Source organism: Corvus moneduloides, chromosome Z (assembly GCF_009650955.1).
Source record: "Corvus moneduloides isolate bCorMon1 chromosome Z, bCorMon1.pri, whole genome shotgun sequence".
In the NCBI taxonomy this organism is placed as follows: domain Eukaryota; kingdom Metazoa; phylum Chordata; class Aves; order Passeriformes; family Corvidae; genus Corvus; species Corvus moneduloides.
In genome coordinates, this window is record NC_045511.1 from 51,370,746 (window position 1) to 51,659,103 (window position 288,358).

Here is a 288,358-nt window from a genome sequence, read left to right on the forward strand (position 1 = left end):
TGCACAAGTCCAGGTAGAGGAGGCCAGTCACTCCTCCCTCATTCACTACCTCTGTAATCCTGAGATAGAAGGCCACAAAATTTGTCAGGCATGGTTTGCCTTTAGTGAAGTTTGTCACCAATCACCTCTGTATTTTCCATGCACCTTAGTTAGTTTCCAGAAGGTTTGGCTCCATGGTTTTGCCAGGTACTGAGGTGACTGACCATCCAGTAGTTCCCTGGATCTTCCTTCCTTTTAAAAAATATGGATTATGTTTCCCCTTTTTCACTGGACTGCCATGATTTCTCAAGTATGATGGGTAGTGACTTAGCTACTTCCTTCACCAGTTCACTCAGGACCCACACAAGCATCTTGCTGGGTCCTTCAGGTTTCTTAGATATTTTTGAACTTGACCTACAGTGGGTGGTTCAGGGTCTCTCAACCCCTGCCTTCACCTTCTGCAACTGGGGTGGTGTGACTGGAGAACTTACTGGTGAAGAAAGAGGCAAAAAAGTCATTGAGTACCTCAGCCTTTTCCATACCCTGAGTAACCAAGTCTCCTATATCCACCACATTTTTCCTAGTCTTCCTTTATCACCGGTGTACCTATAGAAGCTTTTCTTATTGCCCTTGATGTCCCCAGTCAGATTTAATTCTCTCTATTAGCTTTTCCAACCTAATCCTGGGTATTCAGACAATCTCTCTATATTCCTCCCAGGCTGCTTGTTCTTGCTCCAAGTCTCTGTAGGCTTCCTTTAAGTGTTTGAATCTGTCCAGCATCTCCATGTTCACCCGTGCACGCCTCCTAACGTTTTCACCTGGCTTCCTCTTCATTGGGATGCTCCTGAGCCTGAAAGAGGTGATCCTTGGACATTAACCAGCTTTCCTGGGGTCTTCTTCCCTCCAGGGCTTTATCCCATGGCAGTCTACCAAGCAGATCCCTCTAAGCCAAGACAGCTCCCCCAAAGTCCAGGGCTTGCTTTGCCCCCTCCTCTCTGCCCTAAGGATCTCAACACCACCATTTCATGGTCACTGCAGCCCAGGCTGTCCTTGAGCTTCACATCCTGCACCAGCCCCACCTTCTCGGTGAGAACAAGGTCCAGCACAGCACCTCTCCTTGCTGGCCTCTCTATCACTTGGAGAAGGAAGTTACCATCGAGGCATTCCAGGAAACTCCTGGGTTGCTTAATACCCTGCTGTGTTGTCCGTCCAACAGATGATAGGGTGGCTGAAGTCCCCCATGAGGACCAGGGCTGTGAACATGAGGTAATTCCTATGTGCCTATAGATGACTCACATCCCCTGTCCCTGCCATTTAATCCTGGCCCATCATCCATGCCCAGGCAGAAGTCCATGCACTCCGAGCTTGTCATTGACATAGAAGGCAACACGTCCTGCTCATTTCCCCTGCCTGTCCCTTTTTAAAGAGGAATATATAAAATATAGACAATTATTATTGGTTTTGGTCTTTTAAAATGTGTCCACTATTATAAAGCCACAATATTGCTTCAAATACTTTCAAACAGTTTCTGTAGGGAGAACGATGTATTTTATTAGACCCATTACACATAGTTGTAAAGATAGTAAGTTATTAAGTATTATCATGGTTTAATCCCAGCTGGCAGCTCAGCCCCACACAGCTGCTCACCCATTTGCCCCTAGTGGGATAAGGGACAGAATCAGAAGGGTAAAAGTGAGAAAACTCATGGCTTGAGATAAAGACAGTTTAATAGGCAAAGCAAAAGCCACACATGCACACAAAGTGAAACAAAGAAATAATTTACTCCTTCCCATGGACAGGCAGGTGTTCAGCCATCTCCAGGAAAGCCAGGCTTCATCATGCATACGAGTGACCTAAGAATACAAATGCCATCTCTATGAACCTCCCTCTTTTCCTTCTTCTTCATCTTCCCTCAACTTTATATGCTGAGCATGATGTCATAAGGTATAGAATATCCCTTTGGTCAGCTGGGGTCAGCTGTCCCAGCTGCATCCCCTTCTTAGCTCCTTGTGCATCCCAGCCCACTTGCTGCTGGGGTGGGGTGAGAAGCAGAAAAGGCCTTGGCTCTGCATAGACACTGCTCAGCAAGAAAAACACCCTGAGTTATCAACACAGTTTTCAGGACAAGTCCAAAACCCAGCACCATACTAGCTACTGTGAAGAAAATTAACTCCATCCCAGATGTTTTATAACATGTTATAAGTACCCTAAATCTGAGGGAATAAAAGTGCACATATGAAAACACAAGTCTTTCTTTCATTAGGTAAAGTGTAAGAGGATTATCAAAATTCAGCCATGACTGGGAGAAAAAAACTAAACAGAAGGTGAGCCACTGGGAGGAGTGCTTTGGAATCTTAAAATGCTTCATTTAAAATCTGGTCAGGGCATCCTTTGGGCTTCCTATCTAATTCAGCCAGCCTTTCATTGTCTCTTAGGGTTTTTCAGCCTTTCCCCAGATCCCTCCCCTTCACACCATCCACTGAATTCCAGGTTTGGACTAACAGGAATTGATCTTTCATACACCCTGAGCACTCCAAGTCCTAATGAAACTAAAATAATTGGGGATGGTCCTACTGTCGCCCCCCAGCACTATATGCTGTGCAACAGGGCTGGAGAAGGCACCTGTCTCTGGAGAGGACTGGGAACTGTTAATGTCAGCCAGAGATTGCTGAGAGCAGGTCACATCTGCCACAGATGCCAGAACAGAGAAATGTCAGACATTTCCCACGGGGTAACATTTCTTCATTTCCCATGAAGCAGCTTTTGCAGCTCCCTCCCTGCTCAGAAGATGGGTGCTTGTAAGCCTCACTGCTGGAGATCTCTGTAGGTTATACGCACGGAGTCCTGGTACCTAAAGCAATGTGCGGCTTTCACTGCTGCACTGTGAGACCAAGGTGTAAGCCTTCAGTGTTATGTTCTGTTGAGCCATGCCTACTTTATGTATGGCCAAGATTGCCACTATTTTACTTTAATTTTTTAAAAATTTTGATATCCATTTATCACTGAATTAAAAAGAAAAGGAAAAGAGTTAATTTGAAAGGATGAAAACCTTACGTACAGAAAATACTTTGAACAAAAACTGAGAAGAGGGAACTAGAGGAGTAGTGATTTTAAACCAAAAGAGGGTAGGTTTAGACTGTATTTAAGAAAGAAGAATTTTACAATGAGGGTGGTCAAACACTGGCACAGCTTGTCCAGCAAAGCGTGAAGTGCCCCACCCCTGGAAAGACTCAAGGTCAGGCCGGATGGGGCTCTGAGCAACTGATTTAATTGAGGATGTGCCTGGTCATTGCAGGGGCATGGACTAGATGACCTTCAAACGTGCTTTTCAACCCAAACCATTCCATGATTCTATGGCTCTATGAAGGTTGTGGTGACCAAGAGCTCCCTCTTGTGTGTTACAGAATGAGCAGCAGTCCGAGTATCTGCAGGTCTCGCCTCGGGCCGGTAAGTAAAAACTTTTTACAACATTTGCAATTATGTTGAGTCCCCTACCTTGTCTGAAAAGAAAGAAAGCAAGAAACAAACAAACAAACAAAAACCCACCATGGAACGGACATTTTGAAACAAATTCTAATCCATTCGACCTTCTTACGTACAAATATATCTTTGAAAATCCAAGGACTGTGTTTATACGAATACGGGTTCACAAGCTGTTCTTGTTAGTAAGACTCAGGACTCTGCAAGAGTGCATGTGGGGTACTTCAGATGGTAACAGGGGTCACAACTTTCCCAACAATCTCCCTTCTTCCAACTCCTTGCACTGAGCAGCCTGTTCGTCTGAGAAGCTATACCTGTGGAAATACAGTAAATGCTTAAGTTTGGGTGCACCTAAATTTGGTTTTCATCTAAAACATTTACTTGAATGTGTTATTTTCTTGGTCTATTATTTTGAAGGTGTTTGGGTTTTTGTGTAATCAACTAACATGAGTGTAGACAGTAGCGCACTGACTTTTTAGACTCAAACAAGCTCGTTTCATGTTCACTGCAGTTTTGAAAACATGACAACAGAGGTTAGAAAATGCACTGAACCTTGAAAAAAAGGATAAATTCAAGCAGCTTTAAGGTCTGGTGATTTTTTCCTCCACAGCATGACTCTGCACAAATCACACTGAAACGGTGTGAAGAAAATGTGTTAGTATACTTGACTGTCCTTCAAGTGTTTTTTGCAGGTGCCAGCATTATTCAAGGCTGCTTTTTAAAGTACGAAGGACAGTGAAAAGAAAGATTAATTTGTATTTTAGCCTGTCTGGTTTATTTCAGTAATTTTAGCCTATCCAAAATTAAGCACTATATTGGGAAGAGGAATTAATATCTTGATATCAAGGTCTATTCTTTATATAAAATCTGCCAAAGCAAGACCACAGCAAAGGCTTTTAAAGCTGAGGTACTTAAAATGGGGAAACTTTACCATTTTATGTAGTCTGAGTAGCAACATAAAGCATACTGTGGAATGTGCTTTAAATGAGAACAAAATTAAAATTATAAAGTGGATTTTTTTAACTGTAACACACAATCAGATTTCTGGAAAGATATTAAAGGACTGTAAAGGTGAAGAACAGGGGTTTTTATGTTTTACTATTTAAAACCAGGAAATATTATTTCAGTCATAAGACCTTATTTTATAAGTCTGCAATTGCATCCATATCTACAACCTCTAACACAGGTAAAAGGTCTGTAACTACCTCAGGAGAAAAGATTAGAAACTTGTTTCAGCTACAAAGCAGAGAAGAAACACAAACACCTGAATATCCTGTATTTTGCAGATTTCTTTGGTTTTTCTGCAGTAGCTTCCACGTGTTTTTGAAGGAACGAGAACTGCTTGTACAACTACGGTTCACTAGCAGTCTTCAGAAGAGCATGTTTTAACTGTCTGCACAAGACACACATGCCTTGGACAATTTTAATTTTCCACAGACAGAAAGTGGTAACATACATTTACAAGTCAAACCAATGTAAAAATAAAATGAATCCTTGCTTTTTTTCTAGTCTTTGACTTTGCACATAAGGTAAAAAGGATCATTAATAAAGTCAATTGTCTATGTATACATGTATGGGGGAAGTTGTAATACTGACTTCTGCTTGCAAATATTCTGTCATAATAGAGAAAAAAAATCATAAAGATTTTTCTCAGGCAAGAACTATGCTGAGAGCACCTCAAACCAAGTCTCCTTGGTTTGAGGTGCTTAAACAGATTGTCTAGTAGGAAAAGAAAACTCTTCCTATGACTCCCTCTAAAATAGATTTCTTGAACTTATTATATTTATTTAACTTCTTTCAGTTTCAAGCTGCAAAAGAATTACTGAAATTCATAAGCAGTTCATATTGCTAGTAGCTAGTTCTCAGTTACTATCATGATTGCTACATATATAAAACAATTAATCCTTATCAAATCCACACCAGATGAGCTACAAGCACACAATACAATGGAGTTGATGCTATGCAGTTAGTGCTGACATCTCTGCTTGTTGGTGGTCCTTAGTCACTAAAGAGGACCAGGCTTGAGAGCTTCCTGCAAGCAGTTTGCCTTCTTCACTTAGTTGATGCATTATACTCTCTGACCCCCCTCCAAAAAGAAAAGGATGTCATTTCATCTGTTCTTGCTGATTTATTTTGGGGATTGGGATATCTTCTGGGTTTTTGCTTATTCTGCAGGTGTCACCAGACTTCTTTCTTGCCTGCTCTGTATTTTTAGCCTTCTGTTTTCTTGTCTGATTATTTGGTGATAGGTTTCCAATTGTCATTTCTTAGGTAAGCTTCATTTTGCCCATTTAGGGAAACTTTAAGAAAACAGCTGGAAAGAATGAACTAGGAAACTGTAAGTTGTACATGATCACTACAGTTCCTGTGAAAAATCACAGATTAAGTCCTCCTGAAATGTATTTCTTGCCACATGAAGGAGAAGATGATTAGGTGATAAAGTTCTTACAAGCCTGTAGTCACTGGTTTCAGTAAAATGGCTGGAGCTGCATCTTTATGGCCCAGATATATAATCTGCTTTTGAGCTGTCTCAGCTATCAGCCAACACTTAAATGCCATCTAACATAAAACAGTGTGTTTAAATGAAAACAGCAAGTGTCTGATTAATTGTATGGATGAGGATTAATTGTAGATGGATAATGTCTGCCTCAGCTGCTGGGGGGGGAGGTGTGTTACTTGGTAAAGCATCTGCCATCTCACTTTAATCCACACCTGCAAATCTACCAGAGCCTCCAACATACGAATTTTGGGTACCTCGGTCCTGTGAAACCCACAGTCCTCAAACTGATGCCCAGGTTTCTTACACAGTGCTGAGGACGAAAATCACACGTTTCACAAGCTAGTGCATGACTTGTCTCTTCAAGGCTAGAGGATTATGCAGCAGCACCCCAGTGTGGTGCCTCTTTTGGCAGGAGGTACTTCATGCAGGTTCAGCCCTCCTTCCGGAGGAGCAAAATGGGTGACCAGACCCACTGCATTACAAGCTCGTGCTCCTGCCTGGGAGGTTTGAGCTGAGTTTTCCTTTTCCTACTTTGCCTGATTTGCCACAGAACTTAACATAATAAGAATGGAGGACATCTTTGATTTCTTTTTTTGAGTTTGTAAAAATAAGTGAGAAAGGCTGAGAGAGTTGGGGCTCTTCAGCCTGGAGAAGGGGAGGTTGCATGGAGACCTCATGGCAACCTTGCAGTATCTGCAGGGGCCTGCAGGGAACCTGGAGAGGGACTCTTGATCAGGAACTGTAGTGACAGGACAAAGAGTAATGGGTACAAACTGAAAGAGGGGAAACCTAGGTTAGACATGAGGAAAAAATTCTTTACTGTGAGGGTGGTGAGACACTGGAACAGGTTGTCCAGTGAGGTTGGGGATACCCCAAACCTGGCAGTGTTCAAGGCCAGGTTAGATGGGGGCCCTGAGCAACCTGGTCTAGTGGGAAGTGTCCCTGCCCACGGCAGGTGGGCTGGGACTCGCTGATCCTTAAGGTCCCTTCCAACCCTTAACCCTGTATGACTCCCATGACTGCATTTACTGGGATAGATCTTGAAGGCCGACACTCCTGCAGTCAGAGTGAGCATTTTGATCGATGTTTTATATATCTGTTTATTCATTCATCTTATTCAATCTCTGCAATGAACATTTAAGGACCTGCGAAGCCGAACTCTCCAGATTCCTCCCTGTGTGTCCTGCTTCTCGGAGGTCGCTTCTCGCGTGCTCTCGGCCACAGCAGCCCGCCATTTCCAGCTTTAGGGCCTAGCGCTCAGACGGACCCTCCCAACACTGAACCGCGGGCAGTGGCGCTGAGCGAACACCCAACCTCCCGTCGGCGACAGGACAGGGGGAAAGCCGAGACCGTGCCCGCCGGAGCCCGCCCCCTCACCGCCCCCTTCCCCGCCGGTCACACGTCCCGGAAGCGCTCCGGGAAGGCGCTGCCGCCGCGCGGGCGCTTCCGGCTGCTGCTGCCCGTCCCCTCGGCCACGCCGCGTCCCGCCCGCAGCGCCCTCAGCCCCGCAGCCCCCGCCGCCCCGAGCCGCTCCGCGCCCTCCTCGCCTCTCCCCGCGCCGGGTGATGCCGCCGCGGACATCCCGGGGGCCGCTGCCGCCCTTGCTGCTGGTGTGGGCGCTGGCGGCCTGCGCGGCGCGGGCCTCCGAGATCACGTTCGAGCTGCCCGACAACGCCAAGCAGTGCTTCTACGAGGAGATCGCCCAGGGCACCAAGTGCACCCTCGAGTTCCAGGTACCCGGGCGGGGGGAGCCGCCCCGGGCGTGGCCTCGCGCTGGCCGGGCTGGGCCGCGGCCCCGAGCCCAGGCCGCTGCCGGGGAGCTCTCCCTCACCTCCCTTTCTTTAGGGAGTATTTGGGAGCAGCGCCTGGCACCGGAGCAGCGGCTGGATCCAATGAGGGGTTTCCAGCTGGACTAAGGAAAACTGCGGGAGCGGCTGGGAGGCTTCCGTGTAGTGCAGGGCTGAGTGGGGCACTGCAAACTGGCAGTGTCTGTGCCCTGGTCGCTGCCATGTAGTGCCCCACCTGAACAGCGCAGAGAATACCTAAAGCACACCTGACCAACAAGGTGCCGGAGACGTAGTTTCCTTGTGGTTTGTGAAGCATCGCCAGGATGAGCATAGTATATCTTAAGAGCTAATGTTTAGTATTCCAGAGTACAATTCAGATTTGGGTTACATACTAAACAGTGAAAGGGTGATAGGACAAGCATGCAGTACAGCATCACTGTTTTGGTGCCTCTGAGTGTATTAGTGGGGTTGGAACCTTTCAGTCTGTCACTTCAGTAGATGAAGTCAGTGGCAGTATGCAGCAGCATGAGACAAAAGTCATCCCTGATGACTTTTTGGGGGCTTTTGAAAGGACTCTGTGACTTTTTTGGGCTGACTTTTCTTCCTGAAGTCCTGTGCTTTCTAGTTTCTCGGCTGCTGTCCCATCAAAGTATATTTGGGGAATGTTGCTGCCAAATATTACGATGTTACTATGTCCTCTATGTTCTTGGTCCTGGATATCTTTTTCCCTACCCAAATATTTCTTGTCCTTGACTGTTTCTTCTATAAAGTCTTTTCTGTATAGTACTTTCCTCTGCAGTTTTGAAGTGGGAATCACTGGACAGATAAGCCTGCTGTTGCCACTTTTACTGGTGACCAGAACAGGGTTAGCACTGCTAAAAGAAAAGTCTGGATTTGACCAGCCACTGGCAGGCTGAAGTGCTGTGTGAATGTCCTTTGGCAGTATGTCTCAAGGGCTGACACAAGGTACAGCAAGTTCTGTGGAAGGAATCCTACGGGAACTTCAAAGCCCTGGCCAATCTTTACTGCCTCTATGTAAATCGACATTTTCAGGGTGTCTGTGCAGCTGAATGCAAGTGACTCCCATGTAATTGGTAAAAAGCACACCCTTATCAAATTGTAGATTGTATTTTAAAAATGAAGAGCTGTGTTATTGCTTGCCAATTGGATACTTGTAAAACTTTGCCTTTGTGGAGGAGCTGCTGTTCCAGTCTGCTGTTATTTCAGTTTTACCACTGACGTCATCATTTTAATAATCTGGTACTTCAGTAAACTGATGAGCCATTTGGACTGAAGTGCAGATACAGATACTAAAATATTTCAGTGATTTCTGCACGCATATGAAATAAGTCTCTTCCTCCTTCAGCGTGCTTTATCTAAAAAGTAAAAAATTTGCAGCAAGGATAAAGTGTAAGACTGCTATGTAAGAGTCATCAGAATACCACCTTGTGGACACCTAAACTCCTGATCAGTCTTCCTGTAGAATCCAGGTTGTAATACACTGTAGACCAACAGTAATCAAAGCCTCAAAAACCCCTTTGGGACAATAGTGAAGTTTTGAGTCAGTTGCAGGCATTATCCGGTTGTGCTGGTTTTTGGAAGAACTCCCGTGTGTAACTGCAGGAGGGAGGCGACAGGTCTCCCAGAGTCTTGCTCTGTTGTTAGAAGCAGATAGGGAAACTGGACAGATTGGAATTCCTGTTCTACAGGTCAAACACCATTCCTGCAGCCTAACCCAGCTGATACAGTAGGGCAGTTACACTCTTCTGGCCACACAGGAAGGAAGTATTTTGCTGCATGTTCACAGTCTCAGCTGGATGAATCAGTTCCACGAAGGACTTGTGTATACAAATGTCAGACTCATTACAGTCATGTCTTTGCTGTCCCGTGGAGTTTCATCTACTGTAGCCTTTGCTGTTGTACAGTTATTAATAACAAAGTAACTGAAATTGGTCTCCTAAAGGGTTTGAAAATACAGTTGACATTGCATATGCTGAATTTAAAGCATTTTAAATTATCTTCTGTGTGTTGTCCATGGGAATATAATTTTGCAGACTTGCTTTGAAAGATTCTTATTCAAATGAATGCATTATATTTTAAAACACTTATCAAAGCAAAAAGCTTTGCAGTTCCACCTGACAGCATACTTCTTAGAAGAAATATATCAATGTCCATTTTTTTAAAGAGACAATTTCTTGGTTTTTGTTTCCAGGTGATCACTGGAGGTCATTATGATGTTGACTGTCGGTTGGAAGATCCTGATGGCATTGTACTGTACAAAGAGATGAAGAAACAATATGATAGTTTCACATTTACTGCATCCAGAAATGGAACATACAAGTTCTGCTTCAGCAATGAGTTCTCTACTTTCACACACAAAACTGTGTACTTTGATTTCCAAGTTGGAGAAGATCCACCACTGTTTCCTAGTGAGAACAGAGTAACTGCACTTACCCAGGTAAAATGCTGTTGTATCTGACAAAAGTTGTTAGGTGAAGGCATTTTTTTCTTCAAGTTCAGCTGCATTTGTTATCTATGTCACTTTTGAAAATAAATTAATTGAAGCTTTTAAAGTACTCTAAATTACTACAAATAGGCTTTCTTTGTAATGATAGGATTTGTAGAACACAAAACAGCTGAGAAGCAATCATCGAATGTTTAAGAGGAAATTAGTTCAGAAACATAAGGCCACTGTTGTTTGGGGTCTTCTTGTTTGGGTGGTTTCTGGGGAGTTCTTTTGATTGTTTTCTGTTTGGTTGGTGGGGTTTTTCTGAAGTTTCTAAGGAAACTTCCTTGTAATGCCTCAGCAGTGTCCCTCTTGATGTGTGGAATTTGCAAACTAAATATTGGTGGAATAGGGTTTAAAAAAATTTCCAGGCTCTGGAGAAACTCTGGGGATTGTTTCTATATTTAAAACAGGAGAGTCTTTTTTTAGGAGGAGGACTCATTTAACTACTGTTTTTTAAATGGAGAAGAAAATTCTAGCAAAATAAATTAATAATGTCAGTTGTATTCATCTGGCTTCTACATATTTGTTTTTTTTAAGTCTACAAAGTGTCGGAGCATCACTGTTACTATATTTTCAGGATTTTACAGTTATGTACCACCTCTACACAATCTAAATACATTAAAACTTCCTTTGGAACGTTTAATGAATTCCTGCAGTGCTATATTTTGTGTTCAGATTCTTGATACTGTATCTCTTAATTTCTTTTCCTTGCTTCTCTGGTAAGGAGGTTCTTTGTGCAGTTCTGGTCAGGCTTGTGGCATGACCAAATTTGGGCAGCCTTTCATGGGAGTAGTTCAAGGTAAATCCCTAAAACCAGTGTGACCTTGTTTAAATCCCTTGTGCAGATCAGGTTGTTTCTACATTTTACCAACAGCAAAACTTAGTTTGGGAAAACTCTTTCTGAATTTTGTTGAGCAGATTACCTTAGACTTGTTCAGACGTGTGTCTTGAAAGTCATCAACTTGAAGATATGGTGAGACACAAATATAAGTGACTGAGAGCGGCCCTATAAGGGTGTTAGACCTTTCCTTTTATGATAATTTGTGCTGTTCGATCTTCAGGAAGTACTCATGTTAAGCCATTAAAGAGAAACCTAAAATTGTTAGTAGAAAATAAGTCTATTGAAGATGTATTGACTAATCTCTTGGTGATCAAAACACGGTGAGGAGTACTTTTCCTTACAGAAGATAAAGTGAAAGTGCAAGAAATTTATATAAAAATGACCTAGGGCTTGGAAAACCAATAATGCTTTTTTAAAATGAAAAATTACGATGAAATTGGGCAAGTTTCTAAGTATTTTTATATGAGTATGGTACTGAGTGTTCAGGAGCACTGAAGGATAGCAATTGTCCCTTCCCTAACCACTTCTTGTATACATGACTAAGAGAATGGTCTCTTGACAACAGAACAGACATTGTACAACTTGAGTGAGAATGAAGCAATGAAGAACGTCATATTTGTGAAACAGAAGCATTTAATATATGCTGTATGCATATTAGTATTCTAAGCAACTGCTTGTTTTCCTGTGGAATTAACAGCTGGAGGATCACTGACATTTCAGAAATGTCTCTGATGTTCATTTTGAATCCAAATATTAATTTAGAATTTTTTCATTAATTCTCAGAGCTCTTTACTTTTTATTAGATCTGTGGTTTTATCTGCTTCTGTATTTAACAACACCACATTTTTGTGTGTAAAGTTTGATCAGTAAATTTTACTGTATTTACACTATTTCAGTCTGACATTTGTCTGAGTTAATTCTTAGCTTGCAAAGTCACATGACTCCTCATTTTAAATACCAAAGCACAAAACCACTAGAAGTGTTCTTAATTCTGTGTTGTGTATTTGTTTGTTTCTGCAGATGGAGTCTGCGTGTGTTTCAATTCATGAAGCTTTGAAGTCTGTCATTGATTATCAGACTCACTTCCGCTTGAGGGAAGCACAGGGCCGCAGCAGAGCAGAGGATTTAAACACAAGGGTGGCCTACTGGTCAATAGGGGAAGCAATCATTCTTCTTGTTGTTAGTATCGGGCAGGTGTTTCTCCTTAAAAGCTTCTTCTCGGATAAAAGAACCACGACAACGCGTGTTGGATCGTAACCAGTGGCGGTAATGTTTCAGGTGTGTTACTCACTAAGATTAGCAGTTCTCCAACTAACTGTAGGTACAGAGGTCTGAATATATGCAACATTCAAATGTGTATACTCCTCATCTCTTAAAAATCACAAAACAGACAGAAAACATTATGAAAGGGACGCATAATTTGAAATATTTTTAAGGATCCTTTGGCACTTAAGTGTTTCAATTCCTATATTAAAATATCTGTCAGTGTCTAGTCTCTCTTTATTTCTACTGATACTAATCCAATCCAAGTATGATTTTTACCAGTACAATTAGTCATCTGCAGTGTAACACTTTAAAATAACCCAACAGTCTAGTGTCTGATATGAGAGATGATATATATGGAAATCTCATTTGATTTTAATTTTCAGGCTGAATATCTTGGATTATAAAAATGAAAATGTGATTAACTGTAGTGCACTGATTTGATTTTGCTGTTTTAAAAAAATGCAATCACACCCCTTGCTTATTTGTAAAATTGTTGAAAGCTTGGCACTACATTGTGGTTCACTTTCTTCATCAGCCTGGAAAGTCTTCATCTTCAGAATTTGCTGAATTTTATACTTCATTATGATTGCTTAAACATACATTTCTTCTGTATTAAAATAAATACATTTTCTCTTTTGCTACGTTTGTTTTACTGAAGAAATTGTAAGCTGAGACTACTCAGGAAATCCACTTCTGCATACGAAGGAAATCCAAACTTCCAAGTTAATGTAAAAAACATGCAGTAGAATAGGGAGTCTTGTAACTTTGTCATTGAAACTGTGCAGTACTCACATATGCTGCTGCTGCCTTTTGGATTTAAGACCAGAAGTAGCTTGGTTTGTTAAGCAGCACAGCACCAGCACTGGTTGAGGTTATATTATGTGTTAGGCACGTACAAAGCTTTTTACTAAATTGTTTTCCTAGTAAGAGGGCAATTTTATATTGATACTATTGCACAAGTGCTGTAAATATTCCTCTGTGTGGTGCACTGAGACATGACGGCCTTGTGCATCTAATTGCCACTCTATTTTGTTAGTGGTCAGGAAATGTTTTAAATATTTCAGGTTATATTTTTGGTAGAGTTATTAGAGTTGCATTGTTTTCACTGCTCATGTCTTCAGTAGCTTACGTACTGTAAAGTTCTGTTTTATTTAGTTGTGGAAGGTAGTAAATATATGTACATGCCCATAGCTTGAATTGGGCTGGTCATAGTTAGGCTAAACTCCTTCAAATGGCTCTGAAAGAAAAAGTAGGCTGACCAATTCTTAAATGCACACAAAATTAAAGTGAAAAATTTGTGATGTATTACTAGCTAAATCAAAAGATGCTTCTTGTACAAGTGCTCGTCAAGCAGAGAAAGAGTGCTACACCCTTATTAATTGCTTATATTATTTCTAGTAAAAATTTGAAATTACATGTTCAGGTGACACTTGAGCAGTCTGAAGAATTGATCTAAGATGACTTGATTTTAAAATCATGTCATGGCAGAAAAAAATAAAAGTGTCCCTACTCTGTTGTGGACTGAATGACTGCTCTTTTGGAAACTGAAGGAAAACATCAGACAGCTCAAAGATTATTTAGAAAGTCATGGAGGTATTAAAAATCTATTAAGTAAAATTCAGGATGTAAAGTTTTGCTGTCCTGTACTGAATTTTGAATACTGCAGTCTCGTTTCGTGATGCAGGTTCCCCAGAAATAGTTAGACCCACTAATACGAGAAAACAAAAGAGTTTGCTTTTGTCTTGCGATACAAATCTGTGCCTGCACACAACATTCTTGATTGTACCTCTATGCTTTCTTCTTGTGTTTCAGCAACTGACGTCTAGTACTTTTTGTGCTGCATTGCACACAATAATGAAGCAAGTGGTACACTTTTGGTTCAAGTGTCAAAACATGATTAGTTTGCTAGTGTTCACTATCTCTGGAGTTTGAATATTAGTTATGTATCTTTAATCACATCAAAGGCATTTGTTTTAAGGCTTGAATTGTGTTGGGGTTTTTTTCCACTGATTTGTTCTGTGTGCTGGCAAAATTGGTAAATAGTGCTATAAAACTGATGATGATCAGCTATCGCATGTCTCTTTATCTTTCATAATGTTTGAATGTGGGAAGTGGACTGTTCAATATTAGTCCCACTGCAGAGGTTTAGCACACTTGACTTTTCCATTGAAGTTAGGTGTCTGAACCAATGCTCTGGCATCCTGCTGCCTAATATGCAGCACCAGCTTAACAATGCCTTTTTTTTTGTGTTGTTAAAAACATGGCACAAATACACATTTAAACATAGCTGTATATAGTTTTTAAAATAACTGACTAAATAGAATATAATAAAACACATGCTAACACGCAGTGGGTGAAGAAGTGCATTGTGACCTTTGGTTAAAGCTGCACCTTTTTAGTATATGAGCAGTTTGGTTAATGGTGTGATACACAAGAAAACACCCTGCGTTAAAGGGGATATAACTGTGTTTTTAATAGCTAAATGCTCTGGGTTTCAGCTATGCGTTGGATGTTTTATGTTTACAAGACTTCTTTTTGTGTCCTGAAACGTCGGTTCTTTAGTTTGAGGGCATGGGGGGAAAAATTTAGTTTGAATAAGACAAAAAGCAGACCCTGTGAATATTGTATGGGAAAATAAAAAATTAATATATGAATGTGGTCTGATTGTTTTGTTTGCATATGGTTTTGGGAAACATTATTCTTCAAAAAAGCTTTGCATCATAATTTGAGTAGTCAATTTGTGTTCTAACATACTACGGTTAATCTACCCCCTGACACTTGATCATTACTTCTGTTGCTGTACATCACAAAGGTTCACTGCTGTTCGTAATCAGCCGTGCTTAGCAAGGCAGTGTGGTTACTGGCTCTTTGCTCAGCACGTCACTAATGCAGGCAGTCATAATCATAAATCTCTTCATGTTGGAGCAGAATTCAACTGCAGATGCCAGAAATTATTTGGGATCTACTGCATCCTTTCACATTAATTCTGCAAATACAAAGTTATGGGGGGAACTGGAAAGGTGCCTTCAATTAGTGTTGTCCAATTATGAGTTTTGAACTTCAAATAAGCAGTAACTAATTGTGTGATATGAGGTACTTTATATTGCGTGGCTTAGGTTTAAAGAATAGGTATGGTAGGCATCATTGTTTTGTGTGGACACCTTCCAAAATTACTCCTAAGTCAGTTGCTGTATATTCAGAAAATTTCAAGACTATTTATACAGGAGTTGGATTAAGAAAAGCTTTTGTCTAGAAGTGGGTAAGTGCTCTGTCAGTGATGTGTTGCTGTTATGGTCAAGTAGTTGTCTGGGGCTTTTTCGGGTGCATGGCACCCATGATTTAAAGTAACTTAAGTTGTGGTCTGAAGTGCTTTTCTGCTGAAAGCTGATAATCCTACCAAAAAAAAAAGACAAAGTGAATAAATGAGTCAGTGGATCAAGTGACATGCATCATGATGATGAAGGCTTTTATCAAGGAGGAGGTAGAAATGTGCTCTAGACCACCACAAATTTAAACAATTCCCGGACTGCCAGGCTACCAGAGAGCACAAGTACAGCAGTGATACCATAACCACCCCCTTCAGGGGCGAGAGGGAGCCAAGAGTTTAACACAGGCCCTAAATGAGATGGATGCAAAGTCTTTCTCTCACATTCTTCCCCTTGACTTGCAGAATCAAGTTCCAGAAAAGCAAGGTTATGCTCTGTGCGTACTGAGGGTGCTACCAATTTAGATCAAGTTAAGTGTTGTGAGACATGTGGGGAAGTGGTGACTCAGCTTAGCTTAGTAAAAACTCTTGACAGTGGTAGCTCTCAAAAGGTTCATTATTTGTATTAAAAAGTCCATGTTGCACTCCACAGGGCAAGATGTTATGTAAACTTAAGGTGGTTACTTCACAACACTTCTAAGCAGATTGATTTGGCTCACTCATACCTTCTCCCCCACCTGCTGACAGGAACCAACATACATGTCCAAGTGGCCTGCCAGCATCTGTTGTGTGCAACACACTTTTAAGCAAGTGGATGGCCTTGTGTGTCCATGTTTTATGTTTCTTATTACAGGCTGTTTTGCTGGTGAACTAACAGGAAAGGGAGTGACATGAGTTATGCTGTAGTTTTGTTGCCAGCCTCCTGTGTTCAGGATGGAAAGTCCTCAAGTGAGTCATCTGAACTGTGGTTTTACCAGAGTGCAGAAACTAATCCTGAGAGGAATACCATGTTCCTTAATTTCACTGCTGATCATTGTGTGTTTGGGTATCAGTAGAGGCCATTGAACAGAACTTCTCCTTTTTGTGATCTGAGTCTCACTGTGAGATACTGTCCAGCTCAGAATATAGCACATGAGAGGCAATACAGCAGGATGCCATCCCTTCAATAGCCTGCACTGTTCAGGTGCACATTCCATAGCTGAATGTATTTTTTGGTGTGTTTCCCCCAGAAGGATGCAGTGACCTCCTGCAGACAGTATGTAACAGCATATGGTCCTTTAGCAGCTGCACCTTTGAGAGGCCTCTGCTTGATGGGGTATTCCTGGCTTAAGGATGAACCTTTATGTTAGGGATGGTATCTATATCCCTATAGGGATAGGACATTCTGTCCTAAATTTATGTACAGGGATTTTCCTAGCACCAAGGACAGCAGATTTGTTCAGACCTTACTGTAAATGAATACAAATTACCAGAAAGAAAGTATATGAAGAACCAAAGGGAAGCATTTTCTTCCTGGAAGAAATCAAACATGAGGAAAAAGGGGTTGGGAAGGTTAACATTGATACGAGTCAAGCTTTTTTGGCACAGCACTGTTTTTTGCTCTCGTGTTTGGAGAACACAATACCACTAGGTGTCAAGAAAGTAACTCAACAGGGACAGAAAGAGGGGGTAAAAGAGGCAGAAGAGAGGGGAAAGAAGGAGGAGGAGTTAGGGAGTAAGAAATGACAAAAAGAAGGGAGAGGACAGATGGGACAAAGCAGAGAAAGGAGCCCATTTCTGGGCTCTGTGCTGGGTTTATGAGGCTTGAGGAGTGTCCAGCTTGCTCCCTATGGACAAGAGGTGCTCCCTCTCCTGGGATGCTGGTAGCTTTTGGTGGCTGCTGCCCCCAGTACAGGTTCACTGCACAATCTACAAATAGCAGCTGAAAATCACACCAGAATCAACTCTTCTTGATGCATATTGGCACACATGTAGTGAGGAATTCAATGAAAATTGCCCTGGGGGAACTTAGAAGAAAGATGTGTCAAATGGTGGGCGAAAGATGGAAGAACAGGTGGCTGCTACGGGGAGGGAATGTGAAGGATAGAGGATGGTAACAACCAGGAGGTGCTGTCACCTATGAAATACTCTGCCTCGCCTAAAACGAGCCGTTAATCCAGTGATACAAATCCCCAGTGACTGCATTTCTGTGTCAGGGACTGTCCCGAGCTACTGACTTAAGGTAGTCAGCTGCCCACCAATTCTGCATGTCCCTTTCACTCACAGAGATGCCTAAGACATTTAAGAGCTCACTTATTACCACACCACACTTGCTCTTCTCTGGATCAAAAGCCCCCAGAATCCAAAAATTCACGGAGCAGAAAATGAGTCCATATTTCATGACTTGCACAAATCCCTAGGCCAAACCCCTAGTGACTACACCTCATTAGGTGAAATTGTGCAGCAAATGGAATTTTCACGCTCTTGCAACTCTCACCTTAGAAAGAAATTGCTTGAATTTCAAAATGCAATTAAGATCTTCAAAAAAACATTGGAAAATAATGCTTTCAGGCAAAATATATGGCATTTGTCAGTCTAAATACTGCAGTTTAATTTCAGTTATAGACTGTCAGGATCTACAATACATTAGAACAGAGCACATGACAGGATGTCTAAAACATTTCTTTCCTCCAAGTTACTATACTTTCCTGCAAGAATACTCAAAACTTCCCCTTACTTATACCCCAAAACCCCAAGAGGTGAAAGTTGGGCCTCCTGCAGCCAAGAGTCCTGCACCCAGTGCAGTTAACAGCAGAGGAAAACGCTTGTGGGTCTCCTGGGAATCTGTATTACTCTGTAGGATTGGGCTCAGGACATCTCTTTCCTTTCCATAATATTTTCTCATGACTTTGTGTGGAAGCAGAACTGCTATAAACTAGGATTGCTTCTGAGCACTTCACTGGAAGCAGTGATTTTACTGATGCACTTTTTTGGAAGTACACTGAATGCACAGCAATAAAGATACAGGATGAATGGCACATGTCTGAAAGTGTAAATTAATGTGCTCCATGAATGCCAAGACAGAAACGTTGCTGCCTACCTTCAGCTCATCTCTATAGGACTGAACTTTCTCACCATAAATCCTGACACTAGTGCATGATAAAAGAATCCGATTAAGTACAAAAGTTAAATAGAAATATTGAACTTCTGGCAGTCATAGAGGTAAAGCTCTATACAGGGAAGGATGACTGATTTAGAGCAGGGAGCGCTAACAGGCTCATTGGTAACACATCATCTTTACAAATGCATAAAGAAAACCACTGCCCATGGGTGATAGCAACCAGGTTCTGCATTGGAAGGTATTCAGAAATGACAGTCTTGGAGTGTCTTGCTGTAATATGAGAATTTCAACGTCTGAAGTCACTGCAGAAACTACATCTCTGCCTTTCATTTCCACTTACTGGCGGACCGAACACTGCATTGTAGTAAGGAGATCCCTGCTTGGTGAATACAAACTGTCACTTGACACTCTCGCTGCCTTTGGATGTTTGGATAGGGAAGGCTCTGATGGGCTTTTTCATATTCAAAAAGTGGTAATGACAAACCCCTTCATCTTTGTCATATCTGTGGTGCATACTGATACAGCCCAAATTCCCAAAAAGCTTAGACCAAAAGCCGTTCTGAAGTCATAACAAAAGCCCCAGGAGAGTGGGGCTAGCCTGGCACTTAGGACACCTGGGTATGCCTTCTCCTCTTGAGACTCTAATCCCTCCTCAGGAGATCTATGCATTTCATGGCACACAGAACCATCCACTTCCATTGAACTCCTAGGAATATGGCAAGATAAAAACAGGGATCATTTGGATCACTAAATCGTATCTCCTTCAGATGCATCAACCATGAAATGAGCATTTATGCAGGAAGGGCTCAAAGAACATCCTCCAGCCACTACAGCCTTCAGCACTTAATAGCAAGTAAATGGCCTGTCATTAAAATACAAGCTCACAAGTCTCAGTGGAGATTCCCCAGACAGTAGTCCACAGGAAAACCTTTAGTAAATCTGAAACAAAGGTTGGTGATGGAAAAGAAAGTGGAAAGAATGAAATTCTGAAAGACCCAGAGCCATCACACCCCCAGGCTTGCTCACTCAGGTCACTCTGCTGGAAATAGCAGACCCTACACAGCCCTGCACAACCAATTCACAACTCCATGCTTTCAAACTTTTTGTGGTTATCCTTCAGAGCCCTTCACAATCTTTGAATCACCCAGATGTGGACACCCAGATGGTGGTACAAGATGGTCAGAAGAAACAGGTGCTTTTGAATGGGTATTTCCTCTCCACATGACAAAGATTAGCTCCTTTTACATGAGTTTGGAGCAAGAAAGGTTCTTTTTTCCCCATTCTGCAGACTAGGCAGTGGATCAGAGGAGGGAAAATCCTTCTGTCTCAAGTTCATCATTGAGCTTGTGGAAGTAACTCCAAGGTAGTACCAGAGTCGGGCTATGGAGCAAGACTGTTTCAACTCCATCTCAGCTTCCAGATTCCAGGACAGCACAGCAACCCTCCTACACACTCTCAGACTCATTTTTGTTCATGCTTTCAGCCCACCCAGGACTGCATGGCTGGTATGGATTAAATCACTAGGAAGTGGGAGTGAAGGTTCATGGAGGCTACGGAAGAGGGAGAAGGGAGGTGCAGCAGTTTGCTTCCCAGCACCTTGCTGGTGCCTGCAGGAATGTAAAGCATTTTGGAGGTCGTGGTGATTGATGATGGTTCAAAACTGTTGCACAGTGTCTAGCTCTAGCCTTGAGCCATAGTTGTAAAGGTTGAAACACCATCTAAAGGACAGAAGACAGCACTGGACAACCTATCTGAGGACAGTGGTGCATCCCAGGGATGCCTTGAGGCACAGCAGGTGGCTGCTCATTAATTCCAGCTCCTCAAAAAACCCATTTATTTTCGGTACATTTACCTTCCAATTTGGCTGATTTGGCTGATTTGGCTGTCAGGATTTTTCTTCACACCTTCATTGCCAAAAACTGCTTTCAGGTGTGAAAGAAACACCCAGTCTTTGGTCTCTAGCGTTATTAATGCAGGATAGCAAGTGGATGCAAGGAGCGATCTACTTATTTTTCTGCCAACATTGAGAAACTTGCAAGAACAAAAGCTGTTGCTTGATGGCTCATGAAATAAGGTGTTTGAGTGTTGGGGTTTTAGTTTAGTCTGTTTTTTTTCCTGTTAAAGGAATTTTCTCCCATATGCATGTTGCTAGGGGACAAATAGCTGTACTTAAGAAAGACAAAAGGGGAGTGGGGCGGACCTGGCTACTCCTTTGTCTACACCTGGGTGTGGGGTCAGTTCGCTCTGAGCGTCCGGAGAGAGAAGCTGCAGAGAAAGGAGCTGCTGCTTCTTTCTTTTTGGCCGTTCTTTCTTTCTGCTGGAAGCAACGCCGGGACCCCAAAAGCCGCTTTCCCTGCCCTGCTGGAGACCGGGCTGTGGCTGCCCTGCCCCGCTGCTGCTTCGAGCTTCCGCTACGCTGTAGCCCTGCTTGCCCTGCCTGCCTGGGCCTCCGGGGGGTTCTCCCATCTGGATACATCTGGCCTGCCACCCGGGATTTGCGTCCGTCTCTGCCGTTTCAGCCTGCTGTTCCTGAGAGTCCGGGATCGGCTGCCCAGGGGTTTGTGAAGCCTTTGTCCCATCCCTTCCCGGGATCCCCGGAGCACCGGTGCCGCGTGCTCCCCGAGCTCGCTCCGGAGCGCCCCCTGCAGCCGCGGGGGAACCATCGCACCTGCCCTGCTCACCGGGAGCCGCCAGCGCCCCTGCCGGCTGCGAGCGGAACTGCACCCGAGGGGAAAGGGCCCGGCAGCCGAGAAGGCTGGGACTGGGTTTGTGATTGCTGTTACTGCCATAGTTGTTGTTGTTTTTGTTTGACTGGTTATATACACATATATATATAGAGTAAAGAACTGTTATTCCTATTTCCCACATCTTTGCCTAAAGGCCCTTGATTTCAAAATATAATAACTTGGAGGGAAAAGGGGTTATATCTGCCACTTCAAGGGGGGGCCTCTGCCTTCCTTAGCAGACACCTGTCTTTCAAAACCGAGACAGATCTTGGCGCCCAACGTGGGGCCTGAGGGCATTAAGAGATAGAGGTGAAAAAGGAATAACAGTTCCTCGATAACTTTATTTTTGTGTGCTGGATATTGGAACCTTGTTAGGCAGCACTATGTGGTCTAGTTTACCCTGGTTCGGGTGGCATGTAGCCGTGGCTATATTCTTCCCCTTTGCAGCTCCTTACTTGAATATGGGTCCTCTGACTAAGGCTACCATTGCTGTTATCCAGCTTGCGTTATGGGTCGAGAAGGTGAGGAATTCATGGGTTTTTAACTTCCTCCGGAATGTGGGCACATGGATAAACAGCTATCACACACTGAGCACATGTTTTTAGGGTTATGTTAACAATGGTACTTTCTGTGAGGAAATGACACCAGGGGAAGTTTTCTCCCAACCCCTCAACCAGTTCTTTGGGCCCACCCCATCAATTTTCGAAGGGTTTAAATTCCCTCTGAATACTAACCATCTGCTGCTGATAGGCCTACTCTATTTAGCATTCAAGGATAAGTTGAGATTGGCTTGGATATCTACCCAGACACCAGCCCCAGAGACTAGAGATCCTGCCCCAGAACCTGACATGGCCCCAGAGAGTAGAGTTCCTACCCCAGAGCCTGATCCTGCCCCAGAGCCTGACATGGCCCCAGAGAGTAGAGTTCCTACCCCAGAACCTGACACGGCCCCAGACACTAGAGATCCTATCCCAGAGCCAGAGCCTGCCACAGCCCCAGACACTAGAGATCCCGCCCCACAGACTGATACTGCCCAACAATCCACCTCAGAAATGGACTACCCAAACTGGGTGGGGGTACTGGCAAAAGGGATGCAGGAGATGTGCCAAGAGATGGGTCAGGTGCGCCAGGGGATATGCCAGGAGATGGGCCAGGTGCGCAAGGAGATGTGCCAGGAGATGGGCCAGGTGCGCCAGGAGATATGCCAATTGCTAAGGGAATACACCTCCTCAGCTAGTGAAAAACCCTCTCCCTGCCCCAAAGAGGGTGAGTCCGATGGTGCAGCAGTGGAACCCACGGATGTTACAACCGTCCAGGCTTCAGCTGAACCACAAGGACAACCACAGCCAGCAGCAGTCGCCCCTGTGCAAAGGAGGAAGTATAAGACCAAATCAGTACGACCAGTTAATGATGATGGGCAACCAGGGCCCTCACAACCAGCAGGAGAGCCAGAGCCAGAAGTCATCACTGAGTCCCTGTCGCACGACAGTCTCCGTGCTATGCGAAACGACATTGTGCGAAGGGGGCGTGAGCCTTATACCACCTGGCTGCTTCGGGTTTGGGACCTTATGGGCACAAGTGTGCAACTGGATAGTGGTGAGGCAAGGTATCTGGGATCGTTGACCCAGGACCCAGGTGTGGACCAGATATTCGTGAGGGAGCCAGGGCCTCTCTCTCTCTGGGAGCGGCTCTTAATGAGTGTGAGAGAAAGGTTCATTCACAAAGAAAGAATGCAGGAGTATCATCATAGAATGCAGTGGAAGACACTCGAGCAAGGGATCCAACAGCTAAGAGAGGTGGCAATATTAGAGGTACTCTTTGGGAAGGATGGACAGCATGATAATGACCCCGATAAGGTCAGGTGCACAGGACAGATGATGTGGAACCTGGCAAGGCTAGGGCCATCGCAATACACCACCTTCATTGCAACGATTGATGCTGACAATACCCGAGAAACAGTGGGCTCTGTTGCCAACAGGCTCAGGCATTATGACAGCATGATCAATGGCCCGCTGAAAGCTCATGTCTCTGCTGTAGTCCAGGACCTCAAAGAGGAGATGAAGGAGATGAGGAAGGAAATGAGGGAGGAGATGAGGGAGGAGATGAGGGAGGAGATGAGGAGGGTCAGTGTGGCACCAGTGCGAGTCACAGGCCCCCAAGTCAGAGCCCGTCGTCCCCCTGCTAGAGAGAGAGGGTACACCCCACGAGCTGAGCTGTGGTTTTTCCTGTGTGAGCATGGGGAAGACATGAGAAGGTGGGATGGGAAACCCACCTCTGCCCTGGCAGCGCGGGTGCGTGAACTCAAGGAGGGAGGCACTAACCGAGGGGGTTCCGCTAAGGTGAAGGTAGCCTCAGCCTCCCGTGACCGAGCTGCCAGGCATTACAGAAGGGAGGATGATATGTCGGATCCCCTTGAAGGTACCTCGAGCATGTACACCCAGGGAAAGAATGATAACCAGGGCTAGAGGGGCCCTGCCTCTAGCCAGGAAGAGGCACGGGAGAACCGAGTTTTCTGGACGGTGTGGATCCGATGGCCTGGCACATCAGAGCCACAAAAATATGATGCATTGGTTGATACTGGGGCACAGTGTACTTTAATGCCATCGGGACATGTGGGGGCAGAACCTGTATCCATCGCTGGGGTGACCGGGGGATCACAGCAGTTGACCCTTTTGGAAGCTGAGGTGAGCCTGACTGGGAAGGAGTGGCAAAAGCATCCGATTGTGACCGGCCCAGAGGCCCCGTGTATTCTGGGCATAGACTTCCTCCGGAATGGCTACTACAAAGACCCAAGGGGACTCAGATGGGCATTTGGGATTGCTGCTGTGGAGGCAGAGGGCATTAGGCAATTGAACACCCTGCCTGGACTATCTGAGAATCCTTCTGCAGTTGGGCTCCTGAAAGTGGAAGAGCAACGAGTGCCAATTGCCACCTCGACAGTGCACCGCCGGCAGTATCGGACAAATCGAGATGCTGTGATCCCCATCCACAAGATGATCCGCGAGCTGGAGAGTCAAGGGGTGGTCAGCAAGACCCACTCACCCTTCAACAGCCCCATCTGGCCTGTGCGCAAGTCTGACGGGGAATGGAGATTGACTGTGGACTATCGTGCCCTGAATGAAGTGACTCCACCGTTGAGCGCTGCCGTGCCAGACATGTTGGAGCTCCAGTACGAGCTGGAGTCCAAAGCAGCAAAGTGGTACGCCACTATTGACATTGCCAATGCATTCTTCTCCATTCCTCTGGCAGCAGAGTGCAGGCCTCAGTTTGCCTTCACCTGGAGGGGCGTGCAGTACACCTGGAACCGACTGCCCCAGGGGTGGAAGCACAGTCCCACCATCTGTCATGGACTGATCCAGACTGCACTAGAAAAGGGTGAGGCTCCAGAACATCTGCAGTACATTGATGACATCATTGTGTGGGGGAACACCGCAACCGAAGTGTTTGAGAAAGGAGAGAGAATAATTCAAATTCTCCTGCAAGCTGGTTTTGCCATCAAGAAGAGCAAGGTCAAGGGACCTGCCCGAGAGATCCAGTTCCTGGGAGTAAAGTGGCAAGATGGACGACGTCAGATTCCCATTGAGGTCATCAATAAGATCACAGCAATGTCTCCGCCGACCAACAAGAAGGAAACACAAGCTTTCCTAGGTGCTATAGGTTTCTGGAGGATGCACATTCCCGAGTACAGCCAGATCGTGAGTCCTCTCTACCTGGTTACCCGCAAGAAGAATGATTTCCACTGGGGCCCTGAACAGCAGCAAGCCTTCACTCAGATCAAACAGGAAATTGCTCACGCCGTAGCCCTTGGCCCAGTCAGGACAGGACCAGAGGTGAAGAACGTGCTCTACTCTGCAGCCGGGAACAATGGTCTGTCCTGGAGCCTCTGGCAGAAGGTGCCTGGTGAGACTCGGGGCCGACCACTGGGATTCTGGAGCCGAAGCTACAGAGGATCTGAAGCCAACTACACTCCCACAGAGAAGGAAATCCTGGCAGCTTATGAAGGAGTCCAGGCTGCCTCAGAAGTAATCGGCACAGAGGCACAACTCCTCCTGGCACCCCGACTACCGGTGCTGGGGTGGATGTTCAAAGGAAAGGTTCTCTCCACGCATCACGCCACCGACGCTACTTAGAGCAAATGGATTGCCCTCATCACGCAGCGCGCCCGAATTGGAAACCCAAGTCGCCCTGGGATCTTGGAAATAATTACGAACTGGCCGGAAAGTGAGACTTTTGGGTTATCTTCTGAAGAAGAAGAGGAGCAGGTGACACGTGCCGAAGAAGCCCCACCATATAACGAGCTACCAGAGAGTGAAAGACAATACGCCCTCTTCACTGATGGTTCCTGCCGAATTGTAGGCGCTAGCCGGAAATGGAAAGCCGCTGTATGGAGCCCCACACGACAAGTTGCACAGGCTACTGAAGGAGAAGGTGGATCGAGCCAATTTGCTGAGCTCAAAGCTGTCCAATTAGCTCTGGACATAGCTGAAAGAGAGAAGTGGCCAAAGCTCTACCTCTACACTGATTCATGGATGGTAGCCAATGCTCTGTGGGGTTGGCTGGAAAGGTGGAATAAGGCAAACTGGCAGCGCAGAGGAAAACCAATCTGGGCTGCTGAAGAGTGGAAAGACATTGCCACTCGGGTAGAGAAGCTATCCGTGAAGGTCCGTCATGTAGATGCTCACATCCCCAAGAGCCGGGCTAATGAAGAACATCATAACAACAAACAGGTAGATCAGGCTGCGAAAATAGAGGTGTCCCAGATAGACTTGGATTGGCAACATAAAGGAGAATTGTTCCTAGCTCGATGGGCCCATGATGCCTCAGGTCATCAGGGCAGAGATGCCACCTATAAGTGGGCACGAGACCGAGGGGTGGATCTAACCATGGACAGTATCTCCCAGGTTATCCATGATTGTGAGACATGCGCTGCGATCAAGCAGGCCAAGCGGGTGAAGCCTCTGTGGTATGGTGGGCGATGGTCCAAATACAGGTATGGGGAGGCCTGGCAGATTGATTACATCACACTGCCTCAAACCCGCCAAGGCAAGCGCTATGTGCTCACAATGGTAGAAGCCACCACTGGATGGCTGGAGACCTACCCTGTGCCTCACGCTACTGCCCGGAACACCATCCTGGGCCTGGAAAAGCAAGTCCTTTGGAGGCATGGCACCCCTGAGAGAATCGAGTCTGACAATGGGACTCATTTCAAGAACAGCCTTATAAACACCTGGGCTAGAGAACATGGCATAGAGTGGGTGTACCACATCCCTTACCATGCACCAGCAGCTGGGAAGGTTGAGCGGTGTAATGGACTGCTTAAAACCACCTTGAAGGCACTGGGTGGAGGGACTTTCAAAAACTGGGAGATGCATTTAGCAAGAGCCACCTGGTTAGTTAACACTCGAGGTTCCACCAGCCGAGCAGGCCCTGCCCAATCTGAACCCCTACAAACAACAGACGGGGATAAGGTTCCAGTGGTGCACATGAGAGGTATGCTTGGAAAAACTGTTTGGGTAAAGTCTGCCTTGAGCAAAGACAAACCCATCCGTGGGGTTGTTTTTGCTCAGGGACCAGGTTGCACCTGGTGGGTGATGCAAAAGGATGGAGAGACCCGATGCTTACCTCAAGGGGACCTTGTTTTAGGGTGAACTACCCATGGCTCTGTACTTGTATCAGTATCAGCATGTATATTTGTATATAATTTGGGTAATGCATAGATTTATATGGTTAAAAAAAGTTAAGTTTCATGTAACATGTTAGTATGGGAAAAAATTCGGGGTGGATAATGTTGGGGTTTTAGTTTAGTCTGTTTTTTTTCCTGTTAAAGGAATTTTCTCCCATATGCATGTTGCTAGGGGACAAATAGCTGTACTTAAGAAAGACAAAAGGGGAGTGGGGCGGACCTGGCTACTCCTTTGTCTACACCTGGGTGTGGGGTCAGTTCGCTCTGAGCGTCCGGAGAGAGAAGCTGCAGAGAAAGGAGCTGCTGCTTCTTTCTTTTTGGCCGTTCTTTCTTTCTGCTGGAAGCAACGCCGGGACCCCAAAAGCCGCTTTCCCTGCCCTGCTGGAGACCGGGCTGTGGCTGCCCTGCCCCGCTGCTGCTTCGAGCTTCCGCTACGCTGCAGCCCTGCTTGCCCTGCCTGCCTGGGCCTCCGGGGGGTTCTCCCATCTGGATACATCTGGCCTGCCACCCGGGATTTGCGTCCGTCTCTGCCGTTTCAGCCTGCTGTTCCTGAGAGTCCGGGATCGGCTGCCCAGGGGTTTGTGAAGCCTTTGTCCCATCCCTTCCCGGGATCCCCGGAGCACCGGTGCCGCGTGCTCCCCGAGCTCGCTCCGGAGCGCCCCCTGCAGCCGCGGGGGAACCATCGCACCTGCCCTGCTCACCGGGAGCCGCCAGCGCCCCTGCCGGCTGCGAGCGGAACTGCACCCGAGGGGAAAGGGCCCAGCAGCCGAGAAGGCTGGGACTGGGTTTGTGATTGCTGTTACTGCCATAGTTGTTGTTGTTTTTGTTTGACTGGTTATATACACATATATATATAGAGTAAAGAACTGTTATTCCTATTTCCCACATCTTTGCCTAAAGGCCCTTGATTTCAAAATATAATAACTTGGAGGGAAAAGGGGTTATATCTGCCACTTCAAGGGGGGGCCTCTGCCTTCCTTAGCAGACACCTGTCTTTCAAAACCGAGACATTGAGATAAAACAGTGTGATAGCAAACTCCTGAAGCTGAATAGCTGGGTACTCTGGGCACATCTTTACACTTTCTAGATCAAGGAATAATACTTCCCGTGCTCCACCAGGCACTCTGAGTAAAGACAGGATTCCACAGTTTTTATGTAGCTCTGACTTTGAGTTCTATGTGTGTTCCCTTGCCATTTTCCCTCAGAACAAGTGTATATATTGAAGTTGGCTTGGGTGTTTCTGAACTACAGTGCCCTCACTGTAGTTTTGCCTGCCCTGTGACTGGGCTGTAAGACTTCTGTAAGATTATTGCTGTGCATTTAGAACCCAAATGAAGGAAGATGTGTTTCCACACCAGTAGCCTGAAGAGGAGGCCTTTAACATCATTCTAGAGAGCAGAGAAGGACAAGGGAACAGGTCAGTCTGGCAGTTTTGTGTAGGGCTGGGCAGATGGAGAACATGAGTATAGGCAATGTTGAGGTTGCAAGGTCAGATCTTTCCCAGACCTAGGCAAAGGACAGAAACTGAGCAGCACTGCTAACCACAAACAGGGTGAGTGCTGTGGCACCAGGAAAGGTGCAGAGCTGAAGAGACAGGACAATAGAAATTATATTAGCTGAATTAGCAGAACTACAGAAGTTCAACCAACACAAGCTTTCCCCAGATGCCGCACTCAGGCACTCAAAAAGGCAGAAATCCCCTAAAGGTTGGTATTGCAGGAGTTGGGATTGCTTCACAAGGGATAGTTTCCTACTGGTGGCCGTGGCACAAGAATCTGCTGCTTGTGCAGAGAGGGTATTTGTTTACTCAGAGAGCTCTCCACCTTACAGCAGCGGAGAGTAATGCAGAGAACTTTGGGAGAGTTGTAAGGCAGTAGCAGTATTCTGAAACTTATGCTCTCCTGAGGCTGCCTGAGTTTCCTGCACAAGAGAGCAAGGATTGCAGTACACCTTGGAGGAGCAAAGAGCATAAAGAACAGCAAGGAGTAACTGATGCTGTCAGAAAACTCTGTTGCTAGACCTGGGTGCCTGTGCTTGGGAAATTAGATGACAGCCAGCTGCTGGGCACAAAGGTAGCAGGCTTTGTGTAACATCTGGATGAGAGGCTCCGGGGTCACAGATTGGTATTTTGGTCCATCTTTGTTCCATTGATGCAGGTAAATGGAAGGGGCCAGGTTTTGGCCATCAGACAGGTGGCTAAGGACGAGGACCTTGAATTCTAGGAAACACTGTCAATTCCATGTATGAAGCCAGGAATATACAGAAATCCAGAGTCTTAGTGCCCAAATGAGATGCAGAGAGCAAGGACTTAGATCCATGGAGCACTGGGAAGCCTTCAGGGACAAGAGGAGTCTGAACAAGAGGAGAAGGCTGCACTTTGATCTTAATGAAGTGAGACTTCCGGCCCTAAAAATTCAAAAGCTCCCAGAGGAATATTTAAAGTAGAAGCTGGGGGAAAGCAAACAGGCACAGAGGAGCATGCAGAGCAGACTGATGTGATGTTAAAAAGTAACAGGATAAAAGGATATAGCTAGGGTTTGATGCCCCTTGGGAATTAAAATTAAATTAAAACATGCAAAATTAAATGCTGGTGTCAGGGCAAAACTTACAGGTGCTGGCACATCCATACATGGAGCCCAGAGAAAGAAGTTAGGGATGCTGAAATGGTCACCTTCAAAGAATAATGGCCATCTCGAGAGCTGGGATATGGAGGATCAATGGGATTCAATGTTACCTTGCTGCCAGTTTCATAGCAGGGAAGTAGTCAGTGCCCTCCCTCCCCTCTGCAAAGCTCTGGCCAATGCCCGCCTACCTCCCCACGTGCCAGCAGAATACTCCTCATGTCCACTGAGTGCTCTTCTGCTCCTACAGGAATGCTGCCCGGGAGAAGGACAGGGGCCTTCATGGCCCATTCCCACTGGTACAGCTCCTGTGATGCCAGCTGGTGCCTGTGCCAAGCAGGACACAAGCAGGTGGAGAAGGGGTGACTGCCAGTGACTCCAGTGCCCACAGTTCCAGTGAGCCCCTCCTTCTCTGAGCAGGGATGGGGGCTTCCTGTGATGCTGGGTCATAGCCAGTGCCCCCCATGTGCAGCTCTGCTCAGTATTAACTGGCCCCGAGGCAGCACTCCCCATGCCCAGGAGGCCCAGAGGGCTGTCTCTGTCCCTGGTGGTCACTGGGCACAGCTGAAGCCAGATGGAATGTTGGTGGGATGAAGTTACTGAAATGCTTCAAAAACCTTCCATGCACCCACCTTCAGTGTGTCAATGGACAAAAGTGGGAAATTAAAATCTGCACATAAGTGTGGCCAGCAGGACCAGGCAGGGATTGTCCCTCTGTGCTCAGCACTGGTGAGGCCACACCTTGAGTCCTGTGTCCAGCTGTGGGCCTGTTACCAAAAATCAGTAAGAATAAAAACTCCTTAACACTAATGTAGACTTAAGAAGCAGGCATTCTTTATTCAAGTGGATGCATGAGGGGATATCTCCTCCAAAATCTCATTCATGCTGAGCACAGAGAAAGCTCCAGTTTATATACTATATTTTACATACATATTGATAGGTTTTCCTAGGAGAAACATAGGTATGATACTCTTCTCTCTGAAGCCATTAACATATGTTCCCTCCCCTCTGTGCATGTGTTCTTCTGTCCTGGGGGTCTCTTTGGTGATCCCTGGTGATTGGGGACCCCAAAGTCATACCTGATTGCCTGGTGAACTGGTAAAAGTTGGCACAACTGCACTGGTTGCTTTCCAATTCTTCCTACAGAGTAAGCATTGTGCAGTTTCATAGGTCAATGGGTTTTGAAGAATAAGCATTGTATTAACCCACCAGGTGCAAACAACTCTTCATCTGGCAACAGGCCCCTCACTGCAAGGACATTGAGGAGTGAGTCCAGAGAAAGCCAACAAAGCTGATGAAAGGCCTGGAGCTCAGGTCCTACGAGGAGCTAAGTGAGCAGGCTGTAGCCGGGCAGGGGTTGGTCTCTTTCTCCCAGGTAGCAAGTGACAGGATGAGAGGACACAGCCTCAAGCTGTGCCACGGGAGGTTTAGGTTGGACATTAGAAGGAATTTCTTCACAGAAAGGCTGCCCACCGAGGTGGTAAAGTCAGTGTCCCTGGAGGTGTGTAAGGAAACATTGAATGTGTTACTCAGTGCTGTTTTGGTTGACATGGTGGGGTTCGTTCACAGGGTGGCCTCGGTGATCTCAGGGATGTTTTCCAACCTGACGGCCTCCGTGATTCTGTAACAGCGGAGCCATTACAGCGCACACTACACAGCCCGCAGTCCTGGCGCGGGGGCACATCGGTACCGGCGGCAGCCCCAGCGGCGCTGCCCGGCTGGGCCGGCAGGACGAGACGGAAGCGGGCAACAGGGGCTCCTTTCACGTCTTGTCTCTACGTGGAACCACCACACAGACCAGCCCCCGGCACACGCCTGCGCCGCGAGCGGAGCGCGGCAGACGCGGCGGGGCGGGGCGCGGATCGCCCGGCGCGGCCTCCGGCCCGGCCCTCCCCGCGTGTGGGCGGTGGCGGCGGCGATTGGCCAGGTCCGGTTCCGACATGGCGGCCAGCGCGGTGTCCAACCCGTCCCAGCTCCTGCCGCTCGGTAACGATGCGGAGCTGGGGGCACCCCGCCGGGGCCCACCCGGGATCCCTCTCCGGGCCGGCAGCGGCGGCTGCGGGCCCTGTGCCGGCGCCTGGCGGGAAGCGTGAGGGCGCGAGCGGCTCGCGTCAGGCGGCGGGGCCCGCGCGCGGCCCAGGGGAATATCGGGGGTCTGGGGCGGGAAGAAAAGGGGGGTGGAGTAGGGGATAGGGTGTGGGGGTGTTGGGGTCTGGGGGTGCGGCTGAGGTGGGGTGTGGGGGTGTGGGAGAGTCTGAGGGAGGCCAGTGGGGGTGGGTGTAACGAGGTCGGGAGGAGGGTGGTTTGTGTGGGAGAATGGAGGGGGAGGGTGTAAGGGTGTATGGGGTGAGTCTCTGTTTCTGTAAAAGGCACGAGAGACTTGTTTTGTAGAACGTATTCTTTTCTGTGTATCTGCAGAACTTGTGGACAAGTGCATAGGCTCACGCATTCACATTGTGATGAAGAGCGACAAAGAAATTGTTGGGACACTTCTAGGATTTGATGATTTCGTCAGTATCCTTTGATGGAACTTTAAGGCTGTATGCTTTATGCTTTGGCCTAATTAATTTATAGCTCTTGAGAGTTTTGAGTTCACTGAATAGAACCTTTTTATATGGATCAGTTGTATTATTCTGATATTTTCAATTTTCAGGTAAAATCACATTTTGGTATAAAATGAAAATAGCATTAAATGCTTTTGTTTTAAAATTCTGGGTGTTCTTTTCCTTGAGACTGGATTTTCAGATATGGTGTTGGAAGATGTTACAGAATTGTAAGTATTTTTTCTGCCTCTTGTTGCTATTTAGTGTTTGCTTCACTGAGGCAAAAGACTGTGTAAGATCTGCTAGCGAAGTGTTTTTATATTTTTGGAATACTTGCCAGCCGACTAGTTTAACTTTGGACTTAAAACTGTTCAGAAAGTGATCTGTTCAGGACAGCCATGTCATAGAGTAGCTATTGCATGATTTATGCTTGTGTGGGGATCCTATGTGTCTTAATTTTGCATGGCTTGTGTGGCGAACTTTCCAGTAGTTCATTTGATTTTACACTTCCTTAAGTCCTAGGCAAAGATTCAACAAGGTAGCAGTCTTAAGGATAAATATTTTTATTTTGTCATGCCACGTTGATATGTCATATTCAAGAAATTGCCAAGCTTTAGAGGGTGAATACACATCTCCGTGTACTGAGTAGAAGAGACCTTTCTAGATGCCAGTTAGCTTTCTGTACCTAGGTGGTCCATTTATTAAGATCATGCTGCAGTGTGGCTGGTTTATTTGTTAGTTCCAACAATGGTCACCTTAATGCAGAGATTTCTGTTGGTTCTGTGGTCAAAACTGATCCATTGTCCCTGGTTCTGTGTTCTTATTTGCTGTTTCTAATTCTTCTTCAGTGAGATCACACCTGAGGGCAGAAGAATCACAAAGCTGGACCAGATTCTGCTAAATGGGAATAACATAACAATGGTAAGTCATCAAAGGCATGTGTTGATTTTCTGTACCTGTAAATTGATCAGTGATTGTATTCAGCTACTTTCAGCTGCGCTTTCTGTTACATCAGGAAGTTTCAAGTAGCAGCTGGGGCATTTGTGTATATGAATGATACTGGAAAGTTGACCTTTACTGCCTTACTCAGTATATGTTGCATTTTACAAAAGAATAATTAAAAGAGCCCGGTCCTGATTTTGTTTTGGTGAATGTTTTTCTGGTCTTCACGTGTGTGAGGGAGTCCCTGACTTTGTAAGAATCATAAAATCACCAAGGTTGAAAAACATCTCCAAGACCATCAAGTCCAACCTTCGACGAAACACCACCGTGCCAACTAAACCATAGCACTAAATGCCATATCCAGTCATTTTTTAAACAATTCCAGGGATGGTGTCTCCACCAAATGCTGTATCCAGTCATTTATTGAACAGTTCCAGGGATGGTGTCTCCACCACTTCCCTGGGCAGTCCACTCCAATGCCTTACTACCCTCTCAGTGAAGAAATGCTTCTGGATGTCCAGGCCGAACCTTCCTTGGCACAGCTTGAAGCCATTTCCTCTTGTCCTATCACTGGTTGTCTGGGAGAAGAGGCCAACCCACACTTCACAGCCTCCATTTAAGTAGTCACAGGCTAGCTCTTCAGTGGCTTTTAACCCCTGAGTGTTTACCTGTGTACAGGCCAAGCACTCCTGCTTTCCTGCATGTACAAATGTGTCTGCTTGGGTGCTTCGTTGAGTCATCTGGAGATTACAATACCACATGGTGCCCAGAGAGCTGCACCTTTATGCATTCTGCCAAAAAGTCTGGAGGTCTGTTCGATTACACCAAATCAGTAGCACTAGGATTTTATCATGTGCTGATACGTACAGATCAGTACTGAAACAGTAATTAAAAGTTGTGATTATGCATCCTTGAGTTGAATTCTGCAACTTCTTAGACACCACAAAAGCAGACCTACAGTGGCTTTTTTGCTTGTCTGCATAGCTGGCCACAAAGCCTGGACTTCCAACACAAGGACATTCCTAGTTTTGTGGGAAGAGGAAGGCTCAAGTGGGAAGACTTGAGTTGAAGTTGGCTCTGTATAAATGAGGAATTCTCTCCATTTTGTTGTTTACCTATCTTGCACCTCTGCATTGTATGTCTGAGCAAGTGCCATCCTGTCTTAATTTCTACGGCTTTTTCTGCTTTGGTTTTTGTTCTTCATGTTGAAAGGACAGCATATGTTCTGATTCCTTGTGTGGGGTGAAATTCCTGCCATCCAGTTAAGCTGGTGGTGTGTAGCCCTTGAAGAAGAACCTGGTGAATTTTCAGCAAGACATAGATATGTTTCTGCATTAGATCCCGTGTCTCTTTTGGGGAAGTATCTTCCTGTATCAGGAAGTCTATGCTTAAGACTTTTTCTTATTTTGGTCCCAAAACTAGTGAAGCTCTTTCTCTTTAGAAGTGCTCAGCTGCTTATGAAGAAGATATCAGCAAAAGGAGTGGTTAAACTTTTGTTTTTTCCCCCCCATGTTTTTCCTTCTGTATTTCTTTTTCTGTTGTTCAGTTCTTTGCTTCCTTCACTGTGCTGACTTACTCCCTACTGCCTTTTTGGTTTGTGCATCTCTGGCAATAACTGACTTCCTCTGTTTGGAGAGTCTAAAATTGTGGTCTACTGTGAAGTCTCTATGTCCTAAAATGTTCGTTGTAATGCAAGAGCTGTCATGTATGGGTTTGTAAAACTCAGCTGTATGGTGCTAATGCAAAAATGTCTTACTCTTTTATAGCTGGTTCCTGGAGGAGAAGGACCTGAAGTGTGAAGACATGATACTCATCTATATTTTATATAGATATGCAAAATCTAAATAGAGATCTTGGGGTAGAAGTGTGTTTTGGTGTGGATTGTCTGTTTGCTTTGCTTACACACTTGACATTTTACAAAAGACAACTCTTAAAGAAAGGTGCTGGTGGTAATGTGGACTTTGTAAGTTGAAATCATGACTTTCTTGTAAAGACACATGAACCTCTTCTGAATAAAAGGCTTTTTCTTTCTTAGTTACTGTGTTCTGTTATGTAAGTGTACAAGTTAGATAGTTTTGTAACTACTTGATGGAGTAGAAAAATGACAAATGTGTTTCAGTTGCCATCAGTCTTCAGTTTTTCTACATGTGTTGCATTTGTTTCTGGCCCAAGTCTGTATAATACACAAGTCATGAGCCAGGATGTTGCTGTCCTTTGACACACTGGCAGCACTGAGCTGAATGCTCTTTTAAAGGCTTGTCACTGGAAGCCATGTGGCAGAATTCTGTAGAGTTCTGAAAGCCCTTCAGACTGGGTGCATCTGTTTGATGCTCAGCAGCCTTTGGTACTGCGTCTGAGGTTCAGCTCTTGTGGACCATTTTGCTTTGCAGATGTGCTTCCTTACAGCAGAGGACCTGTAATGGCACTTGGCAAGTGAGAACAGACAGACCAGACCTAATTCATGTTCAGGGGCTAAAAATCCCAAAGGCTGGTGTTCAAACCCCACTGATGTCAGTGGTGGCTGCTTTCACCACTCAGTGATGCTATGTATACTCAAAACTGGGAGCTGCCTGTGCCTGCTTGCGTGGTTTGGAACACTCATTTTAGAGTAAACAGGAGTTTTTGGCTCCATCTGTTCTCCTGTGATACAAAAGCTTGACAGATACTGCAAGCTACTATTTTAGGACAATTTCTGTAAGGAATTGCTATTTTGTTGTGATGCCATGCTGCCAGTGCAGCTTATGCTTCCATAGTCCACCTCTCAGCTGGCTTCTGTGTGTAAATGTCTTTGGAGAGGAACCACACGTGCCTGCTGTCACTGTAGACAAGGAGGGTGCAGCATTGGCTCACATGGATGGGACGTGCTTTGCCTTCCCATCACCAGAAGAAAGAAGAGTTGAAGAAGGGGGCTCAGGAGCAAGACGCTGCAAGGAAGGTGCTGTACTGGATCTTTCTGCCTTGCTTAATCTGACAGAAAAGCTGCCTTCTGCTGGCTGGATCTGAGCTCACAAAGCAGTGAGAACCTCTTGCTGTAGCCTGTTAAAAGGGAGTGTGTGCCTTCTGGGTCATGTGTTCTGAATAAATGATCTACAGTTGCAATGTTTCGATTGTGTTGTGGCAATCCGTACCATTTACTCCCTGAACATGTTTGATTTTTTCCTGTCTCCATTTTTTCCTCCACCTTTTTTAAATACAGATACTAAAAAAGATACATTTTTTTTAACTTAGGTTTGATTGAAACATCATCTGTGGGTGTTTGCTTCAAACACTTTCTTTTCTAGAAATAAGAAAAGTCTTTTCACGAGAAACGAGAACACTTCAAAGATTTGTACTCGGGGCAGCACTTCTCTGTTGGGGTACTGTTGAATAAAGTTATGGTTTTGTTCCAGTGTAGGCACTTAATTTCTACTTAGTGTTTTGAAAACAGTCATGCTTCTGAGAGAAGAAGAGTAGATCTTGGTTCAAAAGCAACTTTCACTCTGACAGCACAAATCTCTTGTTCTCTCAGGATTTTGTTGCCTTGAAAAAAAACTAACTTGATACTGCCTCAGTTCCTGCTTGACCGGTTGTGTTCTGTTCTACTCACTCCAGAAGTGCTAGGACTTACCTTTTAGGAAGACATTTTAATTCCTGATTCACAGGTCTGCAGAGATGCATCTAGAGACAGTCTGTTTGTGCAAACACTGTTAGTTCTTTCTAAGATTAAACATTTTTTCACTGTCAGCTAAGAATACAAAGTATTCCAGGTGTGTCTGGCTTGCTTTTCATTCATTATTCCTCTGGCCTGTTGCCTTGGAAGTGCAGCTAATAAGCTTGTCTATTCAGTAAGTCGTGGTGGGTTTTGTTCTTCCTCCCCTAGAAATCCAAGTGCTTAATCATACTGCACTGTCTTCTTGTGGACACTGGTGTTCTCCAGAATAATATTTAGGGTGCCACCACATGTAGGTCATTTAAAATAATAACCTTAGGCTTAAAAGAGATAGAGAACTAAATGAGGCTTTAAGTTTAGAGCAAGGTAGCTGTCAGGTTAAAATAACTTTGCGGTTATGACATGCACAGTGGTGGTTCTATTCAGATTTATGTTTGTTTTACTTTCTATTTTTCTTTAGGATAGCACTGGTTGCAGTGGTCTTTAGTTCTACTACCTGGCTATCCATCTTAGTGTGGAGAAAGATCCCTTCTGCCTACTATTTCAGTAGAATTGCTCATTTTGGTTTGGATGTAAATAGCCTCTGAGTAACCTCACTGAAATTATTAAGAAGACTCCTGTTAGTCCCGGATCACTGATAATTCTTAATACAGTCACTGCTTCCAAAGCATATCATCGTAATCTACCAGTCTCATCAGTAATGTGTCATTTTGCAGGTGTAACAGTATTTTGGTCAATTGAACTATAGTCAGACACAATGTAAGCAGAGAACACTAGAAGATTTATTACAGGTCCAATGAATCTGAGCTCGAGGCAGTTGATACAAGGAGTCAGCAAATATTTTCAGGAGCTTGCTTTGACATTTTCAAACTATCATAATGAACAGGAATCAAAATTCAGCTTTGTTTTGATTGGTGCTGTATTAATGCCAGGCCACACTTTTGCTTTCTGCTGAAAGAAAGGATGGATTTTAATTAATCATTTATCAACAGATTCTGCAGCTTAATGTCACTCTCATGAGGACACTACGGTTGGTTAATTAAACTGTTAGAAATAATGTCAGCTATTCAAAAACTATGCCATTTTATTTCAGAGGTCTTTGCTTACATTTGTACAATATATTGCATAACTCTCCATTTTCTGCAAAACCTAAAATACATTTCATGGCTTTTTCTATAAGCTTTTATAAGCTCACATTCTCTTGAAGCCTTCTCCTAGAAGTTCAAAATAAGCATTACAAATGAAGTATTTGTTGCTTTAATGGGAAAACAATAACAAGAAAACACAAAAATACACCTGCTTAATCCATTATGAAGAAACACTGCAAGCAGATTGAGTATGATCTTCATATATAAATACTTAATACAGTTTGCTTGCCATTTCCTTTCCTTTTTTTATACTATATTTTTTCAAAATTTTATAATACCTGTTCTATAGAAAAAATGGCAAAGTACTGTAGTTTCATTCCAATTAATGGGTTCTTAAAACCCAGAGTAACCTTTTTAAATTTAGTTCAAACCTGCAAATATTAGTAAGTCTTTGTTTGTTTGCTTGTTTGTTTGTTTTTGCTTGCTTCTTTTAATGGATCTTCATATTTTGTTTTCAGGACTGATTAAAAAGAGTGGCCCTCAGCAGCCATTAAGTGCAAAGTGATTTGGCAAGTCCTGCTGTCACCTGCATTCCCCTGGCATTCCATTTGGTGAAGAACTTGACATGGCAGCAGCCCCTGCACAGGAAGAGGAAAACACAGATTATGAGCGGTTATAAATAAGCAGTTAGAATGTTTTTCCATTCAACAAGCAGTGGTATATTGTCGTGATTTGGAATGTTACTCCCCAGTTCAGTGCTCCCACCGAGGGTCTCCAAACCGTGCGCAGTTGTTTGAACAATCTTCTGTACTGTTCAAATTTCCCAGAGGCTGGTGCATGGTAAGGAATATGATTTACCTCCTCAATACCATAATCTCTGGCCCAGAGGTCTATGTGACTACTTTTGAAATTAATTCCATTGTCTGATTCAGCTCTTTCTAGGGTTTCATGTCAGCACAGGGCTTGCTTTTCAAGGCCCAAGATGGTGTTCGGGCAGTGGAGTGAGGCACAGGGTATGTCTCCAGCCATCCAGTGCTTGCTTCTCCCATGGTCAGCACATACTGCTTGCCTTGGTAGGTTTGTGGGAGTGCAGTGTAATCAGCCAGGCCTCCCCATATTTATATTTTGACCATTGTTCCTCATACCACAGAGGCTTGTCTCGGTGTGATTGATTGCAGTGCATGTTTCACAGTTAAGGAAAATCTGGGAAAGAGTGTCCATGGTTAAGTCCACCCCTTGGTATGTTGCTTCTCTTCCCTGATGACCTGAGATATCATGGGCCCATCGAGCCAGAAATAATTCACCCTTTTTTTTTCCAGTCCAAGTCTACCTGAGACACTTTAATCTTGGCAGTCTAATCCAACTGTCCATTATTGTGATATTTTTCAGTAGCCCAGCTCACAGGTGCGTGTGCATCTACATAATGTACTTTTACAGCCAACTTCTCTACCTGGGGAGTGATGTTTTGTCAACCCTCATCAGCCCTGGTGGGTTTACCTTTGTGCTGCCAACTTACCTTTTTCCATCAATCCAGCCACCCCCACAGAGCATTTGCTGCTGTTCAGTGGTCAGTGTAGAGGTAGAGCACTGGCCATGTCTCTTGTTCAGTGATATCTAAAGCCATCTGGAAGGCTTTCAGCTCTGCAACCTGACTTGATCCATCTTGTCCTGCAGTAGCTTCTGCGACTCACTGTGTCATACTTCATATAGCATCTTCACATTTTTGATTTATCCCCCTGATATGGCAGGAACTGTTAGTGATGAGGACATGATGCTGTTCTTTTTCTGGTGGCTGATTATATGGTGGGGCCTCCTTAGAACATGTTACCTTTTCCTCCTCTGATGATGATGATGACTGTCCAAAATTTTTGGCTTCCTTGATTTCCAAGATCCCTGGGCAATTGGTATTTCCTATTTGTGCTTGCTGTGTGATCAGCACAACTCACTTACTCCATGTGTCATAAGTGGCATGACGTGTGGCAGGGGCTTTCCCTTTGAACATCCAGCCCAGTGCTGGCAGTCAGGGTAGCAGGAGGAGCTGTGTCTCAGTGCCAATCACTTTGGAAGCAGCTCAAACCCCTTCATAAGCTGCCCGGATCTCTTTTCCAGGTGGCAGGTAACAGGCCTTAGATCTCTTGTAACTCTGAGTCAGGAACCCCAGTGGTCATCCTGAAGTTTCCCTGGGTACTTTTTCCAGAGACTCCAGGAGGGACCATCCTCCCCATCTGCAGTGTAGAGCACATTTTTCACACGTGCTCCTATCTTGACTGGCCCAAAGGTTACTGCATGAACAATCTCCTATTTAGTTTGTTCAAAAGCTTGTTATTGTTCAGCACCCTACTTGAAATTATTCTTCTTCCATGTAACAGGATATAGAGAGGGATTATAATCTGACCATAATCTGTAATATACATCCTCCAGAAACCTGCAGTGGCTAGGAAAACCTTTGCTTCCTTCTTGCTGTTTGGTGGGGACATAGCTGCTTGTTTGTTCACCACATCCATTGGAATGTGACAATGTCCCCCATGCCATTTTAGTTCTAAAAGCTAGATTTCCTGGGCTGATCCCTTGAGCTTGCTTTGCTTTATGTCAGGACTGGCCTTCAGCAGGACCTGGATTATCTTCCCCTTTCTCAAAAACTTTGTTTGCTGTGTTGCCCCATACAATATTATCAATGTACTACAAGTGTTCTGGGGCCTCACCCTTTCCCATTGCAGTCTGGATCAACCCATGGCAAATGGTGGGGCTGTGTTTCCACCCCTGGGGCAGTCAGTTCCAGGTGTACTGGATGCTCCTCCAGCTGAAAACAAGCTGTGGTCTGCACTCTGCTGCTGAGGGAATGGAAAAAAATGCATTTGCGATGTCAGCGGTGGTACCACTTTTCTGCCCTGGGCTCCAGTTCGTACTGAAGTTCCAGCGTGTCTGGCACAGCAGCAGTCAGTGGTGGTGTGACCTCCTTCAGACCACTGACAGTCTATTGTCAGTCTCCACTCTCCACTGGACTTACACACTGGTCATATAGAGCTGTTAAAGAGTGAGCGAATCTTGCTGACCACTCCCTGGCTCTCCAGCTCTCAAATCATCTCCTGGATGGGGGTCATGGAGTTGTGGTTGGTGTGATATTGCCAACACTGCACTGTTGTAGTAGCCATTGGTACGTGTTGTTCTTTGACCCTCAGCCATCCCAGAGCAGAGGGGTCCTCTGAGAGAGCAGGCAAGATCATCATTGAGAGAATGCCTTTCCCTCACACTTGACAGGAGCTGCCTCCAGAGGCTGAGAGTTTCTGTGCTCTTCCCAATCCCCTTGTCAATGCCCCCAACCCAGGACAGAGATCCCAGCTGCTTGGCTTCACTGCCATCCAGTTTCATATCACACGCCACGACATCCCAGAATCTGAGCAGCCAGGTCACCAGGGGCTCTCTTGGCTGGTGTTTGAAATCTATTCTTATATCTCACAGCTCACCTGGGGATCAGGATCGAGTGATTATCTCTGGCCCTGCCTCTTCCTCTTGTTTTGAGGGCTCTGTTTCCTCTTCATCCCTTGCCAAGTGAACTGACTTCATATTGGATTTCTTTTTCTGTGTAGAGGTGACTGCTACCAGCAGGGGTTGTTCCTCTGGTTCAGGGGTGGCCATGGTGCCTGTTGGTCTGCTTTCTTTCTCTCCCCCCTGAGGGTGATGTCTACTGTTGAACAGTGTCCAGTAAACAGCAGCCAGGACAGAACACATTGCATGAGTTCATGCCTCTATGGAGCTACCACGGCATTTTTCTGTTTCATATTTCGTCACTTTAACAGGCTCCTGTAGTTGTTCAGGGGTCAGCTGCCAAACCATTGGAGGAGAGAAGTCCTCCAAACACTGGCCTATATCCTCCCACATTTCATGCCACTCATTACTATCTTGCTTCAGGGCAAATCTCTGAATAACCTCCCTAGAAATCTTTCTTGACTCTAAATATGGTGTGCACCACACTGAGGAGACTTGGCAGACCTAGCAACAAGAACATGCTTTCCTTAACATCCAAATGGAATTCAGAATTCTTAAAAGCTGTTGTAATAGGCCTGAAGGAGGAAAAGGGGGTGAAAGGCTGGGGAAAATCATCCTCCTCTTTTCCCCCCATAGACTGGATACTTTTAATAACGGACTCCCCAAGGATAGCGCCTTTGGTAAGGGTAGGAGAGCAACACTGAATACACATCCCCTATGACCCTTGGTATTATCATGTCATGAGCTGATATCAGACAGTGGAACAGAGCAATCCTGATCCCTCTCCATGCTCTGAAAAAGAGCAACACGATAGGCACATAGTGCATATATGGAAATGTACTGAGTTCTTCTGGCCAGGTTTTGGTACTGGGGGTTACAGGGATGGCTTCTGTGAGAAGCTGCTGGAAGCTTCCTCCCTGTCTGGCAGAGCCAATGCCAGCAGCCTCCAGGACAGATGTGCCACTGGCCAAGGCTGGGCCAATCAGAAATTATGGTAATGCCTCTGTGATAACAGATTTAAGAAAAAGAAAAAAAGTTATTGCACAGATGCAACGGTGGCCAGAGAAGAGCAGGAGAATACTTGAGAGGAACAACTCTGCAGACACCAAGGTTAGTGGGGAGGGATGGGGGGGAGTTGAGATCCACCTGTAGTCTGTGGAGGAGAGCTGGGCTCAGGTGAATGCCGTGAAGAGGCTGTGAATTCATGGGAGGCATGTGCTGAAGCAGCCTCCTGGCAGGGACCTGCACACCTGTGGAGAGAGGAGCCTGTGCTGGAGCAGGTTTCCTGGTAGGACTTGTGACCCTTTGGGGGACCCATGATGGAGCAGCCTGTCCTTAAAGGACTGCACACTGTGGAAGAGTGACCTCTGTTGCAGCAGTTTGTGAAGAACTGTTGCCCATGGGATGGACTCACATTGGAGAAGTTAATGGAGAACTGTCTCCCATGGGAGGGCCCCCGTGCTGGAGAAGCACTCTTCTCCCTGAGCAGTGGCAGAAAAGAACTGGCTGTCCATCCCCGATCTCCCTGTGACACTGGAGGGGAGGAGGTAGAGCTGGGAAGGAGGGAGAGGTGGGGGGAAGGTGTTCTTGTTTTATTTCTTGTTATCCTTCTCTGATTTTGTTAGCAATAAATTAAAGTAATATCTCTAATTCTAGGCAGTTTTGCCTGTGATGGTTTTTGGTGAGTTGTCTTTCCTGGTCCTTATCTCAGCTCATGGACCCTTTGTTATATTTTCTCTCCCCTGCCCAGCTGCAGGGGGGATGATAGCGAGGCTTTGGTGGGTATCTGGCATCCAGCCAGGTTCAACCCACCACAGGATTACGTAGCACACCCACATGAACAGACCAAGAACCATTGTGACCAGTGGCTCTGTACCTAACACAACAAGTGCTTAGATCAAATCATTTCCAGCTCACCCTGGGCAGATCTGTTATTATCTCAACCCTTCAAGCCCTGCACTGGGAGACCAATGAGGCTGTTGTGGTTTAGGAATGGCAGTCCCCAGTTCAGTGCCCCCACTGAGACTCTACCAAACTACACACTGCTCTCTCTTGCTCCCCACTCCCTGCTACAGTATGCTGGAGAGGAGAATTGGAAGAAGGGAAAGTAAAGACCATTGGTTAACATAAGAACAACCTACTTGAAACAGCAATGAGATACAAAACTGAATGATAACAGCAACAATGCTAATGTCAGAGGGTATAAGAAGAGAAACAATTCATGTGGAAAAAAACCCCCAGATAACAGACTATATTAGACAGCTTCCTCTGCCACATTTTCTTGACCAGAAGAACTTCTTCTCTCCAGAACAGAGTCCCTTTTCCCTGCTCTTGGCAGTGATGTGATGTGGTATCGAATAAACTAGCCATGCTTCCTCCTGGCTACTGCAAAAAAGTAACGCTGTCCTGGTGAAAATGAGGACATACCTAGCGATGAAAAAGAAAAAAACCTCTTTCCCCTACTTTTGGTGTTGTTGCCCCTTGGAGCCCCGGTTGACCAGCCATGCAGATCAAGAGTCCCACCAGAGGACACCAGAGCTCATTCCTGATGCACCAACAAGTCAGCTCTTCTCTTTCTTTCCTCTGGGAGTCGGTAGAGATAGGACCCTGTCCCAGCACTGAATCTGCACCTGCTCTGGCAACCAAGTAGCAACTGCAGTTCCCGTGCAATGGCTGCAGCCATAAAACCTTACTGTATCTTCAGTCTTTCTTCTTGTACTCAGTGAACTCTTAAATGCATACATGAACTAGACATAGAGAAAATGATCCGTCTAACACTCGTAGCAGAAGGCACACTAGAACATTTCCTGCAGCAATACTTGTGGCAGCTTCAGAAAAATGAGACATTTCATTGATTATCTCCCTTACATTCTTGAAATAAATCTCTAATCCTAAGTGGAAAGCACTAAGTAGGTGCACAGGCAATGCTACAGGAGATGTATCCATAGCTTGATGAAAAGTTAGAAGTTATTAATAACCCTTATTTGCTGCTTAGAAAAGTTTATTTTCTGTATATTTTTTCCTGTATAAAGTAGTTCTGCCTTAACAGAATTAACTAGATTGACTGCCCTGTTAATGTTTTTTCCCTTACATCATCACTGGGTATCTGATTCAGACCTTCTGAAGGTCATAAAATAACTGTATCCAGTGTTTTCAGAAAAAAGCAAGCATAAACACACTCCTAACAGCACTAATCTTCCTAAAGATTATTCAACTCTTGTTAAAATCTTAGTAACATGACATGCAATTTAGCCCTCTAAAAGTAGATGTGAGTTCCCAGCACTTACTTTCCTGCTCTTTTTTTTTCTTTAAGTGCTTTCTCCGGTCAATGGCAGCCAACTCAGCTTTCAACAACAGGTAACGTTTCCGGATTTCCTGAATTTTTGCTTGGAGAACTGTTATGCGCTCAGTGCTACTCAAATTTTGCAAGTCAGCTGCAAGTTAAACAGTTTCTGTTAATTATTGCATTGCAGCATTTCCCATGCCTTCTGAATTTCAGCGAAGGGGGAGGTACTCAAATCTTGGTGATGTGCTTTGATGTAGCAGGCAGCAAAGCTGAGAAACAGCACCTCCTGTTTATTATCACAATCTTGACTGACACAAACACACTGAAACGTCTTCTTACAAGAAATACTAAACAAGTCCTGGTTCATTAAGGCAAAATGGAAGGGGAAGATTCAAAAATCAATAATCTAAGAGGCTGAACAAGAAACAGAGAACGAGGATTAAAAGAGCAAGAAATAAAAATATCAGGATTTATGACAAAATTAAGCAAACTGAGGATGGAACGGTTTTAAAGGAAAATACCCTCAAAACCAGAATATTCCAAAAGCCTTCTTATAGTATATCTCAAGACCGCAAGAGGCATGTTTCAAAGAAGATACTTACACACTTGAAAACTCCATTTGCAACTTTTGGGCAAATGATTATCATGTTCCTTTAGATCAGACTCCCTCTCTCCACTTCGCCCACATTTTCCTGTGAGAAGGTAGATTGTTAAAAAACAAAGCAACCTTCCCACCCAACCCAAAGCTTACCAGGAGCTGTCTCACTCTAACATGACAGAATCCATCCTGGTGTAGCAGCTTAGCACACAGCTCTCTGCACCACTGGTGCCCAGGTACAGGACCACAAACCAGGTCTGTAATGGGGCCCCTCTAATTCTGGCATGCTGGGAAAGGAAAACCTTGCACTGGAAACACCGGCCAGTTAGTTGTTGTGCACATAGACTCAGATCTGTTCTGTGGATTTATGGGAACCAAAGTCCTACAGACCTAGAAGGCTGATAAAAGTAGCAGACTGTGGCTCCACAATCCATCCCAAAAACTGGCAAGTATGTTACTGAAAGCATTTGCGCATGAACATAAGGAGGCAGGGTAGGGACACACCTCCTGGGAGGAGATTCTTGAATACAATCCAGCTGCTCAAGGCTCGTATAGCCACAGTCCACTCTACTCTCCAACTGGATCATGACAGCAGTGCACTTACTGCTTTAGAATCACAGCCATAAATAAATTGCCTGCATCAGAAAATAAGGCAAAGAGGCACTGTAATGTGTTCATGTAGGTGCCAAAATTATCCACATCTCTAGTTATGGAGCTATATTTCTTTTAAAAGACTTTGCAAGACTGATTATTACATCCTAGCTCCTTTTGACCTTTTTTAATATTCATTTCAAGCAAATGACATGGTACTTTCTCACATTTCATTTCACACTGATCTGCTGTACTTACTACTTTTATTCTTCTTTTTGATGTTCACAGAGGTTTTGAGGCTTGTTTTCTGCTTTTTTGAGGAGCTGTCTCTTCCCTGAGCATCTTGAATTTTTTTTTGGCCTCTGAACACTATAAAGGAGGAAAAAAAAAAAAACCCAAAGTAGAAGGAAATAGAAATAACAACAACAACAAAAAAGCTTGAAGTTCTCTGTGTTTTTCTCAAAGTATATGCACCTGAGATTAACAAAGCAATAGAGGTATATTTATTGAGGGCTCCCTATTGACCTCTCCCAAACTCTTGCCTTTGTTCAGTGAAACACATTTTGTTGCACTCTTTTGAAACAACACTTCCAGATGAATGATGGTAGTAGCAGATCTTAAGGGCATTTTGAGGAGCTCCAGTTGTTAACTGGAAACTGTTGCAATGAAAAAACCAATTCTGTCATGGCAGGATTATAGTCAGACTCATATGTTCTTCCTTAGTGTTAAAAAATTTTTAGGCACTAAAACAGAGTGAAAGCAGCTGTACTTTTGGTGGAACTGCAAAAGAGACAGTCACTTTCACAAAAAAAGCTTTTGGATCCAGCCTTGCCAGCAGTTAAAAAGCAGGCAGCAGTACACTGAAATCATGTGCACAACTGTTGGCTGTGTTTATTATCCTCTGCTCTCTGGTGGTCTGAGGATGAATCTCAAAATCACATCTGAATATGAAACCCAGCTAAGAAGGTCAATGTTTGACATCAACTTGACTTCCATTTTTCAGAACATTAATCTCACAAGGGGCAAGTTTGAAATGGTTGCCGAAACACGCAATAACTGGCACTTCCTCTCCCAAGTTAAACAGCTTACAGAGAATCAAGCTTTATGCAAGAAACTGCATCTTCTTCTTTTAAGCAGGGCACTCAAAATGCTTTTGTCTTGTTACAATAAATATTCCTTACATGATGTATTACACCTTGTTCTGGGCTTTTCTTGTCAGGTCCAATATAAACAGCATTCTTATATACTTTTTTCCTCATTGAAACCATCACAATTCCTAACAAAAGGCCAAGAAACTTCCCGGCAGTTGTATTTTTATTCACTAGATGATTACACAATTTCCACACATTTGAAGCAGACAGTAAGCTACTATTTCCTACAAAAATTCACTTCCCAGCAGCAAAACTGTAAGAGAATGAAGATACATCCACAGTGGTAAAATGACAGTTGCTTAGATTGAAGACAGCTCTTTTTACCCTTTCCTTTATCGTTTTCAGCATTCTTTGACTCTGATTGATTACCACTACTGGAGCTGACACTGGCATGAAAACCTTTTGAAGAAATATTTCTCTCAGACTGGAGATCTTGCAGCTGTCCTGTAGCATTCTGTGCCTCTGTTGTGCCGTCCATTTCACTTGTAATGCTTTGTATCTCTTCCTGATTTGGAGGCAGACTCCCAGAGACCATGACAGTGGACTGATGGTTACTGTACTCTGCTACAGCTACAGTGGAAGGTGACTCAGGAGTTGGAGGAGGATTTAACATTGAAAACTCTTTTTCCTTCTCTCTGTCAGTTTTATTCTAGGTGAAAGAACAGATGAAAAACTCTTCTCATTTGAGCAATTAGAAGATTGTAATCTTAAAATGATGCAGACCTTACAATTATCTTAAACATTCGATGGAGGAGAAAAGCTCTCCTCTTTATTTAAAAGACAAGTACCTTCCTGCAGTCCATGCTGAGACCCTTCTACTGAAGACAGGAACTTTGTCAACACCAAAACAAATGTGGAAGCAGACACAGCCCGTGCTGGAGAAGTAGTGGGGCCACAGGGTGACAGGCACAGCACAGCAGCCGTTGGGCAGTTGGGCAGTTTGTGGCCGTTGGGCAGTTTGTGGCCATTGGGCAGTTGGGCAGTTCCTTGGCACAGGGGTTCCAGAGGTTCCACCATGATGCAGGGGAAGGAGGGAGAGTGATGCCTGAAAACTAGGCAAGAAAACAGTACTCCACAATATAAGGCCTATAGAGCAGATATTTTTTTATTGGACGCTGGGAGTGAGGGGGATAGCTCCACCACAAACTCACTCGTCCATTCTTCGCACAGTACCAGCTTTTATACTTTTTTACTTAACGTGCACATTATACGTTCCTAACCTTCATATTGCAACATATTTTCTAATCACATGATTATGTCAGCCCTTGTAGCACGTGTGTGGTTTCTGCACAAGGTGGTCATCAGCCTCCCAGTGGTCATTTTTGATGAAGGCTCATAAGTCTTCTTTGGGCTTGAATTTTTCCCCTGTTTTCTGCTCATGCTCTCTAAGATTGTCTGCTCAAACAGCCAGTGGTCAGCTTTTTGCAGTTAGCCTGTTCTGCTGTATGTGGTGATTTCTAAAATGTGCTTCATTCGCATACCCTGTTACAAAGGAACTACTTCTTTCTGCATAGCTACAGCTTTTTGCATAGCTCAAGCATTATCTCGTTGCTTTCACATCAGAAGGTGGGGCAGCAGGAGCACTGACTCCTGTGGCAGAAGGAAATTCTTCCTTGCAGCCCACCGCCTGAGGAACCTAACCTATGCCTAAATATCAGTCTAAAAAAAAAAGAATTTTGAAGGAAATGCTCTGAAATAAAATGATAGAGATACACAGACTAGTCCCGTTTGCTCTCCAGAATCAGCAGAGGGAGCTCCCAAATTTCACCCCATCAAACTGGCTTCCAACACTTATGACATGGATTCTTCTCATTTGTTTTCTATAAAGTCATATGTAAATTTAATATTAAAAAAAAAGTGAAAACCCCAAAATCTTTATGGGAAAAGTTTTCATTTTTAAAAGGCTGGGAAGTAGACTGTCTAGTCTAAAGGGACATCCACAACTGTCCTGTCAAGTATTCATATACCAATCAAAAGAAGCAGAATGGGGAGTACTTAAGAATGTATCAAGCCAAAGTTGGGGGTAACAAGAGCAAAAAAGGGAGAGAAACTACCTTTATTTTCTTTCGTCCTTAATTTTTGGTACTTTCCTTAGGTCTGCCTTTATCCATTCATCATACCTAAACACAAAAATAAATTATACACATTTATGGTTTTTAGCAGCAAATTACAACATTTGTAAGAGAAATTACCAGGAAAAAAAGAAAATCAGGAGCCATATAAAATGGAATTAGAATTTGAATAAAGAAGTCATTTGTGTACTTTTCAATCTGCTAAGTTTCAGCTAAGGCTCAATTCTCCATGTATTGGAACACAGAGGATGAAGGCTTTTTTACACTGACAAGTAAGAGCAAAACATGCTGTTTTTCCAGTCAGCACTGAACAGTAGGGTCACAGGTAAAACACACCACCCAAACGAAAATTCTGTATGAATCTCTAGCAGGTTTACTTCCTATATATACTGTAAAAATTTAACAATAAGATAAATTCTTACAACTAGATAAAATGTGACCAGGCTAAGCACTTCTGAGCCTGAGTGTCTGCAAAGTGGGTATTTGAAGTGACTAACACTTTGGAGTCACTAACTTTCAAGTTACTGATTTTGCATTAGGACTTTTCAATTCTTTTTCAGTTCGAGGTTTCCATTTTTTATCAGAATGATGCAAAGCAAACACTACTCTCTAAGCACCAAGATATTAACAACAGGCATTTTATATCTAAGGCTGGACCTGCTCAATCCAAAACCAAAGAGGTACATTCTCAGAGATTGCCTTGTAGATCCTCCACAGAATTCCTAGAGGGAAAACAAGGAATAAAGAGTGCTTTTCCAGCTGCTAGATTTATACCAGCAAAGGTATCACTTTCTCAAGAAGAAAAATGACCTCAAGAAAGTAGCAAGCCTTGGCAAATTCACTGGAAAGTTCCAGTACTCCTCTGTGCAGCTTGTAACATGAAAGGATCAAATGATTTTTTTTTTGCTGTAGTCAAAGAAAGGAGGAGAGTTAGTGTCATATCCAAATACTGGAATATTAGGTGAGTGTCGCTATTGTACCGAGAATGGCAAGAAGAACGACACAGAATTCAAGTCCAGGGTAAAACGGGATTATTTAATTAATTATAAACTTGTTTATATAAGGTGGTTCTCAAGAATGGCATGACATTATTGGTCTCTTGATCAACCACGTACCAGTATGATTGGCTGAGACTCTACAACACCCATTTCAAAACAACTTTCCAATGTACCATAACAAAACTGGAAAACAAGTTCACAGGTGCAAGACAAAGTCTTGATTTACAAGAACCTCAAACTGTTTTCAGCTAGCTTGCATGAGAAAGGAAAACTTCACAGGATGCTGCAGAAAGCTGGAAAATTTCTCTGCTTCTAGCTTTTTAGTATCTACAGATAAGGGCTCCATTTTTAAATTTAATTTATTTTTTAATAATTTCCCGTCTTCCCCCTCTCCCCACCCCAACATACACTACTCTTCAAAACTTGAAATTTCATCATATGTGTTCCTTTTATTTTCAGTGGCTGACTGTAAAGTACAAAACTTGTATATTGGTATACCTTCAACAAACTGAGACAGAAACCAGCACTTGGACATGCAGCTTTCTGAAGGGAAGAAAGAAAAGTGTTGACAAGAATAAGTCTAAGTTTTAAATGCCTGAAACACTGAAAAATAACATGTTTTGTGATAATGTACCTTATGTCACTGTGCTGGTTTGGCCAAATTTAGAAATATATCCTCTGAGAGAAGGCAGGTCACCACCCCACCCCCACCAGATTCGGGAAGGAATAAATTTTCCTCGAAGGAAAGTGAAGGAGATAAAACTATTTATTTAACAAACACACAGGAAAAGGAAAATAATGCTAAAGGATAAAATCTTTCACTGTGGAGGAAAAACCTGGGAAAGTGTTAGAGTCCTTCCTTTGGTATTCTTGGAGCTGGGGCTTGGCTCAGGGCCAGGCCCTCTGTGCTCAGTGGAAAGTCCTCCCGATGTGTTCTGATATTGAAGCAGTCCACAGAAAAAGGGAAAAAATCCAAAATTCCAGGGAAGGAAAAAAAATTCAACTCTCAGTCTCCCTTCAGAGAAAAAGAAGCTGAAACTGGCCAGAAGCTGACAGGAGAGCAGCAAGCCGGGTGCTTCCTCCTTCCCCTGCCGCAGCTGGGGAAAAAAGTCGCTATCTCTGGGTGACCTTGAACAAGCTGCAAACTGCTTTGAAAAAGTTTTGCTCAGTTTTTCCTTCCTCCTCTCAGGCTCAGTTTAGAGGCATAGAAAGGCACAGGAATTAATTTCTGGGCATAGGGCAGCGATATGGGATACACATCATAAAGTCACCCCCAAGACAGTCACACAGAGTTAAAACAACCACAAACTCATTAGTACCTTTACTTCATTGCCCACTATGCTTAGAAATGTTGCTTAAGACGCTTCACATCAAAGATCCGGTTCCTGTAGATCACTGTCAATGTTGATCAAAATCCCACAAAAAATCAATATCAAAAACAGCAATAGTGAGACTTTTCTCCTCGGCAGTGGCTTAGGTGCTCCTGGAAATGACCATGCCTGGACACAAAGATGTGTATTAAAGGTAGGGAGAGAATCATCATGCTTAGCTCTATGTGTGACCTTTGCTAGCAGATCTTACCAGCAGTGAATAAATGACATTTGTCCTGCTCTTAGTCAGAGGCACGATGGGAATCGAAGTCTAGTTGACAGAAGAAGGTCACAAGAGCCTCAGCCTTTCCAGAAGAGGAAAAACACAAAGTACAGTGAATTTGCCTCGGGTTTACGGTTTTTTACAGATCCATAGAGACAGTAATGAAGCTGAAAAGATGACAGCCAAGGACAACCAGCAGGTACACTGAAACTGGGTAAAGAAGAAGAAGACTTGCAAATTAACTTAGAAGCAGCTTAGAAAGCTTCTCTACTTTTTTCAGTTGCTTCAAGTTTTAAATGGCAAAAATATAGGAGGACTTCAACTTATTTCTATTAATTCTAGAATAAAGACAATCAAAAACATATACTCCTGCTTACATTAAATAAAGCACAAGAAGCCATTAGACTAAGAAGAATTGTGTTTAGAAGGTTGAGGCATCCTTAGGGTTGGAGTGTGGAGGGGTGGAAATTGGGCCTGTCGGCACCACTCAAGGAGCATCCAGTAAATGAGCAGCCCCATCCAGTAAATGAGCAGCCCCATCCAGTAAATGAGCAGCCTCTCGCTTCAAGTCTCCCAGCAGATGGAGTCAAAATGGAGCCACAGCTTGGCGGGGAAAGTGCCGGGGCTGTGAGTCACAGGTAGCAGGGGCTCCTCCATGGCGCTGGTTGCTCACAGGCCTGACACATTGCATGTGCATCCAACACATGGCAAGAGTGGCCTGACCCAGGTGTGAGAAGAGGCTCAGGAGGCAGCAGCGCAGGAACAGGGCTCTGCAGGAGGCCCTGGCAGCTACACACACCTGTGGGGGATGAGGCTGGCCCAGAGGGTCCCTCGGGTGGATCTGGGGCGAAAAGGGAGGAAATGAGGAGCAGGAAGCAAGGGCCAAATGTCACTAAAGGAATGCCATTACGTCCCATTGGTGACACAGTGAGAAGAGGGCAGGAACAAACCAGTGATTTCTGATGATCACCCTGACATCTTCAGGACAAGAAGGACTGCACATCTGCCTCCTGGTGCTGTTCTGACTGTGAGCTCGTTACCTGGTGAGTATTACCCAGGAATCTCTCTTGAATGCTCGTGGGCGTTCCCCATTTCAGGTAAGCAAAGCTGCTCACCTGAGCAGGTTCTTTGGGCCTCTGACACCTCAGAAGGCAGTGTCCAGCTTATCTACAGCCTGGCAAGGAAAGGAAACTTCCAACACTCCGCATATTTTAGAGTTTTATTGCCAATCCGGAAGAAATAAAGGGTTGAAACAGAGGACTTCTGGCTACATCTTCATCTTCCTCATTCTGTCCTCTAGGTGACCTGTTCAGACTGACAGCTTGTAGCATCTGTGTAGTCCAGTACTGCTGAGTCCCAGCTTTTTCTCTCATAGCTTAATCATTAGTATGACAATTAATCCATTTTTAGTTCAAGGACAATATTCAGGTACGCTAAGTTAACAATACTCTACCATTAGCTAAACAAACATGTATTAATGAAACATTCTATGGTCTATAGTCCGTAAAATTCAGAGCCTAATTTTCTATACCTCATTCAAATTTGAACTTTTCAGACAAAATCAAATACAGGTTTAAAATAAAACGGAAGAGCTGCTCTGGACAACGAGGCCTCGCGCGCACCGGGACAACGTTGCGCTGACAGCACTGTGACGCGGCCCGGCTCCCTTGACGTCACAATAGCAGCCGCTCTGGCTCTGTTGGCGTAGTTACGCCCAGCAACCGAACCTTCTGTGCAGCTGAGGCAAAAGAAAAACCTGGGAAGATCTCCTCAGTCATAAAGCAGGAGAAAAAATCCTTACCGTCCATAAGTCAGTGCTCAAGGCATCCTGGCGTAACTCCGAAAATGCACCGATCCAGCAGGCCCCCAAGAAATGCAAGCAAACGTGACTTTTCCTCCCCAAGGCTTTGACTAAAAGCAAGCGTGCTTGTTCCTGCTGGCATCTTTGTTGCTTCTGAAAGCCCTAACCGCTTTGATGACATCTAGGGGACAAAAGAAGCCAAGGAAATCAATTTCCAGGAGTATTGCAGTGTGCAGCTGCTTCTTGAGCACGCAGGTGCATGCTGACCTTTGCTCTGCCTCAGTTTGGAGCCTGACCTCCCTTTCTGGCAGGGAGATGTTGGCTCGTCTCCCGACGCAAAGCTCCTCTCTTCCTGCTTGCTGTTTCTTTGGCACCCGAACGTCAGAGAACACGCAGAAGAGCTGTGCGGTGATTCTCGGGCTGCCACAGTTTTGTTGCGTTGGAGCTCTGGCAGCAGCCTGCGGCTACCGCTCTGCAGTGGCCTGCAGGTGCCGAGCCCAAAGAAGGCCCGTTCCAAACAGTCAAAAGCTGCAGCCTCACAGAGGTTTGCCCAGGCTCCATGCTTCCTGTAAGATTCCTTGCAGACATTTGGATAGCCACATCCCAATGAAAATGAGATGCAGTCATTCCCTTCTCTGTCAAAAGCTCCAGTTAAAGCCGGGAGCCAGCTTGAAAGAGGAACGAAAGTACTGAGTGGGAGAGGGAAACGAGTGCATGCAACTCCTCTGGAAATCACCTCTGCTTGCCCGTGGAATAATGACTCTGGGCTTAGCTTGCTTTCCTGGTGACTCAGCACAGACACGTCCTCTGCTGGTGGACAACGCAGTGTCTTTGAGGAGCTTCCCACTGGGCTCTTCACACCTCGGATGCTGCGGGTGGCATTGGAAAATCGATGCAATGGCTGAAAGGCCCAGCTGCACCTTGAAATTCTGTTGCTGAAAAACTGCAGTCGTTTACCAGGATAATTCCCCCAGCTGGAAAGCGTCTCGTTTTCCCCATCTCCTAGAAGGCTCACATCAACCAGCCAATTGTAGAGCTTACAGAAGGAAGAAGGACACCTTAGCAGGGAAAGCCGAGCGTAGGCCCTCCGACTCCCCTGAGTAGAGCGCTTTGGTGCCCCAAAAGGACACCAACGAGAGGGAAGCGTTTGGGAGACGTGCCGTTTCAGCCCTCCTTGACTCTTCGATGCCACGTGACCGCCAGGAGAGGGGAACGAGCGGGGCCTGGTCCCTCCTCCTGGCCCGCCGTGAGGGGCGGCTGGTGCTGGGGGACGCCGGGGCACAGGGGCGGGGGGAGGGGGCAGCATCTCCGCAGGGCGGGCGGGGCGGCAGCCGCCACGGGGCGCGTGGGGCGGGGCAGGGCCCCTCTGTGAGGGGGAAGAGCTTTGGGCCGCCGGGAAGCGGAGCAAAGCCATGAACGGGACAGCCCGTCTGGAGCGCACGGCTTCGAAGGCGCTGTCCAGCTTAGGCACAGCGTGGCAAGGAAGGGAATCTTCCAGGCCTCTGGAGGTTTGACAGTTTTTATTGGCAGTCCTGCTGAAACCAAGGGCTGAAACCAAGGGTCTTCTGGCTACTTCTTCATCTTCGTCATTCTGTCCTCCTGGTGACTTGTTCAGGCTGACAGCTCACGCCTGGTCCAGTTCTGCTGAGGCCCAGCTTTTTCTCTCATAGCTGAATCATTAGTATGACGATTCGTCCGTTTCTAGTTCCAGGATAATTCTCAGCTTCCTTACGTCAACAATACTCTACTCTTAGCTAGTCAATGCTCTATTAATGAAGCTTTCCGGGGTCTCGAGTCCTAACTAAAACCAGCTAAGCTAAGAAAATCTCAAAACCACACATTTCCTAACTACGGCATAGCTCATTATAAAACTCAGGGGGTGGCCGAATCTTCTCCTAAAACACGGTGCATCCCCTCTTCACTCCTCTGAGCTGGCGGGGCACCAAGGCCTCCTCAGGCGCAAGCGTCTCCTCTCCAGTCTTCCTGCACTTGCTTGGCTGAGATGATCAGAGCAGCCAGGCTGGAGGCAGGATCGCCTGAGGTCACAAACGGATGCTGCCCAAAGGAAAAACAAAACCAAAAGGAACCGTAACTTCCCAAGATCACGTCCAACAGGCTCAAGCAGGATTCCTCTGCTACCAGGAAGACACACAAAGAGGACCGAGGGCACCACCGGCCCCTCCGCCTTCCGGTCCCGGACCTGTCTCGCCCAGGCCCACGTGGCCCACAATGCTCTTCAGCCCTTCATGCAGGTGTCCACAGCTCGCAGGGCTTTGTGCCGCTTTGCTTTTTCTTACCTTCAGGAGTTCCTGGGCAGACCAGCGCCTGTCGTCGTCTGTCTGCAGGCAGCAGCGGAGAAAGTCGCGCAGGAGAGCCGAGTGGTGCCTGGGGTTTTGCAGTTTTGGGGCCCCGTTCCTTTCTATCAGTTCAAAACCTACAAGAAACGGAAGAGGACACTCTTCCTGCTCCTTTCCTAGCCACAACAGCTCTCTCCGCACAGACCCGCACTTTTAAGCTGCACCTTACCCTGAGACGGGGTTCCCTCTGGTAAGGAGCTTCCCCTTCCACCATTTCCAGCCCCACGATCCCCAGTGACCAGATGTCCACTTTGGGGCCATAGGCTTCTCCTCTCACGACTTCCGGCGCCATCCAGCTGGGAGTGCCGACGCTGGAGCTGCGCTTGCTGAGCTCAGGGGTGAGCTGAGCACAGAGGCCAAAGTCAGCTGCAGAGAAAAACAAACCCTGTCAAAGCCAGCTACAACTGGCAAACCCAGCCAAAGAATTGCCCGCTCGAAGCCTGACAAGGCCACGGTGAATCTAGCCGGAAAAGCAGCGGTGCTCTGCTTCCGCGGGGCTGTAGCCAGGGAAATAAGGCATTGGCCACTTCAAAAACGCCCTCACGTTCCGCGAGCTGGCCAAGCAGCGCTTCTGGGGAACCGGCAGTTACCCCAAAGCAGCCCCAGAGCGCATCCCAGGAACGCTGCGCCGGACCAAGGATACCCACCCAATTTCACAGATCCGTCCGTGCCCACAAGAATGTTGCAGCTTTTGACGTCTCTGTGGATGACTTGGCGGGAATGAAGGAATTGCAGTCCTTGCAGGCACTGAGAGAGGAGAGAGGAGAGAGGAGAAAGGGAAGGGTGAATGTTCAGGACCTGATTTCATCCCGCAAGAAAGGAACGGGCTCGACAAGAGCGACAGCTTTCTCAGGGAATTGTGAGCCAGGCCGCAGCATCCTGGTGCTGTCAAGAGGAAGAGCTTGCTGCTTCAACACTCTTACGGGTGTTCCATCTTTCCAAGCAAAGGCACAGCTGAGCTTCCAAAAGCCCCTCCTCCCCTCGGTACGTAGCGCGTGCCCTTTGGCTGGGGGGCGGCACGGCAAAGATTTTCTTCGTAGCCTTGTGGCAGCAGAGGAGAAAGCAGCACGTTAGACCTGTTCCAGAATCCAACACCATCTGGGCTGCAATGCTATCCTTTGAAGCTGAGGACATCTCCTTTGCCTTCAGCTTGAAATTCTGCCACCGGCGTGCTGGCTTCGAGCAGCAAGGAATGCAGGACACACAGACAGGCTCCAGGCAACCGTCGAGAGGCAAAGCTGGCAAGAGGAAACAAGTGCGACAGAGCGTGAGAGCCAGCGAGCGAGCACGAGCGCCAGAGCACAACAGCAGTACGTAAGAGTGCGAGAACAGAGCCTAGGAAGTGCGGGGACACTGGCAGGCAGTTGGCTTCCGATGCTCTTTCTTCTCCGTGTCGTGGCAGCAACAAGCAAAGCAAGGCCGTGAGCAAGACAACTGCTGTTCTTAACCACCAGTTGACAAGGGCCATCCTGCGCAGGCCAGGGGAAGCACAAGCGGCATCCCTCACCTCCCGACAGACGGCGCCTATCTGTCCTTCCTCGAGGTACACTGCCCCGAGTACATCAGACAACGTGCCGCCGTCCATGAACTCCATCGCCAGCCAGAGCTCCCCATCGACCAGGTAGCTGAAAGAAGAAAAGCCCGGCATGGAGAGAGAAGAACTGGGCACAGCCCAGTCACCCGAGCGGCTGACCAGCTTTTTGGAACTGCTCTCCAAGCTGCATTTGCCAGAAGAGGTTATTGCAGACCAAGTGCAACCTCCTCCCACGCACTGGAGCAGAGAAATCCTAAACAGCTCCATTTTCGGCCTGTGACCAAAGGGGTTTGTCACTTTGGGCTTGCAGTATCCTAAAGGAACACTGACATGAGAATAGCCCCACCTGTCTAAGTAGGTAACAATATTGGGGTTCCTACTGTCCCTCATGACCACGATTTCATTGACAGCCAGCTCCGCGGACATCTCCTCTTGAAGCGCCATTTTCTTGATGGCCACCTAAAAGGACGTTGAGAGACCGTTGACTTGAGAAGCCGCTCGTCGCACGAGATCCCCAGGAACACACAGCGAGTGCTTGTGCAATGACGCAGCCCAGCTGTGCCAAAGGGCCTTGTTACTAGGCAGCAGAGCTTAGGAGACGGACCAAAGGCCGTCCCAAATGCCGTCTGCAGGCTGCTGAGCCTAGTCTGTGCTTCAGAGGAACAGCCTCTGCCGCAGAGATGGAGCGGCCACCCAAAGCTCCAGCCGAGGCTCGCAGCCGCGGCGAAAGCGCTCCAGAGGTGCAAAATCTGCTGGGGGTGTTGACCCTTTACCTGTTGTCCTGTGCTGGCGTCGAGGGCTTTATAAACAGCTCCAAAACCCCTAGAAAGAAAACGGCAGCAGAAAAAGCCCTTTAGTCCCCGGCAGTGAAAGCCAGCCTAGGCAGGAGATCTCCCCAGGCTGCCTGGAGCATTTGGAAAACGCCTGGCTGCAGCACCTCCACCGCCAATAGCACAACAGCCCACCAGCCCTCTGCTGTGCAGGGCGTCCAGGAGAAAACTGAGGCCCAACGTCAACACAAAGGGCTGCTACAAATCTCCAAGGCACACGCCCCATTAGTTCCGTTCCCAACCCAAGGGGGACTCCGTCCGCGTGCGCGCGCGCGCATGTGGAAAAACTGGAGAAGAAGAACTTGGAAAACTCTGCCTTTGAGAAGTGTTATCTGCCAGCTCTCAGGTGACAAGGTGCTCTGTTAGGCCGGCATAACGTGGCAGGGGCAGGAGATCTTCCAGGTCCTGCTCCTCGTCGCAAGCAAGGCAGACATCGCCAGCACCAGGTTGTCTTTGATGATGCCTTCTGACTGCTCTGACTGAGCAGTCCTGAGAGGTGACAGGAAGGTAAAGCCGGAGTCTGACCGTGTTTGCAGCTTGCCTGACTTCACGCTTGACACTAACACCGGCCAAAGACCGGGCCCACGGTTTTGCACAAGGAGCAGGCGTCAGACTCACCCTCGTCCAAGTTCTTCAAACGCCGAGTATTTCCTCCTCGGCTCGCCCAGACTCACAATGCTCCCTGAAAGACAAAAGCAGTGCAAGGTGCTCACTTTCAAAGGGAGATGCCGCTCCCTAGATGATCCAAGATGCAGCCCCACTGTCGGGTGCTCTGTGCCCTTTGGAGTCACTTGGCTTCCAGCCGCTGAGAACAGTGAGCAGGAGGGCGGTCTTCTCCACCTTTCAGCAGCTGGCCTTTCCAAGAAGGACTTCACGGCTTTCAAGCACAGCAGCTCATGTGATAACCCAGAACGATGGACCTTCAAGAACTGGGCCCTCAGAGTGGAGGAAGGGCCTCCGAAGCCTCTGCACTGGCACCCGCCGTCACCGGCAGGGCCACTTAGGAGAACAACATGCACCAGTGAGCGGAGGAGTGAGAACAGTCGTAGAAACGGCAGCCAGAGAATAGCTGGGGCCGGAGAGCTCCCTGGGGCCTAGCCAGCCGCTAGGTGCCAGCCTTCTGCTCAACAGAAACAATCTCTGCTTTTGTCTTTGGCACAGAAGGCAGCCCAGGCAAAGCCAAGCCAGTGCCGGCTGCCCTCAGAGGCAGCGGCAACACACCGAGCGCTCTCTTGCTGCCTCAAAGCACAGCAACAGGCTCTTGTAGGGAGGCCTAAACGCCTCTGTGACACTAAACCGAGGAGGAACTTGTGGCACAGCCAATACAGAGACACGCAGAAAACACACCGCTCTGGCAGACCAGAAATACAGCAGACGTACTCAGTCTCTTCAGGCTCTGCTCCTCTCTCATCTCCAGCTGCTGGGCTGGGCTGCTGGACGAAGTGCTGGCACGTGGAGGAGTGCTGGCTGCGGCAGACCGTGCTGGTGCAGCGGCACGTGGAACGGCAGAGCGCGCGTCAAGAAAGAGCTGGGACAAGAAAAGATTGCCCGTCACAAAGGCGGCCGGCACAGATACCCCGGAGAGCACACGGCAAAAGGAAGGCTGTCAGCCACCGCCAGGCCTCTTTGGCTGGGGGGGTTTTGCATGTCCCCTTCTCAAAGGCAACGGGCAAACCCCAAAGGCTGCTGTGATACAGCAGCACATGGCCGGTTTCATGCTACATTTTTTTCGATTTTCTGCAAGACGACTGCAACAAGGTTGCAAAGATACAGACAGAGATGGGAGCAGGGCCCCAGAGCCTTGTTGCTTTCCTCCTGCTGTGTTCCCCTGGGCAATGAAGTCACCCTCGAGTGGGCATGGTAGTGTCTGACCAGAAGGCCAGAGTCTACGTTGTGCCTGAAGCTAATTGGTCCCTCCCAGGGGCCAGTGTCTCCTAAGTATCCTGCAAGGCTGTCAACTGCGTCTTTGGACCGCTCTGTCCGCTGACCCCAGGGAGCCTGTGCCAACACCGTGCACCAAGGGGCTCACTTCTACGCTGGCAACAATTTAAAGGCACAATGCTGCCTCTCGTCTGATCCCGAGAGACATTCTCAGGCCCTCTCAGCGTCCCAGCAAAATGGTGCCTCAATTTAAAATTTTAAAATTTAAAAAAAGCCATTTGCCAGGGGTCCCTGGCCTGGCTGAAGCAGCACTACGTCATGGCAGGCACACAGCCCCCAGCATCTTCAGGCACGAGCGGCAAGGGCTGGCTCGTCAGAAACTTGAAGCTCGGCCCTGCACCAAAGGCAGTGCCAACCACAGGTGCCACTTACTGGCTCTGCACGTTCAGGCCGTGGATGGACAACAGCTGGAGGTTTCTTGTCCTTTTGCTCCTCTTCAGCCTCTTCCTCAGCAAGAGAGGGAGCCGGAGGAGATGCTGACCCTGCTGGTGAGCCCTGCTGACAGACAGCAGCGAGAGGGACAGGGAGCAGCCAGTCCTTTAGGAGCTGCTCTCTTGTCAGCTCCGTAAGCTGGCTTCTTTTCACCCAGACTAAGGGGAAATCATAAACTTGGCTACAAGTGGGATTCTGAGTCGTGAAATTCACCCTCTTAAGGTGGGCAAATTAGGTGGTGCTCCGTCTTGCTGTGCATTTGATCTTCCGCCCTGGCTAGAATCAGCAAGACACCTTTGGCCTGCCACACTTGCCTTTCACCTCTTGAAAGGCTCTTCAACGGAAAATTAGGAAAGAGCCAGTGCTCCCTTCGCTACTGCTGGTGCCAACACCGACTTGGGCTTTCTTGCCGCCTCCCAGGCTGGCACTCTACACTCTACCGCAGCAGGCTAAGCTCACAGCTTGCTGCACAATTCTTACACACCAGCAACGTCACAGGTTCCTTTGCCACTCACCAAAGGACGGGCTTGTCTCCATCCGCGTGTGAGGTGACCTGCAGCGAGCAAGGGAAAAGGAGCCAGATGCCGTTAGAAAAGTGCCTGTGCTGGGGAGTCCCACAGGACAAGTCAGTCCCAACAGAGAGCATTTTCCTTTCCCAACATCCCTCCGCGAGCATCACAAGATTTTCCCATGGCAAGCAAGAGAACAACAAGGACACTATACTAGGCTCTCTCTACTTTTGTCGCTGAAGAAATAGAAACACGATCACAGAAATGCCAGGTGTTCTTTAAGTCAGAGCTTCTGTTCTGCCCAACAGCTCAAGCAGCTTTTTCCTCTTCTCTTTCCTGTGAGCTCTCTTTTCTGGGATTTTGGTTTTGTTTTGGTTGGTTGGTTTTTTTAAATAAATTGCATGCACTAATTCCCATCAAGAGGCTGCAAATGATAGCCCAGGAAAGCTTCCACAAAGGGCCCCATAGCTGTGGCGGTTCTCTTCTAAAGCAGCCCAGGAACAGCTCCTGGCTTCAGGAGCAAACCCTAACCAGTTAGGAGCTTGCACTTCATGGCCAAGGGAATCGCTCTCGTGGCACACCGTAAAGGGTCACAGCAGAGAGCCAAGGCCTCTAATGGCAGGATTTGGAGCAAAAAATGCTTTCCCTCACTCCTGGGGAATTTTTAGAAGTACTTGTCAGGCTCCCTCCCAGCCTGCAATTTGCAGGTTGCCTCGGTTGAAGCAGCAAGCTGAGGAAACCACAGCCCCCAATGCCACGCGCTCTCCCGTGGAGGGAACGCAACCCCTGCAGGTTACGTTGCAAACACTCTCCACCCGCCAGCGAGTGCAGACACCCCCTTTTTAGCTGATGCTGTTGGCAGGAGCTTTAGCAAAGGAGCGGCATCTTAATGGCACCTTTGCTCCCAAATCAGCTTCATCACTACAAACGAGCATAAAGAGCAAAGTGAAGCAAAAGCCGTGTGATGGCTACCGCCAGGATAAACCTTTACTTACGAGTCAGGTGGGTCAGGAAGTAGCCTGAATATGCCACAGAAAAAACCGTGCAAACCGCGGCACAGACTTGCCCTATCATTCTAGCAGTGCTGTGCGGGTTTGCACACTGAATGCCACCCGGGAGAAAAAAACCAAGACTCCTCTCGGGGTGCAGGCCGTCTGCTGAGAACGCCTCGGTCACGAAGCTCCTCCTGCAGCGAGCAAGCCGAAGAGCTGCTCTGGACAACGAGGCCTCGCGCGCACCGGGACAACGTTGCGCTGACAGCACTGTGACGCGGCCCGGCTCCCTTGACGTCACAATAGCAGCCGCTCTGGCTCTGTTGGCGTAGTTACGCCCAGCAACCGAACCTTCTGTGCAGCTGAGGCAAAAGAAAAACCTGGGAAGATCTCCTCAGTCATAAAGCAGGAGAAAAAATCCTTACCGTCCATAAGTCAGTGCTCAAGGCATCCTGGCGTAACTCCGAAAATGCACCGATCCAGCAGGCCCCCAAGAAATGCAAGCAAACGTGACTTTTCCTCCCCAAGGCTTTGACTAAAAGCAAGCGTGCTTGTTCCTGCTGGCGTCTTTGTTGCTTCTGAAAGCCCTAACCGCTTTGATGACATCTAGGGGACAAAAGAAGCCAAGGAAATCAATTTCCAGGAGTATTGCAGTGTGCAGCTGCTTCTTGAGCACGCAGGTGCATGCTGACCTTTGCTCTGCCTCAGTTTGGAGCCTGACCTCCCTTTCTGGCAGGGAGATGTTGGCTCGTCTCCCGACGCAAAGCTCCTCTCTTCCTGCTTGCTGTTTCTTTGGCACCCGAACGTCAGAGAACACGCAGAAGAGCTGTGCGGTGATTCTCGGGCTGCCACAGTTTTGTTGCGTTGGAGCTCTGGCAGCAGCCTGCGGCTACCGCTCTGCAGTGGCCTGCAGGTGCCGAGCCCAAAGAAGGCCCGTTCCAAACAGTCAAAAGCTGCAGCCTCACAGAGGTTTGCCCAGGCTCCATGCTTCCTGTAAGATTCCTTGCAGACATTTGGATAGCCACATCCCAATGAAAATGAGATGCAGTCATTCCCTTCTCTGTCAAAAGCTCCAGTTAAAGCCGGGAGCCAGCTTGAAAGAGGAACGAAAGTACTGAGTGGGAGAGGGAAACGAGTGCATGCAACTCCTCTGGAAATCACCTCTGCTTGCCCGTGGAATAATGACTCTGGGCTTAGCTTGCTTTCCTGGTGACTCAGCACAGACACGTCCTCTGCTGGTGGACAACGCAGTGTCTTTGAGGAGCTTCCCACTGGGCTCTTCACACCTCGGATGCTGCGGGTGGCATTGGAAAATCGATGCAATGGCTGAAAGGCCCAGCTGCACCTTGAAATTCTGTTGCTGAAAAACTGCAGTCGTTTACCAGGATAATTCCCCCAGCTGGAAAGCGTCTCGTTTTCCCCATCTCCTAGAAGGCTCACATCAACCAGCCAATTGTAGAGCTTACAGAAGGAAGAAGGACACCTTAGCAGGGAAAGCCGAGCGTAGGCCCTCCGACTCCCCTGAGTAGAGCGCTTTGGTGCCCCAAAAGGACACCAACGAGAGGGAAGCGTTTGGGAGACGTGCCGTTTCAGCCCTCCTTGACTCTTCGATGCCACGTGACCGCCAGGAGAGGGGAACGAGCGGGGCCTGGTCCCTCCTCCTGGCCCGCCGTGAGGGGCGGCTGGTGCTGGGGGACGCCGGGGCACAGGGGCGGGGGGAGGGGGCAGCATCTCCGCAGGGCGGGCGGGGCGGCAGCCGCCACGGGGCGCGTGGGGCGGGGCAGGGCCCCTCTGTGAGGGGGAAGAGCTTTGGGCCGCCGGGAAGCGGAGCAAAGCCATGAACGGGACAGCCCGTCTGGAGCGCACGGCTTCGAAGGCGCTGTCCAGCTTAGGCACAGCGTGGCAAGGAAGGGAATCTTCCAGGCCTCTGGAGGTTTGACAGTTTTTATTGGCAGCCCTGCTCTGCGCTTACAGGGCACAAAGGCCTCCTCAAGTGCAAGGATCTCCTCTCCAATTTTCCTGCAGTTTCTTTACTGACATAATCAGGTCATCCCAGCTGGAGACAGGCTCACCTGTAGTCATAAATGGATGCTGCCTAAAGGAAAAGCAACAAAGGAAGAAGTCTTTACTTTCCATGCTCACATCGTCACAGGCTCAAGAAGAATTCCTCTGGCTACCAGAAAGATGCACAAAGGGCACTGAGCACACTCTCTGCTCTTCCCTCTTCCTATGCCAGACCTGTCTTTCTCAATCCAACGTGGCAAACTATCCTCTTCATCCCTTTATGCTGGCATCCTCCGGTCACAGGGCTTTTTGCCCTGCCAGCACTTTGGGATTGCAGCTTGCTGTCCCAGGGCTTTTTTCCTTTCATGTAATTCCACAGACTCCCTTAGGTTCTTCTTTTCTCAAGACATGGGTATCTTAATAGCCAGAAAATATGAGGAGCATAAGACGGTGCTCAGCAAACACCACTGCCTCTAAGAAATATTGCTCCCAGTAGGATTCAGGCTCATATCTTGTTCTCCACAGTGCTGAGGCCTAGGTTTTTTGCAGCAGGTCAAGGGCCAGCAGAGAAGTGTTGGAGTGCTGATGAACTCAGCTCTCACTTGCAGCAGGAGCAGTGTCCATCTTTCCACACCGCTACTGTGCTCGCTGGCAGCTTCCTTCATTGCAGGAACAGCTGAGGAAGTTGCATGTTCTGCAGCTCCTTCTCTGCCACCAAGTCCAGCAACAAATCTGCAGCAGTTCTTATCCATTTGACTGGGCCAGGCAGCAAACAGTGCTGGGGCAGGTCCTGTCCAGCTGGCCCTGATTCAGTGGCAGAAACCTCCCCAAGTGGGGCTTGGTGGCAGAAACCTCGAAGAGAGGGCCTGGAGGGATAAACTGGGGCCCACTCTGAGGCTCACAGTTCATGGCCATTTTCATGCTACATTTTGAGGGATTTCCTGACAGATGACTACAACAAGATATTGACTGGGTTGAAACGATGCAGAAGGAGATCTGGCTTTGGAAGAAGAGGATGCCAGTGCATAGGTCAGTTGGTTGCTGGGTTCCTGCAGTTCTCATCTTTGGTCTGAATGGAGTTGCTTGGGCTGGTGAACAGCAGAGAGGTTTTTTCTGCTTGTGCACAGGGGTATGCTCTGAGTCTTGGTCCCTTCTCTTCCCAAAACAGTCAGCCTGAAAGAGAGAACATGCCACTCCTTATTGCATGGTATAAGCTGAAAGGTTTCCACCATCAGGAAGAAAATTGCTTTGTCTGATCAGGTTTGGCTAAAGAGCTAGGCTGCTTGTGCAGTCCTAAGCCAGGATGGTGGTAACACCTCAGTATGTGCTCACCAGGCTTTTATCCACAGAGGAAAGGTGAATTCCTGGCTATATACCTATTGATTGGGGTTTTTTTTGAGAGAGGAATGTGACTATAAACTAACAAAGTCTTGCAATTAAGACATTAGGGAAGGGGAAAATGTTTCTTTTGACTAATTAGACTCTAAATGAAACCTTTTGTCAAAAAAGGAGAGATATTTTCTTTCCATGGCTTGTAAGTCCAGAGAGTACAGCAGCAACTGACACCAAGGGGATCTCTGGGCAGTTTCAGAAGACTTTCCAGCACCCAAACTAGTTTCGGCTAATAAAATGAAGGCCAATAGCAGAAGTGGTAATATATGCTTGGAGGACATACTCAGATCCTTCTGCAGATTCCAAATGTTTCAAGTTCACTGGACCCAAGGTGAAGCTGGTGGATCTATCTCATTCCATTGCAGCTCATTCTGACTCCTCTGGTGTCTTTCATCTTTGAAACCCCTGAAACTTTCATTTATCAGTGTTAACAAGCCTAACGCTGGTCCCTGACTCATTTCCACGAGCTCTGAAATGTCCTCAGTCAGAGGAGATGCAGCGTTATTTCTGTGATGTCTTTCTGGACCGGCTTAGCAGAAAAGTGCTGGCTGGGCGCGTGTGCTGGTTCCTCTAAGGAGGAGGCACTTCAGGGACCCGATGGCCTGGGCTCGTGTTGCTCCATAGGCAAAGGAAAAGAGAGGGGCTTCTGGTCTGGCGTCTAACAGGTTTATTGTCAGAAGTTTAGCAACCAGAACATGGCAATGATCTTAATGGCTGGGAGGGTTTTCCCTCAGTTTTGTAGGGGGTTTGAAAACCGTGGGGAAAGAGGAAAACAACCAATGAGTTACAAGCCAGGAGGAGGATACAAGTCAACAAGAACCAATGGGAGAAACTGGGAGGTGGGAGTTATAACAAAGAACCCATGAAGAACTGAGTAAGAGAGAATTTTCCCTAGCAGGGGGAGGCTGTTTGGATCTGGGTGCAGCCCAGGGGGACGTGGCTTAGGTCTCTGTGCCGTCCATCGACCCTCCCTCATTGTCACTGTCCTGGGTGGAGAATTCTACCAACAGGAGAGCTCTGAATTGATTGACATTCCCCTGCCCCAGCCCAGCAGTGGGCTGGGTCATAGCAACACAAGCTGACTTAACAAAAGCACAGACTCCTTATAAAGAAAGATCGTTGTCTTCAGAAAAACTGTAACTGGAAGATCAAAAGAAAAGAAAATGAAACAAAACATCAAGAGAGTGAAACATATCTGCATGGATAGTTCAGAACTCTGTGTTTCAGAAAATGTTGCCAAAGCCATTGCATTTGTGTAAACAAAGATCTCAAAGAGGGAAGCCATTCAACAGAATGAAGAGTTTCACAGGCTTTCATTTACCTGGATTTTTCACTGTAGGACCTCCCATGAAGCATGGAATTCTTCATGTTTGGACACTACTTTTTCACAGTGTCTCCTTTCCCCCTCCAAGGACTGCCAACAAACTTACAGCTCCTTGTTCTGATGTTCCTCCTCCCATGGTTTCCTCTTCTCCTCCATGATCTTTTAGAAATGCTCAGCCTCAAGCACCTTCTGCATTGACAGTTCAGGTGCCTCACTCAGGCCTGGCCGAGCTTCATGGCCAGTTCCTTGCTGGCACTCTTCATAGAGTTAGCTGTAGCTTCATAGCTAGCTGGGATGTCATCTCTTCTACCTCAACTTAAACAGAACAAAGGAGTCTGAATTGTATATGTAATATTTGTTGCTGAATGATACTGCCACTATATGTCATAACTGCCATGGACAATGAGTATGGACTGCTCCAGATACACCAGTCATGAGTTCCTGATACAGCTTGGAACCAGCCAGCAGTACACCAACCCTTGTGCCCTGGAAGACATCTAGGATAAACTTAACACACAGACACTGACCAAATTAATTCAACAGACATCTTGGAAAGACATCTATTGTCTATGGAAATGATACCTGTGCTTGTGTATGTATGTGTATGTATATATATAGTTCAAAGGTGTAAGATCTGGACATGATGTAGATGGTCTAGAATAAGAAGTGGAAAGTATCCTGGTTGCCAAGGTGGGCGGAGCTTAGAGCTGTATGGGTAGGGCTAAGCTGCTATTCTACACCACTGTCATCATTGCTGGGGTCATTGCTGGGCTTTGGAGGGAAGAAAAGGTGAGAAGCAGCATTGTTTTGTTTCCCTCTCTTCCTCAGAGAGATTTCTGGGACCAACCTTACCAACCCTGTCCTCCACAGCTGCTGTCTATCTCTTACTGTTCTTCTGAGATACAGTTCTGAGGCAAACACAGTTGAGACTGTGGCTCTGAGACATGGGTACTAGACGTGGCTCTGAAAGCAGCAAGCTGGAAGCAGCTGCAGGAAACAAAGTGGTGGCAGTGAGCCCAAGCCCAGCCAAGCCTGTGCTGAGTAGTGTGGAGTGATGCTGGAAGCAGCTGCACAGCATGGAGTCCAGCAGAACAAGTGAAGCGGAGAAGTCCAGCACAGTCTGAAATGGCAGTGCTATGTGGAATTTGAACCAGAAGACTGGAGCAGTCTGAAGCAATGGTCTGGATGACCCAGCTGTTTTGGGGGTTTGTCCATCATAATATTTTTGTTGGCTTGGGCTCGGGGATGGGAAACACTAGCTGTGGGAGAACCCACCATTGTGTCATTTTCAAGGGACCATAAAACATGATCCGTAGGATGTAGGATATGGGATTATCTTTGTTAAAATTGTTAAAACTTATCCTCACCAGAAGGCCCTCTGGGAAAGGCACAGCTGAGGGCTGGGCAGTTGGAAGATGGCTGAGGGGTGAGAGGCAGTAAGGAGTGAGGAGAGAGTTGGCTGGGTGACAGCTGGAAGTGAGATTATGATTGGCTGGAGAAACGCAAGGACATCATATGACGGGGAAATTGGGTGATAGGATGCGTAGACAGCAGCACAGCAACTGAGCCAGCCAATGACTGCCTTTCTTCAGTTAAGTTCTGCTAAGTTTCAGTTCGGTTTCAGTTGTGTCCAGTGGAAATTAAGGGTATAAAGAGGGGATGATTTCTCACAATATAAGGATCTTCTTTGGACATACATAGGAGATTGTTGGCTTTGTTCCCCATTGTTACATGTAGGCTCTGGTCTGCCCAGGAACTCCTGAAGGTAAGAAAAAGCAAAGCGGCACAAAGCCCTGCGAGCTGTGGACACCTGCATGAAGGGCTGAAGAGCATTGTGGGCCACGTGGGCCTGGGCGAGACAGGTCCGGGACCGGAAGGCGGAGGGGCCGGTGGTGCCCTCGGTCCTCTTTGTGTGTCTTCCTGGTAGCAGAGGAATCCTGCTTGAGCCTGTTGGACGTGATCTTGGGAAGTTACGGTTCCTTTTGGTTTTGTTTTTCCTTTGGGCAGCATCCGTTTGTGACCTCAGGCGATCCTGCCTCCAGCCTGGCTGCTCTGATCATCTCAGCCAAGCAAGTGCAGGAAGACTGGAGAGGAGACGCTTGCGCCTGAGGAGGCCTTGGTGCCCCGCCAGCTCAGAGGAGTGAAGAGGGGATGCACCGTGTTTTAGGAGAAGATTCGGCCATCCCCTGAGTTTTATAATGAGCTATGCCGTAGTTAGGAAATGTGTGGTTTTGAGATTTTCTTAGCTTAGCTGGTTTTAGTTAGGACTCGAGACCCCGGAAAGCTTCATTAATAGAGCATTGACTAGCTAAGAGTAGAGTATTGTTGACGTAAGGAAGCTGAGAATTATCCTGGAACTAGAAACGGACGAATCGTCATACTAATGATTCAGCTATGAGAGAAAAAGCTGGGCCTCAGCAGAACTGGACCAGGCGTGAGCTGTCAGCCTGAACAAGTCACCAGGAGGACAGAATGACGAAGATGAAGAAGTAGCCAGAAGACCCTTGGTTTCAGCCCTTGGTTTCAGCAGGACTGCCAATAAAAACTGTCAAACCTCCAGAGGCCTGGAAGATTCCCTTCCTTGCCACGCTGTGCCTAAGCTGGACAGCGCCTTCGAAGCCGTGCGCTCCAGACGGGCTGTCCCGTTCATGGCTTTGCTCCGCTTCCCGGCGGCCCAAAGCTCTTCCCCCTCACAGAGGGGCCCTGCCCCGCCCCACGCGCCCCGTGGCGGCTGCCGCCCCGCCCGCCCTGCGGAGATGCTGCCCCCTCCCCCCGCCCCTGTGCCCCGGCGTCCCCCAGCACCAGCCGCCCCTCACGGCGGGCCAGGAGGAGGGACCAGGCCCCGCTCGTTCCCCTCTCCTGGCGGTCACGTGGCATCGAAGAGTCAAGGAGGGCTGAAACGGCACGTCTCCCAAACGCTTCCCTCTCGTTGGTGTCCTTTTGGGGCACCAAAGCGCTCTACTCAGGGGAGTCGGAGGGCCTACGCTCGGCTTTCCCTGCTAAGGTGTCCTTCTTCCTTCTGTAAGCTCTACAATTGGCTGGTTGATGTGAGCCTTCTAGGAGATGGGGAAAACGAGACGCTTTCCAGCTGGGGGAATTATCCTGGTAAACGACTGCAGTTTTTCAGCAACAGAATTTCAAGGTGCAGCTGGGCCTTTCAGCCATTGCATCGATTTTCCAATGCCACCCGCAGCATCCGAGGTGTGAAGAGCCCAGTGGGAAGCTCCTCAAAGACACTGCGTTGTCCACCAGCAGAGGACGTGTCTGTGCTGAGTCACCAGGAAAGCAAGCTAAGCCCAGAGTCATTATTCCACGGGCAAGCAGAGGTGATTTCCAGAGGAGTTGCATGCACTCGTTTCCCTCTCCCACTCAGTACTTTCGTTCCTCTTTCAAGCTGGCTCCCGGCTTTAACTGGAGCTTTTGACAGAGAAGGGAATGACTGCATCTCATTTTCATTGGGATGTGGCTATCCAAATGTCTGCAAGGAATCTTACAGGAAGCATGGAGCCTGGGCAAACCTCTGTGAGGCTGCAGCTTTTGACTGTTTGGAACGGGCCTTCTTTGGGCTCGGCACCTGCAGGCCACTGCAGAGCGGTAGCCGCAGGCTGCTGCCAGAGCTCCAACGCAACAAAACTGTGGCAACCCGAGAATCACCGCACAGCTCTTCTGCGTGTTCTCTGACGTTCGGGTGCCAAAGAAACAGCAAGCAGGAAGAGAGGAGCTTTGCGTCGGGAGACGAGCCAACATCTCCCTGCCAGAAAGGGAGGTCAGGCTCCAAACTGAGGCAGAGCAAAGGTCAGCATGCACCTGCGTGCTCAAGAAGCAGCTGCACACTGCAATACTCCTGGAAATTGATTTCCTTGGCTTCTTTTGTCCCCTAGATGTCATCAAAGCGGTTAGGGCTTTCAGAAGCAACAAAGACGCCAGCAGGAACAAGCACGCTTGCTTTTAGTCAAAGCCTTGGGGAGGAAAAGTCACGTTTGCTTGCATTTCTTGGGGGCCTGCTGGATCGGTGCATTTTCGGAGTTACGCCAGGATGCCTTGAGCACTGACTTATGGACGGTAAGGATTTTTTCTCCTGCTTTATGACTGAGGAGATCTTCCCAGGTTTTTCTTTTGCCTCAGCTGCACAGAAGGTTCGGTTGCTGGGCGTAACTACGCCAACAGAGCCAGAGCGGCTGCTATTGTGACGTCAAGGGAGCCGGGCCGCGTCACAGTGCTGTCAGCGCAACGTTGTCCCGGTGCGCGCGAGGCCTCGTTGTCCAGAGCAGCTCTTCGGCTTGCTCGCTGCAGGAGGAGCTTCGTGACCGAGGCGTTCTCAGCAGACGGCCTGCACCCCGAGAGGAGTCTTGGTTTTTTTCTCCCGGGTGGCATTCAGTGTGCAAACCCGCACAGCACTGCTAGAATGATAGGGCAAGTCTGTGCCGCGGTTTGCACGGTTTTTTCTGTGGCATATTCAGGCTACTTCCTGACCCACCTGACTCGTAAGTAAAGGTTTATCCTGGCGGTAGCCATCACACGGCTTTTGCTTCACTTTGCTCTTTATGCTCGTTTGTAGTGATGAAGCTGATTTGGGAGCAAAGGTGCCATTAAGATGCCGCTCCTTTGCTAAAGCTCCTGCCAACAGCATCAGCTAAAAAGGGGGTGTCTGCACTCGCTGGCGGGTGGAGAGTGTTTGCAACGTAACCTGCAGGGGTTGCGTTCCCTCCACGGGAGAGCGCGTGGCATTGGGGGCTGTGGTTTCCTCAGCTTGCTGCTTCAACCGAGGCAACCTGCAAATTGCAGGCTGGGAGGGAGCCTGACAAGTACTTCTAAAAATTCCCCAGGAGTGAGGGAAAGCATTTTTTGCTCCAAATCCTGCCATTAGAGGCCTTGGCTCTCTGCTGTGACCCTTTACGGTGTGCCACGAGAGCGATTCCCTTGGCCATGAAGTGCAAGCTCCTAACTGGTTAGGGTTTGCTCCTGAAGCCAGGAGCTGTTCCTGGGCTGCTTTAGAAGAGAACCGCCACAGCTATGGGGCCCTTTGTGGAAGCTTTCCTGGGCTATCATTTGCAGCCTCTTGATGGGAATTAGTGCATGCAATTTATTTAAAAAAACCAACCAACCAAAACAAAACCAAAATCCCAGAAAAGAGAGCTCACAGGAAAGAGAAGAGGAAAAAGCTGCTTGAGCTGTTGGGCAGAACAGAAGCTCTGACTTAAAGAACACCTGGCATTTCTGTGATCGTGTTTCTATTTCTTCAGCGACAAAAGTAGAGAGAGCCTAGTATAGTGTCCTTGTTGTTCTCTTGCTTGCCATGGGAAAATCTTGTGATGCTCGCGGAGGGATGTTGGGAAAGGAAAATGCTCTCTGTTGGGACTGACTTGTCCTGTGGGACTCCCCAGCACAGGCACTTTTCTAACGGCATCTGGCTCCTTTTCCCTTGCTCGCTGCAGGTCACCTCACACGCGGATGGAGACAAGCCCGTCCTTTGGTGAGTGGCAAAGGAACCTGTGACGTTGCTGGTGTGTAAGAATTGTGCAGCAAGCTGTGAGCTTAGCCTGCTGCGGTAGAGTGTAGAGTGCCAGCCTGGGAGGCGGCAAGAAAGCCCAAGTCGGTGTTGGCACCAGCAGTAGCGAAGGGAGCACTGGCTCTTTCCTAATTTTCCGTTGAAGAGCCTTTCAAGAGGTGAAAGGCAAGTGTGGCAGGCCAAAGGTGTCTTGCTGATTCTAGCCAGGGCGGAAGATCAAATGCACAGCAAGACGGAGCACCACCTAATTTGCCCACCTTAAGAGGGTGAATTTCACGACTCAGAATCCCACTTGTAGCCAAGTTTATGATTTCCCCTTAGTCTGGGTGAAAAGAAGCCAGCTTACGGAGCTGACAAGAGAGCAGCTCCTAAAGGACTGGCTGCTCCCTGTCCCTCTCGCTGCTGTCTGTCAGCAGGGCTCACCAGCAGGGTCAGCATCTCCTCCGGCTCCCTCTCTTGCTGAGGAAGAGGCTGAAGAGGAGCAAAAGGACAAGAAACCTCCAGCTGTTGTCCATCCACGGCCTGAACGTGCAGAGCCAGTAAGTGGCACCTGTGGTTGGCACTGCCTTTGGTGCAGGGCCGAGCTTCAAGTTTCTGACGAGCCAGCCCTTGCCGCTCGTGCCTGAAGATGCTGGGGGCTGTGTGCCTGCCATGACGTAGTGCTGCTTCAGCCAGGCCAGGGACCCCTGGCAAATGGCTTTTTTTAAATTTTAAAATTTTAAATTGAGGCACCATTTTGCTGGGACGCTGAGAGGGCCTGAGAATGTCTCTCGGGATCAGACGAGAGGCAGCATTGTGCCTTTAAATTGTTGCCAGCGTAGAAGTGAGCCCCTTGGTGCACGGTGTTGGCACAGGCTCCCTGGGGTCAGCGGACAGAGCGGTCCAAAGACGCAGTTGACAGCCTTGCAGGATACTTAGGAGACACTGGCCCCTGGGAGGGACCAATTAGCTTCAGGCACAACGTAGACTCTGGCCTTCTGGTCAGACACTACCATGCCCACTCGAGGGTGACTTCATTGCCCAGGGGAACACAGCAGGAGGAAAGCAACAAGGCTCTGGGGCCCTGCTCCCATCTCTGTCTGTATCTTTGCAACCTTGTTGCAGTCGTCTTGCAGAAAATCGAAAAAATGTAGCATGAAACCGGCCATGTGCTGCTGTATCACAGCAGCCTTTGGGGTTTGCCCGTTGCCTTTGAGAAGGGGACATGCAAAACCCCCCCAGCCAAAGAGGCCTGGCGGTGGCTGACAGCCTTCCTTTTGCCGTGTGCTCTCCGGGGTATCTGTGCCGGCCGCCTTTGTGACGGGCAATCTTTTCTTGTCCCAGCTCTTTCTTGACGCGCGCTCTGCCGTTCCACGTGCCGCTGCACCAGCACGGTCTGCCGCAGCCAGCACTCCTCCACGTGCCAGCACTTCGTCCAGCAGCCCAGCCCAGCAGCTGGAGATGAGAGAGGAGCAGAGCCTGAAGAGACTGAGTACGTCTGCTGTATTTCTGGTCTGCCAGAGCGGTGTGTTTTCTGCGTGTCTCTGTATTGGCTGTGCCACAAGTTCCTCCTCGGTTTAGTGTCACAGAGGCGTTTAGGCCTCCCTACAAGAGCCTGTTGCTGTGCTTTGAGGCAGCAAGAGAGCGCTCGGTGTGTTGCCGCTGCCTCTGAGGGCAGCCGGCACTGGCTTGGCTTTGCCTGGGCTGCCTTCTGTGCCAAAGACAAAAGCAGAGATTGTTTCTGTTGAGCAGAAGGCTGGCACCTAGCGGCTGGCTAGGCCCCAGGGAGCTCTCCGGCCCCAGCTATTCTCTGGCTGCCGTTTCTACGACTGTTCTCACTCCTCCGCTCACTGGTGCATGTTGTTCTCCTAAGTGGCCCTGCCGGTGACGGCGGGTGCCAGTGCAGAGGCTTCGGAGGCCCTTCCTCCACTCTGAGGGCCCAGTTCTTGAAGGTCCATCGTTCTGGGTTATCACATGAGCTGCTGTGCTTGAAAGCCGTGAAGTCCTTCTTGGAAAGGCCAGCTGCTGAAAGGTGGAGAAGACCGCCCTCCTGCTCACTGTTCTCAGCAGCTGGAAGCCAAGTGACTCCAAAGGGCACAGAGCACCCGACAGTGGGGCTGCATCTTGGATCATCTAGGGAGCGGCATCTCCCTTTGAAAGTGAGCACCTTGCACTGCTTTTGTCTTTCAGGGAGCATTGTGAGTCTGGGCGAGCCGAGGAGGAAATACTCGGCGTTTGAAGAACTTGGACGAGGGTGAGTCTGACGCCTGCTCCTTGTGCAAAACCGTGGGCCCGGTCTTTGGCCGGTGTTAGTGTCAAGCGTGAAGTCAGGCAAGCTGCAAACACGGTCAGACTCCGGCTTTACCTTCCTGTCACCTCTCAGGACTGCTCAGTCAGAGCAGTCAGAAGGCATCATCAAAGACAACCTGGTGCTGGCGATGTCTGCCTTGCTTGCGACGAGGAGCAGGACCTGGAAGATCTCCTGCCCCTGCCACGTTATGCCGGCCTAACAGAGCACCTTGTCACCTGAGAGCTGGCAGATAACACTTCTCAAAGGCAGAGTTTTCCAAGTTCTTCTTCTCCAGTTTTTCCACATGCGCGCGCGCGCACGCGGACGGAGTCCCCCTTGGGTTGGGAACGGAACTAATGGGGCGTGTGCCTTGGAGATTTGTAGCAGCCCTTTGTGTTGACGTTGGGCCTCAGTTTTCTCCTGGACGCCCTGCACAGCAGAGGGCTGGTGGGCTGTTGTGCTATTGGCGGTGGAGGTGCTGCAGCCAGGCGTTTTCCAAATGCTCCAGGCAGCCTGGGGAGATCTCCTGCCTAGGCTGGCTTTCACTGCCGGGGACTAAAGGGCTTTTTCTGCTGCCGTTTTCTTTCTAGGGGTTTTGGAGCTGTTTATAAAGCCCTCGACGCCAGCACAGGACAACAGGTAAAGGGTCAACACCCCCAGCAGATTTTGCACCTCTGGAGCGCTTTCGCCGCGGCTGCGAGCCTCGGCTGGAGCTTTGGGTGGCCGCTCCATCTCTGCGGCAGAGGCTGTTCCTCTGAAGCACAGACTAGGCTCAGCAGCCTGCAGACGGCATTTGGGACGGCCTTTGGTCCGTCTCCTAAGCTCTGCTGCCTAGTAACAAGGCCCTTTGGCACAGCTGGGCTGCGTCATTGCACAAGCACTCGCTGTGTGTTCCTGGGGATCTCGTGCGACGAGCGGCTTCTCAAGTCAACGGTCTCTCAACGTCCTTTTAGGTGGCCATCAAGAAAATGGCGCTTCAAGAGGAGATGTCCGCGGAGCTGGCTGTCAATGAAATCGTGGTCATGAGGGACAGTAGGAACCCCAATATTGTTACCTACTTAGACAGGTGGGGCTATTCTCATGTCAGTGTTCCTTTAGGATACTGCAAGCCCAAAGTGACAAACCCCTTTGGTCACAGGCCGAAAATGGAGCTGTTTAGGATTTCTCTGCTCCAGTGCGTGGGAGGAGGTTGCACTTGGTCTGCAATAACCTCTTCTGGCAAATGCAGCTTGGAGAGCAGTTCCAAAAAGCTGGTCAGCCGCTCGGGTGACTGGGCTGTGCCCAGTTCTTCTCTCTCCATGCCGGGCTTTTCTTCTTTCAGCTACCTGGTCGATGGGGAGCTCTGGCTGGCGATGGAGTTCATGGACGGCGGCACGTTGTCTGATGTACTCGGGGCAGTGTACCTCGAGGAAGGACAGATAGGCGCCGTCTGTCGGGAGGTGAGGGATGCCGCTTGTGCTTCCCCTGGCCTGCGCAGGATGGCCCTTGTCAACTGGTGGTTAAGAACAGCAGAGTTGTCTTGCTCACGGCCTTGCTTTGCTTGTTGCTGCCACGACACGGAGAAGAAAGAGCATCGGAAGCCAACTGCCTGCCAGTGTCCCCGCACTTCCTAGGCTCTGTTCTCGCACTCTTACGTACTGCTGTTGTGCTCTGGCGCTCGTGCTCGCTCGCTGGCTCTCACGCTCTGTCGCACTTGTTTCCTCTTGCCAGCTTTGCCTCTCGACGGTTGCCTGGAGCCTGTCTGTGTGTCCTGCATTCCTTGCTGCTCGAAGCCAGCACGCCGGTGGCAGAATTTCAAGCTGAAGGCAAAGGAGATGTCCTCAGCTTCAAAGGATAGCATTGCAGCCCAGATGGTGTTGGATTCTGGAACAGGTCTAACGTGCTGCTTTCTCCTCTGCTGCCACAAGGCTACGAAGAAAATCTTTGCCGTGCCGCCCCCCAGCCAAAGGGCACGCGCTACGTACCGAGGGGAGGAGGGGCTTTTGGAAGCTCAGCTGTGCCTTTGCTTGGAAAGATGGAACACCCGTAAGAGTGTTGAAGCAGCAAGCTCTTCCTCTTGACAGCACCAGGATGCTGCGGCCTGGCTCACAATTCCCTGAGAAAGCTGTCGCTCTTGTCGAGCCCGTTCCTTTCTTGCGGGATGAAATCAGGTCCTGAACATTCACCCTTCCCTTTCTCCTCTCTCCTCTCTCCTCTCTCAGTGCCTGCAAGGACTGCAATTCCTTCATTCCCGCCAAGTCATCCACAGAGACGTCAAAAGCTGCAACATTCTTGTGGGCACGGACGGATCTGTGAAATTGGGTGGGTATCCTTGGTCCGGCGCAGCGTTCCTGGGATGCGCTCTGGGGCTGCTTTGGGGTAACTGCCGGTTCCCCAGAAGCGCTGCTTGGCCAGCTCGCGGAACGTGAGGGCGTTTTTGAAGTGGCCAATGCCTTATTTCCCTGGCTACAGCCCCGCGGAAGCAGAGCACCGCTGCTTTTCCGGCTAGATTCACCGTGGCCTTGTCAGGCTTCGAGCGGGCAATTCTTTGGCTGGGTTTGCCAGTTGTAGCTGGCTTTGACAGGGTTTGTTTTTCTCTGCAGCTGACTTTGGCCTCTGTGCTCAGCTCACCCCTGAGCTCAGCAAGCGCAGCTCCAGCGTCGGCACTCCCAGCTGGATGGCGCCGGAAGTCGTGAGAGGAGAAGCCTATGGCCCCAAAGTGGACATCTGGTCACTGGGGATCGTGGGGCTGGAAATGGTGGAAGGGGAAGCTCCTTACCAGAGGGAACCCCGTCTCAGGGTAAGGTGCAGCTTAAAAGTGCGGGTCTGTGTGGAGAGAGCTGTTGTGGCTAGGAAAGGAGCAGGAAGAGTGTCCTCTTCCGTTTCTTGTAGGTTTTTGAACTGATAGAAAGGAACGGGGCCCCAAAACTGCAAAACCCCAGGCACCACTCGGCTCTCCTGCGCGACTTTCTCCGCTGCTGCCTGCAGACAGACGACGACAGGCGCTGGTCTGCCCAGGAACTCCTGAAGGTAAGAAAAAGCAAAGCGGCACAAAGCCCTGCGAGCTGTGGACACCTGCATGAAGGGCTGAAGAGCATTGTGGGCCACGTGGGCCTGGGCGAGACAGGTCCGGGACCGGAAGGCGGAGGGGCCGGTGGTGCCCTCGGTCCTCTTTGTGTGTCTTCCTGGTAGCAGAGGAATCCTGCTTGAGCCTGTTGGACGTGATCTTGGGAAGTTACGGTTCCTTTTGGTTTTGTTTTTCCTTTGGGCAGCATCCGTTTGTGACCTCAGGCGATCCTGCCTCCAGCCTGGCTGCTCTGATCATCTCAGCCAAGCAAGTGCAGGAAGACTGGAGAGGAGACGCTTGCGCCTGAGGAGGCCTTGGTGCCCCGCCAGCTCAGAGGAGTGAAGAGGGGATGCACCGTGTTTTAGGAGAAGATTCGGCCACCCCCTGAGTTTTATAATGAGCTATGCCGTAGTTAGGAAATGTGTGGTTTTGAGATTTTCTTAGCTTAGCTGGTTTTAGTTAGGACTCGAGACCCCGGAAAGCTTCATTAATAGAGCATTGACTAGCTAAGAGTAGAGTATTGTTGACGTAAGGAAGCTGAGAATTATCCTGGAACTAGAAACGGACGAATCGTCATACTAATGATTCAGCTATGAGAGAAAAAGCTGGGCCTCAGCAGAACTGGACCAGGCGTGAGCTGTCAGCCTGAACAAGTCACCAGGAGGACAGAATGACGAAGATGAAGAAGTAGCCAGAAGACCCTTGGTTTCAGCCCTTGGTTTCAGCAGGACTGCCAATAAAAACTGTCAAACCTCCAGAGGCCTGGAAGATTCCCTTCCTTGCCACGCTGTGCCTAAGCTGGACAGCGCCTTCGAAGCCGTGCGCTCCAGACGGGCTGTCCCGTTCATGGCTTTGCTCCGCTTCCCGGCGGCCCAAAGCTCTCCCCCCTCACAGAGGGGCCCTGCCCCGCCCCACGCGCCCCGTGGCGGCTGCCGCCCCGCCCGCCCTGCGGAGATGCTGCCCCCTCCCCCCGCCCCTGTGCCCCGGCGTCCCCCAGCACCAGCCGCCCCTCACGGCGGGCCAGGAGGAGGGACCAGGCCCCGCTCGTTCCCCTCTCCTGGCGGTCACGTGGCATCGAAGAGTCAAGGAGGGCTGAAACGGCACGTCTCCCAAACGCTTCCCTCTCGTTGGTGTCCTTTTGGGGCACCAAAGCGCTCTACTCAGGGGAGTCGGAGGGCCTACGCTCGGCTTTCCCTGCTAAGGTGTCCTTCTTCCTTCTGTAAGCTCTACAATTGGCTGGTTGATGTGAGCCTTCTAGGAGATGGGGAAAACGAGACGCTTTCCAGCTGGGGGAATTATCCTGGTAAACGACTGCAGTTTTTCAGCAACAGAATTTCAAGGTGCAGCTGGGCCTTTCAGCCATTGCATCGATTTTCCAATGCCACCCGCAGCATCCGAGGTGTGAAGAGCCCAGTGGGAAGCTCCTCAAAGACACTGCGTTGTCCACCAGCAGAGGACGTGTCTGTGCTGAGTCACCAGGAAAGCAAGCTAAGCCCAGAGTCATTATTCCACAGGCAAGCAGAGGTGATTTCCAGAGGAGTTGCATGCACTCGTTTCCCTCTCCCACTCAGTACTTTCGTTCCTCTTTCAAGCTGGCTCCCGGCTTTAACTGGAGCTTTTGACAGAGAAGGGAATGACTGCATCTCATTTTCATTGGGATGTGGCTATCCAAATGTCTGCAAGGAATCTTACAGGAAGCATGGAGCCTGGGCAAACCTCTGTGAGGCTGCAGCTTTTGACTGTTTGAAACGGGCCTTCTTTGGGCTTGGCACCTGCAGGCCACTGCAGAGCGGTATGTCTTTGGACATACAACGGGGTCTGTTGACTTGGTTCCCCATTGTTATAGTAGGTAGTATCCACAATGTTGCATTTGTTGCAGGAGGCCACGTGGTGCAACGTATCTTGAGAATTTGCCATCTTGTCTTGGTCACAATGACTGCATGGTACTTAGTCAAGGTGGTGAACATCCTTTGTGTGTAAAGCACCTCCTCTTTTTATATACTTTTGTTATTAATATTGCTGCTGGTTTTTTGCATTTCTTTTTCTGTTGCTGTTCGCTTTCAGTAAATTGTTATCTCAATGTGCAGTATCTACTATTGTCCCTCTCTCATCAGAGCAGGGTGAGGGGAGCTGCTGTGGCTTATTTAGAGTTTCATTTAATTAGATGACCACAGATGTTCCCCACCCCCGCCAGGTCCATGGAACCAGGAGAAAAAAAGAAATACCATTTCTTGTTTTCAACTTCTCAATTTTTGTGTCAGTCTTGCTTGGTCACCTGTGTCACATCTCTGTGGCTATGTGTCTTTTCCCTGCTCCTGTTGTATTGCCAATGTCTCCTGAGTGCATGGACTGCCTGTAGCTGGATATTGCCTCCTCCCCTTATTGCCTTTCCCTATGCCAGTGTGGGATTTGGAGCACCTGGGTGGTCAATGACCTACCCAGGGTAAAAGTCTCCTACCCCTGTGGGTCTTCCCCTCACTGCAGGGAAAAGCAAAAAGGGGCATTTTGCTACCGCCCCATCTGCTCCCACTGGCACTTGCCCAGACAGCCAGGTCCCATTCTGTTTACCACGTCTCCATGCTTCTGGAAGCCAGTGTTCCTCAAAAGCACATGTGATGGAGCCTGGTGTGGCATCTGCAGCAAGGAGCTGCTGGAGTTACTGTTCCTCCAGAGTAGGCTGTAGTTTATTATTTTGAGACCTGTCTGCTAAAGAATTACTTTCTTTATAGTTTGTGCTGCAAACAAACAAACTTTATCTTCAAGTTCTTGGGAAGCCAGTTGATTTCATTAGGAAGAATGTTGTCTTTTGCCTGAAATAAGAGTGTTCTGCCCCAGATCCTGCAAAAGATTTATCAAAACCATCTCTGTACAGAGAGGGGGAACACACCTTCTCGTCGAGTCTCTGCATCTGTTGATAGCTGTCATAAGCTAGCAGAGAAGGAAGGTGTAACAACATCCAACTTCAACTCAGGCTGCTGAAAGTGACCCACGTGGAAATAATGCGTTATGTTACCCTCTTTCTACTATGCATACTATAATTGTTAATACTCTACCAAGACGTCAAACTGTTAAATTGTAATGAATTAGGGTCGTTATCATTGATTAAATTCAATCACTGTTGAGCGCTCATGGACACCGAACCAATTTTCATGAAATGATACCAGACTTGCAGTAATATAAACTACGGTAGAATCATTCACCTGGTTGCTGGTTACCAAAATGTCACCTTCCCTTTTTACAGGGAGAAGGAGACTGAATCTCTTAACCAACTCACAAACTGATCTGCACTGAAATGAGTATTACACAGAGAAATATGAAGAAACACCTACCTATTACAAAGAATGAAAATGAATCCTTCCTGCAGAATTAGATTGCACTTCCCACCAGGAGGAACAGCTGAAGAGAGCATGTGCATAGGAAATACGTTTGCCTTAGCATCCCAAGACATGCCAGATATTTTTAACTGTGAACAGTTTTCACAAGTAATGGTGACTCAAAGACATCCCAGGATTAGATTGCCCATTCTGAGTCACAGCAGTAAAGACCGAGTTTTCAACCCACCCCTTTCAAAATCAGAAATTACCAACGCAAACTGAGTCTCTCAAACTTCTACAAATTTACCTCTGCTTTGTGAGCAGAGTTCCATTACAGCTTTTTTATCAACACACAGATCCTCTCATTTCCCCTACTTTGGCTTTAAGCATTGAAGTAAAACATCTGTTTTGGAAATGCAGCTTGAATGCAACCGTTTCTGCTATTTTGTATAACTTTTCTTGCATGAGATGGAAATACTCAGCTGTGCTTTGCTTTATAGCATACTTCCTAATTGTGGGACTGAAAAAAGACCACAGGAATTTCTCCCAGCAATAGAAAGCATGTAGAATAGCTTTATAAAGATGTTCTGGCAATATTCATGTTTTGCTTTATATATAACTTTATTAAATTTATACTTTAGAATGAATGTTATCTAGCAGGCTTTCAGCTCAATTACTACAATTGCTTTTCAGCAAGCTAATTTTCCTGTAAGACTGGACAAGGAAAGTGATCACTTAGGAAAATGAGTTGTCCATATACATATGCAGTACTCTCATGTCTGGCTTATTCTTGAAAAGGTCTGAAATGGCTCCATCTTGTTGACTGAGTCCACGAGAAATTTAATCGTTCTTGAAAAGAAATTAGTCTGCTTCAATAAATTACAAAATGACCTCTGAAACACCACCCCAAGGTACTACGTACTTCTAGGATCAACACCTCCAGGGTAGATCCCTGCTGTGGATGGATTCCTCAAAAATAAGATCAAGTATCCCAGGGACTCTGGAGTTTGACTCCAGAGACATCCTGGTCACAAGTCACACCTTGAAACATAGCTCCCATCAGTTTCAAAATAAAATAAAAGTCTTCCATATATGTGCAATTCACAGATGAGGAGGAGGGGAGGAAGTGTGCTGGAAGATTCTGAGAGAAGTGAAAAAATATTATAAAACTACTCATCCATGTCCATTATTCCACCTGAGTGAACTCCTTGCTGTTCAATAAGTAGTTATATTACAAAATGATCAGCCACTGTATTAAAGTTCAAAAGGTTAACTTAACAGTTATGTTTCCTCCTTCCCATACCACTGCTTTAGGGATGGGGCACATTGTCACTTGTTTCTAATGCAGTAGAGGAATATATTACTTCAAGTGGATTCTGCCCAAGAGCACAGTGTGTGCTATTCTAATTAGTAACTGCAGGTGCAAGAACTGAGAACTTTGTCAGAACCCTACTTTTGCCACAGTTTTTTGATTCTTGATCCAAACTTTCCTTTGACAAGCCAGATTGTACCTGGGACTAAATTTTCAAGTATGCTCATGTTTCAGTATGTCCAACTCTCTCAGTTGCTGAGGGACTTGGACATTTATACATTTGCTCAGACCCCTGATGCTGGGGGAGTGTCCCCAGGCACCTTACGGAAGCAAGAGCTGGGAAGGTGTCTGAGTGACCAGAAATCTTACTGTATTCCATATCTGTCTGTGCCCAAATACTATTACTGTGTGCTTAAGGCCCAGTGGCACAGGTGGACCCTGGGGCAGGTGGGGGTGATGCCGCTCCCTTTAACAAGGTTGGAGCACCCAGGCACAGTGCCTGTTTTGCTTTTTGGCTCGCTCTCTTACCTCTTGCCTCACTTGTTTCTTGGCTTTTGCCTTAGAGCTGAGGTAGACTGGGCAGAGGCTTCCCTTTTGGCTCTCTTTGCCTGATGTCATTTTGCTCAAGGCAGAGGTTGTTTAGGGTGGGTTTTTCTGGGCTTGCAACCGTAGCAACTTGGTAAAACTGCATCTCTCAACCAGAAACTGTTCCACAGTGACCTTTGCAAACCCTATGGTGAAGCTTGAGCTGTCCTGGGGCCAGGCCACCCCATGTTGGTGTGGACAAATGGTTTCTTCCCCTCAGGCACAGACATACCGCAGGGACAGCAGCACCAGCACTTGCAGAGTCCTGCAGGCAGGAGGAGGAAGTGGCAGGTGGTGGTGCTGACCCTACACGTCCTGGCTCTTCTCATCTGCCACTGGAACTGCTCCCACCTTCCCGGAAGGCTTTGCGGCCACTGTTTCCCTTTGTCTCTTGGACCACGTGGTCACCTGTGAAGGCTGCCGTCTCGAGGGGAGGGTCAGACACCGTTTTCCCTTTGTCTCCCTGTGGCAGGCACCATCTTGAAAGGGGCATTGCCACCATTTCAGGTTTCTCTTTGTTCTGGGGGAGTTTGTGAGATTTAGCAATTCTGTATCCTGTGTTTATTTACTGGGGATTTCTGCTTGTTTCAATTTTGCTTGTCAGTAAACTGCTATTTTTTCACTTATATCTACTTGTATTTATTTTCCCCTTATTGATGGAAAGGGATTGGTTAAAACAGAGGGGGAGAACTCATTTTGGAGTGTTCCCCTTTAAATTGTCTTAAACCAAGATAGAAGGTGAGCCTGATTCCCAAAGATGCTGTGGACTTCAGTGGCTGCAGGTTTCATCACTTCATCTGAAGAGATTACAAGAGACCCTGAGAGCTGCAGGGCTCAGGGAGGTCCCTGCCTTGGCCTCTTGTTGGACTGAAGAGAATCTGGGGACTAGGGGCCTGTCTCTTTTGAGCATGCCGGGGTTTCCTGGGTGAGCAGGCCCTTCCCTGGCCAGGAGTGGAGGGGCTGTGGTTACAGCCCTGGGCAGAGGGACCTGCCACCACTGCCCTCCCTGTCTCTTCCTGGGGTTGGTCCCACTCTGTGGGGACAGGCACAGATGGGGGGAACTACAACCTCCATGGACAGCAGCCTCTGATGTACCAGCTTCCTCCTCCGTGTTGGAGCTTGTAAGGCTGCTGGCAGAAATTCCCTCATGGGAGCTGCTGGAGCTGGAGCTGCTGGAGCTGGAGTTGGCAGACCTGGTGTTGGCTGAAGGTCTATGGGTCTCCTCCTCATCAGCATGGGAGTGCAGCAGCCTCTGAGCCTCCTTGCTGCCCTGGCCCACAATGACATTGATTAGGCCACAAACCAGCTGTGCTGTGCCTTCCCCGAGGCTGTTCTGCAGCCTCAGGACCAAGGTCTCCACATCCGGACCATAGATACATAGATCACTCAGGATGCTGCTCTCTGCAGCCTGTACCAGCCACCACCTGCCCCGAATATTATCTGCAGCCTTTGGCACAGCCAGGGCAGCACGGGTTCCAGGACATGCTCTTGTTGTTGGAAAAGTTCTGCCCATACGTCAGGCAGGATGTCACACATGGGCTCTGGCCCTGCGGTTGCCTGCTGAGGTGGGGATACTGTCTCCTGTGGAGAAGATGGAGGGAACACCAGAAGGTGACGGCAGCGATTTTCCCCCATCACTGGGGCCACTGACAACTCTCCAGGAGCTCCTCCTGCCTGGCTGTTGGCTTCTGGTGACTCTCTGGAGATAGTCCCATTCACTCTGCTCAGAGAACCTGATAGACCTTATCAGTGTTCTGCAGAGTGGGCAGAATGGATTTCTCAGTGCCCATCACAGGATGCAGCCCAAGCAGAACTAGTGGTGACAGGGCAGAGCAGAAGCCGTACCATTCTGTGTGCCCTGGCAGATGGGGCAACTCCAGTTTGTCTCCATGGCCATTTCTGTGCCCTGCAGCACATTGGGGAGAGTTGAGGAGCTGCTCCCCATCTTTGATGTCACACAGAGCAGTGTGTGACTATATGAGAGCCCTCCTGATTGTCCCAGGAAGGGGAAGAAGAAATGCCCAGCCCCGTTAAGAGGGACGCCATCCTGGGTGCCCGAACCCAATTACCCTCCCCACTCTAGAGGAACATTTTCCTGCACAGCCAACCTTCACCTGTGGTGCCCAGGTGAGTGAGCCAGGCAGGGCTAGGGAAACAGTACTGATGGGTCCCGGATGGGCACCAACAGCTGCCAAAGGCAGCCCCCAATACACCACCCAGCACTGCGAGAAGCCTGGCTAGACCCTCCAGACCTTGCACTCTTGCTTGGCAGGAGTCAAGGCTGGAGCCAGACTGGCTCAGGTTCTGCCAGCGCACAAACACAATTAGCGAGAGATGTGATGTCACAATCCATGCCTGGTAATGTCACAGTCTGACACTTGGGATGTCACCTTCTACCACTCAGTGGTGTCATCATGAGATATTCCCCCCTGCAGATGCATGGTGCCAGGAGAAAAAAAAGGACCAACCATTGACTGATGACCACCTTGTCAACTAGACCATGGCATCAAGTCCCACATCCAGTTGTTTCTTGAACACCTCCAGGGATGGTGACTCCACCATCTCCCCGGGCAGTCTGTTCCAATGTTTAACAACCCTTTCCGTGAAGAAGTTCTTCCTGATGTTCAACCTGAACTTCCTCTAGAACAGCTTGATGCTATGTCCTCTTGTCCTGTCACTGGTAGCCTGGGACAAGAACTCAGCCCCACCTTGTTACAGTCTTCTTTCAGTTAGTTGTAGAGAGTGATAAGGTCTCCCGACACATTATCATGTCTGGCTAACGCAGTAGCCTTCTACAATGCTATGACTGCATCAGTGGAAAAGGGAAAAGTCACAGAAGTCATCTGCCTGGACTTTTGTTAGGCTATTGACACAGTCTTCCACAGTATTCTTGCAGATAAATTGGAGACAGATGAGTTTGACGAATGAACTAGTCAATGGATAAGTAATTGGCTGGATGGCCACATTGAAAGAGTTACAGTCAATGTCCCAATGTTCAAGTGGAAATCAGTAGCATGATCTATGTTCCTGTGAATAAGAAACAGGAAAATAACGAGCATCCAGAACTCACTGGAAGGAATTAGGAAGAACCACTCTCTTAAAGCATGAAGTATTGATTTAGAATGTGCTCTTGTCTCCTCATCTTACCTAATCACAAAATTTCTTGAGATCTAGGATTTGCACTCTCGTAGTGTAAACAGAGTTGCAATACCAGTCCTTGAAAATGTAAAATCCAGTCCATCACAAATTCTGTGGAGGTAACTGCCCCGGCCTGGTAAAGGGTGTCCACTTACAACATCTGAACTTCTACAGCTGAAGGCTGAAAATTTGGTTTTCGTAAGCTCCTAACTTATTGCTAATCTGTCTAATTACTCTCTAGTTGCTAACTTCAGTTGTTTCTTACCTGCCTAGTAGAGAAAAAGTTAACCACGAAAGAAAGCATAATTCATTGTTCTGCTGTTATATGGTTCCCAGAAGAAGGGCATAAACTAGGGTTTACTTAGCCTGGGACTAAAAGTTCTACCATTTGTATAAGCAGGCAGATGTTTTTTTATGCACAAAGTTGTTCTACAAAACAAATTTTAATGATCTACATCAAAAATCAGCCAAAGCAAAAGTTAATATATACAGATCATAGATGTAGAAAAATTGTGTTAAATTAATAGGATTTTTTTGTTGGATTTGGGGCTTTTAAAAAAATGTTTCTGACACAAAGAAAAGCTGCTTTACACCACTGAACAATGGAGCCTGATGTTAAAACCAAACGTGAAAAAGCTAGATTATACTGAACTTTCATTCTGATCAGCAGGAATTTAGAATGGTTTATACAGCACTTAAGTAGGATTTCAATATCTGATTAGCATCAAGACTGAATATTCATCTCAAAAGGAAAATTTGTAATTGAATTTGTTTAAAAAGTCCTGAAATACTTGGCTTTGGAATGATATGAGTGACTATTTCTGTCATACCCATCTGGAAGTGAGATCTCTCCCTCATGAACACACCATAATATGGAGCACCTTGGGATGCCAAGACTGAGGTTTTTTTCATCCAAAATTAAACACGAATTTGGATTGTCCCAAATATTTCAATGTTGAAACAAAATTCCTTTTTCCTTTAGAGCAAGTGCAAAACAAATTGTTGTAGGTCACTCCTTTCTGAGGGGAAAAAAGGGCCCAATACGCCAACTGGGCCCATCCCACAGGGAAGTCTGCTGCCTCCCTGGTGCTGTGGTAAAGCACATGAGTAATCCCCGAGAAAATCCCTGACATAAGCAAATTCCTGATCTGGTACAACCCTCTGACTATTAGCCTGTATTATTTGCCCAAGTGATGAAATTAAAGGACAATCAAAAGGACTTCAGGGCACTGGGGCTTTTGGTCAAAAGAGTGGGTTTTATTCTCCTCCATTCCTTCAGTATCAGCAGCAAACACTGAAAAGAACAGAAGAAGCAGCCTGATTAATAGATGGCTTAGAGGCAGCTGTCATAGGTGGAATTTTGGGTTTTATTACCCTGGGGTGGATTACACAGCACCAGGCCTGTTGGGGACAGACAGGGTCCGTCTGTCGCAGAGAGGGAGAAGGATTATGGCCCATGAGTTGGCAGGGCTGATTGAGCAGGCTTTAAACCCTATTTGAAGGGGAAAGGGGATACAGCACAGGCCAGCAGTACTAGGGCAGTGATTGTCCCACTGTACTAAGCACTGGTGAGGCCACACCTTGAGTACTGTGTTCAGTTCATAAAAGGAAAATGAAGTGCTGGAGTGTTTCCAAAGGAGGGTGACGGAGCTAAGGAAGACATGTCTTATGAGGAGGTTGTAGTGAGGTGGGGATCGTTCTCTTCTGCCATGTCTCAAGTGAAAGGACTAGAGGAAATGGCCTTAAGTTGCACCAGTGGAGGTTCAGCTTAGATATTAGAAAATTTTTTTTCACTGAAAGAGGGGTCAGGTATTGGAATAAGTTGTCCAGCAAGGTGGTGGAGTCACCTCTGGAAGCATTCAAGAGGCATCTGGATGTAGCACTTGGGGATATGGTGTAGGAGTGATTATAGTGGTGCTGTGTTGATGATTAGACTAGATGATCTTGAAGGTCTTTTCCAACCTCGATGATTCTGTATGATTATGTGTGATTTATCAGAAAACTACATTTTCCATCAGAAAAAGTACTGGTGAGAAGTACCTCATCTGTTCCAGCAAGACTTTAAGCTTCTCAAGTGGAGAATTGGTATTGAGTTCAGGCTAAGCATGAGAGCCTTTGCACTCAAAGACATCTTTTATTGCTAGGGCCAGCAGAGAGCCCAAGGTCCGTTGGTATCACTGCAGAGCTGGGCTTTGGTGTGTGTTACTCTCTCCTCTACTTTCTGGCACTTTGCTTTTTCCTGGGGTGATAGTGATGGCCACCTTCTGGGCTGTACCCTTGCTCCCATATTTGTCTGGGTGAGGCTATTGGCCAGGGGAGCTCACCTTCTCTGGGAACATCTTCTTGCCATTCAGGGCCTGTGGGCTGAGTCACATCTACAGATGGCTCAGATGTCTCTACCAGAGTGACCCTGGGGCTCACAGCAGCCCACTTGATCAGTAAAGCCAACAAGGGTCAATGGCCATGAGGATGCAGCACGGCAGTCACACCTGTTTAGTTATGGTGTTTACTGCTTGCTAAAAAAAACCAGGTTGCAAAGCTACAATTTTTCCAGTGTATCTCTTACACTGGTTTTCTCTCTGTTTGAAGTTACCTGTGGTAGGTACTCTGAAGAAATAATAGAAACAAAAACATGACATGCTTAATATTATGTCTTTTCCTATACTTCTTCAACTGCCTTTAATATTTTTTTCCTGCTCTCTACAAAAGGCTCAATCACTATATAAACTGAATGTGTCTGAAAACAGTTTCCAAATTTAAAGAATATTGTGTATAAACCCTTTTTCTGTGTTTTGGGTTTTTTCATTTTGGTTCATTTTGGGTTTGGTTTTGCTTTGGTTTCTTTTCAGTTTTTGTTCATTTATTTGAAATAAACCTGTAGTGTTCATATGAACAGTGCTTTTGGTGTTACCTACTTTTCCTATCCATAATTTGCTATATCTTTCCCTTTCTTCCTTCTCTCTTCTTATAATACTCATTTTTAAATTAACAGATAGGGTTTTTTTCTTTCCCCTCCTTAAACTGAACTCTAACTGCATTAAGGAAACTTTACTGTCTGACCTTTCAGGAGCCACTCTGGCAATCACAATCCCACCACCAGAGACTTTCACTTCTGGAGTCAAAGCCCCTGTGCTGGTAAGCAGAAATTGTATTAGGCATTATTGGAGTTTCCCCATCTTGCATGAGGAATGCCTAGCCAATCTTTCACTCATGATTTCTCTATGAGCATGACTCTGGTGTTTCTTCAGAACTTCTTCCATTGTTCTGTCTGCTTGAGAAAGCACTACTACTACTCTGATGGGACTTGCAGGGTTGGGGAGAGTCCAGGGGCTGGAGACCTCCTCTCTGGGGGATTACTGGGACACCTATGGAGACCAACTTCTGACATGCTGTGTTGGTCTGAAAACCACGGAGGTGGCCATTCCGTTGTGATGTTACAGAGTAGTGGAAGCTGATCAGTGGCAGTGGACTGTGACATCACCATGTTGGATTGTCTCCTTGTGCCCCTTACTGCGTATATTTGAGTGCTGCCAGAGCACTCTGGATTATGCCTGGACTCCTGTTGAGCATGTCCACGAGGTCTGGAGAGTCAAGTGAGGCTTTTTCCAGTGCTGGGTGCTATCACTGGCAGCTCTCAGTACCCATCCAGGAGCCCTCAATAGTGCTTCCCCAGCCCTACCTGGCTCAGCCAGCTGAACACCACAGAGGTGAGTTGTGCAGGGAAATGTCCCCCTGGGGCAGCCACAGAATGAGTGTTCAGGCTTGGGGAACTGGGAGGGTCCTTCTTGAGGGGTCTGAGCACTTCTTCCTCCTCCTTCCCAGGACAGCTCATGACTATGGTGTCTCCATTTTGCAGTGTGTGGCACCTTTTGGGAGTGCCAGCACCAGGGATGGGGAGCATCTTCTCATTCCTAATTCAACGCAGACTGCCAAAAGGCAGAGACAGGGCCACAGAAACAGACTGGAACTGCCCCATCTGCCGCGATGCTCGAGATGACCTCACTTATGTGATGCCCTGTCTCCATCAGTTCTGCCTGGCCTGCATCATGCGTTGGGCAGAGATGCAAAGAGTGTGCCCACTCTGCAGAGAACAGGCGGAGGGTGTCAGGTTTTCTGTGCAGACAGACAGCTATATAGACTGTGTCTTCACAAGCTCTGAAGAGTCAGCAAATGCCAGCAGCTGGACAGGAATAACTCTAGGACAGCTGGTTAAAAACAGCCCCTTTGTGGAGTCCCCTTCACATGTTCCACGGAGGATACTACCCACAGCAGAGCACGGGGGTGCAGGAACAGAGCCCGTGGGTGGCCTCCTGCCTAGTGTGTGGGCAGAACTTTTCCAAAGAGAAGAGCATCTCCTTGACCCTGTGGTGCCCTGGCTGCGCCAGGAGCTGGAGGCAAAGTATGGGACCAGGTGGTGTATGGCAAGGATTGCAGAGAGCATCATCCTGCATGCTGTGTCCATCTGTGGTCCAGATAGGAGTGTCTTGGCCCATGTGCTGCAGGATTTCCTCGAGGAACATACAGAACCTCTAATCCATGGCATCATCAACATCATTGTGAATCAGTGCACACAAGAGGCCCAAAGGCTGCTGCAGTCCCGCCTTGTCCCAGAGAACAATCCTGCAGCCATCTCCAGCAGATTTCAGATGGATATTACTGCTCCCCACCCAACCTCTGCCAGCAGCCCTGCAGGCTCCAGTGAGGAGCACCAACTCAGCACATCTGAAGCTGTCCTCCACACTCTCCATCCATCTGCTCCCATCCCTGCAGAGCAGGAGGAGCTGGGGGAGGAGGCGGTAGCAGAGGAACCTGCCACAGAGGAGGACAACAGCACTGCGGCCATCTCCATCAGCCCTCAGGAGGATAATCTTGCCCCACAGGCAGCCCCTGCCAGCAGCTCTGCAGGTTCCAGAACGGAGGACCAACACAGTACATCAGAAGCTGTCCTCCACAGCCTCCACCCATCTGCTCCCGTACCTGCAGAGCAGGAGGAGCTGGAGCCAGCAGCAGCGACAGGTCCCTCTGCCCAAGGCAGCAGCCACAGCCCCTCCACTCCCAGCCAGGGTAGGGGTAGGGACCCCTTGCCCAGGAGGCCTCAGCGTTCCACAAGGAGGAGGGCTGCCAGCTGTCTGGACTCTCCCCAGCCCCACAAGAGGCCACCTGATCAGCAGCAGTAGCAGGGCTGCAGTAAGTCTTCACTAAAGAAAAAAGAAATAAATTGCTATATTCCTGATAAAGTATCTGGGTGCTCCTTTCTCTCCCTTCTCTTGCTATCTTTCCCTGATCCTGATGTTGGGGTTTTAGTTTAGTCCTAGTTTTTTTCCTGTTAAAGGAATTTTTTCCCATATGCATATTGCTAGGGGACAAATGGCCGTACTTACGAGAAGACAAAAGACCTGGCTACTCTTTTGTTTTCACCTGGGTGTGGGGGCAGTTCGCTCTCAAGCTGCAGAGAAAGGAGCTGCTGGTTCTTTTCTTCGGCCGTTTTTCTTTTCTGCTGAAAACAACACCGGGATCCCAAAGCTGTTTTTTCCCTGCCCTGCTGGAGGCTGGGCTGTGGCCGCCCTGCCCCGGTGCTGCTTCGAGCTTTCGCTGCGTTGTAGCCGTGCTCGCTCTGCCTGCGTGGACCTCCGGGGGGTTCCCCGTTTGGATACATCTCGTCTGTCCTCTGGGATCTGTGCTCGTCTCTGCCGCTCCAGCCGGCCGTTCCAGCCTGCTGCTCCAGCCTGCTGTTTCCTGAAGCTCCAGCCGGACACTGGGACCAGCTGTCTGGGCTTTGCGAAGCCTTTGTCCCATCTCTTCCTGGGATCCCAGGCCCCCAGGGCCGCGTGCTCTCCGAGCTCGCTCCGGAGCGCCCCCTGCAGCCGCGGGGGAACCATCGCACCTGCCCTGCTCACCGGGAGCCGCCAGCGCCCCTGCCGGCTGCGAGCGGAACTGCACCCGAGGGGAAAGGGCCTGACAGCCGAGAAGGCTGGCACTGGGTTTGTGATTGTTTGCTCTTACTGCCAGAGTTATTGTTGTTTTGTTGAACTGGTTATATATATAGTAAAGAACTGTTATTCCTATTTCCCACATCTTTGCCTAAAGGCCCTTGATTTCAAAATTATAATAACTCAGAGGAAAAGGGGTTATATCTGCCACTTCAAGGGAGGCTTCTGCCTTCCTTAGCAGACACCTGTCTTTCAAAACCAAGACACCTGCGCACCCTCATCAGCCAAGGGCCCTGGAGACCTAGGATGATATTGGCAGTGCCTTGTCCCACAGGAATTCCTACTGCAGCCACAGCAGTGGAAGTGTTTCAAAAAAAGACTGGAAAAGGAGTATTGCATTTGCAAAGGAGAATGTGCAAAATCAAGGCTGCTTGTGCCTGTGCCCAGATGGCCTGACTATGCTGCTCCCTGCATTGCATTTCATCTGTAGCCAAGAGGACAGGAGGGGCCCTGCTGTCACCTGCTCAGAAAGGTTTCTGGGAAAACAGGACAGGGAGCTTCAGAGCACAACTTCTCTGCATCCAAACACCACTCCGTAGGGATAACCAGAGCTCTGTGGCTGGTCACAGCACTCTCTCAGAGAAGATTTGCTCTGGCAAAAGAGAACGGTGGTTTTGAGGTTCCTTGAAGAGCTGCACTTTTCATGAAGGAATGTCCTTCATTGAAGACTCTCCTTAGCTGAGCCCCTGACTGATTCTCAGGAACTGTCCAATGGCCTTCTTGGTAGAAAGTTTTTCCATGTACGAAAGAGTGAAACTTTTAAAAGAGTAAAAGGAGGTTTTTTTGCTACGTAAATTACAGCGACAGAAGAAGAAAGCCGTGATCAGGAAGGGTATGGGAGCACTAACAGAATCATATACAACTAAGGCAGACATGCCTAGCATGTCAATTTACTATCATCCCCAAAACAAAAATGATGTCTCTAATCCATTTCATGCACACAGTGAGGAACCAGAATACTCAGATATTGGAATCTCAGAAATTGAAATACCAGCAGCTCTGTAGAAGGGGTTAGATTTCACAGAAACCCCGGGGGCTGTAGCACTGCAAATGGCTGCTGCTACTCATATGTCCTGAGGAGAACTCAGACAACCAGCTATGGTGGTCAGCAACCCAAGTTTAGCACGTAACTTTCAGTCATGGTGAGAACCCATGATTCCCTTGTTTTGTCTTTTGCATGTTTTCCCCTGAGTGGTTAACACTGTGTCTGTGTTAAGTATGAAGTTATGTATATTCATTTCCCTTCTTTAATATGGATTAGCTCTAGAAAGTTCCTTATTCTCGACGCCCCATTGGATCCTTCCCGGAGTCCATCCTATGTGTTGTTCCCATTGGTTCCCTTCCTGTCAATCCCACCTGCTTGTCTCTATCCCATTGGCTGATATCCCTTTCCCCACCTATTCTGTGCCCAGTATAAGATCCCTGGACCCTCCCACCAATTGGCCTCTTCGTCCCTGTCTTTTCGTGGGAATTAACCTGCGTGGAACACATACGGAGAGTCCCCTGTCTTTACTTCTTTGCCTTTGCCTGCGTGCCTGCTTAACAGACACAGGAAGATACAGCCCCTTCAGGGTGAGGAGCTCTACCCCTTTTTCATTGTGTGTTGGGCACTGAGTGCTGCCTTCCAGAGGGGTTTCAGCATTGACCTCTGGGCTTCTTTGTGTCAGCACGCGAGGGGTAAAACCCCCTTCTGCCAGCTCCCAGTAGCTGAAAACCCCTCCAGGGGTTTTATCTGAAAATCATCTAGGAAAGCATTCATTTTCATATCTTGATGCAAGTAGCTTAAAAAGAAACGCAGATGAGGCAGTAAGCTTGACATCAAGTAAGTGTGTATGTAAAGAGGTGTTTCCAATTCGTGGTAGGGTGACAGCAGTAAGTGGAGTAACTTTTCAAGTCAATTGGTAATGAAAGACCTACTCCTAAACCCAGCTGTTCTGGTTGGTAGTCCACTCAATGGAGAATTTTCAGAGCAGGAAAGTTCACTTTTATGGGTACTCAGTGGAGACAGGTGAGCAATTGCAGAAGAGTGAACTGCAGTACAGAAAAAACCCAGCACCTGTCTGCTGGCTACTTCACAGCTCTGGACATGTGCTTTGTTTAGAAGCATTAATGTGACCCAAAAGGACGTATTTTCAAGGACACTTGGCATCTGTGGCATTCAAAATATGGTGTTCCAACCAAGTGCTTAAATATCCTCAAAAAATGGAATCTTCAGTGAAAGTAGAACTTAACTGATATTAAATGACTTTTTCTTGTACTTTATTTTCTGATTCTATTTAAAAGCATAGGTAGAAGCTCCAGATAAATATTATATTATCCCTACTGAATGGAAGTGTGTTTTGCACACTCAAAGGCAACACAACACCTTGATGCTAGCAGGAACAAGGAGCATGCAATTCCTCCTTGCTAGAGGAATGCAAACTCTCATCACCCCCTTCCTGCCAGAGCTAGGTAAAAGGTTTTACAGGGTCTTACAGCCAGTGCTTTGAGTAAACAAAAAAGGTACCACTCTAGGGCCCACAAGGAATTTGTTATCTGCATATGAATTTAGTGGACAAATTCCTGCTCAGATGCAGTGTTTAGAGAAAACAACCCAAAAATAATTATAGCAAATTATTTCACAGCTGTTAGATTTCTTTTGATAATACTTTTTACTTAATAAAATTACAAAGTTTTTGAGAGCATGAGCATGAGTTCTTCACTGAATTTGAACATGAGTTTCTGTATGTTTAAGGAGAAATAAACACCACTGCCATGGACTCTCACTATTAAAAATACAAAAGTTGGTTTTTACTAGCCATACATCAATGTCTTAGTGATGATGACACGAACAGACCAGCTGACAAGTAAGTCTAGTCAGAGTACATAGAATTACTAACAGTGATTGACTGTATTATAAATATTTCTTCACTCTCTTAGAGCAAATATTTAAAAAATAAACCAGGATAAACCAGAGTATAGAATAACATTAAAGAGTTAAGTTATGTCATGAACCATGTGGAGAGTAATAAAGGAGAGCAATGCAGTATAAATCTTAAATAACTTCACTTTAGAAGAAAAGTAGGAATGGAAAACATGCTACTTTTACTGACTGGAAATTCCAATGGTTCACTTGGAGCAACTGTATGAAAAGCAATATACTTCTCCCCATCAAGACAAATCAGCTTATTCCTTACAGCTCTGTTTTTTCTTATGTGTATATGTTTTTAGGTGTAAGTATTAACTTTTCCCACCTGCGGAATAAGGGGCTGGAAAGCAGCACCATGGAAAGGGACCTGGTGGTCCTGGTTGATGGTAAGTTGAACAGAAGCCAGCAGTGCCCTGGCAGCCGGGAGGGCCAGGAGGGCCACGCATGTCCTGGGCGGCATCAGGCCCAGCATTGCCAGCTGAGCAAGGGAGGGGATTGTCCTGCTCTGCTCTGCACTGGAGCGGCCTCACCTCAAGGCAGTTTTGGGCACCACAGAAAGATGCTAAACTTTTTTAAAGAGTGTCCAAGGAGGGCCACGAGGATGATGAAGGGTCTTAAGGACAAACCTTATGAAGAGTGGCTGAAGTCACTTGGTCTGTTCAGCCTGGAGAAAAGGAGTCTGAGGAGAAACTTCACAATCTACCACTTCCTTGTTGAGGGGAGGAGGAAGGGCAGACACTGATCTCTTCTCTGTGGAGACCAGTGACAGGGCCCAAGGGAATGGCTGAAAGTTGTGTTAGGGGAAGCTTAGGTTGGATATCAGAAAAAGGTTCTTCACCCAAAGGGTGGCTGGCACTGGAACAGGCCAGGGAAGTGGTCATAGCACCAAACCTGAGAGAAATAAAAGAGCATTTGGACAATACGTTCGAGCACATGGTGTGACTCTCTCTTATGGATGTCCTGTGCAAGGCCAGGAGTTGGACTCAACAATCCTTGTGGGTCCCTTTCAGCTCAGGATATTCTGTGATTCTGTGAATTTTTTTAATTGGTAGGGAGTGCTCTAAATCCTGAATATTTTGGTTAAAAAAAAAATAAACGAACCAAGAGATGCATCAAGGATGCAACACCAAAAGTGGCTTCTGCACCTTTCTCTGCAGAGGAGCAAGGGCTGTTATCTGGGCCAATGATGCTTTTTAATGTGCCTTATTTTCCTAAAGTACCAAAAGCTATATTTTTCATATTTCTTGAAGCCATGTCCAGACAAGCCCAAGAGGTGTAAAACTGCTTTTGCGGAGCTGGAGAGCAGAACACACAGTTGAAATAAATGCCAGATCCTCCTTCCTTGGAGTACATCAAGTGGAGAAGGACAGACCACGGTCGTGGCGAGATTTTCCAGGAAGAACAAGGAGGAACAGTACTAGGGGAGAGTGGGTAGGGAGGGGGGAGAGAGGAAAGATGTGAAAACTGCCGGGTAAAGATTCCTCTGCCCTTGTCTCAGACAACATGGCATGCACATACAAGACACACGTCGTGCTGTCTGCCAAAGCTCGTCCTCTTGTCGGGCTGGGCGCCAACGACGCGAAATGCAATCCAGTAGCGTCCCCCACCCTCCTCCTAGTAAAGAGTTATTTTAAAACTTCAGGCATAGCGCTCGGTAGCAACAGTGACCAGGGATAAAAGGGAAAAGGAGAAGGGCAAGAGAGGGAGCACAGGAACAAGAGGATGGGTAAAACCCCACCAAAGCTGTTGCAAAACGTCTGCAGCAGCATCAGCGGGGAGACCCGGGACGGGAAGGATGGCTCAGGGTCCGGGAGGGTCGGGGGTGTCCTCGGAGCTCCGGCGAGGCACCTTGCGCTGGGCTCGGCGCCGGCAGCGGGGTGGCCCCAGCCGCTGCTGGCGCTGAGGGCACAGCCGGGGCCAGTGTTCTCCGCAGCGGAGCGGAGCGGAGCCGGGACAGGAGGCGAGGCTGTGGCAGCGCCGCAGGAAGTCGGCGCCCGAGGGGGCTGGCACGGGGGCGGTGGCGGGGCCGCCCCGCCCGGACCGGACCGGCCCGGCCCGCCGTCCGCCAGCGGCCGCCCGCCGAGAGCCGCCGTCGGAGCCCCCCTCGTCGTCACCGATGGTGCTGCCGGGCTCCTGCTGCCCCCTCCAGGGACTCGTCCCGCTGCCCCAAGCGGCGTCGGGCTCTCTGTCCGCCGCGGCCGCCGGCCTTGCGCCGCCGCGCCGCCGCCCGTCCCCCCTGGCTGCGCTGCCCGCCCGCCCGCTGCTCGGGCTGGGGCTGCTGCAGACCGGCCTGGGCTGCGCCCTGGTGGCGCTGAGCTTCGGGGCGCTGTGGCTGAGCAGCGCCCCGCAGGTGAAGAGCGCGTGTCCCCTCTGGGCCGGCTCCTCGGTAAGTGACGGCCGCGGGCAGGGACACGCCGTGCTGGGGTCCGGCCGTGCGTGCGCGGGCCCTGCGGTGTTCGCTGTCCCGAGGGATGCGTGATCCCGCTCCTCCGCGATTACTTGGAAACAGCCTGCGGGTAACGGCTTTTCGCTGATGTGTACCTCCGTTTGTTACCAACGGGGTAATAAACGTAGAGACAAACGAATAGGGGATTTATTTCCTGACGTGCATTTTTTCTGAAAAAAAAAAAAAAAAAAAAGAAAAAAAAAGATACTCGGTGTTTTTGCGCGATCAGAAATAGGATTTTCAAAAGTCGTTGTGTATGTAGATGTAGCATATTGCTTTTGTGCTTTGTGCCTTTACTCGTAGGCATAATGTAGAGATAAATCAGCAATGTTCCTGGGGAAAAAAAATGGATGGACTTAAGAGAGTTTAGTAAGGAGTGCTGAAAGAAGTTATTCCGTCTCCTGTTGGGCCCTTCTTTAAACCACAGCTTCATATATACAAGAGTTTGTATTGCCGAAGCTAGACACTAGTAAGCAGAAGTTAGTAAATGTCGGAGAGTCAGATTGATTGGTCCCAGTTTGTGGGCCCTCCAGCAATCAGCAGGTCGTGTTCTGGACTGGAACGCTCAGCCTCTGCTGCCTGTGTAACAGCATCAGCTTATCCCTCACTTTAAACATTTATATTAAATTGCCAGTGTTGTTCACCACCTGTGGAAATGTGCTCAGTGCAATAGTTTGGGGATCAAGTAGTGCCTGTTTATCTGTATAGTGCAGTGTTCATCCCTGTAAGTACACAATCCTTGGGGGTTGAGGAGTAATCCAGACCATCCAAATGTCTGTGTTTGATATCTCTGTTATGATCTTTCTTTTTTTTTTTCTTTCTTACTCTAGGTTAAAAGAAGTTTAATATATGTAACTTATGGACTTTCTTTGAATTCTGCACACAGAACCATGCTTGTGCTTTTAAAATGCTTTAAAATTGCACATATAAGATAGAGGTACTCAGTATCTTCAATAATCAAGAGGGGTGTTGGTTTTGTTTGGGGTTTTTTAACTGTATTTCTGAAACAATAGTACTCTCAGGAAAGTTACCTAATACCTTTTGGGTGTAAAAATATAAGTGAAAATTTTAGCCCAGAAGCAACCTAGAAAAGCAGATGCCATTAAAAGCTAGGATTGATGTGTCTGGTCAGGTGCTTTTTGGTTTGGTTTTCTTTTCATTAAAGATGAGACATTCTGACTTGTGAGGGGCAAGTCAGGAAAACTTTGAGAAAGACTTTCTTTTCTTATCTTTAACAGATGCAATGAAATAAAGTTGTTGTACTTAGGGAAAGAAAAAAGCTACTTACATCAGTATTAATGTGCTTTGTTATAAAATCGTGTGTCCATTTTGTAGTCAGAGAATTCAAAAAATACTTTGTTATGAAACTGCAGTTATGTATGTGGTTTTGCAACACCAGTGATGATATCAGTAGGTATTTTTGGCCAAGTCATATATGCACGTTACGCTAGATTAGATTGATCATGTCAAGTGAATGAAGTTACAGAAGGGATTTATTAAAAATACTAGTGGATGACTTCCTGCTTGTTCCAGTCTTCCTGTTTCTTTTTAGTGTAGGAGCTTGGTGTCAACTGGCTTAGTCACAAAGTCCTGTGAGTTAAAAGTATATCTGCTGATTTATGGGACGTGCTGAGAAACTGATTTACCTGTCTTTATAGGGTTCCCATTCTTCTGTGAGAGGGTATTCGGGTATGCTGTTTGTTTTCAGTTCTATGGCAATTCTTTATCATTCCTTAATTGTTTTGCCCTGTAAGGTAAAAAGAGAATCATAGGGTTCGGTTCTGTGATTCAGCAAGTTTGGTCTAACAACTGCTGTAGCAGAAGGATGTACTTTTTATTTTAACTTTTTTCCTCATGCTGATGCTGGCATTTCATCTGATTAAATAGCAAATAATTTCAGGGAGTTAGTTCTAGTGCTCTTTATTGATTTTGGTAGGGTTCATGCTCTGGGTTTTTGGTTCACTGAAATGGTCAGAAGTCAGCAAGCAAGAAGTAGGAATTTAATGAAGTGTTGAGGTGGTGAGTGAGGGAGAGGAAGAAAGAGACAGGTTTTAGATTTGCTTAGCCATGTTGCAGAGAACAAGTACTCAATTGGCTGAAAGCAATTATTTAAGGCAAACATGGAGGTTGGAGTTGCTGACATACTACTTGTCCCCATGCTTTTTTTCTGGGCGGAAAAAATAAGAAATGAGCAGATTTAATTTGGTTGTTATTTCACAGGATGTTCTTAGGAGCGAAGAACCCAATCAGCACAGGTATTCTCTGCTTTAAAGTGTGTCTTTGTATCTTCCCAACATTGCTGTAGTGTTCCAAAGTACCTTTCATCAGAAGAGTAATAAAAACCGTGTAAATGGCATTTTTTTGAACTTTTGCTTTTTGGTGACACTATGTTTTTTGCTATTGTAGGCAATCTTATGTGGAATCTTAGGGCTAACAACATGGAAGAGGCCAATGATGCTTTTGGTAGGTATGGATTAAAGTTTGTAAGGAAATTATATAAAAATGATCCTAATTTAATAGTCATTGGTAAAAAAATAATCACCCCTTTCTTCTTTTAAAAAAGTAATGTTGAATCTTTCTTTTCAAATGGTAGAATTGTAATTATTAATAGAGAAGTCAAAGACCATGAAAGGCCATATTCTTTCATGCATGAATGAAGTCCCCAGTAAGGGCAAGAAGTGTCTGGAAGAATTGTTAATGTTATGTAAAGAGCAGGTTTTATGTTTTTGTATGTATAAGAAAATGCTGGCTTAGAATAAGTAATTTAGTTCTCTGAGGCAGTGCAGCTTGAACTGAAATGAAGGGGATGGTTCTAAATCTTAGCGTAGTTGTAGTGTTTTAGTTTCTGACAATGGGTTTGAGAGCTAACTTAACACCATACAGTAGGATCCAGTGCTAGTTTCATTTACAGTTGACACTGCATTGCTGTGAGAGAAGTAGATTGATGTGCAGGGTGTGTAAGCTGTTTCTGCTTGTAAGTGGAATCTGAAGCTGTGTGGCTCTTAATGTCTCAGAGTTGGGATTTGAAAAAAGTTTTGGAGTTGCTTTTGTGTGTGGGTTTAGGGAGTTTTTTAGTTTCGTTGGTTGATTTGGGGTTTTTTGTTTACTTGTTTGGAATTTTTTGCCTTACTGTCATTTCTGAAGACTTTTTCCAGGCCAAGGCAGTTGTTTCATTTTATGCACCGCTTCTTTGCGATCCACATGGGTATCGGTGAGGAGTACCAAGGATTAGATGTGTGAGCTGTGGATGGAATCATAGGTTCACCGAGGTTGGAAGAGATATTTGAGATCATCAAGTCCGACTGTCAACACAAAACTGCCCTAAACCCCTAAACCACATCATCCAGTGCCAGATCCAGAAGCCTCTTGAACACCTTCAGGGACAGTGACTCCACCACCTCCCTGGGCAACCTATTCCAATGCATGACCACCCTAACAGCAAAAAAGCTTTTTCTAATATCTTATCTGAATCTCCCATGTCTCAGCTTAAGGCCATTTCCTCTTGTCCTCTCACAGCAGGCACAGTTGCGGACACGGGCCCCCCACCTCACCACAGCCTCCTTTCAGGGAGTTGCAAAAAGCAGTGGGGCCCCCCCTGAGCCTCCTTGAGACTAAACAACCCCAGCTCCCTCAGGTGTCCCTCACGAGAGATGTTCTTCAGTTCTTTCAGGAGCCTCGTTGCCCTTCGCTGGACACGCTCCAGCCCCTCAACGTCCTTTTTAAAGTGAAGGGCCCAGAACTGAACACAGACTTGGGGTGTGGCCTCCCCAGCGCCCAGTACAGGTGGGTGGTCGCTGCCCAGGTCCTGCTGGCCATGCTGTTCTTGATACAGGCCAGGATGCCATTGGCCTTCTTGGCCACCTGGGCACACTGCTGGCTTGTGTTCAGCTGGCTGTTGACTAGCACCCCCAACATGCATTGTCATTTCTCAGTGTGCATTGGTTAACACAAGCAAATTTTTTAGGAGTTTTGTGGATATAGAGAGGAGCCTGGTGTTAGAGACTCCCAGTCTGGAAGGGCTGTATTTTTATCCAGATAAGTGTACATGCTATCAGTCTCAAACTGCCTAAGGCTTGCGCAGTACTCCTGTGTTGGTATTGCCTGTGTTCTGTGCTGTTCCTGTAGCATGTTGTTGCTGTTGTTTCCTTTTGTCTGTTGTTGCTCTTTCACTCTTTAACATTCTCCTTTGTATAAATTTTATTTTCCTTTCCTAATTTTACTAAAATAGAAAGCACCAAACTCTTCTTATTCTTTCTTTTATATCAAATTATCTTTAGAATGGTCACATGCTGAAGGAGATGGCCCTGGGATACTGTGCGGCAGACGGGAAAGTTTCTGATGTGAAATTGATTGAAGCCCTGAGCAGCCTGCCATGGTTTCATAGCTGACCCTGCTTTTGAATAGGAGAACACACAGGAGTTTTCCTGAGCTCTCTTAGAGCCATAATTATTCTATGATTATGTGATTCTGTGAAATTGTTTGGGGTTTTTTTCTTATTTGTATGTGTGTTCTATAGAAGTTTCATTTTTTCTAGCCAGATTAGCTCAGCCTTGACACTGGGAAGCATTTCTGATGAAAGAACAGTCAAACGCTGGAACAGGGTCATAGAGAGGTGGTTGATGCCCCAAGCTGTGAGTGTTTAAGAGGCATTTGGACAATGCACTTAACACAGGGCTTTGATTTTTGGTGAGCCCTGAAGTGGTCAGGCAGTTGAACTAGATGATTGTTGTGGGTCCCTTCCAACTGAAATATTCTATTCTATGTGAAAAAAAAAAAAAATTAACATTAAACTCTTCATGAGGGTAAGGAAATCATGCCTTAAACTATCTACAGTCTGTCAAGGACAGATTGTTAGTTTCTGTGAGCATATTTATGTTGGGCAAATATCTATTTTGTCTACCCTCTAGTAACTTGAACATTTTCTCTAGGGAGTTATGAAGAATACACAATTACATGAATTGTAAAAGCAAGCTTCCTAAAGGTCTCAGCAATGAGAATCATTACACAGTCATGACTTACAATTATGACATTCATAAGTAAAACTAAAAAACTCATTCAGAACTAAAACATATCCTTTTTTCAGTTGTGACTGTCCTCCCCTTTTAACTCCTTATGTAAGGCCTTAGCACTCCCAGTGATGGTTTCTCACTATCTGTGTTTGGGTTTTTGTGAAGGGTCAGGCTGTCCTATGGCTGCCACTTCAATCCAAGGCCTTGGTCATGGAGAAAAACAGCCAGAGTGTTGTTTTTTTTTCTGTGACAGCAAGATTCTGGTGCTGCTGATGCTTGCAGAAAGCACAGGGCTGCAATGCTGTGAAAAAGGAGCTTGGGATGGTTTCAGCCACTCTTGTTTTCCCCTTGGAGGGGAGGAAGGAAAGGAAACACATTGGTTACAGATGTAGTGTACCTTTAGTAGCACCATCTGTGAAAAAACAGCCATGAAGAGGGATGGCTGTGATAAGACCTTTTAGTAAATAAAATGGAGAGCAACATTTGGGTTTTGCCACCTGCGCTGTTTTACAGCTACATTAGCAGTGTGGGACGATACTAGATAAATAATACATCTGAGAGACAGGGTACTGCAAGGCAAAATCAAGCTACAGTCATATCTTTTGAAGGACATTTTTGCAAGGGAGGCCTAGCCTTGAGCAGTACAGATGCTGAGAAGTCCAGATTCTGAAATCCTTCCTTGGTTTTAGGTGTTTGAGGAATTTCTGTTCTCAATATCTGTTGTCAATCAGTTTTGGAAGTCAGTTTTTAATGCTTGTGCTTTGAAGCTGATTTTAGTTTGAGGTAATGCTGGCTTAACACTGGACTTGATGATCTTGGAGATGTTATAATCCTACGTTACTTCTTCTTCAGGACTGCCCAAATGTATTAATGGGGAAAGGGAAACTCACCACCACCACCTACCCCTCCAAGTTACTTGGGTATTGACTCTGAACCTTTCTGGGCTTCCATGCATAGAACCTGGTTCCTTCCTCTCTGCTCCTAAGCTCCTTCTTTCACACAGCTTTAAATCTTATTTTTAACTGAAGGAACCTAAATTTTTTCAGAAAGTACATCAGTTCTCCATTGTTAGTTTGATTGTGTATGTTTTGAGGGCAGCTCACATCTTTGACAGGTCATGCTTGCTGTTAATAGCTTCTGTCCTTACTTGTATGTCAGTCTGGACTAATCTGACTTTATGTTACATTCCCAGGAGTTGCCAGGTGCTGTACATGCTTTGCTGAATGCAGAAGCCCTTAGCTATTGAAGCATCCTTTCCTTTCAGTCGTGTACAAATTAGTTGCAATTCTGTAGAGTGCTTTTTAGGTGATTCTCTGGTTGTGCTTGTTTCTGGTTTTGGGTTTTTTTCACCAACTGAAACAAAGACTTCAAGTTAAGCATCTCTCTGCCTGGTGCTCTCCTTGCTAAAAGGAGACTTAGCTGTGATCGAATGAAAGGGAAAGGAGTGCCAGCATCCAACAAGACACCAGCCTGTTGTACTGTGCAGAGTTCAACTGCTGCAGCTTCAAGAACTGGGGAGCAGTTTGGTACCTGCAAAATGCATGGGATCGAGAACTCAACAGAACACATAGAGGCTGGTTGAATGCAACTCTGGCTTTCAGCTACATCAAGCACTGCATGCTTTTGTTGTTTGCTAGCATGGCAGCTTTTGTGTTCATAAATGTTATCTGTTTTCATGTAAAGCTTTGAGGGGTTTGACAGAAAAGTCATAGTTGCATGTGCAGCATGAGTCATTCAGTCCGATTCTTCTCATGTTTTACAGTGTGGTAACATAAGCATTTGAAAATTTTATTTGAAACACTTTTAAGTTAAAAGTGTTAATGTTTTTGGTTTATGAAAAATATTTACAGATATTACATTGAAAACAGAAAAGTTTATGAAATTCAGCCTTTATTTGTAACCTTGAAAATTTTTGAAGAATTAATTTGTGGTAAACCTTGTATTTAATTGAAATTTTTTGTGCAAAGAAAAGTATGTCCTAGAAGACTTTAAATAAAGATTTCTTAGGGCTGATTGCTGCTATGATATCTGCACCTTGACAGATTTTCATGAATTTAGCCAAAATTTAATGTATAGACCAAGACACGTAGTTCTGGTGACATTCTTAAATTTTAGCTCTGCTAGCAACAGTATAAAACACTGTGAACAGAAGCTGCATATCATGTCCCTAACCCGGAAAAACAGTGTCTCCCTAGCCATGTATTTTATAATAAGCAGTCATTTAAGTTGTGAGAATTACTGTAGTAGTATCTTTTTTCCCTGGATGTTGGAAGTGAAATAGTTCAGTGTTAACCTGTATGCTCACATTTAGGACTCCAGCATTAAGTCAAGAAGCGGTAATTACACAAAGGTTTTAAAGTCAGTGTAAGCAAATAGAAGTATGCTTTTAAGTTTGAGAGTATGAAAAGCCATTAGAGGCTTATAGCCATTTTTATGCTGCAAAAGCTTTTCTCTCATACCTGAGGTGTTTTAATTCTGCTTTTGAAATATGTGACTTTTAAAATTAAATTAATTAAGTAGCCTTTTCTTGTGGGGCCTTCCTTTGTTGACAGTTGTATTGTGGGTCTCCATATGGTACAATAAAAAGCTCTCACAACTGCCAAAACTCTAGTAAGGTCCCGTGAGTTTTAATTTTCACACTGCTGCTGTGCATATGGACACTTAATAAACTGACTTACTTTTTTCTACAGGATATTTATAAAGTATGTATGTAGGCTGTAATATAAGATATAAGAGTTGATGATTGTGAAACAACTGTTTCTTCTTTCCTTTAAATGCCTGCTTGGGCATCAGTCCTGCGTGTGCATATTCAAGTGAAGGCAGTTCCTCTCTGACATTAGATACTCGCTTCAGTGGCAGCAGCAGCAGCACAACAAGCAGCTTCCCCTTGCAGAATGAAAGATAGTGCCAGAGCTTTACTATGCAATTTTATTCTTCCTTGGAGTCCTCAAAGGGCATGATGATACTTTTTTACCTGGAAGAGATCATACATGTAAGACATTAGCAAATTAATAGAATACACTTTGCTTTTGTGTAGTTTAATTCATATGAAGATTCTTCACGGCTTTCTGCAGCTGTTCACAGTCCATGTGTATCTAGTGCTCTGAAGATGAAGCTGTGAGCCAAGCTAAAGCCATAATTTGAGTTGTTTCCATTTTTATAACTGCAGTTAAGACCTGTTACCTCTGTTTAGGCTTTTAAAATACCATGTTTGCTTTTCTCTGTTTTTTTCTAAGTTGTGAAGTACGTCTCTCCTCTGGGTAGGATCTTCTGTCACTGGGATAAAGTGTAACCCCTGTTTAATTGACTGTTGATGTTTAAATTTGCATCTGCAGGAGAGTATTTGTAACAAAATAAGCTGACAGAATACATGTTTGATTGGACAGTGAGTGGCTGAATGGCTGAGCTAAGAGGGTTGTGATCAGTGGCAAAAGCCGAGCCAGCTGAGGGCCAGTCAGCAGTGTTGAGCCCAAAGGGTGGAAACTGGGGCCAGTACTACTGAAGTGAATGCTCCGCACAGTAGATCTGAGTGCACTCTCAGCAAGTTCACAGGCGGTGCAAAACTGGGAGGAATGGCTGATACTCTAAATATTGCCGTTCAGAAGGACCAGGACAGGCTGAAGAAATGCACTGAATCTCCTGAAGTTCAACCGTGGGGAATGCAGAGTCCTGCCTGTATAGGGAAATTCCCCTAGTACACAATAGGGAACAGTTTGGTGGAAAGCAGCTCTGCAGAGAAAAACCTGGGGATCCTGGTGGACAACAAACTGTCCATGAGACAGCAAAGTGCTCTTTGTGGCAAAGTGGTGTCCTGGGCTGGATTAGGCAGAGACTTGGCAACAGGTCGAGGGATGTGATCCTTCCCACACCTGGAGAGATGTGAAATCTGTGGTTGCTCAGCCTGGAGAAGAGAAGGCTCAATGGGAATCTCCTGCATCTCTGTAAATAGCTGATGGGAGGGAACGAACAGTAGGGAGCTGGACCTTTCTCCGTAGCACTCACTGGCAGGACAAGAGGCTGTTAGCACAATTGAGAAAATAGGAAATTCCATCTGAACATGAAGGATGACTTCTTTACTGTTATGATGGCCAAAAACTGGTGTAGGTTGCCTGTAGAGACAGTCAAAACCAACTGAATATTATATTCAACAGCTTGCTATTAGTCATAAAATCATAGAATGGTCTGGGTTGGAAGGGATGTTATGGTTCCAACCCCCTTGTTGTGCCACCTGCTTGAGCAGGAGATTGGATTTGGATGGTCTCAAGAGGTCCCTTCCAATCTCAGTGATTGTGTAAAGATGCTGACCAGTGATGGAGCAGAAAGAAAAAGGATTTTTTCTCTTGACAGTCAAGTACAATGTATTTTCCATTGTCAGATATGTGGTAGAGAATTTTGTGGTTATGGTTCAGATCATGGTAGTGTTTTAGATTGTATGTAGAGGAATTATTCTTATCTTCTGCTCATTTGGCAGGATTTTCTGAATATTGGATTATTCAGTCAAAAATACGCTATACATATAATAAAAATCAGATCAAGATTATAATTACTCATAGTAGAATTTATTAGAACATAAATGCAGAAATTATTATACTTGTTTTGCATATTTACGATAATGTTCCTTCTCTTCCTCTTTGTTCTTTGATTTCTGACATTTTTAAGAAAAGTATTTGTAATTTTTTTGTTGTTTTTCAAATTTTGAATTGAAGGTCTGTATTTTAACTGTAACTTTTTTATAGCTGTATGCAGGCAGAATTTCTGTTGCAGCTTCTGTACCAAAGGAGACAACTTAAATGTGAATTTGCTGCTTTTTTTCTTTTTAATCTTTCTTTACTTTGGCCACGTAACTTCTTTTCTCCATTTGTTCATCAGTTGAAAAAGGACAGATACACCTCTTGTTTTTCTTAATATAATTTAATGAGATTTGTGCTATAAAGATGTCTTATGTTGAAACAGCTTCTATTTCAATTGCAAAACTGGTTAATTTCTAATTTTCAGTGCCCTGTGTTGAACCCACTTAAAAAGTTTTCTTTATACGCAATACCCATGTGTACCAATTTTCTTTTTCTCAAAGTAGTTTTTGTCAAAAGAGTAACTGAGATGATTTAGATAAAAGCGTAAGAAATGGGTTTGATTCATTTATGTGCTGAGCAGGGAGTTAATTTTAAAAAAATCATGAGATCCGGTGTTTGTATGGAAAAACAAATGACGCTCAGAGTGCTTTCTAGAACTAAGACCGTCTTATCTGTGGTTTTGTATTAGTACAAAGCTAGGAAAAAATACTCTTCTTCTAATAATTAATAAATTATTTTGTTCTTAGTATGTCTAACACAAAGATGTCCCAGTCCTCTTTGGAGATTTAGTAATAACTACTTCAATTATTGGGGTTTTTGGGGTTAAAATCTACCTTATGGAATAATGTTATGGTCAAACTAGTAATGAGTAGTAATGTTGTAATGAGGAATTTAGCTTGCAGAGTAATGCACTTTGGCTCTTGTCCATTCCTGGGTGATTATTTCCCTGAACCTCAGAAAATGGGAACATAATTTGTGCAACAGCTGTTACCTATTTCTGGTTCAGATTCCAGGCAGCTAACCATGGTACATCGGCTAAATTTATTTGGAAGGCCATGGTGTTATTCTTCACATGTTTAGGAAGTCCTTGTTGCTAGATCTCCTGTAAAGCTGGATTCATGTCCCTCATAGTGTCCTTCTCTTCCTCTCTTTTTTTGTTATGTCCTGCTTTTGTAATTCGAACCATTTTGATACAAAGAAACATGAGTGAGCAGATTGTTATTAACGAAGATTCTTTAGGACATTAAGAATCAGGTACTTGCTTTGTAGGATTGAATGCTTAAAGGAGGAATCTTATTTTTATTTTTCTCTGAAGTAGTAGTCTTACCCATAGCATTTTCTCCTGAAGTAAAGAATATTTTTGCCTGTATGAACAGAGACAGGGGTAGTCCTTTTGTATGTTCAAAATCCATATCCAATGTTGTGTATGCAGATTGTAAGGGCATAGGTCAAAGCAAGACATAATTTTATCTACTGCTTCTGCTTGTCCTTTTTTCAGGTATTTTGTTACTCGTCATTGCTCGATTTCAGGTGACTTATAAATCTGAAAGTATTATCTGATTTACAAATATTTTGGTTTTAGTAGCCAGGAGGAAATATTATCATATAGGTAAACTCTCTTAAGTGTTTTCGTCCTCACTGTACTGGGACAAATATTTTTTATTTATTTGTGCTGCAAAGTAATTCTGGAAATCCTGTGCAGAGTGAATGTTGGCTTAAGATGTTTCTTCCTCTTCAGGTTTCTTTACTGTTCTGAGTGTGTTGAGAGCTAAACCCGGTGGAAGAGTATGGCACACAGTGGAAGTTGGGTGACTTGCAGATCATACTTTGCACTCCAGAAGAGCCTTTAGTTGCTTGATCTATTGTTACTGACATTTTCAATAGTTGCATATATTTTATTTCTGCATAACTAGTTCAGAATAAAGAGAGAGAAGACAAAGGTTTTTGGGAATAGGTTAAGACACCTTGGGGCACTGAAGTCATGGGCAGTTTTGAAAAAGAAGCCGAGTGTCATTCCCAGCATTCCCAGTTTGTGAGTAGGATTTGCATTGTCATGAGTTCCTTGGGTTGGGTTCCTGTGCCTACTGCAGTTAACTTTGTTTTGCTGTTCCAGGTTAACCTGTTTATTCTGCTGTCTATGATCTGTGTTCTGCTGAACTTGACTGGATTAATACTAGGATGTCAAGGCATTCAATTTGTGTCCGGGGTACCCAGATGCGATTTGGTGAGCACACATACTGATTTACATTGATTTCTTCTCATTATGGCATATTAGCTTGCTGTGCTGAGATCACAAAGTATCCTGATGCAGAGTTGCAAGTAATTTAAGAACTAGCATAAACGATTTTTGTAGTAATGTAACAAATATAAACTGTTGGAAAAAGCCTGAGCAATGGCGGGTAATGGTGAGCTACCCACAAAATGTTCAGTCTGTTGTAATCTGTGGATGGGATCGTTCTTCCTCTTTTGCCTCACTTGGTGAGGACCATTTGTGTTGATACCTTACAGCAGAAGATGTGAGGAAAAAAATAAGGTAGATCAAATCATTCTAGCTTTTCAGAACACTTCTACTTGAGGAAGAAGCAATCTGTACAAGACAGGGCAGAATGCAAAGATTTTTCTCAAGTGGCTGTCATGAGAAATAAAAGAATCACTATTTATGAACTGGAAAATGTGGAGTAATTGAAATTTAAGGATACAATACAGGGTCACTTGGTGATGATTACTTGTGTGTAAAAGCTTGAAGAACTTTGTGGGTTAATGAAAAGATCTTTGAATATCTATTTTCATTCATTTATTTCTTCAGGAAAGCTATTGTTGGTTCCTTGGCATGCCAGTGGGTGTACTGCAGTGAGAGTCTGAGATTATAAACCTTTGGCAATCTAGATTCACCCAGTATCACTATACCAAAGCCACACTGAGAATTTATAATGATATCCCAGATGAGGTGGTCAAATGTTGCCGGAGTTTCTGAGCTGTCTGTGGTTGGAAGTACAGGGTACAGCAAAAAGACATTCCTGAAATCATTAATTATTTTGTAGGGTGGCTTCTGTAGGTGGAAGAGTGTCAACATTGTGACTCTAGAGTTTGACAGCTAAAACGCCAATTATTTCTAGATATGGAAACATTGAATTTCTACTTCGAAAACTAAGATGACAAGATTAATTTGAAAGGGGAAGTTACAAACAGTGGTGTACAGATATGGCTATTAACGATTTGACTGGGTTGAAATGATAGTTGTGTGTTTCATTCCATCCACAGGAATGCAAGATATATTCGTGAACCAAAGAAAATGTGTACAGTTCATATAGAGTGGTTTACACAACAGGCAGAGAAATAATTTCTAGGCTGCTATGCATTGGAAGGAGCATAGATAATAAAATGGCTTAGTAATCAGTGCAACTATGATTACAACAATATACTAACAATTGTAAATGTGTTAATGCATTAGCCATAATGCTTTCTCTCAAATAAAGAGCGTGTATAATGCAGCTTTATAATGCAGGAATCATTGGCATACCAAACTGTTCAATTATATGATTCTGTATTTCCTGCTCTGTGGTCATGGGTTTAGTTTAGGACACAGGTTCTATATTATACAGGTGAAAATACTGCATAAAACAAATTAAAAGTAGAGTTTTGTTTCTTAAAGATGAATATGGATGAGAACAAGATTTGTTTCTGCTGTGAAGAACTTCATCTCACTGAATGCACAGAAGTAGAGGCTGTATTGAAGCTATACCATGTGAAGTCATGCAGTGCTGCTCACCTTCTTCTCAAGGTACCCTGCGCACACAGTAGTAGCACTGCTTTTATAGTGTTGGTGCTCATGCAGCAGTGCAGAGCTGAAGTGATTGCCATGTTTACTGGGGAAAATTCTGTTGTTTTTCTGGTCTTCCACACTAGTCAGAAGCTCTTCATGGTTCTGTAACATGTGGGGAGTTTTTTTCATGTCTGGGTTTTGACCAGTGCACTGCTGAGCCAATAAGTAGTTCTTGCCCCTTTTTTGTGCTTAGTGCAACCAAAACTACAGTTGAATCCAGACAAGATTACAGGGGTAAATATGATGTAAATTTTAGCTAATGATTTGACGCCTTCATTGGACTTTTGCACTTCTCAGCCCTTCTTGGCTTACAAACTGCTAAAATAAAACACCCAACCAGCACCATCTTCAAATATAAAAGAACTTTGACATTTCTTTAATGGTGATCATGTTGAATCTGGATTTCCCACAGAAAAGTTATGAGGAAGGTTATAATTCTTGGATGAATAGATGGATAAATCACATCTGAGCTGTATTAAACCCTTCTGGATCTCTCTGTCAGGACAATAAATAGTGTAAAATGAGCTTTTGCAAATTACTCGTCTTGGAGATTGTGCTGAAGACTTCATCCCATACATTTCTTAGAAGTAATTGCCATGGTCATCCCTGTGTTTTCTCTATTTGTTTTAGTTTTGTTTATTTTGTTACTATTATTATTATTATTATTATTTATTATTATTATTACTGTTTTTACATTTTCAGATACCATTATTTAATTTTTTAATTTTAATAATCTTCATGTTCTTCAGAAAGTTCTTTTAGCTCTTAGTGTCCTGAATGCTGTCACTGCCACAGTCTGCTTCTTAGCGGCTGCCCTGCATTACTTACAGATACTTGCATCAAGAAGATCCTGCATAGTAAGTGAGCACAAGGCATTGCCTGCCATAAAGAGTGTTGCAAACAGTATTAATAGATTACACAGTTCAGCAGTATTTGTAGGTCAGAAGGGTTTTAACAGAAGTTTTGTTTGATTAGGACGAATCTCAGATTGAAGACCAAGATCACATTTTGGATCCCGATGATTTTGTCCCACCTGTCCCACCTCCCTCCTATTTTGCAACTCTTAATTCTTGTACGCCACAAACAAGTAACAGGTAAAACTGTGCACTCTCTTCCTTTCTTTTAGTGTCTTTCAAAACACTGCCTAATCTTTTTTTTTAAGACTATTTTCTCTGATGAAAAAGGTTTGTGATTTTAGGGGGATTGAAAAAAAAAAAAGAAGAAAAAGCACATTTGTTTGAAGACAGCATAAATACAGTGGGTATACAGTGTGGGTAACGGGTAAAGTTTTGTGGGTTTGTAGGAACCATTTCTAGGTAAGAGAAATACTGCTGCTTGACACAGCTGAAAACTTACACAATGCTGTCAGGAGCAGTTCTGGGCAGCAATGAGAAGCCAGACACAGCCAGAGACCGTGAGTGGTGTTCCCCCATGGACCTTCCTGCCAGAGTCATTCCCCTTCTCCCTCTTGGGCTGCTAGGGCTGACTGAAGGGTATGTTTTGACTGCACTGCTTGGCCAAGTAATCCCTTACCCTACAGGTGGCTATATGCTCTTCAAAGTAACTTGCAGGTTGGCTTTATGACTCAGGTGGGGCTGCATTATTCTGTTCTGAACATACAATATTTATACATAAAGTATTACAATGCTCAAGCAGACTGTGTGACTCTTGTTTAAAATTCCTCCTTTTTGCTGTGTACAGGACTGTTTAGTTTATTTCACTGTCTCATCAGGAATAGCATGCATGGTTTTGAAGACTCTGTGTTCCTGGCAGAGATAATTACAGATCCTGGGATTGCCTAGAAAATGATAACATGGCGCAACAATAGGCTTTACAATGAACAGGTCCTCTGAAACACCAGAGACTGTAGTTGAATTCAAAATATTACTAAAAGCCTCCTATATCAGTCTTGGTTCAATCTGCTGATGAGAACAGAATGGAATGTGTAATGATCTCTTTGGAAAAATAATTATTTATTGAAACATGCTTTTCAGAGTTCCCCTGCTTTAAGATGGACCAGTTGTTCTTTGTTTAGCATGTCATTCTAGATGGTTATCTCTTCCCCAGCAGCAGTATTTCTTCTTTTTTTCTTTCTTTTTTTTTTTTATTAAGCACAGGAGGAGCTGCTGAACAGTATTTAAGGCTGTGGTCTAAAATTGAGTAGATACCTAAACTTGTTGATAGTAACATTTAAGTGAAGATGACATACTTCTGAAGTCAGGCTACTTGTTTCAGGGTGTTCTGGGTAGTTGTACAGCAGTGCAGAAGTTAAAGCAACAGACAGGCGTAATTTCTGTTTTTGGAAGATGAGTAATTATGACTCAGCCCAGGCTGGATCCTGCAGAGTGGCTGAGATGGGATGTGTCCATTTCTCAGTCAGCCTCCCCACACTTCTTCCTCCCAGACTGTGTCCTGAGCTCTGTGTAGCACCTGTGCCCTGGCTTTCTGTGCTGAGCTCGGTGGTCCCTGCATCCCAAGCTTTGTGTGCAGGGGGGTGTGAGCGGAACCACATCCAGGGAGGTGAGCCCCCATCTGCAAACTCCAAGACAGATACATGCCCTGAAAAGGGAAACACCACAGTCATCAAAACTGGTTCCAAGGACATGTTTGGAGTGGGTAGGCATTTTCTGCCACTCTTTAAATTGAAAAGTCAGAGGCTCAGCTATCAAAGCCAATTGGTTTGCTCTTCTACTTGTAGGAAACCTTTACATTTGTCTTATTTAATGGCAGGCAAAACCCAAACTAGCACTACAATGTCTGGTCAATTCCTACCTCTGCTCTTCTTATTTCATACATTAAAAAATAGCAATTACATTATTTTTCAGGGCTGGCACAACATAAACAGTTAGAGCTGAGTTTCCAGGTGAAAAACAAAATGCGAAGTTTGCCAGGAGTTGGACTTTGTTCCTTGTGGGTCCCTTCCAACTCAGGATATTCTGTGATTCTGTGGAATTGTCACAGACACATACATTTAAGGGAGGAGGTGATGCATGTAGGGCAGCAAACCGATTGCCTAGGGCCTAGAAATATACCTCTGTTCAGTTTAAAGTATTGTTTGGGTACATCCTGGAAATGACTTTTGTAATTAAGGGACTCAAGGGAATGCTCTTCTAGTTGCATGTTCTGTAATAAGTTTTAATGTAATTGTTGGACATAGCATTAATTATCAAGGTGTGACTGAACTGGATAGGCCAGATCAGGCATGTTTAAAAACAAAACTAAGATTCAAAATGTGTGTAATTTTGTGGCTTATGTTGAATGTAAGTTCAGCGTGAACATACTAGGAAAATGTGAAGAAGTAACGTCAATGGAGCATCTATCTCCATTGTACTCCAAAATTATTCTGAAGCCTTTTGGAACAGGTGAAATAGATGGTAGTTAAAAACTAATTTAATGTGTTCTATTTTCCCCATTTTTAAGGCTAAAAAAGACAATGACCAGCTATCAAAATACCTGCTTTCCTTTCCTCAGATTTCTCCATGCATTACCTCCATTGCCTTCACAGGAGCCTTTCATTAGAGGGCTTCCAGGTTCTCATTTTGAAAGTTTTATTCTTTTCCTGTCTGTGAAAGCAGTCTTCCATAGGTATTTCCATCGTTCTGCCCTTTCCTCTGAGCTTGCGAGAAAAAAATTTTCACAGTCATCTTTGTTCCCTGCAGCCAGTGTCCAGAGAAGCCCTAAATTCTGGGAGGGAGGGCTTGCCTTGCATCCACTAGTGATATCCGTAAACCTGACTGAAGTCCAGAGAGCAAAATGTGGGTTTCTGTGTGTTGCTTGAGGTTCCTGCCTCAGCACCAAATCAGCAACTAAAATGTTAAAAAGACCCCAAACAAACCAGAGCTGAATTGAGATGTTTTGAGTCACAGACTTCTCTGAGGATTGTGTGGGCAAGGTCTTCTTGCCAGTTCTGCTGTTGACCACCACACTTTGTTACAGTGTTCCTGGGGTAATGTAAATATATGTTTATCAAAATTAAGGTTTCTCAAGGAATTGTTCTGTTTTCTTCCTTCTCAGAGCTATCTCCTAAGAGAAGGATGTTGCAGCAAAAGGTCTTTGGGATTTCTGCTGTGTTTCAGAGAGCTCCTTGGAAACTGAGGAGTAAGGTCAGCCATGAGGTGCATTTGCCTCATGCAAGCCTTTGTGAATCAATCAACCGTAATATTTCTGCGTCATCACAAAAACAGCCTTTACTTTGAATCTGGCTTTTTCTGTGCAGCTGTATCTGAATATAAAACATCAGATCAGAAGTATCATGAATTTAGGTTATAATTAAGAACTCAGTGGTTCACAGAACTCAGAGCTAGGCTGTCACATTTTGCATGACAACCTGTATTTTAATCTTTTGTAACAAAACTGAATCTCTGAAGTAAAACTGAAATGGGTTCCTAGGCCCAGTACTGCCCAAAGATGTTTGAACTCTGGGGAACACACTGGAGAGGCACATCCTAAGGAGCAGTTCCCTGCCATCTTCCGAGACAATGTCTTGCAGACCTTGGCGAGTCCATTATCTGTGACTTAGATCCCAACATCTGAACTGGCACAGAAAAGCCAGTGGAGTTTGGTAGCAGAAGGTGTTTTTTCAGCAGCTGGAAAGCCTTACTGACAGATTTGCTCCGTGTTATTTATTGCAGCACACTTGTCTCTGACATGATTTCACTGCCCTATATTTATGGAACACGAATCAAAGGGGTTGAAGTGTTCTGCCGTCTGGACCCACCTCCACCTTATGAAACTGCATGGAGCTCAAACAGCTCTAAGCAGGTAGGGGCCATCGGCGTTTAAAGTCTGATTTGTTTTTTTTCTACTGTAAGGGAAAGGTTGCACTGAAGCATGGTAAGTGTAAGTCAGGAGGATACATTTGATTACAAATGTAAATTTCGCTGTTTAATTAATCACTTACCTCTAGAACTGAAAAGTTTTCTCCAGTTGGAAAACTGCCCAGGCATGAGAGAAGGAGCAAAGAGCAATGTGGAGTACACCTGTTCCTGGTTATTCTAAAAGACCTCCTTGCTTTACTTCACTTATGTACCTGCACTCCTCCCATGGGGGACTAGGTCAAGGTTTTGCCATCACTGGCCATCCCTTTTTACTGGTGTTTTCAAAAGATGGGTACTTTTTCCCAGAAAACACTGGGTAGGATAAAATTGACTGATTTGGATGATGAACATTAATATTAGACATTCACTGGCCATGATTTTGCCGTGGAATTAAACTCATATCACACAGTCTCTGTGCAGTTAAAAAAAAGTGTTCAATTTCTAAGGTGGATGTTGCAGTTCTTAGGGAAATGCCAGAGAAAGATGGTGACTTGTGATTTTTCAACTTTTGCATTTTATTCCAGGGAGGCGCACCTCAAATAAATGGCATGGAAGATGTTGATTCAGGGGAAGTAACTGACAGGCAGTCCTCTCAAGGTAAAAAGTACATTTTAAAGTTTGTTCTAGAATGTTCTATCCAACACACACAACTTAATGTAGCAGCAGCATTATTAGTTCTTTGAAAGACAGACACCATACTGCAAGCCAGAGACACAGAATCATGATTGTTTTGGGCAGTGGGAACAAGGATTAGTATTGAAAATGTTTACAAGCATAAAAAGTTGTTGTCACATACGATACAAAAAGAAACATATATTTCCTTTTTAGTAACCTACAATTAGTTTTTGACACTATATCCATATTTTGCAAGAGAAGATGTCCAGCTCCAGTGCTTCCACTTGTTTATGTGGATGTGTTGTGTATGTGTATATGTTGGTGCCTGTTAACATTTTGCTGCTGTAAAACCAGGAAAAGGGTAGAATAATGCTATACTGTGTGGAGCTAAACTGGGAATTACTCCATTATCCAGCTTGGACTGGAGGAATTGCTTAATAATTTCTGCATCCTGGTACAGGAGATAGCTAAATTACTCTTAGACACCACATCAAGATTTGATCTGCCCTGTTTTAGAAAACCATACCTATGGTTCCAAGTTGTTTTTTGCCTTATGTTTGTTGCAATGTGTGCTTTATTAGCTTCCAGCTTTTCCAGTACAGCCCATGAAAATGTGTTCCAATTTTTGTTTGAACTTGACCGTTGTGGCAAGATTGTCCCGTGTGCAATCTTCACACCACAAGAGAGAGAAGGCTGGGGCCAGGGAAAAGCCTGAAATTAATTATTTATTTATTATTTATTTATTTTTATTTTATAAAAATTTTATTTGATTGTGGCCTGTCTTTTCCCAACCTACTTATCAAACTAGAAAAAAACTTTGATTTGAACTGCATCAGTTGAAATTGTTCCTATTATGTGGAGTCAGAGGAAAAAAGAGTTTGTGTAAAATCAGACTTTAGCCAAATGTCAGCTCTGTCAAAGTCCCCTTAAACTCTGACAGTCTGCCTGAAACCTCTGAAAACAAGCACTTGGATGCTTCTGGTGTCTTACCAGGTGTGATAACCAGACACCAGCTACAGCTCCTCTGGATTTCTTTGTCAAAGCTTTCTTACTGGTAAAAATCCTGTTGCTTTCTCTGAGCTTCTTGAGCTCAAACAAGACTAGGTTATCAAACAAGGGTACGTGGTGTGACTTGCTTAAAGTTATGAGAAAGGGAAACAAGAAAGAAATAGCATAGAAAATGCACCTGCAGTGAAGGACAGTCAGGAAAGTCTCTCTTCTGTTTAGTTTTATTTTGTTTTAAAAAAGGCTCTGATGAGACATTGTTTGAGGCATTTGTATTTAAAAACTTCCTTTGCAAGAATTAGACCTACCTGAGCATGTATGGCAAACTGTACCCTCCTCTCCATCATTTTAACTGGTTTGTCCAGTATTTTTTTTAATAAAGAGGTCTGTAAAGAGATGCTTAATTATTAGTCTGCCTGTTAAATTTGGATAAAAAAAGAAGGTGAGCCTCTTAAAAAAAAAATTAATGCTGCTTCTTCTAGATAAAAGGCTCCCTAAAATTTAAGAAAAAGAAATACATTAAGTAGTACCTCTTCCTTTATTTAAATCTGAGGAGATGTACTGCATCTGGCTGGAATGGAGTTAATTTTCTTCATAGCAGCCTGTTCTGCTGGTTTGGATTTGGGACCTGGGGGGAGTTCTTCAGCATTGTCATTGTTCAGGGACTGCCTGGGCACCAGTCAGCTAGTGGTGGATGATTGCTTGTTTTCCTTTGAGTTTGCTGGGTTTTTTTCTCCCCACCTCTGGCTGTCCTTATCTCAAGCCCACTAATTCTGCCAGATTTGTCCTTCCAATTCTCCTCCCCATGTCACTGGGGAAGAGTGAGTGACTGTGAGGGACTGAGCTGCCTGCTGGGCACACAGCAGGAGGGAAATACAAAATGGGGACTTAGCTGGAATTGTGGTAGAGGTAGTCTATGGGCTGTCTCAGCTGGCGCAGTGTAGCAGTCTATAAATAAAACTTGAACTTTCGGTTTTTGCTGGCAGGCTGTCATGCCAGGGCATTTGTATGTGATGCTGTGATTCCCTTGGCATCATCAGGGCTGATCAACTGAGGATAGCTCCCAACAGAAGTTAAAGCTGCACACTACTCTGCCAGCAGAGCCAGGGGAATCCTGACTGCTGGCTGCAGGAGGAGCTCTAAGATTCTTTATGCCAGCTAAAATTGTTTTACTGACTTCATAATCACTCCTGTCAAGCAGAATGGGACTTTCCCTGCTGACTGAGGTAGGCAGGCATGCAACTGTTGCCTTTCCCTGGTCTTAAAATTAAGAACCAAACATGGTTTAAGGGAAAAGGGATTTTTACCTCAGTATTTATTTAAGGATCCTTAAGGTGCACCTGCACTTTGTCCAGGTGGAATGCGCCGAAATGCACACTGAAATGCACACACGATAGATCATGTATACAATATATAGGCCTTGCAAATTAGCATATCTATCAAAGATTCCCCAATGAGAAGCTTAAATGAATAGCGTGATATCTCCCCATCCTGAGGAATTCTCCCCTGGATGGGCCTATCTTAGTTTACAGGATGTGTTCTAGGGAAGACCTTGGTTTCTCAGGATAGCGTAGGACTTTCTGGCCTCCAACTGCCAGGCCTCCAGGATGTTTGGTCTCCTGGCTTAATGGAATCTTAGGACTATCCTAAGTTATCAGGCTTAAGGAATTACAAGTATGCATGCTGAAAGCACTGGGGATACATAAAAGCTATATAAAAGGGTATATAAAAGGTATATAAAAAAGGCAAAAACTCATCATGGCATCACAACCTTTTGCTGGTGGCAGGAAATGCTTAGTAGATGCTCTGTATCATCACAAACTAGGTGTATGCATTTCCAGTACACACCACCTTAAGACAATTATCTCTCTGAAACACTGACATTATTAAGAAAAATGAGATCTGAAACATTAACATTATTAAGAATTATCATAAGATCATGAAATCAGTTCATTAATCTGTTCAGAATTTTTTAAAAGTACCAAACAAACAACTTCTCCAAAGTAACACACCGAGTGTGTGCAGCATTTTAGGTAGAACTGTTGCCTGTGGAATGGACTGACACTGGAAAAATTCCTGGAGAACTGTCTCCTGTGGGAGGAACCCCATGCTGGAGCAGAGGAAGGACCCCCTCACTGAGCAGCAGCAGAAGCAACGTGTCATGAACTGACCATAACCCACATTCCTGCACCGCTGCAGGGCAGCAGATACAGCGCAGGGGAGGGTTCGGGGAAGGTGTTTTTAAGATTTGTTTTACTTCTCATTATCCTGCTTGTTTTTTGATAAATTCAGCTAATATCCCTGAGCTGAGTCTGTTTTGCCCGTGATGGTAATTGATGAGTGATCTCTCCCTGTCCATATTTCCAGTCATGAGCCTTTCATTGTATTTTTTCTCCCCTGTCCAGTTGCAGAGGGGAGTGATAGAATGGCTGTGGTGGGTGCCTGCCATCCAGGCAGGGGCAATCCACTACAAATTTTTTAACTCCTGCATGAGCCAGAAAATTGTTTTCTGTAATATGCCAGGTGCCATCAGATGGAGGTACAGAACCAAGCCTAGTGAGAAACATATGGAGCTTCGTCCTGTCCTGTTCATTAAATTGCAGCATATAATTTCACTCTTAGGAAAAGGAGGAGTGGGAAGGATATAACATATCACAAGAATCCAGGAAAATACTTAAGTAAAGATTTTAACTCCTTTTTAGGGACTGGTGACTGATTTACGAGCTACCTAATTGCAAAAGGTGACCAATGTCTCTGGCCGTATGCTGTCATATCTTGGTACAGCTGCTTATAAGAGGAAGATTTGAGGCTCTGTGAGATTTAGTTTTTCTCCAGTAAAGCTGTAGCTCTCTTCTCTCTGACCAAGTAGTTATAGGTGATTTTTGTTCTAGGCTGAACTAGACTGTAGTCTTTCTCTACTCCAGTTGCATAAGGCTGTACAGGTTTTTGTTCAGTATATGTGGGTCTGTGCGCACATATGTGCACCTCTAGACTTTTGTGTCCAGTCATTACAGATTTGCAGGTGGGATTGGGAAAAAAATCAGCGTCTAATAACAGCTTCTACAGATTTGCTTTATTTTGACTACTTTTACTTTTCTGTTCCTGATTATCCAGCTGAAGAAACTCAGGAGCCTTCCAGCAGAGTGAGTCTTTCCCCTTCAAATGCCAGCTGTGTGCCTGCAGGAATGAACAGCAGAGCCTTCAATCCCTTGCGGAAACGATCTAAAAGTGACCCTGTGCTTCTGCACTGCCAGCTGCCTCAAGGTGACTCCCTTTTCTCTGTCAGTGATTGTGTAATGGCTCTTTAAAAGAACACTCTTCAGAAGTTTGGTACCTTGAACCTAGTACCTGCAGAAATCAGCTGCTGTCTCCCAACAGAGTACCTACATTACAGTAGTTTTTGCTTTGCCAAGCCTTCTCCACCTAACTCCTTAGTCTTGCTGCTCTTCATGTTTTCACATCTAGGAACAGGGTCTGTAGCCAGGCCTGGGTAGGAGGGAGGGGTGGTGGAAAATGTGGAGGGAGAGCACACAGGATTTCTCAGTGCATTGACATCTAAGATCTTACAAGTGCAGTTGTCAATGTGAGACATTTAAAGCAAAACTGGCTTGGGGATTTGGTATTAGCCTATAAATTTGCTCCCCTTTTCTCAATTCTCATACCATCAAAAAAAAAAAACAAACCCAAAAACTCAATACAACCCATAGTGGAGAGTTGATGAAACTGCTTTGGTGTTAAGTGATCTAATTCTGTTGCTGTGGGAAAACTGCTACTGTGACTACAGAGTCCGTGGTACTGCTGGCTGTCTTGAAACACGCACCAGTCAGGGGTCTTGAAGTTTTCACTAGAGGATACTGGAGTTCCCACAGTAGCTGCTGATACATTCTAGCACTCAAAATTTAAGTGCCAATGGGGCATGTTAGTAACAGCCATTTACTCTGGATACTGGGAGCATGCCTATGTGGATTACACTTGCTGTTTTTGTGGAATGTTTTCATGGCCCTGCTGTATCATATGCTTTCTCTTCTCCTCTTATCAACTTCCACCACAGCAGCCCAGAGAATCTGCTGCTGAAGCAATAGTTACATGACACAGAGCCTATTCACAGCTGTGAAAGCAGAGTGTTTCTGCTGTAGAGAGGCTCCTTGTCAGAAGCATTTGGAAGCTGTAGGCTCAGTGTTAGTGAGGTTAGGTCTGTTCAGCAGTAGATCTGAGAGTTAGTCATGAGTGCTGCAGGAAGAGAACTTACTGCAACAATGGAAGTTGCTCTTCTTGCTGGGAAGTTTTGCATCTCCTCCTGGCAATTTTTGGTATGAAGCCAACATTAAAGTGCTTCTTGTACAATCTATAGGTGCAGTTTTGGTTTTTTTAGGTTTTTTTTTTCATTTTAATGGGGTCAAAATCTGATAACTTGTTTACACCAAAGGCAGTCAATTTTTATTTGGATGAAAGGCAGTGAAATTGATTCTGTATTGCCTTTTGTTTAGTCCTTGCAAGGTAATTTTGAATATTTGGTATGGGTTTGTTTTCCTTTTTCCATTGAATTTGCACTTTGTAGTATTACTAGCTTCCAGCTTGACAGGTAGTTATTTTCAGTATTTTATAACTTGTCCTCTTGACTGCTAATAACTAAAAGTTACAAAGAGTTTACGAGAGATCATAAAAGCCCTCTACCTTTATGTTTACATAAACACTCAACACACATTTCAGGTCTCTTCAGATCAGAAACAAGAGAAAGGAACCAGTGTACACAAAATGACAAAGAGCTTTCCACAGGGAAAGTGTCCCTTCAGACTCTTTGACATGTGACATGCACTCAACCATAGCTATGTATGACTATTTTACAGGCATTTTGTGTAATTCCAATAGTGAGCCTTCCATACCACCCTGACCATACCAGACCGTAGTTTTATGTGGTTAAACTGCACTGCATCCTCGTTGAATCAGGAGTGAAATCTCCAGAATACTGTGAACCTTGTGGATTGTTTGCTTTGTTTCATTTGTCTTCAGGGACAGTGCTCAGCTGTGAAACTGCAACACTCAATGACTTAAATCCACTGAATGCTGTCACCCTGCGTAACAGTTCAAAAGCAAGAGCTTTGAGGGCAAGACCCCAATCTCTGGTAGACTATAAGTCTTACATGGACACTAAACGGCGTGTGGCGTGGATCCTTGAGCAGTCCTCCTGCAGCATGAGCCCAGACATACATGACCTGGTGGAAAATATCAAATCTGTTTTAAAATCAGATGAGAAACATATGGCAGAAGCTGTCACCAGTGCCACTTTCCTTGAGCAGGTAGATTTATTACTTGTATTTATCAGGTGATGTGGAAACCCACTGCCCCTGGTTTGGAAGTATAGGTTTACATTTGCCAGTCTGTGTGTCAGAGTTTTTCGACCAAATTGGCTTCCTTCAGTGCTTTAGTTTCATGTAGGGAGTGTGTGAGAAGCTGTGACGTTTCTTGCTTTATTAGCCAGAAGACAGAGTCTATGTGTATTTAAAAACTGAGTCAGTCTTCTGTGGAGGAATCATGAACTGTAAATAACATGACAGCATTTTACACTGAGTTTGGCAGGGGAGAGGGAGAAGATGTTATAAGCATTTGCTATTACAAACCAGAAGGAATGGAGGCTGGCAAGGAAATTTTTATGTAAACCCACTAGAAGCAACTTTTTTTGTGATTGGCTCCCAGGATAAAAATAAGACCTAGTATTAAAGAAAAGCAGAAAATAGAAAATACGTGTTTACATCAATGGAATGAATATCCAGAAGTTTCAGACACTGCAGACTTCATCAGACAAATGTCTTGGTAACTTACAGACCATTTGTGTAGATGAATTGATTCATGCATAGCACAAGTGATGTGCTATGACAACTGGTTTTGGTTTGGGTTCTCATGCAAAACGCATCAGTGTCATTAGGCTCTGTGAATAAAGTGGGATTTCCCACCATAGCCTTCAGGCAACAAAAGCCTTGACAAATTTGACAGAAACAGGAGGAAAAAAGATTCCTTATGAGAATTTAATTTATCACACAGGCCTGAACATTCTTACAGTTCAGTGGCTTCTGCAAGGAAGCAACATTTAGGTTTCTTCTAAACAATACCAGATATGCCATAGGCTGGACTGAGAGAATTCTTGTGCAGCTTTGAGGGGGAAAACCAAACCAACCAACCAAAAACCCCACAAACAACAACAAAACAAAAAATTACCCCATTCCTTTTCCCAACTAGGACTGCTTTTTCCATGCCTCCTTGGCAAATTCTAGGGTTTTCATAGCTTTTAAAATTATTCTTTAAACATAACAGACAGCACTACAACTAGCTTCTTCCTAGTTGGGTAAAAAACTATTTTAATGGAAGAGCCTGAAAACAAAACTGATTTAAACTATTTTTTTTTTTCTTTTTAAAGGTGATGGCACCTGCCCAGCAAGCCATGTCATTGAGAGTCCATGTGTTACCTTTCAGACTGCATCCTGGATTGCTGTACCTGGAGAACTGTGGTGATCTGAGTACTTTCACCACAGAGGGAGAACAGTTGGCAGAGAGAAGCCAAAGAGCAGAACATGAACGGCCTCACAGTCTTATTGGTGTTGTCAGGGAAACTGTACTTTGAGCTGGCTTTTTGGTTATTCCTCAGCAGAGGACCTCTGTCAGACATATACATACTGCAGAGGAAAATAATCTCTGGCAAGTGGGTGGATGGGTTTGTCAATAATCACTTTCTTTTTTAATACTGTCATGCATAGACTCCAAAGGGGATGATCATTCTAAAAAACTATTTAGCAGATTGCAAGATTGACCTTTTAGGGCTCTCAGTTGCAACTCATCTGCTTGTGATACATCTTGTCCTGCATCTCCATGAAGTTTGGTAATGTGTACCTGTGGGGTATGATACATCATCATTGGGGAAGAAGCTGTGAAAAGAAGTATTGAAGAACTTCGCAAATTTTTGGTACTTTGATTTAAATTAAAATCTGTCGTAAAGTGCAGACCTTCAGATAAGTAATTTAGTAAAAAAATGGCGTACAGGATTCTAAAATTATTCTTTATAAAAGAAGGCTGTTGTGCAAACTGTACTAAAAATAAAAACTGTCTTGAAGAAGTGCTCTTTTGGCTCAGTGAATTTCTCACTTAATGGCAGAACATTATTTTTGTCTTAATGATAGAACAACATTCAAACCCAAAAGCACATGTGTTTTGCAACAGGAGGTGCTGGCTTGTTACCATCCCAGGAAGAAAGGCATGGTATAGTCCCATTCAAAATGCTGTTTATTAGAACAGGTGCTATGAAGAAAGAAGCTAGTATAGCTAATTCTATGTTCCTTCAGACGCTGGGAACCTCAGATTGTGCAGCATCAAGCAGGGCACAACAACTTATGCAGATCCCATCCATTTTACCCCATTTAGGTAATTTGAACTAATTAAAAATTTTCTTAGAAAACAACTCTATTCATCACTTATACCGTCAAACAAAAGGGATGTTCACATGGGACCTTACTGCTGCAGTTCTAGACAAAGGCATGGACACGCAGGTACTGCTGGGTGGTATTTGCCATTTTGAGTACCACTGGGGCTGCCTGCAGGCTCCTTTCTTATAATCAACCATCTAAATTTATCCTGTGGCTAAGGGACATCCCTGTAGGTACAGATGTAGAAGCAGCACAAAGCAGCACAGCACAGGCCTGCTCCTCCTCAGGTAACAGGCACATGGATCACATGGACTCTTCACATACCATGATTTTAGGTCAAGATTGCTCTATATGCTTCTGTACTGAACATTTATTTAAATTACAGTCCCAGCCCTGTCACTGACACTGCCAGGCCCCACAGGTCACCAGCATCACTTCTTCAGCCTGCAAGGCACTACAGAGTGCTGGAACTGTGCGGGGGGGGCGGGGGAGGCGGTTTCTGCTTGTCCTCTGTGTGGATCCTAACTATTAAAACCCTGAAGGTGAGGGCAAGAAACATGTCCCCTGTGAATACAGCAAATCTGTGAAATTACCTGTGCTGCTAAAGTAAAGGCTTATGTTTATCCACTGAAATACAGAAAAGTTTGTAACACAGAAATTGGTATGTACAGCTAATGGTAAGAAGAAACAGGAGGATGGAGGGTGGCACACAGGGAAACACAGAAAACAAGCTCAGCCTGTCTGCTGCACCCTTTTCCAGGGACTTAATGATTTCTTCAGTCTATCATTTAAGCAAATAAGGTGAAATACTTCATTCTCTCATGTTGACGGTGTTTGTACTTCATGTTAAGAAGAGCCACTAAATGGCTTCTGAATCAGCTGTGGTGTATATTTAGTATGTCATTTCTGTAGTTTCAAAGTACTCATGACAACCTATGAGGCACAGAAAATCCTATGAAGCCTCACCAGAAGAAACACTCCCTTGATAACTTTTTTTTTGGTTGACTTTGAAATACAACCATATTCTTCATAATCTCTCATACGAATCTTTTTAACGTTAGCACAGGCAGTTCCAGGATTAATTCTAAGGACAGATGTATTACAATTCTACTTTTTATTTATTCAAATGGTATTAGGTCTTTAATAATAAACCATGCTGATGACATTTGAAGGAAAACAGTGATTTCAGAAATTACTCTAAGTGAAGAATTTTCATCAAAGCCCCATTTATGAAAAAATCCTATTTAAAGTTATTCAGTCAATGAAATAGTACTTCTGTCACAATCATAGTGGCATTTCACACAGTAAAAACTGGGATGCCACTTTGATTAGCTTTGTTTAGGAGCACTAGTGTCATGTATTGTCTGAAAAGAATGCTCTTTTAAAAATAAAGTCAACAGCATTGCTTCACACCTGCAGAAACACAGAATTACTCCAGACTAAGTTGCAAAAAAGAACTTCAGACACCTTCCAATTATGTATTCAGCATTGGCAAGTCAGCCTCTAGGTCAGTATGAGCAAATTCGCAGCCTTGTCTGAGGTATTTTTGTTTTGTAGTTTATTGTTGCAAATCTTACAGACATTAGCGCTCTGTTAAATAAAGGAATGTAGCACAGTAAATACATCACAACAAAATAACTGGCCAGAAACCCCCTACCCTGTCCCATCCAAAGCAAAAAGCCCACTCTTCTCCCCCCTGTCTCTCCCCCAGATCAAACCAGCACAGCTTCATTAGAGAGGTCAGAGACCTGTGGCAGAAAACATCAGAGTAATTACATTCAGTAGATGTGCAATATCAACATTCCAGGCTCACATATATTTATATATATATTTATATTTATATATAGAGATCATTAAATGTTTACAAAGAACAATATTGTTACAAATACAATACTATGCTTTTCCCAACGCTTTACAATAATTTCTATTCATCCTCTTTACAGAACAATAGTACAACTTCATAGTCTAGGTACGGCGCTAAATATGTACAAGAGATCTCAACCATGTTGCTGTCTTGAGAAATACATTTCTTTTAGAAAAGAAGGAAAGCTAGCAAACTTGGAAATCCAAACAGACTCAAACAAGATTCAAAACAAATGTGAAACTTCTCAAAAATAAAAGAATACAAGGGATGCTTCATCCTTAATGTAAACACTGAAGAGTTAATTAGACTGTATGAAGCAGCAAGGATGAAAGGAAAAGAATTCAGGTCTGTCACTGAAGAAGGAATGTAAACCTTTGAAGGAATGTTCCTTTGCATCTGTTAAAAATCCCCATATCTGATCTATCAAACTGCTGCAACAGTCTAGAGAACAGCCGGCTTTCCCTTTTGAGTTCCATTTTCCTGAAACTCTTTCTGTTTACAGAGTAAAATGGGATTGTTTACAAGACTGTTCTCAGAAGTGTGCACACACTATGGACCTCTCAGTTTAGAAATCTTATGCACATACTGTAATTGGAAAAATGAGATTTTTTTGCTAAACTCTGGTCCTGCAAGCATTCATTTGCCTAATGTTAAGCACCTATTTAGGATGAACAGTAACTTCAGACTCCTGGCTGCAAGATTTCCAAAGAAACAGTCATTTCTTCTCTAAATATATTTGCCTTTTCAGATCTTCATCATTTCCCAGTGAAGTGAGTTAAAGACTTCACCACATGGGCTAGACAGAACCACAGAAAGAAGTGAAGTGGAGGGCATACACACAAGCAGGAACCAGGCTAACTGTGTCTTCAAGAGTTCACTAAGTTTCCTCAGGCAATGTATGGAAAGGCTGCACTGTATATAATCTTCTAAATTGTACATGGTTATATACCATATTTACATTTATTACTATATATATGGAAAGTTCTAGAAAAAAAAGGTTCAAATTACCATAAACCAGGTGTCTACAGTTAAACAATATACTCACAAGCCATTAATTATCATCTTGCATCAGTCAGGCCACAGAGTTAAGTACTAACCTGGAATACTAACACCATTCTCTTGTGCAATCTGCTATTCTGGAGCCTTGGATTAAGTTATATAACAACAAGAAAAGCAGTAAAATCAAGTCATTGTACATTAATTTCAACACTAAAACATATCCCCTTACTACAACAGTTTATGTGCCACTTCATTGTGTCCCTTAAATATCTCCTTCCCACAGAAATACAGTTTATTCTCTCACTCTGATCAGGCTGTGGTTATACACAATTTTAGAAAGCCAAAAAATGGACCTCTGACAAGAGTGCTCAGTGGTTCTCAGCAGTGTTTGCAGCAAGTGCACATGCACACACCCACTTCCATGAATCCCCATAGCAATGTCTAGGATCATCACTGGACTGCAAGCAACGCTTACATTGCACAGCTTACGTCACAACAAGTGAGGAACAAGTGACCATGAACAACACCGCATTTGCAAAGCAGAAGTGGTGTGTGGCTGTGTGTTGTCTGCTCTTGTTTTCATGTACTGAGCCTTTCCATCATAGTAAAACACAGCACAAACTGTTTCTTTAAAAGAAATCAACATGCTAGCCTGGACTAAACGCATGTTTCAACTTCATTATAAACACCAGTATACAGTCCTGAAAAAAAGCCACTACAGAGAATGTAGAATTCTCTCACTAGGAAGAAAAGCCACTGCTGCTTTTTTATTTTTAACCCTCTTAAAAAAACCGAAGAACCCAACCCAGCCCCCTTTTCCCCTTTTGTCTCTAGCATGCAACTTAGAGCTAATCAAATACAAGATTTCATACATCCCTACAGCTTATCATCTTCATACAAGTGCATATAGTACACACAAATCTCTTGTAAGTGCCATACATATGGGAAAAAAAATCACAAGCTAAATTATATAACAAAATAAATAAGTGTATTCTTGCCTCGTCCTTTCCACAGTTACCTATATCATGACTAAAGAGGAAGTCAATAAAATTAGACAGGTCTTTGGACAGAAATATATGTTAAAACTGGCTCAGAGAACAAAATTACTTAGAACAGTCTGCAGATCTCTTATATTCAAACTTCATAAATAGGAAGCACAATTTAAAAAATGTCTATATACACTGGCACACATGGCTATGTGCACCAAAATCAGAATTAAGAGCCTAGAAAAAGTGTAGCTATTCAGCAAATCCCCTCACTATTTGTCTTGTGGATATTTAAAGATCCTCCCCCCCCACTTCTTTAACCTCTAAAATCAGGAAGGGACTATAAAAGACAAAGCAGAAGAAAACCAGGAGATAGAAACCTGGGGCCAGAGAGAGGGAGGCAGCTGTAAAAAATGCCTCCCAAATTTCTTAGTATGTAGTATTTCTTAGTAATGCAAGTATAATGTTTCAGGAACTCATGGAGTATTTTTTGGGGTTCTACTATCATGAAGAACTGATGACAGAGGGGAATTAAAAGGTGTGAATTTGGACAATTCATTTTACAACAGCAGCATTTACTGAGTATCTAGAAGCAGGTGATTTTTCCTGAGGGCAAAACCAATCCTTTTGGTATTCTACTTTCCCCACAGACACAAACCTTTAGTACTGAGCTTAGTGCCTGTGGGAAAATAGGGCAAGAAAAGCAAAGTGACATGCAGGATATCCAAGAGAGCACTTTGTACCCTATACTTCTATCTGTTTGGTAAAGACATCTTTCATTCAGCAACATCTAATTTACTCAGTTTGTAAAATTATAGCCACAAAAATAAAATTGATTATATAGCATGAAATAGAGCCATCTGTGAATACTGCTGTAAACTACACTGCTGTTGTTTACCTTTTTTACATGTGGAGCTGTATGAAGTTTCACTTGTAAAAAGATGCAGCCAAAATAGTTCCATAGATATATTTTGCCCTTTACCAAAATGCAGGAAAATTGTGGGAAGGAGAGGAAAAAGGGATGGAGGAGAGAGCAACAGTGTATTTGTGTCTGTGAAGTGGGGAGAGAGAAAGAAATGTCTCTGCAGACACAGAAATGCAGCACTAGAGAGACAAGCACTAATGAGGAAAAACATCTTCCATGCACACTGTGGTGGTGAGGTGTCAGCTTCAGATGTAAACTGGTTGCTCTTGTGCAGTCAACAGTCTGTACATGGCAGCTGGCATAGTCTTCATGTGAATCTAGAGGAAATAAGCCAAGTTAATCATGTTCCTAAACATGCATACCTCATGTGAAGGACCCAGATAAGGGCATACAAGGCAAAAAAAAGGTGAAACTTGAGAGTTTTCATACCCTTATTATAGTATTGTAGGTGATGATTTTATGAAATAATATGTTTAGTATTGATGAACCATCTAAAATTGGGAACACTTCATATTTTCCGGGTAGGGTTCTTCTAAAGCATAGAACTATGGGCCAAATAATGAAAGAAATAGTGTGCAGGCTTGCTCTCACTTCAGCTTTTTGGATTTAATTAGCAACAGACCAATAGATGTAGAACCACAGAATTATGGAACAGTTTGAAAGGGAAGGGACCTTTGAAGATCATCTAGTCCAAACTGCCTTATTGCAGCTATTGACATTTTTCACTAGACCAGGTTGTGTTCAGAGCCCCATCCAAGCTGGCCTTGAACACTTCCAGGGATGAGGCATCCACAGGTACTCTGGTCAACCTGTGCCAGTGGCTCACCAACCTTATAGTGAAGGATTTCTTCCTATGCCTGATCTAAATCTACCTTCTTTCACTTTGAAACCATTTCCTATTGTTCTGCACTGGAGACCTTGGTAAAAGTCTCTCCAGTTTTCTTAGAAGCCCCCTTTAGACATTCAAAGGCTGCTGTCAGGTCTCCCTGGAGCCTTCTCTTCTCCAGGCTGAACAACCAAACCTCTCTCAGCCTTTTCTCACAGGAGAGGTGCTCCAGCCCTCTGACCCTTTTCATGGCCTCCATCTGTACCTGCTCAAGCAGGTTCATGCCTTACTGAGGACCCTAGAACTGTACACGCAGCACTCCAGGTGGGGCCTCACAAGAGCAGAATACAAAGGGAAAATCACCTCCCTTTCCCTGCTAGCCACACTGTTTTTGAAGCAGCCCAGGATACAGCTGGCTTTTTGGGCTGCAAGTGCCCATTCCTGGCTCATGTCCAACTTTCCTTCCACCAAGTTCCTCTCTGCAGGGCTGTTCTCCATCCCACTACTGATGTTGGAGATTGCCCAGACTCAGATGCAGGAACTTGCACTTGGTCTTGTTGATCTTCACAAGGGTTACATGGGCCACTTTTCTAGCCTTTTCAGATCCCTCTAATGGCATCCCTTTCCTTAAACATTGCTGATCTTGATGTCACCTTCAAACTTGCTGAGAGTGCAACTCGATCCCTGTCTATGTCACTGACAAAGACATGACAGAGTACTGGTCCCAGTACGGTCCCTTGAAGGACACTGCTCATTACTGGTTTTCACTGGTTGTTACTGGTAACAGCAATGAACTGTGCTATACTGCCTAGACACATTGCTGGTTCTTACCTCACCAACAGCATTTGAGAGGATGTGAACAATTTTCTCATGCGGTGTTGCTACAACGCTCTGCCCATTGATTTCAATGATCCGATGGCCAACACGCACACCTCCTCGCTCTGCTATGCCTCCTCTCATAAGGCTACAGATCTGGAAGGGAAAGCACAAGTTTATCACAGGCTGGATAAGAAACAGAGACTTTTGATTACCCATTTTTGCCTGCAAGCTATGAGTCAACATTTAAACACAGAGACTTGCAACAAATTCTAAGAGGCTGACTCAAAGCAAAATTTGTTAGTGACAAGTAACTAATGGATATTCTCTTCCAAGAGCAGAACAAACTTTCAGAAAAGGCTGTTTGTTTTTTTTACATTACATGTCTTATAGTTTGGAAATTTATGAGTGTATGAAGAACCTCAATTTAATGATGTTCATTAGGCAGATGCCTTACAACAAAAAGGATCAAGAACAAGCTTTTTCTTTTGAGATCATGCAATGGCTTTGTTAAAGACATGTATGATGCATGCTGAAAGCAGACTCTTCCACACATTTTTGGCTTTTTAAGCTGAAATAACTTTTTTGTTCCTCTGGATGACTCTAAAGTTGTGAAGTAAGTAGAGTCAAAGAGTAACTCTTATGAACCCAGCTTTTGTATCTTAGACTTAACAAATGCAAAATCTTGCTTGCTGTAAGGGAGAAAATAGTAGCTTCCCTCTTCTCACACTGAAACTTAGCCACGAATGGAGAGGAAGTTTCATGTATGTTAAAGCTTGATCAGAATGTGTGGAAGCTACTTACAATCCCATTCTGCACACTGAAGCCCAACTGATATCTGAGGTCTGGTCTTCTGATCAAGACTGTGGTTACTGGAGGACATCTAACTATGTTCAGTTTAACCCGGGCTTGGTTTTTCAAACCCTGAAAAAAAAACCCCAAATTGAGAGTTAAACATTTAACATAAGCCAGAAAAAAAAAATGTGTTAAAACATTGACATGGGAACAACACTGAATAAATAGATCTTTGTAGGCATTGTACCAGAATGTGATCACTGAATGCCAGACACAAGTATCAGAATATTCAGTGAAATGAATGATAAAACATCAAATTTTTCTTGCCAAAAAGCTGGCATAGTTGTTTTAGGAAAACTAGATGCCTGTTGGCAGTTTCTTCATTTGATAACAGAAATCATGCATAAAAGGAATATTGAACAGGTCCGTGCAGCTCACCAAAAAAGTCAATGACTTTTAAATAAGTAGCTAAGATCATTACAAAAAAGTTGCTTCCCTAATGAAATATATTAAATTCTGTCAAGCAAACAGCAGGTCCTGCTTGTGTCATCCTTGTATAAGCAGTGCTCATAATTGCCATTATTCACAGAATCACAAGATGGGTCGGGTTGGAAAGAACCACTCTGGGTCATCTGGTCCAACCTCCCTGATCAAGCAGGATCATCCCAGAGCACATTGCACAGGATTGTGTCCAGATGGTTCCTGAATATTTCCCATGAGGGAGACTCTACACCATCTCTGGGCAATCTGTGCCAGTGCATGGTCCCTTTATGTTCTCATGGAACTTCCTCTGCATCAGTTTCTGCCCTTTGCCTCTTGTCCTATTGCTCAGCACCACCAAGAAGAGCCTGGTCCATCCTCTTGGCACCCTCCCTTCAGGTACCTGCAGACACTGATAAGGCCCCTCTCATCTGTCTCTTCCTGAGGCTGAATGGGCCCAACTCCCAGCCTTCTTTTCTCATAAGGAGATGCTCCAGTCCCTAAATCATCTTCATAGTGCTCCGAAGGACCCAGCTGCTCCAGGAGCTCCATGTCCCACTTGTACTGAGGAGCCCAGAGCTGGACACAGCACTCCAGATGTGCCTCACCAGGGCTGAGCAGAGGGGCAGGATCACCTCCCTCGAGCTGCCGGCAACGTTCTTCCTAATGCACCCCAGGATACCACTGGCCTTCTTGGCCACAAGGACACACTGATGGCTCATGAATAGATTGTTGTCCACCAGGATCCCCAGGTCCTTCTCCACAGAGCTGCTTTCCAATAGGTCACCCAGCCTGGACTGGTGCATGGAGTTGTTCCTCCCCGGATGCAGGATCCTGCATTTGCCCGTGCTGAATTTCAGAAGGTTCCTCTCTGCCCATCTCTCCAGCCTGTTGAGGTCCCTCTGAAGGGCTGCACAGCACTTGGGTATTGGCCACTCCTTCCGGCTTGGAGAAATCAGTGAACTTGCTGAGGAGGCATCTGCCCCTTCATCGAAGACATTGATGAGTAAGTTAAAAATACGGGACCAGTATTGAACCTTGGGGGGACACTGCTAGCTACAGGCCTCCGACCTGATCCTGTGCCACTGATTATGACCTTCTGGGATCTGCCATTCACCAGTTCTCAATCCACCTCACTGCCCACTAACCCAGTCCACACTCCCTGAGTTTGTCTATGAGGATGTTGTGAGAGACAGTGTGGAAAACCTTGCAGAAGTCGAGTTAGACAACATCCACTGCTCTCTCCTCATCCATCCAGGTGGTTGTTCTATGGTAGAAAACAATGAGTATAGTCAAGCATGATTTACCTTTAGTGAATCCATGCTGACTACTGCTGATCACCTTACTGTCATTCATGTGGATAGAGACTGCCTCCAGAATGAGGTGTTCCATCACCTTTCCAGGGACTGAGGTGAGGCTGACCGGACAGTAGTTCTCTGGTTCTCTTTCTTGCCCTTTTTGAAGACCAGGGTGACATTTGCTTTCTCCAGTCCTCAGGCACATCCCCAGATTGCCATGACCTTTCAAAGATGATGGCCAGGACCTTTACAGTGGTGTCTGCCAGCTCTCTCAGCACTTATAGATGCATCGTATCAGGGCCCATGGACACGTGGATTTTGAGTTTACCTAGGTGTTCTCTAACCCTATCCTCTTGGATCAAGGGAAGATATTCCTTCCAACATTCCTTTACCCTGATCTCCCTGATCAGAGATTCCTGAGGACTGGTCTTGACAGGGAACACCAATCCAAAGGCAGTGCTCAGTAACTCTGCCTCGTCTGTGTCCTCTGTTACCAGGGTGCCCCCTCCATTTAGTAAAAGGTCCACATTATCCTTTGTTTTCCTTTTCTTATTGATGTATCTGAAGAAGCCCATCTTGTTTTCCTTGACATACTTGGTCAGATTTAATTCTAAATGAGCCTTGGCCTTCCTTGTCTCATCTCTCCTTACTCTGACAACTTCCGTATATTAATTCCAAGAAGCTTGACCCTGCTTCCCTCTTCTGCATATTTCCTGCTTATGCTTTAGTAATGACAGGAGTTCTTCATTCATCCATGCAGGTCTCTTGACCCCTTTGTCTGACTTCTTGCTCATTGGGATGCATTGTTCTTGAGCCTGGAGGAAGTAATCCTTGAATATCAACCTTCCCTGCAGGACCTCTTCCCATGGGATTCTGTCAAGATCGCTAAAGAGGCTAAAATTAGCTCTCCTGAAGCCCATGGTTGCAATCTTACTTGCTCACAGGCTGGCCCCAATCTTCACACCTCCGCCTTTCCTGTTTGTTAGGATGAGGTCAAGTAGCACACCCATTCCCTGTGGGATCCTCCACCATCTGTGACTGGAAGTTGTCATCAGTGCTTTCCAGGAGCCTCATGGATTGCTTGTGCTTTGCTGTGTAGGTCCTCCAGATGTCAGGGTAGTTTAAGTCCCCCACAAGAACCAGGGCCTGTGACTTTGAGGCTGCTTCAAGCTGCCTGTAGAAGGCCTCATCCACCTCTTAATCAGGCATCCTGCAGCACACACCCACAGGTGTCACCATTACCAGTCTGCCCTTTTATCCTATCCCGTAAGCTCATCATCTACCCCAAGACAGAGCTTGATACATTCCAAGTACTCTTCCTCTTGTCTAGATGAGTTGTATCACACTCACCATAAACTGCTTGCTACCAGAACAAAGCTGAAGGAGAAAAATTTGTTGTTACTGTCAGGTTGGTATATTGCCCGAAGAGGCTGTGGACTGTCCAGTCTTGGAGTTATGTAAATCCTAGTGGGCACAGCCCTAAGAAGCCTGCTCTACTTTGAACCAATGTGTTGATCTAGACTAGCTACAGGCATGACTGCCAGACTCAGAGATTGTGTTCATAAGGCTCCGTGAAAACAAAAATGTAATAAACCACAAATAAATGCAATATGACCCCTTGTACAACTTCAGGTATTCAGGGCTCTTGGAGATTGTTAAGACAGATTTTTGAAATGCCTCATTCACACAAAGTATTAGCCGTAAGTCCATACAAAAATAAAATCCACATAAACGAAACACTTTCTAAAAAATACAGCAACTTCCAGCTCCCTTAATTAAACACCTGCCAATTTCAGTATCTGCTTCTGAATTTCTTTTATATGTACAGTTGAAATCTAGGTGCCACTGCAATCAAGGTGTCAGACACTGACACAATGATTAATTCTGGAAAATAATTCCTACTATAGCTAAGATAATGCACTGAAGTCTCTACATACAGTTTATTGCTGCCGATTCTGTTGAGCTGAGCTCCAGATTCAGCAGTGACTTGAGTACTAAACTGGCATCCTGGCAGGATGAACTACCTGGAAGTGTGTTTTCTTGTCAGTGCCTTAAATTGGACGCAATCAACTTTGGGTGCAAACAGCTGCCCTCACTTCCACACAGTGCTGACCTCAGCTTGGCTCATTCTCCGAGGTGGCTCCAAGAGAATGAATGGGCGTCTGAACACAAAATGACAAAGCTCATGGCTGTGGCAACTGCCTGTACTCCAACTCTCAGGAGAAAGAAGGTCCTCCTCTTCCATGACTACGGACTCCTCTACTCTGGTGAGGAATTAGCAGTGCATCTCACATGCTCAAGGAGCATGCGCTTTCTGTAGGCAGGTCTCAACAGCAACACACACGGTAGAGGACAAGGATTTATCAACCTGAACTACGCTGTGGGTATGATGAAAAGTCTAAGGGGCTTTTGCCTCAATGTTCTACTCCTGAAGGGTAGGAGTCATGCAGAGTATTGGGGATGCCCATTTCTGTGAGGAATTTAGGTGTCTAACTTTAGTCATCTGAATTCACTCAGGGTACATGCTCTGAACAGACTTGGTATCATCATGCTCTTATTTCCCTGATGAATGTGCAAATCAGTAATACGTATTCCTTGGGGAAAAAAAGTAATGTGGTCCCTAACAAAAATTCTTTTAATTTTACAGAAAGTGCATATATTTCATAAATAGCTAATCTTCAGTAGTATGCACACTGGTAACATAAACTGATCAGAAACAACAACAAAAAAAAGTGTATTTTGACGACCTTTGTTTGTCTAGTTCCTGAGTGTGCTTCTGATAGTAGCCAGCACCAGACACTTCTGCAAAAGATGCAAGTAGCATAATCCTATTAGGGAATAGCCACAACATGCGGAAAGCTTCTTCCAAGCTCTGTCAGTTTTCAAAAGGTTTATGGCAAATTAGGAGCAGAGATTACATCCATAATATTGAGTTATCTTGTTTAAAGTGCTTGTGACATATGTTTATCCACACAACATTATCATCTTTTAATAAGACTCTTTCTAGCACGCTAAGGAAATCTGAAATCTGGAATATTTCTACCACATTTAATGATCTGCACTTAGATCACTCATATATATATATATATATATATATACTTGTTTCCAGAAGTGCTATATGAATAACTGCAGATGTGAGGTTATGCAGATCTGCAAACATACAGATTATCTTCTCTTTGGAAAGACAAAAAGAAAAAAGGCTGGCAGTTCATGTGGAAAGTATCATGTGGTAAGTTTCAGTGAAGAAGAGAAAGGTCTGCAGAAGCCGGAAACAGCAAAGCTGGTTGGTTCTGTACTGAGAAAGTACTGGTGAGCACAACAAAAACTCCATCTGAATAAGAGAAGTGTAACTTATCACAGTTCTAGAAACAAAAATGATGTGGGATAGGAAATAATCACAAAGAGCCTAAATTTGCAGGGAGTTTTGTTTAGATGATGCTGGCACAAAGATATTTAATACGATTTTTTCTTCTTCCTTTCTTTACAGATGTAGGACTGTTCCTGTCATATTTTCAGTATGTCACACAGGCTATCATTTCTACTCACTGAATCTAAAGTGATTGGTTCAGTGACTCATGCATCTATTCATTAACAGAACACAATATTAACATTTTGGGAAGCCTGAATGGGAAGTCTTTACAATAAAAATTTTTGTTCAAGTATTAAGAGATAATCCATGAAGAAAAAAAAGAAGAATTCACTTTGTACTTTTTTTACTTGGCAAATTTACCTTGTAAATGGAAAATCTACTTTGCAATTTAAAAAAATACAAAATGAAAAAAGAAATTTACATAATACAACTTGTTACCAAAAAAGTTCCCTAAATGAATAAGTAAGTTTAACAGGTATATTCCTAAAAATCAGAGAAGAATGTCTGTATAATATACCACCAGCATTGCATTATGTGTCTGCATGTGATGATCTGCAGAGCTAGGCAGGAGGACCATTTCAAAAAATAACTAATTTCATACAGCTTTGTCTCAAACACACTCTAGTAACAAATCTCTCCTGTTCTTTAAACTTTGATGTTCAAATACTTATTCCTTTATGTGCTATAGCTGCCCCAAGCACTGTTCAGTTCCAGATGACCTGCAAGCTTTTCCCAGTCACATACTTTTCTGAAAACTAGAAGAAAGCTCTTCTAATTAAAATATCCCATTTATCCAAGTGAAGCACTACACTTTCAAATAACTTGGACAAAGATGCCACAGAGGGTGTTCTTTAAGCCAAAGTTTAAAGCTTTAAGAATAGGTATAAACAAGCAAACAAAAAAAGCATTTGCTCTATTTCATCCAAATACTAAGAGGTATTGACAGCTAATGACAGCTAATATGGCCTATGACAATATTAGGCACCTGCACCTCCCTTTGTGACATAAAATTTCAAATGTGTATCTGGTAATACCTTCTTTCTGAACAAAATATTCCCTTGTGAAGTTGTGCACAGAGCCCTTGTCTATGCAAGTAAATAGCACAGCACTCTGGAATGGCACTGGATGTTGTCAATCCAAACTTCATCAAGACTTTTGATGCTGTCTCTCATGATAACCTCACAGCCAAGCTCAGGAAGTGAATGGTGAGGTGGATTAAGAAGTGGCTGAATGGAAGAGCTCAGAGGGTTGGGAGCAGGGGCACAGGTTTATGTGGATACACGTAGCTAGCAGTGTCCCCCCAAGGTTCAATACTGGGCCCAATCTTTCTTAACTTATCATCAGAGATGGAATGCTTCCTGAGCAAGTTTGCTGACGACACAAAGCTGGGAGGAGTGGCCGATACCCAAGCGCTGTGCAGCCCTTCAGAGGGATGCTGGCAAGCAGGAGGGATGTGCAGAGACGAACCTTCTGAAATTGAACAAGGGCAAATGCAGGATCCTGTACCTGGGGAGGAATAACCCCAGGCCTCAGCATAAGATGTCATGAGCCAGCTGCACCCTTGTAGCCAAGAAGGCTGACGATATCCTGGGGTGCATTAGGAAAAGCACTGCCAGCAGATTCAGGGAGGTGATCCTGCTCCTCTACTCAGCCCTGGTGAGGCACATCTGGAGTGCTGTGTCCTGCTCTGGGCTCCTCAGGACAACAGATACATGGAGCTCCTGGTGGAAGCAAGTCCAGTGAAGGGCTAAGAATATGATTAGGGGATTGGAGCACTTCATTTATGAGGAAAAGGCTGACAGTTGGACTCAATGACCTTAGAGGTCTTTTCCAGCCTAAAAAATGCCACAATTCTGTGGAAGGCTGGGGGAGCTGGCCCTGCTCAGTGTCGAGAAGAGACAACTGAGAGGGGAAGAGGGGAACTCCTCAACGTATACAGGTATCTGGGGGGAGGATGTCAAGAGGATACAGTCAGGCTCTTCTTCATGGTGCAGAGCAATAGGATGAAAGGCAGAAGGCCAATGCTGGAACACAGGAAGTTCCACCTAAACATGAGGAAGAATTTCTTTCCTGTGAGGGTGACTGAGCATAGGAGCAGACTTGCAGAGAGGCTTGATGGCCCTTCTCTGGACATATTCAAAAGACATCAATACACAATCCTGAGTAATGTGCTCTAGGGAATCCTGCTGGAGCAGGGAGGTTGGATTAGATGACTTTCAGCGGTCCCTCCCAAATTTACCCATTCTGTCGTCCTGTGTGGAGTCAGAAAATTGGTGTAGCATAACTCACATTGATTTTTAAGATCATGAAATGGAAAGTGCTATGCAAACATTTGGTAAGAATTTATTTAAGAGTTTTTTACCTTCTGCTCTTCAATTATGTCACCCTTTAAAAATGTGTAGCTTCCAGAAACATTTTCCCTACCTTTATAATGCTCTGACATGTTGAGAGTGGCAAACCAACCAAGCTGGTCCCATTGATTGACATGATCTGGTCCCCAATGTTCAGCTTCCCAGACTTCTCTGCCGGTCCTCCATGCATCATATTGGCTATGATTACTGTAGGCAAAATGGATCCCCAGCCAGACTCCACAATCACCACACCTAGGATTTCTCCCTTTTGCTTTTCAATGTAAACCTGTGTAATAAGAAAAACTGTTTAAAAAAATAGTTTCTTTCACACCCAGGGAACTGACTAATATCACTCCCCTCCAAACATTCACAAAACCAGCAAACATGCCCCTCTTTATTTGCAACCTGCCTTCCTAATTCAAAGGCAAAAAAAAAAAATAGGGTACATGTTTTACTACTCTTCATTTGTAGTCAAACATTAAATGATCAACACTACACAATATAGACTTGGTGTAAAACACCCCTCAGATGTCATTTCTATATATAAGCAGAAGAAGTTGCAGTGAAGGAAAGCCTGGTGCCATGGGCTTTGGTGGACAAAGCTAAATAGGAAGAGATTGCAAGAGTTTATGACTGTGGGCTGGAAAACCATTACCTGTGTGTTCCATTTGCACACTGGTTCATTTTTATTAAGCAAGCTGCAAAGCCTTCTGGCACACAGAATTATTTAAAACCTAGAATCAGTCACTTTCCCAAATACCCATGCCTCTACAAATTTTACGTTGTTTACTGTAATTTTTTTTTATTGTATTAATCTGTTAATCTGCTTTTAGATCACTTTCAAACATCTCTGAAAATTGTTTGGTAAAAAGAACACAAACAGATGGTAAATCACTTGGCTGCTGTTAAATTTGGGGTTCACTGTTTGCCTTTGAAACAGAACTGATGACAGGGTGTCCTATTAGGAAGGATATTCTAGACTAACTAAAATGATTTACAGGAAGTATTAATGGTTTTTTTATTTCTGCCAACACATGCCTGCAACTGATAAAGAGCAGCTTAATACTGTTGTGGAAAAAAAATGAGACATACATCTTTGCAATTTTCAGATTTGGAGAAGTGAATCAGGTCATCATTGTACATGTCCTGGGTATTAAGCAAGTCGCTATATTCCTTCTGGCTAAGGTCTTCTGGGTTGATTCCATTTGCCCTCAGAAATTCTTGGTAGGCCACACTAAATGCTTGACCTATGGACTGTGCAATCAGCTGCGCCTGTAGCAGTTCCCAGAGAAGGGAAAAGAAAAGAAAAAAGTGAAACATTCTGATGATCATGCCCACTGACACTTTCTGTTACAATCACACTGTAAAATGGATCATCAAGTTGATGAACCTACAAGTTACTGCAATCCAGTGTAAAAAAATATTTGTGCCTTACAAATTAATTCAGAAGACCCACAAAATGTCAACACATTCACCTCTGCCATGAATCTATGCTGGTAAGCAATTATATATTACAAATATGAGAAAGAAAGCCATCCTTTCACAGGTAAGAACTGCTAATAAAAGTGTAAAGGTATAGCCACTACAGTGACTGTGGCTTGCACCTACAATTCTTCCCACACATGCAGCTCCCAAATGGTTCTCCCTTCTATGGAGATGCCATTCTCTGACAAGCCAGCAGTGAAAATGAAAGGGTAAAAAGCGTATTTCCAACTTTTCTTACCATCCTTTAGAACCATCATATTGATAGTGACTACTCCTATCACAGTCTCAGACAAAAAAGGAAAAGGGCAGCAACTAGTGACCAGAACAAACCCTTGTAGTAACTGGAAATGGTCATATGCATCTCCTTTTTCACCCTGCTACCCCCTTCAGCCTCTCTCCCCTACACTTATTTCCCCCCTTCCAACTTGCATGATCTTGCCAGTTCTCTGCCTCTTTCCTACTCATTCTGTCCTTTGTAGGCACCCTCTTGGACCTGCAGCTTTCCATAGTCCTCTCTGCACCCAAAGCCACCAAATTCACCACTCACTACACTGCATTGTGCCCACCATGAGCTGTTTTACTTCTGCAGCTGTGGGAGAGAAACTGGGCAGCAGGCAGACGTGGGGAAAGCTGTGTGCCAAGCAAGGCCATAGGGGTGCCTGCCTCTGAGATGGCAATCATGGTCAGGCAGGTAATGGGCAGGAGAGGAAAACACAGCATGGTGCAGAGTACTGCTGTGTATAGGTGGAGCAATTCGTGCAGTGAGCACTATGTAGTGCACAGGAGTTGGCTGTGATGTGCACTGAAACACAGTGCTGCTGCTGGCTGTGGCAAAGGCAGGGAAGAGACAGGGAGAGCTCCACAGCTGACAAGGGAGACCTGGCAGAGTGCTGGTAATGAATGAATGCTGCTCAGGTGTACTTTTAGGCAGTCTGATGGCCATATTTAAAGTCCAGTTTGGTCCCTAATAAAGGAAAGATTCCTAACCCTGAAATAAAAATTTTACTGTATCTTAACAGTTCAAACCAGCACTAAACCTGCTGATGAGAACAGCATGATTACTGGTGCTGAAAAAGACTGATATGTAGACTGGCAATATGTAACCAAAGCTCAGATCAATATAATTTTGACAGCAAGAACAAGACAGGAAAAAAATGGGAAAACTGCACCTCCATAACTCAGTAACCTAAGTGAGGAATGCAGACTTCACATTCATACACATGTATCGTCACTCCAGGAAGAGATTAGCTCCCATTCAGACACCCAGCATTTGGACACATCACTAAGGTTCAACAAGATACTGCTCTAAATACAGTTGAAAATCTAGTGCTGTCCTCCTTAGACAAAGACTCATCCAAGCAGAGACATATTCTGGCCAACACCCACTCACAGGCTTACAGCTTCTGTCTCACTTACTGTGTAGATTTTGTCAAGTACCCAGCTGTCCCAGAAAAAGAAAAGACAAGTTTTATAATATAAACAGGCTGCATTACTTCACCAGAGGTACAAAATCTTTGAAGCTGCCATTTCCTTGCTGCTAACACGGTGCTACAATGCTTCCATTCTGACCGTTAGTCACTTGGGTATTTGAGATAAATTTTGCAAGTTATCTGTGAGCTATACACCCATGACCAAGGAGAGTTGATACAATCTGCCATTTCTCAGCATATTTTCCCCATCAATGAGCAATGCTTTAATTGGATCTACAGGATTGGATTTTAGATCTATTGGATCTACATTGGATTTTACAGCCCAGTTGGATCTACAGGCATAGAGAGGTTCACATACGACACAATATCGGCAGATTCAAACAAAACTTAGATTGGGAAGGTCAGATTTTAGCTAGCCAAAGTATTAACAGCACCCTAGTGTCTTGGGGTGACTTTATGATGTGTATCCCCTATCGCTGCTCTATGCCTAGAAATTAACTTTGCGCCTTTCTGTGCCTTTAAACTGAGCCTGAGAGGGGAGAGAGAAAAAACCAAGTGAACTTTTCAAAGCAGTTGTTCAAGGACACAGACACACACTCCTCTGCTTCTGCAGCAGCAAGAGCGGAGGAAGCGCCCTGCTTGCTCTTCCGCCAGCTTTCGGCTCCTCTTCTCTGGAGGGAGACACAGAGTTGAACTTTGTTTTCCTGGGACTTCGGTTTGTTTTTCCCTTCTTCTCTTCTGGACTGTTTCAACATCAGAACACATCAGGAGAATTTCCCACCAAAGCCCCGGAGGTGGGCCCACGACCCAGCTCCAAGGAGGAGGAGAGAGACTACATATACAGAAGGACTCTGAATTTTCCCAGGTTTCTCTCCACAGTGAGAGGTTTTATTATTTAGCATTGTTATCCTTTTCCTGTGTGTTTGTTAAATAAATAGTTTTTATCTCTTTCACTTTCCTCCAAGGAAAATGTCTTTTTTTGCCTGAACCTGGTGGGGGAGGGCTGGTTATAACCTGCCTTCTATCAGAGGATATTCTCCTCCACATTTGTCCAAACCGGCACACCTAGGAAATAGATCCAGGAAGTATGGATCATACAAGGGGGTCAGAACTCCCCATGGTGAAGGAAAATAAGCCCCAGACTCTGGACCTGACAGTTTGATATTTGTTTTTTCAACTGACCAGTAAAAGAGAAAGCAGTGTCCAAACCTGTGACTAGAAATACAGGAATGGCAGCCTCAAAGCGGGCAGCATGTCAAATCATATTAAGCAAAAAATATATTGGCTACTCTATTTCACACCAGATTCTTAAAAAGGCTTTGCAAAACAGGTTTACATGTTATTTTGTGGAAATAATCCACAACTTTTTACACTCTGTCAGTTTTGGTACAGGAGTACTTCTATCAGTGCTTGTCCTTACTTTTTAACTCCAGCAGTGGGTCATGTACTCACCTGCAATCAGATAATGTATTCAGACATTGGTTTAGAACAGATTACATAAAATAAAATCATTACATAAAATCAGCTCCTTATTCAAGATAACCTTCTCATCTTGAAGTCCTTGCTGTAGGTTGGAAGACGTGATTATTTTATAAGAAACTGGTATTTTCACTTACTTCTCTTGAGTATTTTAGTTCCCAGATTATTAGGGCTAACTTGACTATGATCCTGAAAACTATGTATCTAGCCACTTCAATCTGATATGTTTGATTTTACTTTCCAATTATTGAAAGTTACCTTTAAAAAGTGCATCAAGTCAGCAAGTTATGCACATTGATTGTGAAGTTCTGTGTAAGGTAACTTAGTAACCTGCACCATATATTAAAATTCATGTAATTTGTGTCTCTATTCAGCGTATGCTGTGATTGCTGAAATTATCAACTTTCTTTGCCGGCTTTTTGATATGATGACAGCAACTACACCCCCAAACACAAACCTTCTGAAAAACAAAAACCAGCTTTCTGGTATGTATCAGTGATTGATCCTCTCCCCTACAAAAAAAACCATCTCTGATAAGACTTTCCCTCTCTTATGCAGAATTTGAGCTGGTATTTGTAACCTGCAGGAACTGGACCCTCCTATCACTGTTACTGGAAGGCACTCAAGAAGCTTGAAAATGGTACGCTTTTCTATAAAGACCAACTTCCTGTGACATGTCAGGTCCAAATATATAAATGACAAGCAAGTTCCTCTGCTTAGATGAAATACTGGTTGCAGTTAAAAAGCAAACAGGACCACTCACAATGGACTTTGGGCCTATCAAAATGTGCTTACTTTTCCACTCCTAGAAAATTACAAGACAATGTAATTGCTTACATCCTCAGACTCAAAGACATGACAAATCATTTTGTACTGCCTCTTCCCGTCTTGAGAGGGGTGAGATGCTTCCACATTATCCTGGGAGTTGGAGCGTGGCATTCGCCTACGAGCCATCAAAACAACTATATTTCCTATATCAGCAATGTAAGAAATGGTCCGCAGGGGATGATCCATCATGGTTTCCTGGGGAATAAGAAAACCAACATAAGCAGCTGCTTCAACTAAGTTCTTATTGCACATCTAGTATTACCAGAACACACAAATACCTGTAAGAGCTTTCTCAAGTGAAGTCTGTAATACCTGCTATGCATGAAAGGAGATACCAATAGAAGTCAAGAGCTTCACTTTTCCAAAATAAGACAAAGAGAAAGTTTTACAGGGCTTTTTTTTCCTGTGGAAAAGCACATAAAAACCTCAACTGCAGAACCTGCAAATGATGGGCATGTATGTGTAGAGGACTATCAACAAATCATCGCAGCTAAACATTTTGGGCTACTTTGGGCACAGTCAATACTTAATGCATCGTGACTCATAAGACATGAGCTGACCGCAGGTATCTTACTCACAAATTCTAATTATTTCTACAGCCAGACATACCAGAGTAATTGCCTGTCTGACATGGTTCTTGACCATGATTTCTGACTAGACGGAAATACAAGAGCCAGCATATTTTGAAAACAAATTTTAACATGTAGGTGAAAGTCTATTCCAGTAGTCTACGCCGACAATGCTGATAAAGGTGTCTGAGTCTATACCTGTGTGTCTGCATTCAGTACTTTTATTCTCTGTGTAGAAATGAAGAGGTCCACTTCAGTCATGGGTTGAGATTCACCTTCTGGAGCCTGCAAATAAAGGGATTAGAGTCAAACTAACACATTAGGTAACATACTTACTAATAATGATGTTAGTTCAGGAACAGGGGTGCACTAAGACACAGTCACCAGAACAGCAATGCAAGATAGAGTATTAGACTGCAGAAGCAAAAGATAAACACAAAGATGTGGAAACTATATCACATATATGAAAGTGAATTGGGTATTGTTAGAAAAAAAAGTTAACCTCATAAAAGCTTGCCTGATATGTTTCCTGATTCAGTAAAATTAATACCCGACTGCAACAGGAACTATATCAAGATTTCTTGAAAAGCAATATGATTCTACCATTTTCTGCATACTATGAATCCCACTTCAAAGAAGGATTTTGTACAAGCCATAGAAAGGCCTAACAGCATCTCTTGCCTGAGGAATTTCTATACGGGTTAGCAGTGGCTGCCAAGATAAATAGGAAAACCTGTACCACAGGAGGTACTGTTTGAGCTGTTCATAATGCAGTTCTGGTGAGAAGACCTTATAGTAAGACAACCTACTCAGCAGTAACCCACTTTAGAAGTTGGATTTTGTTAATAGAAAGCAAACATTTGTAATATTTTAAAAATTACATTTGTTAAAAGATAATTGAAAGCTCCACAAACAAAACTTATTACAAAGATGAGTCAATCTCAGTATATGACTGTATGTATAGACATAAACTTTTTTTTTTGCATCCAGCAATTTGACACCTCTGTGAGTCAAACAAAGCACTCTTACAGAAAGATTAAAAAAAAAAAAAAGTAAAAAAAACCACCAACCCCAAAACACACTTCATTTTAATCCATCATTTTACAAAGTTAAAACCTTTGCCATGTCAGTCCTGATTCTTTAATACGCATTTTGGGTACTCCCTGTAACCATTTGATAAATCCAATCTTTATGCTATTTCTAACATGAAATGGCTAATGATAAGCAACAAAAAATGGCCAATCAGGCAACTGATTTCTGAGATATGTCAACTTGTATGGTGGCTCAGAAATAAATCTGAAAAAACCTTGCTGGATGCAGAAAATAAAATCAGAAAATAAAAAGAAAGGAAAAAACCCTCCCAGAAAACAAAAGAACAAGCATAACATCAAGCTGATGGAGTTTGTACTGCACCTTCTTCCTGCTTTTGGCTAATTTCTGGGCCATCTGCTTAGCATGGAACAAACAAGAGACAGGAGAACAGTTAGAGAAGAACTTACAGAGACTCCAAGTCAAGCAGGAATCTACACACTAATGTCAGGGCTCACAGACTACCAGCTGGTCTAAATTATCCTGCTTATATTAATTTCCTCCTTTTCTTCCTAGCTTAAAAAATTATAAAATGTCATGTTTAGCACAGTTAATTTCAGAAATAAAAAGAAACAGCACCAAAAGAGTAAGGAAGAACACAAAAGGATTTTTTTTTCACTTAAGATGTTACCTGCAACAAAGTTATTTTGTATGCATTTGTTTTTGAGGGGTTGGGGGCAGGGGGACGTTTAAGAAACGGAACAGAGCTTCCCCTCACTTACAGCAGTGTAAACCATGAGGTTACTTCTTTTGAAGGCACACCAGTGTAAAAGGTGAGAGAAAAATTTTAAGCCTTATTCCAGCTTTTTCAGATCTCATACTTCAATAGACTTCAAAAAAATAACCTCCCTAACACTATGCTACTTTTTCCTGGAAAAACAGAATGACAGAAGGTAACTGCCAGCTTCATTTTCTCCTCCTTCTGAGCAAATAAATCCATGCCAATGTTCACAGTGTCGCTGGTCAACAAATTTTCCTGTGATGCCTACACAAAGATATGTCCACACTATCACATTTTTTCAAGGAAGCAGTGGAGCATGTATTTCAGCTCCAGAAACACCTTAAAAGACATTTCTACTAACAACCCAAACAAATATAATTTTTACAGTCTTGCAACCATGAATTCAACCCAATGGTGAACTGAACTTGCAGACCTGCTCACTGAAGGAATGCAATACTCACCAGGCTGGCAGCTATCCCTTTACTTCTAACAATAACAACCTCTTTGCTAATTAAATTTACTGTGTGCTTGTGGTGGGAAGGAGGCTTATTGTTAAAAACTCCATACAGATTCACCACTATCTACTTCTACTGAGAGCAAATAGGAGGCCTGAATCACAAGACACATCAAACATTTTATACTGATGCTCACAACTTAAATCTGTCAGGTTTTGTCTAAACAAATCAGAAAGCTGCTACTTAAAGTTTAGGCCATGCCGCTTATTTACAAATATAAACATTCTTAAACTAGCTTTTAGCCATCCTTTTCAAACTAAGAAGTATTTTATAGCCTGATAGGTTATTTTGCAATAGGTGATTGCAAACTATTGCAAAAGCAATTAAAACTGCCTTACACGGCAGGCTCTTCCTTACATTACTCTCAATTTAAATTAATACTCAGAAATAATATACTTATCCTGAATAACAGCTGCCTGTCATACAGTGGGCAAGGAGGAGACACTCCTGAGAAAGAGCACTTAAATTGCTTTCCAAAATCAAGCTTTTCTTTCTCACCCTCCCCAAACTTTAGAGTGATGGACCTCCCAAAAGAAGAAAAGCACAGGCCAAAACGAAGAAAAAGGGGGAAAAAAATCCTTGAGCTATGGCTTTACAGTGTAGAATCAACAATTTATCAAAATACACTATGATGCAATTCACTGAAAATTCTGTTCTTCAAATGGAAGCATATTGAAGAACTACTTTGAAATATTTCATAAAAGTAAGCCAATGATATGGAACAAGCACTTTTAGTAAGTAACTTAACACTGCACAGAAATGTCACGAAAGAAGTTATGGTCCAAGAATAACAAAAAAATTAGGATCATTCTATGCAAGAATACTTTATTAGACAAATCCTCTTTATCACCACATTATTTTGCTAACTCAAATCAGATTCTCTCTGTACTCCTAGAAGAAAAAAACAAATGGAAAACACCTAATCTACATAATTTTTTTTTTTTTTTTAATATACAGAATTCAGGATTTTAATTTAAGGTAAATGAAATGTAATTATTTATATAGATGCAATTTCCAAAATTACAAAACATTAAAACCCAACAAACTTCTGCTTTTGCTACAGAGATGTCATAAGTTTATTTAATCCATTTAGTCTCTACAAAAAATGTTCTGCAACTCAGTGAGCATTGAGAGGACAATGAGTGTGCAAAAATGTGTGAAATCCTAAACTCAGTATCCACATAAGGGTTCTATCTTAAATCACACTCAGAAATTAAATTAGGTGCTACCTAGAAATGTTCAAATCTGCCACACAGCAAGCTAAAAGTGCCTCCTAGTGAAATATTCCTCACTACATTTGATGGATACCTTCAAAGCAGTGTATCTGTTTTAACTTAGTTAGACTTCACAGAGATGAAGGCCAAGCAAGGAAACACCCAACTCTTGTACTTCTAACTGAAAAGACAATTCTTTAAAGAAGCATGGAGAATTGTTTTCAAAGTCTGTTCATATTCCAAATGAATGAATATGTGTCTGAAGGCTCTGCTAAAAGGAAGCACTATAGGGATTATTAAATTCAAAAGGTATACACTTATGTGAAGGTATGTGTACATAGGGCTTAAACAAAGCTCTTCACTCCTTTTTAATACTCAACTTCGTGTATTTTAAAACCTCATTCTTAATTCATAAGCTTTGTTTTCTTTAACCATGGAGAAATGCAACAAGTACAGCACTCATGTAAACAAACATGAGTAGGGCACAACCTTTGTAGTCACTGTGCAAGCCATAATGTACACATCTGGGATAAAGAGTATCTAAATGCAGTGATGAATCTGGCAGAAGGAAATCCACCTGTCATAATGAATTTCTCTCTGAAAACATATAGCTTTAACGACAACCAGCAACAAAACAGCCAAAACCAACCCTAACAAGCTGAAGACCCTAAGGTGTCTGAGCTTCACTTAGAAGCTGAAAGCAGTACCTGTCCAAGATGTGTTTCAAAGGTGTACAATACAATACAGGCCAACAATTTTCTGACACCAAGTTTCAGGAAATTAAATATACCAGCTAGGGTTTTTCCAGGTCAACAAGTGCAATCACTTGGGCCTCAAGCCTGAGACAAATATATTATAAGCAAGGATATGCATGCCTGATGATTCATACAGATGCATCAATTATGGGGTTTATGGGTGAAATGCATTAAATAGATTTCTTCTGTTTTGAGGCACGGAAGTGCTGAGGCATAACAGAATCCTCAGAAAGAATGGTATTTTGTTAATGAATTTCTACAAAATACATTTAGTATCAAAGAAAGATTTTTTCATCTCACAGGCCCAGTTTGAATCAATTCTGTTTCATTTTTCTCTACTATATCCCTTCAATCTTTTTCTAATGTGTATTTCTACACAAGCTTTACCTTCTAAGTGCAAACTTCCTACGCAACCTCAGGTTCGAGTTCCACTTCTGATACCTATTTCCTATGATAGCTGATGTTAATCTTTCCTTTCACCCTTCAGTGATGTGTCCCTCCTAGATCCAGCCTCACCAAAGCCCTTGTTTCTGTCCCTTCTCTTCCTTACCTGTAGTTTCCCGTCCGTTCAAATCAGACAAGTTTTCTAACACACAGCTAAGGATCAGGAAGGAACACAAAGTGACTACTAAACAGAAGGACACAGCCTTATTTGCCCAGAGCAGGAAAAAAAACAGACTCTATAAGAAAAAATCTTCACTGCAGGTTTGGGGAGAACGCAGGAAGACCTGCCATGGTTAAAAAAGATGCTGCATATTTTTAAAGAATGTCACTGAATCCAGAGTCTCCAATGAACAAAGATATCATTCTTTTGCAAAAGGCTCAGTAGTTTAAGTTAGTGAAGACTTCTACAGAGATGATGGAGGATAATCTCTAACAGCAAGGCTACATTCCTGCCTTTTCTAAAACATGAGCAGGTTAATGAGTTTCAGAGACAAGGTTACAAGAATTTATGCATTTGAACACCAGCAAAATTACAATTTTTGGATGTTGTCTCAATGGTTCTGGTTGGAGCTTCTGTGTCAAAGCTACATACAGAGGCTAAACTGAACACCTGCCATGAAAAGCACTGGAAGGAATAATAAGAGTAGGAAGCATCAGCTGACCTTAACAGACAATACTATTGGCCTTGCTGATAACCTTCTCTCCTCTTCCTCTCTCTTTTATGTCATTGCACACCAGGTCTGAGTATTACAGCTGACAATGTCATAATTGTAACTTACAGTACAGCAGCACTCCCACTGCATGGCATGGCCTGTACAGAAATCAGTTGGCATTTCCCTTTTTCGAAACAAAATTTGTCAGATTCCAGGACAAATTATTTTTTCCATACATCTCTGTACCATCACAGGCTTTTTTTTCAAAAACAGCTCACAGCTGTTACGTGTGGAGAAACAAGTATCCCACAGCAGGGTCAAAAATAATATAATGCAAAAATAATGCAGTCATTACAAAAGTAGTGGTTCCATTGAGTACCAAGAAGCAGCTGCAATACTCACTAGTTATTCCCTTAAGCTGTTTTCCTTCCACACCCAGGTAATATATAACTCTGACCACCACTCCCTTCAGATTCTGGTTTAGTGTACATGGCACAAGTATTACCAGCGGGAATTAAAATGACCTGGTAACTTCCCCTTATCAGTCTTGCTCCAAAAGCATCATATATACAATTTACTTTGCAGAAAGAAAAGTGAGGCACTTTTCATTCTGAAACTACAGACAATCCCACCTGAAAAAATTACTGCATAAGTAAGAAATTCATACCCACAACCACAGAGCGGCCATACAAAAAGCAGCAGGAATTATTCCTCACCTTGATCCTGCTGACAGCTTCCTGAGCCTGCATCATTCTCACGTTCTTGGATGGAGTTTTATCAGAAAGGAGTTGAGTTGAACCAAGGTAATTGGCAGCAAAAATTATTCCATCAATTAAGTCTTCAGGATCACAAGGTCCAGGAACTGTAACACAGGAAAGCAATCATTGAAGACATTCATGGTGAAACACAGCAAAACAGCAGAACTCTGACATCTTGAACCTGCACATGATGGCTGCAAATCCTTCCCTGAAACACTTCCGTACTAAGTACATCAGTACTTCCAAAGGCACAAAACATCAGACAAATGATCTCAAAATTTCTGGTGGGCTGACTCTGCCCACCAAAGCCCTTCTATCACTCCCCTCCTCAGAAGGGCAGGGCAGAGAAAATATAATAAAAGTCTCACGGGCTAAGACAAGGACAGGGAGAGATCACTCATCAGTTTCTGTCATGGGCAAAAAAGACTCCACTTGTGGAAATTTGTTTAATCTATTACTAATCCAGTCAGAGTAGAATAATGAAAAATAAAAACAGATGCTCCAACACCTTCCCCCATCCCTCCCTTCTTCCTGGACTCACTTTTAGTCTCAATTTTCTCTATCTCCTGCACCCAGAAGCACAGGGGAATGGGGAATGGGGGCTGTGGCCAGTTTATCACATGCTGTCTCTAATGTTCCTTCTCCTCATGGGGAAGGGGTCTCACATTCTTCCTCTTTTCCAGAATGGGACACTTCTCATGGGAGACAATCCTTCAGAACAGACTGCTCTGCTGTGGGTTCCCTATGGGGCCACAAGTCCTGCCAGAAAACTTGTTCCAGGTAGGCTCCTTTCTCCACATATCCTGCAAAGAGCCTGCTCCAGCCTGGGACTTCCACGGGATCATAGCCTGCTTTTTTTGGGCATCCACATAATCTGGCATGGGGTCCTCCAGGGGCTGCTCGTAGGTATGTGTTTCACTGCAGAGCTCTATTGCCTGCAGGGGCATAGCTTCCTCACCATGGTCTTCACCATGGGCTGCATGGGAATCTCTGCTCTGGCACCTGGAGCAACTCCAGTCCGTGCCACTCCACTGACCTTGTCTTCAAAGATGTTTCTTTTACACACTCCCTGCCCTTTCTTCTCTGGCTGCAGTTGCTGTGGTGCAGAGTTACTTCCTCCTTCTTAAATATAATATCCCAGAGGCACTGTCACTGATGGGCTCAGCATTGGCCAGTGGTGGGTCTGTCTTGGAGCCGGCTGGCACTGACTGTTGGACAGGCAGGAAGCTTCCAGCTGCTTCTCATAGAAGACACTCTCGTAGCCACCCCACTACCAAAACCCTGCTACACAAACCCAGTACAACATCTCTCCAGCAAAAGCTACAATTGTTAATCCAGCCTGTTTCTCACAATAGATCATTCTTTCGTGGGTAGGGATCAGCTTGGAGCAAAATAAGCTATGGCTTTTTCACTGTGATAAAGGGACAGACACAGTTACTCACCTTGCTCCTCACCCACCAAACCCAGCCTTGCTATTCTAAAACCTACAGTCACAACCAGAAAGAGGAAAGGTGCAGTTTGATAGCAGCCATCAGCATCTTTCACACTTGTGCATTAACCACACTTGGTGCAACAGGCAGAACAACCTCCCTGGGAATGCTCTACACATACCACACGTCTCCCCTTAACAAGAAGATAGATTACCAATTAAGTAAAACATTTTTATGTCACAGACCTTTAAAAATAGTAGTCCTAACACGGATATTGTGGTAAAGTACTGAGTTAAATAAAAATGTTGTTAAATACACAGAGCACGGGCTCTCTTGATGGCAAAGTAACTCTCTTAGTCCACAGATTCTTAAGAGATCTGACACCCATCAGCTTCTGTGGAAAGTGACAGAGTGCAAAGTGTTCATTATCTAGCAATGCAAATCCTTACAAAGCAGCATTTATGATTTGTAAGATTTTTGGTGTTTGGCAACTGTATCTAAAAATTTTATACATGAAAATGTTCCCTTTTGACACCATGTTAAAATTGTCATGATCCAAAAGGGAGGCTGGTTAGCTAAGAAACTTCTTGTTCTTAAAAGTAAGGAAAACCAATTGTTGTTCAAGACAAGTGAGAATACAAATCATATTAAAGAACGCTCATGGTAAACATGTTCACATTTTACCACAAAACACCCCTGTGCTTATGTTTATCTTTCTTTTTTCCTCTAAAAAAAAAATCAAGGGGTATCTTGAGCTATAAGGTGATGGGGCTTTAAGTTTCAAATTACTCAGAACGCCAATTTTGTTCTAATGATAACATATGAGACTAAGAACCCCTCAGAAATAGCATGGGTAGCTTTAGCCCCAAGGAAAAGCAAGTCATTTTTATGATTGAAATAACAAAGATAGAGCTGGAGATCAATATTGCACTGGAACTATACACACGGACAGAAACAGATGTATAAATTTTGTGAGCAGGCTTCTTTATCATTTCTTTAAATGCAAAAATTTATGACTAGAAATTTTAAGATGCTCATCTCCAATGTGCAGTTTGCTCAAGAAGTATGTATCTGGAAAATTCTCAAATTGAACAAGTCACTTGCAAGCACATGACCTAAAGAAACTGAGTTACCTCCTTAGGGAAATTCATGCATCTGGAAGTACTACATATTTACACACTTTTCCAGTCCAGAAATCATACAGCATTTTAAGTGTTGCTATTTATTACTCTACACATCAAGGCCTTTTCACCCCTTCCACCACCTTACTATAAAGGGTGCAAAACATTTTTTAGTACAATTTCTGATCAAAAAGAAAAAAAAATAGATGGGCAAAGGTGAAGGTAAGACTCCAAGAAAGAGGCATATTAAACCCAAAAAAATGTACATGGTCAACTGCATCAGAGGTGAACACACAGACAACACTGCTTTTTGGAAGACCTCCTCCATTTATTATCTCTGACAACAAAACTATTACCCCCAATGAAAGCACAGCATCGGTGCTGGCAAATTTTTCCTGAACTGCTGGTGCATGAAAATGGAACATTTGCAATTTTAAGGAATTTTGTGCTGGATCAAGAACCAAGAAAATTTTAGTTTACAATTTATTTTTTTTTCCTAAGCAGGAGAGGATTCATTTTAAAAGCCCTTGATAGACAGGACTACCAATAGGAGATTAATTTAAATTCTAAGAGAGATCCTTCACTGTTGCAAAATTCCAATGCTTAGCTATGGACTAACTGACATTCTGGCCAGAGACTCCAAAACATGCAGCTTATACTCTTAAGACTAAAACAATGATCAATTTGCAGTCTAAACAAAATGTTCACATAATCAATTAAACATAGCACACTGTAAAGCAATCCAAGGAGTTACAAGGCAGTCCAAATAAAGTATTACATCAACTGTATTTCTAACATTTCATCAAGCACATGGAACAACCACTGTCTGGGAAAAAGTATAAAAAACAAATGAAACCTCTATTTTCTGCTTCTGTCATAACCGCACACAACTTGCATTCTTCCTGCAGTATACACAGGATGCATACTCATACAAAAAGCAACGGCACTTCATGTGGCAGGCAACTTGCTTTTTCACACTGTTCTGAAAAACTTCAGCACTACTGCAACCTTAACTCTAAGATGGGAAGCAGTATTTAATTAGAGGCAAGTAGCTGTTAATCAAAGCAGATTTTCACTGGCAGGCCTGCCAATAAATCCAGCCGAGATTGGATTGAACCTGCCAATTGAAATCAGCGCTGGACAGAGCACTACAGTCTTCTTGATTAGCCTATTTTCCTTATCCACACACATTCTTTTATGTTGTGTAAATAACATTAAAAAAAGTAGTGTTTTAAGTGATGCTGAGGAAAGAAACCAGCAGAACTGACAATATGAATGAAACACTAAAAAACTAAAATCTCCATGTTTCCAAATTTCTGAAAGAGCACAGTAAGATTTAGCTCAGGTTTAAAATTAGACACAATTTAGTCTAAATCATTACACCCAACCCTAGCACCCTTTCTATTCAGCAAATAAAAATAAAATTTTATACATTATAAATACAGGGGTTTTTTTGATATGAAAAAACATTTAGAAACTGTAGAACTATCTTACCTTCAACATACGTTGGAAATGAAGCCAAGTTTTTTCTGGACTGTAATTAAGACAAAAAGGATTTCAAACAGAACATAGCATGCACAAATATGCATTAAAAAGTTCTCCGTGCCAAAAAAACCCCAAACTTAAATCAGCCATAGTTACTAGTAAAGGTAGAATACCACTTATTACTATTTATATTTATTATTTTCAAAATACATGTTAATAGTAATATATAATATATATAAATATATAAAATATATTTAGTATTTTTCAAAATCTAAGCACCCAGTAAATTCAATGTATTCCATTTGTGTCTATCTAGAGAATATGCTAAGACCAGACTTCACTTAGTTGTTCATGTTCACTAGTGCATTAATTCTCTATCAATAGGTGCTCTACTTTTAATAATCAAGAAATATGCAGAAAAGTACATAATACCTCAAAGATACTGGATCTTCCAACTACAAATAAATACATGCAGGAATATGAAAATTTTAGTATACTGTTATAATTCATGACTGAAACTATCATTAACAAAATGCAGTTATTCATTAGGAATGGTTTTAGATGTATCACTCACATTAACAGAGCCTACATAAAGCTTTCTAGATTTTAACAGGTTAGGGAGCAACCAGTACTCCGTGGGATAACTCTATTCACCCTGACCTCACCACCAACTATGCTTACACTGTATCAAGCACGAAAACACATTTGGTGGCTCCAATTACACCAATAGTGAAGAAATAAACAGAATCTTGACTTGTGCGTGTAAATACACACACTAAAGTAACACCATACATGCTACTGGTATTTTCTGTGAAAGGCTATGAGGCTAACCCTTCAGACAAGTGAAAACTACAACTTTCAGTGAGTATGATTCATCACTTTGTTCTAATCAATAACATAAACCACACAGAAAAATTTATCAAACAAAATTCTGTGTGGCACTATATAATTGGTAATGGATACACTGAAATCACCTGCTGCTACCATAGGCAGGTAAGACTTCTGGATAGTTAATGAATCCATAACGGATTGTACTAGCAGTAACTCCTCCAATGACCAACAGAATAATCGAACAGAACTCCTCCAATGATTAAATAGAATTTAATAATTCTATTAAAAGAAAATCTATACACATGATCAGGATAATGCATAAAATCGTCAATAATTTTCAGCGTATCTCCAAATTATATACATGGAAATATATGCCAAATTATTTTCCTTTATGACAGGCAACTTACCAGGGTCTGTGTGTTAGTGGAAAAAACAGGTAAAACTAGAAAGGTAATAGTTATGTAACAGGTTGACTGACTAACCCCAAGGAGAATTTTACTTTGTAAGAAATGGAAAATTGGTGTAACAAGTAATATTTTGCAATCAATGATGCATGTCTTGCTATAAAATAAAATGTGTGAATTAAAAACAAAAGGGATGTGACAGACAGCTGAGTCGGTGCGGCTGTAAGTTCTTTTCACTCCCTATGAAAACTGCTAAGTTGTGTCGTGCCAAGAAACCTGTCCATCGGATACTGTACAAGCATCAATAAATATGTCAATAATCAATGATCTGCTACAATCAGTGATCTGCTGCTGCCAACGCATTTAAGCTGCTGTGAGGACACCGATGTGCCTTTTCACATCTGTAGGTCTTTCACCTCTTCAGACAAATGTTCCTACCGAACCACCTATCCATATAGACTCCAACAACTTTGTAATAGTTGCTGACGTAGTGCTAACAGGGAGATTCAAACACTGGGCTCCGACAGGCACAGAGGTCAAATCCCTGACACAGCAGGGGCAGCAGAGGCGGCTCACACATGTAAGTACTCTACAAAGTACTTATTTCTTTTTAAGCAGTCAACAAAGTCTATGATAACGACTTAGCAACTAGAATAGTAAAGTAACAGGTAAAGTTACCAATAGATGGAAACCTACACCTTTAATTTCACTTATCCATGAATAATGAAATATCAAGATCATTAATATTTTATTACTTTCAATAATCTCACTGCCATCCAGTATTATAAATTTATATTTAATAAAAAGCTTTCTCTAAGACCTAAAAATAAAAAAAAAGATGAGGCTGTTTTATCACTTTTATTCTTCCATTAGAAGTAGTAAAGCAGGAATTATTCCCCATCTGAGGGAAACTAATAGCCCAACACATCCTACAGTGAAACCTGGTTTATAACCACTGTCACTATATGTAAGCACATCCTAACAATTGAAATCAGCAGTGTTTTGTTTTTCTTCCTTTGGGTAAATTTCTTATATCTAAAAATTGCTAAAATACAGAATATATAGACAAAGTCTGTTGTGAAAATGCTTAAGGCTTTAATAAGCTAACAGTAAAGCAGATGAAAACTTAAAGGCATGATTTGAAACTTCAGAACATGAAAAATTTTGTGTTTCTTTTGAAATTTTAAATTATTTTCTAAATGTAAATACAGACTGATACAACTATGTACATGTTGCAAGCTTTCTTATCTCTTGATAATTGCAAAAGTAAAAAGGAAAGAATGGATTATTTAATTAGTGTTTCAATTTTAATCCACTTAGAGTAGATCAGGTTTTCAATATCGGAAGATAACTCATGCATTACTATCAGTAACAATATGGTATTTTGTTATGGTAGTTTCTAGACTGTTTTCAAGTTTATAAAAAAATAAGAAGCAAATAAATGAAATATTTGCAGATTCTTCTGTTTACAGAACCTGCCATTCTATACTAATCCAAATACTTCTTATGTCAAATGATTTTCTTTTCACACTATGAGCATTTCTATTCACACTTATCTTGTTTTGGTGGAACTACTGCCGTCTAAAGCACTACCAGGTGAGGGGGAAAAAAACTCAAAGTATGTAGCTGTATTCTGAGGAGTCTGGAGTCAGGAATTGAATTCTCACTTTGAATCACTTGCAGGCTGGTTTCTACAATGACAAAATATTAAGGGGTGTAATTTATTACATAATTAATTTAAATTTAAGCACTTTTTCATTTGGCTGAGAAATACACTTTCTTTGTGGGGGCAAAAAGGGAAAGGGCTTCTTTGTGTTGTCTCTGCTACAGAGGGGATGTTGGCTGTTTGGTAAATCAGTACCTTGCAGCCTGTTGAATAAATTTAGTGACAGCTGAACAGAGTCAGAAATGCCAGGACAAAGAGTCTTCAGTATGTTAGAAAGTCAGTCAGATAGCCAGCCAAGCAAAAGGTGAAGAAGCATAAGGAAAAAAAAGAAGAAAAGGGATTGCACAGGTACAAGGGAGAAAGAAAAATTAAAAGGCATAAGCAGCATGAACAAAACTGGCTTTTAAAAAGTTTTAACTTTACCTCTTTATTAGTGGAAGCCTCTGCTGTACTGCAGACCTCCTGCTGATGTTGCCTACTTGACGATTCAGCACCTCGAGGTGAAGAGGAATCTGGAGATGGAGACTAGACATGACAAGAAAATCAAATAATATTGTGAGTGCCCGATGTGCAAATTATTCTTTCACATTCTACATCCTACACTCTGACATTCTAAGAAAGAAAAGGTAAAGCCACTTAGGAGTAAGCTCTGATGGGAGACAAGTGGACTGACCCTAAGCAGCACACAAGGATTCAGCTAAAGTCTATTTAGCTGTCAAATGGGAAAAGTGAAGAAAAGACTGAAATTTCCCCATAAGCACGCATGCCCTCAGGTATAATTAACCTGAGGTGCTAAACTAACCTAATCTGAGCAGAGTAAGGCTGCAGTGCTTGTCCATAAATGTTATTCCATCATCTTAGAAAACAACTTTTATAAACTGTGCAGAGTAATATTGGTGTATTCAAGAATTTATTAATATATTCAATGACAATTCAATACCAGTGTCATCAAGGACTGGGATTCCTCATTCTAGATACAGTAAAAACTTGTATTTCATATTCATAATATTCATAATATTCAAAGTTCATGTTATGAGCTTGCTACCTGCTCTTTAGATCAGATTTCCTCATTCTTCTCCTTTTCCCATAAACAATTCAGTGGAACAACCGTCTATGTGATTCATCAGCAAGTATCTTTATAAAGGGGAAGAATGCTCTAGGAAAGGATGTTCTAATCATAGCCAATTCCTAATGAATGCTGGTGATGCAAAAAAGCTGTAGCAAGGTATCTGAAGTACAGAGCAGGGGCCCTGGTATGAGGGTGTGACACAAGAACACAGAATGTGGAATTAATGAAGGTGAATGAGAAATGAGAGAGACCACAAAGCTTTAACCCAGAAGGTATTTTTAGGGTCAGATTTTAAGGAGATACCCACAAAACATGTCTGCACAAGCCAAAATGTGAATCCTCAAAAGGGAAGTTTAGAATTTAGCTACAGCTGGGTATTTAGTCTAACAGCCCTGGTATTCTACAGTCTTCTTTGACACAGGAAGAGAAGAGCCCTAGCTCTGACAGCTCAACAGTTCACCACTGATAACAAAACAGTCAAATGCTATTCTTATCTTTTCATAAACGATATGACATAGCTTTTCTCTGAGCTAATGAGTCATACCAGAAAAGGGATAAATTTCCAGCGGTCTGAGCTGGCAGCAGGCTCCACCCCCATGCTCTGCATCTACTGCAGCTGAAAAATTCCATTCCATGAAATAGTCTACAAAAACCCACATAACCAAAAGCAAACCAAGAACAACAACTAAAAAACCAAACATCTAAGTTTCTCTTAGCTTCCCTTAAATATGAAATGAAACAAGAAAAGAAAACTCCCTTTTCTACTTCTTTCTCTTTACACTCATTCCTCTGTCTATCTCAGATAATAACTAAGCATTAAAATTATAGTTAACTAATAAAGATTTCCAAAGAGCCAAGAAGCAATTCTTTACAGGTATCTCTTGGGTTAAAGAGCAGTCCCTGCATCCCCCTGTATTTTGAATCACAACTGCAAGACAAAAGAAGATACATCTGTGAAACTATCCCTAGAATGCTGGCATCTGGTTGCCCTATCAGACTGAAGAACTGCTTGCTGCAGAGAGCGTAAGAGCAGGGGCTGTGGGAGAGATACAGGCTCGCTTGACTTGCTGGATAAGTACCAGTCAATAGTGCCACAATGATGCAACTGCACAATGGCAACTCCTATTTATGTACGAAGAATTTTCGTAGTGCTCACATTCTTATAGTTATGCAGTATTGCTGTATTAGGAATAAATTTAGAAGGTACATAATACTATCAAACCCAATAATGACATCTAGACATTGTAGGATTGAGCTTTAAACAACAGACAAAAAATCAACTTAGGCATCAAATGTGTACCTGCACACACAAAAAAGTGCTCTTTACAATGGCTGAAAACCCTCATATTCACACACTTAAGGATAAAGATTGTTTCATTTAAACCAGACAATTAGCATTAAGAAATTCTGCATCATTTGAAATGTACTAACAGTTACTCCATTAGCACTAGAAGTGCCTTTATTAAGGTATTTTCATCTATGAAGTATCAGAACTAAATTATTACATGGCTTTCTGTGCGCTCTGTTTCAATGTCTGCTCAAATATTTTTGGGGACAAAACCCCCAAACAACAAACTAACCGCCCCCCCCCAAAGATCAAATGAAGAACCAAAACTACTGAACCCAAATATCAAACATCTTACCAAGTCTGTTGCCTAACACGACATGAAAACCGTCCTTGAAAACGTATTTTTAGAGGTATCATATATAATGTACAAGGAAAGAATGCAGTCACAGCAGTAACAAGAAATATTTTGATGGATCATAGTGGATAGATAATTTGCATATCTGCTCTAAACAAAGTCTAAATAAAGGCTTAGTGACTGTTTCACTGTCATTTGTCATTAACAAAACAAGTTTTAGAAGCCTAACAAAGTTGTTGTCAGAACAAACACAGTACAGTCACATGAAGCATGCTGTTATTAAGTACAGAGGTCTATCAAAGGAATTAGAGGGTTTTTTTTTTTGGTGCAGCAATAAAAAGTGATAGCTACATCTTTTTCTCTTGAATATCTACTTACATTTTTCTTACGATACTCAATCTGGTACATCCAAAAATTCTCCATCTCAATTTTGGCGTTGTTTGACTCTAACTAACATGCAACCCATTCCACCTGAGAAACCTTCCTTGCTCTTGTGCAGAGGGATTTAGTAACAGAACTTGTAAAAGGAGAGGCTTGTGTTGCATCTAACCTATTCAGGTCAATCCAGCTGTTTCCTATACAGTTCATGAAGAGACATGTAACTGACACTGAAACACCTTGAAATACAATCACTTGCTCTTGCTTTATAAAAGCAGTGTTGTTTTATGTGCTTTTAGCACCAGATCATTTGAAGAGAATATAGCTTGTGGGTCACATAGTCACACACAAGGCTAGGACAGAGGGGATTAAATCATAGTATCATAGAGTCATAGAATCTTTTGTGTTGGAAGAGTCCTTAAAGATGATCTAAATTTTACTGTCCCTGCCATGGACAGGGACACTTTCCACTAGAATGGGCTGCCCAAAGCTCCATCCAGCCTGGCCTTGAACACTTCCAGGGATGCGGCACCTGGGAAAACTGTGCCAGTGCCTCACCACCCCCACAGTAAAGATTTTTTTCCTTGTATCTAATCTAGACCTACTCTCTGTCAATTTGAAGCTGTTCCCCCTTGTCCTGTCACTACAGGCTCTTGTATAAAGTTTTTCACTGACTAGTATCCTCAAGTCCTTATCTGCAGAGCTGCTCTCAACAAGTTCTTCTGTCAGTTTATGTTTGGGATTGCCCTGGCCTATGTACAAGACCTTGCACTTGGCCTTGTTGAATTTCATGAGGTTCTCGCAGGTCAGGTCCTCCTCTCAAGCCTACCCAGGTCTCTCTGCAGCATGTTGACCACACTGCTCAGCTTGGTGGTGCTGGCAAACTTGTCAAGGGTGCACTCAATCCCACTGCCAATGTTGCTGACAAAGATGTTAAACAGCATTGGTCATTTTTTGTTTCAAAAAAGGTAGTTTATTCAGAGCTTTTTTACAGTATCATATGAGTGGACTAATCAACAAATGCTTCAGTAATTCAAGATTCACTTAGACAATAGGGAATTATTTATTTGACACTAACGTCTACCTACAGATACTGTGGCAGAGAAATGGCAAAGTCTCCTCGTACATCAGCTCAGGAGACAATCGGATGAAGCAAGGCTTTTTTTTTTTTCTTTTTTTATTTTAGAGATGTCTTCTGAAAAGAACCCATACACATTAGGAAAAGATCAAAGCATTATGGAATCTTCAGGTCCAACATACAAGTATAGTCAGATGCACTCTATCACAAGAACTGCCCATATCAGCATAACTATGGTAGTAAATCTCCCTGGTTTTAGGGCAACTATGTAATGGCAGCGTCCTCTGCCATGTACAGCTCAAATTCTGTTCACTAAAACATAGACTGAGACAGGTTTTAGGTTTGGCATAAAGATCCATAAAGAATGAAGCTGAAAGCTAATGATTATTGGTTGTCTTTGTTGAAAATTCGTTTTAAGTATAGTGCTAAAAATGGTGGGCTTGAAAAAAATAGTACCAACTTTGCACTTTACACACACTTGCACAGTGTGGCACAATCTACGCAATTTAATTTACAATTTTGACATATGGATGAAACTTAACTTTTTACTGTAGTTCTAGTATAACTGCCTCTGCACATACCCCAAACACTTACCCATCAGTTTGCTGGGTGGTCCAGGACCTGTCCCCTGTCAGGTTGTGCATACATGATAGGACAAGGTGACCTGAGACAAAGTTACTGACTGAACTGCTCATTCAGAACAGCACATCTGATTAACTGCTATAGGATTTCTCCATACAGGAATTTCAGGCAGCCTAAAGAGATTCCTCCAAAAGGCTCCTCCTGCGCCCAAGACAACGGATACGCATCATTCATCATTTTAACTACCACCATGGGTAGTCAGCACCCAAAGTGAGGGGCTCTGTCAACAGGCAGCTGTTGAGTCAGGACTTTGACTGATCCAAGAGCTGACTTGCGCAGTTGCTGCGGCAGAAACGACCAATTAGCGTATGGGTGGGACACTTGCTGTTAGACAACACAAATTATTCCTGCCTGTGCAGGGAAGGTCATGTGGAACAGTCTTATGTACACATTTAACATAGGAAGTGTTTTGTACGTAGCTAAACAACAGCAATGGACCACACATGCTGGAGTGATCACACAGGATCCCAGATCAACTGTATCTAAGAAGAAATGCACTTTGGGAAGTCTTGGCTTGGGGAATTTCCCCTGATCCAGGTAATGACATCCTGCAAAGACAGAGCCTCCTGTCACCTGCCACCATCTGGACAACGACAAACAATCCATTTGAGAGATCTGACTCAGTGCTGGCTGCTTCTCTGAGTATGGACTTCCTTATCCATACTTTCACTTCAACTTCCAGTAAAAACGCAGTTTTAAGTGTTAGTCTGAAAAAAATCACTGTTGATTCCTCCTGTGTGTTCAAAAGATTTTAACTACAGCAAGTGCTGTTTTAGTTTTCAACAGCACAGAAAAATCACTTGAAGTTAGTTTCATCTTTCAATAATTTAAAAATGTAATCAAACAAAAAAATATTCAATGGGTAATTTATACAGTGCTCACCCTAATTTAAAAGCCAGTAACTCATCTGGGAGTGTTTGCCTTCAAGTAGACTAAATGCTAAATTTAAGCTTTCTTCTGTGTGATTGATGAATAAAACGCTTTTTGTTTTGGTTGGTTCTTCAGCGATTTTTGGTTTGGGGCATTTGGGGCTTTTTCTTCCTGTGTAAACTTAAGTCTGCAGTCTCTCATAAATGATGGAAAGCTGACCTGTAGTCCGTGTGCACAACCAACAGTTTTAAAAGATCTGCTCAGAAAAAAACTCATCAATATACTATCAATAAAAACTCATCTTTATTTTAATTGTCTCCTTTCTCTCTTTTTCCCCCTTAGTTCATTTATTACTAAAGCCTGCTTTATTATTTAAGAGACTTCTCTATTGCCTTTTAATAATACATTACTCCTGCTGTGGAAAAAGTGAAGCAAATTCATCTCCATGAAAACACTGAGGTATCAGAATTGAAAAAATCCAGCAACTGAGAATGCAAGGGTTGAAATAAAATATACATGACCAAAAAAGAACAGAGAAGCGAAACAATGCAGCTCCGTTCTGTTCCACCTGGAAGACTTGTCTTCAGCTCTGAATTTCTGCTTCACAAATATAAACCACCCGTATACGTGGGTTTACTTGGTATTAGGGTTTATTCTAACATCACACCACCTCAAATGTCTGCAGAGGAACAGAGACTATAAACACCAGTGACAGGGCTTTGCAAAACCAAAAATCTTGGCAGGCAGGAATAAACCATGTCCTGCAGGTCAACAAAACCCGGCTATCAGATCTGTAGCCCCATGGATAACTCAACAGACTCAGAAAAAAATCATAGTAATGAGTTCTTAAATGGAGAATTTCTACCTCCAAACCACTGCTTTCTCCTGATTATGGCAGAATTGAAGCAGGCAGCCTGCTTCTAAGCTGTTCAATTCACAGCCCAAAAAATTCTGCTTGACTTTTTGAGCCTTTCAGTGCTTTTCTCAGTAGGTTTTTGTACTTCCACAACTAAGCAAGCCACTCTTCTCAAAGCTCTGTAACAAAGATAGTTTTTATCCATACAGTTTAAACACCAGGATACTTAATTGCTTTTTGAATTATCTACTACACAAAACTATTATGCTCTCCACTTGAACATGTGGATGAACATTCATCCTCAAATTCAGACCTGTGTGCTGCATGTCTTCTATTCAGACCTTTAAACACCGAAATTTCTGTGCTTGGCTAGGCACATTCACAGCAGGGGAATCCGACAGGTAAGAATGGTGAGCAAGAGCTACCTAAATGGGGTATGGGTTTACCCTTCCAGTGAGGTAACTGCGTGCGTCTAGTCTACAGGGTCTCCCACTCCACTGCTCTTGGGCACAGGTGTACCACAAGGTCAATGCTTAAACTTTTCCATAGCTCCAGCTACACATTTTATTCAGTATGAGGGAAAGGCTGAGAGAATTGGGATTTTTCAGCCTGGAAAAGAGAAAAGGCCTCGGGTGACCTTACTGCAGCCTTCCAGTACCTGAAGGGTGCCTAAATGAAAGCTGGAGAGAGACTATATACAAGAGCATGCAGTGACAGGACAAGGGGGAATGGCTTCAAACTCAAAGAGGGCAGGTAGAGATTAGATATTAGGAAGAAATTCTTTACTGTGATGGTGGTGAGGCACTGGAACAGGCTGCCCACATAAGATGTGGCTGCTTCATCCCTGGAAGTGTTCAAGGCCAGGCTGGATGGGGTTCTGAGCAACCTGGTCGAGGGGCAAGTGTCCGGGCCCAAGGCAGGGTAGTTGGAACTAGATGATATTTAAGGTCCCTTCCAACCCAAGCCATTCTATGATTCCATGATTTTATGGGTGAACAAAATCTCTCCATTTCACACTCAGAAAACACAATCTAACTGCAGTTCCACAGCCTTCTCCATCAGGGGTCAGTTTCCTGATGCCACACTTCTTGCAGCTGTGCAGCTCTAACTGATATTATATTTAAAAAAGAGATCCTCACAAGGCCATAGCCAAGTGATGGTCTGCTTTGGTTTAAAACATTTTCTGATAAACAGACTTTGGAAATATATGTCAATTGTACCGATCTGAAATGTGTGGCAAATTTTAAAAAAGACTCTTACTGCCTTTATTCAAAAGACACTGAGGATTTTTCAGCTTTTATCAAATAAACAAGTACACCACCTTCCCCACAAACTCACTGTCAAGACCACCTCTGATTCAAGTGGAAGCATACATCACTACACAAGGCTGCACAAAGCACAAGGCAGCTAGCAGTCTCCATTGTTAAATATTAAACAGATACCTCTTTAAACTATTTATTTATTCACAGATATCTGTTTCCTGCCTTCTACATCACAGGGCTACTAGAGTTTATTACAGCAGAATTGTCCATGGGCAGTGAGCAATTTACTTTTCTCATACACCTTACCAAACACTTCTTTTGAGGGGAAATATCCAGGAATGACTCATAATCCTGGCAGATTAACCTGTGAATAAAACTGGAATCAGGACATCTTAAGTACACACAGATACAGTGATCTGTATCTTTCTCACCATCACAGTCATTGCATGTCTTTCCTAACAGTCCCAAACCCAGCTGCAGGTTCGCTGAATACTTCTGAATTGTTAGCTTCTTAAAATAGTCACTAGACACTTCCAAATGGCATCCTACCAAGCATTCTGCTGTAAATGTATTAGCCAAATGCTCAGCACTGGGGAGTAACGGTCACCTTCTTATGAAAAAAGGCAAAGGAGGCCGTTGTATTTAATGAGTCTCAACCACAAATTATTCTTCTGGCTTCACTGGTCTGCACTGGGCAGCTTCTAGCTACATAAAAAGTGACTGTTGTTTGTATCTTAAGAAGTCTTATGAGTTTCAATACTACATGATTAAGAACACAATGTTACTGCAAATATTTTCAGGTAAGTTCTATTTCTAAAAGAAAATTTTTTTGCTAAAAAACAACTCGAGGATAATTTTCAAAACAGACCTGCAAAATGACTGAAGGCAAAAAAAACCCCACCCAATTTGCATTACTTATCTGCAGCAACTTGATACTTCTGGGTAAGAAAACGGTATCTGCCTGAAGGTAAAAAACCTCTTATTTACAGGTCAATGCTATAAATCAGACTGAAAAACATCTGTGGCATATACTGGTTAGACTTAAAAGCTCCCATCTGAGATCCTGCTTCTTTCTTGAGGGAGACAGAAGAACAATTTACAATCAGATGAATGGGCTTCAACCATATTTTTATTACATTGACCACTTACGGTCACTTAGTAAAGCTATTTTTGCCCAATTTACAGCTAAGAAATTCTAGGAATGCTTCATTAAAGAAAGCAGACAGTTTTTGACTTGCCATCTAAATTAAAGAATCCAGTAAAGCAAATACATACCTCTTCTTCGGCGAAAACCAAAATTCCTACTCAGTCCCAAGTCCCTTCTACAATAAGTCTTCTCCTCACTCTGCTGTGGATCTTCTAAATTATTTGTGCCATTTACTTCCTCCTTCCAAGAACACAGACTGTTTGTACATCTACAACCACCGTTTATCTCTTCACTGAGCTATACTAATTGTCATTATAAATCACTGTTTTGATTTCAGCCAGCCCTGAAAATTTCAGACAGGTTCTTATCTGACACGGTAAGAAAAATATTGAATGAGAAATTAAATTTTGGTGCAAAATGGGAACCTCTATGTACTTCAATATCTAATGTATGCAGAGACCAATAAAAACACTTGTTTTGTTCATTATATGAGCATACCAGGCTGAGTGATATCAGCACATCTCAGAAAAGTTCAATTCTGCAAGATGCACCTGGATTTTGGAGAGCAGGTGAAGCACCTTCAGGAAGAACTTGGTGCTCTCAGGACCCTCAACCTCACCAAGACCATCACGGTACTCAGTGTTATAATCAATCAGGAAGCAACAGGAAGTTCTTTGATCCTCCAACCAATGACAGTATTAACAGACAATACAGTAAACAAAATGTGTAGCAAAAGAGTAATGTGATCTATTTAAAAATGGGGACAGAAATAATTTCAATTTTGCAAATTTTCGAAGTTAAGTTAAAAATAACTGTTTCCCCCATAAAATAATCTGGGAAGATTTCTTCAGCCTTCATGTGACTGCAAATCAACTCCATTACAGACATAATTTTAAAAATATTTGTAGAAGTAACTTCTGCAATATAGTTGTTTGTTTGGCCTTTTTTAAAGATTCAATTAGGTTTTCTATTAAGCATCAAGAAAAAAACTTAAACATACTCATCACTGTGTTTCCAACAGTTTTGCAGGAAAAATAAAATCTGGAAGCTAAATGTCTCAATCAGCTTGCATGTTTTTTCAGCATCTCAAACACCATGCTCCAAAAATCTCTTCCCATTTGTAGAATACTAGCTTTCCTAATTTTGAAGGCAGATAAACAAATCAGTAGCCTGTCACAGATCTACATGGCATGTGAACTTTTTTCACCATCTGAATTCCCTTTGCAGCAGCTGAGGTATCTTGAATAGTTCTGATGCATTCGTAGAACCTTACAACAGCTCAGTTTAAAATACCAAATAACACACAAGAAGTTCTACTTCCGCTATTCTTCCAAAAAAAACCCCCAAATAAAGGTCACAGAAAACATTTCACAGCAATAAAGAGGAGGGAGCAAATGTTTGCAGGGACTTGCCCTTGAAATAACAACACAGGAACATGTAATAGATTATTTTTGGTCAGTAAATTTACCCTACCAGCTCTTTTCATATCAGGCATAAATTTAACCCATTTAATAGTTGTTTATAACTTTATTTTATAAAATAAAGCAGAAAACTCATAAAACTTGAAAGTCAATATTATCTTACAGACAGCTGGAACCACAACCTGGTAGACAATCCTGATTCAAGTTAAACCTTATGCCAAAAGTACAGAGTTTCAGAAATGCCGACGCTGTAAATCTGAAAAACTGCCTTCAATACTCAGGTTGCTGTAAATACACTTTACAGTGATAATATAATACACTGAGGTTCATAACATATTTCTAGAGAAGGCAACTTGACATGCAACTTTCCTAGAATATGAATCTGATCTGTGATACCATCATAAAGAGTATTAACAGATTTCTGACAGAACTGTTGGGATTGTTATGTGACAGAAAATGAAACATAGAGTTAACAAAAGCACACAAAGATAGTAAGAAAATGTTTGGTAAAATATTACGGCAGTAAAAAATATAACAGCATTTGTTTCAGAAAAGACAAGTAAAGAGCATCATGCGACAAATGCTTGTACAGCATACCTGGGGTCAGCAGAGTTTAATAAAGAAAAATTTGGCTACATGATAATGCATGTTTACTTCTCTTATGCTCTCTGGAGTACAAATTTAAAACAAAGCACTCGTTCAAGAATGAGACACAGAACAGGAATGAAATGCACCCTCCTTCACTGCCATACATGTCACAAAGGAATGAGACACAGATAACCTGGGAGGTGAAAACTTTGTGTACTCACATCTCCATCTAGTGGCCTCTGGTCGTCAGAATCCCTGGATGGACTGATGTCCTGCCGCATCACCCAGATAGGCTCCTTAGGTTCATCAGGAGTGTAGGGAGAACGGATGGTTCTTGTCTTCACTTCCTCAATAGCCTCTTTAATATCCTTGATGGCCAGTGAAATTGCATCTCTTTTTTCCTTGCTGTACCTCTGTACAGATTCTCCCGAGCTGGATGTAACTCGAGAACCAGATGTGAGCTGGCCATTACTTTCATGCCCACCACTGACAAGAGCCTGACCGTGCTCGAGACTCTGCTCTGACTCTGGCATGTCTTCAGCTGCCTTGTCTAAACTCTGGGAGCTCATGCTCTGCTTCACCTCTGCTACAATCTGATCAATGTCCTCCTCTTGCTCGTAACTGTCCATTCTTGGGTAAGGGGCAAACTCTGCTTCCTTTTCAGGGCTGTCAGACTCTCCGTCAGACCGTTCATCATAATGGTGAAGGCGGGCACCAAGTGCCTCCTTGCGGTAATTGTCGGCTTCTTCCCTCTCCCGCTCATACTGCTGGATGCCCTCCCTGCCATCGAGATCTGGTGTGTCTCCTATTTCCTCATACACATGCTCCTGCAGTCCATAGTCAGCGTAAGCCTCAGCATACTGCTCATCCTCTCCTCGGTGGAAGAGGCGATGTGTGTAGACATAGCCTGAGTAGGCTGCATTCATGGCTTCCTCGTGCTCGATGGAATGGAAATGTAAGTGATTGGGCAATGTTCGGTTGTGAATGGCCTCACCATGCTCCGCCTCGGCATTCTCTGTGTACTCCTCAGACTCAGGCCTGTACTGCACTGCATATGCACTCTCATCCTCGTTTTCCTGCACTCTCTCGATGTCGTAACTGTCCTCCACTGTGGCTATCACATCCCCTTCTGCAGTATCTGTGTGATTGTGGAAACCACTCTCAGTGCTGGCTGACCGAGCTAACATGCCTTCCTCCTCCTGCCCAGACAGACCCACGTGGCTGCTGCTGGTATGCCTTGGGTAGCGAGCCGCATACCTCTGTTCCTCTTCCACCTCGGAGTGCTCCAGGTCAGCCTCCACTGACTCATTCACTGCTCCGTTCGCTGGCTCTTCACTGATCTCCCCCTCAGGTGGTCCAACCAAATGGTTCATGGCAAGTTTTGGAGAGTAGGTCACTTATTCTGTTGACATTTTGTCTATCACAGCTGCAAAGAAATAAAAAAAAAAAAACAAACTCTGACATCACTCCCAATAAAAAAAAAGTGGAGTCAATAAACAGAAGCAACAAAATGCACCCTTCCTTCCCAGCAGACAAACACTTGACTTAGCTCTGCAGTCAGGTTATAGACAGCACAACAGTATGATCTCCCATGCAAATAATCTCCAACAGCAGCAACCAGCAACAACACCCTTGGGGACTGCACTTCTCACTTCCATGGACAAATTCTTTGTGGAAGAATCCTTTCCAAACAAGCCCTTGGAGATGCTTGTATGGACTGCAGTGGCATTGCAACGATGCTGGCCTATTAGAAAAGCTAATTTTTGCCAGGAGCTGAACCATGGCAGATATAACAGAAATATTTCACCTTTGCTCCAGCACTCTGTAGTGAGCTGTAGCTCACTAACTCGGAGCAAAGGGAGTAATGTAAAACAGCAGAAGTGTGTCACAGAAGTCTGCAGTTGCTCAGATACATGACAGCCATGCATTCAACACTTCTTCAGGTGAGCTAGTCACCCTACGCACTTTCAAAGAATCAGGAGAAATAAAAAGTGCACTCTCAGGATGCAGTACATCTGAACCACCTGTTTCTTCTCCCTAGAAAAGCACGTTAGCTAGGTACAGTTATCCTTCTGGTAGCTATCTATCATCAGTAAAGACAGCTTCTTTCCTACAATATGGAGAAGACATCACTAATACTCATAACGCTCACCACATTGAGACCAGTAGCACATTTCAGCCTTGCTGACTTCGAGTAAAGAAGATCTCAAGAGATTACATAATCACTAGAGAGGTCTGCCAATAGTAAAAAAAATTACAGGGAACAGAAACAGGCCCATCTAGCTCATAAGGTTTCATTTTTATAGAACAGCTCCAGCTATTTGGAACTTTGCCCTATGTTTTTAAGATGCAGTGTCATGAAGAGGACATGTAATGTCCTTTTAGGTACTTAAATCAAGCCACATACCCATAAATAAAATACAGCTCTAGCATGTGACATACTGGTAAGTACTAAAAAAAAAGTACCTATTGGAAAACTGCCAACTTGAAGGAGCTATAAAAGCATGTGTCAATTACCAACTAAAAAAATTAATGTGAATGTGAAATAGAACTTGGATCAAATCTTGTAAACTGAGGCAGGGAGGCTCAGGTGGCACTTTGCTGACTAAATGAGCTCTGTGCAGAAGAGCACTGGGAATAACTTCCTGTGATGAGAGAACAACAGCAATTTCAGTTGCTCTCTATTAGAAAAGTTGACAGGCTGGCAAGCCAAGCTGTGAGTCACTAGTACTATATTGCCACAGGAAATCCAGAAGGTACACTGTCCAGCTCAGTGAACACTCCTTGATTTTGTTACACCTAATGTTCTAGCCTTTTAAACACAGGAGTCCTTAAAAAAATTACAATTGTAAAGTAATAGCTAATAAATCGTATTAGCTGGACCTATAAGGATGTTGTACACAAACTAATCCCTTTTCAAAATAACCACGAAACAACTCAGTTTATTTTTTCCAGCTAAGGAAGCTGTGTTAGTAAGGCTTCAGCAACAAGATAAGGTCTTTTTCAGCTAAGACTTCCAAGCCATTAGGAAAGAATGGGCAGAGTACAGGTGTACATGCTGATGTGCACCAGAACTAATACACCAAACACTCTCCCCTCAGCACGGCATATGATATGTTAAGTAAGCAAGAACAAGATTGGAGAGCTTTCCACTTTTAGCCCACTAAAAGGGTGAACATGCCAAGGTGCAACAGCTCCTTGAAAAGTCCTTCCCAAGGAGGATTACAGCAGACGCATACATTCTCTGCAGGTAACTCGGTTTGCAGCCCGCAGTGTGAGCTGCAGATTGAGCTCCGGGTGGCAGCAGCCCCGGGCAAGAGGCCGGGAAGTGCCAACTCTTTGCATAATAGAGGACGTGAAGATGCTGGTGCCGGCCAGGTGGATGGACAGGATGGACTGAGACATGGCTGGAGCCACAGATTCAGGAAGGAAAGCGAGACTTTGGAGCACTTGGACTGTGAGGGGATGAAAGTCTAGGGGTTCCTTTGTTCAGGCTCCCTCCTTGGAGGCTCAGAGCTTGAGCTGCTTCTGTGTTACCACACCGTGAATAAATGACTTTACAAAAGAGACATCCAAGCCTCTGCTGCGGTAAACCTGGGGTCAAACTGGCCAGGAAACCTGGGCTGACCCCGAGAGAATGTGTAGGAGTCAGGTGGGGACCATCAGGTCACTGGACTGGCCGCCGTGAGGGGGCTTCCGTCCCAGCAGTGACAGTCTCCGGCGGTGGGAGTCTGACTGCCAGAGTCTCATGAATGGTCAGGCTGGGAAGGTTCTTTAATATTGCCTACTTTCATTGAAGTAGATTATAAAATTCCCACTCTTTTTCACATAGACAGAATTAGGCTAAAATAGAGGGCTGGTTAAAAAAAATCTACCTTAAATTTGTTGTGTTTGTAGTAGCCCCTGACTCGTGGCTAAGTGTCATCGGTCACCCCCAGAAAAAGGGTAGTGCTTGTCAAAAGAAATTAGGTTACACATAAACACAGGATAATGATCAACTTTCTGAAATTTTATCACACGTAACCTAAGTTCCAATAATTGCTGAAAATATGTTATCCTGTCTTAGAAGTCTTAATATATGCTTGTAACATAATGAATTTTATGGATAGACAGCATCACTGACATGTCTTAGCAGTGAGAAACAAATTACAGAGATTACAAACCATACAAAATACGGCTAAAAAACACCTGAGAGACCCAACATTTTCCTTTGACAAAGCTAAAGTTTCCAACGTTCTGCTTGTAAAATATTTCTCATTCAAAGAATTCTCTTTGAACTTGAAGTTGACTTCAACTACTGATATTCCAAAACTTTCAAGGTTGTATCTTTTGAAGGGATGAGAAGGAAATGTTAACCTTTACTAGAAGTTTTTTACTGAAAAATGCTCTTCTGTTTGCCTTTCCTCCTATTAATTAAATTCAACTTTTAAATTTTGAAAACAATAAATTATTATTTATTTTGAAATCTAAAATTTTTAGTGTTTTGAAAGTAAGTTAACTTAGAAGTCTGAGCGGAATGAATGTTCTTAGGTCACCTCAGACCCAGTAACCTTCAACAGAAAGTAATCTTCTGAGTCAAGAACATTTATTTTACTGATTTAACCATCAGTCTTTAGGATAGTGAATTAAAGAACACCTATTAAGATTGGGGGTTAGAAGTTACTAAATCCCTTTTCATATCTGGTAGCTGGAAGACTACTGAATCCCACACTTTTTATTTTTAGCAGGATTTTCCTAAAGCAAATACAAGGTCTGCCTGATCTTTCCCACCAGATCTGCAAAAAGCACTTTATTTCCTGCAAACAAACAAAAAACAATAACCTACATAAAACGCCATAGACAGAAGAGAATATAAACAAGAGAGGTTATCCAAACTTGGAAATACAGACACAGCACCCATCTGAATGATATTACAGTCTCATATTAATTACTCAGAACAGCAGCTGTGCTCTGATAATCAAATATGGGAAAGTGCTCTGTAAGCGCTCTTAGCTTTGCACACACGACTTGATGGATAAATCTGTCTCTGCAACAGAGAAATCAGAGGTTGATTACTACTGCAACTAACTCTTTGCTGAAGGTTAAACTACCTTCCTGTCTGTAAAGAAGAAAAAAACTAATATATACACATATTTCTTAAACAACATAAAGTTGAAAGTTGAAGAATTTTTCTCTACTACTTTAAAACACCATCAAAGGGCAACCTATCATTTCAGAGCAAGACCACAACACCCATGCCAAGTTCCTCTCAGCAAAAGACATGCAGTAAGAAAAGGTGAAAGCGTGAGTATTCAGATTCCAACTTGGTTTGTTATTTCTTACCCAATTCCAGATGAATAATTGTTTGATTTCTTGTATAAGCAGGCAGACATAAAGTGATTATCATTATTAATAAGAATAAATAAATAAATAATAATTATAATAAATATATAATTATATAATAAATATACAATAAATAAATAAATAAATAAATAATAAATATATAATAAATAAATATATATATAATAAATATATAATTATATAATAAATATAATAATAATAAATAAATAATAATAAAAACTATTATTATTATTCTTCTTCCAAATATTACTCTAGGAGTTTATTTTATAAGAGTCTTAGGCATTGTATTTCCACAGTTTAATCTTGACTTGAATAAAAGCTCGCACTCTCGATACATCTGTATACTACAGTTACTGTCTCAGAACAAAGCTGTGTGCCACATGGAACCAAGACTACACACACACACACACACACACACACACACACACGTTTTTCTGTCACATAGAGCATAGGAGGAAAACTGAGGAAGGGACCACAGGAGGTCTCCAGTCCAACCCTGCCCAACCCCTAGGTCTTTGAGCTAAGACCAGGTTTCTCAGAGCCTTATCCAGTTGGGGTTTGATAATCTCCACGACCGGTGAAGGCAACAGCTTGTCTGGGCCCCAACTTCAGTGCTGGACTGTCCTTGTGACGAAAATATTTCTTCCTTATAGTCAGTTTCAATTTCCCCTGTTTGAGCACCTCCCAGCTGCCTCCAACCCTCCCTCTCACCATACACTACTGTGAGGACCCTGGCTGCATCTTCCCCATCCCCTGGTATGTTGACATGGAAGCCAACCCACTTCTCAGCTGAAGCAGCCCTGGTCCTGCAGCCTCTCCTGTGTCTCTGTGGCTTCCCATCATTTCCCACCAGTATCACCCCTGTATTGGGAACTCAAAAGGGAGGCAGCACCCAGGTAGGCTCTGGTAGGCTTTGAGCAGAGGGGATGGTTCCTGCCCTACCCTGGCTGTCAGGACCACGTCCATCTCACACTGCCCCAGGTGCTGCTGACCCTTATTCTGCTGCCCAAGCCTTGTCCCAGAACTGCTACTTATCTCCACCAGTCCCAGCCTGTATTGTCATGAGGGGTTATTTACACACATATATATTATTTTAAATTAAATATTAATTTTAATTAAATATTTCATTTATAAGAAGCATAACTGTTTCCTCTTATTTTGCAGTTGAGTATGTGAGCAAAATAGTTTTGCCTTCCTTAAAATACTTCAGCCACATTTACCTACGTTTTCTATGAAAAATAGACATTCTTCTAACATACTTCCACATAACTCCAAATCACCCCAGGAAAACAGAGACCTCTGACTGAATTTTCAAAGGCAACCCACCTCAAGTGCAAGTCTTCTTGGCACACTCTCTGAGGAATTTCATAAAGCACCTCTGTTTTTCCTGACTTCAGCAATACACCAATGTTTCACTTGTACAGATCTCAACAAGACAGATGAGCACAACCTCTCAAGAAAACAACGTAGTCTTTTAGCAAACGTATGTCTTTGAGAACCACCTTAATTTTTCTTTTTCTTTTAAGTGCCCCTATGGTAAGAAATTTCAGAGAATTTAACAACATATGCCATGCCCACTTCGAGGGAGTTCTCCTCCTGTGTTAGATAACTCTCTTTTCTGAATTGCAACCTGCCTGGGAAACCTCATTGCTTCTGCTGCCATGTGCTAAGTAAGCTCATCCAAAACAGCTTTAAATAAAAAAGCTGTGAAACTTTTATTTCTTGCCAGTCAGCAAAAGCAGCACCTGGAAAGTGACATTAACATCCCACCACATATGCACACATATGCACACACATACACATATTGGTTCATAATAATGAGGCTGAACAACTGTGAACACTTACAGTAACTGTAAAGCAGAAAAGCTGCATGCACAGTATTGCTCTGCACACAAGAACCCCCAACTTTCGCTTATAGTAGACACATCTAGAACTACCAGCTTTAAGAGCACTCAAAACATGTTAAACTTTTCTCCCCTTCCAACTCACATCTTATTCAAAGCTAAAATACACTCCTGAGCAAGAAGCACCATTCAGTAATCTTCAGTGCAGACAGTCCAGATCTCATAAATACTTCAGGGCCCAGGAGATGGGGAGCACTCAGATTAGAAAAGGAACAGATCCTTCTCACCACCTAACACTGAAGTTCTGCCTGCACAAGAAATAGAAGCAATACATGGATGGAAGCCATCCATCTGCTGCCAGAAGAAGGCTACCAGATATTATGGGCCAAACAGAAGACATTAACCAAAAGCAGTAGAGAAAAATCCTGACAAGGAACCACAGGCAACCTCTGCAGTGAAGTGCAACAATTAGACACACAAGACCAAAAACACGTTAAAAAATAGATCACAAATCCCAGATCATAATTGGTTGAGGAAATAAAACTGACTATTGTCACCACCAAAATGATTAAGCTTCCTAAGAAAAAGTACTATTAACAGCTAAACTAAGGAAATATGGGGTTCTCTTTTGCTCTGGCGCTATTTTCTGACAGGTCACTGCTGGGTTTATTCCTGGGTGTCAGGTATTGCATTTTTAAGTAGCAGACAGATAACCTAAAACTTTGAATGCTGGAATTGTTACTCTGGTATTCTAGTTATACAAATAATATCAATTTTCGAAGGAGAACGAAAAATTAAAATTGTACCTAAGTAATGTCAGAGTATCACAGCATTTAAAATCAATATTACAATGTGAAACTAGCACCAATCTCTGTTAGAGTACCACTATGAGAAGTGAATCTATACTAAATCTAAGCTCATGGTTGTTTGTAATTTACCTTTTTTTCTCCTCTGTGTGTCCCAGAGAATACAGTGGAAAATGCTGTCTCCCCAGTGATGAATTCTGAATTCAAATTATGTCATCCTTACACTAGTGACATTTTATAACAATGAAGACTATATTTTTCTCTCTATTTAAACAGAGGGATTAGATATAACCTACCAAAAGGAAAAAAGAAAAGATCATCCCAGGAAGTCCAATACCCTTTCCATCCCTTTAAGAGTCATTAATAGTGCAATACAGAATAAACATAGACAGAATTAAATTATATGATCCAGTGAACTGCAGGGCATGGCTACCTTCAGAGTGAATAAGAAGGCCTCAAGCCTCATTTACACAATAAGAACACATATGTCCAAAAACCCCTTGGATTTTCCTCCTCTGGCTACACATAAAGGCTTGATCCAACCTTTCTAGCTGTAACAGTCTTAATCAGAGGCATCTTGGCCAGCGTTGCACAGTCTTGAAACAACTATCTTGGATACAAGCGAGACAGACGAGTCATTGAGACACCCCTCAACTTTCCCTCCTCAAAATACCAATTTTGTTACAGGAAGCAAAGTTTTCAAGCGAGTTAAACTCTAGATTTTTGAATTCTTTTATGCAATCAGTCCACAGGTTTGGTGGATTTGTTAGGCATACAGAAATGTTTGTATGGTGTTGAGACCACTTCAAGAAAAGATGAAGGGTTTGCTAGAATGAGATAGGCTGCTTTTCAGCAAATATGCGGCTTTAAGGAATACCAAGCTAAACAAAAGACAGTGAAGTCCAGCTACTTAATGTGTCAGCCTCATCAGCTTCTTTCAGCTGAGACAAGTGAGTCACAGAACACTGTTTTAACTCCTGGAAATGGTACAGAAATAGTGCTGAAACCGTAATAACTTCTGTCACACAATCAGTAAACACGTGTTCTGAGAGACTCATTATTACCTGAGAATTTCAAGCTAAGGATATTCCCTCATGAAAAGCAATCGTGGTTCAGACAGCATAGAACCAGAAGATCTGATTGTCCTTTAATTCATTTTACTTCATGAGTTTCAAAGGAGCTATACCTGACTTAAGCTGAAAAATCGGGATAGATACGATCCAGAACTTGCTTGCCTTTGATGTATTTAAAAATGTACCACTGCCTGGCAACTGCAACACGTAGTTACCAAAAACACTGGATTATACAATCCTTCCCAACCCCAACCCTCCACCCTATCTTTATACCAGGAAAGGGAAACACCTCAAAATAGACAACTATTATTTCAATTTTTGTTTTTATTAGACTTACACTTTATTATGTGGTTTTTTGACAATGACTTTTTCAAGGCTTTCTCTGAGAAAGTAATTGTCAAAGACAATATGTAAAATGTGGAGGTATTATTCAGAGTGGGGAAGTATGAGCCAGACAGAGAAATGAGGTAACTAAAATTCCCAAGTATTTAGTCGTGAACATGCAAGTTCCTTTCCATTCAATTCTTGCCAGCCAAAACAACTGAGCTAATACTTTCTACCATATAATAGACTTCTCTTCAAGGACCTGATACATATCTGGACTGCATTATTGAGAAGGGGGTTTTAAGTACTAGCTAGTTTGTCTCTTATTACATATTTCTGAGTGAGAGCAAGACATCAGGTATCTGCTTCCATTCACAGAAATCAGGTAAGCAAGAATATTTAAGGGCTGCAGGCTAGCAAAAACTCATGAACGAACAGTGAAATCCCACTAACAAAGGTATTTCATTTAAAGGTTATAGTCACAACTGAAGTTACAAAAAAAAGAAAAAAAAAAAGAAGAAACCAAACCTTAGTGGTTTCAAACCGCAATATTCCTGGAATTAAATGCTACTTCAACAGATTCAGTCTTGTAGGTATATAGCAGGGGAAAAAAAAACCTCACAAGAAACAAGAACTATGGCACAAAATAACAGATGCAAAGGAGGAGGAAGTAGGAACGCATAGTGTAGGTTACAGGAGATTAACTTTTCTCTCCTCCCTACATGGACAGCCTTCTCTTCTACTCTATTTTCTGTTACCATTTTAGCCCACATAATAAGCCCAATCTCATCTCTAACCATCAAATTCTACTAACACTTGCAGATCATTTTACTACTTCTATTTCAAGGAAAAGCTGCTGATTCAGTCTACATTAAAAAAAGAAAATCAAAGCTACACAGTCCAGCTCACAAGTTTCCAAAGGCTGGAAGGAAATTTGATCTGCCACTTGTATTTTTGCACAGATTGGTAGCTGTGTTACAGTGCCCTACTGCACAGATAGCCCCACAGCCATCTCCAAAACCATATGGGAAAATGTCGTACATTTACTTCCAAGCATAGTCCTGAGTGATGAGGTAAAAAACTCTCAAGCACATCTTCCACTGTTACAACCTTTCTGAAATGCTGCGGCCACTAGTCAGCACTAAAGCAGACACACCACGAGCAGATGCACACTTGAGATTTTCATTAGCAGGAAGCCTGTGCGGCTAGACCAGCACCTACCTGAATTTGGCTGGCCTCACCAGACATGTCTGCCTGCTCCCGTCTTCCCAAACAAATTTTTTTCCTAGCTCGTAACACTAGCAATTTCTGTGCCTTCCATGAGCTTCAAAGCAAGATACAGCCTGTGCTACACCCCAGAGCTGATGAGAGAAGGGTTACTCATTCAAACAGGGAGGACTTCAGCATCACTCATTTCTCTGAACTGAGGAAGATCTTGACTGAGACCTACTTTTTCAGCACAAGCCTGTTACTGGAAATAGCTGCTCCAAGGCGACTGCACATGAAATCTGCTCCCCAGACATAATTAAACGCTAATGAAGGCTGGCATTTCTCCGCATCTGTAGCTCACAACAGAACTTGAGGAGTATTAGCAATTGCACTGTACACAGCTCAGGGTACTCAGATGTGCAGCTTGTTCAGAAATTACAGTCTGAGCAGGGAAATGGAAATGATGCCTGGTTGCAGTCACTGGGGTCCCATCAGGTTAAGGAAAAAAAAAAAATCTGTTGATGCTAATCAAGTTAACTAGATCACACACACTACTGCCAGATCATGCAAATCAAAAGCAGATGCATACTGTAAAAGCCACAAAGCTTCCCATATGCTTGCCAGTCTCTACCTGCTAAGGAAACAAAGACCAGAATACAGCTACACAGGAGGGAGCTTGAAAGAAAACAAAGAAAATTGAGGATAGTCACCCAAGCACACTTTTCACATCTCTACGCAGTATTTATAGCTAGAACCTCCACACAGACCAGTCCCAGTCAAGCCATACAGACAACAGGTAAAATGACAGTGTAACAGCATTTAAAGCCATAAGGAAAAAAGTACATAAATTTAAAATTTTCTAAAAACACATAATGTGGCAGTTGCCTAGTTTTAAAAATTATTTGTATCCTGCCCCACAGTGCTTTTGTCTACCTTCCAAAGAGAAACAACACCCAAAAGAATTCAGACGGCTCACATTTCAGTACATTATTTTTTCTTCTCTTTTTACATAGCAATACTTAGATTTTAGTAGAAGTGTATATTCCATTTAAAATATTTTATTATGCATTCTTAACATTATAAAATCCTTTTATATTATTAAGACATCCAACTGGTGGAATTACAGTAGAAAAAAGTGGCAGCTAAAAAGGGTGATTCTAAGGTAAATTGTATTTAATGTGACTAAAATTAAAGGAAGAACAGAACAATCCTGAATTGTTTCAACACCTGAAGCACTTAGTTATTCATTGGTTAGTATTTTTCTCCTTTTTGACTGCAGACAGTCTGACTGTCAATAGCTCTTTTCACTTATCCTCGGAAGTTGTTATTAAGGCAATGTATTTCAAAGGCACCCATAACCCTTTCTCTACAGGAAACACAAGCCCTAATTATTTTGCTTTATTTTATTTTATAAAGAGAAGATAAGGTATCTCTTAAATGTTCCATTAAACCTAGGTAAGGGAGATCCTATAATTCCAGGGAATGGTATATTTCAAATTACTCTGTTGGGGTTTTTTAAAATTCCTTTTCAAGGAAGGATCATTCCTCCTATAACAGAATGTCTTTCTTGTCTGAAAGCCAAGCTTAACTGGTATTCTAGGCTCTACTCTTTGGTGGTATTTAGCTCAAATTAAAATCCATGCCCTGGTTATCCATCAGGCAAAGGAACAGTTTGACCTCCCTTCAAATACCTGAGCTTTACATAAGTGACACTGTAAGAATGCGCATGCTGATTTCCCTTTTCTTTGCTATACTACAGCATCCTTTCACTTTTAATTTCTTAAATTCAAGACAAAAAGTACTGAGGATGAGATCTCTCTCATGGAAACATGCTTTAAAATGAAGGTAGGAAGACACTGAAGTAATTTTTGATGCCCAAAGGATAGGCTGGAAATAAATCCCCACAGACCGATGGCTATAGAGCGGGTATTTGTTTATTGCAGCGCTGGTGGTGAGGGGGATTTTTCCTCCTAACTCACCCGCCTTTGTCTAGTGCTGTAGTATATTTATACAGTAAATTTTCCTTAATGTTGCTATGTCATTACAGCATCATCACATACTTACCAGAACTAATTTACATAGCATAATCTCAAGGTTATTAGATAATTCTTTGCACTGCGCTTGCACTTCCCCAGTTCGGGGGTCTTCGGGGGTCTTTGATGAAGGCTTCTGAAGTCTTCTTCACACTTGAACTTTTCAACTTTGTCTTCAGGGCATGTGCAGTTATGATGCCCTTTGGTCCATCTGGTCTTAACTGGCCTAAATTCTTCGTTTTGTGGCTAATTGGCTTTGCACTTGCCAATTTCTCATTAGTACTACACTTACCTACTTCTAAAACTATACATCTGGTAAGTTTGGTTTTATTCTTCTCCTCTCTTTTTGTCTACTCCGCATTTAACAACTAGTTACTATGTACTAGCCATTACATTGTATAAAAAAAAGTTATTAATATCAGGTCATATGGGTATCAAAAGTTATGATTCAGGTTATATAAGTATCAGGTTACATAGGTATAGAAGTTATGATCCACGCTACATAAGTAAAAGCTATGATTCAGGCTATATAAGTATAGAAGGCCATGCTTCAGCTTAAATTGATATTCTTCAGGTTATATTGATAAAAAGTCATGATTTAGATTATATTGATATTATGTTACATAGATATCCTATAACCCAAGCTATATAAGTAGTTTGTATCTTTGACCTAAGTTATACAGACATCACTTTAAACATGGAAGTAGATCTTAAAAGCAATGAAAATAAAAAAGAACTATGTATTTCTCATACCTTTGTAGGTTGCTACAGGATTATTTTAAGATTACCAGTTTACTACAGAATTCAACACTGTGCTTCAAATCAGTCAGGCAGGTAGCTGCTGTCAGTATTAAGTTACATGAACTTCTGTGGGCAAGTAAACTTTTAGCTCTACAGAAGTTGTAAACCCCATGATGATCAGTAAATTCAGCCTCCTAAAAGCACAAACCATTACGATCCCCTAAGTTCTTGCTTGCTTGAACTGCAGCATACACCATTTAGAAAGGCCTGCAATTTTCAAAGTTTGTCAGCCCACAATCCAGTCCATTATCCTACAGGGCACTTACATCAAGCTACCATGCTACAAGTATTAGACATCACTTTTTAAAATATTAATACAACATACTCTTCCTTACAGTCTTCTGAAACTCTGCCATAAGGGTTACTAAAAACTAAGAGTCCAAAATGCTCTTCTGCCACACACTTCTAAACACGTTAAATTAGTCACCTGAATAGAACAACCTTTATGTACAAATGCACTTGGTCAACAGTAGGAATTTTACACAACCAAGTCTCATGACTTTCGAAAGTTCAGGCCAGTTTTCAAACTGCTGACAGTTACTTGTGCAGATCCTGAGCTCAAATACACATCATCCAAACTCTGGAACTGAAAGTGAGTCACTATAAGCTGAATGTTTCAAAAAATTGATTAAAGCCATGATAAATTAAAAATTAGTCCTGGGAAAACAATTATGGTTCTTTCAGGCCTATGACCAGGGGTTTGGCTTTTCTGAAAGTCTCTGAACTTCTCTCATCAATTCTAGGGGAAAAAAAGTCTGAAAAAAAGGAAACAGGAAAGTGGGGAGCATGCAAAAAAAAAATCTGCAGTTTGCAAGAGTGAATAGATTATCAGAGACAGTTTCTCAGAGTGAGTTTACATATATGTTTTAGCTTAGACCTGAAGTACACTTTTGAAGGCAATTTCTGATGGCCCCCACAGACTGCACTTCAGTACCTGCTGTGGAGTAGGCTGGGAGATCACATAACAGATTTCTTCCAACCAACCATCAGTTGGCAGAAGAGAGGTTTTGAGCTAAGAAATGCACATGAATAGCTGCGAAATAGATAAACATAACCTAACAGCAAAACCCTAACAGAAAAAGAAATCACTGTAGCAACAGAAAAACTGATACATTATTGAACAAAACCCAAACACAGAATATCCCTTTCCTCCCTGAAGGTTCAAATAAAACACAACCCAAACCAAACCAAACAAACAGAAAAAAACCCAAACCCCAAGAAGAAGCCCTAAAACCACCCGAATAATTCTTTGTACTACGTTACTTAATTCTACATGGTTCCAGAATCAAAATAACAATCATAGTTCAGCTAACAAAGCAAGTTGAGAAGCCAAATACAGATTTATTTTACAGCTTATAGGAGTAACAGCATGCAAACAAATATTTAGAGGGCTCATCCAGGAAACGTGAATATAACACCGAAAATAAAATAAAGAAAAATCAGCAAATGGAGATGTTCAAGTCAAGGTGCAACAAAGAAGAGTCAACAAGCTCAAAATCAATAATCCATACATACTGCAAAGAACTAAACCACCAAAAAAAATTAAAGGAAAATAAGCAAGTGAGAGTTTGTTGGCACCCCACAACAGCAGTACAACAGCACCTGAGTGACTACAAAACAGAGCAGCCAAAGGCTGCCAAGCAGCAATGACATCTCCCTTGGCTCCCAGCCATGGCAAGTGCAGCCAAGTTCCATCCCCACACATTTCCCATGTCCCAAAGAGGCTGGCCTCTGTACCATCACGGTCCAGGTTTTCCTCACCTCAGACTCACTTCTGCATAATAGAAAATGCAGCTGTGGCTCTAACTCTTTGCAATCTCTTTTGCCTGAAGGAATCTGAACTCCTCAAAATAATAGACTTAAAGAAATATGGAAACAAACTGTTTCTGTTCCCACCCGCCCCCTCCCCAAAAATAACTCCTTTGGTCATATGCCGGGCAATTCCTCCTATGGATGCACATATATGGGGGAAGATGGGTCCCTTCTGTGAGAGCTCAGCCGGCAGCGGGAACAGCAGAAGTCCATGTCTGGACCAAGACTTGCAGCACCAGCTGGTGCTGGGGCTTTGCCAACCACAGACCTAAGCACTCGGATGACAGTATCAAAGGACCATCTGCAAGCACATTAGCTTCCCTGGATTTCCTACCAAGGTGGGGGACTTGTTTAATTTTTCTCAAAAAATGACACTTTTTACTGTTTTGGTCCCAAAGCCTGCATTTCTCCTGTCACCTCACAAAAAGACCCTGCCCAGAGTCACAGGCAGTCATACTGGTCTCTTTTGCAAAACCCCAAAACCCCCCACTCCGCATCCCCTAAGCAAACCCAAGGCTACCCGGAGCTCTTCAGCTGCATGCTGCCATAACTGATTCTAGGCTCCAAGCTTCCCAGTGCAAACACTTGCCAAATATGAGTCATAATTTAAGAAGAAACTACCTCACTTTTCCCTCCTGAGCTGCAGCTGCTCTATCTGGGGTGCAGGGCTGGGGTGGAGTGCAGTGCCCTCCCCCAGTAAAGAGGAGGTGGAAGAGTCAGAAATGAAGGAGTAAAGTTGAGCATGGAAAAAGGTGAGGGGGGAGAGCAAGGAGAGTCATTTTACGTTTTGTCCTTGCTTCTCACCATGCAACTCTATTTTAACTGGCAATAAATTAATTTTCCCCAAATCAAATCTACTTTGACCGTGACAGCAACTGGAAATCTCCCTCTTTATTTCAATAAAGCCTTTCCATCTTATTTTCTCCCCAGTATCCTGTTGAAGAGAGGGAGTGAGAGAGAGGTAGAGGGATGGCAGCCAGTCAAGGTCAATCCACCACAAGCTCACTGAAAGAAAAGAATTATAATGAAAATAATATTGACATATATTCAACTCTCTTTAATTAAATGCAAATATGGGAAAAACTGACTTCACATGAGTAGATAGAAAGATTTACCCTGGGAGAGTTTGCAGCCATCTTTTCTCCCTTTGCCTCCTGGGCAGCGTCACACTGGGTGAGAGAGCTGGCACCATTTTCCCTTTGTCTCCCTGTGGCAGGTGCCATCTAGAAGGGGCATTGCCACCATTTTGGGTTTCTCTTTGCTCTGGGGGAGTTTGTGAGATTTAGCAATTCTGTATCCTGTGATTATTTACTGTTATTTTTTTGCCTGTTGCAGTTTTGCTTATTAATAAACTGTTATCTTTTGACTCCCATCAATCTACTCATATTTCTCCTTATTGGTAGACAGGGATTGTTTGAAACTAAGGGAGGTAACTCATTTTAGAGTGTCCACCTCTTTAAATTTTCTTAAATCAAGACAGACAGACATGTTGCTGGTCTTCTTCTCAATCCTCCAACTGTCATAGCACTGAAAGCCCATTTTACAGACCACTCTGCAACAGTAAATCAAAAAACCCTCTGAAATCATGTTGCCTGGCTTACTATACGACAACAACATCCATGATTTAAATCCCCAAAATTCTTATATACACACTTGTCTATTTCACTAAGTGTTCTCTTAAATAAAATGTAAATGGAGAACCCTTTGCTTATACTTTTGTAGACTTTCAGCTGTAAAGACAATTTCTGTCACAAGACACTCACCCATTACGAGTGACACCTTTCTATCCAATGTACGGCTATGAAACAGGCAAAACCATTGTGCCTTCAATAAATTATATTAAAAAATAGCATAGACAAGCCACCATAAAATCTCGTGGTTCTTGAAACTTTTGTGATCACAGCTATGTAGGATACTTTGCCTTTTTTTAAAAAAAAGTTTCAGTGGATTTTTTTGATGCAGCAGAACACAAATACCATGACCTTTACTACTCCCAAAATCTTTTAGAGCTGCTCTACGGTACTTGTTACCTTCAGCTGCCTTGGAAGACAAGGTGTTACCTTTAAAAAATTATAAAAAGAAGTCCAATTCTACCTTAATAGAATTACAAAGAAGTCCAAAGTCAGAATTAACTTTCAGAATTCAAAATCAAATAATTTTGAGCCCACACTTACTTTATCCTTTCCTTCTATGAGATTTGCAATGTTTCATATTAGATAAGGAAACTGCTGAACTGCAGGCTTTACACTGTGCTAAAAATAGACATCATCAGCACTACAGATAATACAATACTTACTACCAATAATAGATAATAATTACCTTATTATAGCAATTGTTATATTGTTATTACAATATTAATCCTTATATATTATTAATTTCATTTAATATACATTTATATAGTACAAAGAATATAATAAAGTAACACTACTTTTTACTGATAGGATTTTTCAAAAACAGACTGTATTACTGAGAATACCTGGCTGCATCACTGATAATATTACAGATATTAATTCTGTTCCAAGAGGATAACACTGGTAAAACTAACAACTTACATTGACGTTAATGTACTGACTACTGAGTAAAAAGTTTCTTGACATCCTCTGGAGGTAGGCAGAGAATTCCACATAAGACCAAAATCCCGCCTTTAGTTCAGGTTTTCTTGTAAGAACATCACACTATAAAAAATCCTAAGCTGATGTCCATATCTGATGAATTATTCAACAATTTCTCCGTTAAACTAAAAAGTGTATTATATCTGACTTCTGTTGTAAAAATATCTTTTTTTTTTTACAAACCAGTTTAGAGTTTGAAAAGGCCAACAAGTTTATTAAGAATTATTTCCATGTAAATTGTTAGGTTATGCTTGGTGTCCTTTTATTAACAGGATAAAGAATCACTGGTGCGACTTGCAAATCATTGATATATTCATGCAACTGGAGAAACAATCTCCTTGACCAAAACCCACAGACTTGTTCTTATTCCAGTATGTGGTATCTGGTGCACTAAGGTTAAGTCACTGTATTAAATTTTCCGAAATAAGTGTTACCCAGTTTGCAAGAGGAAATCAGCTTCTCCTTCAAATCCATTCCTAAACAGTTCAATGATTCTGCATTTCTTTAAACAAGAGGAAATTATTTTGTGACTATGAATTAATTCAGAAAAAAGAAAATCAAATAACAAAATCAACCAACCAAAGCACTTCCCAAAAGCTTCTGTTGGTGAAAAATAGTTTCTAGTACACCTCAGAGTAGCATGTCAGTAATCCTTGCTTGAAACAGGCTGACAGACCCAGGCATGTGATTCTCTCTGCAAATATATCATTACAGAAGTGTGTCTCAAGTCTCTGCAATCCAAGCAGGTGGACAAAAAAACCCCAAACCACCACAGTAATCACCCAATTAGATCCACATCTATGAAAACCTTTTGGCCCTATACTTGCATGCTGGTGATTTGCAGATTTCACAGAATCTAGCTTTTCTTGCTTATTAAAAAATTGACAGGCATCTGTACAGCCAGAAAACCAAGAGTTCCAGCTCTACATCTTTCACCGAGATATCACATTATTTCCTAGCAAATTGAACAAAAAGACTTGTGTAAGAAATGGATGATATATAAAGGAAATAGTGAGTAAGAAGTGAACGTAGAGTACACAGCCTCTCACACTGAGGCCCTAGTAAGGATCCATGACAGGCCACAGAGAAAGTGTGAAAAACAGGGTACCCTGCTGCTCTGGCACACACTCCAGCACAGACGGTAAGAACCCCATCACGAGGAATTGGATCTAGGTAGAGAGCTAAAAGAGAAAAATTCTGTGCAGGAATTGAAAAATGTAAACTAAATCCAAGCACTCTAAGATGGCAATAAAGCATGAATTTCGGGCTGCCCAGCCACCAACACTGAAGCAATCCTGTTGATAATACTGCATAAGGTTTATGTTGCCCATAGAACAACATGAATTATGAAATCTGAGTATGGATGTAGCAAAACTGGGACCAATGACAAAAAGGCAATTATGAGGGGGCTGTTTTCTTGTGAGAAGTTTTGGCAGAGACAAGGAGGTACAAGGTTAATGAAAAGCTCAGCCCAAACTCAGAAAAAAACAAGATACTAATGTAGCAAATAAAGAATAAAATGCCAAATCAAGGGGAGGAAAAGGAGGGCAGGTCTTCCATTGCTAAGTGCGTGCATGCCTCTAGATGGTAGTCATGCAGACATGTGAATTCAAGTCCACAAGGAGGATGTGTAAGAAACCCCTTCGGATGACATGCTGGACTCTCAATCAGGTTTTTGTTCTTAACATTGTCCCAATTTTCTTTTTTTTTTTGGGCAGTGGGAGGAGGAGGGCACCTGTGGAGACAAGAAATGGATTTACACCTCAGTACCTAGAAAACTGTAATTTAGTAGTAATCACATATGTGATTCCTCAGAATCTGCATCTGTATCCTATTTGATTGCATAGGTTATAGATTATTTTGCATAGACTGTTTGGCTGCTCTACCTGTTTAGTCTTTGAGTCTTCATCAATAAACATCTTAATAGCTTGCTCCAGCTAAGTCTCAAGTCTCTCTTCTACAGACAAGAGTATCAAATCTTGGCAGTAACAGAAAAGTATTCACATAGCAATTTTTTCTGATGTTCTCCTAGTATGTATGAGTGAGGTACTGTGATAAAATCTGAGAGTCAAAAAGCAGCAGCAGGCTCACCTTCCTCAGACTGCCTGATCCAGCATGATCTCTTTTCCTCTAAAAATGTAGTATTAAACCAAACAAACCTGATATGCTAACAGTGCACTGTTCTCCTACCAAGCTAAATCAAAAGCTGGTTGACTTATATTACTATGGGTTAAAAAATTATTAAGTAAAAAACATACTAATAAATAGGGAGCAATGTAAGAATCCAATTTTCTCCAGTAAGACTAACAAAGAAATAGGTAGCTGCAATGCTTAAGAGATTTCTATCATAAAGTTTGTGCCACTGCTTCAAGTTTGTAGAGTTTTGATTATTTTTGTACTGAGGCAGAAAGAGATGCTTCAAGAACATAGACAGCAGTCAGAAATTCTTGATTTCTATCTAATTCCTTCCTTCCTGACAGTGTGCAAGTCACAGAAAAATCTCTCCTTTGAAAGATTTTTGACTCAAAAGAACATGACTCAAAAACTTACCAGGCTACTAGACTGCAGTGAAAATTAATCAGTGCTTATTTATAGTGAACTCTGAAAATGAAAAGGACAATTTGAATCAGCAAGGAATTCTAAAACAACACAGAACAGGCAGCATGAAATACAGTGGGAAGAGGAAGAGACAATTTTTTTTGAAATGCAGTTTCTATAAGCATAGGGAACAATTACCCTCTATTTCCTTCATGTATTTTATTTTTGTGGCAGGGACAAAAATAAACTTAAAACAAGGTCAGTCTTCTTAAAACACTGAGTTTATAAATACAGAAACTATGTCATCCTGAACCAAATCTCCTGAAGGTAATTATCTGGGAGAATTTATGAGATATGTGTACTTAGTACATAAATGCACACGACAGCAGTAATTAAATTAAACACATCTCTCAAACATGTTAATTAAATGTGATGTGGATTTTTCATTTCAAGTTAAATCAGGCATACTGCAGCAGACTGAGATTTAAGTACCCATAAATACAGATTATGAATTTAACTACAAAATGTTTTACCAAATTCTCTCCACACCCTAAGGGAAATGCAGGAAGCTAGGATTAGAATTAATTTATTGTCTTTAAATCAAACTGGGTAGCACTTGAAATAAGGTATGCTTATAAGAGACTGAAGAGATGTCACAAACGGAGTGAGTTGAGTTACTCTTTCTGATGCAAGATCGTAATGTCCCCCAAGTATTAAGCAGCTGGTGGCAAACTGAGCAGTGCACGTCTTTGTTTGAAATTGATGTTAATTTTTTCAGCAAAAGTACAGAAATTCTCAGTTTGTACATTTAGGACTACTTGGGCAGTTGTATTTGCTGCAGTCTTGCTGAAGCAAATGGGCATCAGAAAGAGGTCATGTTCCTTGTGAATGTTTCTACACATTACAGGAAGCACATCTAACGGCAGAGATCAATCCAGCAGTTTCACAGCACAGCTGCTCCGCTCACTGCAGGGCAGATCCAGATTCTTTTGAGAAGGATCACAAACCAAAACACAGACTGATGCCTTTAATCCATGCATGCTGCTTATCTAATCTTGGAACGACCCTGCAAGGAAAATTGGCAGTGGATTCAACAGGAACTCCAGGAATGGCCACAGGCTTTGTCATCTGCTACAAAATATTTAATATCCTAGTTCTTTTTCCCTCAAAAAAATGCTTGAAAAATTTACTTGAAAGTGGCAAATCCTTCTTCTTTTAGAATTCAATAATGGCATTTTATTAAGTCCACTCATCTCAGCAGAGTGGGATACCAATAAGAATGGCTGAAAAACTTCCAAACATAAGTTTTGCATAAACAGTGCCATCTTGCAACTCATTAAAAAAGACTATGCAGTTTTTGAGACATAGGATTGAAAAAACCCCTACCATCTCACAGACACTGGCCTCAAAATAATGGCTAAATTCAACTTTGTTGAATTTTACCAGGGATTACAGTTATCTGCTGTAAGCAACTTATTTTCTTATTCCATAGACAGTTGGGGAGGCAAGCTTCCAGGAGAGTTTGCTCCTGGAAAAAAGGATCAGATCTTTCCCTCTGAACAGCAATCCCAGAAATCAGCCCCAGCTCCTCAGCTAGCCATGCAATCCCAAGGGATTGACCTTTGGTGGAACTGTAACAGGCAGCATACCACTTGGCTTCCTGAAACACAGAGTGCTATTTCATAAGGCAAACTTGCGTACTGTCCCCAGAGATGGCACATAACTATCCAAGGTACAAACAACAGCCTGTCATGCACACACCTGCTTTTTCAGTAGACAGCCCCAGATCTGAATGCACACAGAGATATGAAAGGCAGCTTATATTTTAACTATTAAGGATCAAAAGCTGCTGTCACACTGGCAGGTAGCATGACCACAGTGCATAGACAAGCATGTCGTATGGAAAAGTCCATCCATTTCACACTTCTCAAATGCTGCTGAGTGACAAAATACTTTGATCTACAAACTCCCCAGTGACATCAGCCATGCAAGCGGACCTCCACGTATGCACAGAGGGATCTGCTCTTGTAGTCCTTCCTTTGATCCAAGAGTCCAATAAGCCATGAACCTTACATTGCACAGCATCTAGCTCTACAAACATACTGGCAAAAACAAGCTGGGGTTTTTTCAGCTAATTTTAAATACACTGTCACAACATACTTTTCACAGAGACTCAAAAGGTACTTTAATACCAGGGGTTTAGTCTGAAATACCTTCAGTGTGAAGCAGCTTAAATACAGCACTGTGAAAAATGCTACCAAAGTTCCTTGTTTTCTCCTCCTTGGCTCTCACATCAGAAATGCACTGAGGACTGTTTTTCTGAATGCAATGTTTTACCATTCTGTTCTGTATTTTATGCACAAATTCAGCATTGAGTGCAAAACCCCAAAGGATCAAAACTGAAATTTCAGATAAAGGTTACGAAGCATGAAGAGAAGTACAGAATTTGCAGAAGAATTAATGAAACATGAAAACCTATAAGGACCCATAAGGGCAGGATCATCACAGTAAAGATACAACTTACGAGGAATGAAATACCTACCTGCATAGATTTCATTATTTTGGCTTGTTTTCTGTATATTTTTAAGTACCTCTGATGCCGTCTAGACTAGCACATCTTGAAATTTACTGTTGAAGAACTAGGTGTCAGTTTTAAATGCTGTAAACACATCTTCATGGACAACAAGGGCAGAGAATACACTCTCTGCATGTTAGTCAAAGGGAAATAGCTACATATATTCAGTACTGAAGGCTCTATCAGTCTGTGTAACCCAAGACTTGAACAAGAAAAATTCCTGATTGCTTATTTTTAGCACTTGTTTACTTTGTGCTATTTAACATATTATTGTTTGCTTTTGTACTCTAAAAGAAACAATTCCAATTTGAAACCTTTCATAAATTTAACTATTCTGTTCCATCTGAAAGCCCTAGAGACATTATACCACACCAGGCAGCCAGATGCGCCAAGGTACAATCTGTATGGAAATCCAACAAACAAAAATGCTGAGATAGACTGGTTACATTAGCCATTTGTTTATATTGAGACCCCCTGTAATATTACAGAGAGGCATAATGTAAGAACCGGAGCAGAATGGATTTGTGTAAAATATTAGTACCCAACATGTGGCAGTTTACTCTCCCTGCATAAGCAATTTCCATTTTTGCTCTCTCAGGCACACCATGCTATTTGTGACATGAATCAAATTATATTGCTATTCTCAATTACTAAGATGTAGGACAGTATTTTGCACCAAACCAATCTCCTTCAAATTTCTTCACTTCCTCTGGGAATTATGTTGGACATTATCCCTAATGCAGAACTACTCAGTAAGCAGAAAGAGAGAGCAGAGCTCATCTTAGAGACAAACACTCAAGAAAACTGAGCAACAGCAACATCAGCCTGCAGAGCTGATTACTGAAGGCTTGAGCTGTGGCTTTGATTTTATTAATTTGCAAACATCTACTCTCCTTTTTAATTGCATCACAAAACTTGCATTCAAAGGAAACAAGGAAACTGGCAGGAAAGAATTCATAATCTGAGCTCACAGTGTAAACGTCTTCTAGTCCAATTCATACTCCATCATAAGTCAAAGCTTCTCAGACTATCAACCACACAGAATGTATGTCAGGTGAAAATACTTAACATGCATAGGCAAGTGTAGAGGCTTCAGCTTCTGATAAAGAGAGGACCAGCTGATCTGAGCTCTCTGGGATTTCACATCTACTTGAAAAGCAAGAAAGCCAGACTCCTTTAACTCCACCTACATTATCTGTGTAGAGTGTGCTCAGATGTGTTACAATTATTAACTAATGTGGGAGACATCTAGCATTCAATATAAAATACAAATTAATGTATTTAAACCACCAGTAAACAAGCAGCCATTACATTGTGTTTACAACTCTCCCTTAAAACCATGAACTGCAAACAGACCCCCTTTACAGACACCTGCTGGGTACGTTGTAATATTTCAGCTCATCATCTAAATTACATATTGGAAGTCACCTGTTACAATTCTGACAAAGCCATTGGTATTTTCTCAAGTAATGGTATATGACAAAGCCATTGGTATTTTCTACATGGTTCCTATTTTACCTGCTACAGACTACATATGAAATCTAATCAGTAAAAAGAGAAAAATAATGGATGGAGTAAAGAACTATAAAGTTGGTCATAAAACTGTATATATATGAGTATTATGATGGAGACACTTTTACTGTGAACACTTGGGATTACCACTTCATAAATTAAAACAATTCTATTGCTCAGACAACTCAAAAGAAACTCAAATCCCTATGTCTGGCTATTCTTTGCCTTCGAAACCATCTTCTATTACTACTAAACCAAAATTAATTCTAACACCTCATGAAATCCTGATCAGACAAGAAACAGAACCATATACTCATAGAATATGCTGAATTAGAAGGCACCCATTAGAATCATAGGGTCCAACTCCTGGCCCTTCACAGGACACCCCAAGAATCACACTATGCACCTGAGAGCATTGTCCAAATGCTTCTTGAACTCCGAAAGGCTTGGTGCTTGTAGTGGTTTGGTCCAAAATACTCATTACTGTTTATCTTCTGTGAGATAAGAATTAGGAGAAACGCAAAGCAGGCACCAAACTTGAAAGAAATATAAAGAAGTTTATTAACAGACCTAAAAGAAGGAAAAAAAATTATACCACCTTCAGAACTCTCCTCCTTCCCCCACCTTCCTACCTTCTCCCACTGACAAGGTAAAAAGACAACCCTTAAGATGTTCAGTCTGTTTACCACTGCCATAATAACCTTGTTCAGTCCATTTAGAAAGAGAAGTCTCTTCTTGCTCGTGCTATGAAAACATTATCACAACGAGACAGCCAGCCGGGTTGGTTCTCTGCTCGCATCATGTGGGAGTCCCTTCCCCCCGACTTGCAGCTTTTCCCGCAACTGCTTTCGGGGGTCCACTCTTGGAAGTTTTTTGGGGTATAATTTTAAGGTTGAGCCATTCAGAAACAAAACCAGAGGCCCTTCTCCTTCCCTGGGAGCAAAAGGTCTTCCTCATCTTCATCGTTAGGACTATCTCTGGGAGCATCTCTAGGAACTGAGGTTTTCTCCTTTCCCATTTGGAGCAAAAGTCCTCATCTGGTCCATCTCTCCCGGTCCAAACCTCTCACGAAATTACAGCTGCGTCAGCATCTGCCTATCTCAGCGCAGATGCTTTTCAGCTTTAAGCATCTCCTCTCTCTCTCTTCCCTCAGGTTTTCAGCTCTTCACAGCACTAAAAGGGTTAATCTCACCTCGGCCTTGCAGCTGTGTGCCTTATCGCTGTTGGTCACCTGGCCTCTGCCGGACATCGGTGCCGCTTTGCTGAAATCTTGGCCGCAGTGGAGGGGGGTGGGGGGGGCGGTTCCGAGCCGCTCTGGTTGCCCACAGCCCTGCTGGGGGGCTCATCCTGGAGCCGTGGCCCGGCCCGGCCTGGCCCAAGCAGGGCCTGGCCGGGCCCGCTGGCCCCCACACGGGGCCTGCAGCCACCTGTCCCAGTGCCGGAAACGAGAGAGAGCTTGGGGGAGGAGTTTGCCTATTCTTAAATGTGGATCACAGAGGCGGTCACAACTCTAAGTGGCTTAGAGAATTGTCCATATTCAAACTGGCCAGCTGATAGGTTCTATCAGGTCCCAGAGGAGGCCGTAAGCACCCCTTAGCAAGGACATCCCTTCCGGGACTATGCTTGCTAACCTATGACAGTGCTGTGACACAGGGGAGCCTTTTCCAGCAGGGTAGAGCACAGCGGGACAACCTCCTCCCTTGCCCAGCTGGTGATGCTGTGCCTGATGCCCCTCAGCGTGCAGCTGGCCCTCACAATCTACAATGGGTCCAGAGCTACATTAGCAATGTTGGTCCAACACACACAACTGCCTGGTCAACTTGGCAACTGCCAAGTTCAGTTTGTGTTCTTTTCAGAGGAGAAAGTCAATACATTTTCCCATTGTCTCATCAGCAGTTTCATTAAAAATGAATGGTTTTATTTATCTTTGAGGTCTCTTCTTCCAAACTGTCTGGAACTAACCAGCAAGAATACTGCTTGAAGAACAAAAAAGGAAAAGTAAGAAGCTTTACAATACCAAGTTTGGGAAGGGAAAAAAAAAAAAGAGGTGGCTCCGAGCGGATTTATTTTACCCCCCTGCCCACAAAACCAATCAACCTGCAGTTCTATGACAGCATACCAAAAACTCAGCAATCACTGAGTCTTATCTTGAGATACCATCTGACACAACCATATCAATGTCTCTGGTCCCCGAAGTCAGCATCAGTGACACTGATGACATTTCTGACGTGTATTTATCCATGGTTACTTGGTCAGATTTGAGTGTTTCAATATTCTTACTGCCGGCAGTTTTCCCAAGCTCTCATCTGACTCCTCACCACTGCAGCGCAAGCTGGTTAATTATATCCAGTCCTGCCAAACCAAGAACAGAGCGCCTGCTGCCTCTTTCTTCACTACAAGTATTTTCAGCACTGTGTGCACACCATCCCTTCTTTGGCCTAAACAATCCCCACTTAACAGTAGGGATTCCCTCTTCACTTAGTCTGTCCTCTAGAGACTTCCACTACCCTCCTTCAAACTGTGGTTTGCATACTATGTCTTACAGTTGAGGTTACAATGAATCTCAAAGGAAGCACAACATGGAATCCCCCCAGACTCTCCCCACCGCCACTGAAACTAATAAATAAATAAATTTAGAGCAGGGACTTACCAGGAAACCTTCTACAAAGTGAAAAAAATTATTAAATTTAGAATTAAAATACCTATCACCAAATAAAAAAGTTGACTCAACTCATAGTAAGAGGATACCTTTGTAGCCCACTTTTACCAGGGGGAAAAAAAAAAATTGAAACATGTCAAAATAATAAATCATCAAAATAATCACAGTCTTTGAACAATTCTCTCTCAGGAAGTGAAATTAAAAATGTAAAAGTCAACAGAATAATAAAATCGTATGTTGATAAAATAAAAGCCTGTTTTTATAATTCTTTAAAAAAGGAAAAAAGAGTAACTCACTACAATTAGATTCATTCTAACATTTTTAACCTGCTTTTAATGGAAATCTCTTGATTCAGTGGTGACAAAGAATACTTTGTCTGTCAATCATCTGTCAATTCAGATAATAATATCCAAGACAGAAAACAAAATACAAACCAGAAACCTAAATGCCAACCCTTTCCACTAAGATGTGCCAACAGATCAATTCTGACAGCCTAAATTGTACTTTATGGCAGTGAAAAGGTTATAAATGAAATCAGCCTACTATCTTGAAAATCTGTTTCAAATGGGTGAGCTTTCCTCTCTATAACCCATTATTTTCCATCATACAGCAGCAGTAGCACAACAGTGATAACAATAGCTAGGATACAAACTTATTTTAAGTATTTATTGAAAAATGTCAAGAAAACAGTTCAAAACAGAAAAGGTCTGATTATTGCAAAGTTCTGTATTTCTCCTAAAGTAACTGAAACTACTCTCTTGAAGAGCTCATTCACTTTTAAAAACATTGTTTGTGCAAATAAAAATACTATTATTAGCTGCATGAGCTTTTTCTGAAAGATCACTACGACTGCAAAATGACAAGTGCTGAAACTAAGAACAGCCATCTAAGGATTCTAATAATCTCCTTCAGTAATATTTTATTCAATTAATCGTAACTCAAATCTCAGTGAGAAACAAAAAGGGAAGTAAAAAAGGAAAATGAAGTAATCATGGTCTGAAATTTCACTCATGAAGAACTATAAAAAAAGTATTTTTTAACATCAAAACATTTAAATGATGTTTTTAGAAACATAATTGAAATTCTATACTTCATATAGCATCAACTCTTCAAAGATCTATGGAGAATCCAAACACCAAATCACCAAAGCCATAAGCAAGAATGAACTTATAAACAATAAAATAATTATCTGTACATAAGCAGTTTTGTGGAGAGCCAATTATATATGTGAAGTATACATAATGTTTTTATACAAGTTGATATCATGCAAACAAAAATGCAGATATAATTAAAGCTACATTAAAGATTTAAAATATTCTGTCACTGATTTTCACTTACTGCTTACCAAAATGAAAACAAAGAGCCACTCAAGCTTTTGACATTACAACCTGTGAATAACGTTATGCTGGGAAAAAAACACCCTATGATTAAAGAGCCTGGAAGGTACGCTCTTTTGCTAATCCACAAACAATAATTTTAAGCGATTAAACATTTATTTCTCACACTTAACTTTTTAGCCACTGGCCAATTTTTAATTTATCTTTTAAGAGTCTCAAAGATAATGGACTTTCTTAAAGCTTCACAAACAATCCCAGTCCATTGTCCCAGTAGGTGAAGGGTGAGAAGTCCAGCAGCCACTGGCAGACCAATCCACACATGGCACAACCAGTCCCACTGCTCAGCAGGTCTTTGGCCTAACCCTATCCTCACCCTCTTCTCCTTCATGACCAACTTCTCGACTTTCTAAGGAGATGTGTAGTAAGGATATGGGGAGTGGGACAAGAAAGCAACAGACCAGTATAAGAACAGCAGACTCATGAAATCCTTATGAATCTTACAAAAATCAGGTTCCTTGTATCTTTAATTTCTTACAAAAATTAAAGCATGGGAGGAATCACAGTCCCATGGCTGTCTTTACTGCATCACACAGATCCCCAATGCCAGCCTCCCTTCATTTCACCAGTCCTGGCTTTGGACCAGCCACAACTCCCTGATCCTCTCATGGAAGTCCTTCCCCATAGCAGCACTTTCCTGTCTATACTGTGCTAGCCATTCTTGCGTCAGGTTTCCTAACTTCACTTGCACTCATCTCCAAATATAAACCAACTGTATTGCGAAAGTCAGTAGTCCAGACAGCCTGCTGCTTTGAATTACATAAGATACTGAAAAAGCTTTACACTTCGAAACACCTGGGGCTGACACACTTCTACGCCAGTGTGGCAGGGATCAGAAGGTGGGTGCTGATGCCGGGGCAAAGGAGGAGGTAGGTAATGTGGTTACAAGTCATATATGGGAAGATATTTGGTTTGCCTGTTGAAACATTTTCAACTGCAGGTCTATTTTATGATATCCTATACAAATTTCCAAACATCATACTACCCAAAAGTTCAGCTCTTTCTCTGTGTACAGAATCCACCTACTTAGTAATCACTTCTTTAATAAATTATGTTCCTGTTTGGCTTTACTCCAGGACTGATTTTTTCTAAATTTTGCAACCTGCCTATTGAAATTTTCTGAGTTCTGACCAGACCATGAAGTAAGGGCATGCTATGACAGAAAGAAAAAGACAAAACATAGAAGGAACTGTACAAGAGCACAAGTGAAGTACAGAAATGCAGTAGTGTCAATTCACTGAGAGATCATTTTCCCTAAATAGGATAGATAGCCAGAAGATAAGGCTGAATAGTGCTTCTTCCATCCCAAAAGCACATGCAGGATTTCATTGCTGGCTTTTGTATTAACCTTGCATTCTGCCCCTGTGGACAAACCCCTGATGAACTCTGCACAAGGTAGTGTAGTGTCATGATTCTTAATAATGCCATGAACACTGCCTAAATTGTGTAGAAACTTAGAAATAAACAAAATAGTAATTAAAAGCTTTTGAAAGTTTCTGCATCATCTAAAGAAATACATCCATATTGTTAAAAACAGACAATTTGAAACACTTCCGTCTTTTATGTGGAAAGTATTGTATGAGTATGGTTTTAGAAAATTTTTTCACTCCATCTACATTCCCACAAATATGATCTGGATAAGAAAGATTTTTTTTTTTTTTTAATTCCCCCAAGCTTCATAAGCCTGAGGGAAGCCTTATGTTCTACATTAGAGGAGAACAACTTCTAACTGCTCACAGTAAAAAATACATTATTAACATAAAAATTGCCTTGACAGCTGCCCAGAGTCCAAATTTACCAGCTTCTGTGGTTTGCAGGGGGTTCTATTTGTGGTGGATTTTGGTTGGTTGGTTTTAATATACTGCCCAAATTTTTTTAGTTAAAAAGTAAAACAAATAAAAAAACCTAACTAAGCAAATTCCTACAGCAAGAACAGAATCAAAGCTACCAACAAGAGGAAAAAGGATAAAAGAGCAATAATGTCATTTTGCCTAAAAAAATTATTTTTATAAGAGTACTATTTAGAAAACAGTCTGCTTATTCAGCATGTCTGTTCTTTTACAGATTCCTTTGGGTGTATTTTTTTCCCCATCTACAAACAAGCGTACAAAATTTTTGAAGTTTCTTCATTTCTGACCTCAAAAAATATTTGAAAAAATCATAAATCAACCACGCCATTCTGATGTTAGGACAGTGAAAGCATAAAAAGAATATGGTCTACATGCAGCTTACAAGGGGGAGAAAGAAGTTAACTTACGCAGATCTCTTTTTTGAGAGCAGCACAAAAAAACAACAGCAACAAAAAAAAAAAAAAAAAAAAAACCAGAAAAAAACCCCCCAAAGAGCAGAAATGTGGAAACCTACATAGCAAAATTGCTTTCAAACAGAATATAGGCATATTCTCCCGAGGTGTCCACAACACCTCTGTGCCACCTCAGCTCAGTTTCCAAGTAAGCCTTTGACACTATAGTTACCAAACATACGGATTACACAGTAAGGAGGGACCTCCAGTTTATTCTAAATAAAAGTAACTCCACAAAATTGAATACAGTTTTGTGTTAATGGCAGGATTAGAGCAAAGCTACAGAAGATTTAAATCAGATGCCACTGGATTGTTTTTTGCTCATTAAAAACACTGCTCTTCGTAGATTCCTGGAGCAGGCAAAAAATCATTGTTTGGGACTTGGCTAGTTTTGCTAGAAGCAGATTAGTCAGACTTGTTAAGTCAAAGACTCTCAGACATTTCTATTTTCTACTTTAAAAAATATCTACGGATTTGCAATCCTGGGATCCCCAGGAAGAAAATCTCACTTAGGTAAGATATAGCTAAGCTCAGAAAATATGCTGTTCATAATACCTTTCACTATCACTAATTTCCACCTCAGAGATTTTGTATGTTGAGGCTCAAAAGCATAGTCTCAGCTGTTATCCAGGGCTTCCACAATGCTGTGCTCAGCTAGCCTATTCATTGCTCAGAAAAAGGCTTTACAGGGCTTTACTAGAAGCTATTCAAGAGCAAGTAGTTAGTGAAAATGTAAGCAGAAGCATGCAATGTAATAACTACTATCAAAATAAACAAAGTGCTACTTTAAATTAAAAAGGTCATCTCCCACACAGAGAGGATTATCAATTCATTACTTCTATCCTTACTCCCTCAACACTGAAGCAGCAATGTCACCTCCATTGCTTTTTTTTTGTTGCTCTCCACAGAAAGGAAACAAAGAAAAGGTGTTTTTCGGGTATTTGTACCATTTTTCAAATAATATACGTTCAAGTTAGACCTTTGCACTGATGCCTTGGGTTTCAACTTTTATATTTTTCAAATCCTGTACCGCCTAGTGTGTAACTCTGAAGTTTTGTGTGGCCTGTTAACTACTGCTCTCTCATGCTGGTTAGACATAACAAACCCTCTCTAGGTTTGCTTTTCAAGGACACCTTTGTTGCCCCTGGCCCCCAAACGTGTAAACTAAAAGCCTCTGAAGAGGAGGGGCAAACTTAGGGTAATTACATCATTAACTGAAGTTATAACTGGAGAATTAACCCTGATAATCAAATGAACCAAACTTATAAAAGTGTGAAGAACCTGTGACCCAGGGTTCATCTTGGGTGTAGCCTTTTGACTGCCCAGGGTGTACCTCTGAAGGCACTTCAAATGCATACCTACTTTTATTCTCTTATTCTTGTCTAGCCTCTGTTTTTAGATAGCCACTTCAAGGCATCAGCACAAGCTTTAGTGAATTTCACTGGAAGTCATGGAGGACTGTGAAATCAATTAATAATAAGCTCCAGGCAACAGGCAGAAGTTGTTTAATTCCATGTTGTGTATTTATTGAAAATATAAAGCTAACATTATTAGTACGCTGGTTGAAGTCACAAACTCAGCACTTGAGCTGCCCAAACATTTCATCAGTCTCTCAGTGACTTCTGATCTGTGTTACATATGCAGCATTGACATCAGCAACCTACTATCAAATTTAGAACCAAAACCAAAAGTTGACAGTTCCTACAGATTTTCTGGTGTGCCTTCAAACTCCTCACACAGCACAGCAAAAGTAGAGCAGTTTAAAGCACAGCTGCCAGGCAGGTCACCAGAACAGCAGGTAACTTCTCTGTTTCACTGAACAGGTTTCCACATCAGAAACCAGCGCTGCAGCAGGTCTTTTGGGGCACCCCACCAGAGCCAGCAACCCACACCGGCATATGGCTATGGTGACCACACGACTTTCGGCATGCTACTTCGCTCTTGTTCCAGTTTTAAAGATCTGGAAAGGTCTGTCAAATAAATGGATTTCATACAACTTTCAAAAGCAGGAAAAATATCTTAAAAAGATAAAATGAATCAGGAACTGCTGTATACATGTTATAAAGGTGCTTTACTGAGTTTTTCAGCTCTGACTCAACACCCTCTGTCGGAAAAGCTGAGGAGTAAGGTAAGAAGAAACAAAATGTACAACCTGTTAGACTGCTCAATACTTGCAAGCAAAATACACCTAAGGAATCAGCTAATTCAGTGACATGTCGTACAGTGATTTCTTCCACTCTGAGGACTGAAGCCACACCACCAGTGCAGTCACACCATGTGCAATCAAAACTTTAGCACTCACTCAATGGAGACAGACTTGATGCCTGATTATTGCCTTTTGGTCTGCTGCAAGTTGTTGTTGTGCAACAGGCAGCAGCACACTGCCTGCTTTGTATGCTCAGGGTATTGCAGAGATGGGTAATGCGTAAAAGGAAAGTCAGGATGATTACAGAAACAGCAATAGTCTACAGAAATAATGTTAGTAATTCTTCTACTACTAATAAACATTTGCTACAATGTCAGATTTTATGAGCATTGGAAAAAATATCTGGAGAGAAACAACAATAAGAATCCTCAGGGCTACAGTGGCACTGCTTGAACCTCCTGTGGGGAAGCAAGGAGAAATGTTCTGAAATAGCTCAAGGCATCTTGCAACCAAAATATCTACTTCATCTTTTCATAAAAACCAAACACATAGCACCTTCTTTTGATAGTTAGCTGTGGCAGTCAAAGATACTTCAGCTGGAAATGACATTCTTCTTGGAAAGAAAATCTAATAATCAGGAACTAAAAGAGTTTTTGTTCAACTATATTAACTCCCAAATCCCATTAAGAATTTTCCAAACCTATTCCCTAGCAATGTTTCTGCTAATTCATCATTACTATTACAGTTTCCCACAACATTTACGATTATTTTTTCCAACACTTTTAACTCTGAAACATCCATCTATGTTTTACCACTTTCAAAAAAATTAACTAACCCTCTTACCATGATGGCCATTATTTCATTGAGGGTATTTGCCCAATTTTACTATTTTTGTCTGATCTCTTTTTACTCAGCATTTGATTGCACTGCTTCTGCCACTCACTGTGAATCTCTCTGGTCCTTACACATGAAAACTGATTTTTCTACAGATTTTACCTTTCCAGTATTTTTGAAGAAGGAAAGGCAAGTAGCACAAATTGTGGTAGTAATGTTTGAAATTATATCAAAGACAGACCTATTGGTGCAGGGCACCCTGCTAAACGCATTCCAATCAACTGCAGAGGAATATAAAAAATTGCTACAAAGCATGACCATAAGCAATTACACTACAATCACTTGATCTTCCTTTTCAAGACCAGACAGATAAGGTACATTCCCACCTTTTACTGTATGCTACTCAAACTTGAGTAGCTCAAACTCAGCCTAAAGAAGTTGACCACTGAATCACAGAATGTTGCTTCAAGGACAAAACTAAATTTCAAAATAATTTACTACATCATCAAATTGTTATTCTCATGGAAGAAAACAACATCAGAAAACTACATCTGGTGACAAACAAAACAAGAAAAGAAAAGCTGCTTAAATCAGTTTCAAGGATAAATTCATCCTGGATTATGAAAAGCAAAACTATGTGAAAATCCCTCTGAGAGAGATTGTTCAAGCTGAGGATTGCTCCCTACAGTATTGCTGAAGCCCTTGTACCACTGAGTATTCACTTCTCCGAAAATGTATCTTCCCTCACTCCCTGGGAGACTATTTCACAGTCTGGTAGACATCAGTGTTGAGATGCTTTTTCCAATGCTTAGTTCTTTCTCTGTCTCATCACATCATTCACAGTTAAATCCTCCTTACCATACATAGCTTTGTTTCCTACTGTTTCTACCAGGGCTTTTTTTTTGGTTACAAGGTAAGATTATTCCTCTTTATTAACAAAAGGGAGATAACATTTTGTTCCTCTCCAATTATTAAGCATCATTCCTGCCCTATGAACATTGTTGTGCTATTTGTATAAGACAACCAACCTAAGCTGGAAAATGCACACAGCTTAGGCAGAGATCAAAAGTTTGTAAGTACATTTAAAGCAAAGAGCTTCAGTAGCAAGTCATGCTTCAACACTGGAAACTTGCTATCAAGATTCCAACATTACTCTTAAATCAGTTCCTGTATTCCTTGCTCCTGTACTTATTTTTCTTCAATAGGTAAAAAATTTGCAGAGTGAAACCTTCTCCTCACAAGAAACATTAAAAACCTTGGACTTCTGTCATGCCTCAAATGTAAAGAGTTGAACAAAAAAAAAAAAAGGAAAGAAAAAGCTTTCTTAATTTAGAAACAAAGTGCCATTTTCACAGGGTAGACAAATTACCCAATTTCTGCCCAAAATTACTGTAGTTCTTTCTTTGACAGCATAAGGTTTACCAGGTAAAATGGAGAAAGAATCCAGGAATGCATTTGTTCCTAATTAATTGAAGAAACCATACAAACCTTCACCTAAAGCAGTGTACAATCACAGCAGCAACAACAGCCTCGCTTCCTTTGCTAACCAGACACTACAGAAGTGTCATGCACTTGATTTGCAGACAGTAACAAGATAAACTGTGTCCATGCCAGGCACAATGAGGTCCTCTGTTCCTGTAATTCACTGAGCACCTTTATTAGCAAGGCAGAAGAAAACCAAGTGCCATCTTATTCACGTACACACAGATAGCATCCCAACAATTTATTTACCGTTAATAAAAAGAGGCAAATGTAAAATTGAGGTAACTTTCTTTCTTTGACCATAAATTCACAAGGCCACAGAAAAAGGAAATACTTTCCCTGAGTTGGAAATATCAGAGCTATGCATAATGGTCACCACCCACTGCCAAGTCTTCAGTGTTACATGACAAAGATTTATTTAGATGCTCTGGGGCAGTGGCTCCAAACTGTGGACTGTAAAGCTGTTTCCACATTCAGAATGGTCGAACATCTGTCAATTTTTAAGCTCTAAGGTACTTCCACTAACCCCATCTATGACTGTCCAATAATTTTCAAGAGCTAAAGGTGGTGTTCTTTTCTGAAGAATATGTTTTTAGATTAAGTGCAATTCTCTACCCAAACTTCCAGCACAGGTTCACCAGATCCTTTGCAAAAACTTTTCTTTAACCTTGATCCCTTGCATATAAAAATCCACCCATACATTACATCATTGTTTTTTCTTGGGAAATACATCACACATACTGTGAAGTCATGAATAGGGCTACATTTAGAGCCAGAAGAATTAGTGTCCTCAGGACAAAGAAGAACAAAACAGGAAACATTATGACATTACTTACAAACCAGATACAGATGGGAGAGAAGAGAAAAAGGAAGAGTACTAAATCTCCATCACATACAATTCAAAGGCATGTAAAATACGAAGTACCCACAGCAAAACTATACACATAAACAATACACACCAGATGCAAAATAAAATATGTACCATGAGATTACATTCCACAAGGACCTTGCCACAAGCACCATGCAGATTGAGCTGAAGGGTTACAATGCTATGCCTTAGAAGGAGGAATTCAATTTTCACATGCTACGCTTAGGGACAGGAAAAATAAAATAATAACTAGCATACAAAAATGTTTCCTCTGAGGTACCTGGGGCTGAGACTGAAGAATCTGCGATCATAAATATAATCCTGGAAACAAAAAAAGGAAGGCACTGCTACCACCCTGAGTCCCCAGGTTAAAACTTGCAACAATACTGCCACCATCTCATAAACTGCATATTGAAATTGGTGTATTTTCACTCCATGTTCGCTTCTGACACTTAAATGCCTCCTCAAAACTGAAAGTGTCAAAAATCTCATCAGTTTCCAGTGTCAGTGCTAACTTGGTAGTCTGTAACCATCAGCAAGAGCAGACTTGGGAGCCACTACAAGAGAATTCAGAAACTACAGCCTGTGGGGAAAGCCTATCACAGCTGATGAGCAACAGAACAAAAGCCTAGACTTCTAAGCTTTGGTCTCTTCTCAGCAGAAAACAGTTTCCAGATTTACACCCCTGAAGCTTAATACATTGATCCGTACATCTTCTCTTTAGGCAGGACTGCAGCCAGAAGATTTGCCCTTTAGATAATGAAAGCATGGCAGACTTTTTGGGAGATTCCTTGCTCTTGGTAAAAAAAGTGCCTATTTAATGAACATTGTTTTAAAACAGCTGTGGTCATTGGATCTCCAGGTGTCTTCAAAAGATTCATTTAATAAACAAGTGTGCAAGAATAAACAGACTTCAGAAATTACAGCAGCCTGAATATGTGATTCCAGCACAACAGCAGGTGCTTTTTACATTGTATGCTAAGTCTTTGTTACATATTTGGCATTGCCTTGGTTACAGCAAGTAACAAATAACGCACTAACAGGCTGTGTCATCAAAATGTACCAGATGGATGCTCCAGTTACACAAATTTCTTCCCCACTCCTCTCCTCCAAATAGGATGCAACTTTTAAAGAGCAGCGACAGGCACCAACATGGAAAACCTATGCTCATAATCACTTTCCTGCCAAAGTGCAATCACTGCACCAATTACTTAAGCCAAAAATAATGCTAAAATTTGGACTTGATCTTGAAAGCCATATTGCCTCAGAGCCTGAAAGCTTCAGGAAGTTTGACCAGGTGAACATGGAACTGTGCACAACTGAAAGACTCAGTCAAGTCTGATTTTTTTTTTTCCTAAATAATCTGCTTCTGTCACGAACCTCATGCAAGCTCCCTGGACACTGCGAGAAAAGGTGACTGATATTTTTTGCACTTTCAACATCCCAATTTGTCTTCTTAGAGGGAAAAAAATCAACTAGACTCCTCTGTTTCCCATATTTTCCCCACTATGAACTCATACTTCCAGCTGACTGATGTCTGAGCACACCAGACATAAGAACAGGGCAAGGCCTCTTCCCCATTGGGTGGCACCAGTGAAAAACAGGTGGGTTTCCCATGAGGCTGCAGAACAGACTGCTACTTCACACTGAACAGCTTTTCTCTGCAAGCACAGTCCTCCGTCCTAAAACCCACTGGCATTTCAGCCAGGTCTTACATGCTGTTCAAACTGAATACAAACTAAATACAAATAATTACAGGGGACACAGCACAACACCTCAAATATTTTAAAGATGTGATGGCTTTGCACTGGCAACAACGTCTTCCCATCTGAGCATGAATCCCCACAGGTGGCAGGCAAAGACCAACAAAACCTACCCAAAGGCTTCACTGGGTGAGTTTTATGCGGATTATACCCACTGTTCAGTACCTCACTACATTTGAAAAGTCAACATGAAAAAGAAGGCCACCAAGGTTCGTACACTACTACATCGTAGTAATTGCGTGAGATATTGCAAAAAGCCATGAAGCCATGGGATTCCTGTCATACACTGGAGAGAGGGGAAGTCTTCAACAGGCAGAGTAAATAAAGTGACTGTGGATTTGCACCTAGTTGGAGGAGGTCAGTCTCCTGATTTTTTGATACACTAAGCATAATAACAGAGACACGGAATATTATAAAAACAGAAGAGCAGGGGTTTTTGTGTACTGTCCTTCAGTCTTTACAGTTCATATGATTATTAAACCTTCAGACTGATTTTGGAACTATTTTAACAGACTAAAAAAAATATGATCCTCTTCCTTCCATCACAAGAAACTCTCAATTCATCAATCCCACCCTGTGAATCCCTTGCTGGTAATCTCACCCTCTGGTTTCAGGTGTAGGACACCTACAAAAGTATAATACATAACACTTAGTGTTTCTAATGACCAACAGCCCTAAAATGACTGTTTTACACACTGCTGTTTGAAAACACAAGGCTTTTGGGCAGGCGGCTAAAAACCTTTCTTTTAAATACAAATGAGGAAGTTCCCTTTCTTAATGTAAAAAAGAAATTCTTACCTTATTGTTGTTTGTGCTATTCTGTTATCCAGAGCATACCCAGTGTACATATATGAACTTGCACTACAGTGCCTGTGGATGCCACTGCTTACAAGAGCATAACACAGACCTTAACACTGAAGATCAAAATTGCGTTGTGAAATGCCCAGGTTTCAACAGTTATATACTGGAAGGAAAAAAAAAAAAACCAACATTTCATCCTCTGGTTATTATCTTCATGGATAAAGAGGCTGAAGAAAAGGTATCTTGAATAAAATATAAATTTACAACACCAGAACTGTGACATACAAAAATTGTCTTTGTTCCATGCACAAAAAGGTTGTTCACTCCACTTTTAGGTTGTTCACTCCACTCTTAATTCCTAGAGAATTACCAAAGGTCAATCAGTTTTGAAGTAGGGAACTTTCTACCTTTCTGAAAGTCGACTGTATGAATGTTAACTGTATACAAGCTGCAATTGTGCTTTAGTATTTACTTTCCATGCAATTATATTTCCACGCTGACATTCAGCTCAAACTGCTTCTATTGGCCATCAGGGGGCAATTTATCCTGAAGGGGGTCTGACAGAGAATCAGATCTCCTTTAGCAAATGTACTGTTGTTCTTGGTCAATGACAGCTCACAACAGGACCCCAGTGACACAGGCACTGTCATAACTAGAGCAATGGAAGACATCAGCTGATGCTCCATGTCACCTGTGACAAAGAGTCACCCGATAGATTACTGAGACCACTTTTTATCTAAAAAAACAATTATACAGGCAGCTTATACACATCTTAATCAATATATTCTTCTCTTTCCAGGTTACTTATTTGACTTTCTTTGAGACAAAAATTTTGTTCAAGAGGCTGGGTTATCTTGACTTCAAACCCAGATATAACCAAGTCAGCAGCTAATGAGAAATACTAGTGGTTTTTTTTTTTAATAATGTAGCTTGATTTTAATCCAAAATATGTTTGATGTATTGTAGATCGAAGCAGTAAGTCTGTGTAGCTCTTAAAACAGAAATGTGTTTCATGTAGCTTTTAAATTTGCATTTAAAAGCAGCTTGACCTAAGCTGAAATAAAGACATTCAGTCTTTACAGTTTACCCAGGTGAAGAAATAGAAAGGTATGTGAGGATGTGTGGAGTCCAAACTCAACTTTAACTGCTACTTAAACTGCTGATTCCAAAATCACTGCGGGCAAAGGGTGCCACACCAAAAATACAATGCATCAAAACTGCCTGACTTGGACAAGACTTTAAACTAGGGCTAAGCAGTCAGGTTAAGTGTCATGAGGCTGTAGTTGAAAGTCTAAAGCCTGCATGTTGAAGCTAATGCAGAGCCAGTATTATGAAGTACACTGTCCCCTTGGGCTGATGCCCATCTCCTCACCAAGAAGGCATCGAGCTCAAACATCTCCTTCTCATGTGCCTTGCAGCCCTAGCATGATCCTACGCAAGAAGATTTTGAGGACTTTGAGATTTTCTCATTGTTACTAAATGAAATTAAGATGCCAAAATCTGAATGAGTTGTGGCAATCTCATAAGTGGATTACATTAATCATTTATCAGCAAGGAATGATAATTGTTAAGCAAGAGCAGAAGCCTGAGTTCATCCTTATTTATCACACTGAGACAAAATGTATAATAGCTGCGAATATCAGAAATACACACCAAGTTTGTGGAAAGGTTATGTAAAATGTCCACTATAAATACAATGGAATTACAAAGCTAGAGGCTGCTTTTGCACTGACTCTTACTTAATACACATTTCTGTCAGCTCACCACAGCATTACTGGGAGAGATTTTCTCATTAAGTTAAATGCGACTGCATTGCACATAGATACTAGGAATGCTGCTTAATAAATTTTCCATTTTTTAAACACAGTGTTCTAATTTTGAAACCGCTGCAAAATAACACCAAGAAAACAGTTTTCTAAACTTCTGGGCAAAAATCTCCTCCATCTTGACCATCTTAAAAATTCAATTAAAAAAAAAAAATTTCAGGTCACTGAATTGGCTAATACAGCAAATGCACCTGTATTTCAGTCCTTTCCTAGGGGAAATGGCAGTGGTAAGAAGGACTTAAAAACAGCACCCATAAGGAGATCACTGTTTCCCTCACATGGTACATGTCCTTCACCCCAACACTCCCATCGCCCCAAATGCCAGCAGCAAAGCAAGCAGCTTTCTGCAGGGCAGCTGGTCCAGCAGAGTATGAGGAGGGCAGGTTGGAGGAAGGTCTCTCTCCAGCAGTCATATGTCACCCCATCACACCAGGACTGTAGCAAAACCTGCTGCATGAGCTGGTGTTTGACACCACGGGAGGCAGAGCACTCCACCTTCAGAGCTTCCTGCCTTGGTTAAGCCACAGCACGTGCAGCCCTTGTCTCAGTCACCTGATTAGAGCAGAGCTTAGATCAGATGGCATCCAGGGATCCTTTCCAACTGAAATTACTCTGTGATCATAAAAAAGCTGGTGTGAGAAAGCTGTAAAGAAAAGAGAAGGAAAAAACCCTCAGCTCCCCACACACATCATACAAAAACACATCAATTTCCTCTTCCAACACTGAAGGCAGTACCTGCCCTCCTTACATTTACCTGGGACACCAACACATAAAAAACCCTACTGGTTTTGCCTGTTCTTTGCGTTTGAAGAGTGTTAGTTTAAGCATTCTGCTGATGTTAGCCTGGGAAAGACCTGGAGCAAGAACTTTTACCCTGTGGTTCTTCACCTGACTTTGGCGAGAGCTTTTTTAGTCTCAGTTGTTCTTTTAAAAATGTTTTTCCTAATTTAATTTTATTTAGTCTGAAGAGTTACATTTGAAACTTCCAAAGTACCAAGATTTCAAACATGATCAAAGTCTCATCAGAACAGACCCTACATAAACACATGGTAGCACCAAGACTGCTGGCAAGAACTTCAACTCACGGATCAGAAGAAATAAATACAATTTTAGAAATCCACAAACAAAACCTAAGCATATATCAGGAAAACTAAGTCACAGTAATGTATGTTTAAAATCTTCCATTATGTTCTTACTTTTTTCCTCCTCCCTCTGTTTTAAAAAAACCTTCCTTTTACCCAGACCACAAGTTCTTGTCCACCCAAGTTTTGAGAAAACACATTTATTAAAAAAATAAACGAAATCAGAATGACCACCACACAAAGAATGATCAGAAAGCTATTGTCTTATGTGCATAAGTGAAAATTCTTGCAGAGAAATAAAACTGTTTAACCAAATCAATACAGGGGATCCAACCTATAAATATTAGATATTGAACCTTAACCACATGCATAGAGAAAGGCATTTCTGACCCCGACATGCATCCCCAAAATTGAAAAAATAAAGCAAAAGTGAGTCAACATAGGGTAGTTGCTCAAATGATCTTTGCCAAGACGGCCACATTTTGTAGCCTCCATGGCTCTGCTGTTCTGGTGTTTTTCTGACCTGTGTTCATCTTCTGAAGTTCAAAGTTTGAAAATTAAATTCAGCAGGCACATTCCTGATGCACAAAAGAGGTTCAGAACAGTTTATTAGTTGACAAAAAAACTACCACTAAAAGGATTCAGCCTAAATTCCAGGGATGCTGCTCAGTTGTGACTAACTCTCAGACTTTAAATTAAGTCTCTCCCTCCCTACACTCACATTTTTCTCAGATGGGTGACAAGGTTGTCATCTTCCTAAGAAAAGGAACATTTATGGACGTACTCATCAGAAAGAAAAATGCAAGTAATGCTTAATTGCTGGTTTGTGAGCAAGATTCGACAGACCAAACAGCCTGAAAACAGGCTGGACAAGATAGGGGGAAGGTATATGGCTAAAAAAAAAAATAGTTAAACATTCTGAATTTTTGGTTTTAATTGGCTAAACATCAAAGAAAATCTCCTCCTTCTGCTAAGCAATGGGAAAAACAGAGGCCCCCCACGTGGTTTTTACCTCATGTAGACTAGATATTGTTTTAAATACTTCTAATACATTTATTTCAGTTTCCTTGATGATGTACAAAACACCACTGCTTATCCACTTACATGGGCACATGGGTGATGGAAACTTCTCCCAGTAAGTATTTGTAATTAGACAGAAATCATCGCAGGACTCACGATGGATCAGGTGAGATGCCACCTGCCTAGCAGCATCTCCGTAGAAACAGAACTCCCTAGAAACAGAATTGCACTTTCATTCCTCCTCTCATGTCAATATGGATGGTCTCTAGTGGAAAGGGTTTAGTGTGGAAACACACGTTCTTACGGTTCTGGAGTATCTTCAGCTAAGTCCTCTGCCATCCACAGCTGTCATGTACCCATTGTACTGCTTCTGTATTTATTTCTTCAGAATTAGGACAGACATTGTCATCATGTGCCTGCATATGTGAAAGCACCAAATAAAGATGCTTCCCTAGGCCCCTCCAGTAAAGCAACAAACATGCAGCTTTTTAGAAGAACATCAATGCATGCAATGGAAACAGAGAAATACTGTCACACCGCTCTTAGTAGCTGACTTATCAAAGCAATCATTACTGTGAAGCAAAACCAATCAATCTGTTTCTCAGAAACCTTTAACCCCTATGCAATAAGCATTACTGGCAATCTATTAGAGATAAACGAGCAGAAGGTTGTTTGCTAGATCCCTCATTAAGCAGGAATCTTCACCTTCTAGGAAACCAGAAAAACACATTTAAAAATGCATTACTGGCACATCAAGGCTTCACTTAAGTCTATGGTAATAGGATCTTGTTCAAAGTTAAGCTTTAATTAATCAAGCTGCATTGCCTATGGACAACATATATTAAACTATCTGAAGCACCTCTAATATTTTTTAATTAGCTTTCTTTTGAGCTTAAGAGAAAAGGTCTGATTCTTCTAATTCATAATCTCATGTAAATCCAGAGCTGCTACGATCAATAACAAACAATTCATGTGCCAAGGGAAAAAATGCTAAATTTGAAGTATCTAGGGCATGAGATGCAAGTGCAAAGTTTTAGCTCTCTGCTTGATTTTTCCTGCATTTTGTCTATTTGAAGACTTTGAAGTTTATATTATAATTCCTCTTTTGTTTTTTTAGCATGTTCATTAGTTTGGATACTAACCCTAAACTCACCTACGTGTGGCAACATGGTGTTTATTTTCCCAGCCACCTTTTCTGGACTTACTATCAGTTTCTCCTGATTTTGCTTGCCATAAGCATTACCACACACTGACACAACCTAAAGCCAAGCAACAAAACCACTGCAAATGACTACCCACACTGGCCTGTTAAAAATACAAAACAAGCAGCTGAACAGGAGATTCCATTTCTTTTTACCCTCATTACTTTTCTGCTGGCTCTAGTGCTGATAAGCACTGCTTATAAAAGAATTGTTAACTACATTTCAAAGATGCACACAGTCCTCATACTGAAGGCTTTTTAAGTTTAAGAACGTAAGCATTGCACATGACTTAAAATGGTATCAAAGAAGTCAGAAGCCTGGTCCTGGTCCAATTAAAATTCATTCAAACCTCATATGCAAAGAATTCAGGTTTCTCATTTGCGCTGCTACTTAGATAGATGACGCAAACTTTAGTGTCAAAATTACTAGTCCCTTTATTCAAAGTGTTATGGAGTACGTACATTCCCATAGAGCAAACAAAACGTTCAGATTCAGATGTTTGTATCTTCAAAAATCCACACCCAATCTCCCTGCCCCAAAATAATAAGGGCATGGCAGACTACAAGATTTTCACCTTTGGCATCCACGATGCCACCACGTCCAGCATCACAAAATCTCTTCTAAAGCAGCTCCTATATTTTAAATACATAAAGTCAATTCTAACAAATAAAAACAAAACATAACACCAGAATGCAATTATATCCTTTCAACAAATAAGAAATTGCAAATTTATCATCAACAAAGGATTGAGAATTAAATTAACTCAGGAAATTGTGAAAAGGATTTTCTACTAAGTAACCAAAAAGGGCTATACTAAAAGCTTTGGCATGTCTCCCTCTTAACACACCAAAACTACATTTTCTATCTACCTAGATGTACCAATCACCTCCCCAGCATTCTTTTTGTAACTGAAGAGCTAATCTGTAAGCACTTTTATTTTGATAGCCTTCCAAAAGGCTGGCCTTGCTTCTGTTAAAAGACAGCATAGTAGCCAGAAAGTTTGCTACTTAAGTGAAGATAATGCACTAATGTAAGATAGAAGTATCATTTTAAGCTACAACTAGAAATGTCCAAGAAAACTTAGAGCAATGAACTACATGATTTACAGTGCACAGCCAACCTTGAACCACCACTACTTTGTAGAAATCAGTTTGGCCTAAAAGCTCATTGGTATCCCAATCTCAGATCACATTTTCCAAGGAAGGCAAGCCGTCTTTCACTAAGGCTTACATTTCACTCACCAAACATCCACAACATTCATCGAAGTTGCATTGCAACACTAAATGTTCTGCTTTTGCAGTTTCTTGTGATCTTCCATTATTATTCACTGGACACTTAATTTTTCTGTACAAATAGGCACAAATGCACAGAATTCAACAGTAACTGCTCCTGCCTCCTGAGCAGCACTTCTGGGCACCCTATCCTGCCCCTTCCCCCACAGCATGAGAATCAAAAGTAAACACGCACCTCACTTTTGGTTTGGCAGCACATACAGAATAAACACATTCTATGTCACCATCACCTCTTGGGAAGAACAGGCATCACGTGCTTGCTCCCAGCAAGGGCTGCAAAGGCAGGTGCAGCTGGTCCAGATTTAACAGCAATGCAGCAGAACCTAGAGTACTATGACTGGAATATTTTGCAGGGCAAGTTGGTTGGGACCCCACAGGTCACAGTTGCAGAGCAGACACAAAACTGCAGCCAACCTCGGTGTACTCTTATCAGCTAGTGTAACATGACACACGTCAAAGGCAAGAAAAACACTACATGGCTGATCTGCCCTACACCCACATTAGCTCACTCTTAATGTATGCAGAGTCAGGCAAACATCTCTGCCTTCTAGTTCCTCAGCAGCTACGAAAACAGCCAGATCTGCAATGCACTCTGTAAAGCAAACTGCAGTTCCACAGCTCAAAGAATCTACAACAGAGGAAAGCAAAAAGATGTAGTTTTTCATCCCAGACCCGCAGTCCCATCTCTCTTAAAGAGCAGATTTATGATGGCAGTAAAACAAGTCTTGGTAGACTGCTCCTATTGACTCTGATCCTTACAGAAAGCAGATGTAGTGCGTACAGCTGCACTGACCACGACTGTGATTCAGGCAATCATTGTTATCAAACGGCTTTTCCGGGGAAAAAAAAAAAGACGAAGACTCCTTCCTTTCCCTGAAACCAGAAAGTGAGGGTAGCAGATATCACCTTCCCCCAAGCCCAGGGGTGGAGAGCACGCTCCTCGGGGAGGATGGGGAGATCCAGGCCCCACTGGGTTCCCTGCTGCAAACCGGGACGCGGCCGCAGATCCCGGCAGTATCTCCCGACGGAAGGGGCTGCTGTGACCGTCCTGCTGCGACGGCGACCACTCGACTGCCGGATGCGAAATCCCCACATCCCCCCTTCTCCTTTCCACCACAGAAAAGGTGCGGGTGCAAAAAAAAAAAAAAAAAAACCAAAAAACCAACCAAAAAAACCACCAACTAAAAAAGAAAAACCAGCAAACCAGTGCACAGGGGTATGCACGGCTCCACGCAGCATTATTCTACACACAACCCACCCACACTAAATAAAATAATGCAATAAATAAACGGAGGGAAAGCACGCAATGCCCCGTCGGAGGCTGGGATGGAGGCGGTCATGGCCGCGCTGGCGCCGCTCCCCGCAGCCCGGGGCAGGTGCAGAGCTGCCCCGCCGGCTCGGAGACGCGCGCACGGCCACGCAGCCGGACAGGGGCCGCCGCAGCGCCCGCACCCCGCTGCCGGCAGGAGCCCCGGGCGGGACAGGGCCGGCATCCCGCGCCGGGCACCCTCTCCCCAGGCCCGCCGCCTCCCCGACCCCCGGCGCGGGCACAGCCGGACCCCGCTCCCGGCCGCGTCCCCTCCGCACCTGGTGCGGGTCCGCGCCGCCTCCTCAGCAGGCAGGGCGGCTCCGGCGGGGGCGGCGGTGCAGCGCAGGGCAGAAAGCCCGGCAGCCGGCCGCTCCTCCCGCGGCCACCATCTTCCTCCTCCTCCTGCCGCCGCCAGCACCGCCCGGGCCGGCCCCTCCCACCGCACCGCCCTCACGCGTCAGCGCGCCCGCTGCCTCCCTCTCTCTCCTGCTGCCTCCCGGCGGGAGCGGAGCCCGACGGGCGTGGGCGGTGCCGCCCCGGTGCGCCGGAGGGGGGCGGGGGCGTCGTGGCTCGGCCGCCCCTGGGGGCTCCCGGCGCGGCGGGGCGCGGCCCGGCCCCTGGCCGGTCACACAGCCGGGGCGCTCCGGAGCGGCTGCCGGTGCCTGGGCAGCTCGGAGCGCCGGAGGCCCTGCAGGGCACCGACCTGTCCGTCTCGCCTTCCCTGGGCACGGGCCCCGCAGCCTTGGCTTGCCCCTGGAGGGAGGAGGCTCCCACCGGCGAGGAGGTGTGAGGGTGGGTGTGCCAAGGCATCGCAGCTGCCAGCCGGCCCTGCGCGTCCGCCATACCTGGGAGGAAGATGCAAAGACCGAGGTGCAGTACACCTAACCAAACTGTACACGCAGCCTGCAGGGAGGCTTACTGCCATGCTAGAAAGGGCTTACCAGTACCTATTTCCCAAAAGACTTACTCCCGTGTTCACACACACAAAACACAGCGTTGGACCTTAGCTTGCATCTATAGCTCCTGCTCCCTGTGCTTAACTGCCTCAGTGATTCCACACATGCAAAAAAATTCCTAAATTCCGGAAGATAATGTATTTATGGTATGTACATAAAATAAGCTATCAGAAAAAATACACCTTTTTTTTTTTTTCCCCCCAGCCAGACTGATATTTAATCAGTTTTTCATTTTAAAAGAGGCCAGGGGACTTTAAAAAGCCTAACAACTGATGCAAAATTGTAGTATCGGCAACCTAAATTGGTACATTTTGACAGTATTGTTAATTTATCTCTTCAGGAAATGTGATAAACATCTGTGAAGTGCTTAGGCAAACTCCACTGCAAACTATCATAAGTAAACTACATATAAAGGCTTCTAACTAATTACTATGATAACTTGGTGTTAGTTTGGATTTTAAATCTGTTTTTCCCCTTCCGGCGGAAAGAGACTTTTTGGTTCTTGATAACAGGGTAATACCTATTCTCCCGTTACGATACAGTTCACTCTGTATTGCACAGCTGCACTTTTAAATGCCCAATGCCAAAATGCCACAGTATTCTCCAAATGAAGACTTTGAAAATGAGAGTATGAAAAAAATCTTGAGAATAATGAAGAAGGCAAGAAAACACAATTCTTTGGACATTACTACCAAAATCCTTTCCTCTTGTTTTTAATACATTGCAACACTACATTTCTTTCCCTCCCATGCTAATAGTTTCTATTCATCACTGTTCTTCTGTCCGGTCCTGGAGGAACCTTCCAACCTAACATTTGTAGCAAAAATAAATACATCGGGAGGAGATGTCTGTTCCCTTCTTTTACATCCTGCATATATGGCCCAGGAATAGCCCCGGTTACAACAACATAAGGTGTATAGAATGTGCATGACAGATTTCCAAAACTATTGATTCTTGGAGTTACATTAGATAAAACACTTCACTTGCAATCAAGTTCCTTGCCACTGTTCCTCCTCTCAAAATAATGAAGCAGTTGGTCCTGAATGTGAACTAAATTTGCCCTTCTCTAAGAGGGAGGTTTGCCCACGTGACCTCTAGGGGTCCCTCCCGACCTACGTTTTTCTGTTACATTTTTATCGTTTAAAAAGATTAACTACAGCAGTCTCAATGACTGCTGAATTATATCCTAGGAAAGTTCATGTCCTAAACGCATTTTTCTCCCACAGCTCCACCTTACTGCATGTGTTTCACAGCTCATGATGACAGGTGTTCTAGCACGTAAGTTGTCTGTGAACCTGAACAGACAGACGCTGCTAGAACGCAACAGTATTAGTATTACTAATGCTGCATTAGCATTGACCTTCGGGCTCTTACTTGTTTTCGTGAACATCATTATTTAGTCAAATTTCAATATAGAAAATTAAAACCGACTTAAAAACCAGTAGGAAAAGCACCAAGACTAATCTGTAACATGTATAAAATCAAGTAGTGCCGTGGATGAATCAATACTGCCTGCTGGATATTAAATTACAACCTTCTGAGAGTGACAGTTTTCTAAGTTGCTGTGGTAATCAGTGACAAATACGTATCAGCCAGCTTCTGGCATATTTAGACATTCTTGCTAGGTAAAAAATGCTGTTTACACTGAACCAATTTTTTCATTGTATATTGGGGGGGGGGGTGGTGGGGGGTGTTGCTATTTATATACCCATTAGCCTAGATAAAAGCTTTGGCCCTGGCAGTTCAGACACCTTCCCCCCTACATTAGTCTACTAATCTAGTCAGTTTCTATGTGTTTTCAGGAACTGGACATTGCAATGATTTTAGGTGTGTGTGACTTAGTTTCAGGCTTGGCCAAAAGCAAAAACAGCTCTCACAGACTGAAAAGACCAGTGCAACCTTGACATTTTTAAGGTCAGATAGCTCAAGGCCCAGGAGGGACAGAAATGAGTGCTTTCTGCTGTCTGAAATCTTGGGACTACAGTTTTTGTATCTCAAAAAGCATTAATCCCTGATTCTAGTGATGTGTGCATTACCTGTTGCTAGAAGAGAGGAGGCTGTTTCAGGGGTGCTTGCTGGTGCTGAAATAGGTGGGTTTCAAAAATAAATGTTTTCAAATTCTGATACTTGACCAATGAAGTAAAGAAAGGCAGTTTTATGAGTAACATCTTCCAGAGTCAACCATCTTCTTTACTAGCTTCTTGGTCTGAAATAGCTAAGTCAGTAGCATGGAATCATATCTATGGTTTTCAAGCATAAAAGGCAAAAAGCTTTAGTTAGTGGTGAACTAACATTAGTCACTATATGATAGATGGCAGCAACAAATGAGATGCAAAGTGAACTTGAAAGAAGATATATTTATTTCTTGCACTAACATCTTTTGCTCTTGTAAAGTAAGATTGCTGGGTTAGGTTGAAGAATGACTGTCATTTGGAGAGGTGAAGAGAGTGGGCAGTGCACATGATTGAAAGGTGTCAGTAGATGGCTAGGTGAGAAATGTTCCAGCATTAGTACATGAACCAAGTTATGGTGAAAGGCAGCCTTATGGCTTTTGCCAGAGAAATGGGATCTTTAATCATCTTGCCGAGGAAATTTCAGCCTTGCTCAAAGTACATATATGAGTATGTTCACATATAACCATTTTGTCTTCAAAGTAAAACAGAAGAAAGAGAAAATGCTAGACCTACATATTTGTCAGTTTTAGGAGATCTATGGGAGTCCAGGCAAATTTAAATTGTTGACAGCACAGTTCCTTTAAATAGTCTGCTAGTTGTACTGTAAAGATGTAGCAAACTCCTAAGATTACAGGCAATCTCTTAATTTTTCTTCAGTTTAATTTTAGATGAAGGTAGTCTGATCTTTTAAGACATCTCTTGAGGGTTTTTTTTTGGCCATGGTTTTACTACATATCACCATTAGAATAAATTGAACTATGTTAACAGAGTGAAGAAAGTGCTTTTTTTTTGTATTAACTTTTATTAAAATGGAGCCTGGATTTATTTATAGTTTTATTTCTTTATATTGATCTGTACTAAAAATCATGCTTCATATATACTTAATGCAAATCAAGATGCCACTAATTGTAAACTGTTTGTGGTTTAATTCTTACTATGTAACTAGTGGTGTGAAAAAGGAAATGGTGTTTGAAATCAGAAAATGTAATGTTAAGAGACTCTCCTGAGCAATGGCTGCTGTGAAAACAGTATGTGCAGAAATTACTTTCAATAGCAGCTTTTTAAATGAATTGTGGGAAGTAGGAGTATAAACAGTTAACCTGTGAATTTTTTTTTCTGTATGAAATATGTTCACACAGAAGTTATCAATAGTAAGACTGAATACGGTGGCTCATATGTGGTATATCACAAAAATGCCATGGATTCTTTGCTGCAGTTACAACATTGCAGTATTAGTAAATAGTATACCTACTACTCATTAAGCAAATACTTTCCAGCTACTGGTTTTGTGGAATTTAGAAACTGCAGTCACAAAATACACATATATACATGCATATATATACTTGTACTGTTGAAGAACATATGAGTACAAAGACCACTCAAAGTGCAATAAAAAACTTCCACAGAGACTGAATTTCTCTCCCTTGAGTACATGACCAATGTCCTATGAAGGCCAAGAGCCAGACCAGAGAGCCACGTCCTTGATGCCTCCTCATCAGGACCCATGTATGACAATACATTAACCAATTTGCATGTTGCTAAATAGATGCACACTGAGTGTTCCTTGTCTTTTGGGTCCCTAGCAGGACCTGTCGTGCACTGTGCAGTGCAGAAAGGGAAATTGTCTGCTTTAGTAGAATTAATGAGCCCTTTCACAATATATGACAACAGAACAAAAGTCACAGCAGTCAGGTGCTAAACACAATAGCACTGCTAAATCCTGTCCTACTCCTACAGATTCATCAAAACAAAACAACAGATCACTCCTGTTTTGTGCCACGCCATGCTGTTCAGCTTATTTAACAGTATGTTATTATTAAGTAGTGTATCATATTCAAACACAGTCGTCTTCCTGGCCCAAGTGGGGACATAGTCCTTATTCTTCCTATCAAACCTTAAGTACCACAAAACAAAAACCCCAAACAAATATATTCACTGTTTCAGAAAATAAAAAATGGAGATTAAAAAAAAGTATGATAGTATCTTGCAAACTAGTTACCATACAGACGTAGGAAGGCTCAACTTCACTGACATAGCCAGATTCCCAGAAGCCATAAAGTAGCTTTTATCCTTCACAAAAAGGGATGTATCAGCCTTGAGGTTTCCAGACAAGCAGGTCAGCCTGCCTGTTCCTTGCCGTGGTAAAGCAGGTGTCTTGTGCTGTGTGGTTACTCTCCTTTGGGGTAGTGCACCCGTATTACTTTCTGTCTATGTTCAGTAGGTTTTTCATCTCCTCCTTTTCCCTCCATGTTTAAAGAAAGATATGCTTTGTATTTCTGCTTCCCTTATGGAAACCCCTAATCAGAGAGGAATGGGGATACGCATCTTCCCTTCTCTCCCCTCAGTGTCCAGAGTCATCAACAGGTTGTTCCAGTGCTACTTTCCACTAGGTCCCACAGGCAATCTGACAGTTTAACTCATAAGCTGCTAAGTTTGCAGTGGTTAGTTCTGCTAGCAGGGATAGCAAAGAATTGACATTTTCCCAGTTCATTTTTATGTTCCTAATTATGTCTCAGTGCAGCCAGCTTTGACCTGCTGTGTATCAATAAGCATTTAAGTCTGAACCCCTATTTTTTAGCCAGTGGCACCCACTTCATTAATGAATGCTCTCTTCGTCAACTGAAGACCTACTGCTGACCAAGACAACCCAAAGTCCTTCTAGACAGAAAGGGAATTTATCTCTTTATATTTCATGCTGTTCCATTTCCATCCTCATTATACTCACTTAGCAACTATTCAGCTCTGCCACCCTCAACCCCAATTACTCAGTTCAAGCAGTAGTTGCAGTTTTCCCTCTGTTTTTATGGTTGCACTATCTTACAGAGAAAACTCAACTACTGCTCGAATCTCATGAGCAGCTGGAAGTGAATTTTAATTTCTGTACTAACTCAGTTCAAGCACTACCTAACTGAATAGCCTGTGTTTCATGAGACTGTAGGAACCAATAAATCTATTCATTTGAGGACTTTTTGAAAGCTTTTATATTTCCGGTCAAACTGAAAAGGCTTCAGAAAATAACAAATAAAGCTGTTATGAGATAAAAAAACCTACACTGAAGCAAGATTTTCAGCTTTCCTGGAAACAGGCAAACCTGTTTGTGCAAGGGTATGTAAAGGGAGAGAGTCTCTGCTCCCTTATGGGTATCTGATCAAGGACCTTTCCCATACCAAAGGGTGTAACAGGTAAAGAGGGAGCAACAAACAACAGTACAGAGACCAAACCCAATAGGTGAACTAACAGAGGCAAAGACAAGAAACAAACCTAAATTATGGGTTATTAAAAAACCACAGGCAAATTGGAAGAGTTCCAACAGATGGGAGTGCAAACCTGAGGGTCTGAGGTGTCCAAGGGGGTTGGTGTAGCTGTGCAGATGCGTGAAGGATGTGCAGGAGTGAGGATGGGGAGGTAGTGGACAGTGGTAGACAGCAAAGGGTACAGAAGGGGCCAGTTACTAATAAAAGACAGACAGCACCTTGTAAAGACAGCAGTTATGCACAGCGAGAAAGGTTCCTCTTCCCCTTTTCCTAAGCAAAAGCCATATTGTCCTTCAGTAGTGAAGATACCCCAATGAGGAAAGAACTTAAGATCAAAAAATTATCAGCGGCTACTAGATTTTCATGGCTTCACCAACTTGTTTGAAGTGCTGATAAATCTCCCTGGCTTAAAGCAGTCACATCCTATACAGCTAAAGATACACACACAGCCATGCTAACCTGAAGTGACACGACAGAACTGGGATATCTTTTAGTTTTACTTTGCTTCATGCCTGTTAAGTGTTTAAAGATGTAAGCTTTCAGAGTGGATGATGGTAATGTCCAGACTGATCTTTCTCCTCCTATCTTCTGTTTTGACTCCACTTGGTAATCACTAATTGCCATGGAAACCACTATGTGCACCTGCACTTATGTCATTTTTCCCAATCAGACAGACGTGTCAGGGAGATTAATACTTCTGTTTAAACAAGCAACCTTATATGGGGAAAGAAAGCAAGACCTTCAAACTCTACAGGTTCTGCAGCTAAAAATCTTTGTTATCCTCATCTTTTGAGCTACAAGATACAAGTAAAGGGTACTTCAGCATAAAAAAAATTATACTATGATACTTAGAGGGTATGTCAGAGTTGAGAATATATTCGAGATTAAAAAAAACCCCCTCACATTATATAGAAAACTTCCCACTTCCCTTCCCACTTCACTTCAGAATCTGAAAAACACTTGCCCTCCAAAAGCTGTCATCTTCCCCTAGGAACTGCTTTTGTAGTTTGTCAACTTCTGCATGTCAGACATAGCTCACGCAGGTAATACCAAGACTCAGACAAAAAAGATGCCTCTGTCCTGCTTTTTTTCCATGCAGTGCCCCACAAACTTACCCCCTCTCCTACTGCTACTTCTTGACATAACATTTCCACTTACTTTCCTTTTTTACCTCTTTACCAGACACTGCAGAAAAGTAGTTTTTTTAAGTGCTTCAAATGTTTGGTTACAAAGGAAGGGGTGAATCCATGGTTTGATTTCAGAGGTGTAGAACCCTTAATAGACTACAGAGTTAACAGCCAGATACTCCGCATTTCTGGAAAAACAGACAATGCCACCGCCACCTTCTGGTATCCAGCAAAGGAGTTCTAAAGGGGTAGTTCTAAAGGAGTATTAGTAGCTGTTGAAGATTTAGACTTACTGGAACTAGAAAACAGTGGAAGACTTGAAGCCCTGTGTCAGAGAAAAAATAATTATTACAAAGTGCAAGCAGAAGAGAATGACCATGCAGACATATTTTTCACTTCTTTGCCTGTATATCTGAACAAGATACCAAGATGACAAGGCAATCCTAGAAACTTTTACTTAAGTAAACTTGAGAAATATTGTACCTACAATTCCAGTCACACCATATAATAGATACGTAACACAAAACTCTCTAACCTTAAAGAGTTTTTACATATGCCATTGCATTGTAATATCCCAGTGCCCCTGCTTAATAAAATAAAAACCCAACCCCAACCACACACTCTGACAGTTCAACCTCCTTTTATATTAATATGTATTAATTTAATACATTATTTAAATGAACCTCAGAACTATTTGGATTACAGCCTGGAATGAAAGCTCTTTATAGAGCTACTGATTGCCCTGATATACAAGGACTGGAAGCAAATTTACTGCAGCATTCACTCAAGACAATGAAAGAGATCTAAACGTCTAAGTCAGTTTTGACAAAAAATGAACTTTTTCATAAATGAAATCACAGAACTGTACATGAAGTAGAATACTATTTGAAGAGCTTAACTGCAGATTGACACTACGGATCCAGCTGTTAATGCATATGTATTTGCATAATTAGAAAGTTTACAAAAGTAACGAACATACCTCAAGTATCTTGTCATCCAGTTCAGATCAGCGGTCAGATTAGGGAGGATTCTTCTTCAGGTAGTCTCATAAAATTTATACAGCAAAATTTATGTTCTAAAGGCAGTCAACTGGAATCAAAGTACCATGTATAGTAGTACTTCTATATTACATCTATCTTTAATATGAATCAAAGAAGATTTTTTTTAAACGCAAGAGGTCAATTACCTGCTTTTAATATCTGTGATATCTTTTCCCATCAGTTTTAACAGCACAGAAATTGTATGGAACTTGGAAAGACTGGCACAAGCTCTTCCAGTTGATTCCGGATTTTAAAAAAGGTAAGCACATCACAGAACATCATGCTGTAATTTTAAAAAGTTACAGAAACATAAGCAGCAATCAGCTGTCCAAGTTCTGTGCAACTCTAGACAGTATAGCCAGCTGTCTATTGCCAGAAAGAAATATCTTATAAAGAAGAACTAACTGCTGTTCATCTCCATCCTTTCAGAAACTAAGCTTGAACAAAGACCTAAGAAAGCATTTGAAAAAGGTGTTAAGTGTCAGTGTTTAAAAGAACTAAAAGTTAAGTCTGCTGTCATCACCTAATTTACAAGAGAAGATTAAGCTCCTGCCAAAGGAAGTGTATCTCTGGAAAGAGATTAGCAAGAATTAGGAGCGGTGTCTATTGCACAAAAAACAAAAATGGAGCTCAGTGTTGTCAGAAAACAAAGGTTTTTTAGGAGATGAAAAGTTTATTTATAAACTGCCAACATTTAACAAAAACAGTATTACACTATTTTCCATTTTCTACAGAAATACAATAACTTACAGCAGTGCTTAGTCTATTTTGTCACTAATACATATAAAAACAAATCTGCTGATAAATAAGTGAGAAAAATCTGTTTATCAACCACCACCACTAAAATTGTACCTGTAAATTTTGGAAGACATCTGCATAGAATAGTTAGAACCTGTAAGGGTGCTCTTTTTTATTTTGTAAGTCATTTTGTACTACTAGGATATGCAAAAATTTAATTACCATGCAATACAAAATATTTGAGATAAACAAGGTAAAACTCAGTGTGCACAACTGGAAAACAGTGCTAAGATGCCTTTCTACGTTTCTAACTAGACATCAGGAAAACGCATCTTTTATATGGTGGAATTTCCAATTCCCTTCACAGCAAAACCAGATTTATAACCATGAAAATCTCTACTTGGCCAGGCTCCACTGAAGAAGGATTTAAAGCGTGGTGGAAGTTATCTAGTACTAGATAACAACAAAAATGTAGAACATCTTAAATCAACATTACATAGATGCATTTTACAAAATAGATTAGCTGTTAGCTAGTGATAAGCATTTGTGAGATGGAAGGCTGACAAACGTGCAGTTCATTGTTGACCATAAATGTAGACAGCAAATCTGGAGAACAGCAACACTCACTTGAGCAGCACTCACTGTTTGTTAAGACATTCCTGTTCAATATTCCATCAGTTATCACACGGCACTTAAAACCTCACCAGTCATCCCTAAATATCTTGCATGAACCTTGAGCACTGGTATCTGTTTGCTATTGATACGCAATACTTCCAAAACTAAAGTGTTATCCTGGTTTGCACACAGGTATATTGTATGAAACTTTCTGCCACTAGAGAGGATGAAAAATTGTGGAGGCAGGGGAGAGTATGGGGGGTACTGAGCTGGGGCAGGAGGTGAGGGAAAGAGAAAGAGAGAAGGAGAGGGGAGAACAGAGGCAGAAAAAAAACAGAGGGGAAAAGGAAGCTTTCTTAGCTACTGATACCCTGTAGTACCCTTAGTTTTTCTGTAGCTGCCTTTTTAAACCTGTAACATTCTATAACCTTAATAGCTCCTTTTCCACAGTGCTAATGAGTATACACTACACTGACTGGGATTTTTTATTGAAGCCATAAATACGACCATCTGTGAAAGACAAACAAGTCCCTTACATTTCATCACACCAAATATGTCATGGCTATCAGGTAGTGGCTGATACGCTCTCCACAGCCTGATTTTATGTCAATGAAGTTGGTAGGAATTTTGAAACTCATTTCAACAGATGTAAAAAATAAAGCATTCAGATCGCAAACAAATAACCAGATCCTGCAAATTACTTCTACACAAGGAGCCTGGCAGGTTTATTACTTGCTCCTTTCTGATTTAATGAACACCCAAAATTAAGTAAAAGAAGATTGCTCATATCAACTACGGGCTTCCTTACGTATTCGTTATACCTAGCGGCTAGTAAGAAAAAACGAAAATAAAGAAAGCAAAAAGTATATGAGAGAAGCTTTTTTAAGCTTTGCATTTAGGATGATGAGCAATACTTTCAGTAATGCCCTGTGATTTCAGGTGCTCATTTTAGAACACTTAGAATGAATTACATTGTCTATGAGAAAACAGGAAGGGTGCTAGCATTTTCCAGTAAAACTGATTCCTTTAAGGAAAGCTCTCAAATCCAGTAACTCGAAATCAGGAGACATTCAAAATTAGGAGGAATTCTGAAAATATTTTATGTGATTTATTTTTACAAAAAAGATCATGAGAAAAATACTGAAAATAAAGTACCAAAAAGACTACTTGTTGTTTGTATTTAAATACCAATTTAAGTCACTAGTTCATGTTTGATATACTTTTCTCAGTCTCCTGTGATGCTAAAGCACTCATCCTAAACATGCCTGTCTAGTTCCTTTCTGGAGGACATGAAAAGTAGCCTCTGGGTATTCACTGAGCACCCCCAAATTTTCCCAGCTTGCAAGACCTTACAAACTCTTTCACAGTCTCAAATACTCTCTACAAGCACTGGGAATAAACACCACCACTAATGATTTGGTTGGTGTGTGCAGGCACTTGCCCAAGTATCATGAAACTCAGGCAGATGAAGACAAAGAGAGGAAGCAATAGATCCCGCTGCTTTCAGCAAACAACCTGGCACTGACCCTGCTAGAGTCAGACTCAGGACAGGTCATCCATGGAACAGTCTGTTAGCAGATAGCCAAATGTGGGTGATTTTTGCAGCGTTCACAGGACATAAATACAGTTCCACCATCCATCCATTCACTCACACATGCATACTTATTGTGGGAGAATAAATACAGATAATTTACTCACAGACAAGCTCTCTACTGATTACAAAAAAGAAAAAAAAAAAGAAAATAATCCCCATCTGACAGGAATTCATCCTATGACAAAGTAAGACCAGCGAAAAACAAAATTAATGCTTTACATTCACTATCCTGTAGAACACTGTCATTTAGCAAATTACCTTCCAGTGTCTTACTGTCCTGTCATAATTTTAGTCTTTCTGCTACAAAATTTATGATTTATCTAATTTATCTTGGAAATCTACACAAAATTTACAATGGTCACAACTGGGCATCTGAGAATTTTTCATAGAAAAAATATTGCAAAATATTATGTTTAAAACTAGTTGTATATCCCCCTAATAAGAAAGCTATGAGAATTAAGTATTTTTGCACATACCTTGATAAAATAAACATTTCCCTACATAGAATAGTACTTTGATGAACATGATGGTGTTACAAAATTAGTGTTTAATGGCTCACATGGACACTGTAGTGCTGTCACTACCTTGGATCTTAATGCTACTTAAAAATATTTAAGACATCTATTATTTTGATTAAATAAAATAAAGAGAAAGTGTGTTCCCAAGCACACTTTTCAAGACAACTACCCAGTTTTAAATGTAGCCATTTCAAAAAAGAAAAACTGATACAAAAGGGAATGAACATAGTAAGTATAAATACATTTTGCCTTCTAAAAACAAACTCTGGTACCTCGTATCATTTATGTGATTTTTTTTTTTAACAACAGGTTAAAAAAACCACAATCCTTTTATCTGCTCATTACATGCAGCCATTCAGGAAATCTTACTGTATTAATGATGTACCCATTTCATAACTTTATTCACAATTAACATACAGGTGTACCTCATCCAAGAAAAGCTCTTTGTTTCACCATAATTATATTCCATTCAGAAAATGTCCCGTGAAGAAAATATGCACCTCACTGTGGGTTCTCCCCACCTCTGTCTATACAGTAGGATGTACAGCAGGTTCCAGATGGTGCAGATAAAGATGTTTAATAAACCAGACTTCAGTTAAGAGTTCTGTTTTTCAGAATAACTCTGTTGCATGTAAGAGTTTGACACCTATCAAAAAAGACTTAGCATTCAGAATCCTAACAAAAGGTTTTTAAACATTGAATCTAAGATCTATGGTGCATCAACACAGATGCTGTAAAAAAGCTTCCCCATCATTACAACATACTTTGAGATACTAACTACTCTACTGAATACTACTAGGAAACTCAGAGAAGAAATCCAACAATTGTCAGGAGCTTCCTACAAGACTGCAACAGTAATTCAAGATACAGAATAACAATATGAAGCAGGTGAGATGGTAAGGTCTACTGTAAATCACTGGGTACAGTGTTAACATGTGGGTAGATTATAAAATACTATGCTAGACAAAAAAAATAATTAAAAGCCAGTTATTACATGTTTAGCTTTTTTTTTTTTTTATCAATAATTATAAACTGTAAAAATGCACCCTAATTCACTACAATAGACTATGCCCTGAGAAGTAACATTACACACTAAGCAAAAGCCACTAGGAAGTGTCAGGTCTGCAGTTCAAAAGCATAATATATGGAATTCCCTGGAAGCACATTTCCTCCGTTTTTCAGCAATACAGTTGCTTCTTCGGAGGAAAAGACTAGTGAAAATTTATGCTAACTCTAGTTTTTCCAACTTCAATTTTTTTTTTTCCTTTCTCCTTCAAACTCTCCCTGGAAAACTTGTTGGATTCATAGATACAGCTCTTGCTTTTCACATCTGAAAGAGGATATAGGCCTAGCATGAGGTTCTGAAATAACTGAGCCTGATGAACTCCACTTAAGGACATCAGTCAAAGTACTTTTTGGGAGGTAGTCAGAGTTACTCAAACACAAAATTAGGCCACCTCACCAATGCTTTGCTACATTCTTCTTTGCTGGTTGGAAGAACAGAGAAGAGGCTGAGAAGAAAACATAGCTCTGAGTACACAGGGAAAATTATCTTAAGACAGGGACATTGAACTTCCTTTGAAACTACCTTGAGTGTTAAGTGCATTTGAGAATTGGCGAGTTACACCCTTTTCTTTGTATCTGACACTGATAAAACAGTAAGAACTAATTATAAATACCTGTCATCACCCAACAAGTGCAAAGATGCATTTAGAAGTGGTATCTACGTTTCACTGTCAGTTCACTGCTTTTTCCAATATTGTTCTAGGAGATACAATTCAGCAGTTGTGGGTTTATCTCCCCACACTGTAAGTGCAATGGTTCACCTCCTACTAGATTTAAAAAAAAAACCCAAAGAGCACTCTTCCCTTACACAAGGCAAAACAAAACTAAGCAAACAACAACTTGTCCAAAAATTTAATCATCAATTCTCTAAAGACTCACAACTTAAATTATTCTCTGGTACTCACATTTTCTCAGTGTATATGTTTTTGAAAAAGTATGCTTTTTGAGTCTGGTTATGCAGACAAATCTTCCCCGAACCCTTAGTTTCTGTTCATCATTATTATACAGTACTGTTTTGAAAATTCATTAACTATCTGCTTAGGAAAAAAATCACTCCCATCCATAAAGTCTAGCTACACATTCTAATTAATCAGCACCAGAACAAAACTGGAAATGCCAGAAATTTTGATTATAAGACAAAAATCTAAGCTTTCTCACTATATTATCACCTTGCTTATTTGTCTTAAAAGCAAATTACATACAAGGTAATTAATCAAATAGTATAAACTGACAAATTACTTTATCCCCTATTTAAATTACACATGGATTTTGTTGTGTAAAGAACATGTAAGCAGGCAATAAAACACAAATACACAGACATGAGTACATTAACAAATACTAATCAGAGCAGTTATAACAATGCATTCCAATAACTTCATATAGATTTGTTATTGTAGCTATCTTTAATGCTGCATGTTTCTCCAGTGACTGTAACACACAAGACAAACAAAATGCCAGTGAAATAACAGTTACTGTATTTAGCAGCTGAGAATTTACCACTTAAAACATGATTCCTTCTATTCCAAATTCTGTAGTTTAAAATTACATTTGTTCCTCGAAACCCTTTGTTTCTATTACAAATTTCTACAAAGACTAATCCAGTGAACAAAAAGAACCAATTCAAATGACACATACTACAGCAGAAGACAAAATTAGTAAAGATGCTGAACTTTATAGGATGATGTTTACAGATGTACGAAGTTTGATTTTATATTTGAAGAAACTTCAGAGAGTGAGAGCCTTGTATTCTGCAGCTTCTGCTGGACACTTTCTCTTCAGGAATGTTCACTGACTACGTTTTTAGTCTCAGATCTCCAAAACACAAGACAGCTGAAATGCCTTATGTAAAGTAGTCATGCTCAGTATGTTAACCACCAATGGCCTAAAGTCACTTTCTTTTTTTTCAAGCAGTGCCCAAATGGGACTCTGCAGTAATACCATGTGGTTAGACAGGCATGCTGCAAAGATCACAGTTCCAGAACTTCAAATCAGTTTTGAGCTTAATGCAGTAGGCTAGAAGGATCTCTTCAATAATTTTGCGCATGAGGCTTCAGGACATTGAAAGTCTGAAGCAATTTAGGTATTATTTTCCTCTTTCACACAATTTATATTGTTACCATTAAAAAACTAAAGCACAAATTTAACAGCTTACTGTCAAACAGAAAGATATGACTTGTTTCAATTTCACTGTTTAGTTTTCTGGTCCATAAACATTTCTAAATGTAACTGTTCTAACTGGTTAAAAAGTAAAGCGTGGGGGAATATTTCCATCAGGTGCAGACTTTAAAAACCCACTCTTATGAGTTATACTACAGCCATCAGTGTTATGCAAAAGTAATAAGAATATCAGCACCATCTCTATTCAGTTTTCAGAACATTTTCCAAGTACTAAAATTCAACACAACTCTATTAAGTTACATAGGACCAAATCTTGTCTTCCTACAAGAATGCATCACTTGTGCTGACATGAACAGGAACTACACGTGTATATGAGGGCACCTGCTTAAATGTTTATGATGTCAAGTTCAATAGCGCAGAACTTCCACAGTACAGCTCTAAGAATGCTAAGACTCCAGATTAGGTTCTAGAAGAACTATATAATGGGTTTCAAGTCAGATTCTAATATTAGTATTTTCTTCTGAAAGCCTCAATCATTCCAGTGCAAGAAGAGAGCATCTCTTCCCTTCCACAGTTCAAGAAATTTTTCTTATCATGCTCCCACTTCCAAGATTGCTCCTATCACTAATATTTTTCTCATAAACAGGTAATTTTTGCCAAGGTAAATGGAACGCACAAATACATTACTAAGTAATCTAGGACCAAGAATCTGATCTTTAATAACATCGCCCCCTTGACTTCACACTTTCCAGGTTCATATGAGTCATTAATGGGATACTGTTAATTAAGCTGACCCAGGCTACTACACATACTTTAATGTATCATCCACATTCAATAAACACCAGGTCCTCTGAGATGCATAGAAGTTCTTGCTCAAGTTAAGTTCTTAAGTTCAGACTTCTGTTTATACTTGAACCTACCCATTTCTCAGTGATCACTGAGGTGACATCTTATGACAAAACCATTCTCTCAAGCCAATTCCACATTGCCTTCAGACAACAATTACATTCTTCTGCAACTAAAACCATCAACCAAACCAAGACAGCATCCCATAGCACCTCAAAACAAACGACCATGTAATACATCCCTACCTATGGAGGGGCAGATGTGGATGCCTCTGAGACAAAGCTTTGACACAGAGATGCTCAAGCCTAGATCAGTCTTACCTAGGTACGGTAAACAGAACAGTGTACATTTAGAAATGTCAATGTTAGCAACTTTGTGCCTGAAACGAATCATGAACATACTCTCAAACAATACAGGTGGTCTGTTCTCACTTTGAGATGCAACAGTAAATCCCATTCATCAAACTACTTAGAAGTGTGGGAAGTTCACATTTTGAGCGCTTTTTTTGATTCAAAGTGATACCTTTTGAGCACACTACCTGTGTTTTTTCTCCCTCATGTTTCTTTGCCTAACAGAAACAGCATCTTGAAAGTTATCGTCAAGAGGCATTTGGGGCAGGAGATATATAAAGCAATTCTGGCAAGGACACCAACTTAAAAATCTAATGCTCCCAGAGAAAAGTTTGTTTTTAAAAGAGGCGATGTTGCCATTGTACAGACTTCTACAATTGCAGAATGTTTCCCCTGGGTCTGTGGACCAGCACAATTCTACTAGTGTAAAAAATCCCTTTTACAGACAAGTTCTAAGTAAATTACAAAATACACCATCCACACTTGATTTCAAATTCCCTTAAAATTTACAGTTATGTAAACAGAGGTGTATGGTTGGAGTAGAGCTCTTAAGGAAAAGTAAAAAAGGAAAAAAAACCCCGAAGACTGTGGCTCTGCAAAACAACAAAAGGGAATAGTTAGCTCCCCCCTGCTGCCACTTTTTTTTTAACTGAATAGTCTCAATGACCAGTTGGAAGAGTTACTTTTTACTCCCTCCAATACTGGACTTGTAGGGTCTTGGTTAAATACAAGTTACCAATGTGTGATTTAGCAGGGTGAGAATCTGTAGTGTAAATAATACATCCAGAGACGTGTATCAAGTATGATTAATTCTGGATTGTTGAAATAAAATAAATAAATAAACACCAAGTAAGAAATGAAGGTAAAGTAGTCTGTTTTAAGAAAACTATTTCCAAATACAGCCAAATACAGCTCTGACTGTAAGTGACTGTGTGTTTGAACTATTTTCTGCCACACTTTCCTGTATCTACTCATCAGGATTTCAACCTCATAGACTTTCCTATCAAGCTAATGTGACAATTGATAAGCAAACAAAAACCCAGTTAAAACAGTAAAAGGCATGATGGCTTCAATACTGTTACTGGAGCCTTCAGAATGAAACATTGTATTCCGGTGTTCCACCAAAGACTGCTACACAAAAATAATAGCACTCACCAAATATAGTCTGGATCCAGTAAGGTATTAGCATGATGCCATATAGGAACAACCTGGAAACACATTTAGCTGATACTGACAGATTCTCCCATTCTTTTTTCAGACACTGTTTCACAAGCATTTCAAACTTTTTTTTCTTTTACCTCAATTTTTTTTTAAGTTGAATGATACAAAGTCCACGTTAATGCAGAAGTTAAAAAATAAGAAAATGCCATGGTAGGAAGCTGACAAGAGTGATTTCTTAGAAGATTAAGGAACAAACTGCATTTGCTTAATAAAAATCTATGCCAGTTCTTTAACAAGTGATAGACTTCTATTCTGAAATTGAACTTTAGGACTGACCATCTGTCATAGGTTAGCAAGCATAGCCCCGGAAGGGACGTCCTTGCTAAGGGGTGCTTACAGTTTCCTCTGGGACCTGATAGAACCTATCAGCTGGCCAGTTTGAATATGGACAATTCTCTAAGCCACTTAGAGTTGTGACCGCCTCTGTGATCCACATTTAAGAATAGGCAAACTCCCCCTCCAAGCTCTCTCTCGTTTCCGGAGCTGGCACAGGTGGCTGCGGGCCCCGTGTGGGGGCCAGCGGGCCCGGCCAGGCCCTGCTTGGGCCAGGCCGGGCCGGGCCACGGCCATCCTGGAGCCGATGGACCTGTTCCAGCCGTGGAACCCCCCCACTGCCTTGCCGTGGGCAGCCGGAGCGGCTCGGCTCTCCCCCCTCTCCACTGCGATAAGAAAAATTCAACATTCCAGCTGCAAAGCTGCAAGGCCGAGGTGAGAGTAACCCTTTTATTGCTGTGAAGAGCTGAAAACCTGAGGGAAGAGAGAGAGGAGATGCTTAAAGCTGAAATTCTGTTGTGAAGCTATGATATATCAGAGTATCCTGTTGTAATTTCATGAAGATATGGGGGGTGGAGTGTTCAGCTCGTGAGCAAAAGCACCTGCGCTGAGATAGGCAGATGCTGAGGCAGCTGTAATTTCATGAGAAGTTTGGACAGGGAGAGATGAACCAGATGAGGACTTTTGCTCCAAACGGGAAAGGAGAAAACCTCAGTTCCTAGAGATCCTCCAGAGATAGTCCTAACGATGAAGATGATGAAGACCCTTTGCTCCCAGGGAAGGAGAAGGGCCTCTGTTTTTGTTTCTGAACGGCTCAACCTTAAAACTGTACCCCAAAAAACTTCAAGAGTGGACCCTCGAAAGCAGTTGCGGGAAAAGCTGCAAGTCGGGGGAAAGGACTCACACGCAGGCAGAGAGACTCCTCTTCCTAAATGGACTGAACAATATTTGGAAGTGGGCGGCTGTCTCGTTGTGATAACGTTTTCATAGCATGGGCAAGAAGAGACTTCTCTTTCTAAATGGACTGAACAAGGTTATTATGGAAGTGGTAAACAGACTGAACATCCTAAGGGTTGTCTTTTTACATTGTCAGTGGGATAAGGGAGGAAGGTGGGGGGAGGAGGAGAGTTCTGAAGGTGGTATAATTTTTTTTTTCCCTCTTTTAGGTCTGTTAATAAACTTCTTTATATTCTTTCAAGTTTGGTGCCTGCTTTGCATTTCTCCTAATTCTTATCTCACTGCAGATAAACAGTAATGAGTATTTTGGACCAAACCACTACACCATCAAAAGAGAGAGAAACACAGAGTTAGCTAACACTTGCAACCAAGACATGCATTTGAAAAGAGAATATTGCACTAAGAGAAGAACCCTGAAAGCTTTAAACGCTTCCTTCACTGACCTAAAAAAGTAACCAACCATTTTCTATAAGCAGTAGCAAACCTGACTTGGTCCACATCCCTACAAGTTGATAATACTTTATCAACAAACCGGTATTCCATTTCTGGACCAAGAGAGTCCTGCACAGGAGCACGCTTCAGGCGTTTTGTTTCTTGGGTATAACCTTGTTTGCTACTGGATTCATTCAAACCATCAACATCCATAGCTTGTGCCATGTGACTTGTTGCAGGACCATGGTGGGAATTATTCAGAGTTTCATCACCGCTGTCCACAGATGATACCACTGCACTCAGGAGAGGAAGTTTGTTGCTTAAGTGCTGTTGAAGGTAGAATACACACCTTCTTCAAAGGAAAAGGAAAGAAAAGAAGAAAAAAAAGTCATGCACTGAAAATAACCTGCTGTTGCTGCTGAACTGTTTCAATTCATTTGCCATCCCACTAGACTTCCCTCAAAGACACAAATCTGCTGTCTCTGCTCATGCTCTACTAGAAAGGCTCCACGTCACTTTAGCAAATCTGCTGTTACCTAGTCAGGAACCTGCACCCAGCTACTAAAGCAGAAATTTTCTGCAGCCAATCTTCCATCTACATTTTGCTCATTTTTTGTTGTTTAAACATTTAAAGTGCGAGGAGGCTCATTAACAGCATTGTGTGTGTCTTGTACAAATTAAAGAGACAAGTGGAGCTTACACCACAAGATATTTAAGCCAAATCAAACTTCCCATGCATTAGTTCTGATTATGCTCTTGAACATTTTCCAAAGGCTTAATACATAATAGCTTAAAAAATCTTTTATTGAGTGGTACTTTCTAAAAACAGAACAATTTGTTTGGAAATATCACATGAAGAATCATCCACAAATCAGAAGGAAACACTTTTAACCAAATCCTCTTACCTATGACACCACAATGTTTCATGCCCTGGGTAATTATCAATCAGTTCAGTGCAGAGCTCCATCTCTTCATCTAAACGGCAGGGGAGATCCACACTTTGCTCCTCTGCACAGGCAGCTTCTGTCCCTGCACTCTCTTCCCGCTTCTGAAGGCTAGGGTTTTGTTCATTTACCATTTGATTTTGTACCAGTATGTTATTGTCAGTCACTGTTCTGCGTATCAAGGAATTGAGTAAGAACTGGCGGTAATGAAATCCACTGTGGTCCGAGACATGCATGGATACCCAATATTTAGTGGATGAAAGTTCATCGAGGAGAACCTGAAACAAAATTCAGCGCGAGTTATCATCCAGTAAAAAGGAGGAACCTACCACCACTGCTTCTGTATTAAGGTAACCTCTTGTTTGGGGATTTCAGCCACTGTGGTAATAGTTTAAGAACATACAGAAAAATGATATATCACTGAGCCTTTTCCACTGTGTGCTGAAAAGCATCTCGGCATCCCAGCAGGAAACAAATTAATACTTCTTCCAAACTCTGAAAAGGCAGGCTTTTCAGAAACCTGCCCACAGGCTGACTGGGAAAAAACCCAAACCACTTATGATATGAAATAAGCAATGGTTTAAGAATCTCAGAATGTTTAGCAATAAATACTACTTAGAGAAGGCAGAAACTACAGTGCTATTAGGTTTAAGAATTTTAGTTTTTACCCAGCAGATTGTGGGTGTCAGAAGATGGGTGAGTTGCTTAAAAAGAATAAAACCCAAACTTAATTTACACCTTCATTTTCCATGAGAGAATGTCAACCACAGCATTACGTTTAAAGTCCTAGGGCCTGTGAAATACAAAACTACTTGTCCATAATCAAGTTGTTTGATTTTACTACTGAAGAACCCCTAGAAAGGCTTCCACAACAACTCTAGTAAATAGTTAAATGCCAACTACAGTTCTGTTTTTAACACTGCTGGCTCCTATGAATTGTCTCTTAATTCTGAGTGCTTTTAAACGTTCAAAATTCATTTCCGGAGAGAAATGCAGGTTTAGCTACCAGACAAAGCTTCTTTTACTTTGCTTTCTCTGTTAGAGCCAGTGATTTGGTTTCTTTTTACAGGCCTTAACACCTCTTTCCTCACACTACTTCTCCTCTGGAGCTTAAACTATCCAAAGAGACCAACACTACCTTTTTCATTCACTTCTAAAGACTTTGAATATAATCTTACTGATATGCTCCTGCTTTTAATCTCTTCTCCTAAGCTACCTACATCACTTAACAGGACCAGCTGATGCAAAACAAGTTTCATAGGAAGAAGTCTTTCTTTTTGATACTGCAGCACAAAAGCCACAGACTCCCACAAAGAAAACCATGGAAACACACAAGGCCAGCTATACAGCTTTTTTGGGGGCATCTGATCTAAAAGAAATTGGAGCAAATACAATGCAAACAGTGTCTTCTACCCAAGACAGTCAACATGTTTTTCTAAATCCTGACAAAAGATACCAGCATTACCTTCCTTTTACACATCAGCAATCTCAAGTGAAGTATTAAGTAACAGTCCACACACAGTGTTCTTAAGGAGGCTAAAATTCCATGTCCAGATCTGGACTTTAACCATTAAGACCAGCTTTTCCCTTCTCAATTGAGCTTAGTATTTTAAACTTCTGAACTTTAAAATTTACGAGTCTGTTAAGAACAACATAAGGCTTAGAAAAATCAGATCAGCCTTTATTCAGCTGTGATAGGTACTACACACATTTATGCTCAACTGAGACCTTGGAAGAATCCAATTCATTTATGTGAAATATTTATAAGCTACAAATTTACAGGGGACCATCTTAATTACGCATTTTAACTCCCTGTACAAAGGCAACAAAATTATTCCCAGCATCACTCCTTATCTGAACCAGAATACCTCTTTCAAGAAAGCAACACAGAAGATTGCCATTAAAACCTCCTGAGATCTACAAAAAACAGAGCCTCCTATCTAGGAACCTTGGAGTACCAGTGGAAGATGCTTCAAACAACTGGAAGTAAAAGAAAAAGCCAGCTAATGTTTGAATTCCAAGAGGTTCTTTCTTAGGACTGTATGCTTTGCTTAGCGCTTTCTTACAAAGCCAGCTTTCTCCATTTCCATCTCTATCGGTACAAGCCCTTGTACAAGCCCTTTGTCACTGTTCTGTGAATAAAGAGGAAACTGTATGAAATTTCCTTCCTTCCCACTCTTGACAATCTCTTTCCTACCTCTGGTGGTGAGCTGGCTACCATGGAACTGGCAGCCTCCCCCAGAACAGGACATGTGTGTTCAGTGATCTTTGTCTTGACCTCTGGGTCTGCACTCCCTCTTACACCATCCCTGACTGACTCTTTGCTTGGTTGTTTTAGAGCACTTTTCCAACCATAAACTGCAGACAAAAACCTCCTCCCTGGTCTGGGACACTGGGGAAATGAAAAGGAACTGGGGAAACAAGCTTTTAAGGATAACTAGATAAATCCAGCAATGTCCAGTCGCAGAAACTAGTACCTTGGAGACCCAGTCATCTAAAAAAAACCTAAGGCTATACTGGGGATGGCTAGAAGAAAAACTACTTCGTGGCTCGTGAACATGCTGTGTTCTGGGCACCACACAAGAGAAGTGTTGCCTCATGACAATTACCCCACCACTTGTTTGCTTGCTCTCCATCCTGTAATTATGAAATTGAGTATTCCAAACTGAAGAAAACAAAAAAGTTTGTAAATCCTTGCTGAACTACATCCTATTTTTCTACCTGCATGATTTCACTGAAACAACACAGTGTGTGTTGCAGCGGGGATTACTGCAACATGTGTGAGACAGCAAGGCCCGTGGAAAAGAAATATGGACGGATTCTTGGTAGATGTTTCAGAGATGTTTATTTCTCCAGCCGCATGGCCGGAGCTCTGCTGAGGAACTGTTCCAGTCACGGGACCCGAGGGTCCTTCTGCCCGCGCAGGGAACACAAACCAACCCATGGGAACGAGGCTGAGCAGGGACAGGGAAGCCCCGTGTCTGTGCCCTCAGGGCCCCTCTCCCAGGGCTCCATGGCAGGGGTAGGAACCCCAGCAATGAATTTTAAGACTACACCCCTACCACTCTCTTACCCGGGTTCTTTAACTAATTACGCACCCACCTTTTAGTAGGTATCTGGAGCCTATGATCTAACGCTACTAACTCTACAGTCATGTGAGAAAGCTGACATCAGCCTTTCCAAGGCAAGTACTCCAGTAACAGAAAGATTATTCTTGACAAATCCTTGACTGATATTAATGAACGCTATTCAAACCCTACATAAACTTGCTAATGCCATTCAAATTCTGCAGCTAGAACAAATTGAAATTTATGTATTGAAAGAAGATAATGCTTTTGACTGTCTAGCATAAGAAAGAAGAAATATCTATATCCTTATGAGAAAATCTTCCTACTGGGCCAAAACCTTCTCCTCTAGCATTTTAAATCTTTTTCCCATAGACTGAGCTGAGATTCAGTCTGCAGTAGCATTAGGATTATCAAACAACAGAAAAAAACCAATCAAAATCCTATTAAACAGCCTACCTCTTGAAATCTTCCAAAGCAGGCCAACAGCTTCATTAATGATAAACTTGTTTTTAGAAGTCTATTTAAATGATAATTCAACACACAATTTATGTTTCTGGGCCTCTGCTTCCTTGTACACTTCAAACTGCAGGTCAAGTTTGCATTACAGCAGAAATATGGCCCTAACTAATACCGGTACTCATTAATTTCAGGCACCCTTGCAAGAACTAAATGGCCGTAGAATCAGTGATTGTTTTATTTGACAGTTTTTCAGTATGGTTCCAGTCTTGCACCTCAGTGAAATTTATCATACTTTTCAGATATTCAAACACAGAAATTGCCGAAGGTGCACCATGAGACACCATGCAAGTAAACAACCCATACAGAATGTGTAGGGATGGGGTCAGGATAGCCAAGGCAAAGCTGGAACAGGACTTGGCAAGAGGTGCAAAGAAGAAGAAGGGACTATGTAAGTACACGGGTCAGAAAAAAAAGACCAAGGAGAGTGTATGCTCACTGATAAGCACGAAGGGTGAATTGGTGGCAACTGATATGGAGAAAGATGAAGAACTTCTACTGAGGTCTTCATCTCAGTCTTCGCTGGCCTGGCAGTCAGGCCTCCCACTTCTCTCAAGTCCCTGATCCTCTAGATTCGTGTGCGGAGAAGTGAAGTCCCTCCCACTACAGGCAAAGAGCACATTCAGAACCACTTGAGGAAGCCGAACAGCCACAAGTATATTGGATCTGAAGACCCACATTACAGAGTTCTGAGGCAACTGGTTGATGTTGCTAAGCCACTGTCCATCATATCTGAATTCGGGGCAGTTAGGGGAAGTCCCCAGTTACTGGAAAAAAGGGAACTGGAGACCGGTAAGCCTCACCTCTGTGCCTGCCAAGATCATGGTGAAGATCCTTCCACAAGATACGCTAAGGCACATATGAGACAAGGAGGTGATACAAGGCAGCCAGCAATTGTGCCTGACCAATCTGGTGGCCTTCTATGATGGAGTAATAGCAGTGGTCAACAAGAGAAGACCAACAGATGTCAACTATCTAGATGTGTAAGGCGTATAGTATGGGTTCCACATGATAGCCTCATCTCCAAATTTGAGACAGACTTGATGGAATTGGATGGAAGGTCTGCTCAGTGGGCAAGGAACTGGCTGGATGGATGCAGCCAGAGGGGCGCGGCCAGTGGCTCTATGTCCAGGTGGATACTGGTGACAAGTCCCTCAGGGCTCTGCCTTGGGACTGCTGCTCTTGAGTATCTTCATCAAAAACACACACAGTGGGATTAAGTGCACCCTCAGCACATCTGCAGATGACACGAAGCTGAGCTGTGCAGTTGACACAACAAAAGGATGGGATGGTAGACAGGGAGATACGGACAAACTTGAGAAATGGGCTCATGAGTTCAAGAAATCCAAGTGCAAGGTGCTGCACCCAGGCTGGAGTAATCCCAGACATGAGCACAGACTGAACTGAATGAGAACAGTCCTGCTGAAAAGGACTTGGGTGCTCTCACGGATGAAAAGTTGGACAAGAGCCAGCAATGCCCACTTGCAGCCCAGAAAAACCAACTGCATCCTGGGCTGCATTGAAAGCAGCATGGCAAGCAGGTTGAGAGAGGGGATTCTGCCCCTCTGCTCCACAGTGGTGAGACCCCACCCGGAATGTTGCATCCATCTTTAGGGTCACCAGCATAAGGATGTGGACCTGTTGGAGCAGGTCCAGAGAAGGGTGACAAAGATGCTCTGAGGACTGGAGCATCTCTCCTCTTAGGACAGGCTGAGAAAGCTGGGGTTGTTCAGCCTGGACAAGAAAAGGCCCTGGGGTGACCTCACTGTGGCCTTTCAGTACCTTAAGTGCACTTACAAAAAGGAGGAAGAGGGACTTTTTTTGTGAGTAGATAGTGAATGAACAAGGGATAATGGTTAATGAAAGAAGGCAGGTTTAGACTAAATATTAGGAAGAAATTCTTTACTGTGAGGGTGGCAAGGCACTGAAACAAGAGAGGCTGTGGATGCCCCAACCATTGAAATATTTAAGGCCAGGCTGGATGGGGCCTTGAGCAACCTCATCTAGTGAGTGGCATCCTTGCACATGGCAGGAAGGTTGGAACAAGACTGAAGTCCCTCCCAAGCCAAACCATTTTGTGATTCTATGAAACTGCATTATTTTTGTGAAAAACTGTAATGCCTGCTTTTTCCCTGCTTTCCTACTTATTTGCGTTTTTCCTTGCATCACATCTTGCAAATAATCACTGTATAATTCTGCCTCTTAAAGTTACCTAGACACAAATTTTATCTCAAGTTTCTAGCTGTCTTTTATGTTCCGCACTTTTTCCTAATTTTCCAGTATCCCAAACATCTTCTGCTAGGCCATCTGAAGAGATAGTGTGTGGTGTCATGAAAAAAACCTAGAGCCAACATGGAGACTTCCCAACAGGCTAAACACATTGGTGGAGGAACAACAGCACCAGTGAAATTTTGCCAAAGGTAACAGAAATCAGATGGACAACTTTAGACAAAAGCACCACTTCCACAGTCTTTATTCTAAAAAAATAGCTCAACAGGGGGACTGGGATGGCAGGCAAAGCAAATCAACTTTGGAATGACCAAACAAATTTAAAATAGTTCCTTCACAGGCATCTTTATGATTTGTCACGAAAAGCACTCACAACTGACAATGAATAAACTCAACAGAGTAATTCCAGTTCTGCATAAAGTTATTTCTATTACAGTGTAATTATTTCTCTTTAATTAAATTAAGGAGCAGCATGTGCAAAGAGCACTCAAGGTGTTATCCAGACCCTCAGAGTACAGCTCCCAGTATAATGGAGACAGAGAACATGTGTTAGCTTTTTGTTTGTTTTAAGGCATAAAATTACTTGAATTTTCTTTAACAGTGCTAACTCCTCTCATCCTTTAGTAAGCTAGTAAAGATATTAAACTTCCTGGGTAAGAACCCTTAAAAACAGGCAGAGAAGTATCTTGAAAGCAATGTCTGATCCTGTTCTCTTTCCCTTTTTGTAGGAACCCAGAGTGCCAAGAATATTTCTCTGCCTGTTTTTAAGGGTTCTTACCTTCCTGTTTCCTGTTAATATAGACTTCTAAACCTAACTTCTAACCTCCAATCTATCTCAATCCTACAATTCTTCTGAGTTTTCTGAAAACTACCTTTTCATATAAACTTGCTAGGCAGATGGGTCCAAATTCTGCCCTGTCTCTGCAATGGACACAAAAATAGTGGCTATATTGACTCAATAGTGTCCTGTAAATTCCTCCCTTACCACCCTATGTGGCAAAATGTAGCAGCTGCTGTTAAAACTGAATGATGCGTCACTGTGTCAGCCTAATATTCACAAAGAATTCACATAACAACTTAGAAAACACAGTATTACAAAACTGCCTACATAATTTTAGATCACGTCACATTAACTAATTCAATTTGCTGCAGGTCTTAATGTTACACATGCACAATATTCAACATTGCATAAAATGTCCCTGCCGTCCCTGAAACAGTTTAATCAGCCCCCAGTGTAAATGCTGTCAAAAAATACTGCTGGAGCTGAAGAAATTAGTTACAAGCACTATTATACTTTCTCCAAAATTCCTGCTGTCTTTACTTGGTCCTTCAATATTCTGAAACCACAGGTAAGGCAAACGAGAGTACAAAAACAATATTACATGTTCAAAACCATATCTGTTATGTATTACCTTTTTTCTCTACTAGGAATTTCAAGACTAGTGCTGGAAGAATTACTTACGAGTTGCCCATTCCTTACTTCAGCTCACAGTCCCATCTATACTCTTCCCACACACATATTAGCACCAATTACTAAGAGAGAAACATAACTTCGTACACAGGCAAGAAAAATGTGTTATTTCTGCTGAGCAGAATCTGCTTACACTGGCAAGGAAAATGCAAAACATATTCACTGCAGTATTTTGCCCACTTTCTTAAAACATTCTTAGCTACCTGCGATAACTTCACCTGATACTCTTCACTCATGTTATACAATCTGCTTAGCAAACCAGTATATGGGTTTTCTGGATAAGAAAATTCAAGAATTTATTCACTATTGTATTATACCTTGACAGTGAGCTTTGCCAAATGCTGTAAAACCCAGATGCGATGGGACCAGGCATTGTAGTTGCTTGGATACCTCCCAGCAGCTTCGGAGCAGACATTCATTTCCTCCTGCACTAGTCGGTGAATTCTCTCCACGGGTGCTGCTCCCAAGTTTCCTTTAGACGCAAGACTGGGCAAGGAGTTTTCCTGAATTAGTTGTTGCAGCACCCATCGTCTGGTTAAACGATGTAAAGTGTTAATGGTGAGAGAGCAATTTTAAGAGGAAAAAAAGTTTTTCATTTGCATAAATCAAATCTTTCCGGTATTTCTATTCTCTGAACTACACTGGAGCTAGGTAATGAGTGAGTAGTAAACAACCACCTGAACACTTGCCATACTAAAAGCTGTGACGCAAAGATCACACTCCAACTCAGCTGTACCAGTTTGCTCACCCTAAGCGATCATGGCTACTCACAGCATACTAAAACAAAACAGAAGGAAACAGCAAATTTATGAAAGAGTGCAAGCAGAATGTGTGTGAGATTTCTAATGAGCTCCTCTTTCAAAGTCTACCACAGCACTAAAATGAAGTATCCAAAGTGAGATAAAAGAAAGTGATTTAATAAAAAATTAACTCTGCTCAGTATCTTTTACATCTGGCAGTACTGCACACTGCAATTCAAATTTCTTTCTGTACATCACCAGCAGTAGCAAAGTCCAAAAGGTTTATGGTTTCAAGGGCTATAGGTATAAGCAAAACAAATGTTTTTACTGATGAATTACACATATTTGATTTCATGTGTCTGAGATAAGCACAGATTCCTAGATGTTTTGGGTTTTTATTTTACTCTGGACAGAGTTTAAGCAGTATTTTTAGAGGCAACCTCAATGCTGCATCTGTAGCCTGTACACAAAAGGGTCCTACAAAAATGGGTTACAGATGTGTGAACTTCTGCAGAGCAGCCCATGCTAATGGAATTGCAAAGGTCCAACGTGGAATGCTCTAGAGAGATGGACATCCTCTGGTCTGAGACATAAAGGTTATCCTGTTTTGTACTGGCTCACATCAGTTCCAAAACCAATGATTGCTACTTTCAGAAAGGTGTCACTCCTGATTAAAAGAAATCAGTAAATAAAATAGAACTAATAAATTCATTTTCTTTACAGAGAGAATTCTATTTTACAAGCCATATATAAAATTATATATATATAAAATAGGTAAGTCAACCACTGTTTTAAGAAAATGGTTACTTCATCTGCTTTTTCTCTCATTTGAAAACATAATATACTTGTTCACTGGTAGGTTTCATACACATTGTATCTTTTCCTCTCCGTTATCAAAAAAAGACAAAGTATTGGAAGACAATATTAAAGATAATTTATAAGAATGCAATTTTAAACTCTCAGCAGAAAATTACAAGCAGTGTATGAACACTTTCTTCATATACACCATGTGTTTTAAATAAAGATGTACAGCCAAGCAAACCATGCTCTGACTGTTGTATAACAGTATTTTAGGATATGTGGTAATTTTGAAGACTTAATTTTTGATTTTTAAAAATGTCTTTAATCCAAACATCACCTCTTAGTATTTTTTAACTTCAGTCCAGAGGTATGCAAGAAATGGAAAATTCAAAAATAGTCTAGGCAGAAAATCTCAATGAGCATAGTCACTCTTAACAAAAGATATGTATTATTTCATTAACATCAGCTTCTGAGTAAAACCATAAAGACAAAGTATTTCAACTCTAATTATTTCAGTTTCTTAAAATGAGCATGTTTTACAAAACAAGGAATTCTGATAAATTATATATGCAGGAGAGAGTGGAAAAAATACAGACTTTATGGGCTCTCTGGCTACAACATCACAAAAAATATAAAATTAAATTAGAGCCACTTTCTAGACAATGCAATCACAATCTCAGAAGACTTAAAATATATTTTTGGAACCTGTTGAATACCATGGCATTATTGGGGTTTTAAGCAAGATTTCCTCCAACTAATTTGGAGTCACTTTCACCTTTGTTCCTATTGCTCTTACAGTTTCTGGAATTACTACAAACAAAGAATTGTTAAGTGACAACAGCAAAATCAATAGATATACTGACTGTATATGCACAATATATACCTGAACCCCCCAAAATATATAGCAGGAGGTCATCTGACAAAATGAATGACAGGTATTTTGACATCTTCAGTGAGTGTATCTGCCATGTATAAGAAAAAACAATGTGGATATGGTTTACTGTACTTTATTCATAGCCCCATTACAGGTTTTTGCATCTTCTGTCTGAGATGTAATACCATGAGGGAACAGAAAACCCCAAATTAGTCATTATGCTAATGCAGAAAAATATTTTTGTGAATCTTATTTTCTAACATGTATCAATTATGGTCAGCATATCCAAATCCAAGCCAAACATTTGTACAATCATCCTCAAATTTACTTTTCTGATATAGGCAAATAAGAGAAAGAACAACAAATTATGACACTATTAAAACACTCTCAATTTAAGTTTGCATGGAAATCATAGACAGAATTTTTTATTATTTCTAAAATACAAATAAATATAAAGAACCTAATGTTATGACTTATTTGATAAAAAGATATTGATCATCATAATGATATGGATGGCACCAGGTTTAGAACTATTAAAATGCAAAAAATCTTATTTTTCCAGTGTTAGCTACCATGTAGAAAAAGTAAACTATGACAAACTGCAAGATTTTTTTCCCATTATAACTACATAGTTTTGCTTCAAAGCCACAAGTTAGTAGCATGAGGATGATGAAAAGCAGCTGAACATGAAAATTAAAAATCAGTGCTGAAGAAATTCATTATTGTTGTTGCTGTATCAATGAAACTCCTTGGAATATTCCACATACTGCTTTCTAGGTTTACTTTGATAATTTTAAGCTCATGCATGCACTGACAAAGAAGAGTTTACCAACAACTTCCCCTTCTAAAAATTCTCATGTAGTAAGTTTTGTTATGTTCTTTATAGAGTACGAACCCCCAATGCAGTATCAACTTTACAGCTGCCCTAGTGCTGGACATGTTAAACACAAACATTGCAAGCTAGTTCCAAATGTGTTATATTTAAATCTCTTTAGAGCTGTCTATAAAAGGATGACCTATCTTTTTATTTCTATCATGAAAAAAGATCACACATGTACAGAGTTTTTTGGGTTTTTTTTTTAAAGTTGAGGAATGGATCTATACTACACTTGGCTCTGCTACAGGCATTTTAAGGTCAGTCATGACTGAGATGGTGCATTTGAACAATTCTGGAGTTAGATTTTCCAAACATGTGATCTGTTATTTTAATGTCCACTAATGGTGACTGATCAATTTGGCTTAAGTTACAAATTATAAATTCACCAAACCAAAAAGACCAGTATTGAAATGGAAAAGAACCCAGCTTTGGTTATAAATATTGGCTTTAACAGTGTCTTTGCTTTCTGAAATGCCTGTAGACAAGCAATATAGCGGTAAGTTGGAAGGAAAGGAAAAACTTACAGTGCTCAAATACTTACTATTGATGGAATCAGAATTTCCAGGCTGAAAATTTTAGGTGCTGCAAGACATGATAAATCTCTAGGGAAATTTATCCTACCTCCAAACTTTATTTAAAAAGTACGCAGCAGAAAAGGTACATATGATTTCAGTTCTAAGTGTAGAATGTAGACACGTAGCTTCAAAAGTCAAAGCACAGTATTCTGCAATGACTGGTTCAAAGAATATGATAGATTTCTAGACATCCTCCTGCATCTATGACTCTCCTTAACCCAAGAACAGGAAACAAAAAAAACCCTAGGAAAAATGTTTGAGGAGTCAATAGAAGGCAAGGGAAACCAACCTATGAATCCATGTTTCTGGACTCTTTGGAAACTTGGTTAACGCCAGTTTTCCAAGATGCAAATCTTTAAGTGGATTTAAAGTGCCAGACAGTATTAATTCTTTCCTACAAAAGATAAAATAAATCTGTGTGAATGAAAGTAGTAACCTGAAAACAGAACACAAATCCCAGTAACAAATTGCATGGCATTTCCTTTGTATCATAACAGAACTTCACTGTAAAACTACACAAGTTAAAAAACCCTTTAGTGCATTAATCCATTCAACTGTACTACCCATATGTGCACAAAGAACTTCATGTGAACACATACAACCCATTAGTTCTCAAACCTACCCAGAAATCACTGAGTCAACTACCAGTAGGGTTACATACATGAATAAACATCCCTTCTTGAAATTAAGCCCTTAAGTAATTGTGTATAACTGAAAATACTCTTACACATAGCACTCCTCCACACTTACTTTTAGTTTTTAAATACTGTTCAAGATAGAGTGTCAAGGTTCCCTAAATTTATAAAGAAAAGGGGAATATTCTCTCTGCGTAGACTGTTTTACAAACTTAACAAAAAGGCTGAAATTGCTGAGTTAACTTAAATGTAAAACAATCTCTGGTTAAAAAAAAATTTACCCTGACAAAACAATGTTCCTCCAACACAACCCTTCCCAAAGTACTTCCAACAGACACAGCAAAATGAAAATCTGTACTTGGCTTTCTTACCTTCTTTACACAGAATTCCTTGCCCCTCACCCTCTTCTTTCTAGCTTTGTAACTGTTATTGCCTGTGCTGAGCATGTTTGTAGGCATCACCCCATCTCTGGTTACTTCAAGGGCACTATTCTTCATATCTTATTCTCCAATCTAGTAGGTAGCAGCTTTGAAGTAAAGATACAGTAACTTCCAAAGCTACCATGTGCAGAAAGAAAACACACATTTCCCAGAACCTGCAGAAGTCACAAGTGAAAACTGAGAGTGCAAGAAGCAGCAGCAATTTTGGTATGAGTTTGGGTTTTAGTTTGGTTTTTGTAATAATTTCTGATTCATCATGATAGGCATGGCTCCAGTAAGTGAGGAGCAGATGATCAACTTTCTGACCAAAAGACCCCAGTGGGATGCGAGAAAATATATTCTGGAAAGATCTGCTATCAAATAAGAAGGCAAAACTTCTCTGCAGTCTGTCACAGAACACATAATGCTGTCCTAAAGCTATGGCCTGAGTCTCACAAACAAATTGACATATTTCCTTTCTGTGAGTACATATTTTCTGTCTGACTTGATAGTTTTCAGTAGGAAACTGACTCCATATGGTACTTTGGCTTTGTGTTGCTGTAATTGAATCTTACAACCATAGTCAGAAGCTAATGGTTGCAACACTAACAGTGAGCAAATATTACTGAAAATTGAAGCAGAGTGGGGAAATATATAAATCCTTGTCAGAAGTTTTGCTTCTGATAGCTACTGGGACATTTATTTTTATCTCAACAAGGTTCCAGCATGCTTCAGATCGGATGCTTTCAGCCGGTTTTTAACAGGCAGTTCAGATATACCAACCAGAAGTGGCAGACTGACCAGACCGTTCTGTGCCAGAGCACTCACTTTTGGAAAACAGACAAAAGAAAGATTCAGGGTCAGCACTGGAGCGGGTGGAACAATTGCCTCACTACTGCAATGCAAAAGGTGATGTTTTGGTAAAAATGACACACAGCATGAAAATACAGCCGAGATCAGTCTGATACTTAAAACAAATACATGTTCATATTTAACAAAAATTTAGATTACCAGGCCATCTACCTCCCAAAACCTAAACTTTCAGTGAAGAAATCGCTCTTTCCGTATTAAAACATTCACTGTAAGTAAATAGGCTCACACTTAACACACTCTTAAAGTAAACTTCCTCTTTTGCAAAGTTGAGGAGCAGTGCAGACAAGATCCACCTTCACTGCTGTAGTAGAAAAGCTGTTTTCAGCTGTATTTATTTTCAAATGAGAGATTCTCCCATTCACGAAGGACTGCAAACACAGTATGACTGAAGTACCATACACACCCACATAAACCTCCTCTAAGCTCTTTCAGCTAACATCCAACCTGGGATACATAACTTCTAGCTCACTTCCTTGCCATGTGGATCACAGATAATGTTTCAGCCTTAAGGATTATAGCTCTCACAAAAGATAATCTGGAATAATTTAGACTTGCTGCTTCATGCTGACACCTTTGAAGTCATTCATATCTGATAGCAGTTATGTTTGACTTTTGAGAGTGTCTTGTTACCTAATGTCTTTTCATCAATTGTACATGCCAGGAAGTAAAACAAGAAGAACAAAGGCATTTATGACAATTCCTTTACAATCACTTACATAAAAGTTTTGGTCATTTTAACTTGCAAGAGTTTTCAACTTCTTTGTCCTTCAACAGGACAACTGAATTTAGTATCAACAGCTGGAGATATCCCTTATCCCATTCAGTGTAACAGGGGTTCCTCTCTCAGTTCCAGGAAGTGACACATCTCCTATTCTTTAGTATGTCTTCCTCTGCTGTAGAGTTACCTCTTGCTCAGGTCTCAGGGTTTAGGTTATAGTTGCTGCCCTTCTGTAACTTCCCAGTCATTTCTGATTTAAAAAAGTAAAAAAAACCGAATCTATATAGTAGGCACATTACAATTGTTCAGAATAGCTCCAAAGTCAAAGTAGACTATGTAGCCTAGATCACATGTTTAAAGTTCTGTGTTCTCCTGTGCTTCATTAACCAGACACAACTTTCTGGGATCGCCAGCTGAGCTGAAATGCTCATTTGTCTTCCACAACACCATTTCAGTCTTCTGACTTGGCTCTGCCAAGTCCTGTGTCCTTTCCTAGGACAGGATTTCCTTTTCTTTCTCTTCCTCTATCTTCAAGTTCAGTGCTACTGAGTCAACCACTATCTCTGAAGCTCTCATCAGAATTCAACATACAAAAAAGGGATTATCCCAGTCTAAAATGAAAGAGTCAATAAATTATAAGAAACACACTGTGTGCAGGGCTGCTATTCAGTAAACAACCAGAATACTTTTTATTTTCCAGGCTACTTAGCATCTATGATGATTTTTTCCCTTAAAATAAAGCAGTGAATTTGTGTATGGAGAATGCAAGATGAACCTGGCATCACAAACATCCTCTGAGCAACAAGAAACTAATCATCCCACAACAGATCCATCATGTTCTGCAAGCAGAGTGCAAATCTCATACAATCAGTTCTCAGCTCGGACTACCTCAGGATAACAATTTATCACCAGCATCTGTACAGAACACAGTCTGTTCTGTGTAACTGATTATGCCACACATCTGTCTAGCTTGACCTGTAACTTCACAGAGAAGCTGAAATATACGTCAACATAACTAAAGTGCCTACCCTTCAAAAAAGCAAACTTCCAGCAGGAGCCTAAAACAACGTAGGGCCAGATTCAGCAAAGCAGCTCCTTGGCCTCCCGAGAAACTGACTGGCTTGTGTAACAAGTACTTCTCTCTGGATGCTAAACAGAGCTTCAAAGACACACTGACTGGTAGACCACTAGTCAGGAATTTGGGGAGTAAGGCTACCTTCTGCAGTAATTGTATATTTTGATAAATCATAAACATCATAAAAGAGAAAACAATCCTCATCCATATTCCTTAACATTTTTAATTCCACTTACAACTTTGAACTACTCTTCTCATGCACATAAAAGCTAACTCAGCTGTCAGGCAGAAAAAAAGCCAGACTGATAAGGACGAATGCATCTGCAATAAAAGAAAGTCCACAAAACATAAACCAAAAATCAATTATAAGTATCATACAATTTAGATTACTGTAACATCTTGTACTTATACAAGCTCGTAATTCCATTTTATCACTTGCAAGCCACTCAAGCTATACATTTTCATGACAGTAAACCCTTTGCTATCACATTCATCCCCCCTTTTTAGACCTGAGATGCTAGAAAGATACAGATCACAGCAGAATCCTTCAGAACTACTTCGGCAAAGAAGAAAAAAGAAAAAGCTGGATTTCCCATAACTAGGGCTGACAGCTACACGCAGCCATCATTTTTCTAGGTCATTTTGTTAATGCACCAACTACAACAGTGCACCTTAACTACAGAAGTGCTGTTTTCCATGAATGCACTCCCAGAGACTACCAGAATTTTGTCAGCCCTCCAGCCCTCCTGAAACTACAGCTTTAAGACTGTCTCCAGTCTTACCTAGGCAGCAGAAAGAGAATATTTCTCCGAGATTTACAGAAAAGTCTTAAGATTACAAAGTTGTAAGGACCTGATGTTTCCGCACCTCCTGAAGAGCAAGAAAGTAAATTCCTGCTCCTCCTCCATCATGTCTCCTGGACAAGTTCAACAGGTACAAGAAAGGAGAGGGGAGGAGGGAAATGTGTTTGAAATAAAGGGCAGACACCTTCCCCGCTTCTCTTGCGGTGTAGCTACAGAGGTCTACTCAGCTATGATAGCCTGCACTAGTAGTGGCAGCAGACTGAGCTGGAACCTGGAAAGAACTCACAGAGGGGTAAAAATGAAAACAGTGAATACACACAGCAGACATCAGTTGAGCACTACCCTCATTAACTGCAGGAGGAAAGAGGAATGGTAGTTCAGTGGGACTTATACATGTGAAAATGTGGTGCAAACATGTGCCTTCATATGCACCGTAATCTTTAGCCTGCACTAAAAAAAAAAAACCCCAAACCACCCCCCAAAACCAAACCCAACCAAACAAGTAGACCCCACAAACAAAAAACCCAACCAACCAACCAAACCCAATAAAAACCAAAAAAGGGCAGTCTTAAACTATCTGCAGTATACAGGAAAGAAGAGATTTTTAACATTCCTTCAGTACTTCTTAGCTGACAAGTTCTTGCTGTGTCACTACCTACCACTTGAAACAAAGCTTTCGGCTTGCTCATGTAAGGCTCAGGTCTTTCCGATGGCATTTTCTGAGTGCAACATACCTCACGTTCCAAGCAGTGGTGAAGTCGGGGTTCAGCAGTAGCAGGGTACATGTGATATCTATCAGCTCTACAACAATGGAACAAGAGACATTAGGATTAGTAATGATCTGCACACAGCACTGATCTCTCTGCAGTCCCTTACTCATTCCTCAAAGTCTCTCCGCTACGGGCTGCTGTACCTGTGGATGACCACCTCTGTAAAATACTGCTCTGTCTCATTCCAGAAGAAATGCTAGCTTAATTTAAGAGGGAGCAAGATCTGCCATATACTCCCTTTCCATTTTTTAAAATAATGAACTGAGTATGCCCTCAGCAAGGAAAGATAGTTATACAAAATCCTTGAGTATTCAGTGATTTTAACTGCACACACACTATGTATGAGAAGCAGAGAACTCTTCAAAGAAGATCCAAAGATTTTTAAATACTACAGAGAAGTAAAAATATACCCTACTATTTTAGTATGTAGTATATGGCAGCTAAGCAGTAAGTATATGGCAGCTGCAGATGGCTGCCATATACTCTACTGTTACAAAAAATACACACACTATAAAAAACCTGTAGCTAAAAAATGAAACACCACAGCTATGAATAAGAATTACAAAAGTACTCCCTATTGAACTGCACAGAAAACACTTTAAATACATTGTGAAGCGCTTCAGATTGAAACTTTAGGACTAATTCAGTAAAAATCCTAAGCAAAACTCCCAACACTTGTTTGCATCCCTGCATTTAAGCACTGTATACTGTAGATTTATGTATTACCCTTATTTTTAACTATGTCATAAAAACTGAATGTGACTATCCAAGCTTTTACTGTCAATTAAATTTGGCTACAGTCTCTCCTAATCACCCTGCTTTTAGCATACTAATTAGATAGTACTTCTGGTGATTTCCAGCAAATAAGAGGTACTTTATTACTTGAAGGAAGAAGATGGTGCTCATGGAAACAGATCTCTGATTAATATGACTGTAAAATGAACTGTTAAGAAGTCGTTGAAAAAATTCAACAGTAATGGGACATAAATTAATTCAAAATGCAAAGGGACACAGCTTCACACATCTTTGAAATGGAAGTTAGTACTTGAGTAGGTGAAAAAGTGAAATACCTTCATGTATTACTGGGTGACTGATTGATCATTTATGTCCAGCAAAGAAATTTTGTAGCTTTCATAATGTTCTTCCTTATGAGGAACATGCTAAGCCATCATATAATGCAAGGGGTGATGGGGGGTGTGGTGTGGAAGTCTTTAGTGTACTGTTGACTTTGCACTAAGCTGTGATGTTTTGAAAACTGTCTCAAGGAATGAACTTAACTTTCTATTTTCACAAGTTTTAGTCAAACCCCTCTCTGCTGCCAAGGAATAAATATTTCTCATATGTGCAAAGCTTCTTCCTAATTTACTGCTTGAATGTACCAATATTTTTCCTTGGTATACCCAATTCCTGAACAAGAAGTATTTCAACACCCATTTAATTTTATGCAGCTGACTATCCCAATTCAAATAACCAGGACTACCCACATACACAAAATTGAACATACATAAAATTAAACATCTGCTAAGTGTTTTGTGGCTACTGCTTCAATTTTACATTCAAAAGCTAGTTTGGCAACATTTAACAAAACATCAGTTTTATAAGGAGGTACAGTTAAAATTGTGAGCTGTGATTGTTTCATGTACATTTTCCATTTTACCTACAATAATGGTTTTAGTAACTATTAGGTACTACCACTGTACATGTTACATACACATCAAGCAAAAGTTTATTACAACCTATTTCAGTCTTCTGAATACTTTTTAGGAAAGATTTTCAAAGTCCACTTAGAACCATACAGTTTGTTTAGTCATTATTTCCAATTAATACGACCATTCTGGTAATCTCATAGGTCTGTAACAGCACTCAATCAAGTCCGACTTACACAGAACATTTTGTCCATTTTCCCATTACATTTAACATTTTGTCCATTTTCCCATTACAGAGGTTCACTGCATCCTGAACCTTACCAAAGGAAAGATAAAAGGAAAATCTCTAAGTAATATCCAATTCTTTCATGTCAATGTTCTTTGATGTAAGTAACAGTTGAAGAGTCATGAAGTGTAGATTCTGAGCCAGCGATGTGAAATGACACAATTTGGTAACCTCTGAGCCACTTTTCAATAGAAAGTCTTATGACAGGTCTGGGACACAATTCTAGTAGTTGCCAGCTATTTCCCCGTGTCAGTAATAAAACCCAACATATCTTATAATTTAAAATTACTTTCTACTAGATACATTTTAGGCAAACTACAGCATTATAGGTGCTCACACTGAACATGCCCTTTTGCACATTAAAGTCTCCCCAACTGCAAAATGACGAATAAAACAATAAGGTTTTAGCTTACTTTTTAAATACGGCTATATCCAATTTTTTAGACATTCTGGGAGCAGTTTGTAACAATTTCAGAAAACCATCTTGACATAATATAAATAGCACGCACGCATAAATTTTAAAAATACTGGCGAAAGGATAAGAACATATTGTAAAATTCAGATTTCTAAACTGAAATAGTTGCAAGAGAAGCAGTCATTATTCTGGATTCCAAGTATCCAAAAGAAACTGTAACTAAATTAAACACCTGTGTCACTAACCTACCAATGAATGACTATAAAGCACCTTCTTCTTCCAAGATCCCATCAGAAAAAATATCAGATGCCACATCTAAAAACAGACACTTAAATCTGTTTTTCTGCTCTGTTCTATTTTAAATGGCTTACAGTGACTCAAACAAAACAGAAGAGGTAACTAGAGACTACATCTGCAATCACCATTTATAACAAGCTTCAACAGAATATACAGCTGAGTTCTGAAGCAGTAATAGACAAATCTACCTCTTTACTAGATGCAAAAGAAAACAACTACCCTGCCAAATTCCAAGCATACACTTTTGTCAAAAGCAATCTGGAGCCAAATCCTTCAGAATACTGAAAAAAAAATGCAACATCTCGTGACAGGGTATACATACTTATGACACATTAGAGACAAGTCTCTAAGCCAACCTGGGAAAGATTTTTGCCTTCATTCTCTCCACCACTGCAGTTCAGTTTCTGCTAAAACCTTCTATCAAATTTGAAACTTAATTATGGTAAAACATACTAAACTCCTTTTCAAACAGGTCATTAACATTAAGGCCCTGATTGTGTTTTACAGTGGTTACAGAAAACCTCAGCAGACATGAAAATGCTGTAGATCACCTCTTCTCACGCATCTGAAACCGACTTTTGTAAGTGAAGAGACAAAGCAGAATGGAGTTTCATTTTCAAAAGAAAGCCAAACAAGTTGCAGGCACTAAAATTCATCCTACTGCCATATTCACTGACAGAGCTTTCTGAGCTGCATTTTGAGAGGAAGGGTTCTGCAAGGTTTCACCCATGAGGGAAGCAGAGGCTCACAGACACCATCCCTGTGGCATCACGGCGCGTCACCACAACAAAGCACCTGCACTGCTGTGACTGCAGCAGGGTGCTAGCACACAGGTAATGGCTATCAGTCATCTTCAGACATCCGAAAACATGACACAGATCTCAATGTTTGTAGTTTGGCTTGAAACAAGAAGTTTCTGTCTGTGTGGAAACTTCAACGGTGAGACTTCACAGTAACACTTGACACCAAAATGAAGTCTCCCTGCTGGAGATCTGCAGCATAGTAACAATACACATCCCAAACTCCTACCTCAGACCTCCAAAAGCACTGCAATGAGAACCACTGGTGTCGCTAAGATTGCCTGTGGTAGCAGGTTCAACTGTTCAAATGTTGAAGTTTGTATCTCACTATGTGTCAGTCAACATTAGTTTTATTCCCGGTATTAAATCTCTTTTGATTGATTTTGTAGTCATCTGCATTATAAATGAGTGTCTGGAGTGATGTCACAATCACCAGTTTCTATCAAAACTGAATAAATCAGCAGCAGCTTGGTGGCAGTTATCAAAAAGATCCTGGTTTCTAACCATAGAACACAAAGGCCAAGAAGAAATGAAGTTACTTATGTTAGCAATACACATCCCCTAGGAATAGAGTCTTTTAAAGATGTCTGTAATGACAAAAAATATTAAAGAAAATAAATTCTGTGAAAATAAAAAATAAAGGGCAATGTAAAAATTTTAAAGTCCATAAAATACTCTTCCTAGATAATCACATAATGACATGACATCAACCCTCTGGGAGGAGTGTGAGAAACACAATGACACAAAAACACACAAAAAAATCTGTTAGACAAAAATAAAATACAATCAACAGGTCAGTCATACCCAGCAACACATGAAAACACTCCAACTTCTTTGAGCAACTCTTTTGAAGGGTAATTAATTCTAAGGATCAAGCCAGTGCACTGTTACTCTAACACACCCAAGGTGTACAGCTAGCACTGGAAGACTGCATGTTGCCAGGTGAATGCATTCCTCCTTGTCACAATCTGCCTTGACTGCCATTTCATGCCACTCTTTCCAAAAGGCTTGCATTATGCATCTGTATGTTTGTAATAAGGAATCAAAGTGTGTTTAACAAATCTAAGTGTGTTTAGCGGATCTAGACTCTGCCACCAAGTAGACAAAAGTAGGCAACATTCACTGCCTTAAGAATGCTCCTACTCCAAGATCCACTAAAGACCTCAACCTTCTTTTCCATATCATCCCTGAATGCAAAAGAAGCTCAAGTGCACATTTATAGACTTGAGTCTATAAATGTGTCTGTGCTGTACACTGCACTTCAATGAGAATCGATGCACAGCTGGGTTCATCCACTTAAAGCGAAACAGACTACGGCAATAAAATACTAAAGAAGAGAAAAGCAGGTATCAAAAGAGAGATGCTACTGACCAGACATCTCCTCCTGATCTACACTGCTATTTAGAAGACACCACAACAATAAACAAAAAACTTGTTTCATAAACTAGTTACTCTTTTTCATTCTTACTCTGAACAGGACACCTTATAAGTAGTCAAATACCTCCTATGTCACATCTGTTCATAATTCTTTATTTTGAATTTTTTTAAAGAACATATACCAAAGAATTTTACATGCAAGTTAAAACCAACTAAAAACCAAACCAAAACAAAGAGATGAGAAAGGAAATAAAACTTTACAATTACCAAGCTGTAGGGACTAATACTTTGTGGTACCTCTTCATCTGAAACACTGCACTCATTTCTTACTTTAGATATATGCATTACCACATTTTCCTTCTGACTCAGGAAAACAGGAGGAAATTCTTTCCGTATCAACTAACATCACTTCCCTAAATAACTCATTCAAGTAAGCTGTCTCCCTCTAACGTTTCCAGTTTGGGCAAGAGAGAAAGAAATTACATTTTCAACTAGATGATCCTACAACTTGTTTAAGCTGTTAAAATGCACAATCCAAAGCCTGCTCTCCTCAGTAACCATCACTTCTTCCAGAACAGGTTAAGCTGGCATTAACAAGGGTAAATGATCCGGAGAAGGGCATTAAGTGCACCCTCAGTCAGTTTGCAGATTACACCAAGCTGGGTGGGAGTGCTGATCTGCTGGAGGGTAGGAAGGCTCTGCAGGGGAATCTGGACAGGCTGCATTGATGAGCCAAGGCCACTTGTATGAGGTTCTGATAGGTCTTGCCCCTGGGTCACAACAACTCCATGCAACACTACAGGCTTGGAGGACAGTGGCTGGAAAGATGCTTGGAGGAAAAGGACCCAGAACTGTTGGCCAGAACCAGCTCAATGTGAGCCAGCAGCGTCCTCAGGTGGTCAAGAGGGCCAAGGGCATCCTGGCTTGGATCACAACAGTGCGGCCAGCAGGATCACACCAGTGACCGTCTCCATGTACTCATGGAGACATCAGTGTGCTGGAGTGAGTCCAGAGAAGGGCAACTGGAGCACAAGTCTTATAAAGAAGAGCTGAGGGAGCTGGAGGTGTTTAGCCTGAAGAAAAGGAGTTTTGGGGGAACCTTATTGTTCTCTACAGCTACCTAAAAGGAGGCTGTAGCCAAGTGTCAGTCCCTTCCCACAGGTAACAAACAACAGGATGAGAGAAAATGGTCTTGGGCTGCATCAGGAGAGGTTTAGGTTGGATATGGGGAAAACTTTCCTCACTGAAAAGTGTTGTCAAAATTGGAACAGACTGCCCAGGAAGTGGTGGAGTCACCCTCCCTAAAAGCATTTTAAAAGACAGGTAAACACAGCACTTAGGAACACAGTTTAGTGTTGGACTTGGCAGTGTCAGGTTTATGGCTGGACTCTGACCTTAAAGCTCTTTCCCAAACTAAATGATTCCACGATGAATAAAAAATGTGCACTAAGAATCATGTAATATTCTCTTCTCCGACCCAGAACTTACCATCTTTGTTCAGCCACTGTTTTCTTTGTCTGTAGAGGAGAAGTTTATTGTGGACATACGGCAAAAGAAACTTCACACACCAGCTCTCCACACCAAGCTTGTTTTCTACCAGGACAATAGGGCTCCGGTTATATCTGGCTTCAGGGCAGGGTATTAATCCAATTTCATCTCTTAAAAAACAGAAAGAAATATAAGATTATTTCCTGTAGGTGACAATTGTTTTTCTCAATAGCGCATGCTGGCAATGCTTCCCAGCCAAACATTTCATCATCTTTTTTTTCCTCATCTTTGCTGAAATCTGTAATCTAAAAGGTTTTATTCGATTTTCACAAAGATCCTAAATGACAAAGGCCCCATTTTTTCTGTGTTTAGGTTGTCATCCAAGCAGTTTAACTCAGCTGAATCAACACAAGCACCTCTGTTTTTGTAATAAATGTGACAGAGCTGCAACAACTGCTTCAGCAAGAGAAACAGAACATGTTAACTAGTACAGGCACCTGACCGACCAAAAGCTAGCCAGGTGTGCCCTGCAGTAGTAGCCTGACCAGGTGCTCTGAGACTAAAGATGACACAGAAGAAAACCACACAGACAGCCATATGCTCATTTCCACACATACCATTTTTCATTGTCCCATGCAAGGCAGCATGATCAACAGGGGGAAGATTTGAGACACAGAGGGCATCTCTGATGAGATGACAATTCTGTAGGAGAAACTTAAGCCTTTAAAACAACAGTGACAAACACAAGCATTCGCACCAGCAAACCAAGCAGAAGAGACTCAGCTGTTTAGTTTCAATGGGCCATACCATATTTTACTTTTTCATCAGGTTTTTCTAGCATGTTGGAATAGCAGCTTCAGCAGCTTCTTAAAAATAAACACGGTTCATCAAGGATTCACACTTGTATCGACAGAAACCAACATTATTTTATGCTTTCCATTATGCATAATTTCTCCACAAACTCCCATTCGATGGAAAAATTTGTTGCTAAAGAAGGAAATCCTCAGCTCTCACACAGGATAGAAAATATTTCTTGTGAGCTCAGAAATGAATTCTCCATCTTAAGTTTTCTTAATACAAGATCTACAGATACACTTCGAGTGACAGCCTCTCAACCTCAATTATCTTAAATAAATTTTACTACTGGGTACACTGAGTGTGCTGATTTAGTTCTATGTCTTCACTGGATTATTACTGAAGTAACCAGAAGTGGCACAGTGTGCTTTTTTAAGAGTGTATTTGCTTATTCAGAAAACAGACTCAATCTTCCATATATCACAACATATATCACATGCCAAAAAAAGCACAGGTAAGGTGATCTCAAGGTAAAACATTTGCAAATCATGTGGCTCTGTCTCCAAACACACACTCAGGTCCCTTTAGCTTCCCTAGTCAGCTGAGAACAGAGAGAAGAAAAAAAGCATTCTCCTACCCCACCAAAAGCAAGCAACGGGTATCAAATCAAGATCCTCATGTGTGCTGCTCCATTTAACACAAGCTAAGCTCTTCAAGAAGCTAGTAAGATTAAACTTAAAATGACATTCCAGTCTGCTTCTTTCAATACATTATCTTAAAAGCCTGAATTTTGTACTTATTGCTGGGTCTTTCCTTTATGAACACTAAACCTGGTCCTTGGCCAAATTTTGTCTGGCCTTACATACAGGGACATCAAAGTCCTCAAAACCAGTGAAGATGCAGTCAGGCACAGCTTGGCTAATTAGCTCTGTGAATTACCACAAGAACTTACCTGCTGTAACTTACAAACAGTACACCAAAGGTAAACAGCAAGGAGAGAAAAAAATCCACAAAACACACATCCACACCTTTACTTATTACCAAATGCAAAAGGTCTGACTTGGGTTAGCAAAGTTTCACAATACTGCTTTGAACATGCCAAAATGATACACAGGTACAGTTTGCACAAAGCTGACAAGTCAGGCTGAAACACTTCAAATCCAGAATGCACTCTGAAAGTCAAAATCACCAGAGGACTAGACCCACTGCACAGTGAAATGCAGTAACACATAAAGCATTTTTTTGTACTGCACTATCTGGCGACTACTCAGTTTTTGTGAAGATGCAAACCAATATTTGTCATCTGGTAACAACCTTGTCTCCAACACTTTGGTATAATTTTTGATGATTCATGTGCTTCAGAAATCATCATGTTGCATTCAGTTCCTGAGAATCAACAGAATTCACAGTGTGAAATACCAGCGATGCAGATTTATCTAAGGTGGGGTGCCTATCTCACAAAACAATTTATTCAGGGCACCATCTAACTGTCCTTCTGTAGGTCCCTCAGATCTGCAAAAGGACTAAGTAATAGGGCAAGCCTACCAGGAGACACTGCTCAAGAATGACTGCAGTGTCTGCTCCATCATGCACCCAAAGCAAGCTTCTGCAGCAGGACTCAGATACAGACACTGCTGAATTAGTGCTTGTGAAATGAAGTGACTGACCATGCAAAACGTCCCAGCCATATGATGGAAGCTGTTCATATGACAGGACTGCCCAAACTCACTGCAGAATGGTCAGTCCCTGCATTTAGGTCAAGCGACAGGAGCAAAATGCTCTCAGTACTGAAGGAGACACCAACTGAGGGCTGCAGTTCATTGGTATTTGTATCGTTAGTCTAAAGTAAGATTCAATTTCTCTCCCCAGATTTCTGATACTGTGTCTTGAAGTTTAGAAGTTATTTGGTGTTTTTACATTTATTTTCCTCAAAGCAGGCACCACAGTCACGTTCCAAAAATTTCACAAATTATGTCTACATTTACAGGATACCACATAAGTTCATATTCCTGAAATATGCTGTGGAAACAGCCAGGAAGTAGTGGAAGGTTTTCAGTGCATTGTCATGAAGTCTTAAGCCATTACAGAGCTTCTTCAGCCTGAGCTGAGATGATGTGCAAAATGACATCTGAGAGACCCTGGAGCTGCAAAATTCAGACCTGGTCCATAATGCAAACCTTAGCCAGGACAGAACAGTACTGACAAGCCATTGCAGCACCTGCTTCAAGAGTCCCAGTCTGTTGACTCAGCCATTCAATGGCCCTCCCCACAACAAACCCTAGCCAATCTGCTGTAAACTTTTAAAGCCATGATAATACGAAAAAGTTCCCTCTGTCACAAATCCATAATACCAGGGTACATCTAGGGTAGGAACCATTTTGTGTGACACTACCATGATGGGTCTTCAGCTTCAGGCACTCCATGCGGACAGACCTTCTCTGACTTCTTTTCTGGAAGATCACCTTTAATATAATCCAACCTCTCTTGGCAAAATATAAGCAGTACCTTCATATTTTGTACACAAATGCTGGGCTACCATCTAAGAGTTCATCTTGCCAGTTATTTCCAACAAATTCATGTACTTTTTTGAGAAGCTCATCTGTTTCTGCTTCATTTTACACGTAAAGAAACAGCAAAGTTCAAAGAGAAAGTATATATTGATCTGCTCGCTGTTGGTGATGGGACGTTCCACCGGGATAGCTCACATATGTGACTTTATCAAGATCTGTGCTTGGAATACTGGGTAAAAACACTTAAATGTAAAAGAAGGCTCACAAAATTGAAAACTAGTATGCTGACACAGTTATCTAACTGAAAATAAGTGGTGCTATCAGAGAGAAAAGGCAAAAAGAATTTTGCGTTGCGTATTTAGTTAGAAGCTCATCTTAAAAAAAAATACAGTCTTGTGGCAAATTTCATTTAAAGTGAAAAAAGGAGAAATATCAATCCTATGTTGTATTTAGTCTAAAACTTTATTTTTACATGCTTTTTAGTGCAGATCCCATTTTAAAACTTATGAAACTATGAACCTATCAAAACAAAACACCCATTCTGACAGATGCTAAGTGGGTAGGCATACAAACAGCCAAAGACAAGGGTCAACAGATGCTGGAGAGGAAGTGAGTAGGGGACAAAAGTATAGTAAGTGAATAAGAACATCCTGCATGTAGCAGATTCCTTATTTTCAGTGAATCTAGGCATATCCCACATAAAAGAATTCAAACCTGGATCTGTAACATGCTGAATTCAGGAGGATACCACGTGTCAGGAACTGCAGCTGGCCAGCAGCAGGAAGACAAGATGCAGATACATGGAAACACCTGGCCAGCACGGCTGCAGCCTGGTGCTCCCGAGGCACAGAGGCAGCACAGCAAAGGGCCCACAGCCCACACTGGCCTGCAGAGTCCCATTCCAAGTAGTTTCAACCACGTCAGAAGTCTAGCAAACAAAACTGTCACCTTTTCTACTCTGAGGGATAAACTAGCAGCAGGTTGTGCTTTCTCATTTGAAGCATTCCACAGTGCATCAGTCTCAACACTCACAACTCTTGCAGCCTACTTTCATCTCTGAGACTGCATCTATGACAGAACACTGCAATAACAGCATATTCTTCAAAAACACCATCTCAAAGTTTGCTACCAATAAAGAATTCTGGCAGAAGAGTGGGAACTATGAAAAAATCAGAACATTCATTCATAAATACTGGCTGTTTACAGCACATTATGCTTCACATCCTAAAAATGAAGCTTCAAGGCAAAACGCAGCTTTTTTAAACAGCATCCATATGCTGCATTTTAAAATCTGGCCGCCCACCGAGATTGCTTACTACATTTAGAGAAACATGAGGGTATTATTCTAATCTTCTCTTTTAAGCAAAGGGATAAATTAGGTGCCATGAAATTTTCCCATGCAATTGTTTAGCTTATCACTTTCTGGAACAGATTAATAGGCCACCACCTCAGAGACTGCAGAGTTTCCAACTGACACAAATACACCTGACTTAAGTTATGAAGTTGTTATTCATTATATGCTACCTTACTTGCCATAACTAACATGGAGCTTGTGTGTACGTTTAAAGATACTTCCCTAGTTTGTGTCTTAAAGGCTGGGGAAATATGTTCTGGGACACAGAAATATGAGACGCACTTAAAACAGGGTCTCAAGGCTGGTCAACAATGGAACTGAAAATAAAACACACCATCTGCCCCCGAGATTGCTGGATATATCCGACTGTCACAAAATAGCAATTACTGTAGTTTGCATTTTCATAGTCATTCTGTCTCCCTCAAAACAAAACACAATGAAAAGGACTGGCACCTCTGCCAACAGATACAGATTTGAAGGTGGTATTCACCACACGGCTCTGTTTGTGCAAGGGTGCAATTCAGGAGGCTTCAATCCTGAGCGTTGCTCCCACCAGCGCCAGAGCTCTGTTCCAGGCACACCGAGAACCCGCTGCCTCCTGCTGGCCCACCCGCCGGGAACGCTCAGCCCCATCCCGACTGTGAGATGCGTTTAATACTGCCAAACATCGAGTTCAGAGAGAGGTCACCTAGCAACTTTCCTTTGAAAAGATACTCATCGCTTCCAGACTGCGGAGCCCCCGCTGGCTTCCATGACTCGGTAGGTTTTACCGGCGAGGTGGCTCTGGCCGCACCGCACGGGTCGTCAGCGGCTCAGGCCCCCGGAGCGAGTCCGCGGCGTTTTCCAGGAGAAGCCGCGGCGGCAGGAGAGCACCGAGCACAAGGGCACGGCGCCCTGCCCCAGCGAGGCACAGGTGCCACCGCAGCCGCCCGGGGCCGGTCCTCCCGCTCGGAGGACACCCGGCCGGTCCCCGCGGCCGCTCACGGCGTGACCTTGGGCCCGGCCCCGGCCCCGGCCGGCCCCGCCGGGACCCGCACCCCGCCCGCCGGCGGCCGCGGAGCGCGCACGGGCCGCAAGGCGGGCAGCGCTCCCTCCGCGCCGCCCGGCCCCGGCCGCACTCACATGTGTGGGTTCCGCTGGAAGGCGTTGTGAATGTCCTTCACGACCCGCTGCACCAGCACCGCCACCTCCTCCGGCGACTCGGCCATGTTCCCGCAGGCGGCGGCGGGAGCGCTTCCGGGGCAGCGCGGCCGCGGCGGGCGCGGGGCGGTGCCGGGGCGCGGGGCGGTGCCGGGGCGCGGCCGGCGGGGCACGGCGGGAGCGGCCGCCGATCATTCTCACGGGATTTTTGTCAGTGCGTGCCTTTATGTCAGCAGTCGCGCTGGGCCACGTACTTTAAAAGATAAGCATGTGTGTACAGCTTCTCTTGACTCCCAAGAGACATGGGAGCGCTTATCTTCGAGGCTGAATGCGAAGAGGTGATTGTGATTCTGAACCGTAACTTCTGTATTTGCTTGTCATTTGGAAATTAATGTATTTACAAAGCATTAACTGTGCGTAGTTGAATTGTCTCTAATTTGAAAGCTTGCAATGTCGTCTTCATCATCTGCTTATCGTTACCTTCTCCCCCCAGGAGGCCTGGTAGACTCTTCCGTATATTTTCCTTAAAAATATAATAAAATAAAAAATAATTAAAAAAAAATCTGGAGAAGAGTGCTCCGTCAATGAGATGTATGGAAAAACAAATAGAAAAGTCCCTCAGAGAAACACTGAATGTGTTCTTACGTGCTGAAGTTGCCAGCTTTTTGCTGGATTTATAAGTAAACTAACCTTAAATTTGAAATGTATTTCTTGTGGCTCTTGTCTTTCTGTTAGTTAAATTTTGTCATATTTCATTGATTCCTGAGGTAACATTGCTATCTTTGTCTTTCATGTATTCGTGAAATAATATTTTTAGGTGTTTATGTGAATCAGGGGGATGGGAAGCAGGAGAATTAGTTTGTTAGGAACAATGCATCCAGCTTGGTCAGCATACCAGGGCAGGAAGAAAAGGTAAGAGACCACTGATAAGGGCAGAGGGAGTCTCAGACAGACATCCTGCCTCATCCCAAAACTAGCTCAAACCAGTCTCGAAGCTTAAACCCAGGCCAGGGGTACAAAAGAGCATGCGTAGGGAAGAAAGGTGAAAAGGTCAGGATGATGAAGACTCCTGACTTCATCAAAAAGACCCTCGGAGACCCCTACCAAAGCCACCAAACCACACTGCGCAAGCGCAACGCGGATGTAAATGACTTTTGGGTTCATTATAATACGAAGCGAGGCTGGGCGGGGCTAGGTGATGAATATGTATAGGCGTGTTGCGAAACTTAATGAATATGGAACTTGTAACCCGATAAATACCGAGCTGAATGCAGCTGTCGGCACGCATGGCTTTGGAGGAGCGATCCCCCGTGCGTCCCAGCTGGAAATAAACATACCTACTTTACTACTTCTTTAGTAGTGGAGTTCTGTCCGCTCTTCATATGGATGCCTCTTTAAGCTATAAATGGCTGTATTTTTCTGCACACATGCTTTATTCTCGTTTTCACAATATGCTTTTGTTTTGTTTAGACTCACATTCCTCTGGTTGAAGGTTATGTGGAGCATGTACTCCGGATCTAGAAACCAGGATTTCCTGCATTCCCATTTCCCATAGTTTTCTTCTTTTCACCATTATAATACTACCTTTCAGACTGTGGGCTGGCTACTTCATTGCAATACTAATGTCAGTAGCTAGCCTGAGCATCTCGGGGTTGGGTTTTTGTTCTTGTAATTCTGTAAAGAGGTTTTGGTGAATTAGACCTATTTCACATGGGGCATAAACTGTAGAAAATACACTATAATTAAATATTCAAGAATTACCTCTCTAGCATCTTGGTGCTCACAGATGTCAATCCGCCCTAATAACAGGATTCTGACCTGAATGCCTTTGCAAGCCAAAGACAGGCAGCATGTGTTGTGTTAGCAGCTCCAGTACAGCCTACTTGCCAAAACATTTTCAGAAATTTGAGAAACTTATTTATTACAATAACTACATAAACATTGAAATCAAGTAGACTTCTTATTTCTTTCCTTTCAGTAGTTCTTTTTACTCCAGTGCATGCCCAGGAAAAAGAGGATGTAATAGTGTGAGGCAGATCTAAATTACCATTTTCAGAGTAGTAAACAATTGGTGTGTTCTATCTGCTGAGAAAACAAATGATGCTTTAATTTTGGTTTTAGGCTTCAACTCAGTAATTTTTTAATACAAATAATAATAAGACAAGAGCCTGAAAAGTCATATGGCCCTTGAAATGTGATGTTAAGAGACTGTTGCCTTTGACAAATTTGAGCCTCTGCAAATTTGTTTGAAGGTTCAGTGTGTTGAACTCTAAATTAGAAAACTAATTGCATATGGGAATTTTTGATGGGCCTTCTTAATAGCCCATATGTTAAGTGGAAAAATTTAGACCAAACAATGCTGGTTTCAGGTAACTGTGTTACATGTCTGTGCTGTTCCAGGTTTTCATTCACCTTGTAGAATGTATAGACTGTGTTTTTATGATGTGTGGTATCTGAAATTATTGAAGTAAACTGATACATTCTGGATGTCAAATGAGCAAAAATACAAGTATGAGGAAAGGTATTGCAACACTTGGTGAGCATTGGGAGATATTTTTAGCTGAAAAATGCAAACTGTTTTTCAAAATAGCTTGGATTTCTGTGTTCAGCATAACCCTGAAATTTTAATTTATGCCTATTTGCCATGCTGGAAAGGATTAAGTCAGCTTTAAGTAAATAACAATATACCTCTTCTGGCTCACTGCCTTCTCACTTTGTTCTGTGCAATTTGTTCGTGTATGGGTTTGAGTCACATTTATTAAAAGCAGCAAATTGAAGTTCAGTCAGGGAATACAGTGACTGAAATAGTTCTAGCTATGAGGTTGGTTTGGGTTGGGTTTTTGTTGTTGTAATTCTGTAAAGAGGTTTTGGTGAATTAGACCAGTATAAAACACCTTTTAGATGTCATTAATCATGACAAAAATACTCTGTGGATTGAAAGTCTAATTTTTGGGTTTCAGATGGATTGGGGTTTTGGTGGTTTTTTAGTTTTAGTATGGGGTGTAAGTGAAAATCAGTCATAACAATGCAAAGTTATGAAAGTACTGAAAATTCATACAAAACTACTAATGTACTTACAAGTTGCAAAAGGAATTATTTAGAACAGTGCAATCAACTGACAATATACTGTCTATGACTTCATGCATACCTTTTGAAGAGGACTGAATATTAAATTGCTATTCTTATTCAAATGCCATAGAAAAAGTTATTTAATTGTACATATTGGCAATTATATACATTGTCAAAACTAGTGAGGTGGGCATTGGTATTAATATTGCACATGATACTTTATAGTAGCTTTTGGGAGTGATTCTTGAGTTGTCAGCCAAGAATGCTTACTTCCTGTAATTTTGGGGAAATGATAGTAATTTACTTCAGAAAATATTCTTTTGTTAAATTTCACATAGGGCATAAACTGTAGAAAATACACCATAATTAAGTAGTCAAGAATTATCTCTCTGTTACACACAGAAAAGAAATTTCCCTGAGTAATCCATTCCTATCTGGGGCAGTCTTAAAAGTATTGGAAGCAATTTGCTTGAGGACTTATTCTCTCATGGGCACAGAATAATATATCCTTCTAACTATCAAAAGTGACATAACAAACTCCTATTGCATTGAACTTGCCTTAATAAATGCCTAAAAGGTTAAAATCTTGCAATTTAGATCCAATTCACCAGGTGTGAAATGTAATTGTTCATTTCTTCATGGCCACCTTTGCAAAACAAGTAATAATCTTGGCTGCTTTCTGTGCCCTCCGGCTATTTTAATTTGTTACATCTTTACGAACGGCTCCAACTGAGTTTAGTGCTGTTGATTTCAGTATCATATTTTTTGTGAAAACCTGTCACCACTGGTACTAGTTGTCCCCCCCTTTGTGAGGGTGGAAACAAGTGCATGGGAAAATGGGCACATCAATCTTAGTGATTTCCCATGGCCTAATATTTTTCTAAGCAGATCACACTGCATGGCCAACATGAGGGATAGTGCATAGCCACTGTCCTTGCTTTTCTATTTATTACAAAGATTGTTCGAAAATTTAACAGCTATGATACAAATGCAGGAGGTCACAGCACATTTTTTTGTATAATGAAAAGCCTGAGTCTTCAGATCTTTCAGTGATGATTCTTTAACATCAGAGAGTGTGGGGGGTATGGATATAGTTTTATACTTAGCAGTTGTGCAGGTGTTTGGCTTTTCAGGTTGGCAAATAGAAAGATTGTTGCTATTTGAGATGTGCAGCGGTGGTGACTGAGTTAACAGTACTTTGGTTCAGGCCACACTGACAAACAGGCCTGAATGAAATCGACCCTGATATGCAAACCCTTGCAAACTTGTGTGAAGTCACAGCTTACTGGGGACTAATGCCCTGGCCCAGAACCGCAGTACCTTGTCTGGTTTGGAACTAGGTGGAATGAAGCATTGCACACCTGCACACACACCAAAGAGGTGTTTGATGACAAGGTTGTCACTTTACACTACAGGTGTCTACAGTGGCCAGAGCCCACTGAGTTCTCCTGCACAGAGATCTCTTGGACAGGGATGCTTCTGAGTTACGTCTCAAGAGTGACAGACTCCCTTACCCAGCATTTGATGTCTACAATGAGGGATGATATAAAAAGATCTAAAACTATATTGTAGACAAGTGAATTATTTTACATGCAGTAAGTACTAGGTTGTATGACTGCTGTTTAGTCATTGTTTAATAAAGTATTTGGTTAACCTCACAACACTGACTCAGAGTTGGAGAATCATTAAGGTAAGAAAAGATGTTCAAGATCACTGTGTTCAACCTTCGACTGACCACCACCATGTCAAAGAAACCATAGCACTAAGTGCCATGTCCAGCCGTTTCTTGTACTCCTCCAGGAATGGTGACTCCATCACCTCCCTGGGCAACCCATTCCAATGTCTCAGCACTACTGCAGTGAAGAAATTCTCCTCATATCCAACCTGAACATCCCCAGGTGCAGCTTAAGGCCATTTTTACTTATCCTGTTGCCTGTGATAAGAGGGCAACCCACCTATGCCTTCCTTTCAGGCAGATATAGAGAGTGGTAAGTTCTCCCTTGAGTCTCAGTTTCTCCAGGCTAAACACCCTCAGCTCCCTCAGCTGCTTCTCACAGGACTTGTGCTCCAGACCCTTCGCCAGCTCCACTGCTGTTCTCTGGACATGCTCCAGCCCCTCAATGTCCTTCCTGCATTGAGGAGCCCAAAACCCAGCACAGGACTTGAGGTGTGGCCTCACCAGTACAGGGAGAGCTGACTCCTCCCAGTCCTTGTCCTGCAACCCTGTTACAGCAGTGTTCAGACATTGTCAAGTACTTCCGGCTTTGCTCCAAAGAAGCTCCAAGGTTTATGTGAAGAATTCATGGTATGTTGTTATTGCATCAAAATTTACTATTCTAGTATAACAGTTTTACTGCAATAAATTATATTTTGTGATAAAGGTTGCTTACCACTGTAAGGAGTTTGGCTTGGTTCATCATGTGGTCAGTAAGCATCAGTGGCTTGTGGAAACAGCATCATTGACAGACAGTGCAAACATGATCCTCCAGTGGATGAAAGATAAAAGGAATGGAAGCAAACCTCACTCTAAAATATGCTGATTTTTTTTTGATAAAAAGTTTCTGAGAAACACTCCGTTTGCTTTACAGTTTGGGTATAATGGATGTCATTTGTGGATATAAGTTTGTCTGTATTTCTCCGAATTCTTTACTTCTTATTTAGAAAAAAAATGCAGCTGAGGTGCCAAGAAGAAATAATCTCACATATGCTGAATTCCTCATTCTCTTGAATGGAAAATATGTTAAATTAATAAAAAGTTCTACTTTTTTTTTTAGGAATAGATTTTTAATGTTGTGAACATATTCCTGACATGTTAACTAATGTCAAACTTTTTCTGGATAGTGTATATTTATTTTCAATAAGACCTGGATGTGACTGGGAGAAGTTCCAGCAGCACTTTTATATGCGTGATATCAAGTGGTTTGAGTACACCTACACAGCCTACAGAGCGAGATGGGTTTTAAGCAGCAATTGTTGGCCATATGCACTCAAATCAGCAAATCATACATAATCAATTATTTTAAGTCTGACACTTATTTCGTCCTCTTTTCCTCCCTTTTAAAATGTAATTTATTTTAATTTTATTAAAATCTCTCTGAAAAGAAAAATAACTGATTTTAATGCTAGGTGCAGACTGTCAGTCCAATATTAGCTAAGACAATGCTGAGATTTCTTTACAATTTCCGTATCAGCAAGCCCATGTTGAAACTATTTCCCTATATAATTGTAGTTTCAGTGTGATTTGGCTTACAATCATCAAGGAATGATTCAGAGAAGTAATAAAAATTACTATTTCATTTTCCTTCCTATTGTAGCAGAGTGTGGGATGATGGTTTTTGTAAATGAGCTTATTTTGTGTTGTGTTTAGAATATCTTCAATGTTTGTGCTTACTGCCAAATGCCACCTTAGACTACTTTTGAGAATGCTTACTCATTTTCCAGTGAAGGACAAAGTTCAGTCTCAAGAGATTTCCCTTATATGTAAGAGAACTGATTTTATATATAATAACATTGATTTTGATTTACATTAAGAATGGTAGAGAATGAAATTTTGTGACCACCTAATTTCCTTTTGGTGTATATTTGCATATTCTAACTAATTCTTCTTCACAACCGTCTTGTGATATCAATGCGTAATAGAATTTTTTTCCTCCCTCCCTCCTTCCCTCCTCCTGGGCTGAGATTGAAACTTTCAAAAATATATTGACTTGATAGAAGGGAACAATTTTGTTTAAGGGTAATGCATGCAAGCCTCAATTTTAGTCAAGCTAGATAATGTAAAAACACTTCTAAGCAGCAGAAGGCTCCTGAGAATAACAGCTCTCAAACCTTCAGCAACACTCAGTCCTAGTACTTGTAACTTAATGTGCTCTATCACATCATGCAGATATTAACATGGATTGCTAGAAACAATCAGGACTTGTTTGTTCCTCTGTTCTGTAAGTGCTGAAATCACATTTTTAATTAAGATGATGGCAAAGTACATGTGGAGCCATAGGATGAAGTCTCATCTTTCTTTTGAAGTCTGGGAAGCAAATACAGGGAATCCTGGAATATGTTTGTGTTTTCAGTATCTGCAGCTGCTCATACAGTTTTCATCATTCAGTGGAGTTGTTGATGACTCACATTCTGAATATGTCTTATTAAGACAAACTATCTTTGAGGTAGTTAATAGGGCAGGGCAGTTGTTGATCTGGAGAAGTTTTACAGGGCTGCTTGGAAGGAACTCTACTAGGTGCCCACTAATGTAGGTAAAGAAGAGTTGTGAGAGTGCTGGAAACATGCTACATCTCAGCTAGTTTTGTTGCTATTTAGTTTAGTATTAGTTTAGTGATCAGGAAACAAATTTGACCTTTTTCATTCTTTGATGCACAAAATACTGGGTGTCAGAAGGAAGGGTTTTTTGCTTTGAAGTGGAGGCATAAATCTTACTTGCCATCTGTCAAGTGTAATGAGATACAATTGCAAACATTATGTGAATTAAAGGTGGTAGCAGAGAGAATTGGAAAATAGTATTAAAAATAACACTGGTTTTTAACCTTTTTCCTGAAACTGGAGAATGTCTCACTCTGGCTTTCCAAAAATGTGATTTATGCTTTTTTAAACTTTTCTCCTTGCCATGTCTTGGCACCAAGAGGCTGATCTCAAAAGACTAGGATATAAATGAGATTCCTTTGAATGTATTCAATACAAGGAAGTACAGAAGAAGCAAGTAACTGTGCCACGTAATTTTTTTATAGCTTAGAAATTGAAGTGTGCACATCTGTGAGGTCTGTTTGTAACTTTAACTAACAAAACATGTGTTTTCATGTCCTTTAGGTTTAGTTTATTCAGCAAACATAGCATTTCAATACGTACTTTCCATTGAGAAGGTTAAATGCAAATTCATTTCAATTAAAGTGGGTAGCTTTTCCTCTTTGTATGAAAGACTAATGATACATTCACTCTGTGAACAACCTTGTTTTTTGTGTACAGAAAACAAGGTTTTCAAATCTAGCAGGCATGGCTGTGTATTTTCTGGGTCAAATCTGATGGCTCATAGGAATGTCATTTAGGCAAAATGAGGAATAGGTTTGCATCACTCCACACTGGCTAAACATACTGCTCTTCTTCTACTGGAGAGAAATACAATGCAGTTATGCTAAACAAAAGTATTCATATATAAATCCTTCTCCAAGAAACTGTCATCGTCTGGCTGCAGTTTCCAAGACAACAACACCCTGAGACTGTCTCTGGATTTTTTTTCTTCTGAGTAACTTTGCAGATCTCTTAATTCACTCAAGGTGAGTGAATTAAGGTAACACGTGAAAGCTGGTACAGTTCTGTTAGACACCTTTTTAATAATGAAAGTAAACCAGTTCAGCAGCCTAAGTCTAAAGTAAAACATACTTTGATTCATTATCACCTGTGCATTTTACATTTTTTGGTAGAACACTTCAAATAAACTAGCTGTCATTTTTATTCTGTTGAGTATAAAGGTGTGTTATGTGATGACGTTCTTTTTTTAGAAGCATTCATATATCTGAAATAAAGTAATTCAAAAGTGTCAGGCTTCTACAATTTCTGAAGTGTTTTCTGTGAAAAACCAAGATTGGAGGGCATTTTATCGAATAGAATCAAGAAGAGACTACAGCTTTACATCAGCTGTGTGTGGGACTTCATAACCCTTCCCCCAACTTGTCATCACAAACGCAGTAGGTGCAAGAGGTTTCCAAAGTGACGGATTCCATGTTGCATTGAACCTGTGTAACAAATATAAAACACAGCCCCTGCTACTTAATGAGGAAAGCTTTCACATGTTAAAAGCAATGCTGTAAATGTCTGCTTAAAATACTGAACAATGCTTAAAGCCACTCCTTAGCAACACTGTCATTTATTACTGAAGACAACTGTTTAAACCAAAAAATTAAGGAATTATGTTATTCTTACTTAGACTTACTGATCTGACATACTTACTGTCACTTTATTCAATTAATACAGTGGTTCTGTATTGTATTAATCTGGCAAAACTTCTGAAACACCTTCCTGCTCCTGAGTGCTAGGAAAATGTGCTAGGAATGTATGAGTAGTGGTAAAGTGTAATAGGGGAGCCCTTTTATTTTGTTTATCATTAATTGAGATGACGTTACAGTTGTTTTGACTTTGCTTCTCACACAGGGCTGACAAAGCCCCGTTTCATACTTAATTATCTGACTCATAGAAAGAGCACTTAGCAGTCATTGCAGAAAGGAGAGATTAGAAGTTTCTCAAGTCCAGGACAAACAGAGATAGCTCATGGATTTCTGATGTGTAGTACTTCCGGCATTCCTTTTGTGTTTAATCGCAGCAATAATCCACTGCCATTTCTAAAAGTGAAAAAGAGGAAAACAGGTAGCTGAGTTCTGCTGGAACAGCAGTTCTTGTTGCAGTTGTAGAAAACTGATTTATATCAGAATGTAACCTCATTTTTTAAACCTTTTAGGACTGGGGCTTAACCGTGTTACGAGGTCGTGGTTTTGGAGTAACTCCTCTCTGCTTGCTTTGAGCAGCAGTTGCTCAAAGCCTCCATCTGACAGGGAAGGTACTAAACGACATTTTAATGTAGTCTGAAGAAAAAAAGGGGTTAAAAATGAAACGGCTTTTATGGCAAAAAGGACTTGCACTTCACATATTTTGTTTTAATGTCCTGAGTTCGGCTGTAGCTGCAGGAAAATTATTAGATATGATGACAGGAATGACTGACAGGATCACTGGCGGAGAGGGTCCCGGAGCCTGCCCGGGGACAGCAGGGGGCGCAGTGACCCCTTATCCTGGTGCTTTAGGGGCGGGATTCATCTGGGATTGCAGCTCCGGCGCGGGGATCCATGGATGGATGGATGGATGGATGGATGGATGGATGGATGGATGGATGGATGGATTCCCTCTCTGTAGGTGTGCCAAGAAAATGCTGTGGCTGAAACACTCTCCTCTTAATGAGTCATGCTGTCTAGAACACTGCCTGTGGATTTGCAAGACAGAATGATGTTTGCATCCTAGTCCTAAAACTAAAACAGAGAGGCATAAAAACATGCAATAGTTTGCATACTGCCTGTCCTGGATTAAAAAAGAAAAAATTATGGCACATTTTTCTGCACCAAATAGCTTGGATTGTAGGCTTGTTCGCTATTGGATGAAGCAGTGATGAAGAGGGTATTTGAAGTCCTCAAGTGTTTAGGAACTGTATGTTTGCAAGGGAATACTTAATTAACAGTGATTAATCCCATACTGAGTGGACCTGAGTCTGCCCCTGTTCCCTCATAGTCTTCACTTGAAGTAACAATGGAATGTGGTGTGTATTATTGCACTGAGTCATTAGAAGGGATAAGCACAATGTGTAATAAAAAGTCACACATGGTTGTGGAGGGCTGGCCCAGAAACAGTGAGCTCACAGCAGCCACTCTAGTGTGAGAAGGTGATAAAAGTGCAACAAACAGCAAAGAGGTGGGCAATGGCCTGTATTTTACAGACTGTTGTGGTACTGCTGCATGGTCTAAGAACATTCCAGTGGAAAATTTATTTTGCAGCATTGAGGAAGTAGTGTTACCTTTGTACTACTGCTAAAATAAACTCCCCATGTTTTCTTGAGTACAGAAGCTTTTATTTTTGAACTCACAGACTGACAGTTGGCTGCTCAGTGGTAAAGAATCACAGGCTGGTTGAAGCTGGACGAGACCTCTGTAGGCCATCTGGTCTAACCCCCTGCTCAGTCAGGGCCACCCAGAGTTGGGTGCCCAGGACCATGTCCGGATGACTTCTGTATTGACTCCAGCAACCTGTGCCAATGCTCAGTCACCCTCACAGTGAATAAGTGTTTCCTGCTCTTTTTTTTGAACTTCTGGTTTAACTTAATGAGATTTCTGTCAGCCTATTGCTCTGGCATTCTGTGTAGATGTATAGATTTTTTCAGAAAAGGTGATAAAATTACAAAAATAATTCTAAAATGTTACAGCATTTTCCATAAAAATTATACCAGATTTTGTATTACTGTGCCAGAAGATAATCCTGAGAATTTCCTTCTGCTTCCTTGCAGACTTGAATCATCATTTATCAAGCTCATCTTTCTCAGCCCATTATCATTATGTAATATAAGGAAATTGCATTTAAGAGTTCTAGAAGTCCACACTAATGGAATGAGGACTTCGTGTGTTACTTCTGGTAGCATAATGAGCATTTATCTCTGTGTGTGATACAGCACTCTGAACTGGATCTCTGAAACAATAATTTGTTGCATGACAAACTGAAACAGCCCCTTTAATCTGATGTTTGAAGGACTTCATTTTTAGGATTTTGCCCTGGTCAATCCAGACCTTTAATTCTTGACCTAAAACCATGCTGATGGAGGGAGCCTGATGTGGAAGAGAATGCATATGGCCTGAAAATACATGTAATACTATATGAAACAAGAATGGTTAAAATTTAATCTGTGTCTTTCAAATAAAAAGTTTTCTCTAAATATAGCAGTTAGAGGAGATACTGTTGAAAAACAGACATTTAAATAATGAGTGAGATAATGCATGCTGAAGATGGTACTGCTTAATTTTCTTTGCAGATTTTTATACCATTTTTTGGCTGTGGGAAGCAAAAGGAGCAATAGTTTGTGACAGATTTGTATTATTAAGTCTTCAGCAACAACCCTCCCTGACTGCCGGAAATACTGTGAACCTCTAAAAAACTCCTGTAAAACTGTTTGATTCATGTCAAATTTCTATTATTAATTGTTTACTATTTAAACATTTCTTCATACGAGATGGAATGCAGTAAGTCTGGAATCTCAAACTAATAGTGATTCATTTTCAGGAAACTGACAGAATGTCTTTAACTCTCTGTAGCTGTTTTCTCAGGCTTTCATACAGATTGCTTTAAAATATTCATGATTTTGCTTTTTATTATTTCAGGTAAAGAACATTACAGATCTGCATGGTGTAAGATATTCATAGCAGAGGAAAAAGTTGGGGAAGATTGTAACAAACTTCAACATAGTGTGGTTCAGAACTGCTTTTTATTCTGCTCTTGATTGTCACTATGTCAAGTTTGCCTTCCAGGACTGGAAATAAAGCAGTAAAAGGATGTTGACTTCCAGACTTATTCCCTCAGATAGTGATGCTGGAAAAGCATAGGTGGAATGTAGAAAGGCTGTTTAAATGCAAACTCAGATGCTAGAGGACACAGTGTAGCTTGCAGAGGGAGGGCCTGTGTGTGTTTTACTCCTTTGTTTTCTCCTCCTTTGATCTTTAGTTGCAAATATAGCTGAGGATAGCCAAACTCCACAACTGGATGTCAGCCATCAGGTGCTCTGGTGCACCTCTTGACAGAGATGGCTTAGTACCTCATATTGCATTTTACAAATAAAGGTGTGATTTCTTTTTTCTTCTTTGCCTTGAAACCATTGTTACCTTTTGGTGAAGAGCTGTCAACCTGCTATTTGCAAATCTGCTGGTTGCACAGTATAATACTTAAATATAACTGTATATATTTATTTTTATATAAATATATATATATATTTAAATATGACTATATGTACACATACCAGCAAAAACTTCTGCTGGTATAAATGTATCTGAACATATACTACTGTGACAGTATAAAAATATAGCTATAATAAAAGTAAATGTTACTGTCTGTAATCTTGCAAGCACTGTAATGACTTTGAAATAGAGAACACTAATGATGAAGACTGTTTAATTTCTGGCAGAAAATCTAGGATTTCTAGCCTATTTGGGGACATTTTACATGCTGGATCCTTTAAACTTTTGATGGAGGACATGCATGCATCTAAACTCCTGAGAAGTAATTATATTTTAAGATTATTTTTAAACATTTAGTTCTATTCCCCAAATCCAGAAATGTCATTTTAAACATGGTACCATGGTGAGGGATAGCCTGCTCTGGAGAGCAGAGGCATTGTGTGTGTCAGTGCTATTTGCCCACAAGACCATTTCTATGGAGGTCTGTGGCTTTGTGGTATCACTGATGCAGGTAGTGTAAGGTTTTACCATTTTAAGGTACCACTGTCCTTTTATTTAACATGTATACATCTCTTACCAAAATTAGTAATTTAGGGGGTTGTCAGTCTAAAACACATAAGTCAACTTACTTAGTTTTGAAAGGATTTTGTGTTATACCCCTTTTTTGCATAGATCAGGTGCCTACACTGCACAATTTTTAATCCCCCTTTCTCCCATGGCTGAGGCCATATTGCTATCTTACCTATCATACTTTACTTTCTTCTTACTCCTTCTTTCCTTTCCTGCGTCTGTCATCTCCAAGTAGTACATACTTTAAGAAATCCAGACAAAAATAACTAATTAGTATCATTTCTTAAATTCATCCTGACATTGCATCCAAATATGATTTCTCTTTCAAAGAACATTCTTTGATTTCTAAAAATGCAGACCGCCTTCCAAGAGATTGTCCTACTAATTTGCTTCTGATAAATGAGGTTGTACAGACAACCTTCAAAAATAAATTAATAATTTATCACCATCCTAATATAAATTAGAAAGAAAAGAGATTTTGTTGTAGTAACAAGAGTGTATGTCCCCAAACTCTGTAGTTAATGAAACAGACTCATCACCAACTGCTCTCCCACAAACATAGAAATCTTAGTTTAATTTTATTGGATCAATTTTGTGTAGTGATTGATGTCCAGGTAAATAGAATTGGATAGTAAATCCAATACTGAGCTGTAGAAATGGGGCATTGTAGGACCTGCAGTCCCTTAGGACTTTAATTGGGTGTTTGTGGTAAATCTTGCATGGGCAACCTCTTTCCATAGAGTTCATCAACTACACTGTCTATCTGACTGGGAAACAGAAATTAAAATCAGGTTTAGTATGTACAGTTATTGCTTAGAGATATTTTGTGTAGTGAAGCACATGCTGTAAAGAGTGTGATAACATCTTCCTGTGTGCGTGAAGACATGAGTGAGCAGTGCATCCCTGTGCAGTTGAAACATTGATTGAATTAAGAACTGTGTCCCGTTTGTCCTCCTGTTTTGTAATTTTTCTGTAGGCGAATGCTAGAGGACAGTTTTCAGTCATCTCTGGAAATGCACTTAAAATACAGGACTCTAAAAAATGTTGATGGGCTTGAAAACATGTGGGCTATTGCATACTCTTGGATAAAACAGTTCACTTTGGTAAAACAGGTGGTGGTAAATATGTGTTAGTGCCACTTGAAGCAAAGAATTTTACTCAATTAAGAATAAGATCTTGTCCTCAGTAATATTCCCGAGTTACTCTCCCTCTAACCACACCCATTTCTCTGACCCATATAAGCACTGTAGCTGTACACATTTTTCGATTTTCGGCCTTTCTTGTAAATCTCTTTTCAGAATTTCAAGGGTAGGAGCTGAATTGAAGAGTTGAATAAGTTCATATCACAGTTAAACACCAAATCAGTTTAAGATTCCTTTGACAATTATATTTAGGCCACCAAGTTAAATTTGAGGGATGTATATCTGATGCAAGTATTGACAGCTATGTCCTAAAACTATTATGACATATTGACAGAGTGTCTTCAAATGCCTTACAAGTAATTTCACTGAAGCCAACAGAGATAAAATGGTTCTTATTAAATGAGAATCTGCAATTGTTAATTGTTCTTATTTGACTATTGACAAAATTTCATGTTCTTGTTAATTGGAAGGTGGTCAAACTTGAATGTTGTGATTGTTAGAAAACTTCAGAAAACTGTAGAAAATAACAAAACCTGTCACTGTTACATTAATGGACTATTACCTAAATGGATACCCCTGAGTCTGGTGTATGCATTACCCCATCCAGCTGTAAAGGCCAGCAAGAACATGTCTTGTAATATTTCTCTAGCTCCAGGCAGCCACAATTCTTGGCTTATTAGGAAAGAATTTTCAAAACTAATTTTTCTGAAATTATGTAGTCTTGCTTTTGCTTCTTTTATTTTTCCAGTGTTTGGTGTGTTGGGTTTTTTCTTTACAGCTGTAGTCCATATAACATCGTAAAACCAGATGTGTTACCAAAGCCAGATAATTTTGCCCTTTTTTTTTTTTCCGCACTGTCTCAGAATCAAATGGAGAGTGTTGAGTCAAGGTGATAAACAGTGAAATAATTCTCATCTGCTCTCCAGCAAATGGAATCTTCTCAGGACTTTTTAGGAAGGTATTTTTTCAGTGTTTTTAGTGGTTTTAATATGCAGATGGCTTAAGCTCAGTTCTATGGAATTAAAATAACTATACCGCCCATCCCTGAAACTGCCCACTCTGGGTTACAATTTGTAGATTTTATTTTGGGACACTGGCCCAAGCACTGACCCCTCTGAGTTACAAATTGTAGGTTTTATTGGGGGATTTTCAGATAAAGATTTTATTGTGCTTTTCATTATTTGGTTTCTTTCCCTGCAATTGAAACCTTGAAGAAGATAAGTTATTCTCCCATTAATAGTAAGATAGAACCAAGTTTTTGTAATGTATATCTGAAGATGTGAAAGCACTATGAACGTTGTTTTCTTCTTTTTGTTTTCATTGCAGTGCTTTGTATATGAAGCCATCATGTAGCAGTGCTCTCATATGAAACCTAGAGAGCTTTAAATGTGATTGTGTCAAGTCACTGGAGCTGTTCCAAACATGGCTTAAGTTTCCACAAAAATAGTGTAACATTTTAAGTAGAAGATTTTTAATCATTCCTTGTCCTCGATATTGTCTGTCGAGTTACCATCAAATACTCGCTTCCATTTTGTATGAACCTAGCAAAACCCAGAGTAACATGTAATTTTAAATATCTTATTAGTGCTAATTTGGGATTCCTTATAGTTGAATTAGTCACAGTGGTAGTCATATTTAGTAAACTCGTGTATGGCGTATGTCTCTCACATGGTATTTTCCATGTTTTAGATCTAGCCCAGCAATTAAAACAGTTTGTTAGTGGGGAGAAAAACTCGACAATGCACACAGTAATAGATGGAACACCTTTTACTTCAAACTTACCTACTTGCATACTTCTTCTGCAGTTTTTGTGAATGAGGAAAACTGATAGTGTTTGAACTATCCATTAATTTCCCTAGATCAACAAATGGTCACAATAAGGTGTGTAAATAGATTCTGTTGACAAATTCTTGGAGTCTAAACAAAACATTTAGAAGAAGTTTGCAACTACTGCTCTATAATACCCAGTTGTAGACAAAAGTAAGTCTAGGTAAGCTAACATGGAGAGATATTGAACTGTTGTATACCGCTAGGTGCTTCTTAAGAAGAAATCACCATCTTAGGGAGCCAAGGAATGTTAACTGTCTCATATTTGCTAAGGCATACCTGGAAAATAAACTCTTACCTATAAGTTCTGTTTTCCTTTTTACTTGGAGGTGGATCCAAGAAGGGGACAAAACAGGAGAAAACAAAAACTTTGTTGGACCTAGAAGCAAATCTACATCTGGACTCAGATTTTGGGTTTTGCAGAGGGCGTTTTGGAAGCTCATGTAATAAGCCTTTCCTGCTTTCATAAATGGCTCTTGTTTTGTTACATTTGCCTTAGATACATGTTGTAATAAAGACTGTATTTTCAGTGCTTTATCCTGCTTCGCTGATAATTTTGTTATGTTTAAGCTGGTTAAAGTCTGTTTTGCAAATGGCTTAGAAAAAGAGGAAGTGTAAAGGTGAGATTGCATCATACCTATCGTGTATGTCAAGTACGTGATAGGCACCTAGTCCTGTGGGAGCATCCCTGTAACAAAACTACTATTAATAGTGATGAATCAAACACACCAGGAGAGACAGACGATGTTTTTGTTCCTGTAAACTATTCTCTTACAAAAAGATAAATGAGAGCCAAGTCTTACATACTCTTTGCTCAGCAGCAACATAGAGCAGCAGGAAAAAAGAGCATAACTTATCAGGTACACCTGAAAGTTACTACCTGCCTAACTCTCACATAGCCATTTGTTTTCATTACAAATTAGGTCAAAATGCCAAGGTGCCTGAAGGGCTTTAGTTCTGGTATTATATTTTTTCCATTAAAATCAATGGCTTTCCAATAAATCATTGAATCATAGAATATGCTGGGTTGAAAGGGACCCGTCAGGATCATTGAGTCCAAATCCTGGCCCTGCACAGGATACTCCAAGAGTCACACCATGTGCCTGAGAACATTGACCAAATGGTTTTCAAACTCTGTCAGGCTGGTGCTATGACCACTTCCCTGGGGAGCCTGTTCCAGTGCCCAGCCACCCTCTCGGTGAAAAACCTTTTACTAATATCCAACCTAAACAACCCCTGACACAACTCCAGGCCATTCCCTTGGGCTCTGTCACTGGTCACCAGTGAGAAGAGATCAACGTCTGCCCTTCTTCTTCCCCTCAGAAGAAGTTGTAGACTGTGATGTGGTCTACCCTCAGTCTCCTCTCCTCCAGGCTGAACAGACCAAGTGACCTCAGCCACTCCTCACACGGCTTCCCCTCAAGGCCCTTCCCCATCCTCGTGCCCTCCTTTGGACACTCTCTAACAGCTCAGTGGCTTTTCTGTGTTGTGGCACCCAAAGCTGCCCCCAGCACTCGAGGTGAGGCCGCCCCAGGGCAGAGCAGAGCAGGACAATCCCCTCCCTTGCTCGGCTGGCGATGCTGTCCCTGATGCCTCCCAGCACACGGGTGGCCCTCCTGGCCCTCCTGGCTGCCAGGGCACTGCTGGCTTATGTTTAACTCACCATGACCAGGACCACCAGGGCCCTTTCCACAGGGCAACTTTCCAGCTTCTTGTTTCCTGTCTATACACACAACCAGGGTTGCCCCATCCCAGGCTAAACCCTGAGGCTTCAACAGGATCAGTTGTTAGTCATGACAAGTGCTTTTGAAAATCTTACATGTTAATTTCAGCAACTCATAGCTGAAGAGTGTCATAGCTGCAAAATAGCATATTTAAGGAACGGATTGCTCTTTTAATGATAGTATTGTTTTAGCTCTGGTGATCTAAGGACAGATAGGAGACAAAACATAGTAGTTAGACCAGGTAGTTCAGCAGAAAAAATACACACACTGTTAAGCATGTGAGAACTTTCTTGAGATAATTTTACTAGCAGAATATTTAGAAGACTGGAAGCTAACTTACAGAGGATTACATAATATATGATGGTATCAAAAGAAAGTTTTCAGGCACATGAAATCTAATAAAGAAGTAACAAATTCCTGACAAAAGTAATTTAGGACAGCACTTGGGATCTGCTGTCAGTATCTGTTTAGGCCCGTTGATGACTATACATCTTCTAGGGCAGGTATTCCTTCTGTATGTAACTATGGATTTAGATGGTGAAATTAAGTTACTAACTGTGTTCATCAACTGGTCAGATCTCAGTGAAAAAGTTTAAACAAAAAGAAACAGAGAAGTCAGCAGAGGTTTGTGAAAGACTGTAAAATATAAAATTCAGTCTTCACTGCATTGGTGTATTTGGTTTCAGCAGAAGTGTGAATTTTGTTTACAGGTTCATCTTTTTTGTATGTTGTTGAAAATCAAGATGAGACATAAAAATAGAATGCTACTTTTAAGAGAATATTGCACAGGATTAGGATATAATTTTCTTGGTCTTCTAGATTGTCAATCAAGTTCCTAAAGGTACTGTAGTGGCAGATTTCCTACCATTGTTACATCACAGGTTTCATTTCTCTTTCTTGTAGAGCTTAATCACATCTGAATATTCTTGCCAGAATATCAGTTTATTGCTCTTTAAGTTACTGTTTCATTAACAACAATTAAATCACTCACGGTGATTTATACTCATACACTCAAGCTGGTATGATAAATTAGTGTGTAATAGGTATAACAATCAAGCAATGTTAAAGCTGATAAATTATAGTATATATATAAAGAGATTGATTTTCATTGAACTTCCTGAAATATTTCATGTTTTAATCTAATGCAAACAGTAAATTATTTAGTTTCTTAATCCTGTTCTGGTCAACAAGGCTGCTATAAGGATAGTTTATTTTTGCCATGAAAATAAATTTAGTTGTTGTTATCATAGAGCACATTTATCTAGAGTTCGGCCGTGTACTGATCGCTCCTGTCCTCTGGAATTTGACAAAGCACAAAATTATGATGATTGATAGGTTGATTTAAAAAGGTTTTTTCCAAACTAAATAATTCTATGATTCTAGAATGAAAAGGCAACTGAGGGCTGAAGTAGCTTCCTAAAATCATATGTGTTGGGCTATACCAGCCTACTGGTGATGAATGGAGAATGCGAAGCTGGTAACAGGGTACCTAAAAGTGTAAGAGACCCACGTATGCACTGCTCAGATGCATGTCTTCTACTCTAATCTACCTGTCCAGAACTCAAAGTCTCTCACTGACACTGAAAAATAATGCAAAATTAGTGGAATGAGGATTGCTAGAGTTCTGTGTCAGGCAGCAGATGCCATGTGAATCTGCTGGACAAAACCAAGGGCACAGCAGGACATTCTTACATTATGCATAAGAGCATAAGAACATTACTTGCTGAAAAGTGTATATACATATTCCTAAGGAACAGACAGTACCGTGTTCGTAGTTGTTTGTGGCAGTACAACCCCATTTTAAGGCATTTTAGTGTGGTGCAGCACATGCTGTTCTGTTCTACCTTGGGTGTGTAAAAGCCCACGCATCTGGCGATAACCATGTTAAGCTTCCCACAGTCTAAAAAAACCCCAACCGACCAACCAAAAAACTATATTTCGTATTTTGATATTTATCTGGGAGGTCTGCTGTGCCCAATAAATCAGTGTTTGCAGGGGTAATCTCTTACATGCATGGTGTGTGTTAGTGCGGTCCTCACAGACTTTGAGGCATTTTGTGCTAGATACCCATTATTCTAATTATGCTTGCTTCTTTCTCCAGGGCATTGCTTTCTAGTGCATCTCAGAACAGAATGCTGGTGTTGACTGTAGCTGTTACTGCAAGAGAATAATAACTGTGACTTGATTTTTCGTTTTAGTGATGGAGAAATTAAAAAAAAAAAAATTCTAAGTATCATTTGGGCACTTAAAAAAAAAGGTAAAATTTCAGTTTACTATTGTCAGCATTTAAAATTTTCAGTACTTATGCTGACCTCTCCCACTCCTTTTGCTTTTCTCCTTCTTCCGCTGCCCCAAACTTGCAGAGATTCAAAAGGAAAAACACAAGAGAAAGCTTACATTTGACTGTAAATTTTCAGTGATTCCACAATGAACTCAAAGAATTTTTGTATTTCAGCTCAGAAAAAGTCTAAAGAGAATAGTTATTGAAATCAGAGGTGTTTGAGAAAAGAATTTTTAAATGAGACCAAGTAAGTGCAAAAAGGATGTGGATTGCTAAAATTGTGAGCTTTCTTTAAGTAAAATTTAGCTCTGTCTCTTCCTATACACAAGTAATGACAATATTGTTAAGAAATTACTATTTTTATCCAAGCTATTCTCATGTGGACAACAAGTTCTACATTTGACTTAAGAAGCAGGGAAAAATTCTCATTTTAGGCCTATATGTTGAGTATTTTATTTTATTTTATTTTATATATATATATATTTTTTTTTTTTTTTTAAAGTTAGAAGAGTGGAATACAATATTACAAGTAAATATTCATACAATCATAGAAGATCCTGAGTTGGAAGGGACCCACTAGGATTGTCAAAGTCCATCTCCTGGTTCTGCACAGGACAGCCCCAAGAATCCCACCATGTGTCTGGGAGCATTGTCCATGATATCCTAACTGTAGTAGTCACTAAAGAAAATCCACTGTGGAAAGCAAGTGTTGAAACTCTTCCTGTCTCACATTTCATCAATAACTGCAACTAAAATATTTATGGCAATGGCACATAAAACAAAGAGCCCATTAAGTGTAGAAGGTGAGTAGGTAGCAAAACATGTTTTCTATATAAACTGACCTTCAGCAATCTGTGAATCTTGGGGATAGCAAATCCTCATCCTGCTGTTAGTTTTTACTCTAGAAAGTTTGAAAACAAAAGCTTTTCTCTCAAAGGCATATGCTAGAGTTATTAAGCCACATTGTTGTTACACAGTATGAAAAGTGCAGACTAGATCACATCACTAGTGAAAGATTTACTCCCTGCCTCTTTTGTTTCCTCATTTCCTTTACCCCTAATTCAACAGGTGTTGAAGGAAAGTGGTTGTTACTTCAGTAACCTCTTTCTAAAACAACTGAAGAATAGGTTTTTATTTTTTGGAGAAACTAGAACAAAGTAGGAAGCCTTAAACATATTTTTTCAGTTTAAAATGTGATATTTCTGTAAAGGCCTTTTCATTGTTCTGATGGTTTATTGGGTCATGCTTGAGCTTTTACAGGTCTTGTAGATGTGGTCTGTTAGCTGGAGCTTCAAGTACAGTTAGAAACAAATGAACACTTACTAAATGTATGAATTATCTGCTAGTAGGACTCATCTGAAATCTCAGACCACAGGAATGTGAACTCAGACTTTTATATGGGTCACCATAACCTTGCTGCAGGCATCTCAGATACCACTAGTATCTAGGTTAATAATTCCTTTGACATCTGGAAATAATGGCAAATAAATCTTTCAAAATACTGATATCTGATATTCTCAACAGCTGTGTCAGTTGGTATCATAGGGCTGGAATCGCTCTTCTGGTGACTACCATGAATGCTGGCTCAGCTGGGTCCTGATGGGTCTCTTGAGATGCTGGCCTAGGAGATACTTTTTTCTGCTGCTCCACGCACAAAGAGGCTCTTGCGTGGGCACAGGCTGGGTTGCAGAGCAGCAGCATGTGCTGCAGGAAGGCACTCTGCAGTTACACTGGCATTGTACCCTGAGCGGCATGTAAAACAGAGCAGAACTAATGAGATCTGCTTCTCAGAAGGAGAAAAAGGAGTGGTGTAGCCTGGCTGCTTTTTTTTTGCTGGAGCCATTATTTACAAGGGTGAGGTGCTCTTACAGCCAAGGGCTGTTCAACATGGACCTGCTTTTTGGTGCATGTTGATAATTCAGGTTTTGTTGAGGAAACTCAGCAGGAGGAACTTCTCCCTCTGGTGGGTCTTGGGCCCACAGCACGTTCTCCTGCCCAGCTGATGCAGGAGAGCAGTCAGCTCCACACTCAGGCACTTGATGTTTCACAGAAGGCTTTGAGACTCCAGCAAAGTGGTGTTTGATGAGGCTGCATCTCTGGGTTTGCTTCACTGGTTTGGGCTGTAGGAGCCTGCTTCCCCATTCACTGCATACACAAAATATAGTGTATGAAAAAATAGGGTTTGTTTTCTCTTTCTTCCTTGGTTCATCTATGTACTTCTTTTGTCTAATGCTGAGTGTCACCTTCAGATGTTTCATAAGATTTTTGTAGAGGCTGCCCTAATATTTTCATGACCTAGTAGTAAATTTCTAATGAAATATTTTGCCCATGTTGTGACCTGCTGTATGGAAGAAGAACTATTTCCAATAAATCTTGTCTATTAAATCTTCTCCTATTTATTTTGTAAGAATTCCTCTTCTGTTTGGGAAACAGGAATCAGAATTGTCTTAATCACTGTCTGAAGAGGCAGAGTAAGCCATGAGAAGTAGCTGTTCTTCGTCAGAAATAAATCCATAATTGATCCTGATTATAGTATACAACTATGGAGGCCACCCAAGAGGAAAAACAGATGGCTCCCAAGCCTGGAGATAATAGACTAGTGGCCACAAATTCTAGGTTTTGACTGGAAACTTGAGCATCGTGAAGAAAAAAGACACTCGGGGACCTAGTTACTGAGTGGACTAGTAGAGGAGAAACAAAAGCACACAGATGAACTTCTTTGACAGAATTTTCTTTGCCACTGGGGAGTATGTGGAAGTAAGTGGACAGTTTATTGTAATGACTGTTTTGCTGAAGGACCCTTTCCTATAGCTCATCACTCAGGTACTTGTACTGGTGTGCTCTGAGGTGGGGCAAGGGAAACTGGGGCAGATCTGTCTGGGTGTTTCAATACACGAATGTTTACAATCAGGCAGTACAAACACACCTTGCACCATGTGTGGCTTCTCTCACCACATGCAGTCCCAGGAGGTTGCTGCATTCATGCCCTGTGCTAGGACAGGCAAGATATATCAGTAGCACGATGTTTCAGTAATACTGCATGGCAGGGTTTTCAGTATGCCTTTTGGTTTTGTGCACAGTTTGCCACTAAAAAGTCTGCAGAACAAGGTGAGATCTCCACCTATCCCCAGTTAACCCTGTCTGTGTGGGAGATGAAGCTGATGGTGCTGATGGCCAGCTAAGGAATACAAAGAAACTAAGTGTTTGAAGAGTTAATTAAAGAAATATTATCATCTTTCGTAATTTGTTTGTTGATATTGCTGTTAAGGAAAAAGAAAATCACAAATCTGGATGCCCTTTCAGTTAATATGGACCATCTGTCTGGTTTGGTCTACTTTTCTGGCAGAACTTTTACTTTTGTGGTTCTTTTTCTTCTCTTTGTGATTATGAAACAATCCCCAGTGGCGTGTCAGAAATCACCATTATAAATGCTGACAATTGTTCTGGGGTTAGCATTAAAGGCTTCTAAAACCCGTGATATGTCTGAAGCTGTGCGTATAGTCGTTGGCTTCAAATGGAGGTTGCCCTCAGTTGTGAACACACTACAAATTCTTTTAACACAGAAATGCTTGTCAAGTGCAGATCAGAACTTGGTCGCTGGGACACCACTCCTAAGGGGAAGTGGAGTTTGGCAAGGAACCAGTTGAATACAGTGGCGTGGCTGGAGACCCACAATCCCAAGTGGTGAAGGTGGAGACGGGCAGAGGTTCTTTGTACCAACAAAACTTTGCCCTGAAATGGTAAAATACCAGTCACAGCTGTGCACAGACTGGTTGAAAAGGAAAAAGTGTGCAAGGCTGTTTTGCAGACAGATTAGTGCTCCTGCCTAAAATACCTGGCTTCTTCTGCACATTATTCTTCCTGCCTTGATTTTGTGGGAGTCTGCTGACTTTTATGCCTGATTGGATGA

General features: G+C 42.3%; 8 protein-coding genes across 14 annotated transcripts; 4 read left to right on the plus strand and 4 right to left on the minus strand.

Annotated features, from left to right (window-relative positions):
• Nucleotides 1–7,420: 7,420 nt before the first annotated feature.
• Nucleotides 7,421–15,016, plus strand: TMED7 (transmembrane p24 trafficking protein 7). Its single transcript, XM_032097184.1, has 3 exons — nucleotides 7,421–7,692; nucleotides 9,959–10,204; nucleotides 12,117–15,016. The coding sequence occupies exons 1-3, from the start codon at nucleotides 7,525–7,527 to the stop codon at nucleotides 12,351–12,353; spliced, it is 651 nt and encodes a 216-aa protein (XP_031953075.1). The 5' UTR covers nucleotides 7,421–7,524; the 3' UTR covers nucleotides 12,354–15,016.
• Nucleotides 15,017–31,574: 16,558 nt separating this feature from the next.
• Nucleotides 31,575–36,065, plus strand: LSM5 (LSM5 homolog, U6 small nuclear RNA and mRNA degradation associated). 3 transcript variants are annotated; one of them, XM_032097201.1, is made up of 5 exons: nucleotides 31,575–31,624; nucleotides 32,116–32,211; nucleotides 32,443–32,470; nucleotides 33,089–33,161; nucleotides 34,949–36,065. In XM_032097201.1, exons 2-5 carry the CDS (start codon nucleotides 32,157–32,159, stop codon nucleotides 34,979–34,981), a joined length of 189 nt encoding a protein of 62 aa, XP_031953092.1. In that variant the 5' UTR covers nucleotides 31,575–31,624; nucleotides 32,116–32,156; the 3' UTR covers nucleotides 34,982–36,065. The 3 variants fall into 3 exon arrangements, with proteins under 3 accessions (XP_031953092.1, XP_031953091.1, XP_031953090.1); XM_032097200.1 differs by having other exon boundaries at nucleotides 31,589–31,683; XM_032097199.1 differs by lacking the exon at nucleotides 31,575–31,624 and adding an exon at nucleotides 31,720–31,786.
• Nucleotides 36,066–46,114: 10,049 nt separating this feature from the next.
• LOC116438336 (AT-rich interactive domain-containing protein 4B-like) lies at nucleotides 46,115–47,929 on the minus strand. The gene is made up of 3 exons (XM_032097196.1): nucleotides 47,820–47,929; nucleotides 47,356–47,680; nucleotides 46,115–46,249 (listed from the first exon to the last, which is right to left on the minus strand). The coding sequence occupies exons 1-3, from the start codon at nucleotides 47,832–47,834 to the stop codon at nucleotides 46,116–46,118; spliced, it is 474 nt and encodes a 157-aa protein (XP_031953087.1). The 5' UTR covers nucleotides 47,835–47,929; the 3' UTR covers nucleotide 46,115.
• Nucleotides 47,930–54,998: 7,069 nt separating this feature from the next.
• LOC116438339 (serine/threonine-protein kinase PAK 3-like) lies at nucleotides 54,999–62,371 on the minus strand. Its single transcript, XM_032097202.1, has 12 exons — nucleotides 62,094–62,371; nucleotides 61,105–61,142; nucleotides 60,530–60,652; nucleotides 59,597–59,744; nucleotides 58,835–58,898; nucleotides 58,160–58,208; nucleotides 57,733–57,845; nucleotides 57,360–57,477; nucleotides 56,500–56,599; nucleotides 56,015–56,218; nucleotides 55,793–55,929; nucleotides 54,999–55,550 (listed from the first exon to the last, which is right to left on the minus strand). The coding sequence occupies exons 1-12, from the start codon at nucleotides 62,170–62,172 to the stop codon at nucleotides 55,449–55,451; spliced, it is 1,275 nt and encodes a 424-aa protein (XP_031953093.1). The 5' UTR covers nucleotides 62,173–62,371; the 3' UTR covers nucleotides 54,999–55,448.
• An 8,241-nt stretch (nucleotides 62,372–70,612) lies between these two features.
• On the plus strand, nucleotides 70,613–78,028 carry LOC116438328 (serine/threonine-protein kinase PAK 3-like). Its single transcript, XM_032097181.1, has 12 exons — nucleotides 70,613–71,294; nucleotides 72,246–72,283; nucleotides 72,736–72,858; nucleotides 73,643–73,790; nucleotides 74,489–74,552; nucleotides 75,179–75,227; nucleotides 75,542–75,654; nucleotides 75,910–76,027; nucleotides 76,790–76,889; nucleotides 77,171–77,367; nucleotides 77,460–77,597; nucleotides 77,840–78,028. The coding sequence occupies exons 1-12, from the start codon at nucleotides 71,216–71,218 to the stop codon at nucleotides 77,939–77,941; spliced, it is 1,269 nt and encodes a 422-aa protein (XP_031953072.1). The 5' UTR covers nucleotides 70,613–71,215; the 3' UTR covers nucleotides 77,942–78,028.
• A 15,316-nt stretch (nucleotides 78,029–93,344) lies between these two features.
• On the plus strand, nucleotides 93,345–124,276 carry FAM189A2 (family with sequence similarity 189 member A2). Of its 2 annotated transcripts, none has more exons than XM_032097177.1 (11): nucleotides 93,345–93,545; nucleotides 99,734–99,790; nucleotides 109,021–109,131; nucleotides 110,560–110,688; nucleotides 111,480–111,587; nucleotides 111,706–111,824; nucleotides 115,362–115,491; nucleotides 116,072–116,144; nucleotides 120,282–120,431; nucleotides 122,178–122,464; nucleotides 123,580–124,276. In XM_032097177.1, exons 2-11 carry the CDS (start codon nucleotides 99,779–99,781, stop codon nucleotides 123,781–123,783), a joined length of 1,323 nt encoding a protein of 440 aa, XP_031953068.1. In that variant the 5' UTR covers nucleotides 93,345–93,545; nucleotides 99,734–99,778; the 3' UTR covers nucleotides 123,784–124,276. The 2 variants fall into 2 exon arrangements, with proteins under 2 accessions (XP_031953068.1, XP_031953069.1); XM_032097178.1 differs by lacking the exon at nucleotides 93,345–93,545 and adding an exon at nucleotides 96,789–97,267.
• Nucleotides 124,277–126,120: 1,844 nt separating this feature from the next.
• On the minus strand, nucleotides 126,121–216,012 carry APBA1 (amyloid beta precursor protein binding family A member 1). Of its 3 annotated transcripts, XM_032097175.1 has the most exons (14): nucleotides 215,858–216,012; nucleotides 207,846–208,011; nucleotides 169,342–170,546; nucleotides 158,590–158,691; nucleotides 155,275–155,314; nucleotides 151,188–151,333; nucleotides 146,494–146,526; nucleotides 145,279–145,365; nucleotides 144,521–144,706; nucleotides 140,382–140,561; nucleotides 139,363–139,575; nucleotides 131,800–131,919; nucleotides 131,011–131,151; nucleotides 126,121–129,670 (listed from the first exon to the last, which is right to left on the minus strand). In XM_032097175.1, the coding sequence occupies exons 3-14, from the start codon at nucleotides 170,491–170,493 to the stop codon at nucleotides 129,599–129,601; spliced, it is 2,472 nt and encodes an 823-aa protein (XP_031953066.1). In that variant the 5' UTR covers nucleotides 170,494–170,546; nucleotides 207,846–208,011; nucleotides 215,858–216,012; the 3' UTR covers nucleotides 126,121–129,598. The 3 variants fall into 3 exon arrangements, with proteins under 3 accessions (XP_031953066.1, XP_031953065.1, XP_031953067.1); XM_032097174.1 differs by lacking the exon at nucleotides 207,846–208,011; XM_032097176.1 differs by lacking the exons at nucleotides 146,494–146,526; nucleotides 207,846–208,011.
• An 18,681-nt stretch (nucleotides 216,013–234,693) lies between these two features.
• PTAR1 (protein prenyltransferase alpha subunit repeat containing 1) lies at nucleotides 234,694–264,461 on the minus strand. Of its 2 annotated transcripts, none has more exons than XM_032097180.1 (7): nucleotides 264,336–264,461; nucleotides 258,555–258,724; nucleotides 252,210–252,276; nucleotides 247,242–247,346; nucleotides 243,403–243,616; nucleotides 235,763–236,079; nucleotides 234,694–235,206 (listed from the first exon to the last, which is right to left on the minus strand). In XM_032097180.1, exons 1-7 carry the CDS (start codon nucleotides 264,419–264,421, stop codon nucleotides 234,861–234,863), a joined length of 1,305 nt encoding a protein of 434 aa, XP_031953071.1. In that variant the 5' UTR covers nucleotides 264,422–264,461; the 3' UTR covers nucleotides 234,694–234,860. The 2 variants fall into 2 exon arrangements, with proteins under 2 accessions (XP_031953071.1, XP_031953070.1); XM_032097179.1 differs by having other exon boundaries at nucleotides 234,694–235,209; nucleotides 264,336–264,460.
• Nucleotides 264,462–288,358: the final 23,897 nt, after the last annotated feature.

Coding starts and splice junctions, on each gene's coding strand:
- TMED7 (XM_032097184.1), top strand. CDS start 7,525: ATGCCGCCGCGGACATCCCGGGGGCCGCTGCCGCCCTTGCTGCTGGTG. Junction 7,693..9,958: donor AGTGCACCCTCGAGTTCCAG/GTACCCGGGCGG, acceptor TTTTGTTTCCAG/GTGATCACTGGAGGTCATTA. Junction 10,205..12,116: donor GAGTAACTGCACTTACCCAG/GTAAAATGCTGT, acceptor TTGTTTCTGCAG/ATGGAGTCTGCGTGTGTTTC.
- LSM5 (XM_032097200.1), top strand. CDS start 31,638: ATGGCGGCCAGCGCGGTGTCCAACCCGTCCCAGCTCCTGCCGCTCG. Junction 32,471..33,088: donor TTGGAAGATGTTACAGAATT/GTAAGTATTTTT, acceptor ATTCTTCTTCAG/TGAGATCACACCTGAGGGCA. Junction 33,162..34,948: donor ATGGGAATAACATAACAATG/GTAAGTCATCAA, acceptor ACTCTTTTATAG/CTGGTTCCTGGAGGAGAAGG.
- LOC116438336 (XM_032097196.1), bottom strand. Junction 46,250..47,355: donor TGAAAACGATAAAGGAAAGG/GTAAAAAGAGCT, acceptor CCTCCTTTATAG/TGTTCAGAGGCCAAAAAAAA.
- LOC116438339 (XM_032097202.1), bottom strand. CDS start 62,172: ATGATAGGGCAAGTCTGTGCCGCGGTTTGCACGGTTTTTTCTGTGGCA. Junction 61,143..62,093: donor CTTCCTGACCCACCTGACTC/GTAAGTAAAGGT, acceptor TGCTCGCTGCAG/GTCACCTCACACGCGGATGG. Junction 56,219..56,499: donor GGACGGATCTGTGAAATTGG/GTGGGTATCCTT, acceptor TTTTCTCTGCAG/CTGACTTTGGCCTCTGTGCT.
- LOC116438328 (XM_032097181.1), top strand. CDS start 71,216: ATGATAGGGCAAGTCTGTGCCGCGGTTTGCACGGTTTTTTCTGTGGCA. Junction 75,228..75,541: donor ACGCCAGCACAGGACAACAG/GTAAAGGGTCAA, acceptor ACGTCCTTTTAG/GTGGCCATCAAGAAAATGGC. Junction 77,598..77,839: donor CTGCCCAGGAACTCCTGAAG/GTAAGAAAAAGC, acceptor TCCTTTGGGCAG/CATCCGTTTGTGACCTCAGG.
- FAM189A2 (XM_032097178.1), top strand. CDS start 96,998: ATGGTGCTGCCGGGCTCCTGCTGCCCCCTCCAGGGACTCGTCCCGCTG. Junction 110,689..111,479: donor CTGCTCACCTTCTTCTCAAG/GTACCCTGCGCA, acceptor CATGTTCTTCAG/AAAGTTCTTTTAGCTCTTAG. Junction 116,145..120,281: donor TGACAGGCAGTCCTCTCAAG/GTAAAAAGTACA, acceptor CTGATTATCCAG/CTGAAGAAACTCAGGAGCCT.
- APBA1 (XM_032097174.1), bottom strand. CDS start 170,493: ATGAACCATTTGGTTGGACCACCTGAGGGGGAGATCAGTGAAGAGCCA. Junction 146,527..151,187: donor AAGCTGTCAGCAGGATCAAG/GTGAGGAATAAT, acceptor CATGCTAAGCAG/ATGGCCCAGAAATTAGCCAA. Junction 145,366..146,493: donor TAGCCAAAAGCAGGAAGAAG/GTGCAGTACAAA, acceptor CTTTATTTGCAG/GCTCCAGAAGGTGAATCTCA.
- PTAR1 (XM_032097179.1), bottom strand. CDS start 264,421: ATGGCCGAGTCGCCGGAGGAGGTGGCGGTGCTGGTGCAGCGGGTCGTG. Junction 243,617..247,241: donor CCAGAAACATGGATTCATAG/GTTGGTTTCCCT, acceptor TCGTTTAACCAG/ACGATGGGTGCTGCAACAAC. Junction 235,210..235,762: donor GAAACATTGTGGTGTCATAG/GTAAGAGGATTT, acceptor TTTCCTTTGAAG/AAGGTGTGTATTCTACCTTC.